At 40.8% G+C, this 288,358-nt stretch overlaps 1 protein-coding gene across 8 annotated transcripts; it reads right to left on the bottom strand.

Moving 5' to 3' along the window:
* Window positions 1-70,961: 70,961 nt before the first annotated feature.
* arhgap12b (Rho GTPase activating protein 12b) lies at window positions 70,962-260,487 on the bottom strand. 8 transcript variants are annotated; one of them, XM_059971959.1, is made up of 19 exons: window positions 260,102-260,485; window positions 236,130-236,906; window positions 172,801-173,058; window positions 163,810-163,950; window positions 163,150-163,230; window positions 147,190-147,315; window positions 143,074-143,157; window positions 139,024-139,107; window positions 138,771-138,832; window positions 135,084-135,165; window positions 107,685-107,789; window positions 104,660-104,758; window positions 104,443-104,533; window positions 89,286-89,405; window positions 88,335-88,433; window positions 87,982-88,059; window positions 85,918-86,052; window positions 74,732-74,837; window positions 70,964-72,439 (listed from the first exon to the last, which is right to left on the bottom strand). In XM_059971959.1, exons 2-19 carry the CDS (start codon window positions 236,847-236,849, stop codon window positions 72,262-72,264), a joined length of 2,649 nt encoding a protein of 882 aa, XP_059827942.1. In that variant the 5' UTR covers window positions 236,850-236,906; window positions 260,102-260,485; the 3' UTR covers window positions 70,964-72,261. The 8 variants fall into 8 exon arrangements, with proteins under 8 accessions (XP_059827944.1, XP_059827942.1, XP_059827941.1 ...); XM_059971958.1 differs by having other exon boundaries at window positions 260,159-260,485; XM_059971961.1 differs by lacking the exon at window positions 85,918-86,052 and having other exon boundaries at window positions 70,962-72,439; window positions 260,159-260,487.
* Between the last annotated feature and the right edge of the window lie 27,871 nt (window positions 260,488-288,358).

Raw genomic sequence — 288,358 nt, 5'->3', positions numbered from 1 at the left:
GCAGGCTGATTTGTTCCTTCCTTACATTTCCCCATAAATATTAGATACTAAATCTTCTGTTCTCTCCTTCCCTTGTGTAGTGTGATCCTCACAGCACTCATCTGTCATTAACCTTCACTGTTTTAAACATCCCCAATAGAATTGAGAGCACACTCATGTGGCAGGCTCTGATCTGCCTTTGGAATCTCGTAGTACTTGCCATGATTTCCTCAGTCATATACAACTATCTTTCTTTTTAATGCTGCCTTATTAGTCTGTCAGTTTTAAAGGAATGTTAAACTGCAGTGGACAACGCTGTTAAACAGCAGTAGTCCACTGAAAGAATTTCTGCGGTTGATTCAAAATATGGTATACAGACTTCCTTTTTCTTAGCATGAGGAAAGGCCATTTTCATTACAAAGGACATAATGTCTTAATGACACAACTACACTGCAAACCATTAATAAGCAGAATAACAGATTTCCTGTGCATTTTTTTTTAAACTAGGAAGACACCAGTTTGAATCTTGTCGAGTTATTTAAAGTGAAACTTAAGATTTCACAGCAGTGCTTCCAGGGAAAACATGGCAATGGTTTTCCCAGGAAAACCACCAATTGGGAAAGATGTTGGAAGAACTCAGCCAATCGAGCAGCATCTGTGGAAACAGAATCCAGCCAGTAACATATGCTCAGTGCTGGAGGGCATAGACCCAAAATATCTACTTCCTCTTTCCAGAGAGTTAACTTCTAATTAGTGTCAATGACATTATTTTGCTAAGTAACAAATAAACAAATCCAAATATACTATACAACATTTCAGTTAATTTAAAATATACATTTTAACCCTGAAAAGATACAAAAAACTTGATAATCCCTTCCTAAAGCTTCACAATACTGTTATCCTCTTGGGAAAGTTGAGCAAACCTCCAGACATAAGAATATTCAAATAGAACTAGGGAACATGTATGCAGGCTAATTAATTTTGACTTATTTTTCAGTCTAGGAATAACATTAAGCCACTCACATGCATGCAATTTTTGTACATTAAATAACTTTTAATATCCATTGTTGTGATCTGCAGGATTAGTCTGAACTCTGAAGTTGAGGAGTTCATGAAACTGCTCATGGAGTGGAACTAGAATTTAATTGGTTGTTACCTTTGGATAATGATCTCATTTCTTTTATCTTGTGTAACTTCTCCTTCAAACTTCTTTCAGGCTCAACCTACCCGCTACAATCCACCGACACTCCAGATCTTTGTGTTCTCGTACCTCCTTTAGAAGATTTGGCTCTAGTATGTTGTCCCTTTATGTTTTTATTTCAATGTGTATCATTTTTCTGCAGTGAATTTAATCTTATTGTACATCTTTCTACCTTTTCCACTAGCCTAACAATCCACATTGCCCCCAAGTCTATTATTATTCCCCTCAGTTTTTTACTATTCCATGTTCTCTGTTGTTGATAACTTTGGAAATTGTACACTATACTTAAGTTATTAATATACACAAAGAAAAGCAGAGGTCCTGCTCTCAAATGCTGCAAACTTCCTTCCAGGCTGAAACACAATCTTTCAATACTACTCCTCTGTGTCCAGTTACCCAGACTCTTTTTTTTTGTCAGTGTTGCTTACTCTATGAACTTCCTTTCTGATGACAAGTCTGTCAATAGCACCTTATCAAACATCTTTTGAAAACCCATATGGACCATATCAACTATATTAAACCTCTCTGTTAGCCAATCAAAACACTCAATCAACTTTGCCAAACCTGATTTGGCTTCAACAAAACTGCTCTTTTGGCTGATAAACCCAGCATGATAATGAAGTGGCCGACAATTCTGTCCCTAATTATTGTCTCTATAGCCTTCCAACACTGAAGATAAACCAATTTGCCTGCAGTTACTCTGTTTATCCCCACACCCTTCTTTGAATATATTGAAATTTTACAATTACTTGGACATAATGAGGTGGGATTATTCACAGTGCAAGCAACACACACAGAAGAGAGCCTAGTTTTACAGAAGTATATGCACCGTTACTGCCGATGTGGCTGTTATCATGAGTTACTTCACCAGAAAGCTGTAGGAAGTGAAAGATGTCAGGAAATGCCAGCATCAAATCATAATACTGAAGTGAAAGAATGAGACCTCTTATCAAGGAATATTCCTGCAGGAATATTTACCTTTTAGCATTTTGCCAGTTCACTCATGAGATTAGTTTATAACAAGAGAAAGAGACGAATTCATTTGAAACTATTTCAGAGTTATTGTCTTGTAGCCTGTCTTGGTGAAATGTTTGACTTCTATTGCTCACAACGTAACCAGATTGAATGGTGAATGTTGAGTTCTGTCCTGCTTGCACTTTTGGTCCTTAAAAATTGTGACTGCGTCAAAGAGTAATCCTGAGAAGGTGCGTCTGTCATCCTAAGCAAACCAGACTGGAGGTCCACTTCTCTCTCTCCGTCAAATGTATTTCTTGAAGGGAAACCGCAGACTGGTGATGACATTGGCATTGGCATTGACAGGGGGATGGCCCACATTCCAAACCTTTGACAGCAACACATACTGCAGATACTTCAGCTAATTTAAGAGCAAAATATGGGGTGGGGAAGAAATAGCTGAAGAGACGCATACCAGTCTCAAACATCCGAAATTAAACTCTGCATAACTCAAAGTTCAAAGTTCAAATTAAATTTGTTATGCAAGTACATATATGTCACCATATACATCCCTGGGATTCATTTACTTGTGGGCATTCTCAACAAATCCAATTACCATAATAGAATCAATGAAAGACCACCCCAGCGGAGTGGACAACCAGAATGCAAACAACAAATTATGCAAATACAAGTAATAAATAAATAAGCAATAAATAGAGAAAATGAGATGAAGAGTCCTTGAAAGTGAGTCCATAGTTTGTGAGAACAGTTTAGTAATGGGGTGAGTGAAGCTGAGTGAAGTTAACCCCTCTGGTTCAGGGGTAATATCTGTTCCTGAACCTGGTCCTCCAAAATGTTATCTCTGAGGCATTTAAAGTTGCTGACCTTCTCCTCGTCTGATGCCCCAATGAAGACTGGCTCAAGGACCTCTGCTTTCCCTTTCCTGGAGTCTACAATCAATTCCTTGGTCTTGCTGACATTGAGTGAGAGCTTGTTGTTGTGGCATCTGCCTCCTGTATGCTGATTTGTCACCAACTTTCATTCGGCCTACAACAGTGGTGTTGTCAGCAAACGTGAATATGGCATTGGAGCTGTGCTTAGCCACGCAGTCATAAGTGTGAAGTGAGTAGAGCAGAGGGCTAAGCACACAGCCCTGTGGTGCACCTGTGCTCATGGAGATCGTGGAGGAGATGTTGTTGCCAATCCGAACTGACTGGGGTCTGCAAGTAAGGAAATCCAGGATCCATTTGCACAAGGAAGTATTGAGGGGAAGGTCTTGAAGCTTATTGATTAGATTTGAGGGAATTTATAGCTTTGAATGCCTAGTTGTAGTCGATAAAGAGCATCCTGATGTATGCATCTTTGCTGTCCAGATGTTCCAGGGTTGAGTGAAAAGTCAATGACATGGCTTCTACTGTGGACCTGGTGTGTCGACAGGCAAATTGGAGTGGATCCATGTCATTTCTCAGGGAGGAGTTGATACGTTTCATCACCAACCTCTCAAAGCACTTCGTCACTGTGGATGTAAATATTACCAGATGATAGTCATTGAGGCAGGTCTCTATATTCTTCTTAGGCACCAGTAGATTTGAAGCTTGCTTGAAGTATGTGGGTACTTTTGACAGAGGTTAAACACTCCAGTCACTTGGACAGCATGGGTCTTTAGTACTCGGCCAGGTACGCCATCTCGGCCCGGTGTTTTCCGTGGGATCACCCTCCTGAAGGATGCTCCTGCATTCGCCTCAGCAGCATTGGGGGCGGTAGGAGTTTATGACGGTTCCTCAATGTTTTGAGGGTCAAAGTCTCTTATTCAATACTGTTTTATTGTTGTAGGGCACAAACAAGTCTGAGGAAGAAAGTTTATTTGTTTTTGCTGCAAGAAGTATTTCCAGATCAGGCCAAGACCAAAGAGGAAGAGGAACCAGGCCTACTTAAAGCCAGCATTAGTCTAAACCCATCCAGCTCAACTTCAATTTGATCAGTAGAATTTTGGAAACAAGGGCTATTAGGTAATTATTGGCACTGAGGTAAAAGATCAGCCACATCTTTTGACTAACCGGTTTCTGCTTCGAGTTCATCTTCTCCCAGGAGGTGGTGAGTGCACCTTTAGCAATATGCCATTGGCAGCACTGAGTGAGTAATAATTCTCCGAATGTCCAGTTTCAATCGGTGCTAACAAGATGCACTTTGCACTGGGATAACCTTTCCGGCACGCATTGCAGATGGTTGTAAAATTGTAGATAATGAATTCTTACCCGATTCCTGGAAGCCCGCATGTTGCTGCATCAGGGAGCTGTGTGATAACTGCTCATTACCCAATTGAGGAAGATTAAAGGCAGCTCCCAAACCGGTCCTCAGTGCATTAAAGGTAAGAGGAAACCGGCATCTGAAAGAGTACTAACCTTGTTTACTTTAATCTAACTCACCCAATATCAAAATAATTATGTACATATTGATGCACGAAGGCAGCTGCATGTGACAAGAATTAACAGGAGGTCTGTTTGTCGCTACTGAACTCAAACAAAATGTGGAAGTTAAAATATTAGCGTCAATATTACATTTCTATCAATTTAATGAACACTTTGAATAAAAGATGGGAACAAATTTTAAAGTGTAAATTCACATTGTTGGTCAGCAGTAAATAAGCACTTGATATTGTTTAATTAATGAATGTCAGCAGACTTGCATTGGCCAGTGTTCAAGAGAGGTCATGTGTGTGAAGCGTTTATTACTTGTGAATTGTCTGACCCACCAGCACAGCCTGCCCAAATCAAACTGACAGATACTCAGACAATTTGAAACATTGTTTTGTGCCTCCTGGGCTGTGAGCGGACGCCTCCTGCTGCTGGAAGATAAGTCCAAGTGGCTTGTCTGGTTAATGTTCGGAGCACCCTCAAGAGCCAAGCTGGAAAGTCACTCTAATGCTTACTGTCAGACGTTGGAGAATATAAAAATTTCCCAGCCAGACCATAATATCCTTATTTAGCTACAGGTCATAACCAAATCTCTCAGTTTTATTTTACTGATGTTTCGGAATGTAATTCTGCATCATGGTCTCTGCTGCAGGGCTTGACCCAGAACACTGACATTTCCTTCACCCTGAAGCTAACTGACTGGCTGAGTTCCTCCAGGTTGTCTGCTCATCCAAGTTCCAATATTTACCATCTCGCGCGTCTCCGCTCCTTTGTTTTAGCTGCTCTGATGTGGAATTAAAAATCTTTCAGTAGCTGTTACAAACGCCTGCTGTTGCAGGAGCAAGAACCTGCTGGGTGGGTGGGGGTCAGAAGGAGACTTCAATGAGCCCGTTACTGAGATGGATAGAGTGGTGCAGAGTTTCTTATGGAGAGCTGTAAAATGGACGGTGGGCTGTGAGATTACCAGAGTGTGTTGTACAGTGGCTGGAAGTTGGTGGCAAAATAACACAACTGCTTGGGGCAATAGGGAGAGAAAATTATAGAACCTTGTACAATATATAAAGGAGGGGAGACACAAGCTATTAAATCTTAATGTCATGTCTGCTTTGAGGGTAATAATATATTTAATTCACACAGCCATTATAAATTTCAATGTGGGAACTTTCAAAGACGTATGTGCTTTTTGGAGACACTTTAAAGGGGAAGGATACAGGAGAGTAAAGAGAAAACCTAATTTACAAGTTCATGTAAAATAGGAGGGAGTGAAGTGTAATAAAGTGGCCACTTTATTAGGTACACCTGTACACCTGCTTGCTAATACAAATATTTAATCAGCTAATCACGTGGCAGCAACTCAATGTATAAAAATATGCAGACATGGTCAAGTTCAGTTGTTGTTCAGACCAAACATCAGAATGGGGAACAACTGTGATCTGTGACTTTGACCATGGAGTGATTTTTGGTGCCAGATGGGGTGGTTTGATTATCTCAGAAACTGCTGATCTCCTGGGATTTTCACACAAGAGTCTCTGGAGTTTACGGAGGGTGGAGCAAAAAACAAACGAAAAAAATCCATGAAACTTGTTCATGAGAGGTCAGGGGAGAACGGCCAGACTGGTCCAAACTGACAGGAAGGCGACAGCAATTCAAATAACCATGTGGTACAACAGTGATGTGCAGAAGAGCATCTCTGAATGGGCAACACATGGAACTTTGATGTGAAGTAAACCGTAAACCTTGAACATACTCAGTACTAAAAAGATGTACCTAATAAAGTGGCCATTGAATGCATTTCCAAATCAAAGGTTTGGTTAAAGCAACAATTAGTGGACATAGGTTTCGCACAAGAGATGAAAGGTCTAGAAGATAAAGAGTGGTTAGAATTGGGAATGCGCTGACCAAACAGGTAATGATTCAAAGTACGTTTATTATCAAAGTATGTATACAGAATACAACTCAGAATCATCCTCCCACAGGCAGCTACGAAACAAAGAAACACCCCTTCAAGGAAAACATCAAACACCCACCACACAAAGAACAAAGAAAATGAGCAAAAGGCACAAAGGGAGCGAACAACGCACAGAGTATCGACATCAAACCAGCAGTCCAGGAGTGTTCAGTTTAGTTCAGCTCAGCTGATTGACTTCGGGCCGCAGAGCCAGTCTTCAACAAGGCACCCCAGTCCTCGCCGATCACAAGACCGCCAAGAGAGAATAACCAGAATCCAGAACAATGTGACACGACCTCCAAGTCCCCCCAAAATGAGCCCAGAGCCACAAGCCGCGCCAGTCAACCTTTGCAGTGCGGATTCCAAGATTCCCGACTTCCCTCGCACAGCAGCTGATGGAAGCAGGGACTCTCTCAACAGTTAAAAACAATCTAGATGAGTACTTGAATTGCAGTTATAGAAGGCTACAGACCAAGTGCTTGTAAATGGATTAGTAGAGACAAGTACTCAGTGTTCTGCCTGCACTCCGATGCCTGCCTCTATACTGTACGACTCTGTGGCTCTCCAACAACCTAACCTTATGCAGAACATCACAAGGTTATCTCAAGAGCCAATTTATATTTTTCACACAATAGAGCACAACAAGAACAGCTCTCATCAATGCAAACTTAAAAGCCTCACAGAAACAAAAGCACCATTTATGATCGAAGCATTGCAGACATGCTTTCCATTGTACAAATCCTGATCCTGCTGTAATGGGAACCCGTATGTATTAAATGGGGTAAGGCCCTGTCCAACAATAGAGCCTTCTATGGTATACATGGCATCCTGTTGTTAGGGAGGACAGGAAGTGATGGTGGGGTTCACCAGGGTTTGTTGGTGGATAACTAGAGGCTCACAGGATGTAGTAGTGCACATTTTGTGCAGATTAGTGATTTGCCTGCAAGTGTCACCTCCCAGAATCTCCAGCCTAGTTTGCTGTGCAGAGAAGCATCACCGCAGCTTCCAAACCAGGACAACTAAGGTTCAGTCAGTGTTCCCTCACGGTCCCTGGACATGAGCACCACTCCTACAGCCATTCTTCTCTCAATGCCAGGAACCAGAAGATCCTGACAGCGGGAAAGTGGAATTTGAAGGTCAGACCTTTGATCCTGGACTTCAGACTCGCACCTGTGCCGCTATCAATGGGGTTTTTAGTGTTATACTCGGATGGAAATCAGAGAACCACAGGACAGTAGCCAAAGGAATCTAGTGATAGTCTAACTTCCAAGAACGACTTGACACACAAAAATTAGTTTCCTCATCTCCTAACTAAAAGGCCCACAATCTACAGTCCATGGACTTGTGGCTGCCAAGTTTCTGATAGTTGGTTGAAGAGTCATACAGCTTGGAAGTAGGCCCCTCAGCCCACCCAACCTAGTGGCATTTCTCCCATATCTTGGAAGTAGGCCCCTCAGCCCACCCAACCTAGTGGCATTTCTCCCATATCTTGGAAGTAGGCCCCTCAGCCCACCCAACCTAGTGGCATTTCTCCCATATCTCACTAAAACCTACATATCCACATACCTGTCCAAATCGGTCTCAAAGGTCACAACTTTACTCACCTCTATCACTTCCTCTGGCGGCTCAATCTATAGGATTCTGTGCCACTCTCTTATGAAGCACTATCTTCCGTGTGAAGACGATTCCCCTCTGGTCCCTATCAAGTCTTTCACCCCTCACTTTAAACCGATGCCTTTTAGTTTTGGCCTTTTCTACCCAGAGGAAAAAAAACCTTGACTATTCACTTTATCTATGTCCCTCATGATTTTATGAACCTCCATGTGGTCTCCCCTCTTGCCAGTCCAGAGCAAAAACATCCTGGTCTATCCAGCCCTTCTTTATAACCCACACCTTCCAGTCCTGGTAACACCCTCGTTAAAGAGTGTGACCCGAACTAATTTCCAAGAACTGGACCCTCAACACCTATCAGTGGTTGGAATGCTGGCTGTTCTCTGATGATGCAATATGAGGCCTTTCCAGCTACCCTTCATACATCTGCTCAAGTCGTATGAGGTGCCTGGTGGTCCAGTCACCCACAGTGTAAGCACAAACAGACTCAGATGCTCTGAAACAGGGACTAGCCTAACCCTTGGAAGCGTATCACAACACAACAGCAGAGTAACAAAATTAACGCCAGGCCCCAAGGGAGCACCTCAGCACACCAGGATACATTCAAGGAAAGCATCAGGGAGGTGGTAATCAGAAACAATGCAGTGTATGCTCCTACTCCAGCTGATTTTGTGGGATTTTTATTTCAAATGGCATTGGTACTCGTGAAGAGTAGAATAACGGCTGAACATGAAGCAGAGTTAAAAACTTAACTGTGTTTTTGTCAGGCTGTTAAATCTGTGATACATCATTCATTGACAACTTACTGTGTTATTTCAGAATGATTCAGCGCTGTGCTCTGTCAAATGAGCTTCAAGGGAGTAGCATGCATTTCCGTGGCAGTTCAGAATAAGAGATCATGCACTTTAAGGGAAGGATCATTGCAGGAATATGGGGGAAAACAGGGAAGTTGGGTAGTCCATTAAAAGAGATAGTATTCACAAAATAGGCCAAATGACCTCTGCGCTTATTGTTCAATGATTTCTGTGCTAAACTTATACCATGTAATCACTTAGTGATCTGAAGTCCAGAACTCTAGGAATAAGCCAGGAAATTGTAAACACGAGGAAATCTGTAGATGCTGGAAATTTAAACAACACACACAAAATGCTGGTGGAACACAGCAGGCCAGGCAGCATCTATAGGGAGAAGCACTGTCGACGTTGCGGGCCGAGACCTTTCATCAGGACTTTGTCAGGAAATTGTAGGCTGCTGAGCCATCGATAGAGACTAAATTATTGGAAGGTATTTTAAGGGACAGGCTATACAAGTATTTGGATAGACGAGGCCTGATAGTCAACATGGCTCTGCATGTGGTAGGCCACATCTAACCAATCTTAGAGTTTCTCGAGAAAGTTACCAGGAAAGTTAATGAAGGAAAGACGGGGGGGGGGGGGGGTGGGGGGGTTCTATCTACATAGACTTCAGCAATTCCTGAAGAATAACATAATAGATGGGCCGATGGGCCAGTTTCTGTGCTGTAGTTTTCTATGACTCTATGATTTATGACAAAACGTCACAAGGTAGGCTGGCCCAGAAGATGGGATCCAAGGTGCGTTGGATCACAATTGGCTTGGTGTTGGGTGGCAGAGGTTAGTGTTTTTCTTACTGAAAGTCTGTAACAAGTGGTGTACTGCAGGGTCTGGAGCTGGACAGTTGTCGTCTGTAATGTATGAGAATGCAAGTGTTATGATAGTAAGTGTGTGGACAACATAAAAACTAACAGAGCTGTAGATAACAAAGAAGCTTGTCAAAGATACAGAGGGACACGGACCAGCGGGAAAGATGGACAAAGCAGTGGCAGATGGAATTTAATTCAGACAAGGGTTAGGTAATACACTTTGAGAGATCCAATTCCTTTAGGACTTACAGAATAAATGACAGGAACCTTAGTAGCAGTGAGATATAGAGAGACCTTGTGGTGCAAATCCAGTGACATGGGTGGGTAAAGTAATGAAGGAAATGTGCTCTTCAATAGGCTAAGCTATTGGCAATAAGAGTAGGGATATCATGTTGCAGCTTTACTAGATATCAGTGAGACCATAGTAGAAAGATTTTTCTGGTAGCCACGCTACGAGAGGGATGTGGTAGCGATAGAGAGAAGTCAGAATGTGTTGCCAGGATGTGGAGAGCAGCAGTTATAAGGAGAGATTGGAACTCAACAGATCAGGAAATAAGGTGGAGGGAAGTGGACAAAGGACAATAGACACCTGGAGTCAAGAGCCTCCATCTGGGTTGAAAGTGGGCAAGAGATGGCCAGTGATTGATGGATTCAGGTGAAGGGTCATTGGCAGGTGATGGAAGGAACAGAAGCTGGGATGTGATAGGTGGAGAAAACAAAGGGCCGAGGATGATGGAATCTGACAAGAAGGTGGACTACGGAACCAAAGACGAGAGGTGGTGTGAGCAGGTGGGAAAAGTGGCTGTGACGATATATTAGGTTTATTCTCATTAGAATACAGGAGGCTATAGTGGATGACATAATAAAGGCGAGTATAATTATCAAAGCTCTAAATGGAATAGGTAGTCATGGTCCATTCAACCATAAGGTATAGGAGCAAATTAGGCCATCTAATCCATCAAGTCCACTCCACATTCAACTACGTTCTCTCGTCTTCTCCACATAATCCTTACCCCACGTACAAATCAAAAATCTATCTTCAGCCCTAAATGCACCCAGTAAATTGGCCTCCAACACCCTCTATGGTAACTAATTCCACAGATTTACTTAAGGAATTCTTCCCCATCTCAGTTTTAAAGAGATGCCCCTTTGTTCTGAGGCGGTGTCCTCATATCCTAGACTCTCCTATTGATGGAAACGCCCTCTCCACGTCCTTTTCCAGGCCATTCAGTATTTGGTTAGAATTTGTTTCTACTTTCCCAAGGAATGGGAGTCCGGGAGTAAGTTTTTTTTTCCAAACACGGAAGGCTGAGAACAAACTTCTACAGGAGCAGTGGAGGAAGGTATAATTACAAAGTATTGTGCATTTAATATTTCAGTAATATTTGACTAATGTTGTAAATATATTGTTGGATTAAGCGCAATTTGCTGTTAACCTAATTAATTTTTGGTTATATGTAAAAGTACATGAAAGGCTGATGCCACATCATACATGCACGTTTCACAAAAGTAAAATGAAACTAAGACATGTACCTCCCAGCTCCACAGTTTTCTTTCAATTAGTTTTGTTTTGGGGTTACAAAACATAACTGTAGTGATGTGTTAGTTTTAAAACAAAACCGAGATGGTTACCTAGATGTTGAAACGCGGTGAGATATTTGAATTTTTAAAAAAGCACAGTATGCGCTTCTTCTGGAAGAGGCGGAGTCTGTCAAGTGAAAAAAGGCAGGAAGGGGATAAAATTCACAGGCTCATAAACAGTGACTACCAGGTGATAATAATCATAAATTAAAAAACAGAAATGGCTGGCTGCATCGGAAAGATAAAACGGGATATTTTATACTGAAAAAATTGAGCCATATTTTGAAGCAAATGAGATAGCCAAAGAAAAGCGAGTGCTATTTTTTCCTAGTGCTTTGGGGGAAAGGCATAGAGTTCGCTTTGAAGTTTGACTGCTCCAACCAAACAAGCCAAAATGAGCTTTGCTGATTTTGTGAAATAATGCAGGAACACTTAGAACCGAAACTATGGTTTGCAGAACACTGAAATTTCATAAGTGGAATCAAAAGGAAGGGGAGTCCATTTCAGCAGACATGGCTGAGTTGAAGCCATTAAACGAGCGTTGCCAGCTCGGTGCTGGACTCGATGACACACTGAAAGATCGTTTAGTTTATGGAGTCTTCCACGCAAGCATTCAAAAATGGCTCCTAACTGAAGCACAACTCACATTTGAAAGAACAGTTAAAATGCTGTATCAATGGAAATGGCAGACAGAGATGCAGTTGGAATGCAGTCAGGAGCGAAGGCGAGTGTGAACAAAAGCCTGCCTGGCCAAACAAATTACTGTTGCAACAGGGGCTCACATACCCCAGACCAATACAGAAAGTGACAGAAAATGCCACAAAGTAGGCATGTCAAGCAGACAAAAACAAATGGACTTCACAGGGAAGAGAAAAAAAGATAAAAGTTGTACTTTCAAAAAGAGCACTAATCTGCATGCTGTAGATGAAAAATCAGATAATTATGAGAGTGACCCAGGAATGGGTAGACTTGAGGTTTAATGTAAAAACTAACAAGGGACGAGGAATTTGGCTTATACCAGAAGTGGATGGAAATTAATTAAAATGGAATTGGACAATGGCTCAACTATTTCCATCATTCCACAAAATGAGTTTGAACAGCATTTCAAAGATGCTGAACTGAAGCCTGCAAATATCCAACTAAGAACTTATACTGGAGACAAGATAACTCCCGTGGGAATGACGTTCATAGCAGTGAAATTCAACAACAAACCATATTGGGTTTGTATGTGGTAAAAACAGAAGGGCCAGCATTTGGGGGTTGTGATTGGCTGAGACAACTACAACTTGATTGGAGATCCATCCACCATTTGCATGTCACATCCCCTGTAACAGTGTCATCTGAAAGTGAATTAAGGAAATTACTGCATGATGCCACAGCAGTGTTCAAGAATAGTGTTCAAACATATCAAGGGTAAAGTAGTGTTGACTAAAATTGCCACACCCACATATTACAAAGCCCGTCTGGTCCCTTATACAATCCGTGATATAGTACTCAGTGAGCTAGATGGCATGGTGGCTGAAGGTATTCTTTCCAAGGATCTGTAGAGCCCATGGACAATGCCGGTTGTCCCAGCAGCCAAGAAGAATGGGTCTGTCAGGATCTGTGATGAGTTTAAGGTCACCATCAACTCAGTACTGAAAGTTGATCAATCCCTCTGCCCAGGATAGAGGATATCATTGCAAACCTTTCTGCAGGGAATCACTTCAGCAAAGTGGACTTGGTTGAGGCCTACCTACAGATGGAGATGGAAGAAACGGGGAGAAGAGTCAAAGTGTTTCCCATCATAAACACTCAAAGGACTTTTCACTTCAATATGATTATTTTTGGGGCAACATCTGGTATATTAGTCATCCCTGGTAGAAATGGAAGGTCTGATTTGCCTTCGTTTTCCTCAGATGCCTTACTCTGGAATGACTGCTAGATCCTAAGCACTGGAAACAACATTCTCCTCCTCTAGATTGATCTTCCTCCAGACCTACTTCTGAAGTTAACTTCCACTGAGATGAGAGGAGATGAGCTCTGAAACATAATTCCAGCAGGAATTAGACAGCTAAAGGTCTACTCTGAAAGGTATAGTTGAAGTATGTCTGGCTTGCAGTGGCACCGCTCACCTCTTCCTTTCTGCACAGGAGCACCAGCCTGCAGTCTATTCCAACCTGGAGTGGTGTTTGAATTTTAATGCTTCCGATTAAATAAGAATGTTGGCAGAGCCCAGCCACCACTAAGGTAAAGAGGATATAAACCTGGGGCACTTTGCTAATGAAATATTGAACAGAATTAGCTTTCAGTGGAGGCGTACTGATCTCTACGGTGTACAATCATTTGGTCCATTTTACCTCCACTTTGAACTGGATTCATATCAGCACATCCTAACACATAAATGGCTGCCTGATTCATAGATTTATCCGGTTAATCTGTCAGACCTGTAACAAATGAGCAGATTTTCAGTTCTGAAACCCGCCAGCCAGCAGTCGATCTAATGAATGAATTTCTCAGCCCACTACCTTGGTCTGAGGCGGGGTGGCAATCCCTGCAGCAGAGATAAAATAGGTTTAAGCTAGCTTGGGGAATGTCTCAGATAAAAAGTGAGGTTAGGCTGGTTTGTATATTATAATGCTTGGGTGTAAATTACAATGTTAATAACTTTTCATTGAATATTTTAAGGGAAGAACTGCACACACCAATCTTTGTAACTTGACTCCCCACCTGGAGGAGTCACCTATAAAAATTTGGTTCATAATTGAGTAGCAATAACTGTATCCTCTAATTATTGAATTGTCTAACAATGGTGCTTGGGTTAGTAGAATGTGTGAGTATCTTTTAGATTTAATTCCTCATTAACTTAAACACTACATGGTTTCCTAGTACACAGCTAGGTGTCTGGTGATGAATGTTTACCGAAGATTTTGCATAGTTGTTGTTCAAGTGTGATTAATTACCAGTCACAAGGGTCTGGGTCTGGAGGTAGACAAGGCGAGGGTTGTTGGTTGAATCCACTTATTGGTTTCTTGGTGCCATGGTTACAGTACAAGTAACTCCAGCCGTGCATTGAAATCTCAGCACTGTAGGTTATAAAGCTATTTTGTTAAATCCAGTACTTCATGACGAAACCAGCTCACAGGCGATTCCAAGTGTGCAGCCGTCTCGTGAGGCTTTGGGGTGTAGTCTAGTAAGTCATTGAGTAAGAGAAACGGTGAATGCTGTCCTGCGCCAACTCCAAACGCAAAGGAACTGCCGATTATGGAGAGAACTAGAAGGCATCATGTTTATAGTACCAGCTACCTGGGTTCAATTCCCACTGATCTCCGTAAGGAGTTTGTGCGTAATTCCCCTGACCACGCGAGTTTCCTCTGGGTGCTCCAGTTTCCTCCCACTTCCCAAAGATGTATGGATTTGTTGCTTAAATGGCCACATGAGCATTGGAGGCTGTAACCGTAATGCATGTCTAAATAATAAACTAAAATGATGCAATTGATTAAATAAATTGTCACTTGAATATAAATGGAAAGAAACAATTGCAGATAAAAATGGATTGAAGGTTGCAGTGGCAGTCAGAATCAGGTTTAATACCATTGGCATATGTCATGAAATTTGTTGTTTTGCAGCAGCAGTACACTGCAATACTTAATAATAGAAACTATAAAGTACAAGGAGAATATGTATAAATTTTAAATTAAATAAATAGTCAAAAAGAGAGCAAAAGATAGTGAGGCAATGAGGTATTTTGCAGGAGGAAAGGCTGTAAATCTTTGGTGACCAAGATGTTGTGGAAGAATGGGGCATTCGGGACTGGAGTTGGACTAGGCTGTTTAGCTCCCAAGCTTGCTCTATTATCCATGAAATTGCAGCTGATATATAGCTTAACTCAATTTACCCCCACTTTGCCCAGAATCTAAAACAAGGCATTCGTCTCGGATTTAACATTAACAATTGAACCAACAACTGTTGCAGTTTGTGGAGGAGAACTCTAAGTTTTCACCCTAAATTCCTCCAAGTCCTAGTTTTTCCCCAACTTAGCCCTTTGAATCCTGGAATTATTCTGATGTATCAGTGACAATCCCCTGTACCTATTGTCAAGACCACCTTCCCATTCTTCTCAATGCTCTGGAGTATTGGCCTTGTCTTCCTACAACAACTCTATTATCCTGAGTAACAATTCAGTGAGCATTATTGCACACCCCTCCACTGCAATAATTAACTGCCTTAGCTAGACAGAGCAGACCTATACTCTTTATTCCAGAAGCTGCCTCACCAGGGCCCTATATAATTGGAGCAGCATGTCTCTACTCATGCACTTAAATCCTTTTGTAATAAAGACCAATGTACCATTTCCCTTCCTAATTGTTTCCTGTTAGCTTTCAATGATTCATGTACAAGGACACCTAGGTCCCTCTGAACACCAACACCATTCAACCTCCTCTAATATAATTACTATTTTTGTGTTAATTTTTATATCCACGCTCTTCTTTAGCTTTTACTATTTTTTAATTTTAATCTCCGAGCCACCTGGATTAGTTCTAATCAGCACCTTTCGTTCTGCTTCATCAGCTTGTGTTGTGCTACCTCCACCTCGCTAATGATCCCAGGCAGTTAATTATTGCCAAACTGAGCAGGTGCCTCCAGGGTATGAATTGCTCCTATATTATGCCAGAATCCTTTCTGAACAACTCCTATAAATCTTTTGCCAACTTATCCATTAGCTGGGCATTCTCCGTCTTATCGCATTAGTCAATCTTAACTAATTCGAGAATCTTAGCAGCTGTATAGCATTCCTCTCCTATGAATGCTGCGTCATTAACCTGATCAGGCAATGCTGCCAAATGCTCCTGAACCTTGACGCTTAATTAAATCTACTTTATTGCTCATTACTAAATCAAAATCCCCAAAGGCTTGCCTGATCATTAGTTAAGAATGTATTGTTGGAGATGATCAAATAAAAATAATCATGTTCCCCCCCCCCCCACAGATGCTGTCAGACCTGCTGAACAATTCTTTGTTTTTGTTTAAGATTTCCACAACCCACAATACTTTGTTTTCCTACGGAAGTTTATTGGATAGCAGATTCCGCCTGATTTTTCCTTATTGCGAAATTAAGCTCAATTGCAACCGGCAGTGCCCTCTAGTGGCAAATGTGAGATCTGCTAACTTGAAATGTCAGTACTCATAACATCCAAAGATTGTTGTTGAAAGTGCAATGAGAGCTTGCATCACCATTCTGATCGGCAGGAAAACTGTTGCAAGGATTAGGCATCCTTTAGGATTACTTGAATCTTTGAAATTTATTTAAAAAAAAACAAATTGTAATAGTCTTTCACCATGAATTCAACTGAAAAGCCATTTCTTAGTCATTGAAGGGAGGATGTTGTAGGCACTGAAGATTCAGAGCAAAATCTAAGACTAAAAAAATCCAAGTGCTTGAAAGACCATCTTGGATTGTGCATTCATGAATTGACTTAATAGACATTGGATTGCCTCTGGCAGATTTTACAGGAACAAGAGCAAAACTGGTACTATAGGGTAAGTGCATCAGCAAGAACTTAAGGACCCCCAGAAGACTAAATGAACATAACATAAACGTTCATGACAAATGGCAAAATCGGCAGCTGAAATGCCTCAGGCTGCAGGGAAAAGCAAGTCAGCTGCAATGTTCCACATGAAAGGACAGTGTTAATCTGCATCTGAGTTATGGAAGGAAAACCCCTGGTGGAAAATCTGATTTCAGACACAAGTTAACACCTTTGGTATCAGAGCTTTGTAATTTGGTTTCAATACCAATTTTAGCTCAAATTGGAGGCATAGGATTGTATGTAATGGATGAATATCATTCAAGATCTGAGCTCTAAAATTCATTAATTTTGCATATTAATCTAATTCAAATTAATTACAGTAATGTTTTGTCAAGGCTTACCATTTTTAAAAAAAAATCAGTCTCCATTTAGAAAATAGTCTATGCTTTTATTTACTCTACCATATACCCCCAACACTATTTGATCTGCCACTTCTTTACCTTTATATTTCATCCTTATGGCTTTTAAGTTGCCTTCTGTTGGTTTTTAAAAACTTCCAAATCCTTTAACTTCCCGCTAATTTTTACTCTATTATATGCCCTCTCTTTTGCTTTTATGTTGGTGTTCACCTCCTGTGTCAGCCATGATCACGTCATCCTGCCTTTAGAATACTTCTCCTTGGGATGTGTATATCCTGCTCCTCCGAATTGCTCCCAGAAACTCCACCCTTGTTGCTCTGCTGTCATCCCTGTTAGTGTCACTTTCCAATCAATTTTGGCCAGCTCCTCTCTCATGCCTCTGTAATTCCCTTTACTCCGCTGTAATATTGACATATCTGACTAGCTTCTTCTCCTTAAATTGCAGGGTGAATTCGATCATAATATGACCACAAATTCTTGAGGATTCCTTTACCTAAAGCTCTCTAATCATACCTGGTTCAGTACACAGCACCCAATCCAGAAATGCTGATCCCCTACTGGACTCAACCTCAAGCTGCTCCAGAATCCATCTTGCAGGCATTTCACAATTTCTCTCTTGGGATCCAGCATCAACTTAATTTTCCCTATCTATCTGCATATTGAAATCCCCCATGACTAACATGCCTTTTGACATGCTTTTCCCATCTCCTGCTGTGATTTGTAGCCCACATGCTAGCTACTGTTCGGAGCCTGTAAATAACTCCCATCAGTTCCTACCCTTGCAGTTTCTTAACTCTACCAAGAAGGATTCTGCATCTTCCTGTCCCATGTCACCTCTAAGCATTTGATTTGAATTTTCCCCCCCCAACAGTGCAATGCTGCCCTCTCTGCTTACTTGCCAGCCCTTTTGACACAATGGGTATCCTTGGATGTTAAATTCCCAGCTAACTTCTTTCAGCCATGATTCAATGATGCCAAGTCACACCTGCCAATCTTTAACTGCACTACAAGGTCTACCTTATTGAGTGTGCATTCAAATAACACCTTCAGCCCTGTGCTCATTGCCCTTTTTGATTTTGTCCCCATGTTACACTGCAACTCATCCCACTGACTGTAATTTTTCCCTATCATCAGTCTGTCTTTCCCAACAGTCTCACTACAAACTGCTCTTTCATTCAGTTTCCCATCCCCCTTCCAAATTAGTCTAAACCTTCCCCACCAGCTCTAGCAAACCTGTTTGCAAGGATATCAGTCCCCCTTTTGGTTCAAACATACCTCATCCCCAGTAGAGATTCCAAAGATCCAGAATACCGAAACCCTGCCCCCTGCGCCAGTTCCTCAACCACACAGTCATCGGCCAAATCATTCTATTCTTACCCTCACTGGGGTGTGGCACACGCAACAATCCGGAGATTACCACGCTAGAGATTCTGCTTTTCAGTTTTCAGCCTAGCTCTGAGTTTTTTTTGTCAGGACCCCCTCTCTTTGCCTGCCCATGTCATTGGTGCCAATACGTACCAAGACTGCTGGCTGCTCACCCTCCCTCTTCAGAATGCCAAGGACCCAATTCAAGACATTCCTAACACTGGCACCTTGGAGGCAACATACCATCTAGATGTCTCTATTGTGTCCACAGAACCTCGTGTCCACTCCTCTAACTATATAATCCCCCATCACTACTACAATCCTCTTCTCCCCCCTTCCCTTCCGACCCACAGTGCCAGAATCCCACCCGCTGCAGCTTCCCTCTGTTAGATCGTTCCCTGCCCCCAGTCTCAAAGGTAACTGAGGGGAATAGCCAGCGAGGTATTCTGCACTGGCCGTTTATTTCTTTTCCCTCTCTTGATAGTCAATCAGATACCTGCCTAATACAGCTTAAGGGTGACTCCTTCCCTGCAGCTCCTGTCTGTCACCTCCCCAGCCTCCCGTATGAGCAGAAGGTCATCGAGCTGCAACTCCAGATTAACACATTGAGAGGAGCTGCTGTCCTGTGCATGTGTGGTTACCTGGGAGGCTGGAGGTATCACAGAATTCCCACGTCTCACACAAAGAACACAACACAGACCCTAGAGCCATCCTCGCTGCTCTATGTACTAACAGACAAAGAGTGAAGAAATTTACTGAATACATACCTTGCCCAAGCCGGTTGAGCCAAATCCTCCCCACTCTAACACTGATCCCTTCATGCAATGGCCACTACGCTTGTCCCGACCTTATTAATTTTTTTTTATTTACCCTTGCTAATGAATCGCTATTTGATTAGGCTGCCAGTAAATGCTGAAAGCCTGTGTTAAATCTCACTCATGGACCTGTGAGTTGCCTCTCTCGAACCCAATTCCATTGGGCCACCAGAAGAACACGATGAAAAGAATCGGAAAGTACATCAGGATGGGAGGATGCCGCAGCATCTGAACACGACCCACAATGAACTTGCAATTTGGTTTTATTAATGACTCAAAGAATTCTTCAGCGCTGTAACACAGTTCAGAATAAATATTTTAATGCATTTTAATGATGATGTTTCTTATACTCACCTTTGATTGGAACATACAGAGGAAAAAGCAATTTCCAACCTCAGAAAATTGTGTGAAGTGCGAGCTCAGCCATTTCTCACTGCACGGATCTATAACTTACCTTCTGATTCGGGCTGAAACAGGCACTCGATTTTTGTGGTCGAAGCTGTTTCATCATAAAAATAATATCAAACAACAGAAGTTCAGCACATTCATAAGATAATCTTTTGCCTAGTATTGTAGGGGAGTCATTAACAAATTCCAAAGAAAGAAAATAATAAATTAACAGATTGAATGCTTTCAGGGACAGACTGAGCATTAATCTGCCAATATTAATGTTGAAAAACTGTTTATTAACTCAGATTAATGAACAACCCATGGTACAGCTGAGCTGTTTTCACTGTGGTTCGAAGTGAAGCATCTCTCACTACACAGCTGTCCTACAGTAGACAAATATTAGATCAGCCGGATGCAAAGACTGTCAGACACTAAAGGAAAACCCTGTGGTTGTTGCTTCTTAGTTCTAGTGTCCTCTGTAAATCCATCGTTTCCTCCCTATGGATTGCAATCAAATATAGAATTTTTTTTTGAGGTCATTTTGTTTCTAAGATTCAAACAGTAACATTGAAGTGAGGTAGTGTTCATGGGTTCAATGCCCATTTAGGAATCGAATGGCAGAGGGAAAAAGCTGTTCCTGAGTCACTGAGTGTGTGCCTTCAGGCTTCTGTACCTCCTTCCTGACAGTAACGATGAGAAGAGGGCATGCCCTGGGTGATGGGGGGTCCTTTATAATGGATGCCACCTTTCTGAGGCACCACTCCTTGAAAATATCTTGGATACAATGGAGGCTAGTTACGAAGATGGAGCTGACTGATTTTAAAACTTTCTGTAGCTTCTTTCAATCCTGTGCAGTAGCCCCACCCCCCATATCGGACAGTGATGCAGCCTGTCAGAATACTCTCCATAGTACATCTGTGGAAGTCTGCTTATTGTTGGTGACAAACCAAATCTCCTCAAACTCCTCATGAAATATAGCCCCTGCTTTGTCTTCTTTATAGCTGCATGAATACGTTGGGACCAGGTTAGATCCTCAGAGAGCATGACACCCAGGAATCTGAAATTGCTCATTCTCTCCACTTCTGATCCCTCTACAAGGATTGGTTTGTGTTCCCTCGTCTTACCTTTCCTGGTCCACATTCAGCTCTTTGGTCTTACTGACATTGTGTGCAAGGTTGTTGTTGCCATTCCCCTCAACTAGCTGGTCTCTCTTCCTCCTGTGCGCCCTCTTGCTTACTGCTCCCAAGGGAAGGCCCGTGTTTGAATGATTTCTCTCTTCTCGATGCTGTTGGAGGGTGGTGCAAGGTTTAATCAATGTGGTGCGTGGATTGGACTTTAGTTCGCATTATTTTCTAGTTTATGGTACCCTCTTCTTCTGTTGTTATTTTAGGCAACTTTGAATTGGGGCAGCCTGCCAATAATGAACACTGAGCTGAACTGAATATGATCTCTTTGATTCTGTTTTATATTCTGTGTTCTTGCTCGGTGTTTCTTGTTGCTGTTTGAGCGAGGGGAATTCGAAGGGGTTTCGTGGCTGTTTGTGTAGAAGACGAATCTCAGCGTCTTGTACTGCAGACGTATTTGTAATAAATGTACTTTGAAACTTTTGAACAGGGCACTTTATGGTGTTTGGCAGCCTCAGTTTTGTGCACAAACCATGATATGGGAAAGTGGGACGTGTCTGAAACAAGGTCTGCAGGTGCTGGAATTCCAAGCAGTACACACAAAATGCTGGAGGAACTCAGCAGGCCTGGCAGCATAGATAGGAAAAAAAGACATCTATGGGCATTGGTCCTGCCGAAGAGTCTTGGCCTGTACTCTTTCCATAGACGCTGCTTGGCCACCGAGTTCCTGCAGCATTTTGTGAGATGTGTCTGACACTACTTTGGACTATCTCATAATGGCTGTTTTCGCAAGAGCTATTAAAGACCGCCGGCTTGCAAGATATATCAGTTTCCCACTTTAACCATTCTATTGAGTAAATCCACTGGACTGTTCCATTGAGGAGCCTCAATAGCAGCTCATGATTCCAAATGAGAGCTTTCCACCGTCAGTCACCTTGAAGCCCACCACTGGTGTTCATTTTCAAGATGGTAGGAAGCGGGGGTGGGGGGGGGGCTGTTATGTTTACACTACTCATTGCCATTTCCAAGGTAATTATTTGGACATATAAAATTAGGAGTGGGGATATGTCACATAACCCCTCTGGTGCTTTCTGCCATTCGATAAGATTGTTGGAAATGGAACTGGTTTATTAGTGTTACATGTACGGAGATACAGTGAAAAGTTTGTTCATACAGATCAAATCATTCCACAGAGTATTAAGGTAGAGCAATGACAACGATCACAATGAAATCGATTTGAGGTCAATCCACAGTCCGGACCCCTGACCCACTGAATTTCTCAAGCAGTTTGTCTTTTGCTCCAGATCCCAGCATACACAGACTTTCGTAATCCCCCAGTGTTGTGGTGAATCTCTCTATCGCTACCGCATCTTTCATCTCCAAGCTCCTCGACCTGACGCTCAACACAAGCAACTCAGACTGGATCCTTGACTTCTGACCAACAGCCTGCAACCTGTAAGGATAGGCAATAACTCTTCTGCCAGGATCATCTTCAACACTGGTGTCCACGAGGCTGCAGCCTCAGCCCCCTACTTTACTCCTCACACACTACATGGACAGATTCCCCTCTAACTCGATCTACAACTTTGCAAACAGTCCTACAGTGGAGCAAATCTCAAATAACAATGAGCCAGAGTACAAGGCGGCGAGCGAGAACACTGTGTCATGACGACCACATTTCCTTTAATGCTGCCAAAGCAAAAGAGCTGATCATTGGCATCAGCAAGCAGGCAGTGCACATGATCACGTTTACATTAATGGAGCTGAGATTGTGTTGGTCAAGAGCTTCAAGTTCCTGGGAGTGAACATCACAAATAGCCTGTCCTGGGCCGATCGCATGCGCACCAGTTTCTCTTCTTCCTCAGGAAGCTGAAGAAATTTCTCATGTCCCACCAACCTTAATAGATGCACCACAGAAAGCATTGCATCTATAAGGATCATGGCTTGGTATGGAAACTCGTCTCCCAAGACTGCAGAGAGTTGTGAACGCAGCTTAGTACATCAAGAGAACCAGCCTCCCCTCCATGGATTGTGTGTGTGTGTGTTGCTCTGGATTTCCAGCATCTGCAGCAGCTCGTGTTTATGATTTGCTCTCCTCCCTAGACTTCATCTACAATTCTCGCTGCATCAATGCAATCAAAGCCTCCATTCACCCCAGTCGTTCTCTCTTCTCCACCCTCCCATTAGGCAAGAAACAAAAACATGACAGCACATACCACCAGGCTCAAAGACAGCTTGTCCTGATAACTGCTGTTGTTAAGACTATTGAATGGTTACTCGTAAAATATGATGGATTTTTGACCTCACAATCTAATTCGTTCTGGTTTTTCACCTTAATGTCTGCCTGCATTGCAGTCACTCTAGAGCTGCAGTTTGTTATTACCTTGTCCTCATACAACCTCAATGTATGGATGTGACAAAATTATCTATATGGATGGCATGCAAAATAAAGATTTTCATGTAGCTCAGTACATAAACTAATTTACCAATTTTACCAGTCGTGTGGTGACCAAAACTATACACTACAAAGTGCGGCCTAATCAATGTTTCATTCAGCTGCGATATGATGTCACAACTCTTAGATTCAATGCCTTGGTCTATGAAGGCAAGCGTAATAAACGCCTTCTTCACTACTATATCCACCTTTCACTGATGCAACTTTCAGTGATCTGTGCAAGGTTCCCAAAATCCCTGCCATTTACTCTGTATGTCCTACCAGAATCTGATTTCCATACCTAGATGAGATTTCACCAATATCCTATTTAGCTGAAGCATAACCTCCCTACTTTGCTACTCAATTCCCTTGCAAAACATGAAAACTTTTTTTTTAGTTTACCTATTTGCTGAACTTATATCGTGCACGGATCCTTAACGAGTCATGAATGATGACAACAGGCCCCTCTGCTTCTCAGAGCTCTTCAACCACTCACCATTTAGATATTTTTTTTTTGCTTTTCCTGCCAAAAAGGAAAATTTTGCAGAACAGGCTCCTCTGGAGCAACAGGAAACTGCCCAGCAACCCAACTTTTTAACCCTAGCCTAATCAGAAGACAATTTACAATGGCCAATTAACCTATTAACACTTACATCTTTGGAATGTGGGAGGAAACCCAGTCGCTTCACGGAAGCACGTACAAACCTCATACAGATGGTGCTGGAATTGAACTCTATATACAAGAGGGGCAGGTTGCATTGGAATCCGAGGGGGGTGGGGGGGACCAATATCCTTGCAGGCAGATTTGCTAGAGTTGACGAATATGGCAGAGAGGTGGGAACTAGTACGATAAAGCTGAGGATGAGCCAGCAGGTTTACAAATAGATGATGGATGCAATAGGAATACAAGGACAGACAAACCAATGATTGGGTACAAACGCAGACAGAGCAAAGAGTTAAATTGTACCAGAGGCAAATTTCATAAGGGCAAAGAATACAGGACTGAAGGTGTTGTATTTAAATGCAAGTAGCATTCGGAATAAGGTGGATGGGGCAGTTAGAGACTGGTCGGTATGACGTTGTGGCCGAAAGGAAACCATAGTTTAACATCAAAGGATGTTTTGTATTGAAAGGACAGGCAGGAAGGCATTGGCAGTGGTGCGGCTCTGTTGGTCCAAGATGGAATTACAGCTTTTGAAAGAGGAGAGTTTTTGTGGGTGGAATTAAGAAACTGCAAGGATTTAAAAAAAAACATATGGGAATCATGTATCCGCCTCCAAATAGTAGACAAGATGTGGGGTTGAAATTGCAAAGAGCTGGACAAGGCATGTAATAAGGGTAATGTCATGATTTTAATGAGGATTTTCAATATGCAAGGGGATTGGGAAAATTAGGTTGGTGTCCCATAGCAAAAGAGGGAAGTTGAAGACCTATGAGATGGCTTTTTATAGCAGCTTGAGCCTATTGGAGAAAGGCCAAGACCCTTAGATTGGCAACACACACAAAATCCTGGTGGAACGCAGCAGGCCAGGCAGCATCTACAGGACGTTTTGGGCCAAGACCCTTAGTTTGGCAACACACACAAAATCCTGGTGGAACACAGCAGGCCAGGCAGCATCTACAGGACGTTTTGGGCCAAGACCCTTAGTTTGGCAACACACACAAAATCCTGGTGGAACACAGCAGGCCAGGCAGCATCTACAGGACGTTTTGGGCCAAGACTCTTAGATTGGCAGTTGTGTAATAACCCCGATTTTATTAGGGAGATTAATATAAAGAAAGCCTTAGCAGGCAGTGATCATAATATGATTGAATTCATACTGCAGTTTGAGAGGGAGAAGCACAAGTCACATGGATCAGTATCACAATGGAAGAAAGGGAATTACAGAGGCACGAGAGGGGAGCTCGCCCAGGTGGATTGGAGGGGGAGCAGAGGTGACTGAAGTTTCTGGGAATAGTTCACAAGGTGCAGGAGAGATATGTCCCACAGAAGAAGTTCTTAGATGGCAGAGGTAGGCAGCTGTGGCTGACAGGGGAAATTAAGGACGGCATAAAAGCCAAGGAAAGGGCATATAAGGTAGCAAAAGTGGGTGGGAAGTTGGATGATTGGGAAGCTTTTAAAGTCCAACAAGAGGCAACTAAAAAGCTATAAGGAAAAAGATAAAATATGAGGGCAAACTAGCCAGTAATATAAAGCAGAATACTAAAAGTATTTTCAGTTATATAGATAATAAAAGGGAGGTGAGAATTGATATTGGACCACTGGAAAATGCTGGTAAGGTAGTAATGGGGACAAAGAAATGGCAGATGAATCTGGTAAGTACTTTGCTTTAGTCTTTATCATGGAAGATGCTAGCTGTATTCCAGAGGTTTGTGAGTGTCAGGGCAGGGGAGTGAGTGCCGTTGCTATTACAAAGGAAAAAGTGCTAGGCAGACTGAAAGGCCTTAAGGTGGATAAGTCACCCGGACTAGATGGACTATAACCCAGAGTCCTGAGAGAGGTTGAAGAGATAACAGATGCATTGGACATGATCTTTCAAGAATCACTTGATTCTGGCATGGTCCCTGAGAACTCGAAAATTGCAAATGTCATTCCACTCTAAGGAAGGAAGGCAAAAGAGAGGAAATTATAGGCCAGTTATCTGAACCCCAGTGTTTGGGAAAGTGTTGGATTGTATTTAGGATGAGATTTTGGGGTACTTGGAGACTAATGATAAAGTAAGTAAAAAGTCAGCATGGTTTCTGTAAAGGGAAGTCTTACCTGACAAATCTGTTTGAGTTCTTCAAGGAAGTTACAAGCAGGACAGACAAAGGAGAGGCAGTGGATGTCATTTACTTAGATTTTCAGAAGGCATTTGATAAAGTGTCTCACATGAGGCTGCTTAACAAGATAATATCCTTTAGCATTACAGGAAAGATACTGGCGTGGATAGAGGAATGGCTGACAGGCAGTGAGTGGGAATTAAGGGGACCAGCTCTGGTTGCCTGCCAGTGAATAGTGGTGTTCCTCAAGGGTCAGTATTGGACCACTACTTTTCACATTGTTTGTCAATGATGTAGATAGTGGAATTAATGTATTTGTGGCAAAGTCTGTCAATGATAGGTGGAGGGGTAGGTAATGCTGTGGAAGCAATGCAATTGCAGCAGGACGAAGACAAATTGGAAGAATGGGCAAAAAAAGTAGCAGATGGAATACAGTGTTGGGAAATTTATGATCATGCATTTTGGTAAAAGGAACAATAGTGCGGACTATAATCTAAATGTGGAGAAAATTCAGAGTACAAAGTGACTTAGGAGTCCTCATGCAAGACTCCCAGAAGGTTAATTTACAGGTCGAGTCTGTGGCAAATGCAATGTTGGCATTTATTTCAAGGGGAATAGAATATAAAAGCAAAGAGATAATGTGAGGTTTGACACTAGTCAAACCTCACTTGGAGGGTTGCCAACAGTTTTGGGCCCATATCTCAGAAAGATTGTATTGTCATTGGAGAGAGTCCAGAGGAGGTTCATGAGGATGATTCCAGGAACGAAGGGGTTAACATTTGAGGAGTGTTTGGCAGCTTTGGGCCTGTACTCACTGGAATTTATAAGAATGTGTGGTGATCTTTTTGAAAGGACAAGACAAGGTGAATGTGGAGAGAATGTTTCCTCTGGGGGGGGTATCCAGAACCAGGGGACACAGCCTCAAAACGGAGGCGTGACCTTTCTAAGAACAGAAGGAAGGAGGAGTATTTTTAGCCGAAGATTAGTGAATCTGTGGAATGTTCTGCCACAGACAACGGTGGAGGCCGAGTCTGTGGATATATTCAAAGCCGAAGTTGATAGATCCCTGACTGGTTGGGGCATCAAGGAATTTGGAGAGAGCAGGTGTATGGAGATGAAAGGGATCCAGGATCAGCCACGATGAAATGGCAGAGTGGACTCGATGGGATGAATGGCCTAAATCTGCTCCTATGTCTTATGGTCTAATAAAGTCATGCTAACTACTGTGCTACTCTAACAACCCTTGTACCCCCTATATGTATATCCCTTATACCTTCCTATCCAATCACAACTCACTTTCCCACCTCTGTTTGCATTATCTGCAAATTTCTCTACCTTACCTTCCATGTCCTTAACTAAGCAATTTAAATAAATTATATTAAAAAAAAAAATGAGGCCTTGGCACTGATCACAGAACAGAACTGATTACAGCTTGTTAACCTGAAAAGCCAGTGGTGCCTCCTCAGTTTGCTGTTAGCTGTCTAATCTCTGTGCTAATGTGCCTCCTTCTACACCATGAACTTTTATATTCCTCAGTAATTTCTGCTGCGGCACCACATCCACCGGAAGCCGAAACTGATTGAGCTTCTGTGCTAGGAAAATGGCCACTGAAGTACTCCCCTTGTTTAAACTAATCGCATATTTTGCACTCAGAATACAGCAAGAAATAATTGGCCAAATATGTGATTACTGCATGGAATTTACTTCTGATATTTTTGAGGTGCATCATGGAACTGTCCCTTCTGACCCACTGACTTAACCCCAGCATAATTACAGGATAATTTATCATGACCAATTAACCTACTTGTGGTGAACTACATATACCTGTCTGGACACGCCCCCCCCCCCCCCCCCGCTGACTGCTCCTGTGGCTCCTCCCACTGACCGTGGCTCCTCCCACAGACCCCGGTATAAAGGCAATTGGAGACACCACCCCGGCCTCAGTCTCCAGGATGTTGTGTGGTGGTCACTTGCTGCTTGTTCTTTCTTCCAGCCAATAAAAGCCTACCTTAACCCACGTCTCAGAGTTATTGATGGTGCATCACTACTAACTGGTGTGATTTTGGCCTGTGGGAGAAACCCATGCACACACAGTAGAACGTACCAAGTTTCTTACAGAGGACACCAGAATTGAACTCTGAACTCCAATGCCTGAGCTGTAATGGCATTGCGTTAACTGAGATGTTACCATGGTGCCCCCATAAATCATATCAGAAGGAAATCATTTAACAATGCTACTGTCCACAGTACTGACCATCTGTGTTTGAACCAGAGCCTTGGTGGATGCTATTCCTGGCATAAAAGCTAGACAGTTTACTTTCTGGCAGCACAACAGTATATTTTCATACTAATCCAGATTTGTCAATGTCCTAAAGGAATTCTAAGAATAGGCTTCACATGAACCAAAATAGCCTTGAGGCCCCACCCTTCAGCAAATTTTCATTATAAAATGACAGAAACTGATTCATTTAAAGAATTTATAGAAAATCTCTCTAAAAGCCACACAAAGGGCCATAGATTCATACAGCCCAGAAAGAAGCCCTTCAGCCCAGCCTGTCTGTGCTGACCAAGGCGCCAATCTAAATGAGTCCCATTTGCCTGTATTTGACCCATATCCTACTAAATATTTCCTATCTTGTTCAAATGTCTTTTAAAAATTGTCATTCTATCTACCTTTACTTCCTCTGGCATATGCACACCAACTTGTGTGAAAAATGTTGTCCTTCAGGTTCCTTTTCAATCTTTCCCACCTCAGATTAAACCTACGCCCTCTAATTCATAATCTTATACACCTCTGTAAGGCAAACTATGGCTGGTAGGGGCTGACAGAGCCGGTAGCGGGGCAAAAGTGATTTCATGCCACTGAGTGCTATCGAAATGAAGTCAGTTAAACAGCAGGAAATGCATGTGAAGCATAGAGGTGGGGAAGAGGCTCTTAATGGAGGGATAGACCCAACCACATGCAGGTCAAAAAGATTAATTAGGTATCATCAGTTTAATTAGTTCACACAAAATCATTTATCAGTACAGTGTAGACTCATCCAGCTCTGTGAGCTGAGCTGCCCAAGAAAACCCACAACTCCAATGAACCCTAACCTAATGACAGGACAATTGATAACAACCAATTAATCTAACCGGTATGACTTTGGACCAAGGGGGGAAACCAGAGTACCAGAGGCAAATCCATGCATTCTGCTGAAAGGATGTATAGAGGCACCTTACAGAATGGTGCTAGCCTCAGAATACAAGACATTCCTTTAGAACAAAGGTGAGGAGGAATTTATTTAGCCAGAGGGTGGTGAATTTGTAGAACTCATTGCCACCAACAGCTGTGGAGGACAAATGATTTGTTATATTTAAAGCAGAGGCCTGACGCATGAGTGTCAAAAGGGTGTGGTGAGAAGGCAGGTGAATAGAGTTGAGAGCGATAATAAATCAGCCATGCCTTTGATCAAATAGTGGAGCAGACTCGATGGACCAAATGGCCTAATTCTGCTCATGTATCTTAATGGTCTCATCTAGCGCAAGATCCCTCAGCACCGTACACAGATGTTAGCCCTCGTCTTTCTAATCTAGTCTCTTGAATAAGACTTCCAATTCCAATAATCACAAGCTTCCAATTCATTTACTTCATAGAGAACAGATAGATTGCCAAATCAAAATATGACAATTTTGAGGGATTTAAAATATAAAGAGAAAATGCTGGAAATACTCAGTAACAAGCAGGATCATTGAAGAAAGGAGTCAGTGACCTTTCAAAGGGTTTACCGCAGCAAAGCAAAATATAGACATTAAAAGACCTCAAGAATGGACAAGTATATACTGCAAGTAGGTGGCTGGCTAAAAGAGCTGCCCTTGGAAGGAATAAAGGAGTGAGTGGTGGAATTGGAACAATAAAAAAGTTCACAAAAATGCTAGAAAATATTGAAATATGCATCACCTTGTCCACATCCAAAAGGAAGAACTGCAGGCCAGAAATTCGGAGCAAATGTTGTCTTCATCCAAAGGCTGAACTTGGCTCCCATTCCATCAGATGCCAACAGACTCGCTCTCATCACTTGTTACAATATAAAGAAAATGAATGCTGAAACTAAAGTCTGGGTTGCTGAAGACCTTACTCTGGCTGGAGAGATACAGGCCACTGGGGAACATTGTTAGCCACATGAAATATTCCAAGAAAACATGTGCATGTTTCTACCATCTGCTTTTCATCCTTTAGTCAGCCAACTCTGTTGCCAATTAACCTTTCATATCCTAAGACAAGTTCTCCTGGTAAAAGTTCAGTCATTCTTTGGCTAGGATATCCAAAGTTTCATCCAGCTTAATTTTGAATTTAATAAGAAACTTTTTCTGTCACCAAGTGTAAATCAAATCTTCGAATTTTCCAACTGGGTTCTGACAAGTTTCAAGCTTGGATTGAAGTGTGGAAGCACACTTAAACTCATGACCAATCCTGAACTACAGGCATAGCCAGTGAAACTTGTGCTGAGAAGCAGAATGCTGAAAGCAAATAATGCTGTCCATTTAATTGACTGAAGCATTAACTGACTCCTCTTAATCCCAGCTTCAAATCTATTTTCCTGAAGCAGTCTGTATGAGGTTCTTGGTAGGGGACTAGTATGAATATTTTATGTGGTTGCAAGCTATTAAAATACTTGCATGCATGGCAGGGGAAGTCTCACTAGAAGGAAATCCATCTGTCCTCCCTTACATAATTGTACAATTAACTTTTCCACCACATATCATAACGGGGGGAGGGGGGGGAAGAGATGATCTCTTTTAAATCTACCAAATATTGGAAGGCCCTACATAGAATGGATGTGGAGAGGAAGATTCCTATAGTGGGCCAGAGGGCATAGTCTCAGAATAGAAGGGCGCCCCTTTGGAACGGAGACTTCTTTAGCCAGAATGTGGGGAATCTGTGGAATTCATTGCAACCGATGGCTGCAGAGGCCAAAGCATTGTGTATATTCAAAGCAGAAGTTATAGATTCTTGATTAAGAAAGCCGAAGGTTACGGGGAGAAGGCAGGAGAATGGGGTTGAGAAGGATAATAAATCAGCCATGATGGAATGACAGAACAGACTTGATGGGCCAAATGGTCTAATACTGCTCTGTCTTATGGTTTAGAATGCTAACTCACAAAATGGGTTAATTGCAGCATTTTCAAGGAATACCATCAGTTGCTCGTGCTATTCAAGCACTTCATTTCATACACTTTGTACACTTAAGCTTGCTATGCTTCCAATCTTTCCTCAAACTGGGCAAAGATCAACTGATATTCTTTTGTCTACTTCTGCTTTCAGACTTACCAAGAACCCAAGACGTGTAAATTCAACACCCTTGAAACACATTTCATGAGCAACTTCTCCATCACTTGATGGAAATGCAAAGACACAGAATGACAGGTATAATCTGAGAGTGTCAACATCTCAGGATATATGGAGGTAACTTGTTACCAATGTTACTTTATCAAACATGCCTGAGAGTTGCAGGTGTTGTACAGATCCAGTTGAATTTCTCTTCAGAAACTCATGGGCTGAATCTCTGCTGTGTAGTGCATCTACTCTACAGCGAGTTCCACAGGGAAAAACAGATTAATAGTATCAAGGTAAAGATAAAAGATTAGCTTCATTTGTAATATGCACATGGAAACATCATAACATACAGTGAAATACATCTTATCAGCAAGGATTGGGCTGCAAGTGTCACCACTCTTCCAGAGTCAACTTAGCAAGGCCACAACTCATTAACCTCTTTGGAATGTGGGAGAAAACTGGAGCACCCAGAGGAAACCCACGCGGTCACAGGGAGAACGTACAGACTCCTTGGAGACAGCAGTGGGAAGTGAACCCCGATCACAATCACTTGCATTGTAATAATGTTGCACTAACGCTACACTAACATGCTTCCTGTGGAATAGAATGGCAATTCTAAGTAATGGGCAATTCAGATTGCACGTCCAGTGCACTGATTGTTTAAACTACTTCAGCACAGCACACCAGTTTCTGGAAACAGTGATTGGAAAAGACTTCTCTGAACATTTGATATAGGAATTCCTGATATGAGATCAGACTTCTCTAATCCATTGTTTTTTTCTCGATTGATCTTACAGCTATCCAGTCAGCAGAGACTAAAGGGAAAATAAATACCTTGAACATAAATATCTAGGATGTTCTTTGGGAGAAGACTGACAATCTGAATTTGATGCGTGGTGCATGCATCTTCAAACCACTAATTTGGTTCACTCATAATTCTCCCTTTAAATTGGAGATGTACAGCAAGTTCTGGCCTCGCTGTTGACTTTTATGACTCTTGAACAAATAAATACAAAAATCAATAGGATGTTGAATTGTACGGTTCTTTAAGAAGCTGTGATAACCTCTACAGCATTCATGAGAATCATCCAAAGATCTACCACCGTGACTACAGGTTCATCCTTAATGCCAAAGTACTAAGTTGTGGGAAATGGAGGCATTGAGCAGACAATTTTGTGGAAGTTTATAGAATAAGTAACAGTAATCAAAAAGGTAAATCCAAAATATTATTTTAAATTGAAAGGAGAAGAGCAGGATAGAGGGTCAGAGTAATAGATAAATGTAGGATTAATACCAGCAGAACCTTCCTCACATTCCGTAAGGGAGAAACCTCCAAGTACTGGAGGAATACATCCTGGAGTGTTTCAAGTCTGGATTGAATGCTTATCAGATAAACTGGGTGGATGGACCAGGAAGGGAGAATGGCACCTTCAGATCAAATCAGCGAAGATTAGGTTAGGAACAGCCCATAAAGTGTCACCACACTTCTGTGCCAATATAGCATTCCTACAGCTTACTAACAACTAACTGCACGTCTTTGGAAGGTAATAGAGACAGGTACTCTCACAGCAATTAAAAAGCATCCAGATTGGCACTTGAATTGTCAAAACAGTGCTCGATGGACCAAGCACTGGGAAATGGGATTGGTCTAGGTAGGTATTTAGTGGACTTAAGCATATGACTGTCTATTTGTGCATTGGGAATTAGCAGTGGAAGGGAGATTATACAGATTGCATTAAACTATTATAGATAATCAACCAAAATATTTTATATCTGTCATCATAAAGATAGAGAAATACTTTGTCAAAAGATGATGAGAATCGGTAAAATTCTACAAACCAGAAAGTGAAAAGTCTTAAAGCACACCTACAGGCCATTCAATCCAATAAGTGTATGCCAACCAGTGCCCAGCCAACTGGTCCCAGTTTCCTGCACTCTGCCCATGTCCCTCCAAGCCCAGCCCTGGTGCTTCTCAAATGGTATTACTGTACATGCCTCAACAACTTCTTCCGGTGCCTCATTCCATTTACTCACCAACAGGAAAGAAAGTAAATATTACTAAGTCATGTGGACCAGGTCTGATACATCCTCACAATTAAAAGTGAAAGTAGTGATACTTTTGTTGATATTTTTCCAGAGTTCCAGAACTCCAAAAATATCCCAAGGACCTGAGAGAACAGCAAATGTAATCATCGGTTTGAAATGAAAGAAATGGCAATTCTCCTCCAGTTTGTTTGGAAAATTGCTTTTGTGAAATTAATGGGATGTTCTAAATAAACATCAAGAAGGGTTCAAGAAGACATCTTCTCAATACCTTCGAAGTGAACAATTAGGAACAGGCTTTGGTAGAGAAGCCCATAGTGGAATGAAAGAAAAATGGAAGAGTTACAGATGTACGTGGGACGAGACTGAATCAGGGAAGATAAAAAGAGGGAAGTTAGGGGAAATTAGCACTGTAGGGAATGCAAATCATAAACAGATTCTGCAGATGCTGGAAATCCAGAGAAGAATGCACAAAATGCTGGAGAACTCAATATGTCAGGCAGCATCTATGGAAGTGAATAATCAAAGTTTCAGGCCAAGACTAAGGTCCTGATGAAGGGTCTCAGCCTGAAAGGATGAAAGCATTTCTGAACACATTGAAAAAGTGTGCAAACTTTTCCAGTACTGTGACTTTAGAGATGAACTTTCTGATGCACTAGGGACAGGCTTATATGTAGCATGCCTAGTCAAAGTACTCAAGAAAGACTGCTGTCAGAAAGAGACCCAACCTTAAAATGGGCATTGACCATCGCAATATCATTAGAGACTACAGCAAAGGATGCAGCAGAACTAAGGAAAAGGAGGTTAGAATGTGAAATACACAAAAGGTCCCTAAATGGTGTAAAAAGCCAAAAGCGTTAATCAATGTGGCAAATCCTCCCATGATGCAAATAGTTGAAAGAAGTAGTTTGCAGAAAGTGTCTCAGACAAGGTCACATTGAGAGAGTATGCAAGCCAGTGGGCGAGAAAGCTTCAAACACAAAACTAAGCAAATGTATAAAGTGACCAAATGTGAAACAGAATCAGATAATAGTCTGACAAAGGTGTTATGCCTAGAACTGCATAGTATTACTGAAGCAGGTCATAAAAATCATTAGGATCACAGTAGATATGTCTGGTGTAAAACTGAAAATGGAGCTGGATACAGCGTCAGCTTTGTCTATAATTTCAGAGGCTGACAACAGCAGACTTTTCTAAGCTATCACTAGAAAAGACCTCAGCAATGCTAAAGACCTATACAGGTGAATAAGGTGTCTTCCAAAGGCAAACAGAAAGTAAATGTGACCTATGGAGGCCAAACACAGCAATTAGAGCATTGTGTGTTGAAAAGTGCTGGCCCTTCACTTCTCAGATGTGAATGGTTGAGAAAAATCCAACTAGACTGTCACTCAGTAAAAGCTCTCAATGTGGTATCAATAGGAGGGAAGTGCAGAATAAACAGTTCAACCAGTTGCCAAGTGAAGCAGCAAGGAGCTTCGAGGTTGGATAGGAAGTCCTAGCACATGAATACCAAGAAGACAAGTGGACACCCAGTAGGATAATCACAAGAATTGGACCACCGATGTACACAGTGGTTGTTGGAGATCATATGTAAAGATGTCATGCGGAACAGATATTGGATACTCAACTGAAGGACACACCCGAGCCAACTGCTTCCAACAAGACAGTCACATTACAGCCACCAGACTTACCTCTCAGTGATAATCATACCACTGACAACATCATGACACCTGCAACTGAGAACATTGTGTTAGACAAGACACCTACTGAACCTGATGCCACTCCACAGGTCCACAGATGCTACAAGACACCTACCAAACCTGATGCCACTTCACAGGTCCAGAGGTACTATCTTGAAAGAAACAAAATGCCACCCAAAAGACTGAATCTTTAGTATAGTGAAATTAGTTATGGACTGTTATTGTGAAAGCAGGTTATTTGGGATATGGTTTATGGAAGGGAAATTGAATATTTTGTACATAAACAGTTTAATGTTGCATTAAAGGGGAAGTGTAATTTATGGATCTATTTGTTTTAGAGCAATACTTCCCCTTAGCACTACACATCAATCTGTTGTCTACGCATATGCGTAGTCCACGCTCTCTCGCTACAATGTGAATACACTAGTTAAAGCCATCTCCTGATGTGTGCTTTTATTTAATTGATTTCTAGCTGCACAGACAGAGGCTGCCATTTTGTGAAGCTGCTCTGCAGCCTCCATTTTGTGAGTTGTCTTATGAACTGGTTTTGCTCAGGAATAGCTGTTTCAGCCCAAAACGTCGACTGTACTCTTTTTCTAGATGCTGCCTGGCCTGCCGAGATTCTCCAGTATTTTGTGTGAATAGATGTATCAAAGTATTTTAGAATAGACACTGTTTGCTCCTGATAATCTGCTGAATTGGAGACACTTTCAAAATAAGAGGTTATTTGTGAGGTGTTCTTCGGTACATACAGGTTTATGAATAGTTAAGTCTGCACCTGACTTGAATAATTCAAGTCTATCAGCTGGCTGAATCAGAACAAAGAGACAATAATTGCAAGTCATTACTTGTAGAAAGAGCAATAAAATGGTACTGTCCTGGACCAGAACCAATGAGAAGCTGACACGCATTAGCCAGATAGGCCAGAGCCAATGAGATTGAAACAACATTTGAACCGACAAAGGAGAATAAAAGTGAAAGGCTTTGAATGCAAAACAGTGTGGGGTTGGGAGGAGGATGAAATGTTTGGCCAATGGGAGATCCCCTACTTCAATGTTATAAATTGGAGAAGTCAAGAGCAAGTATTGGTGCAGAGGGAATAGTAAAATTCATGTTCTAAGTTGTTGGTTGGGGGTTAATGTGTAGTTAAGCTGATGTTTGTGCAGAGGCAATAAAGTGCAAGCTTTGATCAATTAAGAGTTGTGTAGGGAATTGCCTCGCCTAGACCAGTTGATAATAGTCAACAAAAGGGCTATCTCTAAATCAATAAAATAAGTTATGTCACACTGGCAGTTCTTGATAAGATCCGAAGGCTAGAAAGAGTAATCCAGGTGGATTGAAAATTCTAAAAACAGGAGGGCTCTACTCTGCTAGGAGTGATTCTTGGTCATGAGTCAAGAAAGGAGGACTTCGTTCAGACCAACGTCTATTGAAGCAAGCTCAGAGGGATAAAGCACAAGTCTTTATTAAATAGAGCTGTGGACCCAGTGAGAGTTAGTGTTGCTAAAGAGAGGCTTGGAGAGTGGATGAAGTAGCAGATGAGTCAGTCAGTGAAAAGAGAAACACTTTCAGGTCAGTGACCTATTATCATCTTCCAGGATGTTCCTTGGTAACTCAGAGATACTGGAAATAATAATTTAAAACACAAGTACAGCTACTTCATTCACAAAGCCAGAATGCATCTTAAATTGCTTTCTTTCAAGAAATCTGACAGAAATTTCCAGATTAAATACTCTTGCAGCACCACCATGAGTAAACAATCCTTAAAAGGGTGACAGTTGTAAAGTAGTAATTGTTCACAAAATGATTACTGGAACTGGAATTGCAGTTATCACATGTATCAAGATACAGTGAAAAGCTGTTGTTTGCATGCCATCCTGACAAACCATTCCATATATTAAGTACATCAATTCTGCAAATAACACATTTTATATTCTTCCTTTAATTAGTAGAAAATGCAAAGCATATAAAATATTCACTCCCAGATACAAGCAGCAAAATTATTTTATGTACTTTTTTTTGCCTCTTAAGATTGTCTAAGTTCAACTCTAACATGAATTTCTTACTGCATCTTCTGAGGACGGATTTGAACTCACACTGCACCTCTTTCCATTATGCCTGAATCACTTTGGGCACTGCGTAATGTCTTTGAAGCTTCTGTGGCCCTCTGCACCAATGTCTGAGAACATTACTTTGCTGATTGGATCATTCAATATATTCAGCACCCTGTGTCCTAGAGACTGGCTGAGGCTTCACTGTAGTCTAGTTATACATTGACAAGACTTAGCTATGAATCTGACTGACTTACCTCAGGTTTGATGACTTGCTCTGGGAAGACATTACACACTGTTCCAGAATAAAGTTGAGATGATACTGGTTGCCTTTCCATCAGTATTTTGGTGCAGGTACATCCATAAGATGTCCCTTTCACAAATTTGACCTGGGAATCTGGAAACTATCAAGTTTTAAAGCCTTCTGCTACTTTCTGCAATACAGATCCAGACAGTTCCCCTCCACCAACTCTCATCCACCTGACAGAACGTCCTATTGCCCTGAACAACTTCTCTTTCACTCCTCTCACTTTTTACCTATCTAAGGTGTAGCTATGTGCTCTCATATCAGTCCCTGTTCCAAACCCTCCCAGCTGTTGCTCCCCAACACTTTCTTTGTTACAGCACTGGAGCTGCTTCCTGCACTTGAACATATCTCATCAATTTTATCACCTTTGCTGCTAACTTTCATCCTGCTCTCAAATTCACATTGATAATTTCCAACACTTTTCTGGATCTCTGTCTCCATCTCCAGATGGATGCTCTCCAGTGACATCTACCATAAACCCACCAAACCCCACAGCTACTAGACTACTCTACCCTGTGCCTTGTAAGGATGTCATCTCTTTCTCCTAGTTTCTCTGTCTCCATCACATCTGCTTTCAAGATAAGGCTTTCTATTCCAAGTATCTGAAATGTTTTCATTTGCCATGCTGTTGGCATGTGTCCTAGTGGACAAAGCATTGGACTAGTAATCTGAAGGTCACTGGTTCGAGCCTCAGCTGAGGCATCGTGTTTGTGTCCTTGAGCAAGGCACTTAAGGACACATTGCTCTGCGACAACGGTGCCAAGCTGCTTGGTCCTAGTGCCCTTCCCTTGGACAACATCAGAAGGCTTGCAGCTTGGGCAACTACCAGTCTCCCGTACAACCCTGCCCAGGCCTGCACCCTGGAAACCTTCCAAGGCATAAATCCATGGTTTCATGAGACTAACATGAGATCATGGTCTCATAGGCTCTCATGCCTACTGTCCTAGCATGAGCCTCTCATGAGCCTATTTCATTTGCCCCTTCTACTGTGGTTGATGGAGCTCTCTCTTACATCACCTCTTTTAATCAGATTTCTGCTCTCACCTCACACCCGACCCCAAACAGAACAGAGATAGAGCTCCCCTAGTTCATACCTCTCACCCTCCTAACATCCATCACATCAACTTTTGCCACTTGCATCAGCTGTGATGGGATCCCACCACCAGCCACATCTACCCCTCCCACCCCTTTCTGTTTTCCAGAGGGACCTCTCTTCTAGACAATAGACAATAGGTGCAGAAGTAGACCATTTGGCCCCTCGAGTCTGCACTGCCATTCTGAGATCATGGCTGATCATTCACTATCAATACCCAGTCCCTGCCTTGTCCCCATATCCCTTGATTCCCCTATCCATCAGATATCTATCCAGCTCCTTCTTGAAAGCATCCAGAGAATTGGCCTCCACCGTCTTCCGAGGCAGTGCATTCCAGACCCTCACAACTCTCTGGGAGAAGAAGTTCTTCCTCAACTTGGTTTTAAATAACTGACCTCTTATTCTCAATCCATGCCCTCTGGTACTGGACTCTCCCAACATCTGGAACATATTTCCTGCCTCAATCCTATCAAATCCTTTAATTATCTTAAACGTTTCAATCAGATCCCCTCTCAATCTCCTCAATTCCAGTGCGTTCAATCCCAATCTCTCTGCGTAAGACAGCCCTGCCATCCCAGGAATCCACCTAGTGAATCTACGCTGCACTTCCTCAATTGCCAGAGTGTCCTTCCTTAAACCTGGAGACCAAAACTGTACACAATATTCCAGGTGTGGTCTCACCAGGGCCCTGTACAAATGCAAAAGGACATCTTTGCTCTTGTACTCTTGTACTTCTCTTTGACTCAATTCATTTATTTCTCTCTCCTTACTGCTCTTCCCTGAGTTCTGGCACTTTCCCCTCCTTCTGCAGGAGGTGTAACACCATTTCCCATTTCTCCTCCATCAACATCATCCAGGGACCGAATCTGCGCTTCCGGGTGAAGCAGAGGTTCCTGTGCATCTCCACCGATCTAGTTTATTGCATTTGGTCTTCTCAATGTGACCTCCACTACATTGGTAAGACCATTGGAGTATGGTTACATGATACTTCAACTCCCCTTCTAATTTCTACAGTAGCACCCCTGCCACCCCATATCCACCCCCCCCCCACCCCAGTCAACCTCCAAGGGTGTATGTAATACTTTGCTTAGTGATTTTGTCTAATCTGTAAACCAAGTTGGGTATATGCAGAAAATGTGACATTAAAATATTTGAATTATATTATCATGGAGACTTTTTTTAAATTCTATTACAACCTTAAGCAAGTCTACAGGGAGTTTGGCCTCACACGTAGGACATCAATGGAGTAGCTCCTTAGCAGTTGGCCAGCTAGTTTAAATAATGTTAGCTATGCTAATGAATGAATGACACCTGTTAAACTCACCTCAACATGTCTTTTACAGTCATTTAACCCACCATGGGCAATAGAAAAGTCACTGTTGCAAACAGTGCAGCCAGCAACGCAATCATTATTTTTGACCCCTGTTAGGCAGGCGTACACTTCAGTGTAGTCTGGGGTGAAGTACGTTTATATTTTATATTGGAACACTCTGCCATGGCGCAGTAGGAGAGTAAACTGAACTGATGGACAATGAAAGAGAGAGGTCGACTGTAAAGCCCGCCCACAGAGAAAACTGATAGGTCTACTTAGCACAAAGAAAGACCAATCAGGATGCTCCCTCTCACTCTTCCTCTTAAAAAAATTAAAAAAAAAATCGATTTCCGGGATATTGTATATAATTTGCGGGCGTCAGGGAGCCGCTATCAATATGCGGGAGACTCCTGGAACTTCTGGGAGAGGTGGGATGTCTGCCATAAATAGAGAGAAGGTTCTTGGGAAAGTGAAATGTCTGGAGGTAGGCAAGTCACCTGGACCAGATGGTGTACACCTTCAAGTTCTGAAAGAGGTGGCTGAAGAGTCCATGGAGGCATTAGTAATGATCTTTCAAGAATTACTGGATTCTGGAATGGTTCCGGAAGGCTGAAAAATTGCAAATGTCACTCCACTCATCAAGAAGTAGGGAGGCAGAAGAAAGAAAACTATAGGCCAGTTAGTCTGGCCTCAGTGATTGGGAAGGTGTCAGAGTCTATTGTTAAGGAAGGGGTCTCAGGTTCTTAAGAGACACATGATAAAATAGCTCACAGTCAGCGTGGTTTCCTCAGGAAAATATTTTGCCTGACCAATCTGCTGGAACTCTTTGAAGAAATAACAAGCAGGATAGACAAAGTAAAATTGGTTGCTGTCGTGTACTTGGATTTTCAGGAGGCCTTTGACAAGGTGTCACATGAGGATGCTTAACGTCACGAGCCAATGGTATTATAGGAAAGGTTCTAGCATGGCTGATTGGCAGGAGGCAAAGAGTGGGAATAAAGGGAGCCTTTTCTGACTGGCTGCCAGTGACTAGTGGTGTTCCAGAGGGGTCTGTATTATGACCAATTATTTTTACATAATATATCAATGATTTGGATGATGGAATCAATGGCTTTGCTGCGAAGTCTGTAGACAATATGAAGATAGGTGGAACAGCAGGTAGTTTTGAGGAAGTAGAGAGGCTACAGAAGGAATTTGGCAGATTAAGAATGGGCAAAGAATGTCAGATGGAATACAATGTTGGAAAGTGTATGCCCATGCTCTTTTTTTAAAGAAATGAAAGGATTGACCGTTTTCTAAATGGAGAGAATATACAAAAAAGTTTTTTTTTTAAAAAAACAAAAGAAACCTCACCATCCTCTAGGCTGCATGGCACACGGCAACAGCAGCCTTTTGGATCTGGTGCTACTTTAATTTAGTTTTTTAAATTTAACTTTAAGGCACAATTAGGGTTCAGGGCAATGGATAACAGAGCGACTATCTACCATCGCCAGATACTGCTACAACACAGAGATCGGCCAAAAACAAACCTTCATGAAAATCTGCTGGTTAGATTGTGCAACCTCGGCTTGCTGAGGGAATCGGGCCTGCAGTCCTCGGAGTCGCCTGATCCCAGTGGCAGGGACGTCTTAAGCAGTGTGCGGGGAAGAGGAAGCAAGGTGAGCAGGCAGGAGTCCGTGCCAGGAAAAAAGCAAGCCCTGGCCAGCAGGTTCTCCCATCCATTCTGCTCTCCAATGGACATGAAATTGGACTACGTCTGTGGCAACAAAATACTCAGCGCGAGTACAGAAGCAGACGGAATCCCTGATGCCGCCATTCACCTGTTTTTTTTAAAATGTAACAGATTTTCCCACAAGCCATCAGACTACCAACCTACTGCCCTCTGCGGTGCCTATTGTCTTGTTTATTGTAATGCCTGCATTGTTCTGTGTACTTTATGCAGTCCTGGGTAGGTCTGTAGTCTAGTTTTTGTGTTGGTTTACGTAGTTCAGTGTAGTTTTTGTATTGTTCAGGTAGCACCATGATCCTGAAAACATTGTCTCGTTTTCCTATGTACTGTACCAGCAGTTATGGTCGAAATGACAATAAAAAGTGACTTGACTAACAAGGAGGTTATGTTGATACTTTATGAAGCACTGGTGAAGCCTCACTTGGAGTATCGTGAGCCGGTTTGGGCCCCTTAGAAAGGACGTGCTGAGATTGGAGAAGGTTCAAAGGAGGTTCACGAAAATGATTCTAAGTTTGAATGGTGTGTCATATGAAGAGCGTTTGGTGACTCTGGGCCTGTATTCACTAGAATTCAGGAGTATGAGGGGTGACCTCATTGAAACCTATCAAATAGTGAAAGGCATTGACAGAGTGGATGTGGAGAGGATGCTTCTTATGGTGGGAGAGTTTAAGACTAGAGGCCACAGCCTCAGAATAGAGGGGCATCCTTTAGAATGGAGATGGAGGCATTTCTTTAGCCAGAGGGTGGTGAATCTTTGGAAGTCTTTGTCACAGGCATCTGTGGAGGTCAAGTCTTTACATATAATTAAGACTGAGGTTGATAGATTCTTGATTGGTCAGGCCATGAAGAGATGTGGGGAGAAGGCAGGTGACTGGGAATGAAAGGAGAATTGGATCAGCCATGATGGAATAGTAGAGCAGACTCAATGGGCCATATAGCCAAATTCTGCTCCGATATCTTATGGTCCACCTATCACCTCAGTACTGATGCAGGGTCCTGTTCCAAAATGCCAACGTTTTTCCCCTCTCACAGATGTTGCATAACCCAGAGAGTCTCTCAACCAACTTGTTTATTTTTGCTTTAGACTCTAGCATCTGTAGGCTCGTGTTTTCAGCTTGATATGCATACACATCCCGATCAGCATTTAATTCACACGACTCTGATCATCCCTCATAGAGCTGATCATTTATTTTAACTCTGTATTATGCAGAGACCTATCACTGCCCTCAGAATGGGTTGCACACTGACACTTAGATATTACTGCATGTCACCTTGGCAACTGCAGTTTCTTGCTTCTTCAGCTCTAATCAGGAATGGATTGCCTCCAATATCAGTGTGAGACCTTTTACAAAGAGCCTGTAAGAAGGCAACCTAGGTTCTGTACTATTTATAAAAGCAATCTAAAAGAGCATTAGATGAAGATATAAGCACTTTAAAGCTTTTTCTGCACTTAACTTTCCCCATGGATTTTTAAGAAGTCTTTTATTCAACACGTACATTCAGCTGCCAAAGGAATACCATATCCACTGACCTTTGGTTGATGAGTTGAGGAACTCTTACAGATCTAGGAAAAGAACGTCATTGATAGAGGACTGACTGGATTTAATACTTTATTTCATAATCATTTGCCCTTCTACATTCTATACTGTGAAGATTTTTGGGGAACAATTCTGTCACCTTCCAGTTCTCTTCCACCAAAACCATTTATTGAAACTTGCCTGCCTTCTCTCACCTATCTGTCCTCTTGAAGTTGGTACAGATTAACAATTTTCACTCCATTCCATCGTTACCACCCCCACAACAAAAACACTACCCCCCACCCCCATCCTCACCATTCTTCCGCAATATACAAGTTACCTTGGAAGAGGGAGCCCCAAATGTATTTTCACTGCAAGGCAAAAGCTCATTTGCAAGAGGAACTGCTTCAAAGTGTTAAGAGCAATTTTCTTATAAATCTATATTTAGTGGACACTTTACTAAGTGGAACTTCCTCCAGCTGTCTTGGACCCCACCATGCCACTGGATCCAGGAGGGGATGTTGAGAGGGTGGATCTGGACCTGTGCAACTCCCTACTCACCTAAAATCCATTCACGCACACGCTGTTCCTTTCTGTGGAGTGAGGTATTAGCCCCACTAACTGACTGGAAGTAGCCATCATCATCTGATGGGATGGATAGAGGGGATAGAGGAGACAGAGACAGAGACCAAGTACACTTGTACTCCTGCCTGTTAATGCAAATATGTAATCAGCCAATCATGTGGCAGCAACTCAATGCATAAAAGCCTGTAGACACGGCCAGGAGGTTCAGTTCTTGTTCAGACCAGATATCAGAATGGGCAAGAAATGTGATCCAAGTGTCTTTAACTGTGGAATGATTGTTGGTGCAGACGGAATATTTAAGTATCTCAGAAACAGCTGATCTCTTGGTATTTTCACAGTGTCTGGGGTCACAGAAAATGGTACAAAAAGCAATAAAACACCCTGTGAGCAGCAGTTCTGTGGGCAACAACACCTTGTTAATGGAAGAGTCCAGAGGAGAATGGTCAGACTGGCTCCAGCTGATAGGAAGGTGAGAGTAACTCAAATTACCACATATTACAACAGTGGTGTGCAGAAGAGCATCTCTGAAGTGGATGGGCTCCAGCAGCGGAGCACTGTTCTTTGTATCTGCTTCACCAGCTGCAGGAGGTACTGAATAAAGTAGCCACCGAGTGTATATAGTACATTGGTGAGAAGCTCCTGGAATATTGTGCAATTCTAAATCACTATACTATAGGAATGATGTGAATAAGCCCGATTCCAAAAAGACTCACAGTAACGTTACTGGGAATGGATGGCTTGTGTTATGAGGAGAGATTGGATATGCTGGCAGTGTTTTCCTTGGAGTGAAGGTGGCAGAGGAGAGATCTTATTGGTGGTTATTAAAATTGTGAGGGGCATAAGATGGGCAGTTACATTACTCTAGCATTTACTCAATTACATAGAAAATTACCCAAGCACATCATATTCATAAAAGGCAGAAAAAAATTCAATGCAGCTCATTATCATTCAGTCAATCTTCTCTTAATCATGAGTAAAGAAATGGACGCCAGGGTCAATGGTACCAATAAATGGCTCTCACTAATAGCCCACTCACCACATGCACTTTGGGTTTCATCAGAACCATTTAGATCTCACCACGGCCTTGGTCCAAATGTGAACCAGAGAGATAAATCCCAGACATGGGTGAGAATGACAGAAAGGTTGCATTTGACATTCCTATCACTAAATTTGACTAGAATCATATTCTTGAAGATTACAATTGACCAGAAACAACCACATAAATAAGAGACATTTGGACAGGTTGATGGATGAGAAATGTTCAGAGCGGTATGGGCTAGATGCAGGCAAATGAGACTTGCTCAGAAAGGCACTTTGGTTGGCATGGAGCAGTTGGGCCAAATGGCCTGTTGAATGATGTATGATTGACTCTGATGTGAACAGCAAATAACTGCTCTCCACAAAGTCATCCAATGTCACATAATCTAGAAGAGCCTCATACTTGTTTCAATTTTATGGATGAGAAACTGAGCAAAATATTGATTTATTGTCATCTAGACTCATAACCTCATTTCCAATTGGCAGATAATTTCATGAATTTACCATGGAAAAGTGTGTATGTGTGAGATGATGTTGTATCAAGTCTGAACACATGAATGACAAGGTAATATTTGAGCAGATGTACAACAAGAATTCATGTGTACAGTAGATAACCAGCAGTGCGATTGAAGTTCTCATTTATTATGTTTAGACTGTTGACAGGAGCAATACAGGAATCTGTCTCTAAGATGATATCAATGGAATGACTCATTTGGAAAGAGAAACTGCCTTGATTATTGCATGATTATCAGGAGTGATATTTAAATAGTGTAAATTATGTATTACATATACAATTTTATCCAATGCCATTTCATTTCTTGATTTGTGCAGTTTCATTTTTAAGTACCTTGGAAAATGAAAAAAAGTCATAGGATGGCAACAGTCCGGATCGGAGGCAGCATCTCCAATACCATCACAATGAGCACGGGCCCCCCCACCCCCCAGGGCTGCATGCTCAGTCCACTGCGGTTCACTCTGCTGACCCACGACTCTGCTGCAACACACAGCTCGAACCATATCATCAAGTTCGCCAATGACACGACCGTGGTGGCTCTCATCAGCAAGAACAACGAGTCAGCTTACAGAGAGGAGGTGCAGCGGCTAACGGACTGGTGCAGAGCCAACAACCCGTCTCTTAATGTGAACAAAACAAAAAAGAGATGGTTGTTGACTTCAGGAGGGCACGGAGCAACCACTCCCCGCTGAACATCGATGGCTCCTCTGTAGAGATTGTTAAGAGCATCAAATTTCTTGGCATTTACCTGGCAGAGAATCTCACCTGGTCCCTCAACACCAGCTCCATAGCAAAGAGAGCCCAGCAGCGTCTCTACTTTCTGCGAAGGCTGAGGAAAGTCCATCTCCCACCACCTTCTCTCCTCACCCCCCCCCCCCATCCTCATCACACTCTACAGAGGTTGCACTGAGAACATCCTGAGCAGCTGCATCACTGCCTGGTTCGGAAATTGCACCATCTTGGATCGCAAGACCCTTCAGCAGATAGTGAGGTCAGCTGAGATCATCGGGGTCTCTCTTCCTGCTATTATGGACATTTACACTACACATTGCATCCACAAAGCAAATAGCATTATGAAGGACCCCACGCACCCCTCATACAAACTCTTCTCCCTCCTGCCATCTGGGAAAAGGCACCGAAGCATTCAGGCTCTCACGACCAGACTATGTAACAGTTTCTTCCCCAAGTTATCAGACTCCTGAATACCCAGAGCCTGGACTGACACCTTACTGCCCTATTGTCTTGTTTTAGTTATTGTAATGCCTGCATTGTTTTGTGCACTTTATGCAGTCCTGGGTAGGTCTGTAGTCTAGTGTAGTTTTTTGTGTTGTTTTACATAGTTCAATGTAGTTTTTGTATTGTTTCATGTAGCACCATGGTCCTGAAAAACATTGTCTCATTTTTACTGTGTTCTGTACCAGTAATTATGGTCGAAATGACAATAAAAAGTGACTTGAACAGCACCAAAGGCTACCTGGCTTTTGTGTCTGTCAGCTCCCTGCAAAGGCAATCAAAATATTCCCACTCCACCTCCATCTCACTCATTCTGTAACTGAACTTTTTTGTTCGTTCAAGTACTGATCCAACTTGTGTTTTTAACAGACACGATTAAGTCCACCCACATCATCTCACCAGAATTGCTTTTGGGATGCAAATTAGTCTGTGTAAAGATATTGTTCCTCAGTTCACCCAGGCTTTTACTTTTTATCTGTGTTCTTTGGTTTCTCAATGGGTACAGCTTCCCTCTATTTACTTTGCTGAGGCTGCTCATTATATTGAGCATCTCTACTGCTTTAAGAAGTGCCCACCATCAGAGGCCAGACTCCAGCTGATCCAATTCACTGCACATTATATCAAGAAATATGACTGAATATATTGGATAAAATAAAACATCTATGGGACCATTTACATTGATGGTTTGGAAGAGGGGACTGAGTGTAGTGTAGCAAAATTTGCTGATGATACTAAACTGAGTGGAAAAGCAAATTGTACAGAGGATGTGGAGAGTCTGCAGAGGGATATAGATAGGTTAAGTGAGTGGGCCAAGGTCTGGCAGATGGAATACAACGTTGGTAAATGCAAGATCATCCACTTTGGAAGGAATAATAGAAGAGCAGATTATTATCTAAATGGTGAAATATTGCAGCATGCTGTTGTGCAGAGAGACTTGGGAGTGCTTGTGAATGAATCACAAGAAGTTGGCCTGCAGGTTATTAAGGTGGCAAACGGAATGTTGGCCTTCATTGCTAAAGGGATTGAATTCAAGAGCAGGGAGGTTATGCTGCAACTGTACAGGGTACTGGTGAGGCCGCACCTGGAGTACTGTGTGCAGTTCTGGTCTCCATACTTGAGGAAGGATATACTGGATTTGGAGCAGTGCAGAGGTGGTTCACCAGGTTGATTCCAGGGATAAAAGGGTTAACCTGTGAGGAGAGATTGAGTGGTCTGGGACTATACTGTCTGGAATTCAGAAGAATGAGAGAGGATCTTATAGAAAACATACAAAATTTTGAAAGGGATAGATAAGATAGAAGTAGGAAAGTTGTTTCCATTGGCTAGTGGTGCAGATAGTCCTGGAATGTGGGTCCTAGGCGAGTCTAGAACTAGGGGACATTGCCTCAAGATTCAGGGGAGAAAATTTAGGATGGGGATGAGGAGAAACTGTTTATCCCCAGAGAGTGGTGAATCTGTGGAATTCTCTGTCCAGGGAAGCAGTTGAAGCTTCTTCACTAAGTATATTTAAGAAACAGATAGATTTTTACATAGTAAGGGAATTAAGGGTTATGGGGAAAAGGCAGGTAGATGGAGCTGAGTTTATGGACAGATCAGCCATGATCTGATTGAATGGCGGTGCAGGCTCAATGGGTCGGATGGCCTACTCCTGCTCATATTTCTGATGTTCTTATGCAAGACATTTTCCCTGAGATACCAAGGACCCACATTCCAGGACTAGCTGCACCACTAGCCAGTTGCTCCTAAACAGTTACAACACTAGCATTTACTCAATTACATAGAAAATTACCCAATCACGTCATAAAAGGCAGAAAAAATTCAATGCAGCTCATTATCATTCAATCTTCTCTTAATCATGAGTAAAGAAATGGACGCCAGGGTCAATGGTACCAATAAATGGCTCTCACTAATAGCCCACTCACCACATGCACTTTGGGTTTCATCAGAACCATTTAGATCTCACCACGGCCTTGGTCCAAATGTGAACCAGAGAGATAAATCCCAGACATGGGTGAGAATGACAGAAAGGTTGCATTTGACATTCCTATCACTAATTTGACTAGAATCATATTCTTGAAGATTACAATTGACCAGAAACAACCACATAAATAACATGGCTACAATAGCAGGCCAGATGGTGAGAACCCTGTGGGTAATGACTCAACTACTCTCCCCCATCAACAAGGCACAAGGAGGAGTGTGATGGAACACTCCCCATTTAAACTGGATAACCGCAGCACCAATACTCAAGCAGCTTGAGACTATGCAAGACACAGCAACTTGCTTGATTAGCAACCCATTATCAAATAACCAAGGCAAACCCAGGGGCAACTTGGACTGAAAAAGTTTCTCATCCTTGGAAAAGATGGTAAATCTTTTCTGCAGCCAGTTTAATGTCTTTACATCCTCCTCATGCTCGAATGCAATACTCTGTGAGGACAAGCTAATGTTTATAATGAATCATTTTAATTTTCTTGCTGATATAACATGAAACCTGGGATTCCATATGATTTTCTGGCTGTTTTTTCAAAGCCATCCTAGCACCCAAAGATTTATGCATATGTGAACCTAGAGTCTCTCAGCCTGTGATAGAGGGGAAAAAATGGAGTGCAGGTTAATGGGGACATCCCAAAATTCTATAAAGCACATGAAGCATGAGCACACATCCCCGAGTGTGCCTGATATGCGAGTTTAAAAACAGCTTTTCAAAACCACTCAAGTCTAAGTTTTTATATGGCTTCTTTGTATTTTTTTAAAAAATATATATTATAGCTTCTCAACCTTTTGTCCAGCCTATGCCCTCTTGAAACCTACCACTAAATTCACATTTTCACTTCATTCTTATTACTTACAAATATTACTTCAGGAGCAAATTATTAATTTTACCACAAGCATTGGTCCCAGTAGCTGAGGCACACCGAATACATTCCTCCACTCTTTAAAAAAAAAGAAATTATAATGCAGTATTTGCTGTCCCTGGGCAATTTCTTACCCATGCTGCCTTTGCTATTTAAGGACATTGGGAGGAAAGCAGAAGCAGCCTCCTTCAGTTCTTCATGCCTGCTCTGCAGATCCCGACTAGTAAAATCATGAAGTTACAGCATGGAAAATTCAGACCAGCTTTTGCATATTGACCAATCTTTCCCTTCAGTGGCATTTTCCTGCACTAATCACATAATCCCCGATTCCCTTAATATGTTCAATGTTCTTATCTGTTCCTGAATATATTCAGTGATCAAGCCTCCACAGCTGTCTTGTGTACAGAATTCCAGACTCTCTACCCTCTGGATGAAACAAGTTTTTGTTACCTCTGTCCTGAACAGCTAATCCTTAGAAACTAGGCACCAGAACTAAACAATCTTAATCCCTGCCAAGCTCACTCAGAAAACTTCTAGCGTTTCAATTCAATTCAGCGCATTCCCTTGCAAGTTAGATCATCCTTCATTCTTCTAAACTCAGAAGAATAAAGGCACAATCTGCTTAATCTCTCCTCCTACAACAAACCCACTGTATCAGGAATCATTCTCATATTCCATGGGTTTCAATTTTGCCAACAAGCCTCTTGGCACTTAATCAAATGCTTTTACATACCATATTATGCTGACCAATGCTCTCTGTACTTCATTGAAGACTCCAATCAGGCATTTATTTATTTATCTGTGCTGTATTAATAATTCTTACCCAACTGTTACTACAGTCCTGGACTATAGTTTTTACTGGCTTCCCCACTTCCATGCCTAAAGTGCCTGAACAACCCATGTTTTTCCCCCCAAAAGAAAAATTGGATTATTTAAGACCTATATAATATCACCAAAAGGAATCTTAATTATTCTTGCTGATATAGAATTACTTAAGTATTATTGGTGGTAATGTACACTTTCATTACTCTTGGACCAAAAGTATATACATATTCATGAGATGGTGTTAAAGTAAGCTGGTGAAAAAAGGAAACGGTTCACTTAATCTCAGTGTAGAAATTGTAAGTGTACCAGCCAAGTGACTAACGGGATACTGGAATTTATAACATTCCTGGCATAAAGAATTCCGCAAAATGACATGAAATTCCTCTCTTTAGCCCACTCAGCAATACCTTGAAAGAAAAACATGCCATGTATCTGAAAAATCACTCATTTCCAAAGTAGAGCTTGATGGAGACTATTTCTTGTGGAGCATTGCCCATAAATGTGGTCACTTTATTTTAAAAGCAATAATTGAATGAAAACTTGAAGATATTCCAGGCTACTCCAGGAACAATCATGTTTTCATAGTGTAATTAAAAGCGGCCTCCTGGAGCAGGTCACAGCCCTTCCCTGGGAACCAGACTCCTTTGCATATCCTGCATTTTAATTTCTAAAAAGTTGCTCACAATTCTTGGGTATTTCTCCCCCCCCAAACACCACTATGTATGGCCCCAACTTCCCCCTTGATTTTTCAAATTAATGTCTCCAGCCCCAGTCTCACCATTAGCCCAATTACTGGGAATGCTTTTCCTTACCATTCCCTTCTCTTCGGTTTCATATCCAAATTCTGATTGCTGCTTATATACCATGTACCTGTGATGCTGCTGCAAGTAGGGTTTAATTGCATCTTTGCATACACGTACAGAGAACATTCAATACGGGAACAGGCCCTTCGGCCCACAATGTTGTGCTGAACCGAACGAATCCCCTCTGCCTACACAATACCCATATCCTTCCACTTTCTTCACATTCATGTGCCTATTTAAACATTAAACTTCTCTAATGTATCTGCCTCTACCAACATTTCAGGCAACGCATTACAGGCAGCTACCACTGTGTTTAAAAAAAACCTACCCCTCACATTTCCCTCCCCCCCCCCACCTCACCTTAAATGCATGCTCTCTGGTTTTAAACATCTCAAACCTGGGCAAACATACTGCCCGTCTACTCTATATAAATCTGCCAGATCTCCCCTCAGTCTCTGCCACTCTGGAGAAAACAACTGAAGTTTTCCCAGCCTCTCATTTTACCACATGCCCTATAATCCAGGCAGCATCCTGGTAAACCTCTTCTGCACCCTCTCCAAAGCCTTGACATCCTTCTTATAATGTCTATAGTTTCCAGGATCATCTCTGGATCCCTTCTTGATAATGGAATATTAGCTATTCACCAGTCCTCTGGGACCTTGCCTGTGGCTAAAGAGGACACAAAGATATTGGTCAATGCCCCAGCAATCTCTTCAATTGTCTCTCTCAATAACCTGGGGTTTATTCCATCAGGCCCTGGGGACTTAACCACTTCAATGCCCTTTTAAGAGGACCAACACCACCTCTGCCTTTGCTTTGAAATGCCCGTGACAATAAACTCAGCTGTGACTTTGAATTTAATCCAACAATGAAAATTTTCACTCTGATGCTTCTCAAGTATCTTCCTTTTTCCTGCAACACGCATTTGCTTTTGCCTTAGTGGATGGAGTTTACAACCGCAATTGCTCTGTTTCCCACATGATTGATCTCACTCTTACTCTGTTTAGCCAGATCCAGTTTCCACCAGCAACAACATAATTCCACTATGAGTCACAACTCTCCCTCTCATGCACTTTTTGCATTTCACCAGGACTGTTCATTCCATTACTCTCTGGTCCACTTGTCCAACCCACGCCACTACTTCCCATCCCATGGCATTTCCCACGTAACCAGACAAGATGCAACTTCTGTCCATACATCACTTTCTTTTCCACCATCTGGGATCCCAGATAATTATTCCAGGTGAAAGTGTTTCATTTGTACTTTGTTCAATTTAATTCACTGCATTCAATGTTTACAATGGGACTTTCTCCAGAGAAACCAAACATGGGTTTTGTGAAGCACCTACATTTGGCTTGCAGGAGTGATTCTGAGCTTCCTCTTGGATGCCATTTTAATCCTCAGGTTCTCTCCCTTGCTGACCTGTTTGCCTGTAGCTTCCTCCATTACCGAAATGAGACCCAAACTAGAGGAACATATCATTTTTCATCCAGGTACTTCGAACCTCCTGGAATGAACAGCAAATTCTCCAACTTCAGGTAAACTGCTTCCCATAGTTTGGCATCATCATGTTAATGAACCTTTCTTGCCTGCTTTTTAAAAAAATATTTCTTATTATGCCGCTTATTACCTGATCTTACTTATCACCATATAATCTTTTGACCACTGCTTCACCTCCCTCCAGACCTATTTTTAAACTTTAACTTTCCTTTTAAGATGAAGGGTTGCTGACCCGAAACATCGACTGTTCTCTCACTCGACTGATTCTGCTTGACTGGTTGGGTTTTTCTTGCTTGTTTTTGTTAACTTCATCACCCTTCTCTGTCCTGCCTCTGAAGCAATTACACAAAGGAGAATTACACAAAGGAGATAGAGTTGCTGCAGCATTTTGTAAATTTACATCAAAACTTCTTACAGTTCATAGGCTTTGCAATAAAGGCTTCAGCTTTCCTATGTACTTGCTATACCTTTTGGTTACACCTGTCAGTAACAGTAAAATTTCTTTTTGTTTGGGATTTAGTTGGGGATGGTGTACAGGTGTAGGAAAACATGTCTAATAAATCTAATTTTCAGGAGCCACATAGGATCAACCCTTTTGCTTGCAGTGAAATTGTAACAAGATTTGTGTTCTTCATCAAATACTACTGAGGCCAAATGAATGAAAACTACATCTGGAGGAAAGAAAAAAGCTGAGTAGATATAAAGTACATAGGAAATTGTTTAACTAGAATAGCAATACACTGTGGCTGAATACATTAGTGGCAGGGGATAATTAATGTTTACTTATTATAAGTAGCTCTCTGCAATCACGGTATACTGAGAATTAGAATCCCCATTGTTCCCAGCTGTCAAGAACAGTAATTACCTTGTACCTTAACACCTCTGGGAACTGGATTTTATTTATCCATTATAACTGTATGGATTGGTTGGATACATTAGGACCAATCTAAAAACAACCAATTATCTTACTCGTTTGCAGAAGGATGAAAATCATGCTAAAATGGTAATTTTCTCAGTTCTTTTGAATATCTGTGATGGCTCATATAAACTCCAATCATAATGATAACAAAGTTACTTAATCTTATGTGGTGACTGAGTGGTGATCAAATAATTCACACCGTCAATTTTGGAATTTGCTCATCACCCTCCAGTAGCTGACTCCCCTTTCCCCCACTTCACTATCTGCTTCTACCTATCACCCTCCTCCTCCTGCCTCCCAACTGCACTCCTTTTCTTGCACCTGGCTCCATGTGCCCATCATACTTCAATCCCGCTTAGTCCATCTATCATTTACTGCCCTCATCTCACCATCCCCCACTACTTTATATACTGGTTATCTTATCTCTCCACTCTATAACCCAAATCATCAATAATCCCCCACCCTCCATCCAAACTCCCACCAGTTTTTGCTCAGCCCACTGAGTACCACCAGCAGCTTTCTGAGGAAATTATTTGTCAGCAAGGATTCTGCAAAGAAGAAATTATCAAGGTATAAAAGTTTGTGTTCAGCAAACATGTTCGCTATTAGTGAATGAATGATATTAAGGCAGGTTGAGCAGAGGGTGGATTTCATTCTAGTTGTTTTAACACTTGAATCAATATTGTTAAATTTGGTATAGACAACAGAAGATTTCTGAATCCTTTCATCATTGATATTGGAACAAATAGCAATTGGTGAACCCCTGAGTCTTCACCCAACATATTCAAATATTAGTGACTTTAATCAGCTTCACCAATCAAACCTACATAAACTAGTAGATTATTCGTACATTTACACAACTATTGAGCATAATATTTTCTAATCAAATATCAGATAGTCAAATTAATAATTGTTTAACTATAGAAACATGATCACCTTTAACGATGATTAAACAATTTAGAATTAATTTTAGTAAGCAATACAAGAGCAGTAATGCCACAGCACCTATGTAAAAAGTATTCAACCCTACTGGAAGTCTGTAATGTTTTAATGTTTTACAACGTTGAATTTCAGTGGCTTTTTTGACACTGATCAACAGAAAAGACTCACTCATGTCAAAGTGAAAACAAATTTCTACAAATTGGTCTAAATTTATTACAATTATTAGACACAAAATAATTGACTACACAAGTACTCACCCCCTTCAAGTCAGTATTTAGTAGATGCACCTTTGGCAGCAATTTCAGCATTGAGTCTGTGTGGATAGGTCTCCAGCAGCTTTGCACATCTGGTCACCAAAAAATTTCCTCAGTCTTCTTCACAAAACTGCTCAAGCTCTGTCAGATTGCAAAGGGATCATGAGTGAACAGTCCTTTTCAAGTCCAGCCACAAATTCTCAATCAGATTAAGCCTGAGATTCTGATTTGCCCACTTCATTGTTTTTAAGCTATTCCTGTGTAGCTTTGGTTTTATGCTTGGGGTCATTCTCTTGCTGGAAAATAAATTTTCTCTCAAGTCACAGTTCTCTTGCAGACTGCATCAGGTTTTCCTCCAGAATTTCCCTGTAACTTGCTGCATTCATTTTACTCTCTACCTTCAGAAGCCTTCCAGGGCCTGCTGTAGTGAAGCATCCCCCCAGCATGATGCAGTCACCACCACGCTTCACAATGGTACGTTTTTGATGATGTGCAGTGTTTAGTCTGTTGGCCATAAAGTTCAATTTTGGTTTCATCAAACCATAGAACCTTCTTCCAGCTGATTTCAGTGTCTCCCTCATACCTTCTGGCAAACTCCAGCCGAGATTTCATGAGGTATTTTTTCCACAACAGTGGCTTTCTCTTTGCCACTTCACACAAAGTTGCAACTGGTGAAGAACCTGGCACAACAGTTATTGTTTGCATAGTCTCTCCGATCTCAGCCACTGAAGCTTGTAACTCCTCCAGAGTTGTCATGGGTCTCTTGATGGACTCCCTCACTCGTCCCCTTCTTGGATGGTCACTCAGTTTTTGAGGATGGCCTGCTTAGGCAGACTTACAGCTGAGTCATATTCTTTCCATTTCTTGATGATTGACTTAACCAGACTCCAAGGGATATTCAGTTTCTTGGACATTTTCTTGTATCCCTCTCCTGACTTCATTCTTGTCAATAACCTTTTCATGGAGTGTTCTTTTGTCTCTATAATGTAGTTTTTGCCAGGATACTGACTCAGCAGCATTGGTCCTTCCAGATCCAGGTGTATTTTTACTAAAAATCAATTGAAACACATTGACTGCACACAGGTGATCTCCATTTAACTAATCATGTGACTTCTACAACCAATTGGCTGCACCAGTGATGATTTGGTGTGTCATATTAAAGGGAGTGAATACTTATGCAATCAACTATTTTGTTTATGTTTATAATTTATTTAGATCACTTTGTAGAGATCTTTGCAATGAAAGAGTCTTTTTCTGTTGATCTGTGTTAGAAAAGCCAAATTAAATCCACTGTGATTCAATGTTATAAAACAATAAAATATGAAAACTTCCAAAAGGGGGTGAATATTTTTACAGGCATTGTATTTGTTGGTCATAAATTTACATCTAGTATCAATGTGTGATATTCAATCCAAATTGCTAATATTATTGTAAATTGGTCTCTGGATTGATTATAAGTGCAATGGTTTTGATAATCTTTCAGATGAATAAATCAGGTTTGCATGACCTCATCCTTAACCACTGCTGTAGTTGATCTAATTGTCTCTGCTTCTGTAGAAATAATCATTAGAGACATTAGCATAACGAATCATCAATTACTGCAAATCTCCTGCTCTTAAATAAATACATTCCCTGTCAGTTCTATTCAATAGACAGTAGGTGCAGGAGTAGGCCATTCAGCCCTTTGAGCCAGCACCACCATCACCATTCAATGTGATCATGGCTGATCATCCACTATCAGTACCCCTCCTGCCTTCTCCCCATATCCCTTGACTCCGCTATCTTTAAGAGCTCTATCTAACTCTTTCTTGAAAGCATCCAGAGAATTGGCCTCCACTTCCTTCTGAGGCAGAGCATTCCACAGATCCACAGCTCTCTGGGTGAAATATTTTTTCCCTGAACTCTGTTCTAAATGGCCTACCCCTTATTCTTAAACTGTGGCCTCTGGTTCTGGACTCTCCCAACATCAGGAATTAGATATGTTAAGTGAACCCTCCTATGTGCAAACTAGAACACCTAGATAAAATCTATCTACCATGGACGTCCATAGAATCAGAATTCCTAACCTCTTGTGCATTAGGATGGCACAGCTTCATTGAACAGAGTTGATCCTGACCTTGAGTGCTGTGTGTATGGAGTTTGTCTGTTCTCTCTGTGACTTTCTCTGATTTCCTTCCACTTCCTGAAGGCAAGGTAGTAGGTTAATTGGCTACCATAAGTCGCATTGAGTGAGTGACAAAAGGGTATATTAATGGGCATATGTGTGAGAGGTAGAATGAAATAAGAAGAGAAGGAATTAAACTATTGTGATTCCATCCTCTGAAGATGGCAATGGACCCAATAAGCCAAATGCTATTGTTCCACAATGCTACACATTTGACCAAAATAGACATTTAATTTTATAGCGATAAAATGTTCACATCCTAGGGAAGATGAGGTACTACAGAATCATTGAAAATCCAATTATAAACCAAGGAATGGAGTTAAAAAGTTAAAATGATTCTGAATTTCCATAACTTCACAATGCCATTGATGCATTAAAGATCTTCAAGTTTTTTTGATGTCAATCATTTCACAAATGCTGTTCATATTCTCAATGCCTTTTAATGAACCATCAATAAATGGGTTATGTGATCATTCTGACTTTTATTCATTTATTAAGATAGAGAGCAAAAAACAGCCCTTCCAGCCTTTCAAGCTGCACTGCCCAGCAATCACTGATTTAACCCTCGCCTAATCACGGGACAATTTACAATGACTGATTAACCTACCAACTGGTACATCGCTCCTCAGTGGGAGAAAACACGTGCATGGGGAGGACGTACAGATTTATTACAGATGCCTTCAGAATTGAACTCTGAACTTATGGGCTGTAATATGTTGTGCTAACCACAATGCTACTCTAGTCTTTGCTATAATATGAATATATATGAACATGATATCATATGAATCTCATTGATTATTTTCAGGCATGCGATCTTGGTGACCTGTTTTCTACTACTGCTGGCTGTTCCCCCTCTAGTACCATAGGACAAACAGTACAGCAGCTCGTATGCCTTCCATACTCTACCCCAAAATTCCATTACATTAATGACTAATCTGAAAGTTAACTATTTTCTGTACCTTTATTTCACATGCACTTCTGAGAAGTACAATTGCATATCTTCGACATGTTAACTGGGCTAGCTTTTAGTAACATGGATTTTATTTCATCTGCCCTCTCACCATTGAGGCAACACCTCACCTGTAAATCTGCTGCGGTCATCCATAGTGTCCGGTGCTCCCGATGTGGCTTCGTCTACATTGATGAGACCTATCGTAAACTGGAGGCCTGCTTCGTCGAGCACCTCCACTCCATCCGCAAAAGTGGAACTTCCCAATGGCCAAACATCTTAATTCCCATTCCTGTTCTGACATGTCAGTCCATGGCCCCCTCTTGTGTCACGAAGAAGCCACCCTCAGGGTGGAGGAGCAACATCTTATATTCTGCATCTGGGTAGCCCCCAACCTCATGGCATGAATATCTATTTCTCCTTCTGCTAAACAAAAAAATTCCCGCCCCCTCCCCTCTTCTATTCACCACTCTGGCTTCTCGCCTCTTCTCACCTGCCTATCACCTCCTCCTTCCCTCTCTCCTATGGTCCAATCCTCTCCCATCAGATTTTTTCCCTCTCCAGCCCTTATCTTTACTACCCAATTGGCTTCACCTATCACCTTCCCCTCTCCCCATTTTTATTATTCTGGCATCATCCCCCCTTTTGTTTCTGGTCCTGAAGAAGGGTCTCAGCCCAAAATGATGACTGTTTATTCACTTCCATAGATGCTGCTTGACCTGCTGAGCTCCTCCAGCACTTTGTGCACATTGCTTTGGATTTTCAGCATCTGCAGAATTTCTTGTGTTTAAAATAGTTTCTTTATACTATTTTATTATATTATGTATTTACTTTACCTGCAGACTGCCATCATATCATGGAGACACAATGGACTACAGATGCTAGAATCTTGAGCCATCTTGATGCAACTACCGTCCCGTTGCACTTACATCCATCATCATGAAGTGTTTTGAGAGGCTCATCATGAGACACATCAAGACCCTGCTGCCCCCCTCACTGGACCCCCTGCAGTTAGTGTACCATCCCAACTGTTCAACAGACGATGCCATTGCCACCACCCTCCACCTGGCCATCACCCACCTGGACAAAAAAGACACATACGTTCAGATGCTGTTCATAGACTTCAGTTCAGCATTCAACACAATCATCCCTCAGAAACTGATTGGAAAGCCGAGCCTACTGGGCCTGAACACCTCCCTCTGCAACTGGATCTTAGTCTTCCTGACTAGGAGACCTCAGTCAGTCCGGATCGGGAGCAGCATCTCCAACACCATCAGACTGAGCACGGGGGCTCCCCAGGGTTGAGTGCTCAGTCCACCACTGTTCACTCTGCTGACCCACGACTGTGCTGTAACACACAGCTCAAAACATATCATTAAGTTCGCCGATGATACGACCATGATGGATCTCATCAGCAAGAACGATGATTCAGCTTACAGAGAGGAGGTGCAGTGGCTAATGGACTGGTGCAGAGCCAACAACCTGTCTCTTAATGTGAACAAAAGAGATGGTTGTTGACTTCAGGAGGGCACGGAGTGACCACTCCCTACTGAACATCGATGGCTCCTCGGTAGAGAGATCGTAAAGAGCACCAAATTTCTTGGTGTTCACCTGGTGGAGAATCTCACCTGGTCCCTCAACACCAGCTCCATAGCAAAGAAAGCCCAACAGTGTCTCTACTTTCTGTGAAGGCTGAGGAAAGTCCATCTCCCACCCCCCATCCTCATCACATTCTACAAGGGTTGTATTGAGAGCATCCTGAGCAGCTGCATCACTGCCTGGTTCGGAAATTGCACCATCTCAGATCGCAAGACCCTGCAGCGGATAGTGAGGTCAGCTGAGATCATCGGGGTCTCTCTTCCCACTATTACAAACATTTACACTACACGCTGCATCCCAAAGGAAACAGCATTATGAAGGGCCCCATGCACCCCTCACACAATCACTTCTCCCTCTTGCCGTCTGGGAAAAGGCTCTGAAGCATTCAGGCTCTCATGACCAGACTATGTAACAGTTTCTTCCCCCAAGCTATCAGACTCCTCAATACCCAGAGCCTGGACTGACACCTTGCCATACTGTCCTGTTTATTATTTATTGTAATGCCTGCACTGTTTTTGTGCACTTTACACAGTCCTGTGTAGGTCTGTAGTCCAGTGTAGCTTTCTCTATGTTGTTTTTTTTACGTAGTTCAGTCTAGTTTTTGTACTGTGTCATGTAACACCATGGTCCTGAAAAACATTGTCTCATTTTTACTGTGTACTGTACCAGCAGTTATGGTCAAAATGACAATAAAAGTGACTTGACTTGACTTGAAAATACAGGAAATACAGATAAAACCTGTAGTCATTATTCAACCCCTTTATCTGGTATTATTCTGATAAATTTGTGTTGTTCCTTTCATTACGCTAGTGACCAAGAACTGAATGTAGGGAATTCAGACAATTATTCAGGCAGTTATCTTGTACAAATGAAGTATCTATTCATTTTTTTTTCACTGAAGTTTCCATTTGTTTCTTTGATTGATTTTTAAAGAATTATTTCTGAACATGCATATCTATATCCCCACAACTTCCAATGCCCCATCTGGAATGCTTAAAATTTGTTTTTGAATAACTTTTGATTTACTTAGTCAATTTGCCTGTTTCATTGAAACTTTATGGTTCTGTTTACTGTGCATCCTAAATCAAGTGTTATCCACAAACTTAGACATAAAACATGCTATTTTGAAATCATAATGCATATGATGAAATGCTCAGGCTCCAGTTAAAAAAAATCCCTGGGAAACATTTTGTTCAAGACAACAATCCACGTATCTTTATTCCAATTTCCTATCTTACAGAATTTTGAGAGCTTCGGTTCAAACTGCCTTCTGGAAATCCATGTTCAGAATAATATCTAATAAATGAATCTGAGTTGTACAGTACACCATGTCCATGCCAGCCATTTTGCCCATCTACGGAGAACCCAATTGCCTACACTAGGACTGCATCCTTCTATGCCTTGCCTTTATAAGAGTCTGTCTAAACATCTCTTAAACATAGTTCTGGTCACGAAACAATAGCAAAGATGTGATTAAGCTGCTAGGTAAGATTTAGAGGGATGTTGCTGGGATGGGGAATCCAAAACTAAAGGCATGGGTTTAGGACGAGAGATAGAAGTTTTAAAGTAGAAATGAGAGGCAAGTTTTTCCAGAGGCTGCTGGGTACATGAAATGAGCTGCCAGACGAAGTGGTAGAGGCAGGTACAATTAAAATATATTAAAAAATACTTGCAGATGGATACATGGATAGGATACGACAAAGGGATATGGGGCCAGGGAAAAAGGATTAGCGTAGAGAGGCATTTGAGTCATCATGGAGAAGTCAGGTTACAAGGCCCGTTTCTATGACATATGACTCTGTGACTTCAAGAAAACGTGCCCACAGAATTTACAAAGCTGTGGAGGTGGAATGGGGAGGGGTTCAAGGGGCTTATGTAGTGAACAGCCAAAAAAATATAGCAATGAAAAATTTGAAACTGATAACATCAATGCAGCAAAATATAACAGAAATAGGACTTTCATGAGACAAGTGTAATAACCAATCATTTCTCATTCTGCACAGGAATATGAAATACCTATACCCTCAGAGATACGAGTCCTGAAAAGCTACTGTTAAATGTTCAACATTTTTACACACATCTTTTAGCTAGATAATGAATTATGTGATAGCCAATACCCATCTCAAGGTTAAAGCTATATGGATATTTGAATTCCATGTGAACTAAATCATTATTAGCAAACTTCCCCTTAAGTAAGCAGTAAATAAGTCACATCAATTAATTTTAGACTTTTAAAAGAATCCACAAATTTTAGAAATTTTTGTTTTAGTTTGAAAAGAAAATCAGCACAAATCAGACACAATGGTCAACACAGTACTGATCAACCAACTCAAGTTCAGCAATCATTAATCTGGTTTCACTGCTGGTTCAGACATAATTTTCGGCAGCCCAATTTCAAATTTCCTGCATCGCTGCGATAAACCACCACCACTGTTTTAGTGGTGCCATTAGCAGTATCAGCTGTTGGCATTCTTCTGTGTTCTTCCTTGTCTGGTTCATCCTTGGAAGCAATTTCCAAATGCCTTGAAGGTACCACCTTCATCTGTACAAACAATAGTACGTAAGTATAAACACCATGGGACCACGCAGCCGTCATACCGCTCAGGAAGGAGATGCAATCTGTTTCCTAAAGATGAACATACTTTGATGCAAAAAGTGCAAATCAATCCCAGAACAACAGCAAAGGACCTTGTGAGGATGCTGGAGGAAACAGGTAGACAGGTATCTATATCCACAGTAAAACAAGTCCTATATCAACGTAACCTGAAAGGCTGCTCAGTAAGGAAGAAGCTACTACTCCAAAACCACCATTAAAAAGCCAGACTACGGTTTGCAAGTGCACATGGGGAACAAGGATCTTACTTTTTGGAGAAATGTCCTCTGGTCTGATGAAACAAAATTGAACCATTTGGCCGTAATGACCATTGTTACGTTTGGAGGAAAAAGGGTGAGGCTTGCGAGCCGAAGAACACCATCCCAACTGTGAAGCACGGGGGTGGCAGCATCATGCTGTGGGGATGCTTTGCTGCAGGACGGATTGGTGCACTTCACAAAGTAGATAGCATCATGAGGAAGGGTAATTATGTGGCAAAATTGCTTAAGGACAACAAAGTCAAGGTATTGGAGTGGCCATCACAAAGCCCTGACCTCAATCCGATAGAAAATTCGTGGGCAGAACTGAAAAAGCGTGTGCAAGCAAGGAGGCCTACAAACCTGACTCAGCTACACTAGTTGTGTCTGGTTGAATGGAAAAAATTCCAGCAACTTACTGTGAGAAGCTTGTGGAAGGCTGCCCAAAGCATTTGACCAAAGTTAAACAACTTAAAGGCAATGCTACCAAATACTAACAACGTGTATGTAAACTTCTGACCCACTGGGAAAGTAATGAAAGAAATAGATCATTCTCTCTACTATTATTCTGGCATTTCACATTTTTAAAATAAAGTAGTGATCCTAACTGACCTAAGACAGGGAATGTTTTCTAGGATTAAATGTCAGGAATTGTGAAAAACTGAGTTTAAATGTATTTGGCTAAGATGTATGTAAACTTCTGACTTCTGTAAAAAGGAAAGTTTCTCCAGTTCTTTCCTGATAGTAAATCCAAAAAAAAAGTTGTGTATTAGGAAAACAACGAATGATCGAAAATATTCACAACTAGATAAAATTCTCATAAACTCTGCATCAGCGAGGGTATAGAACTGTCAGTAGAGATGGTGAAGGAACAAGCAAAATTATCTCATGAAGAGTTAGTACTGGATTATCAGTATGTTTACAGTGAAGGATGGCTTCAGTGTTTCAATCAGTGACATGGCATAAAATTTCGTGCGGCATGTGGTGAAAAGCAATTTACAGAGAAGGAAGCAACTACTGAGTGGCAAAATCACCAACAAGGTTATAAAGCATCAAAAGATCGTGTCATTGTGTTGGACTGCTCTAATGATGCTGGAACCCACAGGGGTAAGCTGTTAGTCATCGGCAAAAGTTTAAATCCCAGAGCGTCCAAAGGTATGAAGCAGTTTCTGGTAATATAAAGTGCCAACAAAAAAGGATGGATAACAGCTGGTTGAAGTGGTTTAAACATTACTTTGTTCCCGAAGCAAGAGCTCACTGTAACTGTTGGTCTGGACAAAAATTGTAAGATCATACTGACTTTAGGTAAGTGCTCTGCACATCCAAAAGCAGAACTCTTGGTTAAGGATAATGTTTATGTTATCTACCTGCCACCTAACTGTACATTAGTGGTTGCCAACCAGTCGATCATGATCGACTGGTCAACCTTTGAGACTTTCCCAGTAGATCCCCAAAAAAAACACAAATACATTATGCCTGATAAACATTCTGATGCAAAAGCTAATTTTACCCTTAGAGCGCATATGTGAGTCATTTTTAACCCACACTTAGTTGCTTTCCCTGGTTATTGTGTTTCTCTTTTTCCACTGCCCATCGTCGTGCATCACATGTGTTCTGACATCATGTGATTATTGCGCTGTCTGTCAAATTACCACGGAGCATGAGAGAGCTGAAAAAGTGTTTAAGATAAACAAGCGAACAGGCAAACTGTCCAATGACTAAAGAAAACAACATGTGTGGGTAAAAATGACTCACTTATGCATTCACGACTTAACTAGAAAATTTCTTTTTTTTGTAATTTTTTTATTGAGGTTCATCATCAAACATTTCCATAAGTATATTTCAGATATTGTACATATATATCATATAATATGCCACAAATCTCCACATAATATTTATCTGAGGTATACACGTATAGAAAAGAAAGAACAAGTGAAAGAAGAAAACTATGTATAAGTAGGAAGTGATCTTTTTTTACAATGTATTCATTGATTTGTGAGAATAAAATCAGGCCTATGAGGTGTTATGTAGTTAAACCATTTTTTCCAGTATGAATCAAATTGTTCCAACTTATGATTAACAGATACTGTTATCTTCTCCATTTTGTAAATGACCATTGTAATGTCCATCCATACATTTAAGGTTGGGCTCTCCTGTGATAACTATTTCCTAGTAAGAGTCTTTTTACCAGCCACCAACAGTATATTCATTAAATATTTATCTCTTTTCAACCATTCTTGAGGTATATACCCAAAATATATGGTCTTACTTTCTAAGGGTATTTCACATTTAAAGATGTTTTCTAGGGCACTGTGTATCCCACTCCAATAGTCTTTGATAATGGGGCATTCCCAGAAAATATGATAACAGCTTGCATTTTGATTTCCACAATTTCTCCAGCAAACAGGGTGGTTACTATCATAATGGGATTTCTGAGAGGGTGTAATAAAATACCTTATCAAGTTTTTCCATCTGAACTCCCTCCATTTCTGTGAACTGATACATTTCCATTGATACCTCCATATTATTGTCCATTCTTCCTCAGATATAATTATCCCTCCTTCCTTCTCTCATTTTGTTTTAATGTATGAAGTTGAATGTGTTTTAAGATTTGACAACCCCTTATACATGCTTGAAATGATTCTACTACCGTTATCTGAATTATGTGCTTTTCTAAATAGCTCTATCAAACATGTATTTGCCTTGGTTACATTTTTAACAGTCCTATTAACATATTGTCGCATCTGTAAATACCGATAAAAGTCTTGTTTTTTTGTTTCTCTTTAAGCATTTCAAAACTTAAGTGTTCCTTCTTTCATTATTTTGCAAAGAGCTGTTATTCCTTTAGCTGTCCAGTCCTTAAATCTAGCATCCAGTTTATTTGGTGTAAAATCCAAGTCATATGCACACCATTTAAGAATTGCAATATCTCCCTCTAGTTTATATTCTTTTATAATAGTTTTCCATATTTTAAGAGTCCATTTCACCCATGAGTTATCAATAGTATTTACGTACCTTTGTAGGTTGATATCAGGCAAAATTGTCTGTATGGGGATGGGAAGCACCCGTTCCTCAATGTTTTTCCATTGAGCATCATATGATGGGTTGCACCAACATATCACAGCTCTTAACTGAGCAGCAAAAAAATAATCTCTAAGAGAAGGTACCCCCATACCCCCTTTTCCTTGGCTAATTGCAAAGTTTTGAGATGAACTCTGAGCCTTTTACCTTGCCAAATATATCTTGATAACATCTTGTTCCATTCATTGAATTGTTTTTGATTAATCTCTATTGGTAGGGTCTGAAAGAGATATAATAGTCTGGGCAGTATATTCATTTTAATAGATTCAATCCTTGAACTGAAACTAAAAAAAAGGAATTAGGTTCCATCTTGTTTTATCTTCCTTAATTTTTTTATATATAGGCTGATAATTGCATTCCGATAATTTTGCCAAATCTTTTGGCATAATGTTGCCTAAATATTTGAGACTCTGTTTGCTATGCCCAGGGATATCTACTTTCAATTTCTCTTGGTGGGCTATAGTTATATGAAAGTAATTGGGTCTTATCTATCTTGATCTTGTATCCTGATAATTGACCATGTTGTTCAAAGGATTACATCAATTTAGGTAAAGAGTATGTTGGTTGCCCTAGATAGATCAGAATGTCATCCACGTAACAGGCCAATTTATGCTCTGTCCCTTTAATAGTAATTCCCCTGATATCTTCATTTTGTCTGATGTATTGAGCTAATGGTTCCAGATATAATGTGAGGAGTAGCAGTGACCATGCACAACCCTGTCTCGTGCCCCTTTCTAGGGTAAGACTATTTGATAAATATCCATTGATTTTAATCCTAACAGTAGGGTTGTCACATAGTGCCTGTATAGTTTTAATAATTGTTATGGAAACCAGATCTATGTAAAACTCTGTAAAGAAAATTAACCAAATCAAATGCCTTTTCAGCATCCACGCTTATCACTATTGCTTCAATTTAATTTTTTTGTATATGACCATAATGTGAACTGTCCTTCGTATATTGTCTTGTGTTTGTCATTGTTGTATAAAACCTGTCTGATCATTATGTATCAGTAGGGGTAGAAACTCTTCTAATCGTTTGTCCACGATGGAGGTATATAATCTACAATCTATATTAAGAACAGATATTGGTCTAAATAACTCACATTCCATTTTATCCTTGCCTTCTTTCAGTATAGCTGAGATTATCACTTCCTTCCAGCTGGGTGGCATTTGTGCCTTTTTTAGAGCCCAGTTCAGTGTGGGGGGTGGGGGGTAAGATAAGAATTAATTCATTTTGAAATTCTTTGTACCATTCTGCCGTATACCCATCTGATCCTAACTTGCTTAATTTAAACCTACTAACTGCTGCTTTTAATTCAACTTCAATTATGTTAGCAGTCATCGTTCTATTGTGTTCTTCGCTTAAAGGGGGTAACTCTAGAGAATTCAGGAAGGTGTCAATTTGGGTTATGCTTCCCCCAGAACTTTGGAATATAGAGTTTTGTAAAACACTCAAAAGCTTCTTGAATTTCACTTAGCTTATTTTTTTAAATCATTTTTGTTCTTGGATTCCTAATTCTATGAATTGTATTTCATGCCTTTTTTTGTTTCCATGCCAGTATTTTCATAGACTTAGATCCACTTTCATAATGTCTCTGTTTCGGAAACATTAAATCTTTCCTGATTTCTTGCATAGCCAAACTATTAATTTCATTCCTAATTTTTAAAATTTCTTCTAATGTGTCCTGTGCCAAATTCAATGTTTTTTTTATCTAGTTCCTTCAGCCTATTTTGTAATTCCTGTTTTATTCCTTACTTTTTTCTTAATATGAAGATATTGCTATAAATTTCCCTCTTAAAACAGCCTTCAGAGTATCCCATAGAATGGGAGGTGAAACCTCTCCATTATCATTGGATTCTAAGTAAAGACCAATTTCTTTTTTAGTTTGTTCCTTAAAGTAGGGATCATTGAATAGACTTGAATTTGGTTTCCAAATAGTATTCTTTGGTTGTAGGTCAAAATCAACAGATACATATATAGGTGCATGGTCACTTACATCTATTGTCCCAATTCCACAGGTGTTTTGTCTTTTCCAAATGTTATGAAATAGTCTATTCTTGTATATACAGAAAGGGGGGGCAGAATAATAAGTGTAATCCCTTCTGCTGGGGAAAAGGTCCCTCCATATATCAATTAGACCAACATCCTCAAAAAGTGTATTAACTTTCTTATGTCAGGATTTTGTTTCATAGGTTTTTCTATTGGAAGAGACTAATTTTGGTTGTAATTGTAAATTTAAGTCTCCCCCACATATCAGACATTCCATTACCATAATATTAGTAATTTTCTGAAAGAAGCCAGTATCACTTCCTGGGGGTGCGTATATATTCAATAAAGTAACTGAATTTCCATCTCTTCCCCCTTACCAGAGTATATCTGCCCTCCTTATCTCCCATTTCAAAATTTAGCTTGTTTGAGATGAGAATAGCAACTCCTCTATGTCCTGATTTATATGAGGAGAAAAACAAATTACTGAAGCCCATTCTCTTTAGTTTTCCATGCTCATTATCACTCACGTGAGTTTCCTGTAAATATACTACATGGGCTTGTTCTTTTTTTCATTTTGGATAGAATTCTACTACATTTGATTGGGTTTAACAGCTTATTGACATTAAAAGAAATGAATTTTTCTTTGTCCTTAGCCATGTATTTATCTGTCAATATATCACTAAGAAATTTCTCAGTATAGCACAGACCTCTGCCGAGGGGGCAGTTAACTGAGGAGTATTTGTTAAATTACTCAGTAATTAAGTAATTCTTAATCTGAATTAAGTAATTCAGTAATTCAGATAACGTAATTGCAAAATGCAGTTCATATTAGCATAAAAATTTGATCAACTTTAATCAGTTTTGACTCTGTTATGCTGCTATTTATATTACGTCAGTTATGCAAAAGTTTGATCAGTTGTACTGGTCTTTCTTTCTTTCGAATGTTTTGCCTTTGATAGCGTGAATTCATGTTCAGCATTTCCAATAGTGTGCTAGTAATTAGCATTAATTTTAGTTTTTACTGAAAAGTTAGCGCCTCTCTTTTGATTTAGCTGTTGTATTTTTTTCAGTGTAGCTTGTGCTACATCAAAGTGAACCAATTAGGTTAGATAAGAGTACAAACTGTCGCAAACATCAATATACGGAGCTCGCTGGTGATATCCTGCAAGGTAGCTAGCTAGCATGCCAGAGGTTGTACGAAAGGTGGCGAAAATGTACAAATTCCATCCAGAATGAGAAGAGGAATTTCTATTTGCCTTGGTGAAAGACAAGTGTGTGTATATGTTGTGCCACCAAACACAAGCACTGACTAAAAGAGGGAATCTGAAGCGGCACAACACCAACCACCAGAAATTTAAAGACACCTACCCCCCCAAAGAGCACAATCCATGCCAGGAAAGTTGAGGAGCTGTTATCAGGGTTGAAGGCCCTGCAATTGTTTTTCACAAAACATGCTGCTCAAAATACAGCTGCTATTGAAGCATCATTTTGTGTAAGTCCCCTTTTGGCTAAACACAAGAAGCCTTTTAAAGATGGCGATTTATTCAAGGAAGCAATGGCATTTACCTCAGAGACTTTTTAATGACTTTATAAACAAAAATGACATCAAAACCACAATACGTAATATTGGACAAGTGTTAAAGGACTTGTTATTCTGTGGATATTTTTCACCAGTTTGATGAATCCCTGGATGTAATGCAAACAGCTCAACTTGTTGTATTTGTCAGAATAGCTTTCCAGGATTTTACAACAAAGGACTTTCTCACTCTTTTACACTTAAAGGAGAGAACAAGGTGAGGATATTTACAATGAGTTTAAAAAATGTCCATGAAAATGACATCCCCGTTCATAAACTGGTGGCAATTACTACTGATGGGGCCCCAATAATGCGTGGTGTGTGCTTTGATTTTATAGCACTGTGCCATAATGACCCTGATTTTCCCGACTTCCTGAATTATCACTGTGAGATTCATCAGCAGGCCTTGGCTGGGAAGGTCGTGGACTTTTCTCACGTAATAACACTAGTGGTCAAACTGATAAACTTGATTCAAGCAGAGTGCTCCAGCACTGCTTATTCAAGGCGTTACTGGATGAACTCGATGCCGCTTACGGAGACATACTTCATGCTGATGTTCAGTGGTTGAGTTGCAGCAAAGTGCTGCAACGATTTGTTGACTTGCCCTGAGATCAAGACTTTTCTGTTGACAAGAAACGAGGAGTATGAGGAACTGTCAGATGATTGTGTGGCTACTGGATTTAGGGTTTCTAATAGACCTAATGGCTAAGTTAAACGCACATAGCAACCAGCTCACGGGGAAAGACCGACACCTGCCCCACATCATAAGCACAGTAAATGCGTTTAAGGCCAAGCTCAGTATATGGATTTCAAATTTAAAGAACGGGAGGCTGACACACTTTCCCAACTTGGATAAAATGTTACAGACCATCAAGGAAAAAAAATGCTTTTTGCCTTGAGCAGTACTGTGCTTACCTAGACAAACTTGCAATAGAGTTTGATTGACGTTTAGGGGAGTTAAATGTCATGAAAGATATTGCTGCATTTATTTCAAACCCTTTTCTGCCGATCGATATAGAACAGATAGCAGCCAAATTCCAGCAAGTATTTGGGGGGGGGGAAGTGATATTGAATGGAAATAATTGATTTGCGAAATGACATTGAGCTTAAAGCAAGATCAAGGGACGGGGCTTGTCAGCAGGGAAAAGTTTCCTCATCTCACCACGAGTCCACTAAAAGTCAGTGCCTACTTCGGGTCAACTTATCTGTGAAATTGCATTTTCACAGATGAAAATTATTAAATCTAAGCACGTAAACTGTCTTACTGAGCCAAATTTCAGGGAACTAGCAGAAACTATTCAGCCCCAGTCATCACTCTGAGTGCAACAGTATTTTTATTTATTTATCTTTTGTGTTGAAATAAAATTAAATAATGAATCATAGAATTAAAAGTAGGAAGTATTGTAATATTCTTAAAGAAAGACAGCTATAGCCTGTTTGATATGATAGTTAGTGTTTTCTTGGTTTAATTAATTTGAAAGTTTGACAAATGCATTTTATGTAATTCAAATACAATTAGCCCAAATAAAAGGCCTCAGATTGGAAGTACAATCTGAGCTGTTTTTTCCTCTAAACAATTTAGTAGGCCGATCTTGCCTTTCACTAAGGCCAAGGTAGGGGATCTTGGGTTTAAAAAGGTTGGCGACCACTACTGTACATCATTTGTTCAACCCCTTATCCAACTTGTACATTTACAGGGTGTTTTAAAGGTAGGGTAAGGTGATCATCAAGTGGGTTAGAGGTGTTTGTTTATTTAATCCTAACCCACCATATGATTCGGCAAAATCACTAATCTGGCACTGCACTGGTCTCAAATCATTCTGGATTTGTGGTAGTAAACCCATACCAATAAAGGATGCTAACACTGGAAAATCAAGAGTTCTGTTTGTTACATCAGTATTGATGCAAACTAATTGTCGGTCTTTACATTTATCAATAAAACAAGTGAATTTAGGTTCACAATTCACAACAGTCAGACCTAACTTGCCAGTCCAGTACCAGAACAATCTGCACCTCAAAGCAAATACATTCAGGGTTCTGAAACAAACAGACTGAACAATTGTTTTGAATCATTTTGTTTAATCTTTGATTAGAATATTGTCATACAGCAGTTAGTTTAAAAAAATACATTCAAAAAATTCTGCAGATCATGTGCCCAGAAACAGGTAGTATTCCAATAAAAACCTGTAACACAACCAGTCCACACTTTTAAAATGAGAAAATTCAATTTAGCTTCAAGTGTTTCTGCCTTAATACCCATCAGTGCATACATGATGATTTCTTTAACTGTTAGCACTTATTGTGCAATAAATTGCTAAGCAGATTTTTTTCAAATTTTTGCCTGTACATTTTTAAATAAACAGCTATTGTTGTAGAGCACCTAGAAAGCCAAGCCTACACATTACTTTCCAGTACCATTTGAAATACAAATGGTTAAGATTTGCCCTGCACTGAAATTACCAATAGCTAAAAAGTGCACACAGCTTCTTAGTATACCTAAGAATAGCCCCTTGTGTTGCCTGTCATTAAAATACCCCTAAAAGCTCTTAGTACTGATCTCAGCTGATACACTGACCAGCAATTTTATTACAAGCTGGCAAAATTTGATTAGAAATGTTACTGTATGGAAAACATACTTTGTTAAGGAACTATACACAGACTATATTATACAGTTTGGCTGAGGACATGTTATTTTAACATATATTCTTTGTTCATCTATACATCACTAGTATTTCAAACACTGGATGTGATCATAACCCCTGTTTTAACAGCCAGCTGAAGGTACAGCAAGTGCAGGATTGTTTTCTGTCCATATTCAACCAGGAAAAAGAAAATCAGCATTTAACAATTGAGCTTTTGCCTTTCGAGTAAACCTATAAAAAATAAATTACACAATATCTGGCCAATGCTTCAGTAAGGACTCAAGAGCAATATACAGTATTAGGATTTCTGCTACATCAAACAGCAGGAAAGGCTGAATGTGAGGACTGCCAACTATATGCAGGAAATGGAAATCTCCTAAAAATACGTACACACGCATGAAAGAGTACTGCTAAGTCTCTCAGGCAAATATTGTTGCAAAAGAGCCCAGTGTATGTAACTATCATATACTTATATCTTCACTCTTTGTCATAACCAGGTCACATGCACTCTTGCATGTCTGTATTACATCTTAAGCAAAACACCTGCTTTCAAGAATGATAACCATTTAAAAAAAAACTACAGTTCATTTTTAAAAAACAGTGGAAAACAAGTGCAAAGTTTACCATTTTTCTGGTCAACTCAAAATACAAAAAAAAACACTTAAGGGTTTTGGTAGATGTTCTTTCCTTTTGCAGTGTATTTCAACTGCGTCCAAATATGGTCTCAATTTCTGTTAAGATCAATTCCACAATCTGATTCTGATATACCATGTGCACTGCAATATTGTTCACCTCTTTCTCAGGCCTGAGGAGAGTTGGCCCAAATACTATGGCAACACTCTGAGTAGTCATTCGGTTTAGCTCACCACAAGCAATGACCCTAGAAAGATATAATAATATTGTTTAATCATGTAGTATCACCATCGACATACTTAAAAACGTTCTCGTTATAGAAAATTCTATCTCACTTAAATGGATAAAACAGAATACCCAATTTACTGATATAGAGCAAGAACACCCAAAATATCATCCTTTGTACTTCAGATGTCTGTCAACCTGTTATGACACTCCACTTACTTGCTCTTTTGTTTTATTGTTTAATCCCAAACTTCATGATGGAAGTAGATGGCATTGAGAAAATCATCTGGATGTAGCTTGATCAATATTTTTTTCTTTATTTTTGTTCTGATAATCTTTATGGTAATCTTATAGTAATATTTAAGATATTCTACCTATCTGTCTGAAATTTTGCATAATTGAATTGAATTGACTTTATTACTCCATATACATGGAGTAAAATGGTTGTTACGTCTCCATCAAAATGTGCAATGTGCAATTTATAGTAAATTATAATAAATAGTACGTACAACAGGACAGCCAATATAACAATGAAATACAGCTGTATCAGCATGAATTAATCAGTCTGATGGCCTGGTGGAAGAAGCTGTTCCAGAGCCTGTTGGTCCTGGCTTTTATGCTGTGGTACCATTTCCTGGATGGTAGCAACTGGAACACTGTGACTGGGGTGACTCAAGTCCCCAATGATCCTTCGGGCCCTTTTTACACACACCTGTCTTTGTAAATGTCCTGAATAGTGAGAAGTTCACATCTACAGATGCACTGGGGTGTTCGCACCACTCTCTGCTCTCTTTTAAGACAGCATTTAAGACTCATGATTGCATCATAGCATTTTGGTGCTTCATTCTACATGAAAGACATACTTCCAGTGACCTATTATGGCTCAAAGTTAACATGGATATGGGGCAGAAAAATTATTTCACTTGATGTTTCTTAAGAAACAATGAATATATGAGTAGCAAATATAAGAACTGGAGCAGACCATCAGCAACACTGAACACATTAGTGATTAACACATAACAATTGTTGGATGAGCTAATGACTGAATGAATGTTAATACTATGCTAGCTTTTGCAAAAATAATGGCATTCGTTATTAAGACCCAAACTAACAAGCAATTTGTAACATGACAACAATAGTGAATTGTGAATTACATGTGCTGCTGTACACCTTGCACTGTTCACCTTTAACACCTATTGTATGCAATTAGGGTCACCTTATTACAGGAGAGATGTGGAGGGTTTGTAAAGGGTACCGAAGAGGTCTGCCAGGAAGTTGCCTGGATTAAAGTATGAACAACAAGGAGAGATTCAACAAACTTCAGCTGCTTTCTCTGGAGAGATGGAGATTCAGGAGAGACCTGATAGAAGTTTATAAGGTTACAAAAGGCATATGTATTGGCGAGAAGTTTTAACGGGATTTGCGGTATACAAAGTGGAAGGTGCCTGGAACAGGCTGCTGGTGGGTAATGCAGGAAACAGATATGACAGTGATTTTAGATACATGTACAGATACACGAGGGATTTGGCTCATGTTCAAGCAGAAGAGATTTAAGCTTAATTTTGCATTGTGTTTTATACAGACATTGTGACCTGTAGGGTTTATTCCTGTGCTGTCCAGTTCTATGTTCTATCTTGCATTTAGTCTCTGATCTTTATGGTCAAATTAATTGCAATTAAAATTACCACAGTTTGATACTTTATGGACTATCCTATTTACAATGAGATAGCAGATAACCAATGCAATTTAATGTCTCAAAAACCAAGTGGAAAAAAAAGGTACCTTATTCCTTCAAATTGTTAAAAAGTTAAATTTAAGAAAAACTTCATTTTTTAATATTTTAATCCACCTGTTCTTCCCTTTCTTTTTTTCTGTTCCTGATTTGAACTTAATTTACAACCACTGATTCATCCTCTGAGAAAGGTCTTTCTATTTGGTCATTAGTTTAATTGGTTAAGGCTATATAATGTTCAGATTGTTTCTCACCAATATAACAAATGCCTAAGTGGTCTTGCTGCATTGCATTGCAACTTGAAATTCAATACTATGGGGGTAATTTTTTTAAAATCATTTAAAAATACAGGAATGTTTAAAAAATGGGGTACAATATGCCCAATTTAGCTAAAATGTTGCAGACTTCTTGACACTGATATTTGCAATTTAATAAAATATTAAGCAAATTATTTTAATTATAAAATCTTAAGAGATGGAAATTTCAGTCCCAAATTACCAGGCAAAGTCAACCACAATGGAAGTACATCTGATATTCCTTTGATCAGAGCAATATTCAACTGATCATTTAATTCAGACTTACTTCACAAGATGCTTGAACAGAACTTGCATCGTGTCATGGTTTGGTTTAGGTAGTTGTCTAACTAGTTCTTTAATACCCTGAATGCGGAGCTTGTAGTCTGGAGATTCTGAAATACATTAGATATAATTGATTAATACAAGAGATTCTGTAATGCTGGAAATCCAGAGCTATACACACACACACAAAATGTTGGAGGAACATAGCAGGTCAGGCAGCATCTATGGAATTGAATACACAGTCAACATTGCTGGCTGTTTAATTGATTATATATAATTGGTTTTATGTTTGTCATTAAATACACTAAAATAATCATCTATAAATAATACAAAACTCTTAATCACAATTTATTCAATTAATTCAGAATTATATTAAAGAAATAGTGGGTTTTCACATTTTGGAATCAATGTCATTCAAATATTTCTTATTCCTTAGATGACACAATTGTTTATTGGAATTGGTTTATAATGATTAATTGTCAAACATACATGAATACAGCTAAACACAAATCTTCGCTGACGATCAACACTGGCGCACCTTGGGGTGTGTGCTTAGCCCACTGCTCTACTCTCTATTTACAGATGACAGTAGCTCAAATACCATCTATAAATTTACTGACGATACAACCATTGTTGGGAGAATCTCAGGTGGTGGTGAGGGGGCATACAGGAGTGAGATATGCCAACTAGTGGAATGGTGCCGCAGCAACAACCTGGCACTCAACATCAGTAAGATGAAAGAGCTGATTGAGGACTTCAGGAAGTGTAAGATGAAGGAACACACACCAATCCTCATAGAGGGATCAGAAGTGGAGAGAGTGAGCAGTTTCAAGTTCCTGAGTGTCAAGATCTCTGAGGATCTAACCTGGTCACAACACATCAGTGTAGTTATAAAGAAGACAAGACAGCAACTACACTTTATTAGGAGTTTGAAGCGATTTGGCATGTCAACAAATACACTCAAAAACTTCTATAGTTGTACCGTGGAGAGCATTCTGACAGGCTTCATCACTGTCTGGTATGGAGGGGCTACTGTACAGGACTGAAAGAAGCTGCAGAAGGTTGTAAATCTAGTCAGCCTCATCTCGGGCACTAGCCTACAAAGTACCCAGGACATCTTCAGGGAGTGGTGTCTCAGAAAGGCAGCTTCCATTATTAAGGACCTCCAGCACCCAGAGCATGCCCTTTTCTCAATGTTACCATCAGATTGGAGGTACAGAAGCCTGAAGGCACACACTCAGCGATTCAGGAACAGCTTCTTCCCCTCTGCCATCCAATTCCTAAACGAACTTTGAAGCTTTGGACACTACCTCACTTTGTTAATATACAGTATTTCTGTTTTTGCACATTTTTAAATAATTTATTCAATATATGTAACTGCTGCTGCTAAGTTAACAAATTTCACGTCACATGCCGGTGATAATAGACCCGATTCCAATTACTCTGGAGCCAAGATGCAAAATACAGTACTAACAGGCACACACAGCACAAGGCACATATAAGATGGCAAGCATATAAGATATCAGTAAAATACAGTCATACAAAAAAATATATAGCCCAAGACCCTGAGTCTGTGAATGTTGCAGCAAAAACTGGGAGCAGGCAGCACAGACTCCAACTTGGGTAGCCAGCCACAGTGCCTCTGATGGAGCACACTGACTCCGATGCCTCTTTGCTGGTTCGCTGTAAACAGGCAGCACTGTAGCTTGAGGCCTGGTCCTCACTATGACCAAGGCCATTCAGCTCCCCTGCTATGCGCCAATCAGTGAATCAGACTTACAGCATTCTGCATTAACAATGTCCAATGGGGTCTTGTGATCACAAGAAAAGCAACTGGGACAATCACTTGCTATTAAGACTGCACACTGCCTTCGCACACCGATTCCTCTGATGCCTGACGGAGGCAACAACATGATCTGCACCAAGTCGAATTCCTTCAGCTTCTCCATCAACAAGCAACTCGCTGAAAGGGTCGTACTTTAATTTCTTAATGTCTAGCAGGGTCTTGCGATCATAAAAACCATGTTCATAAAAGACAATAACACATCTGGTTGGCCCAAAGAAGCCATTTTACCAGAAATCACATGATACAATGAAAAGCTCGACTTGCACATTGCTCAGACAGTAAATCATTACACAGTGCATTAAAGGTAGAACATGGTAAAACACGAACAATGCAAGTGTAAAAACTACAGAGGAAGTACAGTGCAGAATCATAAGGTAAACGGTAAAGTCAAGAGACCATCTTATCATACTGGGGAACCATTCAGTAGTCTTATAAGCTGTCCTTGAGCCTATATTATGTGCTTTCAGGCTTTTGTATCTTCTGTTTCATGGAAGACAGGAGGAGAGAATTTACAGGGTGGGTCTGGCTGCCTTACTATGGTAGTGAGAAGTATAGACAGAGATCACGGAGGTGAGGCTGTTTCTGTGTCCACAGCTTTCTGCAGTTTCTTGTGGTCACTGCCAAAACAGACAGCTGTTATGCATCCAGATAGTTCGCTTTCTATGGTGCATCAATAAAAATAGGTAAGGTGTTTTTGCCTTCAAGAGTTTAATAATTGAAAGCATAGTAAATTGTATCAATCCAAAACATCAGTGACTTCTCTCTCCACAGATATGACTGTTAGTTTTGCAATTTCTGCATTTTCAGCTTCCAATGAAAATATGCTAGCCTCTATATTTTATATTGTAAACTGCTTGCAGGCTAAATAGTAGTAAAGATAAGAAAGTAAAAATTGATTGTAGTTGTTCCAAGTTCATTCTCATTAGAGATTGGATGGTTAACATTTATTGTATTTGAATCACTGTTCCTGGGAAGTGGCGGAAGAAGCTGGCTCTGATCAAACTAATGTTGATGTGCAAAAAAAAAAGTCTCCAATATGTGTGTACAAGTACAATGTCAAAAGAACAAAACATTAACACACAAATGCTGGGGGAGCTCAACAGGTCAGGCTGCATTTATGGAGGAAAATGAACAGTTGACATTTCGGGCTAACACCTTTCATCAGGAGTAAGGATCATCAAAGATCTTGGCCTAAAATGTTTATTGTTCATTTCACTCCAAAGATGCTGCCTGATCTTCTGCGTTCTCCCAGCATTTGATCAAGATTTCTAGCATCACAAAAAATTAAAAAACGTTGGAGAATGCAACACATGCCATCTTCTGGCTGAACTGTGCACTACAAGCTGCTGGAAAAAAAAAGGCAAACTGCATTAACATTTTATTTTTGTTATTTAGAGACAGAACACGGTAATAGGCCCTTCTGGTCCATTGGGTCTGTGCCATCCAATTACACCTGTGACCAATTAATCTACTAACCCATACATACTTGAAAACTATGAGGAAACTGGAGCACACTGAGGACAGCACTGGGGCTGCAAGAAGAATGTATAAACTCCTTACAGACAACAGCGGAATGGAACCCAGGTTGCTGGCACTATAATTGTGTTATGCTAACCACTATGCTACGAACAGAAACAGACCAATCTGTTATCTTCCCAAAAACAATTTGTTTCACTAGTTAAAGTGAAAATTTTAAAGATTACTATAATGTTTTGATCCTTTGTGTCTGAGTGCGTCAAGAACAAATAAATCAATCAATATAACCAATAGCACAGTGATGGAGCCAGTTGAGCTGCTGCCCCATAGTTGGCGTTCAGTCCTGATGTCTTGTGCTACTTGCGTGGAATTTGCATGTTCTCCATGCTCCAGTTGTTCTAGTTTTCTCCCGCATCTTAAAAAATGTGCATGTTAGTAGATGAACTGACTACTACAATTTGCCCTAGTTTGTTAGGTGGTAAAATTTGGGAGCTGGTCCTGGTGGGAAAATAAGACTAACATTTAATCAGATCTTTTTTGCTTTCTTTATCCAGCTTGATTCTAAATCAACCCAGTATTTTTCTCTATCCTTCAACCATATTGGATAAGACAGAACAAGATCTCCATTGTCTTGAATGGTAACTTGCAGCAATCTGCAGTTCAAAATTTCCCAAGTAGAAAACCGAAAAAAGTCCAATAAATGAAGCACAATGAGATGTTATTCTCTAATAAATTATGGGACATTACTTACAATTAAAGAATAATAAGCATTTATAGTAGACCTGAAATCCCATCCTTCTTTACGATTTATGTCAATGATTTAGATGAGGGCATTGAAAACTATATCAGCAAGTTTGCTGACGATACTAAACTGGGTGGCAGTGTGACATGCGAAGAGGACGTTAGGAGAATACAGGGAGACTTGGATAGGCTGGGTGAGTGGGCAGATACTTGGCAGATGTCATTCAATGTGAATAAATGTGAAGTTATCCACTTTGGAAGCTGGAACAAGAGGGCAGAGTATTGTCTGAACGGTGTCGAGTTAGGTAAGGGAGAAATGCAAAGAGACCTAGGAGTCCTAGTTCACCAGTCAACGAAAGTGAATGAGCAAGTGCAACAGGCAGTGAAGAGGGCAAATGGAATGTTAGCCTTTGTTACAAGGGGAATTGAATACAAGAGCAAGGATGTTCTTTTGCATTTGTACAGGGCCCTGGTGAGACCACACCTGGAATATTGTGTACAGTTTTGGTCTCCAGGTTTAAGGAAGGACATTCTGGCAATTGAGGAAGTGCAGCGTAGATTCACTAGATTGATTCCTGGGATGGCAGGGCTGTCTTACGCAGAGAGATTGGAGAGATTGGGCTTGTACACGCTGGAATTGAGGAGATTGAGAGGGGATCTGATTGAAACGTTTAAGATAATTAAAGGATTTGATACGATTGAGGCAGGAAATATGTTCCAGATGTTGGGAGAGTCCAGTACCAGAGGGCATGGATTGAGAATAAGAGGTCAGTTATTTAAAACAGAGTTGAGGAAGAGCTTCTTCTCCCAGAGAGTTGTGGAGGTATGGAATGCACTGCCTCGGAAGACGGTGGAGGCCAATTCTCTGGATGCTTTCAAGAAGGAGCTGGATAGATATCTGATGGATAGGGGAATCAAGGGATATGGGGACAAGGCAGGGACTGGGTATTGATAGTGAATGATCAGCCATGATCTCAGAATGACGGTGCAGACTCGAGGGGCCGAATGGTCTACTTCTGCACCTATTGTCTACTGTCTATTGTTTACATATTTATCCATAACCCATTGTGGAATAAAGAGTGAAAGCAGTAATACAAACCATGTGCACTGATTTTCTTTACTGGGATGAAAATATGGATGGGGGGATTATTAAGTTTGCAGATCTGGCACAAAAATTGAAAGTGATGCACAAGTTGATAGGGTAGTTAGGTAGTGATCTCTGGATTACTCCCAGTACCACATGCTAGTCAGGGCAGGGTTTCAGATTTATGGACCACTAGGATCTCTTCTGCGGAAGGTATGATCTATTAAAAAAAAAGGATGGGTTACAGTTAAACCCGAGGGGGACTAATATCCTAGCAGGTCAGTTTGCTAGAGCATTTGGGGAAGGAACTGGATTGATATGGCAATTGGTATACAACTCGATGCATTGTGTAGTGAGACAATGAGGAAATACAGTTGATAGGGCAACATTGGATGGGTTGAAGTGTAACATGAAGACAAAATGACAAAGGGGGACAAATACAGAACTGAAAATGGTATATTTGAATGCACACAGTATATGGAATAAGGCATAATTACAGATTGGCAGGAATTACATTATGAGCATCACTGAGTTGTGGCTGTAAGGTAGGGAGCTTAACATCAAGATACACCTTCTGTAGAAAGCACAAGCAGATGGGGGTGGGATCAGTCTGTTGGTAAAAAAATAAAATAAAATCCTTATAAAGATGTGACTTAGGACTGGACGATGTAGAATCCTTGTGGATAGAATTAAGAAAATGCAAGGAAAAAAAATACTCTAATGGGACTAATATACAGACCCCTGAACTATAGCCAGGATGTGGGATACAAATTACAGCAGGAAATAGAAAAGGCATGTAATATGGAGAATGTTATGATTGTCACGGGGATTTCAATAAGCATGTAGATTTGGAAAATCAGGTTGATGTCAGATTCCAAGAGAGAAAACTTGTAGAATGCCTATGAGCAGCTTGTGGTTGAGGCCATTAGGGGAAAGGCAATACTGGATTGGGTGTTGTGTAATGAACCAGATTTGATGAGATACTGTAAGGTAAAGGAACCCTTAGGAGGCAGTATTCCTAATATGACAGAATTTATCCTCCAGATTGAGAGGGAGAAAATAAATTCAGATATATCAGTATTACAGTGGAATAAAGAAAATTATAGAGGCATGAGAGAGAAGTTGGCCAAAGTTAATTGGAAGGGACACTTGCAGGGATGATGATAAATGATGACAGAACACAATGGCTGGAGTTTCTGGGGAAAATTCGGAAAATGCAGGATAGATACATCATAAAGATGAAGGAGTATTGTCAAGGGAGGATGAGACAACTGTGGCTGACAATGGAAGCCAAAGTCAGCACGAAAACACAAGAGGACATAAAATACAGCCAAAATTAGTGGGAAGTTAGAGGATTGGGAAGCTTTTAAAAACCAACAGTTGAGAACTTGAACAAAAAGCATAAAGAGAAAAAAGATGAAATATAAAGGTAAGCTAGCCAATAATATCAAGAGGAATCAAAAATATTTTTCAGACATAGTGCGAGTTAAAGAAAAGCATGAATGGATATTGGACTGGTAGAAAATGAGCAGTAGTAATGAGGCACAAAGAAATAGTGGACAAACTTAAGTATTTTGTGTTAGTTTTCACTGTGGAAAACACGTGGTATGTCAAAATTGTCAGGGGGGCATTAAGTGTATTTGCTATCACTAAGGAGAAGGTGCTTGGGAAGTTGAAATGCCTGAAGGTAGGTAAGTCACCTGGAGCAAATGACCACAACCCGGGGTTCTGAAAAAGATAGCTGAAAAGATTCTGGAGGCATTAGTAATAATCTTTAAAGAATCACTAGATTCTGGAATGGTTCCGGAGAACTGGAAAATTGCAAATGTCACTCCACGCTTTAAGAAGGGTGGGAAGTGGAAGGAAGGAAATTATAGGCCAGTAGCTTAACTTCATTATTAAAGATGAGGTTTCAGGGTACTTGGGAGGTGCATGATTATGTGCCACACATGAGGCTACTTAACAAAATAAGGGTCCATGATATTATCATTAAGATATTAGCATGAATAGAAGATTGGTTGACTGGCAGAAGGCAAAAAGAGACAGATTAAGGGGACCTATTCTGATTGGCTGATGGTGACTAGTGCTGTTTTGTATTGGGAGCACACTTCTTTTCACATTATATGTCAATGATCTGGATGACAGAATTAATAGCTTTGCGGTCAAGTTTGCAGACGATAGGGAGATAGGTGGAGGGGCAGGTAGTGTTGAGGAAAGTAGGGAGTCTGCAGAAGGATTTGAATAGATTGGGAAACATAAGATATAGGAGCAGAAGTACGCCATTCAGCCCATCAAGTCTGCTCTGCCATTCAATCACGACTGATCCAACTCTTCCAGTCACCCCCACTCCCCTGCTTGCTTTCCATACCCTTTGATGCCCTGGCTGATCAAGAACCCATCTATCTCTGCCTTAAATGAACCCAATAACTTGGCCTCTGCAGCTACTCGTGGCAACAAACTCCATAGATTTACCACCCTGACTAAAATAATTTCTCCACACCTCTGTTCTAAATGGACATCTTTCCATCCTGAAGTCGTGCCCTCTTGTCATAGACTCCCCTACCATGGGAAATAACTTCGCCATATCCAATCTGTTCAAGCCTTTTAACATTTAGAATGCTTCTATGAGATCCCCCCTCATTTTTCTGAACTCCAGGAAATACAGCCCAAGAGTTGCCAGATATTCCTCATACGGTAACCCTTTATTCCTGGAATCATTCTCGTGAATCTTCTCTGAACCCTCTTCAATGTCAGTATAAACTTTCTAAAATCAGGAGCCCAAAACTGCACACAATTAAATGTGGTCTCAAGAGTGCCTTATAGAGCCTCAGCATCATATCCCTGAATAGGCAAAGAAGTGCAGGGAAGTATATGGTCATGCACTTTGGTAGAAGGAATAAAGGCATAGACTATTTGCTAAATGGGTAGAAAATTCAAAAATCAGAGGTGCAGAGGGACTTGAGAGTCCTTGTGCAGGATTCCTTACGAGTTAACTTGCAGGTTGTGTTGGTGGTAAGAAAGACGAATGCAATTTTAGTACTCCATTCATGTGGACTAGAATATAAGACCTTAAGACATACAACCATAGAACGAAAGAATAGAAGCCGGCCATTCGGCCCATCGAGTCTGCTCCACCATTTTATCATGAGCTGATCCATTCTCCCATTTAGTCCCACTCTCCCACCTTCTCAGCATAACCTTTGATGCCCTGGCTACTCAGATACCTAAAAATCTCTGACTTAAATACACCCAAAGACATAGAAGCAGAACTAGGCCATTTGGCCCATCAAGTCTGTTCTGCTGTTCCATCATGGCTGATTTATTATGCCTCTCAAACCCATTCTCCTGCCTTCTTATCTTGACTGATCAAGAATCTATCAACCTCCTCTTTAAATATACTCAGTGAATTGGCCTCCAGAGCTGTGACAATGAATTTCACAGATTCACTACCATCTAGCTAAAAAAATTCCTCATCTTTGTTCTAAAGGAATGCCCCTCTATTCTGAGGCTGTGTACTATGGTCCTAGACTCACCCACTATAGGAAACATACACTCCACATCAACTCTACCTAGGCTTTTCAATATTTGATAGGATTCAATCAGATCCCCCTTCGTTCTTCTAAACTCCAGCGAGTACAGGCCTGGAGACATCACAGGCTTCTCATGTGTAAACCATTTCATCCCTGGAATCAAATATAAGAGCAAGGATGTGATATTGTGGCTTCATAAGGCATTGCTCAGATTACACTTGAGTACTGTGAGTTTTGGACCCGTTATCCAATAAAGATGTGCTGGCTTGGAGAGAAACCAGAAGAGGTTCACATGAATGATTCTGGAATGAAAAGGTTAATGCACAAGGTCTGCTTGATGGCTCTGGGCCTTAACTCACTGGAGTTTAATAAAATATGGAGGGTTGCGGAGCAAGGGAGGAAATCTTACCGAATTTTGAAACTGCTAAATAGAGTGGATATGGGGAGGACATTTCTTATAGTGGCTGAGTCCAGAACCAGAGTGCAGAGTCTCAGAATAAAACAGATTGAGAAGGAATATCTTCTCATGGTGGTGAATCTGTGGAATTCATTGCCACAGACAGCTGTGGAGGTTAAGTCATTGAGCATATTTAAATTGGCAGTTTATAGGTTCTTGCTTAGTCAGGCTGTCAAAGGTTATGGGCAAAATGCAGGAGAATGGGGCTGAGAGGGATAATAAATCAGCCATGATGGAACGGCAGAGCAGACTCAATGAGCCAAATGGTCTAATTCTGCTCTCATGGTCTTAAGGAATTACTTGGGTAGGCTTGCCTTTTGATGTGAGGCATTGAGTTCAAGAGTCAGGAAGCTATGGCTCAGTTTTATAAAACTCTGGTTATGTTGTACCTGCAGTACTGTAACCCATTCCTTAGACAGCATGCAGAAAAAGTTTACAAGGATGTTACCTAGATTAGAAACCACATGCTATAGAAGTAGCAGCATAAACTTGAGGTTGTTTTTTCTGGAGCATGGAAGACCTATTAGAAGTTTGTAAAATTATAAGAGGCATTGATAGACTAGACAGCCAGTAACTTTCCCCTTCTCCCTGAGCTGAAATGTCCAATACTACAGGGCATGCATTTAGAGTGAGAGGGAGAAAGTTCAAGGGAGATTTAAGGGGCAAATATATTTTAATACACAGTATAGTGAATGCCTAGAATATGTTGCCACGGACAGTAGTGGAAGCAGATATGATGGAGGTGCTTAAGAGACTCTTACATAAGCACATGAATATGCAGAGAATGGAGAGATATGCATGAACCTCATAACTCAGAGGGATTAGTTTAATTAGGCATTATTACTTTAATTGGTTTGGCAAAATATCGTGAACCAAAGAGACTATTATTGTGCTGTACTGTTCTGTTTTAAATGAAAACATTTAATTGTGTTAAATATGGAACAACTTGTCAAAAAATTGTATCTAACCACGTGACCGCTATCAGGAACTTAGCATTTTTTAAAACACACTTTCATTCGGGTCTATAGACTTCTCCGTGGATTGTCACCTTGTTGAGGTAGAGAAGTTTGTGTGGTCCAGAGATCCTGAGAAGAATGCCGTCTGAAGCTATGCTCCTGGTAGGGTCACCCATGGTGGTAAGGTCGAGGGTGAGGTCACCGACAAAGAACAATCCAACCAATCCAACTTTGAACTTAACAGCTGTGAAGGTGGGTGAAGGCTACAACAAATCCAACAGTTCCAATTGTCGTGGTGTCCATGCCACTGGAATCAGCTGGTTGATTTATGAAGTATCATGTGCTTCTTGCAACATCAAGTACATGTTAAACAATTACATGCACAGGCGGTTTTGTTCTGTGGGCCACTTCTTCATTGGTCTCATTAGCCACTTGACAGCCCAGATCAACGGAACGAAGACCATTATCCTCAACCTCGAGTCTTTTGACTACACACATCAGTTTTTTACATAAACTTATAAACAATGAGATGTTATGTCCCAATAAATATTAAAATTGCAAAATGCATTTTGACTTTAATGTTGGCAGAGTACTTAGAATATGTGATCAGATTTGCAGAACAGCACATAACAGTTTCTATCTAAACCAAGATCAAATTATAACTACATACGTATTTTTGACATACTATTTTTGTGCACTAAGAAAGTGAAAGGCATTAAGGCCTTGCAGTGTACTATGGAATGCATTAGTATTTCTTGGGATTGAGTGGAACATTTGATCATGCCCTTAATTGCATGCATGCACCATGCTTGCAGTAAATATGAAATTCTTTACAATGGATCAGCGAGAAATACAATTAAATTCAGTAATTATCACAAATCACTGGCTGTAGAAAGCAAAACTATACACATGTAGGTATAGCATTCAGAATCTGCATTCTTGAAACTGATGTTGGCAAAAATGGATAATTTGTTTCTTATACGGTCACTTAAATGTTGATTTATTCAATGCTTCAAGTAGAAAATAAAATTACTGTAACCTTTTGCAAGCTAACATTTAAGTGAGAATAAGACAATCATTAGTTTATCATCTTTACTTACTGATTGCATTGATAAAATCATTAAAAAGATGATATGTGAAGAGTGGCTCTGGAAGTTCTCTGAAAAACATCTTGAGAGCCCCAGTAATAACATTAATATCCTCCCACTTATTATCTTTCAAGTCCAGCTTTTCATCTGTAAAAAAGTTATAGTTATTAAGACAAGAAAAGTAAGTATTTATTATGCTTTGTATTTTAAATCTTTTGTAGAGAATTTTGTAATTCACAAAAATAAAATTGATCTTTATATCTAAGGCCCATGATCAGGTCAGGCTAAAGTTCACAGTTGTGTAGTCTATATCCCAAAGGAATGTAGAACACCACTATCTCCTACTACCCCTGTATGCTTTGTAATCCAATGGTATGAACCCACCTCCCCCTCTCCCGGTTTTTCCTAACACCTGCCAGCTTGTCTTCCTTTTCCCCCCACTTTCTTATTCTGGTTTCTGTCCCCTTACTTTCTAGTCCTGGTGATGGGTCTCAACCCAAAGCGTCAACTGTTTATTCCCACCTCCCTAGTTGCAGCCTGACTTGCTGAGTTCCTTCAGCATTTTGTGTCTATTTCTCCCATTTGTGTCTCCTTACCTCAACTCACCTCCTCCCCTTCCAGTTCCCCAACCATCTCCTCTCCTTCCTGATTCCATTCACTTACCACTCATAGGCTTCCCACACTGAATCCTCTCCATTTGCCCTTCACCTCTCCCTTAATGCTCCAAACAATTACCCAACTTAGATACCAGATCCCAGCACTTAAGAGTGTTTGTGTCTCATCACCCTTCAACCTATGTTTCGACTTTCATTCTCCCTTTCTTTCATCTATTATTTTTCTTCCTTTCCACCTATGGGCTTCTGTCTCCCAACTCCATCTATTTCCCTCCCCCACCTGGCCCCATCTTCTCAGTCTACTTATTACCTACTTGGCCTTTTGTCATTGGAATGACGGAGGATGAGAGGTGACCTGATAGAGGTGTATAAGATGATGAGAGGCATTGATCTTGTGGATAGTCAGAGACTTTTCCCAGGGCTGAAATGGTTATCATGAGAAGGCACTAAATAGCTTCAGAATAGATGCCGGGGTAAGTTTTTTTATGCAGAGACAGACAGACAGACTAAAAACCAGAATAAAACTCTCTCCACCAGCATGTTAGAGAGGGTGCAGCTTCAATGTGTTAACATGAAAGGAAAAAAAAATACAACAAATAAAGTAAGTTAGAAAAGTAAGAAAACTAGTTGGAGTGGCTGTAACAGCCAGTGTGCACTGCCGGCGTAAGCGCACAAGTGGTGAATGTGTGGAATGGGCTGTCAGTGACAGTGGTGGGGGCAGATACAATAGGGCCTTTTAAGAGACTCTTGGATAGGTATATGGAGCTTAGAAAAATAGAGGGCTATGGGTAACCCTAGGTAATTTCAAAAGTACATGTTCAGTCCAGCATTGTGGGCCGATGGGCCTGCATTCTGTAGGTTTTCTATGTTTCTACTGCTGCCCATCTCATATCTACCCCTCTCTTAATACCTTAATGCTGGTTGCCTTCCTTCTCCACTCTCAGTCCTGATGCAGGGTCTTGACCTGAACCATCAATAATTCCCTTCCTTCCACAGATGCTACTCCATCATCTAAGTTGCTCCTGCAGTTATTGATTTCTGCTCCGAAGTTCTCTCTTTAGTAAGAAGGATGATGAGATACTACCATAGACAGAAGATTGGCTGACTGGCAGGAGGCAAAGAATGGGAATAAATGTGGCCTTTCCTGGTTGGCTGCTAGTGTCTAGTGGTATTCCACAGGGGTTGATGTTAGGATGACTTCTTTTCACATTATATATCAATGATGTGGATGATGGAATTGATGGCTTTGTGCCCATGTTTGCGGATGTTACAAAGGTATATTACAGGTAATGGTCATCTAAAAAACAGAAAATCTCAACCATCTCCCTGGACCTTTTTAGGCTTACATTTAAGGTATCATTGACATTTAACCATTTGGAGTTTGGGCTTAACCAAATTTTTAAAAATCAAGTTCCTTTACAATTTATAAACAAGTACTTTATAAATAAAGAAAAAGACTTACCGTGGTTGACAGCAAAGCGCAGTTTTTGTATCACAGCCAGGTTGCCACTTACTCTATACAGACCATCAATATTCAAGCCTGATGGAATGAGATGAATCAACATAAAAATAAGCAGGAATACAAGCTCAGAGACTGAATTGCAAGAATATAAAAACTCAGAAAATTTTTCATTATTTGAAAATTGATATTTTGCAAGTATGATTAGTCCATATTTAAGATGAAATTGAAGAAAATTTAACTGACTGAAATTAAGCACCAACTTGCATAATTCTAGATACATTAAAAATATTCCACCAACATTGTTAAGAGTTTGTGTGAGATACTTTAAAGAAATAACAATTAGAAAGCCATACCTTCTTTTTCCACGTGATCAATACACAGCGTCACAAATTTAGGTATGGTTGTGCCTTCTCTCTGACAAAGACTGTTTAAATTGCATCCAAACACTTGATCTATACGTAAAGAAATGTTATAGGTAATCCAATTTCACATAATGACCATAACTTTGTGTGAAAGACAGTGAACCTAACAACTTTCACTCACTGAGGATGCAAATAATATTCATTTATATCAGCCTAAAAACGCTAGCAAAAAGATATTTAAATATTTCATACCTAAGTTAAATTTAAACAAACTTAAAGAAAATTTCCATTATCCATTAAGCATACACCAAAATGCCTAGATACTATATAACATTCTCAGCATAAAATAATGTAACAATTTTATAATATTTGAAAAATAAAAACAAGTTACATCTTCAAGTTGCATAATTCAGTTTATCAATGGTTTAATTAGAACAGGCAAGGCCCCAAAGAGATACAACTTAGACTGATCAAAATTAAATTTACTGCAGCATGCATTTCATCCTCTTCTCTTCAAAAAAAATATAAATAATGAAACAATGGTTTAGCATTCTTGTCTTTTAGAAGATAGTGTTTGAAAAGTTCCACGAATTCAGCAAATTTGTGCAGGAAACCAAAACTCATTGACTTGGAGGACAAAGGTTGTTCTGCTGGCTCAGCTGAACTCCCACGTTTTTTCATAAGGAGCGAGAAGAAAACTAGACACTTGTATATGGCATGAACAGTTCTGATAAAGACCTATTAAGAGAAATGTTATCTCCTTGGCTGTAGGTAGCATAAGGCCACTTGAGTCCTTCATAGCAAAAATGGAATCCACTAACTGCGTTACTTACTAAAATCAAAGTCTACAGTAATTTGTCAAATGCCTATATCAAAAATAGCAAACTGTGTCCCTTGTAATTTGAGATGAAATATTGCAAAGATTTGATTTACTTTTCTTACCTTTAATATAGCCCTTATCTCTCACTGCCTGGAGTGTTGGCCTTCGTGTAAGAAACTTTTTCAATTTTGTTTTGGTCTTTTTTTGGTCTGCATTATCTACATTGCTAGAGGATTTCATTGCTGGAACAAAAAAGCAGGTTAAACTACAAAAAGTCAAACATTGATGCACAATTTTGGAGCTTCTTTGTATGTAAATGATTATAATTTTTTTAATATTAAGAATTAAGATGGTGAATATCTGCATATTGATTCAGAGGGCCCTTTCAATAAAAGAGCCACCGGAGGTATTTTAATTCTGTTGGTAAATGAGCCAAATTAATACTTTTACTGTGGCTTTTAATGAATCAGCATAACCAGGTTTTAAAATCCATCCATTGTGGGTGGTTCTGTAATAAGGCTTTTATCATATTTGGTACTAACTTACACACATCTTTATGTAATTTTTAGTGTTTAGCATCAACTGATCAGAGTATTTAACCAGATTCATTGTGAAGAGTAACTGTTGTTTTGGTACATGGCAAGCAGCTGGAGGTACTAGCAAAAACTTTGATGACAAGCATCTTGCACTTCAATAATTCAGGCAACCAATCATGTGCATACTCTTCCATGTACACAACACTTTAAAAAGATGTGGCAGAGCTGCTGTCAATTTACTGGCTAAATAATTATAGGGGAGGTTAAGGTGGAGAATCAAATAGATACTGCAAATTCAAGATGTCAAGTAAAAAGGCAGCAACCTTAATATCTTAAAGGTTATCATTCACAAAACATTTGCAATAAGAGAGAACCTAAAGTTCTCTGATGCTGGTCTTGGTGCAAGCAGTGGAAGGGAGTAAAAACATCTTTTTCTCATTGGGTTCAGGAAATGCTTCATACATTTATTGACAAGATATCACAGAGAACAGCAATATCAAATGTATTATTCTAACAATAATGCAGAAAATAATGATTTAATCAAAACTGATCGAATGATTTGTTCACAATCAGAACAATGTTGCACCAATTAGATACTAATTAGAACCTTCATATATCCAGTGCTCTCCTCACTACTTGTGCCACTGTACCACACTTCAACAGTTTCCTCAGCTTTTATAAACTCACTACTACTTTTGCAAATCCATGACTCCCATTTACATGTCAGATATTCTGTCATGACAGAAAAATTTTCAAAATTACTCAGGACTTCCACTAAAAAAAAACTTTCTGGCAGGAAAAATGTCTGCAACCAAAAGAAAAGAATCAATCACCACTGGAAATATACGTGCCAGTCTCTCCGCTTAACAGAAACAGGTCTTTAGTCTAGCTGAGCTGAACTGTTATCCTGCCTAGTCCCATTGACCCGCAACTTGGATCACAGCCCTCCATATCCCTCCCATTTATATACTTACCCAAATTTCTCTTAAATGTTGGAATCAAACTTTTATGTACTACTTCTGCTGGCAAAACTTTCCACTTCTGATTGAAGTTCATTCCCCTTCCTGTTCCCCTTAAACATTTCACCCTTCACCCTTACCCATGTCCTCTAGTTCCAAGTCTCACCCAACCTCAGTGGAAAAAAGACTGCTTACATTTACCCTATCTATATCCCTCAATTTATATACTTCTATCAAATTTCCTCTCATTCTTCAATGCTCCAAAGAATAAAGTCCTAACCTATTCGACTTTTCCCTGTAACTCAAATCTTTGCCCAGGCAACATCCTTATAAATTTTCTCCATACTCTTTCAATGTTATTAATATATTTTCTTTATGTAGGTGACCATAATTGCGCATAAAGCTCCAAAATTACACTACGCCAATGTCTTGGGACAACTTCAACATCCTGTACCCAATATTTGATTTATGATGCCAATCTGCCAAAAACCCTCTTTATTGCCCTATCTACCTGTGACGCCACTTTTGAGGAATTGTTCTCAGATCCCTCTTCTACTGCACCTCTCAGTGCCCTATCCTTTACTGGCTTGTCCACCCAAACACCTCACACTTCTCTGCATCAAATTTCATCTGCTATTTTTCAGCCCATTTTTCCAGATGGTTCAGATCCACTCCAAGCTTTGATAGTCTCCCTTGCTGCCCACTATGTCCCCAAAGGTGCTATTCCAGTACACACATGCTATTACCCAGATCATTGATATAAATAACAAACAACAACAGATCCGGCAATCCACTTGTCACAGGCTTCCAGTCAGAGAGGCAACCAACTATTACCATTTCCTGGCTTCTCCAGTGAAGCCAATGTTGAATCCAATTTACTACCTCATCCTGAATTAAGTGATCTGTTTATTCATTTATTTAGAGATACAGCACGGAATAGGCCCTTCTGGCCTTTCAAGCCATGCCACCCAGCAACCTCCCAATTTAACCCTAGCCTAATCATGGAACAATTTATAATGACCAATTAACTTACTGTTACAACTTTGGACAGTGAGAGGAAAGCTGAGCACCTGGAGGAAACCCACACACAAGGGGAAGGAAGGTACAAACTTGCTTATAGAAGACAAAGAACTAAACTCTGGCTCTCTGAGCTCTAATAGTGTTGCGCTAACCACTATGCTACAATGGATGAAGGAGGATAGGATGTGAATCACTGAAGATTTCTTTACACCATTTTCTTTTTCCCTTTTGTCATTTCACTCATCACAAGCAATCTGAATAACAAACTGCAGATGCCACAAATACACTCTTTCAGTTCTTTGCCATATCACAAGCTAGTGAAGAAACAGCCATTGCCAGCAAGATTTCAAACTTAAATTGTCATATTTGGCTTTTAATACTTCTATTTCTCAAATTTGCTTCTTGATCTGGCTCAGATGGCTGTACATCTTTTAAGTGAAATGAGGGTAAGCTAATGTGACAAGCAACAGGTTGCAGAAGTGGAACTACAGTTGAATGATTCAGTTGCAAATCACTTGCATAAACACACTGCCGACAGCTTGGGTATCAATGATTTAAAATCAGACAAGAATTTCAATGGGAACCATTAAAAAAGACTAAGCTTTAAAGTCCCATTTATGCTAGTGGTGGCAGAGTCATGTCGCTCTTCCATCTACCAAGAGTCTGAGAATTCAAGACCCACTCCAAAGACCTGAGCATCGAACTTTAAATTGACATTCAATTGCTGTGTAACACTCGCTTCGGCTAGCAGCTGAATATAGGGGATGATAGGCCCCTGGCCTGACCAAACTTGAAATCTCATTTGGGTGGATGCTGCACGATATGTCCCATTACATATCAGTACACAAACAGTACACAAAATGCAATTAAATGATTCAGCATTATAATTCTTAATTTGACTATATGGTTAGTAAGGAAAACAAAAAAAGAAAAAGGGCCTATTCTCGTGAAACAGACTAAGGCGCAACATTGGATGTCACTAATAAGGCCGTTCATCTGCTGTTGATCTCCTCTGAACGTCGCTGACCTTTGGATCCTCGCTCCAAGTCCACTCCGTCCAAGGTCTACCAACTCTCTCCATTTGTGTCTTCTCTCCTCATCTCTCCCCAGCCAAAGGCAGTGAATTCCTGGCTCCCAGACAAACAAGAAAGAACAACATCCCGCTCATTGGCTAACATGCTCCGTTATCTCTAGTCATAACCCAAACATTGCTACAACAGAGAAACCATTACCTCTGTAGTGGAACATTACGGAGAAGTCATTACATTAGCAGTGAAACCTTACAGCATGTTACCTTCTCCCCTCACAAAATTTAGTCATGTCCTCATGATGTTGAGATAATTCGCCAACCCTTCCTGCAAAACATAAAGTCCAATCCAGTTGCACAAGGCAGTGATATAGCTCCCCAAAACGGTAGGGGTCCCACTCAGTGGGAGAAGGGCCGAGAGTTTCTTCCTCAATCAATGGGGAGTTAGTGAAAGGCAGCATATATCACATATCCATGTCCTCATCCTCCGAATCAGTATCCCTCTCGGGGATGGAGGCTGGCCTAACATCACCTGCTGTGGGCCTGCAGTCGCCCCGTGTTTCCGCAGAGTCCTCTTACTAGGTGTCGGCTCCAAGTTGGGCTCTGGGTCTACCTGCATCTCTTGTCCCAGGAATAGCAGGTGGTTCCGATGGAGAATCTTGACAGACCCATTTCCATCCTCTGGTTTCACCCAAAAAACTGGTAGGTTTGGTATTTGACCCTCCACCACATAGGGCTTAGCCTCCCAGCAATACACCAACTTCTGTTTCCCAGGAAGCCCCAAATTCCTTAAGAGGACCCGGCCTCCTGGCAGGAGTTGGGAGAACCTCACCTTTTGATCGTACCTCCTCTTATTTCCTTGATTCTGCTTGGCAACCACGAGCCCAGCTAGTTCATAAGCCTTTTTCAGCCTCTTCTCATATCAGAAACATACTTCAGGTAAGTCTTTGGGGGTAAGTCACCCTCGGCACTTCCAAAACAAAGGTCAATGGGCAACCTCACCTTGCGCCCAAACATCAAATAATATGGCGAGTACCCAAGTAGCTTCATTTCGTGTACAGTTGTAACTGTGAACCAGATGCCCAATATGTTGACTCCAGTTGCCCTTCTTGCTGATCTCCAGGGTCCCGAGCATTTCTAGCAAGGTTCAATTAAACCTCACTGGCTGGGGATCACCCTGCGGGTGATAGGGCATGGTCTTCGACTTCTCAACTCCAAGCATGCCCAGTAACTCATGGATGAGTCTGCTCTTGAAATCAGAAGCTCCCAATTGATCCACTGCTCGATCTTGCCCCTCCTTTCCCTCTGCCTTCATGGTGCTGGCAAACTGACACAAACTGGGCAGGAACGCTCTCCCACTCCTCATCCCTGTCCAGTACCTCATGCACCCGCCGACACAAAGCATCAGCATCAATGTTTCTGCTTCCCGGCCAGTACTTCAGGCTGAACTCGCAGGCAGACAACACCGCCAACCACCGTTGGCCTGTGGCATCCAGTTTTGCCGAGGTCAGGATATAAGTTAGGGGGTTGTTGTCCGTCCTCAACTCGAACTTAGCCCTGTAGAGGTAGTTACTCAGCTTAACCACCACCGGCTATTTCAATGCCAGAAATTCCAACTTGTGTATGGGACAGTTTTACTTGGAGGGCGACAGACTCAGGCTGACAAACACAATGGGCCTCAACCCAGTGCACTGATCCTGATACAGAACACCCCCTGAACCAGGGATGTCAAACCACCGGCCCGCGGGCCAGATGCAGCCTGTGAAAAGGTCCAATCTAGTCCGCGGGATGATTTGGGGAAGAAAAGTATATTCACAACCATCTATTATGTATCTGTACAGCAGCCATACAATAGGCGACAGTTAACCACCCACTGTGCATAAGCACCTACTACCCTGCAATGAAGACAACTAGGGCCCCACTTACATTGTCAGACACAGTATAAACACACAGAGTACTCAGTTAAGTGACACCTGTAGCAAGGCTGAGACTGTTTGCTGCTGTGGTTCAAAATGTTTTCCAAGAAAAGTTGACATCGAAGGTCAGATATTCAATAATAATTGGAAAGATCGTTTTTTCTTCTGTGAGGTCAACGGCAAACCTGTGTCTCTGATATGTTTGCAACAAGTGGCTATGGCAAAAGAGTACAATAACAAACCACACTATGAGACGTCACATGGAGAAAAATATGACAAGTAAGCAGGACGACTCAGAACGCAAAAGATAAACGAGCTTGAAGCAGCTCTGAAAAAACAACAATTAATGTTCACCAAAAGTTGAGAGACTCATGTTGGAGCTGTCAAGTCCGGTATATTATTGCCAATAAAATAGCTGTTGTGTCAAAGCCATACTCAGAGGAGGAATTCATCAAAGCATGCAGCGGCTGAGCTGGTGTGCCTTGAGAAGAGATAGGCATTTGCAAATATGATCACTTCAATAAAAAATTAGAGGCTAACTGTGTTCATTGTCTGAGTTTGATTGCTGGAAGCAGGCTAATAAAAATTAGGTGCAGTTGTGTAGCCTACATTTACAATTTGTTTTGTTAGGTCTACATCTGTGTCTGCTAATGTTCGATTTCAAATGGTTTATTAATGGAAAGGGTGTGGCTCCCAAAACAATCTTAGACAAAATAGCATCGTTTTTCTGTCTCTCATCACAACTTTCTTATAGCCTACGACTGTAAATTAATACCAATCATAAAAATAGTGCTTGCTAGGCAATCTTCTTCATAAGAAATGAAATTCATAAAGTGAAACACTGTAGTTTTAGCAAACTAAGACACGAGAGCAGGTTGAAAAACAAAGGCAACAAAAGCTGTGGGAGTGCACGCTTGCACAACTGATCTGGCCCACATGAAGTTGCATTTTCCCCAATCCAGCACATGACCTAAAATGAGTTTAACACCCCTGTTCTAAACCCTCTCAGCTGGCATTTGTGTGCAGTACATATGGTAGTCAGGGGTTTGCAAAAGTCAGCACCGGTGCCTGGGTCAGCAGCACCTTCAGCAAATGAAAGGCCTCTTCACATTTTGCATCCCACCTCAGTCCAAAGGGCTCTGATGGGCTAAGATACTCTCCACCCTCCTGTCCTTTTCTCCCTCATCCCTTTCTTCCTCAAGGGAGGGTAACCATACAGAAGCTGATTCAACAGGTGACTCACTTTCACGTAGCCTTTCATGAACCTCCAATAGTAACCACAGAACCCGAGGAACGAGCGCAGAGCACTCACAGTCTGGAGTCTTGGCCAAGTGGTGACCGCCTCTATCTTAGCTGGATCTGTAGCTACTCCATCACATAACTACTCTGGGACCTGATGGTCTGCATCCCAGGGTACTTAAAGAGGTGGCTCTAGAAATCATGGACACATTGGTAATCATTTTCCAATGTTCTATAGATTCAGGAACAGTTCCTGCTGATTGGAGGGTGGCTAATGTTGTCCCACTTTTCAAGAAAGGAGGCAGAGAGAAAAAAGGGAATTATAGACCGGTTAGCCTGATGTCAGTGGTGGGAAAGATGCTGGAGTCAATTATAAAAGAGGAAATTACGACACATTTGGATAGCAGTAGAAGGATCAGTCCGAGTCAGCATGGATTTAGGAAGGGAAAATTATGCTTGACTAATCTTCTGGAGTTTTTTGAGGATGTAACTATGAAAATGGACAAGGGACAGCCAGTGGATGTAGTGTACCTGGACTTCCAGAAAGCTTTTGATAAAGTCCCACATAGGAGATTAGTGGGCAAAATCAGGGCACATGGTATTGGGGCAGAGTACTGACATGGATTGGAAATTGGCTGGCTGACAGGAAACAAAGAGTAGTGATTAACGGGTCCCTTTCGGGATGGCAGGCTATGACCAGTGGGGTACCACAAGGTTCGGTGCTGGGACCGCAGCTGTTTACAATATACATGAATGATTTAGATGAAGGGATTAAAAGTAACACTAGCAAATTTGCTGATGACACAAAGCTGGGTGGCAGTGTGAAATGTCAGGAGGATGTTTTGAGAATGCAGGGTGACTTGGACAGGTTGGGTGAGTGGGCAAATGTATGGCAGATGTAGTTTAATGTGGATCAGTGTGAGATTATCCACTTTGGTGGCAAGAACAGGAAGGCAGATTACTATCAAAATGGAGTCAAGTTAGGAAAAGGGGAAGTACAACGAGATCTAGGTGTTCTTGTACATCAGTCAATGAAAGCAAGCATGCAGGTACAGCAGGCAGTGAAGAAAGCTAATGGCATGCTGGCCTTTATAACAAGAGGAATTGAGTATAGGAGTAAAGAGGTCCTTCTGCAGCTGTACAGGGCCCTGGTGAGACCCCACCTGGAGTACTGTGTGCAGTTTTGGTCTCCAAATTTGAGGAAGGACATTCTTGCTATTGAGGGAGTGCAACGTAGGTTCACAAGGTTAATTCCCGGAATGGTGGGACTGTCATATGTTGAAAGATTGGAGCGACTGGGCTTGTATATACTGGAATTTAGAAGGATGGGAGGGGATCTGATTGAAACATATAAGATTATTAAGGGATTGGACACACTGGAGGCAGGAAGCATGTTCCCGCTGATGGGTGAGTCCAGAACTAGAGGCCACAGTTTAAGAATAAGGGGTAGGCCATTTAGAACTGAGATGCGGAAAAACTTTTTCACCCAGAGAGTGATGGATATGTGGAATGCTCTGCCCCAGAAGGCAGTGGAGGCATTCAAGAGAGAGTTAGATAGAGCTCTTACAGATAGCAGGGTCAAGGGATATGGGGAGAGGGCAGGAACGGGGTACTGATTGTGTATGATCAGCCATGATCACAGTGAATGGCGGTGCTGGCTAGAAGGGCCGAATGGCCCACTCCTGCTCCTACTGTCTATTGTCTATAAGACTATGTGCCCAACATAGCTAAAAGACATTTGGCAGAACTAGCACTTGTCCAGGGAAAGTTTTAACCCTTCAGCTTTCAGGCAGCCAAGCACCTTCAGCGGCCTCATTTCAAGTTCTTCTAAGGTGGATCCAAACACTGAGGTCATCCAGATATACCAATACCTCAAGCAAGTTCATATCCCTCACCATCTTCTCCATGACCCACTGGAAAGTTGCAAGGGCACCCGATATGTCCTGGGGCATCCTTTCGAATGGGAAAAATCATATATGATTTTATAATAAGATATAAATGTCGTCTTCTCTTTGTTGACCTCACTCATGGGGATCTGGTAGTCCATCACACTGAACCACTTCATACCACTCAGGCAGGCCAGCGTATCTTCAGTCCTCGGGACCGTACACTGGTCAGGGATGGTGCGCCTGTTCAGAATCCTATAGTCCACACACATCTGTACCTTCCCATTCTTCTTTCAGGCTGCTACTACTGGGGACACATAAGGGTTTCGGGGACTTGGTGACGTTCCTAGCTTCCTTCAACTTCCACAAATGCTGCTGAACGTTCTCCACCTCTGCAGGGGCCAGCCTCCACAATCACTCTCTAACGGGGTGTCCTTGATCACTCAGATAGGGTGACGAGTGCTCTTGGAACAACCCACATCAAACTCATCAGTGGAAAACACCTTCCAACTTCAATATCTTCTCTACCAACCTCCTCTTCCAACCCGTAGGAACCGGTGAGCCCCAAAGTTGAATGATTCAGCAGTCAAAGTTTTCCAATAGTTTCTCCCTAGCTTGTCTCACAGGGACACTAGACATTACCGTCACCAGAAACAAATGCGTCAGGGGCATCCCCGACTTGAAGGTGACCTCCCTCTTCGTAGTGTTCCTGACAATTACTGCCATCCTACCTGCCTGTACCACTGAAGGCTTCTGCAATTCAGGCCTCACCAGTACCCCAGCAGGAAATCCCGACTCACCCCTGTGGTCTTCCAGAGCATCCACTAAGAGGGCCTTGCCCTCAGGCACTCTGAGAAATTTGTGTGTCCCCATCACTCTCACTGCTTCCCCAGGCCATACCGCCATTGGTTTTGACTGGGGAAGTCCCTCGTCTAAATCTGGTATCCAGCCTAATGCAACCACGCACTTCCTCAAAAGCAGCTTGAAACATCGGGTGCATGGACAATGTTTCCAGAAAATTCTTGCCAGCCTTCTCCTTGCAGGCCCCCATGAGCCTCCTCACAAGAGGGGTGTTGGTTCCCACTAGAAATGAAATACCGCCCTTCTTAACATGGTCAGGACAAACCAGCGCCAATGTATCAAGGACCTCAGACACTCCCACATTGGGCTCCAAGAGCTCCAACTTCACTGACAAATAACCATTGTATGGATAATCACTAGCACTAAGCCCCCAGATTTCCAGTGCCCAGAATGGGGTGTTATGAACCTGTTTCAACACCTGGGACTGTGTGTGATGTACTAGGAATCTGTGTTTTATGAACCCCAGTTTCAACACCTGGGACTGTGTGTGATGCACTGGGAATCTGTGTGTTATGAACCCCAGTTTCAACACCGGGGACCGTGTGTGATGTACTGGGAATCTGTGTTTTATAAACCCCAGTTTCAACAGCTGGGACAGTACGTGATGTACTGGGAATCTGTGACTTTGTTTCGTGTAATGTCACGTGATGACCTACCCTAAGAGTATAAAAGGAGCAGCAAGATCGCTCCAGGGAGACACACTTTGGGAGAGACCCACTTTGCTGGAGAGCCATTGTGTTTGGAAAGCAGGGTTGTTAGTGAGAATGAAGAGTGAAAGCTTCAATCGAACCCAAAAGGGAGTGGGTAGTCAATAGCACTGTGCATTTCAGAGGCGACTGACATTTCGTAATCCAAACATGGATTTTTGGCACCCACTTTGGTGACCCCTGCAAAGTCTCGGGTGTGTGGTGACCAGTCCTGGAAAAGGGACTTCTCAAGTCAGTTACGTGGTGAAATTCTCACTTTTTGTGGACTCTTCAAAACAGACTACATTGCGAACTAACTCACACTGTAAAGGTACAGTGGCTGCTTTGTGAGATCAGCGCTCAAGAGGTACTGTGTGTCTGCTGAATCGCCTTCAGAAAGGTATGGCAGCCATTTTGGCGTATCTCTGCGAGACTTGCTTCTTCACTGTATTTTGAATCTCCGTCTTCAAGATCGTCATTTCGCTACACTTTGAAACTAAAAGTTTCTCCAGTCAATTACCCCGTGAATCCTTGAAACTTTCTGAACTGACATTCTGAGACTGTGCTCCAGTAAGACTCTTAAGAATTGCTTCTAAGTTTAACCGTTTGGGAGCTATAGACATAGCACAGTTAACTTTGTTTTAAGTTAGTCGCTTGTTTAATTTTCCATGTTTCTGCTTGAGTGTTAATAAATTCTGTTGTTTTCCGATAATATCCTGACTCTGTTTGACATCTACTATTGCTGCTTCCATGTAACAGGGGTCAAGGGTAAATGCTTTAGATATCGGTTGTAAAATGAACAGTACAACAACGTGACCTATGACCCGGTGTCGAGTAAGGCTTTAGCATAAATGCCCTCTATCCATAGTGACACACTACAGCATGGTCCCACTAAGCCTTCAGGAATAGGGCCTTACACTTTCAGGGGTTCCTTGGTATATTGCTGGGAGTGCGTTTCCCAAGAGACACCTGGCCGATCCCTCACTGGGTCTCCACTAAGTTTTCCCAACGACTCCCTCTGCTTAGGTACCCGGGGGCCCATTCTTCTTCTGGCGTAACACCTGCTGCCAGCAGCCCTCCGTGTTGTTCTTGGGGAATCTGCCTCCCACCCCAGTCAGCTTCATCATATGGGGTTGGGGTCACATCCCCTGATAACAGTCGACATATCTCTGCCACAATCTCCTCTACCGCTCCCTGGGGCAGGCTATCCGTGGTCACTTCACCGCAGGGGACCACTACTGAGGACTGTACCCTGCTAACGGAGGTCTCCCGCGCCTCCAATGCATTCTTCTTTTCCCATACCTCTCTGATCAGCTCAACAAAAGATGGAGGGGGGCGCGTCTTATGAGACTGCCGGAGACCACAAGCAATCAGGTCATGGGACTGGGCACCTGATCCACCTCAGCCACCTGAATGACCCCTCTGCGCTGCAAGCTCCCTCTCTAGCTGAAAGATAAAAGCAGAGAACTTCTCCCGATGCATGTTCTGAAACCCCACCATGAGTTCCATTGGGCTTCCTGTCAGGCCAAAAGCATTGTCAAGTGCTTGCATGTAATTGACAGCTGTTGCTGCAATGTCAGTGGCCCGCTTTTCTCTGTCACTTTTCATCATCAGAGCACTGCCACTCATCTAACAACTGAGAGGTCCGCTCCACCCAAGTCTCATACACCTCCTCCCCTTTAGGGGTTGGTGTAATTCCAGAAAATAGGCAGAGTCTACCACAGCTGGGACTTTGAACCTGATTTTTCCATTTATTCGCCAGAGAGGTAAGGGCGGATACTAACTTAGAATTTTCACTCTTCACCGGGGGACATGGACTAATTAGAAATTCCAAATCTGACCACTCCTTCCCCTCACTCCTCAGTAACGACAGAACCCTGTCTTTTAAATCTCCAACCCTAGCTACTGCTACGACAGTGCTGATCTGCGTTACAACGAGAGGTGCGACCGTTATTTCATCAAACCTCCACCTACAATCTCAATTTTACAGTACTTAATAGGCGAATTAACAATTCATCTGGAGTACGAATATCTACCCCACTGGTTCAATGCTCAGGGTAATCACACAGCATCCAACGGAATCAATTCTGAACGTAGCCCCCGCAATTATAACTCTTGCTTCGGCTAGCAGCTTAATATAGGAGATTGCAGCCCCCTGCCTGACCAAACTTAAGAAATCTCGTTTGGGTGGATGCTGTGCGATCTGTCCCATTACAAATCAGTACCATGAAATAACAAACAGTACACAATATGCAATTAAACGATAGAGCTTTATAATTCTTACTTTGACTATATGGTTAGTAAAGAAACCGGAAAAAGAAGAAAAAGGGCCCATTCTCATGAAATAGTCTAAGGCACAACGCTGGAGTTCACTGATAAGGCTGTTTGTCTACCATTGACGTCCTCCGATTGTCACTGACCTTTGAATCCTCGCTCCAAGTCCACTCTGTCCGAGGTCTACCAACTCTCTCCATTTGCTTCTTTTCTCCTCATCTCTCCCCAGCCAAAGACTGCGAATTCCCGGCTCCCAGACACCCAAGAAACAACAACCCACTCATTGGCTACCATGCCCCATTATTTCTAGTCATAACTCAAACATTGCTGCTACAGAGAAACCATTATCTCAGAAGCGGAACATTACAGGGAAGCCATTACGTTGGTAGTGAAACCTTACAGCATGTTACAGCTGTAATAAAAGAAAGTGGTAATGTCCAAGATTCCAACTTTCTGCTCTTATGACTGAAATCTTAGGGCACCATTTTGAAAAGGTTCCAAGGAATGATCTCCGGGGGTATAACGAATATTCAGTCACCAGTTGACATCCTAAAAATGAACTATCCATTCACTCTTCCGAGAGCAATGGGGTTTAATGCTGACCTTAGGCGCTGTCTGTGTCCATGAGGTACTTATACAATATAAGAAATGCAAGAGAACACTTAAAAAGGAAATCAAAAGGGCTAAAAGAAGGCATGAAGATGCTCTAGAAGACAATGTAAAAGAGAATCCTGATGGATTCTACAGATATGTTAAGAGCAATGGGATTGTAAGGGACAAAATTGGTCGTCTGGAAGATCAGAATGGTAATTCTATGTGTGGAGCCAAAAGAGATGAGAGGTGGTCTTATATAGATTTTTTGCATCTTTATTACAAATTACAGAGGAGGTGTTTGCAGAAATGCAGCCCCAAACCACAGGGAGCCTCAACGTGCTTCACTGATGGCTGCAGACACTCATCCATGTGGCACTCGCCAACTCTTCTCCTGACAAACTGCCTCTTGCTTGAGCCAAAGATTTCAAAAATTCCAGAGCACTCGCTATCAAAAAGCCATTCCTCTAAAGTGGTAACAAATCCAAGAGGGTCACCTTTGCTCAAAAATACAAGGACTGTGGTGCTGAACAATGGCAAGAATTGCCCTGGAATGATGTCAAAATTTGTATCTTTACATTTCACTATTTTTAAATCATCTTTGTTTAACAGTATTTTTTTGTATGTGGCTAAGACTTCTGCACAAATCTGTATCACCTTAAGATTTACTTCCTTGCAGGCATTTACAGGAAAAAATGAAATACAATAGAATTTTATGTAAAATTAAACAAACAAACATGTAAAATGCTGAATGAACTCAGCAGGTCAGGCAGCATCTATGGAAAGGAATAAACGGTCAAGGTTACAGGCTAAGACCCTTTTTCAGGACTGGAAAGGAAAAGGGAAGAAGCCAGAGTAAGAAAATGGGGGAGTGCAAGAAATACAAGCTAGAAGGTGATAGATGAAGCCAGGTGGGTAGGACTGTGTTTACAAACAGACAAACACTGACAAAACAATGTGTAAATTTAAAAAAAGCACTGAGAACAAGATTTGTAAGGAGTGGTTGAAAGTGAGTTGTCAGTCCAAGAATCAGTTCAGAGTGGTGGTTATTCAAATTATCCACACTTCCTCAGGAGCCTGATGATTGTAGGGTAATAAATGCTCCTAGAACCTGGTAGTGTGGGACTTCAGGCTCCTATTCTTGCTGCTTAATGTAATAGTGAGAAGAGGGCATTGCCTGGATGGTGGGGGTCTCTGATGATGGCTGCTGCTTTCCTGTAACAGCACTTCATGAAATTGTGCTCAGTGGAATAGAGGGCTTTGCCTGTGATGGAATGGGCTGTATTCACTACTTCAGTAGCTTTTCCATTCCTGGGCACTGGTATTTCCATACCAGCCCTTGATGCAATTAGGATACTTTCCATTGTGCATCTACAGAAATTTGTCAAAGCTTTTGGTGACAAGCTAAACCTATGCTAACTCCTAAGCAAAAAGGAGGCACTATTGTGCCTTCTTTGTAATGACACTTAAGTGCTGGTCATAAGACAGATCCTCTAATACCAAAGAATTTAAAGTTACTGACCCTCTCCATTTATTTCCCCTCACGAGGACTGGATCATGTATTTGCCTCCTGTAATCTATAATGACCTCTTTGGTTTTGCCAACGTTGAATGAAAGATTGTCGTTGTGGCACCACTCAACCAGATTTTCATCCTCCCTACTATATGCCAGTTTGTCATCACCTTTGACTCAGCCAACATCAATAGAGTCATCAGCAAACTTAAATATCGCATTGGAGTTGTACTTAGACACATAATAAGTATAACGTGGGTACAGCAGTGTGTTAAGCATATAGCCTTGTGGTGCACCTGAGCTGATGGTGGGGTACGGTGACGTTGTTGACAACCCATACTAACTACAATCTGCAGCTGAGGAAATAGAATATCCAGTTGCTCAGGTTTGGAGCTTACTGTTGAGTTAACAGGATGATAGTACTGAATGCAGAGCTGTAATCAATGAAGAGCAACCTGGCATATGCATCTTCCCAAGATTGAGATGTTCCCAAGGTGAGTGAAGAGAAAATGAAATGGCATCTGCTGTTAACCTTTGTAAAGGGAGGGATATTGGAATGGATCCAGATCATTCCATAGACAGGAGTCGTGACCAACCACTCGAAGCACTTCATCAAAGTGGTCTACTTAACTTTCATACTAATACATTTCGTACAATGCATTAATGAATCTGTCACTAACTGTGAAGCATAAATTCAATCTAAGGCTTTGCATGCAAGGAAACAAATATACATCTAATCTAACCTTACAAAATGCATGTACTTGTGACTTACGTCGTGATTTCTTTAAATCTTTATTATTTTTATCTTTATCCTGCTTTTCAATGACCGGAGACTCTGGCATATCATCTTCATCAGATTCTGTCTGTAAGGAAATTACTTGTGAGATCTAAATTAATATTCAATTTTCTTGAACAGTTTACCAGTGAAAAGCAAGCAAATTAAGTAAACAAAAATATCGAAACCAAAATGCTCCAACTTAAATACGCACCTGACTACTAATAGTCTCTTCAAGAGCTTTATACCATTCATTGATGAGATTATCATTATCCAACTGAATCAGTAACTCTGTTCCTTGGCGTGTTCTGAGCTGGAAAATGTTAATTTTTTTCCTCATTAGTGAAACATATAATGTTAACATTTGCATTTTAGTAGAGCAACCTTTCTAGAATTACTTAAGTTTGGAGCTTTAACAATTTACTGTACACAAGTACAACACTGGACAACAAAGATTTTGCTTCCTGAATACTTTTGCATATATGTTATGGACTGTTAGGCTGTTGATCATGAAAATCACCATTTAATTTCCTTATCATGCACCATTTTAAAAAAATCACCTATATTTGTTATTTCAATTCATAATTCCAGCCCACAATGCAAGCTGAAAAGTCTACTATCTTGTCAAGGCATGTCTGGGCAGGCTTAGGCAGGGCAGACGCTGCATGGCAGGACATATTTTAGAATGGCTATAAATTTCCATGAAGGATTTCGATTTTTGAGACAGGTGTTCTCCAGAGTAACTAATGCCAAGATTAAGAAATTCATTTTTATTGGTCCACAAATCAAACTGGTCATCAATGAAAGGCAATTTGAAGAACTTCTAGTGGATCTGGAGAAAATAGCATGGAAGGCACTCAAGGATGTTATTGAAAATTTTCTTGGCAACTACAGAACACTAAACTACATGCAGCTGTTGACAACATGCTTCAAGCATACTAAACCATTAGGTGAAACGGAGACGGAGTTAAGATGGTGCTAAACTGCGACTCCTTTGCTTGCATCTACTGAAACAGCTCTACTTCCATCTTTAATATCTTTATTTTTCCCTTTCAGGGTTCTTTTGAAGACTCTGACCTGGAGTTACACGCCGACTTTGGTTCTTTGCGGTAATGGGACCCATTCTCAGGGTTTCAGGACTGGCCATTATTCGGCACACCAAGGGGTAGGCCTAAGAGGTGGCCTATGTTTGGAAGCCTAAGATCTCGGGGCTCTGGAGACAGGTGGATCAAGGGTCAGTGTCATGGCAGGAGACTCATGTGTTGTCAGGGAGGCCGGAAAATCTTAACGCTGTGGGCCCGAAGGCCCGAGATCTTTGGGCAAAGAGCTCATAAAAAGTGACAAAATGGAATTTTTAATATTGTAAACCAGTGGGTTGCTGTTATGTCTCCCGCTTGCTGTGAAAATGAGGGACACCTCCCTCTCCCTAATAAGGGAGAGTGATAGAACCTGTGGGTTGCTGAATGCCAGATGAATAGCAATAGTCTTTGGGGTAACTGCAAGGTCTGTGCCTTTGCTATCACTTAAGCTCAAGTTTGTGCTCGGTAGCAGGTATGCTTTTTGTTTGGCCGGGAGGGGAGGGGGGATTGTCGCTCGCCGCCGCTTACACATGGGAGGGGGGAGCTGATGGGGGGAATTTGGGGTTCTCACGTTTAACTGTTGTTCATTCTTTGGGGCACTTCTCTGTTTTCGTGGATGTTTCGTGAAGAAAAAGCATTTCAGGATGTATATTGTATATATTTCCCTGACATTAAATTGAACCTTTGAAACATGTCACTAAAGAGTCATTTTCTGCATTCCCATTTACATTTTTTCTCTGCAAATCCTGGTGCTGGCAGTGACAAGTATGACCAGGACATTACAGTCATCGAGAAATGGTATCAGGGCAACAGAAATCCATCAATATTGGATGATTATTGATGGGACACTTAACCAAGAAGCCCCAGACACTAAGTACAAATGAAAATCATCACCAAAATATCTTTAGCTTAGTTGAACTATTGCAAAACATCAGCTCTTCTATGCAATTAAACATATTATATTCAATAAAAGTTAATTTCTTATTTCTCCAAATTCCTACATGATACGAGTAGTCTGAAATTATATTTGTGTTCCACTTCTAGCAGTCTATCTTAAACAAAAAAATTCTGAGGAAGCAACACTTTCAAAAAAAATTTGTTATCCAGTGCTATTAATACATCTACAAAGCTTGATAGTACTTATCATATTAAAAATATGCAAAGTTACTCTTAATACAGTTCATAAGTGAAAGCATTACTTAAACTCAATTAAAAAGAAATTAACAATAGATTCCTCTGGTGGCTAGGAGGATGCCTCCTGCTCTTTTGGTTGGCATGTTGGTGTGAAGAGCACATCCACAGGAATACAGATGAGTGGATAAGCAAAGCATAATTGGATACGTTGAGTAAGATTTTACACCCCTATATTTAGTACAGATGAAAATTCCTCCTTTTCCAGTAAACCTCCAGATTCAGATATCCCATTCTTCAAACATGTAATTGTCAAAAGAAGCAAAATTAACTTTGTTAAGTTTTGTTTTCTATTACACGTTCTTGTACACAAACACAGATTACAGAAATGGAAACAGAAGGCTACTTTTAATCTTGGGCTTTCATTGATACAAACATGAAAAAAAAACTTTCTACCGGAACTACAAAGTGGAATTGTAGCTTCAGTAAAAACTACAGCATGGAATACCCTGATGCTATTTAGCCTTACTATTTCCAATTTTCTTTCAAAGGAACCAACCAATCTTGTGGCCCTTGCTGTGATAAATGCCAAAGATAATACACATAATTTAGGATTACAAAACAGATAACACTACTGTATGGAGATGATATGTCGAAATTATTTTTGAACTCCACCAGAAAATATGTTAAAATCTACTAATTTGATATGTATGGATTTGGTAGGTGGTTTATGTTATCAATTATTAAGCTTGATTTATTCTATCCCAAATGAAAGGAACACTATCTTTGTTTAATTCTTGTCTCCCATTTCATACATTAGTTTTGCCAAAATTTAATCTGTGAATGATGCTCAAGGGGAAATTCCTTCACATAGAACCATAGGCCAAGAGCCAAAACTTGTTCAAATATTCAAAGTCTGATTAGAACTGAGATCAAAGATGAAAGGTGGGGGAATTAAAGCAGATGACTACTGCAGTGAAGCTGTGACAAAATAAAAACCAGCATTGTACAAAACACTAAATTATTTACCTCAATAACGTTCTTCTTACTCGATTTATCTTTTGAAGCCCATTCAATTGCAGCCCCCTTTAAATCCACAGTGAACTCGGGTTTAGATTGTGTGTTACCAAATTTCTGAAAAAAATCAAAAATTAAAATTTACTGAGATAACTAAAAAACAATTAAATCATATATGGGCTCCTTTTTCAGCAATTTTAGCCATGTTATTTCCAAAATTATTGGTCTCTTCATAAGTATTCTGTACATTGGTCACTTTCAAATTGGGAAGGATATATAAAAATAATTATTGTCTAGTTCCAATTGGCCTTGAGGTTATGGTGAGTAGCCACATTTTTGAACCACTGCAGTCTTTTTTAGTGATGTTATTCCCATTATGCTGCTATGTTGGGAATTCTGTAACATGGACTCAGTAACCATAAGTGACTAATCTTCATTTCCAAATAGGTATAATGGGCAGCCTGAGGGGAACACACAGTTGACAATGTTCCCATGTACCTGAAGCGCTCGTCCTTCTTGCTGTGAGGTTGCAGGCTTGGCTGGTATTGTCAGAGTAACTTGGGCAAGGACAATGGACCTTGTAGAAGGCAAAACATACTTGCTCGTTGGAAAGCAATGAACACTGAGGTTTGTGTGTGGCATACTCATTAAGTGGACTGCTTTATATAAGTGATGTTTAGCTTCAATGGTATTATTGGAATTGCACTCATCTAGGCAAATGCCAAATATTCCATCATGCTATTCCATTATGCTTTGTAGACAGTAAAGGCTTTGAGGTGTTGAGGTGATTCAGTCACAAGATTCATCGCTCTTTTTGCTAGAGTAATTACAGATTGATAATCATACAGCACTGAAGTAGACCCTTTGGCCCACCATATACAAGCTGCTTATGAGATACTTATTTATACAAATCCTAGTTACCTGCACACTACCTGTAGCTTTCCATACATTGAAAATTCATGCGATTAAATATTAAATATTGTGGAAGTATCTATTCATCACTTGTTCAGGCAGGGCATCCAGATTCCTGCAAAGCTGGAAAGATTATTTTTCAGATCTCTTCTAAATCTTTTACCCCTTATTCTAAATTTCTGCCTTCCAGTTTTAGATAGCTGGGTTAAGGTGAAAAATTTCCCAGTCTACACTATTTATTTCCCTCATAATTTCATATACCTTTGTCAGGTCATGCGCAACTTCCTGCAATTCAAGGAAAATAAACCCAACCTATCCAGTTGCTCCTCATAACTTAAACACATCTATCCCAGGTGCATCTTGATGAATCTTCTCTGCATGCTCTCCATTACGTGGCTGCTCCCAGTTGAATTTCTGGTCGTAGGTAACCACTGCATGTAAACGGTGAGGAACTTGATGATGATGATGATGATAATAACAACAATAGGTAAGTGGTTCAATTCATTCCTATGTGTGTATAATATCTGTGAGTTCTGTGCCAAAAATGTTATTTCTCATTTATCGTCCATTACCTGAATGCCTATATCTTGCTTCATCAGCTGAGGAACTGCAAGTGGAACTTAACATTTTGCATTCATCAGTGAACATTCCCCATTTCTGACCTTGTAATGAAAAGAAGGTCATTGATAAAGCAGCTGAAAATGGCTGCATCTAGAACACAAATCTGAAGAACTATTGCAGTGATGTCCTTGGCTAGGGTGATTAATAACCTTCTGTGCAACACGTACACTGGAACATTTTTCCTTTACATCCCCAGAATTTTAAGAGGCTCACTTCAGAATTAGATCAAATATCACTGACATAATACACAAAATTTATTCTTTTGTGATAATACAGCATAGAAACAGGCTCTTCAAGCCCACAAGTTTGTGTCAAAGTAATCAATTAACTAATTAAGCCCCTTCTTCCGACACAATGTCTATATCCTTCCATTTCTTGCACATTCATGAGCCCATCCAAGGGCCTCTGATAAACATCTTATCTAGGCAGCATGCTGGTAAGCCTGGTCTGCACCCTCCCCAAGGACTTAACATCTTTCCTATTTGGGGGGGGGGGGTGACCAGAACTGAGTGCCATTCTCCAGATATGGCTTGTCTAGAATTTTATAATTGGGCATATTTAAAGCTGAGGTTGATAGTTTCTTGATTTTTAAGGATATCAAAGGTTTTAGGGAGAAGGTCAGAGAATGGGGTCGAGTGTAAAAATAAATCAGCCATGATCGAATAATGGAGCAATCTTGATGGGCTGAGTGGCCTAATTCTGCTCCTGTGTCTAATGGTCTTATAAATCTCCAAATAGAGTGGCAAGAAAAAGTTTGTGAAGCCTTTACAATTACCTGGTTTTCTGCATTAATTACTCACAAAATATGGTATGATCATCATCTAAGTCACAAACACAATCTGCCTAAACTAATAACACACGAACAATTGTACTTCTTCTCGTCAGTACTAAGTACATCATTTAAACAATCACAGCCTTGGTTCAAAAAGTACGTGAACTTTTGGGGTAATGCCTTCAACAAATGCTATTTGGAGTCAGGTGTTCCAATCAATGAGGTGAGATTGGAGATGTAGAGGTGCCCTGCCCTATAAAAAAAAGACACACAAAGTCGGGTTACTGACAGAACTTATTCTTCTCAAGAAAGATCTGTTTATGTGCACCATGACTCAATCAAAATCACTTCCAGAGGACCTTAGAAGAATAATTGTAGAGATACACAAGCTGGAAAAGGCTAAAAAAAAGTATTTCTAAAGACTTGCGTGTTCACTGGTTCAAAGTAAGAGAAAATGTCTACAAATGGAGGAAATTCAGAACTGTTAGTATTCTCCCTAGGAGTGGGCATCCCACAAAGATCATTCCAAGAGCACAAAGAGCAATGCTGAAGGAGGTGAAAAAGAACTCAAGGGTAACAGCAAAAGACATGCAGAAATGAAGAGAACTTGCTCGAGTCTCTGTTCATGCGTCCACCATAAGAAAAACACTGAACAAGAATGGTGCTCATGGAAGGACACCACAGAGGAATTCAATGCTCTCCAAAAAAAAATGTTGCTGCACATCTCAAGTTTGCAAAAGATCACCTGGATGTTCTACAACACTTCTGGGACAATGTTCTGTGGACAGATGAGACAGATGTTGAAATTTTTGGCAGAAATGTACACGGCTGTGTTTGAAGGTAAAAGGGCACTGTACTCATCCCAACTGTGAAGCATGGTACAGGAAGCATTTTGTTTTGGGGATGCTTTGCTGCCTCAGGACCTGGACAGCTTGCAATCATTGAGCGAACAATGAATTCAAAATTGCATCAAGACATTTCACACAAGAATGTCAGGGTAGTGGTCCATCACCTTAAGCTAACTGAAGTTGAATGCAACAAGACAATGATTTGAAACACAAGACTAAATCAACAACAGAATGATTTAAGAAGAAACTTAGTGTTTTGGGATGGCCAAGTCAGAGTCCAAACCTTAACCCATTTGAGATGTTGTGGCATGATCTGAAGAGGGCTGTTCATGCAAGGTATCCCAGAAATACTGATGCACTGACATGAAAAGTAAAATTGTGTGTTATTAGTATAGGTAGATTGTGTTTGTCGATTATTGTTACTTAGATGAAGATCAGACCACATTTTATGAGTAATTAATGCAGAAAACCAGGTAATTGCAAAGAGTTCACAAACTTTTTCTTTCAACTGTAACTTCCTGACTCTTAACTGATTTTTTGACTAACACAAGCAAGTATACCATCTGCCTTTCTTACCACCCTAGCCACTTTCAGTGAGCTATGGATTTGGACCACAAGACCCATTGACTTATCAACACTTAAGGGTCTTGCCATAAACAATTTTGATCTCCAAAGTGCTGCTTTGGATTTCTAGCATCTGCAGATTTTCTCATGAATGTAGTCCTGGTTATCCTGTCGCTTTTGCTGTTTGTATAGAATGCTTTGTGATTCTCTTTAACCCTACTCGCCAATTCCTTTTCAAAGCCCCTTCTGGCTCTACTAATTTCATTCTCTTAATAGAAAGCCTCATTATGAGAACAGATGCAGTGGGGACTGAGGAACTGAGAATAGGGAATAGCATTTTTTACAATTGACTGGGTGGGAAGTGTAGTCAAAGTAGTTGTGAGAGTCAGTAGGAGAGGGGTGACAGTGATGGACCAAGTTAATTTGAGGGTGGCGGTGGGGGGCAGAAACAAAGTTGATGAAATTGACGAGCTGGAAACAGCAACAATGCAGTCCTCAATGTAATGCGCAAAGACTTGCGGAGAGTTACCAGTTCAGGCTTAGAACATGGAATAGATGACTAAAAGGCCAGGATGCTGCCGTTTCAGTGATGCTTTGCTTGGAAGTCTGTTGAGGTCATCTATTGTACCTCGTGTTCCACGTGCAGCCTCAAATTAGGAAGATGCAGCTGAAATTGATGGGGCATTTCATTGAGTGCTTTTGCTCTGTCCACCACAAAAGGCCAGTCACCACATGGAGGCAAGAATTTGCATTCAACCTCTGTAATGGCCATTATATCAAAGTTCAATGTACTGAGGTTGCTCTATGTTCATAATCCTCATCTTCGATACTCCTATCTTTAAAATACCCACACTTCAACTTGTAGATCTCATTGTGCCATTACCTTGCTTCCGCTTGCTCTTCCTGGTCATGATATCCACCTTCCTCTCTATTGCATCACTTTCTAACCTGATGCTCTGGTCACCTAACCATCCTGAGTAACACAAATGAATATTCTGGCCAGCATATTGTTCCTCTTCAGTTAAGGTAGAATCTGTTCCTCCTGATCCTGCCCCATGAGAGGTTCCAATGATGTAAGAACCTGAAGCTCTGTCCCCCTGCACCAGTTCCTCATCCAAGCATTGATCTGTTTTATATTTCTATTCCTACCTTGAGTAGCATGTGGTACTGGGAATAATCCTAAGTTTAGTACATTCAAGGTCCTGCTTTTCAGTCACTTACCCAACTTCTTATACTCACTGCACATGATCTCTTCCTCAATCTACCCATGTCAATGTGCACCACAACCTTCGGCTGCTCACCTTGCCCTTTGAATATATTCTGCAGTCACTGAGACATCATCAACCCAGGAGACAACACACGACCCTGGCATCTCTTTTGCATCCAAAGAATCACCTTTTTGATCCCCCTAACTAATGAGCCTCCTATCTCTCTTATTTACCCTTCCCTGCTAAGTCTCAGAGCTGGCCATATTGCCACTGACCTAGCTGCAGTTGTTCTATCTTGATAAGTCATCCCCTTTAACAGTATCCAAATGGGTATTCTTGTTGCCCAAAGGAATAGCCACAGGTAGGCCCTGCACTGTCTGGCTCTTCTGCTTCTCTTGTGGTCACCCAACTATCTGTGCCTGTACCTTAGGTGTGACCACCATACAAAAGTTTGTCTATGATGCTCTCTGCATCCTGGATAATCATGAGCACACTGAACTCCATCTCCAATTGCTTCACATGTCAGTCAGCAGCTAAAGCACTTTCTATGGTGAAATAAACAGCCTCCAGAATCTCCCACATCCTACTGGAGAAGCACACAGCACAAGAGAAAATGAATATGATATGACAGCCATTACAGAGGTATGGTTATAAGAAAATCAACAAAATTTCACTTTTAAGGAAGGACAATTTAGAAAGAAAAAGTGCAAGGTAATGTTGTTTAGAAGAGATGAAATATGTACAATCAAATCTTGTGAAATGCTTTGATGTGGTAAAAGGGAAAAACAGAAGCAAAAGAAGTCACTGGTAGGAGTAGTGTACAGGACTTCAAACAATTCAACACTTTAGAAAAGGATACAAACAAATAAAAACAGTATGCGCAAACAGCCGCACAATAGAAGATTTAATCTTCAGATAGATTTGGTTAAATCAAGTTGGAAAAGGTTAGCAAAAATGGTTTCAGGACAGTTTCCTCGAACAATGTTTTATCGAGCCAACCAAGAACTAGGATCTTATCATGAATAATGTGGCAGGTTTAATAAACAGCCTTAAGAGTAAAAGATCCTCTTGAAAGGTAGTGATCACAGCATCATAGATTTTTTTAAAAATTCAGTTTAAGAGCAAGAAACCTAGGATGGAAATAACAATGCTTAACTTTAAATCAAGGAAATTACAATGGAATGTTGGTAGAAATAAAACAGAAAATGCTGGAAATACTCAGCACTTCAGGCTGGATCTGTGGGAAGAGAAACAAGGATAGAATTGGTTATAGTGGACTGAGCAGATAAATTAGCAGATGACAGTTTGCAAACACAGCAAAAACACAGGAAGGTATTTCATTCAAGAAAATCTCAGTAAGGAGGAGATTTTAAGAAAGGGGTGAATCAAGAAAAACTAACCAAGGAAACATGGTTGGGAAGATGTTGGAGTCTATTATTAAGGATAAGGTTTCGTGGTACTTAGAGACTATGATACAGTAGACCAAAGTCAGCATTGCTTCCTTAAAGGGAAATCTTGCCTGACAAACCTGTGGAACTATTTGAGGAAACAACAGGCTGGATAAACAAAGGAGAATCAGTAGATATTGTTTACTTGGATTTTGAAAAGGCCTTTGACAAGGTGCCACACATGAGGCTGCTTAGCAAGATAAGTGCCCATGATATTACAGGAAAGATACTAGCATGGATACAAAATTGGCAAGAGGCAAAGAATCAGACTAAAAGGGGCCCATTCTAATTGGCTGCCAAAGAATAGTAATATTCCACAGGCGTTGATATTGGGGCTGCTTCATTTCATGTTCATGCCAATGACTCGGATGATGGAATTGATGGCTAGGTGGCCAAGTTTGCAGACAATACAAAGATAGGTGAAGGGGCGGGTAATGTTGAAGGAGACAGCAGAATGACTTAGACAGATTGGGAGAATGGGGAAAGAAGTGGCAGCTGGAATATAATGTAGGTAAGTGTATGGTCATTCACTTTGGTAGAAAGGATAAAAGCATAGACTATTTACTAAACAGGGAGAAAATTCAAAAATCAGAGGTGCAAAGGGACTTGGGAGTCCTTGTGCAGTATTCTCTAAAGGTTAACTTGCAGGTTGAGTTGGTAGCAAGGAAGATAAATATACTGTTAGCATTCATTTCGAAAGGATGAGAATATAAAAGCAAGGATGTGATGCTGAGGCTTTATAAGGCATTGATTAGACTGGACTTGGACTACTGTGAGCAGTTATGGGCCCCTTATCTAAACAAGATGTGCTGACATTGGAGAGGATCCAGAGAATGTTTACCAGAATGATTCTGGGAATAAAGGGGTTAATTTGTGAAAAGCCTTTGATGGCTCTATGCCTGTATTTGCTGGAGTTTAGAAAAATTAAGGAGAATCTCATTGAAACCTTCTGAATATTGAAAGCATGATGTGGAGAGCATGTTTCCTATAGTGGGTGATTCTAGGACCAGAGGGCCCAGCCTCAAAATAGAGAGATGCCCATTTAGAATAGAGATGAAGAGACATTTCTTTAGCCAAAGGGTGGTGAATCTCTGGAACTCATTGCCACTGACAGCTGGGGTATTTAAAGCTGAGGTTAATAGGTTCTTTGTTAGTCAGGGGTCGAAAGGTTATGGGGAGATGGTAGAATGGGGTTGAGAGGGATAATAAGTCAGCCATGATGGAATAGTGTACCAGAACTGATGGGCTGGTGGCTCAATTCTGCTTCTATGTCTTATGGAAATAAAGTAACTTCTTAAATTGAAAGAGAAAATTTAATAAACTGCAAAAGATTGGTATAAATTCAGAATTCCACAGAGGTCAAAGAAAAAGATTTTAAATATTAAATCAACTGCAAAGGCAAAGTAGCAAAAAAAAACTTACTGGCTACTTTTGTATTTCTTATGACTATAAAAAGTCATGTCCAATGAACATGGAACATTTAGAATAAGGCTGGGGAATACTTATGGGGAACAAGAAAATGACAGAGGAGTTAAGCAGGTATTTTGTATTAGAATTTAGGATAAAGACATCTTATTAAAGCTAGAAAGGAATTTAATAACGTTAGTATCACTGGAGGAACACCTTTTGGTTAAAACTGATAAGTTCCTTGGCCTGGATAGCTCGCATTCTAGAATTCTTAAAGTTGTAGCCACTAAGATAGTGAATCTATTAGTCATGAACTTTAAAAATCATTATAGTCTGGAGAAGTACTAGAGGACTGGAAAAATGCAAATGAACAGCCCTAATCAGAAAGGAAGCAAATTAAAATATGCTTAACCACAGGCTGATTTGCCTAATAACTATCACTGTAAGGAAGATACAGTACTCTATTTGGAAAATCAATCTAATGGCAAATCATCTGACAAAATTTCCTAGAGTTTTAAACTAAGTTATAATCATATTGGGTACAATAATTAGATGTACTATACTCTCTACCAGAAGGCATTTACCAAAATTCCTCTTAAAAAGAGTAGAGCCATGGTGTTGGGAGTAATGCATTAGCAAAGGTAAAGATTAAGCTAAAGGGGTCATATTAAGGTGGGCAACTTGTAACCAACGAGATGTCACAGTGATTAGTGTCACTGCAGAAAGAGATTTGGAGATCCTGTTACACAAAACGCAGAAATGCCAATACACACGTGGAGATAATGAAGACGACGAATTGAATGCTGACATTTATTTCCACAGGGATGAAGTAGTAATGTAGCGGAGTCTTACTGCAACTATTTTTGGCACTAATGTGACCAAATTTAGAGGTTCTCAATAGATTTTCAGCGTCCTTAAGGATGCATATTATTGCACATTGATAACATGCATAAAATTCAGAGATAGTTCACTGCAATGATCCCAGGAATGGAGGTATTGCCCTAATTGGAAAGATTAAACTGGTTGGTACTCTTCTTATTGGAGCTTAGAAAAATAAAAGGTGATTTAATGATACTTAAGGGCTACACAATGTACTGTAAATGCTGACAGGATTTCAGAATCCAATATCAGAGGGCAGTGTCAGAATAAGGAGGCACATATTTAAGCCTAAAATGAGAAAATACTTCTTAAAGGCTGACTGTCTTTGGAATATACCAGCATAGAGAGCTATGGGTAAGGCATCAAGCATAGCTAAATTGTGACAGATTATTAGTATGGGAATCAAAGATTATGGGGAAAAGATAGCAAAGTGAGTTTGAGGAACTTCAGATTAGCCACATTTTCATTAAATGACACAGCAGGCTCAAGGGCAAAAATGGCATTTTCCAGTTCTTGCTACTTATGGCTGTAGAAGGAAATCTTAAGGTCACAGTAAATTTTCATGTCTGCTGCACATGAGCATATAGAAATAGATAACTTTAGCTTTACCCTTTATAGTGAGGTAAAATTCAGCCTCAACAGAAAAATATCTAAAGAACCATATGCTCCCATCACAATACTGAGATTAATGGCAGCCACAAGTCAAATCTATCCTTGGTAAATGTGGCAGTATGAAACTATCTTTATCTTTTGTTGTGCTGAGACAAAAGAATTCTTTCACATCTTAATAAATTATAATAATATCAAGCCTAATACTTATTAAAATATTTTGAAGCAAGCAATAATGTTGAAAAGTACAGAAAGGATCTTCTAAAAAAAATCCACACCTACGTCCAGCAGGGTGCCACAAAATAATCAAACACCAGAAGCATGCAAGCAAACAGAGCTGAAACATTTTCTAGCTAGAGCCAGCCAATATTAGTGTAACACAAAATGCCGCTGGTATGAAATTACACACAAAACATTTGTGATTTTGCTATGATACATGCAGAAAAAACATACAGTGGACAGTTTACATAGGTGACTGGAGGTCGACACTTGACAGCACTTTTCCACGCATCAAGAGGAGAAAGCACGAGCTATGGGACGGATGTCCTGTGGTAGAATGACTTGGTGAAAAGAGGGAAGAAAAGTGAAGTCACAAATGAAAAGCACAATGAATCAGCAGCAACAATATTTTCTGAAGGCAAGCATTAAATTCACTGCTGATAACATTTTGTAAAATTCTTTACATTTTTCAAGTACTTCAAGTAGTTAATTATATTAGATGCAATATACAATGACTCTTATGTGCGAAAACAGGTCATCATGTTTGTTGATTTTCTAACAAAATATTAAAAACATGTTTTAGTCTCTCTTAAAACAAGAGATACAATCTGTTTAAACTAAGTTGGCAGAAGTATGGGAATCAGTGATGGAGCAGTTCATATACAAGTCAATGCAGTGAAACTGTGAGGATGGACAGATAGATGACAGGGAATATTTGTAGTCAGTGGGATGAGTTGAAGGCAACATGGAGGCAAAATCAAAAAGGGTGATAAATACAGGACTGAAGGTGTTATATTTGAATGAATACCATATACAAAATAAGGTAGGTGATTTGGCAGTGCAGTTTGAGATTGGCAAGTACGACAACATGGGCATCACTGAATCGTGGTTGGAGGAAGATCACAGTTGGAGCTTAACATCCAAGGATGCACATTCTATCAAAAAGACCAACAGGCAAGCAGAGGGGGTGGTGTGGCTCTGTTGGTAAAAATGAAGACAAATACTTACAAAGGAGTGATATAGGATCAGAAGATTTAGAACACTTGAAGAAAGAATCAAGGAATTGCTAGGGTAAAAAGACCCCGATGGGAGGGATAAATAGGCCCCTGAACAGTAGTGAGAAATAAAAAAGGCATGTAAGAAGGGCAATGTTACCATAGTCATGGGGGATCTCAATAAGCAGATAGATCTGGAAAATCAGGTTGATGCTGGATCCCAAAAGAGGGAAGTTATAGAATGTCTATCACATGGCTTTTTAGTGCAACTTGTGGTTGAGCCCACTAGGGGAAAGGCAATTCTGGATTGAGTTCTGTGTAAAAAACCAGACTTGATTAGGAAGCTTAAGGTAAAGGAACCCTCAGGAGGTAGTAATAATGATAGAATTCACTCAACAATTTGAGAGGGAGGAGATAAAAGTTAGAGGTATCAGTATTACAAAGTAAAGGGGATTTTGTAGGCATGAAAGAGAGGCTGGTCAAAATTGATTGGAAAGGGATACAAGCAGAAATCATGGCTGAACAGCAATGGCTAGAGCTTCTAGGGGCAATTCAGAAGCCACAGGATAGATACATCCTAAAGATGAAGTATTCTAAAGGGAGGATAAGGCAATTGTGACTGACAAGGGAAATCAGACAGGATCAAAGCAAAAGAGAGGGCACATACAGTAGTGTGAGGAAGTTTGTGAACCCTTTATAATTTTCTCTAGAATCTTCACTCAAGTCCTAAAACTAGATTAAGGAGAACCCAATTAATTAATTAAATAAATAACACAAAAACCATTATACTCTTTCACTTAGCGAGAAAAATAATCCAATATTACATATCTTTGTTGGAAAAAGTATATGAACTTTTGCATTCAGTAACTGGTGTGACCCTCTTGTACAGCAATAACTTCAACCAAACATTTCTGATAACTGCTGATCAGTCCTGCACATGGGCTTGGAGAATTTTAGGCTATTCCTCCTGATAAAACTGCTTCAACTCTGGGATGTTGGTGGGCTTCCATGAATGAACTGCTTGCTTCAGGTCCTTCCACAACATTTCTATATGATTAAGGTCAGGACTTTGACTCGGCCACTCCAAAACATAAAATTTCTTCTGTTTTAACCATTCTTTGGTAGACTGACTTGTGTGTTTAGGGTCATTGTCTTGCTGCATGACACACTTCCTCTTGAGCTTCAGTTCACAGATGGACATCCTGACATTCTCCTATAGAATTTACTGGGTACAAGTCAGAGCTCATAGTTCATCAATTATGGCAAGCCATCTTGGTCTTGAGCCCAAACCATGACATTGCAACCACCATGTTTCACAGATGGGATGAGGTTCTTATTCTGGAATGCAGTGTTTGCTTTTTGCCAAACATAATGCTTCTCATTTAAGCCAGAAAGTTCTATTTTGGACTCATCTGTCCACAGACTGTTCTTCCAATAGCTTTCTGGGTTTATTCATGTGGTCAGTAAACTTTAGACATGAAGCATGTACTTCTTGGACAGCAAACACGAGGAAATCTGCAGATGCTGAAAATTCAAACAACAACACACACAAAATGCTGGTAGAACACAGCAGGCTAGGCAGCATCGATAAGGAGAAGCGCTGTCGACGTTTCGGGCCGGGACGTTGACAGTGCTTCTCCCTATCGATGCTGCCTAGCCTGCTGTGTTCTACCAGCATTTTGTGTGTGTTGTTACTTCTTGGAAAGTTGAGGCTTTCTCCTTGCAATCCTGCCATGCACAACATCGTTGTTCAGTGTTTGCCTGATGGTAGACTCACGAACACTGACACTAGCCAATGCAAGAGGCCTGTAGCTCCTTAGCTGCCACCCTGGGGTTCTTTGTGACCTTCTGGAATATTACATGCCTTGCTCTTGGAGTGATTTTTTTTTGTTGGTCGACCACTCCTGGGGAGAGTAACAACAGTGTTGTATTTCCTCCATTTGTACACCATCTGTCTGTCTGTGGACTGGTGGAGCCCAAACTCTTTAGAAATGGTTTTGTATCCCTTATCCAGCCTGGTGAGCATCAACAAATTTTTTTCTGAGGTCTTCAGAAATCTCCTTTGATCAAGGCATGGTACACTTCCAAAAACTTGTGTGGTGAAGATCAGATGTTGATAGTGAAAACCTAGCTTTATGTTCTTTAAATAGGGCAGGGCTTTCCACACTTACAGCTGATTGTCATCCCATTGACTGAAACACCTGACTCTAATTTTCTCTTTCAATGAACAGATAATCCTAGTGGTTCACATACTTCTTCCAACAAATACATGTAATATTAGATCATTTAATAAATAAATGAACAACACAATGTTTTTGTGTTATTTATTTATTTGGGCTCTCTTTATCTAGCTTTAGGACATGTGAAAATCTGATCACATTTTAGGTCATATTTATGCAGAAATAGAGAAAATTCTAAAGGGTTTACAAACTTTATAGCACTTTATAGACTTTATAAACTTTATAGAAAAAATAAGTCGTTAAGTTAGAGAATTGGGGAGCTTTTAAAAACAAACAGAAGGCAACTAAAACATAAGGAGAGAAAAGATGAAATATTAAGGTAAACTAGCCAATAATATCAAAGATGACACCAATTTTTTCAGATATATAAAGGTTAAAGAGAGGTAAGAGTGGCTATTGGATTGCTGCAGAGGAAATAACAAGGGACAAAGAAATGGCAAACAAACCTAATTACTTTGTGTCAGTCTTCACTGTGAAAGAAACTAGCAGTATGCCAAATGTTCAAGTGTGTTAGGGGGAAGAAGTGAGTGTAGTTGCAATTACTAAGGAAAAGGTACTTAAGAAGCTGAAAAATCTGAAAATTGCTATAGTACTACGCAAAAGTCGTGGGCACTTTATTTTTTTTTAAATATAAATTTAACTTTTGCTTATTTGTTGTCTTCTGCATTAGTGATCAGTAGAAAAGAACAAATTTTATATTTCCAAACATTCATTTTCCAAAATATTAAATGTTAGAAGATTTTTTTGTATTGTGTTAAAGAAAGTAACATAGTAAGTAAAAGACCACTTTTCAAATAAAAATGTGATACGTTGTAGGTTTATTGCCCAGTGCACGCTTAAAATAAAGATAACTGACAGGATGCTAATGATCAATGACATAATGAATTGAAAGACTAACTAATTAACTGAAACAGAAACAAGTGTAGAAGAAATCAAACTGAGTGAAGGATAACCAAATTAAAAGGTGAGGGTGTGACGGATGTGACAGCCTAACTTTCAAATCATCAATTCTTACACTATGGCAAGAGTGACCATAAAGTGCCTATAAAAATTATTTACCCCACCGCCTTGGAAGTTTTCATGTCTTATTGTTCTACAACATTGAATCACAGTGGATTTAATTTGGCTTTTTTGGACAATGATTAACAGAAAAAGGTATCTTTGTGTCAAAGTGAAAACAGGTCTCTACAAAGTGACCTAATTAATTACAAAATAAAACACAAAATAATTGATTGCATTAGTATTCATCCCCTTTAATACAACACACCAAATCATCACTGGTGCAGCCAACTGGTTTTAGAAGTCACATAATTAGTTAAATGGAGATCACCTGTGTACAGACAAGCTGTTTCAACTGATTGTACTAAAAATACACCTGTATCTGGAACTGCTGGTGAGTCAGTATCCTGGTGAAAACTACACTAACGCTCCAGGCAACTCCGCAAAAAGATTATTGAAAAGAATGAATGAGGAGATAGATACAAGAAAATTTCCAAGTCACTGATTATCCTGCGGAATACAGTTAAGTCAATTGTCAAGAAATGAAAAGGGGGGCGGAGTTTCAAGATGGCGACGTAAACATCTGCCTTTTAGGCGCTCTTCATTTTTTAAACTATAATCACCCTTTAATCAAATCTTTTCATCTTTATTGCATGGGTTGATACTTACGATTTATTTCTTTTCTAAAATAATACTTGATTTAATCTTTCCAAACTTAAAATGTCTGCACCTAAGAAATCGTCTAAAGAGCCTCTATCTATTGAGGCAATTTCTAATCTTCTGGATACTAAACTGGATACTAAACTTGCAAGTTTGGAAAGTAAAATGACAAGTCTGGAAAATAAGCTTACTGCGAAAATGTCTGGGCTCGAAGAAGCCGTTAGATCGTTTCATACCAAGTTACAATCGCAGGCAGCAGATATTGAACGACATGAAGAAAAGTTCGCAGCTCTTGATAAGTTAATTTGTGAAAAAATACGTACAATCGAAACACTGGAGAAGAAGGTACTGTCGACTGCTAAAACAGTAGAGCATTATAAGTTTAAAATCACCGATCTTGAAAACTGATCTCGCAGACAGAATTTGCGAACCATCGGGCTTCCCGAAAATGTTCAATCTGGTGACTTAACTGAATTTTTCTCTAACTTATTATGGGAAGTTTTTGGCGCTGATGTTTTGAACCTACTATTGATCGTGCCCACAGAGTTTCGAGATTTTCGATCTCGAGAGACAAGCCACGAGCTGTGATTGTTCGCCTCCATTATCCTCGGGAGAAAGAACTTTTAATCCGGCTAGCTCGTCAGAAAGGTATGATTTCTTACAGAAGCAACACATTTCGTATTGTTGAAGATTATTCATTTGAAGTAATGAAAGCAAGAATCGCTTTTAAACCAGTGATGGCAGAGATTCATTCGATTGGATTTAAACAAGCTTTAAGATACCCAGCGAATCTCAGTTAGGTTGAGTGACGACACTCAGCGCTTTTTTAATACTCCGGAAGATGCGAAGAAATTCGTTGAAGAACATCGATCTTCCAGCATAAGCTGAACTATGTGTTATGTTGAAGAATTTTTGGAGAGAAGATGCCATTTCGTTTTGGGCTTTAACTTATGAAGCTGCGTTATAGCATTTTACTTTGGTCTGTAGACCCAGTTTTTTTTTACCATCATGGTTTATAGATGCTCTTTTAATTTTACTATAATGTCTTTTTTCTTAACTTTTTTTCTGAATTGGATATACATGTTTATATTTTGTAATAATGATTTCTTTTTTTAAAATGTCGTTTCTTCTTCCCATAAGACTTTGCTTTCTGTAAGCATTCATTTGTTTGCTTGTATTTGAGAATGGGACGAATGTTTTGGATTTTTGGACCCTTTTTTTATATTGTAGTGATTATTGAATCCTTTTTTAATTCTATTTTGATAACCTTTTTTTAAACTTTTTTTAATAGATTGGTGAATTTACATTTATATTTTGTAATATGGCTTTTTCAAAATGTCGTTTCTTCTTCCCATAAGTCTTTGTTTTTGTAACGTCATTTTTTTTGTATTTGAATATGGAATCTTTTTTTTAAAGTCATATTACACTGTTTCAAACTTTAACGTTTATCCTTTTTTAATTAATGATCTTTTACTTAATTATATTACTTTTTTTTTCATTTTGATTGATATATTTTCTTTTTTTTTGCAACCCTGTACTTAAATCTGGGTGTTTTATAATCTCTTTTTATCTTTTCATGGAGTTGCCATCTTGAAATGGGGGTAATATTAGTATTAGTTAGTGCGCCTGCCGCTTGGCTTTTTTTCGAGGGGTTGGGGGAGGGGGGAGGGATCTTTTTTCACGCTTTTGCTTTTTATTTTTTTTGCTTTTAGTTTATGGGCCAACTTTAAATTATTAATATTGTTGAGGTGTCATTTTCTCTGGTTGCTCCTGAATCATTTTTTCTTCTTCCTGAATTATGGGTTACGTGTCTTTTTAACCTTTTATGATATACACAATCAATATTGGCATGATGGATAAGTCTATTAATTTTATCTCTTAGAATACTAATGGTTTAAAATCATCTGATTAAATGTAAAAAAATATTTAAAGTATTCCATAGACTGAATGCTAATATTATCTTTGCACAGGAGACCCATATTAGGAGGGAGGTTAATCAACGCTTTTTTAGGTTCTGGAAGGGTCAACAATTTCACTCGAATTGTACCGCCAAAATTAGGGGTGTGTCTATTTTTATAGACCCCTCAATTTTGTTTACACATCATGAAATTATTTCTGACCCACAGGGCAGATTTTTGTTGATTACTGGTTCACTTTTTAATCGAAAAGTGGCTCTAGTTAATATTTATGCTCCAAACTTTGACTGCCCTGAATTTTTTAAATGTTTATTTACTTCCCTTCCTAATCTAAATGAATATATGTTGATAATGGGTGGAGATTTTAATTGTTGTTTGAATCCTTTGATGGATAGATCTAAACCTATTCGAACTCTTCCGAATAGATCAGCCTTACTTATTAATTCTTTTATGGTTGATTCGGGAATTACTGAAATATGGTGGTTTTTGAACCCTAAAGATAAAGAATTTTCATTTTTTTCACATGTATATCATAGTTATTCTAGAATTGATTATTTCCTTATTGATCATCATTTATTAACAGATGTTACTGATTGTAAATATGATTCTATTGCCATTTCGGATCATGCATCTTTGAAGTTATCTATCAAGATTTCGGACTCTTCCATTAATACTAGATCTTGGAGACTCAACGCTACTTTGCTTCAAGATCCAGAATTTATTACCTTCATAAAACAACAAATTGACTTATTTTTTTCAACAAACTATACCGAAGAGATTGACAGAGGAATACTTTGGGACTCTTTCAAGGCTTTTATCCGTGGACAAATTATCTCATATTCCGTTGGTAAAAGAAAACAAAGATATTTAGATATAGCTTTATTGGTGGATAAAATTAAAGAAATTGATAAGATTTATTCCGTTACTCCTAACAAAGAACTTTATAAGAAGAGAGTTGAGCTTCAAATGGAACATAGCTTATTATTATCTTCTTCAATTGAGAATCAATTAATTAAGACCAGGGCTCAATTTTATATTCATAGTGATCGAACTGGTAAATTGTTAGCTAACCAATTAAAAGCTATTTCGACTAGGTGACAAATTATTAAAATTCGTAAACAAGACGGTAATCTGACTACTGATCATAAAGAAATTAATAATACTTTTCAAGATTTTTATAAATCTTTATATCAATCAGAATTTGATGGCAATCTGTCCATGATGGATAATTTTTTTAACAATTTAAATATTCCCAAACTGACAGATGAAGATCGAAGTGTGTTTGATGCTCCTATTTCTATGGCCGAAGTAGGAGAGGCTATCTCATCAATGAACTCAGGAAAAGCTCCTGGTCCTGATGGTTATATTATAGAATTTTTAAAAACTTTTTCTTCTTTGCTTTCCCCTTGGTTATGTGAAATCTTTAATGATGCATTTACTAAGAAGAGATTACCCCAGTCTTTTTATGAAGCTACTATCTCTCTAATTCTTAAAAAAGATAAAGATCCTACTTTATGTGCATCTTATCGCCCTATATCGCTATTAAATATAGACTCTAACAAAAATGTTAGCTATTAGATTAGAAAAAGTATTATCACAGATTATTTCAGAAGACCAAACTGGTTTTATTAGGAATCGGTATTCCTTTTTTAATGTTAGAAAATTGATTAACATAATTTATACTTCTCCACCCACAACCTCAGAATGTGTTATCTCATTAGATGCTGAAAAAGCTTTTGATAGAGTTGAACGGACATACTTATTTAATGCCTTGAAAAATTTTAATTTTAGTTCTAATTTTATATCATGGATTAAATTAATATATTATAAACCTGTTGCTTCTGTTCTTACAAATAATTATAGATCCTCTTTTTTTCAATTATCTCGTGGTACGAGACAAGGTTGTCCCTTAAGTCCTTTATTATTTAATATCGCATTAGAACCTTTGGCCATTGCTATTCGTGAATTTCCTAATATTTTTGGTATTACTCGTAATGAAAAGTTATACAAGTTATCACTTTATGCTGATGACTTGTTGTTATATATTTCTGATCCTGATAGGTCTATTCCCGCTATCCTATCTTTGTTGGTTCAATTTGGTGGTTTTTCTGGTTATAAATTAAATTTGGATAAGAGTGAAATATTTCCTTTAAATGAGCAAACTTTATTGAATGACAGGACACCATTTAAAGTTGTTACTGATAACTTTATTTATTTAGGTATAAAAATTACTATGAAGTATAAAGATTTATTCAGATTGAATTTTTTACCCATGCTTCATCAAATTCAACAACTTACTACTAGATGGTCTCCTTTACCCTTATCATTAGTTGGTCGGATTAATGCTATTAAAATGATGATTTTACCGAAATTTTTATATTTATTTCAAGACTTACCAACTTTTATTCCTAAATCTTTCTTCGATAACATTAATTCAAAAATTTCCTCATTTGTGTGGCAAAATAAAAATCCCAGGTTAAGTAAAAGACAGTTACAGAAATCTAAAAAAGATGGTGGTTTAGCTTTGCCTAACTTTAGATTTTATTATTGGGCGAATAATATTCGAAACTTAATATATTGGAAACTAGATTTGGATTCACCATTGTGCCCACAGTGGGTAAATTTAGAATGTAATGTTACACAAGGATATTCTTTATTCTTCATTCTTGGTTCTTCTCTTCCGGTTGATTTAGTTAAACTCAATAAACAGATATCCAATCCTATTGTCAAACACACAATACGAATTTGGTTTCAGTTTCGTAAGTTTTTTACTCTGAAAAGCTTTGTTCTTGATAGCCCTATCTTACTTAACTTCTTTTTTAAACCTTAACAGATCAAGCTTTTAGCATATGGAAAAGGAAAGGTATAATATGTTTTCGTGATCTCTTTTTTGAAGGTAGTTTGATGTCTTTTGACCAACTTTCCAATAAATTTAATTTACCTAAATCTAATTTTTTTAGATATTTATAAATTAGAAATTTTTTATATAAAGTTTTACCATCCTTTCCCAATTCAACTTTGATAGACTTTTCAGACATGATTTTTACCCTGAATCCTTGTCAGAAAGGATTAGTGGCTCTTATTTATAATAGGATTATGAAGATACAACCAGAAATATCAGGTAGAATTAAACAAGAGTGGGAAAAAGAACTTCAATATAATATATCAACAGAAAAATGGGAAAAATTTTTACAAATGGTTAATTCTTCTTCTATATGTGCTAAACATGCTTTAATACAATTTAAGGTCGTACATAGAGCTCATATGTCTAAAGATAAGCTTGCTCGATTCTATTCTCATATTAACCCTCAATGTGACAGATGTCATTCAGATGTGGCCTCATTGACCCATATGTTTTGGTCATGTCCCACTTTACATAACTATTGGAAGGACATATTTGCTACCATTTCCTCAATTTGGAATATTGATTTACAACCTCATTTTATTACTGCAATTTTTGGTATACCAAATGAGGATGGTAGTCGACTTTCCCCTTCAATTAAACGAATGATCGCCTTTGTAACATTAATGGCCAGAAGGTCTATGTTACAAAAATGGAAAGAAGTAAACCCTCCTACCACATTTCAGTGGGTTTCTCAAACTATCTCTTGTCTGAGTTTAGAAAAAATTAGAAGTACTATCTTCGATTCATCAATTAAATTTGAAGAAACTTGGGGACCATTCATTCGACACTTTCATATGAATTAAGTTGGCCTCTTCCAGACCTTTTCTCTTTTTATTCTTGTTCTGGTATGGAGTTCCGGAGTTTTTGACAATCATATTCATATAAACTGGTATTATTGCCCATGTTAGTTTAGGTTTATTTTTTTTAATATACATTTTTTCGTGCATTTTTACTTTTTTTTTTCTTTTGATGACTATTTTTATTCTTTTTCATGTTCAATCAAAATAGGTTTGATTGTTTACTATAAGTTTGTTTTTGGCTGATATTTAATAAGATATTGTTATCCTATTATAAATTTAACTTCAAATCTAGTGTACTTATAACCTATTTATATTATGTTATGTTTCTTTTTATATATGAAATTCAATAAAAAGATTGAAAAAGAAAGAAATGAAAAGAATCTGCCTGGAGCAAGTCATCTTCAAAAAGTGAGTCACTGTGCAAGAAAGGGACTAGTGAGGAAAGCCACCAAGAGTTACAAGCTTCAGAGGCTGAGGTGGGAGAGACGGTGCATCCAACAACTGTACCTGGGTGCCTCACCAGTCGCAGATTATTGGAGTGTGCCAAACAGAAGATCACAGTTGAAAACAACTCATGAAATCTCAGCTGGAGTTTGCCAGAAGGCATGAGGGAGACTCTGAAGTCAGCTGGAAGAAGGTTCTATGGTCTGATGAAACCAGGATTGCAAGAGAACAGCGACTTAGATAAGATTTGTTTTGCAGCAGGATAATGACCCCAAGCATAAAGCCAAAGCTGCACATGAATGGCTTAAAAGCAAAAAGGTTAATGTTCTGGAGTGTCCAAGTCAGAGTCCAGACCTCAATCTAATTGAGAATTTGTGGCTAGACTTTGTGGTATGGGCCCCCAAATCCTAAGAAATTTCTATAGGGGCACAACTGAGAGCATCCTGACTGGCTGCATCACTGCCTGGTATGGGAACTGTACTTCCCTCAATCGCAGGTCTCTATAGATGTGAACTTACCACTATTCAGGACATTTACAAGGACAGGTCTGTAAAAAGGGCCCAAAGGATCATTGGGGACCCAAGTCACCTCAATCACAAACTGATGCAGCTGCTACAATCCAGGAAACAGTACTGCAGCATAAAAGCCAGGACCAACAGCCTCAGGGACAGCTTCTTGCACCAGGCCATCAGACTAATTAATTCAAGCTGATGCAACTGTATTTCTGCGTTATATTGACTATCCTGTTGTACATATTTATTATAAATCACTATAAATTGCACATTACAAATTTAGATAGAGATGCAACGTAAAGATTTTTACTCGTGTATGAAGGATGTAAGTCATAAATTCAATTCAATTCAATTTAATTCATACTTATGATGAATAAACTCATCTTGGGCTTCAAGCCAGGTACAGGTATCAATTATAACTGATGTTTTTATGACAAACTCTGTCATCTTCTTCAAGGATGATGCCTGGGTACGTCTAATCCGGTTGTATTTATACCCTCATTGTCCATCCCTTCTGATTGGCTAGTCCTCATCCAAACAGGTTTCCGCTTTCCCACTTTATTTACAATTGAATTCCAGTTCTTACTTACAGTGAGACATACGACTTATCAAAAATTCTTTTCCTCTAGTTTTATTTCAACAGCTTCCTTTACCAGGTGGTCACAAAAGCCTTTGGCACAGCACAGTAGCTTTGTGCTGAAGTCAATCCTCTGGCCATTGCAAATGTAATGTTCTGTTACCACCAATTTTTCTGGGTAACTCAAATCGATACATCACAGGTGTTCCTTGATACACCTTTCCATCATGTGTCTCGAATGGCCGACATATGTTGCTCTGCATTCACAGGGAAACTGTAAACACCAGCTGACCTGAGTCCCAGTTCATCTTTGACCCGCATAAGCTGTGACTTGAGGTTCCTTATGGGTTTGTGGATGATATTAATCCAATATTTCTTCAGGATCCTGGCGATACATCAAACACATGTTCCTTTTAAATCAGAAGTCATCCAGCAATGCTATCAGGTCTGAACTCAAAACCACTGGAACACAAATACACCCCTGTAAAGTCCAGAGAAGTCTTGTCAGAGGTGGTCTTCATGGAAGAGCCACTGCAAAATAAAACCATTCCTTTGAAGTGGAAACAAAGCCAAGAGACTCACCTGCACATAAAAACACAAGGACTGAGGTGCTGAAAAATGACAGATAGTGCTCTGGACTGATGAATGAAAATATGAAATTTTTGGCTCAAACAGGAGGCAGTTTGTTCAAGGAAGAGCTGGAGAGTGCCACATGGATGACAGTCTACAGTGAAGCATGGTGGAGGTTCCTGCAGGTTAGTGGCTGCATTTCTGCAAATGGAGTTGTTGCTCCAGTCAGAACTAATTGAATCATCAATGTTGAGAAGTACAAGTAGGTTCTCATCCATCATGCAATACCATTAAGGAGGCATCTGATTGGTCCCGTTCTTCAGCAAGACAATGACCCTAAACACATGGCCAAGGTCATCTTCAGCTAAAAGAAGAACAAGGATTTCTGCAACAGATGTATGGCCTCCACAGAGTACAAATCTTAACATCATAGAGGCTGTCTGGGATTACCTGGGGAAACAGAAGCAAGCAACACAGCCAAGGTCTGCAAAAGAAATATGGCACTTTCTTCAAGATGTTTGGAACAACCTATCAGCTGATTTTCTTATAAAACTGCACAAGTGTACTTAAGAAAACTGATGCAGTTTTAAATGCGAATGATGGTCACATCAAATATTAATTTGATTTTTTTTTACAGTTAACTACTATTTTGCTACCTTAAGATATTTAAGTTACTACCTTATATTACTGTACTACCTTAAAATTTATTTTTTTGCAGACGTTTACAGGGAAAAAAGAAAATACAATAGAATTTTACGTAAAACTTGCTTGGCAACTGTTGGGAATTATTTGAGGAATTAACAGGTAGGATAGACAAAGGAGTGTCAGTGGGTGTTGTTTACTTGTATTTTTAGAAGGCCTTTAATAAAGTGCCACACATGAGGCTGTTTAACAAGAGTGCATGGTATTACAAGAAAAATATTAGCATGGATAGAAGATTAGTTGACTGGCAGGAGGCAAACAGTGGGAATAAAGGGGGCCTATGCTGGTTGGCCATCGGTGATGAGTGGTGTTCCACAAGGGTTGGAGTTGGGACTACTTCTTTTCAAATTATGTGTCAATAATTTGTCTAATGGAACTGATGGCCTTGTGGCTCAGTTTGCAGACGATACAAAGATAGGTGGAGAACAGATAGTGTTGAGGAGGCAGAGGGTCTGCAGAAGGACTTAGATAAATTGGGAGAATGAGTAGATGGAATCTAGTGTGAGGAAGTGTATGGTCATGCACTTTGTACACTTTGGTCATGCATATTCTGATAAGGTGGTAGTGCATATACATATGCAGCAGCCTCTCGGGGGGGGGGGGGGGCAACCAAAGGTGCTTTTCTCCTCGTTAAATGTATTCTTATACACAGTAAGACTATTCTTTACTCCAATAACTATGTGTACGTGTTTGGAATAGCTGGCTGGGGTGTTGTAAGAGCCAGCCAGTGGTTCAGAGAAGGTTAAGTCGGCCCACAGGGCTGGGGATTTGAGTCAGCCTATTGGGCTGAAGGAGAAGCCGGATTATGTTCAGAAGAGTGGATCTGGGTGGAGACTGTGCTACTGCCTGCTACTTGAAGGTGCTGGACTTGGTGCCTTCAAGTTGGCACGAAGGTGGTGTGCAGTGAAACTGTGAGTGACTGTCACAGACGTATATTTGGCAATTGCAAGATCCTGTTGGACATTGATTGCCACAGGCCTGCTTCCCTTGTTTGGTAGGGGTTAAGCAGTGAGGAGGCAGTGTTGCTGCGGTTATAACTAGAACTAGGCCTCAGTCCTTGGGTTTGCGTTGTAAAGTGGTGTCTGGGTTCGGTTGGGGATGGCCTCTCCTGGCAGTGCTGCCCCCAGTGGCAGATTTGTGAAATTATAGGCTGGACTGCTGGGAACCATTAACTTGCCGAACTTCAAACTTGGAACTCAGTCTCAAATTTGTTTTCATACACAACTATATTTTTTTCCTTTTTGTTATTTTGAATGTGTGGGTGTCTTTTGGGCATCTTGGCCCCTGGGGAATGCTTTATCCTTGTATGGTTTGAATGACAATTAAAATTGATTTGATTTGATTTTTGATTTGCTTTTGGTTAAAGGAATTAAGGCATAAACTATTTTCTAAAGAAGAAAAAAATTCAAAAATCTGGGGTGCAAAGGAATGGGTGTTCTCTTGCAGGATTCCTTTAGGTTAACTTGCAGGCTGATTTGGTGGTAAGGAAGGCAAATGCAATGTTAACATACATTCATACATTTCAAGAGGACTAGAATACAAGATCAAGGATGTGAAGCTGAGGCTTTATAAAGCAATGGACAGACCACATGGAGTACTGAGAGCATTTTTGGCCCTTTTCTAAGAAAAGATGTGATAGCATTGAAAATGGTCCAAAGGAGGTTCACAAGAATGATTCCGGGGGATAAAAGGGCTAATGTATGAGAAACATTTGATGGCTCTGGCCTGTACTTGGTGGAGTTCAGAAATAAAGAGTGGGGATCTTATTGAAACCTATTGTATATTGAAAGACCCAGATGGAATGGACGTAGAGAGGATGCTTCCTATAGATTAGAAGGAATTTCTTTAGCCAGAAAGTGGTGAATCTGAGGAATTTATTGCCACAGATGGCTGTGGAGGCCAAGTCATTACAGTATATTTAAAGTGGAGGTTGACAGGTCCCTGGTTATTCAGGGTAACAAAGGTTATGGGGAGAAGGCAGGCGAATGGGATTGAGAGGCATAATGAAATCAGCCATGATAGAATGACGGAGCAGACTCAATGGGCCAAGTGGCTTAATTCTGCTCCTATGTCTTATGGTCTAAGCATGTGACATCTGTCCTAGGAAGAGAGATAATTTGCCTCAATGTTTTGAGAGAGACTAAACGCATCAATCTTTTAAAAATATATTTTTCTGTCTATTAACTAATCTTTAAATGATTACTACGTTTGCCATACTATTAAACTGTGTTTAACTTTACTGGCATCTTATTTAACATTTTCACAACATCCAAAAAGAAATATAACAACTGGTTCACCTTTGTTTAAAATATCAAAATATTCTAACAGGTTTGTCAATCAATTTTCCTTTTATAATTCTATGTTGATCATGCACCATGTTTTTTGTTATTTTCCAAGAAGGCCAATATACCTTTCTGCAAAACAGATTCCAACAGTTTCCATATCAATTAATACAGAAGTGCCATTCCATCAATAAATGCCTGTTATCTCACTTCCTCATTTTGTATCCTCTAATCTATAAGAACTGCTCTACAAGCAATGGCTTTTGGAAAATGGCCTCCATTTCCACCATAGTCAATTTCTTCAAAAACCAAAGTCTACAAATTCTGCAATTAATAGCAATGGAAAGCAAATAAAACTGCAGATGTGGCAATCTGAAACATGAACAAAACTGTTGAAATAACTCAGCAAATCAAGCAGCATCTGTAGAAAGACAAACCAGTTAACATTTTGGGGCAGAGGAGTGAGGAATAAGACAAAAGACTATACATATTATCACTATTGCAGTTAGTATCATGACATTCCTTTCAGCTGGAGTCAAATGGTGCCAACAGAAATCACTTCAGCTGTGACAACTAAGATTTGGTTTCACTTACAAATATTTAATATCCATCATAATTAATAAACTTTTATGGAATGCCTTCCAGCAAACATCCTAATGATTTGCTAAAAAGAAAGCAATTGCTAAAGAACTTCAGTGTTTTGAACAGGTTTAATCCATTGTATGCAGAGATGTTTCCACTCTTGAATTATATACTAATAAAGCCAACAATAAAGTTAGAAAAATACCTTAAACTAGCAAATGATAACAATGTGGAACTTGCTCCACATTATATTAAACAGATAGCATAAATGCATTTAACAGTTAGTCAAAAAAATGAGGAAACAGTAGATCAGGGGTTCCTAACCCCCTGCTTAATAATATTGGTCTATGGCATATAAAAGTTTGGGAACCTCTGGAATAGATGAACAGGGACATAGAAAAAAAAGTGGAAGTTGGACCAAATAGTTTGATTCCACACAATAAATTTTGTTATCCAACTCTGCTTTAGAAGGAAAAGGAATAAGGATATTAGATCATTGTGTAGTGGAAAACTGACACATCTGGTCTAAATCCAAGTGGTAACAAGAAGATGCCAACTCCACACTGGGGTATCAGCACTGGGGTTCCCCCTATAAACAGCAGTGCTGCTGCACCATCCTTAATCTGCTCTCAGGCATTACTCACATGGCAATAATTTTATACAAAGAGTCAACATTTGAAACATTCTCCGACCTGCCTTCAAACAAGTACATAGCTCCTTAAATAAAGACCCAGATTGTACCCCAGTTATGTTCACACCAATGCTCTGCACATCTGTAAACTCAATATTTGTACTTAATCTCTGTTGCAATCAAGGTCAACATTCCACTTAGTTTTCAAATTATTTGCTACCTTGATCTTTCACATGCAAGGATATTTGGATTCCTCCATCCTGCAATATTCTGTTATAAATAATGTTATATTTTTGTCAAGTACAAATGCCAAAATTGTATTTGTCTTTTGTGATGGGGTCGTCGAACTAGTGATTATTGAAGGAATACTAAGCATAAATAATTATTTCAGCAAATACTGCAACACTTTGGAAAATCCAGGTGGTCTATAATAGTTAGTTCTATAAACCTTAAAAAAAAAGCACACTAACATTTAGCAACATTTTCATATATACTCGCAATCTACATTATCAACTTCCAACTCACAAATTAAAACGTAGAAGTAAAAACAAGGAACATCAGCACTTGAGTATACTACATATTATCCAACTTAAGCATTTCTGTGATTAAAGATCAACTGTAATACATGTTATACAACTAAAATCATCACATGATCTGTATAACTCAACTAACATTTACAAAAGAAAAATAAATGCAATGCTCTTTTCAGTTATGTAAACAATTCTAGTATCAACTATACATTAAATCTGCAATTGCACTAGTACATTTTTATGTAATTTAAGATTTACAAGTTAAAATTGCAATTGTCTATACTGCTTATAAAAAATGTTTGCATGAACTATTATGCAGTATATCACTGGCAATTGTTTACACTTTCCATCAAATACTTAAGAAATATACATTTTAAATTGGATAGACTTGCATTCAGTCAGTATACTTTCTAATAACCATAGACTTAAAGTGATAGATGACTTTTTCTGTTTATAATGCACTGCTCTCACATGTTAACATTGCTCCTGATGTTAATATTTGAACTGTATATAAATATTGTACAAAAAATTCTAATTACTGCAGATGCTGTGTTATATATTTAATTATAAAAACATTACCCATCCAGTTCCACTGCCTTGATTTTTAGCAAATAGCAGAGATGAACCTTGCAAGACTGTCCAAGATGATGTCCAATTCTTCCTACAATATTAAAAAATGAAATACACAGAACATTCCAAGCAAAAAAGTGAGATTAAAAACTATTCACTGAATCAAAAACTGTATTATGCACTAGGTTCTCACTAGACTGTGAGACTAATGAATACCTGCTACCACTGAGGTCTTGTCATTCGGACAGCGACCAGTTTACTGAACTGTTTACTATTTACCTGTGCTGTGCTCTACATTCATATTAAATTATAATTTATTAAAATATTTGCAGTAACACGTGATATGTTTTGTGAATACACCATGGTCCAAAAGAGAGTTGTTTTGTTTGGTTGTATATCTGCACAGTCAGATGACAATGAACATGAGCTTAAGAACTGCAGATCAGAACTAATAATTTTAGTAGTAAATATTTACCCCTGCAACAAATGCAAAATTTCAATTTCTGGTATTTTTAGAATTCATTTACAGGTTGTAGAGTAGTGGTCGCCAACCTTTTTAAGCCCAAGATCCCCTAGTGAAAGGCAAGATCAACCTACTAAATTGTTTAGACACACGCATGTGCACCAGGCAGAAGGGACCGGAAGTGGAGCTCCGCAGCCCCAGAAACAGTCTCTCTTTGCAGGCAGCTTTCTGTAGCAGGAGTGTTGCTATGTTACCATTATCTTAATTGGTATTACTTATTTTTATAATGCTCACATTACAACACCTTTAATTCTATGTTTCATTATTTAATTTTATTTCAACATGAAAAATAAATGAATAAAAATTGACTGTTGCACTTAGTGTGATGACTGGGGCTGAATACTTTCTGCTAGTTCCCTGAAATTTGGCTCATAACTACAGCCAGCCAGTCTGAGACAGTCTGTGAGGTGTCTGTCAGTAAGATAGCTCTTGTACTTAGATCGAATAATTTTCATCTGTTGCAGCACAGTGCCCTCACAAACCTCTGACAGACTGAATATTTGAATGGACAGTTTCCTTTGTTAGACTGAACGTTGAATCTGCCAGATTTTTCAGGTGTTTTGTATTGGTAAACTGTTACTGAGACAAGTTTCAGAGGAATGCAAGCTAATGCCACCACTGTTTTTTGTTTCCCAGCTCTTTTACATTCTGGGAATGTTGGAACTTAAAGGGAGAGAAGTGCTGTAATATGAGCATTATAAAGATAGGTTGATGTCGATTAGGATAATGGTGATGTAGTAGTGTTCCCGCTGCAGAGAGCTGTTTAAGGGGAGAGGTTGTTTCCGTGTTGTGGGGTTTTGCTTCCGGTCTTTTCTGCCCGGTGCACATTTTTCTTTTTTTTTCAGGATCTACTGGGAAAGTCTCAAAGATCGAATGGTTGGTGACCATTATTGTAGAGGTTTCTGTCTGCATAACAGAACAGTACAGTACTGGAAAAGGCCATTTCATACAAGATGTTGTGCCAATGCCAATTTATTTCAAATGTCCTCCTGTGTATAATCTATATCCTTCCATTCCCTTCATATCCTTGTGTCTATCCAAAGCCTCAGACTCTACAAACTGCCTGCTTCCACTAGTACTCTTCATATCCATTTCCAGGCAACTTGAACCATATTCAAAAAAAGCTTGCCTCTCATGTTGCCTTTGAACTTCGAACACTACCCCCCACCCCAGTCCCACTCTAACCATAAAAGCTCTGGTGCTTGAAATTTCTATGCTGGGAAAAGATTCTGACTGTCTACCCTATCTGTCCGCTTTACAATTTTTAGAAACCTGTATCAGGTCTCCCCTCAGCTACTGACACTCTAGGGAGATCCCAAGTTTGTCCTGCCTCTCCTCATAGCTCTATCCTCTTAACCAACATCATGGTAAACCTCTTTTGCATTCTTTCCATAGTCTCCATATCCTTCCTCTAAGTGGGGAAATCAGAACTGCACATGAGATTCCAAATGCAGTCTCAATAAATTCAGTTTTATAAGACAACCTAACCTGCACAAAACCAAGTGGACTTTCCCCAAGTAGGCCATACTTTTATAAATGGACATAAATCCCATCCCTCAGTATCTTCTCCAAAAACTTCCATACCACTGACATGTGGCTCATTGGCCTGTAATTACCTGGATTGATCGCATCACCTTTCTTGAACAAAACAAGGCACTTGCTGCTCTTCAGTCCTTTGGGACCTCAACCATTGCTAGAGGAGACTAAAAGTCTTTGTCAAAACCCCAGTAATCTCTTCACTTGCTTTTTTCTATATTCTGGGATACATACCATCAGGCCCAAGGAACTTGACCATCTTAATATATATTTTTTAAGACCCAGCACTACCTCTTCAATCTCAAAATATACCAGCATATCAGCATTCCCCAGCCTGCCTTCACTATCCTACTCCTTAGTAGATACCAAAACAAAGTACTAAATATCTCAGCCACTTGCTCTGGCCCCAGTCTTTGAGCTTATTTCCAAAACCAGGCCCAGTATGTTTTCTCTGGGCTCTACACATTCTGTTTCAAGAACCCCTCGTAGATGCACTGAAATAATCCCATCAATTTATCAATAGCACAACCCCTCCACTTCTTTTACACACCCCCATCATGGCTAAAATAATGAAACCCAGGAATATTGAGTTGGCAGTCCTGTCTCTCATGGAAATAAGACTCTGAAATTGAATATTACAATTCCATGTACTGATCCAGGATCTAAGTACATCCTCACAACCCATAATTCTCTTACATAAGCATTTGCCATGGACTGAATAGTTGCTAGACCATTTCAGAGGTTAGCTAATTCAATCATATTGGAAGGCCTGATGTCACAACAGGGTGGAAAATTTCTTCCCCTCCAGGAAATTAGCCAGAAAGGTTTTTTTCCAACCAAAAAACCCTGTTAGGCATGTTACTCTTAATTATATTTTGGAAAAATATTGTCCTTTTGGTCAACTAAATTCTAGGTCTAAATACAATTTCCGCTTAACAGTACTGAAAGAGATCATATAATTCTACCAAAAAATTATAGGCACACAAATTAATGCATAGTTTTAAAAAACATATGCATTTCATTTAAATTTCTCTCTTGCCCGATGTGGCTCTTTCAATGATAACTCAAGCTTCAACATCTACAACCACCTAATTCAGCACAGGTTAGACCAAGTCATGGACCTTTATGATCAGTGATAATAAAGTTGACTTACAGAGAAGTGCAAGCCTCTTTCTATTTGTACTCTGAGTTTAGTTTTATTTCAAATACTACATGCATTCAAAATAGAACCTTCCAGTTTTGTAACCTTTAATTTAACTAATGATTTTTCTTAGAATTATACTTTATTCTTCCTTGACACAAAGTTATAACATTCCCCATATTATTATCTAATCTACTTAACGCTAGCAAAATTTATGTTTCCTGTTATTAATTAATGCAATCTTTGGGTCCATTGCCTTCACTATCTTCACCTTTATTCCTCTGAGCCATTTTGAGTGTATGCTATTGTATAGGCTTTACCTTCCTCAGAGCAACTAAACAATATTACTAAAAACTACAATTTATCATTAAGAGTTTGGTCAGCTTTGCCATGCAATGTTGTACTTGTTGTAAGCACCATTCAAAGAAACTATGCAATTTCAGTATTCAAATTAAACTGAATTCTGAAATTAACAGGCCATAATTCAAATACTCACCTGACTTTTTTGCCATTCTCTGTGATTTTTGTCATATAAAGCAATCCATATTTTTCTGAAACCTACAAATTTAATGAAACAATTTTTATCACAACAATAAGCAATGATTAGATAATTTCTAATTAGACCTATTCACAACCATTTTCATTCACAAAAAAAATCAATATTGTTTCTTTCAGTTCATATTTAAAACACTTTTAATAGAAATAATTGCTTTCAAAATAACTTCTTTTTCCACAAGAGTCATACTAACAGTTGGTGAAGGCTGTGGACTCTTTGGTGAGGAAGGTGGCTCATTATTGTTGTCGTGGATTAGCTTCGGACTAGTAGCAAGTTCCTGAGAAGGAAATCAAAAAATTGCAACATTTACTTCAAACCTGAAACAGCATTTAACACTATTTAGTTATTTCAAACAGGAAGATGAAAGAAAATGGAACATCAGAAAGACTCTAAATACTTCATTACATATTATAATCTATTAAATATTAAAAGACACTAAATTGCTTGACGCTCTGCGTAGTTTTAATCCTGTTAAGTCCATGATGATACATGCTGGATAACTAATAAGGCAGAGATACATTAGGAATGTACAGCCCTAGAAAGTACCAAGTTGTATGGGGTGTACGAATCTAACAACCCTGCAGATGGCAGAATAGATAGATAAGTTGGTGAAGGAAACGTGGTATACATACTTGCTTGCCTCTGTTAGCTGGATTGTTGAATATAAGAGTATGGGTGTTAAGTTACAGTGTATAAACATTAGTTAAGCAACAGTTGGGGTACTGTTTGGATTTCTCATTATCACACTGTAAAGTACGAGTACAATGGAGCAGGTACATAAGAAAATTCATTGGAATGCTGCCAGGTTATATGGAGAGATTGGGATGTTACTTGTACATTGGCACCAGAAGCATATCGACACGGACCGTCCCCAGCACAATCTTTGGACTGTGTTGGCCTTTAACGTATTTCACTGGATATTTCAAATGGAACATCAGAAAGACTCTAAATACTTCATTACATATTATAATCTATTAAATATGTGACAAATAAAGCTAATCTATATCTTTATAAAATCCCTTAGGGCTTTCCTTAATTTTACTCTTTATGGCCTTCTCATGACCCCTTCTAGTTGGTCCCTTCTTAAATTCCTTCCTGGCTACCTCACAAGTCTCAAGAGCCCAGCTTGATTTTTGCTTCCTGAACCTTGAGTATGCCTCCTTCTTCCTCTTGACTAAATGTTCCATCTCTCTTGTCAATTTTGGCTCTTTCCCAGATACTATCTTTCCTTTTGCCAAAGGGACAAACATATCCAGAACCACATGCAAATACTCTCTAAACACCTCCACATGTCCAGTGTGCAATTCCCTGAGAACATTTACTCCCAATTTATGATCCCAGGTTTCTGCCTAATACCCTCATGATTAGCCCTCACCAATTAAATATTTTCCTATATTGACAGTACCTATCCTTGTCCAGGGCTATGTTAAAGGTCAGAGAGTTATGGTCACTATCTCCAAATTGGTCACCAACCAAGCAATGTCACCTAAGCAGGTTCATTACCTAGTATGAGATTGAGTATGGCCTTTCCTCAATTAGGTCCATATACATACTGTATCAGGAATCCTTCCTGAACAGACTTAACAAATTCAGCTCCACCTGAACCTTTTTCAAAAAGTAAGTGCCAATCAATATTAGGGAAGTTTAAGTGAAACAATGACCACAACCCTGTTATTTTTACCTTTCCAAAATTCACCTACTTACCTGCTCTTCAGTGTCCCTTCTGATACTAGAGTCCTATAGAATACCAGCCAATAGGGGAATTTCCTTTCTGTTTCTGACTTCTACCCATACTGTCTCAGTAAAAATTCTCTCCATGACATTATCCCTTTCTACAACTGTGATACTTTCCCTGACAAGCAATGCCATTCCATTCCACCCTCTTTTACCTCCCTCCCCATCTCATTTGAAACATCTGAACCTCAGTACATCAAGCAGACAATCCTGCCCTTGCGACAGCCAAGTTGGCCATAACATCATTAGTTCTGTGTACTGATCCATGCTCTAAGTTCATCATCATTATAGAGTACCTGATAGAGGAATATTAAATTATGAGGGGCACAGATAGCAGGAAACTTTTGTCCAGAGCAGATGTGTCTAAAGCTGGAAGGAATGGCTTAGGTTAAGAGGTATTAAGTTTAGAGGGAATTGTTTCACCCAGAGGATGATTGGAATCTGGAATGTACTGCTTAAATGGGTGATGAAGGCAAAGATTCAACATTCAGAACAAATAAATATTTAGGCAAGTACTTGAATCTTCAAGTCTAATATAGATGGACACATGATCGTGGGAATAGACACGGTGAGCCAAGAGGTACATTTCTGTGTCAAGAGAAAATCTGCAATTGCTGAATATCCAAGCAACACACACACAATACTGGAGGAACTCAGCAGGCCAGGCAGCATCTATGGAAAAGAGTACAGTCAGCATTTCATGCTGAAACCTTTCATCAGGACACTATCAGGTAGTGTTGTAATAATCATGCATGACAAGTGAAATAGAGAAGGAAAACAAAGTTTAAATTGTTTTCCAGCCTTCTTGCAGCTTAAATAACGTATTGGTCACTTCTGACTAGATTACAGCAACAGACACAAAATGTTGGTGGAACGCAGCGGGCCAGGCAGCATATATAGGAAGAAGCACAGTCGACGTTTTGGGCTGAGACCCTTCATCAGGACTAACTGAAAGAAAAGATAGTAGCTTTCAAATCTCTTACTATCTTTTCCTTCAGTTAGTCCTGACGAAAGGTCTCGGCCCAAAATGTCAACTGTGCTTCTTCCTAAAGATGCTGCTGGCCTGCTGCGTTCCACCAGCATTTTGTGTCTGTTGCTTGAATTTCGCAGCAGCTGCAGATTTCCTCATGTCGTTGTCGTTACAGCATGTCTTTAATATTTGAATAACACCTTAACAATGGTGTAATAGATTCAATGAGATGGACAAAGGTAACATTAAAGGATTCCTTTAAAAAAAATGAGAATAACAGCAAGGCAAAGAACTCCAGACAACAGCATAAACAAGTCACTTTGCTAGTTACGGACAAGTGCACATAGATAGCATTTACAAAAGTTAGTATGTGGAATTTGAAACTTGCAATCATGCAGGTGTTCAGTAATAGCAAACACTTAACAGGAGAAGTTGAATCAGATATAAATGGTAAAAAAATATTTAGGATCTAAGCAATATTCCTTAAACTTTTCTGATATGTTAAAGCAAAGCTCCTCTTCGGCAGTTGTAGACAGGCAGTCATTCATGGGTGGTGGCAGAGAGTTAAGAGTTTATAAAGTATTAGCATAAGTAACAAGTTGACGATGTCAAGGGATGCAGTGAAGCAAAATGTAACAGACAAGAAATATAATATATAGCTTAGGAAGTATAGTTCAAAAAGCATTCTAAAATTATATTCTATGGAAATCACATTATTATGATATGGCTACACTAGAATAGCTAAAATGGAAGCTTTTTTGTTGGAAAGCTATCTGACAATATAACAAGTGAATGTAGAGAAAGTGCACAATTATATCTCCATAGAGTGAAGAACTCAAGCAAATCAATCTGATATCCACTGAGAATATTATTTTATGTCAAAAGGCATAAATTAACAATATTTATATTAATCAATGTTAAGAATGATTTACTGTACTTTAGATTACCAAGCATTTCAATAGCTCATGCAAATGTTGGGTAATGATGTAATAATTCAAAACCAGATGAAAATATGAAATCAATCAGGATAAAATACATTTTATACATTTAGATATGCAAATATATTAAAATACAATGTGTTGGTTAATGACAAAACAAATTTAGCCTTAATCAAAATTCAGAATTACTAAATTTTCTGGTTCTTTCAGAAGTTCATAAACTTTGTACCAGTTCTATAATGACCTGCCTATTTCACATACAGATAAAACAACTAACTAGATTGCCACTCACACAATCAATAACCAAGAAAGCAGAAAAGTGATTTGGAATAATAACAGACACAACGCAATACACTGCAGAAGTGAAACAAGTCAAATGTAACAAAACACATTCTTTTCATAATTTAAATGCCAGGTTAAACAGTTTAGCCATCAGAACTGTTGAAGGCTGATTTGCAAAAGCTACCACTTGTGAATTAATAATCTTACAAGATTAGCTTTAATCAAATTGACAGTCAATATAAATTTACGAAATGAAGGGAATAATGGGAAATTTATTTATATTTTAGGGTAACTTGTATTAAAACAGTAAAATACTAACTTGATCAGGGTGCTGCGAAAACAAATGCGATGATGGAGCACAGAGATGTTCAGAGGAATTGCGCTTGTGCTTTTTGGAAGTGAACTGGAAAAATCAAAATGTTTCTCGTTGGTTACTCATTTATCCTTATATTTTTTGCTTATATTGTATTCCAATTCCTACTTCTTACTTATTATACAGCATTTTAATATTTTTTCTGGTGACTCTTGTTTTAATTATTGGTAAAGATTAATTTTTCTTTTAGCTTGTCATTTATCAGAAAACACCCAAGAATATTTTTGAAAATAGTTCCCTAATTAAAATCTTTTTGTTGCAATGAAAGGTACTTTTCCAAGCATCACTGGAAATTATCAAGTATAGTAACTACAGAAAAATAATTTGGCAAAGCTGCTTACTATTCTTAATTAGTACTCTACCCTTGCTTCAACTCAACAACTTTTGAAACCCAGGTATGTCCCTTTAGACTTAGCTGTTCCAATAAACCTTTGGGTACTCTGCTTAAGTTTACAGTCATCTTAAGCCTATAACCAGCATTTGCAGAACTAATTGGCTTATGTTTAAACATGGCATTAATTTTTTAACCATTTTCATTCTTCATTTCAAATCCTTTGGTGGTCTCTCCCTATGCATTGTATAATCACTGCCAACCGTATTAAAGATTTCCAAATTATTTGCACACTTCAAATTCAGGCCACTTAATCATCCCTGGGTCTAATCAATCATTAGAAACCATGTCTCAGATCAAGGTCCAAGCTCTGTAATTCTCTAACACATCCACTTCCTTAGCTCCCTTTTTACCTTAAGGTTGATGATTAAAACATACTTCTTTGTTCTAGTTCTTCTATTGCTTGATGTTAATATTTGATAATACTCCAGTAAAGTGCCTTGAAAAAGGTGCTATATATAAGTCCTCGCCCATTGTTTAATCATTCTGTATAATGGCTCTTATAAGTCATGATCCAGCTTCAGGCACTATTAGCCTGGATCATGCTTACTGACAACAGTGGAACCATTTTATCTCTGCAGTGGGCTCATAGATTTCCAAGTAACCGTGATCAACCAGCGAAGGCAGAGAGGCTACTATATCTGACTTCCTGCTCTGCTGTTAAACTCACAAGAACCCAGCAGCAAATCACCATGTTGGAGACAAAACTGGATGCTCTTTGCATCCAATCCCAAGCTATCCTGAGAGGAAAGAAGAGCAAGTCAGCACTGCTGGTTTACATTTTACTCTGCTATTTTTACACTATTGCTACCAGTTTCAAATGCTTTAATTTAAATTGCTTTATGTTAAACTTCAGAAGTTTTACTTTAAACTCATACATTCTTAAACTTATTGACTCTTGTTGAAAATGTACCCATTTTTGCATTTTAATATCAAATAATATAATTTAGATATCAAAAGTTTTTAAATGCTTTTAATTGCCTTGCCAGGACTTTTTTGTAGGCATAATATGAGATCCTAGTTTTCCTCTCTAAAACCAAAGTCATAAGTGACATACAGTATGGAAACAGGTGCTATGGCCCACCACAGGGCCCCTGAAAATAAAGAAAGCAGGAAAGAACTTAGGGTGTCAGGAGAGCTAAAAGGGACTAAAGTGAAAAGGAATTCATTTCTGAAAACAGAGGAAGTGGGCAAGATTCTAAATGAATGCTTTGCATTGGTAATTACCAACAAGGAAGACATTAAAGGATAGTGAACTCAAGAAGGGGCTATTGATATTCTAGGGCAGGTTGATATAAAAAATCTGTTGAGTCTTTTGAAGAGTATTAAGATGGACAAGAACACAGAGCCTAATTTCCAGTAATTGAGAGAGTCAAGGAAAGAGACTGCTAGGGTCTTGACAGAGATCATCATATCCTTTTTAGCCACAGGCAAGATCCCAAAGGACTGGAGAAAAGCTAATGTTGTTCCTTTGTTACAGGAGAGCAATAGAAACAAACAAGAAAATTATAGGCCAGGGAACCTTACACCAGTGGTAGGAAAATGACTGGAGAAGATTCCTAAGTATAAGATTCACTCACATCAGGAAAAGCCCAGATCTTTCGGGGATAATCAGCAAGGCTTTATGCAAGAGAGGTCATGTCTAACTTACTTGACTGTTGTTTTGAGGAAATGGAGATGATTGTAGGATAGGGCAGTGGATCCTGCCTAAATGGATTTTACTAAAACATTTAACAAGGCCTCTCATAGTAGACTGATTCAGAAGAAGCACAAGGGATCCATGGTGACTGAGTACACTGGACTCCAAACTGGCTTGGCCACAGAAGACAGATTGTGGTGGTGTAGGGTTGTTATTTTGACTTAAGGTCCATGGCTAGTAGTATTCCATAGGGATCAGTGTTGGGACATTTATCTGTTAAATGGCTTGGAGGGATATGTACATGGGTGGATTTGCAAGTCTGCATTTGACATGAAATTGGTGGAGTAAGGATAGTGAGGAAGCTTGTCAAAGTATGCAGCAGGATATAAATCAGGTGGAAATATGGGTGAAGAAATGAGAGACAGAAGTCTAATCCTGAACATAAAGGAAGCAGGAAAGAACTTATACTGTATCAGAAGTTTTGTACTTTGGGAGGTCAAATGCAAATGAAAAATGGTAAGACCCTGAGAAGTATTGATTACAGAGGGATTTGGGATAGAAATTAATAGCTCCCTGAAAGAGGCAACACATACATAAAATGGTAATGAGACATACAACATACATCAGGATATTTAGTACAAACGTAGGCAAATCTTGTATAGCTCTATCAAACTTTGTTGTTACTGTAATGCTTTACAGTCCCAGCAACCTGCAATCAGATTCCACTACTGACTGTAAGGAGCTTGTACAATTCCTCCATGACCGTGTTGGTTTCCTCCTACATTCCAAAGATGTATGGGTTATGGCTGGAAAGCTGTGAGCATGCTCGTTAGTGGCAGAAGCAAAGTAACACTTGCGGACGCAATGACACATTTCAATGTTTTGATATACATGGGACAAATAAAGCCAATCTTCCTTTAATCATTCTCTTGGGAATATTGTGTGCAGTTCTCATCTCCACATTACAGGAAGGATATAGAAAATTTGAAGAGGGTGCAAAAGAGGTTCAGCACAATGTTGCCTGGATTAAAAGAGCATTACTATAGGGAGAGGTTTGACAAAATTAAACTGTTTTCCTTGGATTGCCAGAGGCTAAGGGGTGACAAGATACAAGTATATAAAATTATGAGAGGTATAACTGGTGTAGAATGGAAATGATAAATACTAGAAGGCAAAGCTTTAAAGTGAAGGTGGGGGAAACTTAATAAATATCTATGAGGCAACTATTTTTGTGCACAGAGAATGGAAGGTGTCTGGAACACCTGGTAAGGGGATGCACTGGCAACATTTAAGAGACATATAGGTAGGAACTTGATCAGGGAATAGACATATTTAGCCCCTATGCAGTCAGGTGGGATTAGTTTAAATTAGCATCACGTTCTGCACAGAAATCACCTTCAGCCCATGATGCATTCTGTGTTGTATTGTTCTATGCTTCCTTGTTTGCAGCAACCATCAAGTGCCCATCTACATTAAGGGACAAGTTGATGCTGCAATCATTCCACTAAGCTTCAATTCTGTTGGTGTGACCAATGTGTGATGCCCTGAACAGCAAAGTGCAAGTTCAGCTACACATCAACTGCACTGGAAGTCACTAGGAACTGCAAATGAAGAAATTGTGTGTGAAGGCCTAGCATTGAAAAAGATAGACCCAACAGCTGGAAATCAGAGCGCAAATTGAGAAGATGATTTTTAACTTTAAATGTTCTGCCTTGTATGCATTCTCTCAAAAATATCCTCTACACTTACACCTTGTCTCTGTACACTGTATTTTCTCTAGCACTTTATTCCACATTCCTTTATTGTCTTCCTTTGAACTACCTTAATGCACTGATGTCATTACATTTTCTGCATAGGTGACATGGAAAATTCACTAGACCCTTTATCTTATCTTCCTGATATCCACCAAGGAGACAGTAAAGCTTCCCAAACAAAAAACTCATTATGAAAGAGTCCGTTCTCTGAATTATCCAGCACATAAACTGATGACATCTGTATTTAACAGATTATGATTTAAATTGCAACTTCCTACCTTTTCAAGGTCCAAGTGACTAACACCGTATGTGCTGTGTCGCCAATTGGTCAATACTAAAGGTTCTGGCTTCCTATCCAAGCTTCTGCTTTTGCTAATAACTTCTTGCTTTGCTGGGACGTTGTACTGTTAATTCAAAATAAAAACATTGTTAATTATGTTTGCCAATACACCAAAGCTAGCTAAATCAATCAAAAGCTTTATTAAGATGACAGGTAGAGAAAAGGCCAACTCCAAAGTAGCCTTGAATGCAGGCTTAGACTACATAGAAACAAAGATAATAAAGCAGATATGGAATTTGTTGCTTAGTCTTTCCAGCTCTCACTATGTTCTTAGTGCCTTGAAATCAACTACAAGGGGAAAGTCAACCTCAAAAATGGAGTATCAGTCAACACACACAAATTGCTGAAGATGCTCAGCAGGCAACTGTACTCTTTTTCATAAATGTTGCTGAGTTCCACCAGCATTGGATTAATTGGATTTCCAGCAACTGCAGATATTCTTTTGCTGACTCATTATCAGTCAATGTTCCCATCTACTTCTGATTTCACTTCTGATCTAATTTCTATCAATTTAATCTTATTAATTGATAGTAATCAAACAACAGCTTAACTTTTAAGTTGCAGTAATGGCCTTATCTAGAGCCCACATGCAAAGTTTAATTCTAATCTTTATTTCCCACTGAGAGAACATCAAATGACAACAGCAGCAAACATTTTTTTAGATGGATGGCTGATACAATACCTGCAGAATGTGGGTCACATGAATCACACATTTATAGTCTACTCCTATTTCCTATTCCCTTGTAAATGTAGCACTGAAGATATAAATGTACTTAACAATTGGAGAGCATTACTTTGTTACATCCCTTGAAATATATATCTGTGCTGACATACACATTTTACTTTGAAATTTAAAATATGCATGCAGCTCATTAGAAAAGTAACACTGAACACAATACATTATTACATGTTTTTGACCAAGTCATTTAAGAAAATTAATCAGCTTTGTTTCAAGGAGATTCAAACTTAAAAGAGTGAAATGTAACATTTGAAAATGAACTGTTGAATTTCACTTCTGATCTATTTTCTATTATCTATAGCATACATCTTGTGTCTGCCCAACACTACTACTACTGCACACGAGACCAAACACACTACTAGAATTGGTGAACAGGAATGAGCGGTAGCATATGAAATGAAGTGCTAAAGTTATGTCTCGAAATAAAACTCAGAAGGAAGGAAACTAATTTCTACAAGTATAAATGAAACCATGGACCAAAAGACCATAAGACATTGGAGCAGAATTAGGCCATTCAGCCAATCAAGTCTAATCCATCACTCTATCATGGCTGATCCCAAATCCTACTCAACACCATACATCTACCTTCCTACTATATTCTTTGATGCCCTGACCAATCAGAAAACTATCAACTTCCGCCTTAAATAGACCAACAGACTTGGCCTCCACTGCAGTCTGTGGTACAGCATTCCACAGCTTCACTACTCTCTGGCTAAAAAAATTTCCTCCTACCTCAGTTCCAAAAGGTCGCCCTCAATTTTGAGGCTGTGACCTCTAATTCTGGATAACCCCACCATAGGAAACATCCTCTCCATATCCACCCTATCTGGTCCTTTCAACATTCAAAACCCGGATTCTAGCACCACCAACGGCAACCCAGGGCATATTGAAAATCCGGTCTCCAGCACCATCAACGCAGGTTCCAATGACCATGGACAGCTTCGAAGCGACTGCGCAAATACCGACTGCGAATCCAGCCTTGAACTCTTCACATGCTACGATTGTGACTCCCGACTCCCCTTCCCCCACCACCACTCTGCCATCCCCTCTCCCTCAGATCCCATCGCCAGCTCCTGGGCTCTCAGAGGCTCCATCTTCCTCTCACCCTAACCCTTCCCTCCCCCCTCTGATCCCATCTCTCATCCATGCTGGGTCTTTACCATTCCCTCCGACCTTCAACTCTCTGAGGCAGAGCACTCTGTCTTCAGTGAGGGCCTCACCTTTGTCCCCCTTTGCCCACACCTCAATGAGTTCCGCGTACGCCATGACGCTGAACTCTTCTTCCGCCGGCTCCATCTCCAAGCTTACTTCTTTGGCAAGGACTCCCCTAACCCCACCAATGACCCCTTCTCCCGTCTTCAACCCTCCTCCTCTTCATGGACACTCTGGTCTTCTGCCTACTCTGGATCTCTTCATTGTTAATTGCCGACGGGACATCAACCGTCTTGACTTCACTACACCCTGTTCCAATTCCAACCTCACTCCTTCCGAATGCTCTGCTCTCCACTCCCTCCGCACCAATCCCAACCTCACTATAAAATCCGCTGATAAGGGGGGAGCTGTTGTTGACTGGCATACTGACCTCTACCTGGCCAAGGCACAGTGACAATTCTCTGATACCTCTTATTTACCCCTTGATCGTGACCCCACTAAGGAGCACCAGGCCACTGTCTCCTATACCATCACCAACCTTATCAGCTCTGGGGATCTCCCATCCACTGCCACCAACCTCATAGTTCCCACACCCCGTACTTCCTGTTTTTACCTCCTACCCAAAATCCACAAACCTGGCTGTCCAGGTAGACCTATTGTCTCAGCTTGCTCCTGCCCCACCAAACTCATTTCTGCATACCTTGACACTTTTTAATCCCCCCTTGTTCAATCTCTTCCCACCTATGTTTGTGACACTTCTCATGCTTTGAATTTTTTCAATGATTTTAAGTTTTCTGGCCCCCAGCACCTTATTTTCACCATGGACGTCCAGTCCCTATATACCTCCATCCCCCACCAGGATGGTCTCAAAGCTCTTCGTTTCTTTTTGGATTCCAGACCTAACCAATTCCCCTCTACCACCACTCTCCTCCATTAGCGGAATTAGTTCTTACTCTCAATAATTTCTCCTTTGGCTTCTCCCACTTCCTCCAAACCAAGGTGTAGCCATGGGCACCCGCATGGGTCCCAATTATGCCTGTCTTTTTGTTGGCTTTGTGGAACAGTCCATGTTCCAAGTCTATACAGGTATCCGTCCCCCTCTTTTCCTTCACTACATCAACGACTGCATTGGCACTGCCTCCTGCACGCATGTTGAGCTCGTTGACTTCATTAACTTTGCCTCCAACTTTCACCCTGCCCTCAAATTTACCTGATCCATTTCCGACACCTCCCTCCCCTTTCCTGATCTTTCTGTCTCCATCTCTGGAGACTGTTTATCTACTGATATCTACTATAAGCCTGCAGATTCTCACAGCTACCTGGACTATTCCTCTTCCCACCTGTCTCTTGCAAAAATGCTATCCCCATCTCACAAGTCCTCCGTCTCCGCCGCATCTGTTCTCAGGATGAGGCTTTTCATTCCAGGACGAAGGAGATGTCTTCCTTTTTTAAACAAAGGGGCTTCCCTTCTTCCACCATTAACTCTGCTCTCAAGCACATCTCTCCCATTTCCCCCACATCTGTGCTCACCCCATCCACCCACCACACCACTTGGGATAGGGTTCCCCTTGTCCTCACCTACCACCCCACCAGCCTCCAGGTCCAATGTATAATCCTCCGTAACTTCCTCCACCTCCAACCGGATCCCACTGCCAAGCACATCTTTCCCTCCCCCCCCTTTATGCTTTCCGCAGAGATTGCTCCCTACGCGACTCACTTGTCCACTCGTCCCCCCCCCCATCCCTTCCTACCGATCTCCCTCCTGGCACTTATCCTTGTAAGCGGAACAAGTGCTACACCTGCCCTTACACTTCTTCCCTCACCACCATTCAGGGCCGCAGACAGTCCTTCCAGGTGAGGCGACACTTCACCTGTGAGTCGGCTGGTGTGGTATACTGCGTCTGGTGCTCCTGGTGTGGCCTTTTATATATTGGTGAGACCCGACGCAGATTGCGAGACCGTTTTGCTGAACATCTACGCTTGGTCCGCTAGAGAAAGCAGGATCTCCCAGTGGCCACACATTTTAATTCCACGTCCCATTCCCATTCTGATATGTCTATCCATGGCCTCCTCTACTGTCGAAATGAAGCCACACTCAGGTTGGAGGAACAACACCTTATATACCAGTTGGGTAGCCTCCAACCTGATGGCATGAACACTGACTTCTCTAACTTCCGTTAAAAGCCCCTCCTCCCCTTCTTACCCCATCCCTGACAATATTTAGTTGTTTTTTTTTCTCTCTCTCTGCCCAGCACTCTGCCTGTTGTCCATCTCCCTCTGCTGTTCCCCAACCCTTCTTTCTTCTGAAGCCTCCCATCCCATGATCCTTTCCCTTCTCCAGCTCTGTATCACTTTCACCAATCACCTTTCCAGCTCTTAGCTTCATCCCACCGCCTCCGGTCTTCTCCTATCATTTCGCATTTCCCCCTCCCCCCACTACTTTCAAATCTCTTGGTATCTTTCCTTTCAGTTAGTCCTGACGAAGGGTCTCGGCCCGAAACGTTGACAGTGCTTCTTCCTATAGATGCTGCCTGGCTTGCTGTGTTCCACCAGCATTTTGTGTGTGTTGTTTGAATTTCCAGCAACTGCAGCTTTCCTCGTGTTTGCCCTTTCAACATTCGATAGGTTTCAATGAGATTCCACCCCCCCCCCCATTTTTCTAAATTCCAGTGAGTACAGACCCAAAGCTGCCAAATGCTCCTCGTATGTTAACCTCTTCATTCTTGGAATCATCCTCATGAAACTCCTCTGGACTCTCTCCGATGACAACACATCCTTTCTGAGATATGGGCACAAAATCGCTGACAAGTGTGGTCTGACTAGTGTCTTATAAAGCCTCAGCATCATCTCCTTGCTTTTAAGTTCTATTCCCCTTGAAATAAATACCAACATTGCATTTGCCTTCATTACCACAGATTCAACCTGCAATTTAACTTTCTGGGAGTCTTGCACAAGGACTCCCAAATCCCTCTGTACCTCTGATGATTGAACCTTCTCCCCATTTAGATAACAGTCTGAACAATTGTTTCTTTTATCAAAATGCATTATCATTCATTTCCCAAAATCATTTTGTCTACTATATATCCTGGACTTTCCTACCCAACAGCATTGTGAGAGCACCTTCACTAGAAAGACTACAATAGCTCAGCACTAGCTTCAAAGGCAGTTAGCTGCCAATGTTGAGTTCCCAAAAATGAATAAACCAAAAATATTCAGACTACATTTGAAATAGTGACATCAACTGTACAACACATGCCAATATAATCACAGCAATGTGTCCATCAGCTTCAATGCAGAGCACATCTTTTGCACAAAAGGTCACTTCAGAGGTCCGTGTTATGGAAAGAATACCAGTTCAAATACTATAATTAAAATTCCGGAAAGAAAAATTCAATGGATAAGAGTAATATTGAAACAGGGCATGAGAGGAGAATGGAGTGAAGCTTCATGTTGAAATTTGATGTCATTTTGATATTCTACTTCTTAAAATAAGGAAATAGAGACAAAAATTATTAGACTAATGAAGGGCTAAATTAGAATGAATTTTCCAACAGTTATATCAAAATGGATTGCCCCAACATAAACTATTGATAGGGAAATTATTTGAACAAGGAAACAAATCCGACAGTTTAAAAACATTAGTTTATATTTAAATTGATTAGTAAACTTATGTCACCAGTGTAAATGTTATCATATCCATGTAATCAATATTAAGATTGTTTTGCACAGAGATTATCTTTGACTGGTTACCTTATTTTTGTATCCTCCAGCAAGTCATAGGTGTTTCCATTGTACAATGCAAAATTTGCGAGAGGGCTTCAGAAAGATCCCTCCAAAGCATTGATGCCATGCCTGAGAGCAGCAGGCAGACTAAAAGATGTTGCATCATTTACCGTTAGCTACAACCTAAAGGACTGGTTTTCGCTATTTGATCAGATTTTCAATCTCCTTCCTATATGCTGATTTGTCACCGTCTTTGATTCAGCATATGATAGTGGTGTCATCAGCAAACTTGACTATGGCACTGTAGCTGTGCTTAGCCACACAGTCGTATGTGTAAAATGAGTAGAGCAGGGGGGCTGAGCATACAGCTTTGTAGTAGTGCATTTGTGCTGATTGAGATTGCAGAGGAGATGCTGTTGTCAATCCATATTGACTAGTGACAGCAAGTGAGAGAATCAAGGATTCAATTACACAAAGAGGTATCGAGGCCAAGGTCTTTAAGCTTATTGATTAGTTTTGAGGGGATGAGCATAATGAATGCTGAGCTGAAGTCACTAAAGAGATGTATGCATCTTCGCTGTTGAGATGTTTCAGGGTTGAGTGAAGAGCCAATGAAATGACATCTGCTGTGGACCAGTTGTGCCAGTAGGTAAATTGGACCAGGTCCAAGTTGTCTTTCAGGGAGGAGTTGATATGTTTCTTCACCAACATCTCAAAACACTTCACTGAATATCACAGGTCACCCCATGCACAGAAAATATGTTAATAATTTCTCCACACTATTTTAACTAAGGTACCTCAATATTATTGAAATCTCAGAGAGCAACCCCCTCCAACCCATATAAGAGGGGTGACACTCCAGGCTAGGAACTGCTAATCTGGACTGTTAACTCTGAAACTTTCATCGTTTCCCCATAGCAGGTCATGCTCTTGAAATTCCTTATGGTACTAACAGCTTCAAAGAATGCCTCTCTATGCACTTTCCTCCATTTTTCCTGCAAACTCATTTCATCTTTAAGCCTACATCTTTTAAAGAAACAACCATATGTAATTTTGTTTTCCTTGCATTAGTTAATGCCATCAACCATTCCTATTCTTTAGGTTCGGAGGACTTTTCTAATCTGGCAGCTTGACACCTCTCTTCAAAAAACAAAAAGCTAACCAATGTCCCTTGCATTCCCACACCCCAGTTTCCTCTCAAATCCCCTGGAAGTGTTGTAAAATCACAAACCTCTGCCAATCATATCTGAAATGTCTTGCTTTGGGAGAGTAAAAAAGTCCATGGTTAAGGTGAGATGCACCTTTGATTATGCTTTTTGCCCTGCCCAGTCAGTGTTTATGGTAGATACATAGTCACTCAATAGTGGGCAATTGGGTGCTGATAATCTGCTGGGCAATTTTCACCACCCGCTGGAGTGTTTTGTGGTTCCATATGGGACTGAGATGCAGTTGGTGAGTGTGCTCTCAATGGTACAACAGTAAAAGTCCGTCAGTATCCTGGGACAGAGGTGAGCTTTCTTGATGCTCCTCAGGAAATAAAGGCGCTTGTCTCACTGCTCCTTTTCACCTCTTTATACCAGCTACCTTTCTTACACTCTGTTCTGACAGAATCTTGACCTTAATTTCTCTAGCATTTCGTTTTTGATGTTAACAAACAAACAAGGAATTTTGCTTGCTGTTTTGTGAAACAGGCTGAACAGAATTTATATCCAAGGGAAAGACAACTCTTCTGCGTAGACATCATATTACAATGTATCAGGAAATTTTTGGGACGCAGACTTTCATCTTCCATGACGTGCACTTAACATATGAGGCAAACTGAAATGCAGAATTTCTTTTGTGTGTCTTCCTCCTGAAAAAAATACAATAGTGTGTATTTTTTGGCAGGAAAGAACCAGAAGACCGATGACAAACTATGGATAATGATGCTTTTTAACTTCTGAGAGGTTTTCAAAAACAAAATGTTCAATTACAGGAAGTACAACATTTCCTTCTTGCACATTATCACAAGATTGGAAATTTAGTTTTAACTGGAAAATAAAATTCACAGTTTCTGCATTCTTCCCATATTTTAGAATTTTTGTCAATGAAAATCATATCCATTGGTATCTGGTGAAACCAAATTGCATTAATCACCTCCCTGCCTTCTGCTATCGCCACTCTTCCCTCCTTCATCTGCCTATTGCCCTTCATCTGGATCTACCTATCACAACGGGAACAACAGCATCTGGCAAACTGCAAGAACATCAAACCCCAACTCCCCCTGCACAGAAAAAAAACATACAAATTGCGCCAAATTTAAATCACTCCGTGAGAATATCAAACCCAAACCACCTCCCACCCCCAACAGCTCAGATGGCAACAAGAAAGAATGGGCAAAAACACAGAATATAAAAGATATAAAACCAAAAAAGAGACCAGTCCAGTCCAGTCCATAAATTGAAGAACTTCAGTAATATCCTCTGGCAGTCTGAAGGTGAGGGAGACCACTCAAATAGAGGCAGAGCAGGGAGGGTGATAGGAGGTCACACACAGACACCTTTCCAGCAACAGCGATAGATAGTATGTTTCTTGCGGTAATGTGCAGAGCAGTAGGCATATCAAACAGTTATGCATCCAGATAGGTATGCTGTCTGTGGTGATTTGTTAAAACTTGATAAGGGTCAACAGAGACCAGCCAAATTTCTTTACCCCTGCCCATAACATGGACTCCTTCAAACTTTCTTGCTGTCTCCATAAAGCAGCCAACATAATCTAAGATCCCCCTCCCATCAATCAGGCAGAAGATACAAAAGATACTGAAAGCATGTACCACAAGGCTTAAGGACAGCTTTTACCTGACTGTTATAAGACCGCTAAATGTACAATAAGATGGACTCTGGATCTTACACCTTAATGTCTACATGAACTGTACTTTTTCTGTTCTGTAATACTTTATTCTGCACTATTATTGTTCTACCTTGTTCTGCCTCAATGTACTGTTGTAATGAATTGCTCTTTCTGCACTGTGTGCAAGACCAGTTTTTTTGACTATACCTCAGTACATGTGACAATAAACTAATTTACCAGGAACCCACTTTAACTTAATGCTAAGTGTAGCACTTTTCCATAAACAGCTCTTTCCCCAGCAAGGGTAATTCAGAACAGCTGCAGACATTATCTTCCATGCATGGAACACTACGGTACATATATTTTTCACCAATTGAAAATGTATTTTATAAACATTGCATGTATGCTGGGTCAAGCTGAGAGCAAAAGCAAAAAAAGTGAATTCGATTTTAAGAGTCACAAAGATATTCCACATGAAGGTTGCCAAGAAAATAAAGTGAGGAAACATCTGTTGGCTTACATTTCTACTTGATCAACAATAGAATAAACTAACAGCTGACTAACTGGATATACTGATACTCAGTGGAGCAATTTTGTCAGCTTTGAGTTTGTGATAGGAGTGCTTTCACATTTTCGTTCCCAGTCATCAATCCAACAACTTTACATTCCACATTTTAACCACCAACACCACCCCTCCCCCACCATTTAGCCCCAATCAACATTCTCTTACTTAAGAGAATGAGTTATTAACTAGATCAACAATGAAGAATTAATTAGATTGAGATGATGTTTAAAAATCAAGACTTGGATAGCAATAATCCCTGCCTTCTATATGCTTCAGAACCTGGACTAGTTAATGCAGGCATCTCAAGACACTGGAAAGATATCAAGACCAATTCTGCAAAACCTTCCAAATTCATATGATTAAATGAATCAGTGGCAACATGCACTCCAGGCCAATACCAATGTTGTTACAAGAAGAGGTTTAAATGAACAAAGAGAAAATTCAGATGGTCATGGTCTACAATACTCTAGAGTCAGCAAGGATGTTGCAATCACTGAAAAAAGATGCAGTATCCTCAGCAACTTTAGGGAATCCACTCCCAAGTCATTTGAGGTGCCTGGAACAACATTGAGAGTCTGAATCTATGTACGTGGAACACACAGTGCACATGTAACAATAACATCTTATCTTTAGAAGCACTGAATAAATAGCTAAAGAAGCGCACCATCCTGAAATTGAAATTAAGTATTCTTTAATTATAGGTAAATCGGAGGTTTGTATTAAGGAGACGTGCAAGAGAAACATGTGGATTGCTGCACTTTAATGCCCATGTATCAGTGCACTCAATGAAATCATTACTTTGTTGATTTAATTGACATGGTTTGTGCATCATAAAATTGCAGCCCATATCCTAAGGTAGTGTGACAATGATCCTATCAGGTGTTACTGCTAACTGGGAGCTTAGAACTAAAAAGAAACATAGGAATGAAGGTGATGGTAACATGTTAACTTAATTTCCATCTTTTTCTCTCAAGTTCGTTATTCCAAGTGAAGAGTATACATTGTAGGTAGCCAATATTCCTTAATTCCAGTCCTCCAAAGGAAACATTTGCTGGATAAATCCGATTGGGAAAAATATCTTTATAACAATGATCAATGCTCAAAAATTAACAGTGAAAACGTATATAGAATTTATCTCACTAGATTTCCTACACCACATGCTCTAACCTATAAAATATGAATTTGGCAAAATAATTCTAACATGAAAACTATACTAACTGATGTAATAATGGGATTAAACTACAAATCTGAGAGCATATATCTGAGAGATCTGAGAGCATATAATGAACTATGGAAGTATTCAAATTGCAGAGAAAGATAGCTGTGGAATTCCATTTCTTCTTCACAATAATACTAAATAAATTTCATTTATTAGCCACCAATGCAACTGGTAAATAGGATTTAAAGTTCCTTTAATGAGCCTAGAATTAGCACAAATATCATTAAGTAGTCAAAATTATAATACAGAAAACAATAACAGCTGCTTTCCACAAAGCAGGAGCACTTTTCTCAGTTCTGATGAAGGATCCCAGAAATGTTAATTGGTTCTTTTTCCACAGATGCTGCCCAACCTGCTGAGGACTTTCCAGCACTTTCTGCTTTTATGCCAGAAGAACATAATATAAAGGAGCAGAATTAGGCCATTTGGCCCATTGAGTCTGCGCTGCACTTCATCATGAATTTTCCTCTCAGCCGTAATCTCCTGCCTTCTTCCCCATATCCCTTCATGCCTGATCAATCAAGAAGCTATCAACCTCAGCCTTCAATATACATAAGGACTTTGCTTCCACAGCTGCCTATGGCAAAGAATTCCACAGAAAGAAATTCCTCCTCATCTCCATTCTAAAAGTCCTGCTTGGTGACGCAATAATATCAGCGCCGGACTCCAGAGCGAAGGTTGCCGAGTTCGAATCCAGATTCTAACTTATTCCGTATACTATGCAAATACAACACCTTCAGTTGTTTTCACACTTTGATTTTGTCTGTCTTTTGCATTGAAACTCACCCTGTTGACTGTAATTTTGCCCTATTAACAGCCTCTCCTCACTACATATTGCCTCTGTTTGTAAATCAGCTACCCCATCTTCAGCACTATTATCCACCATTCGCACGACTTTTCTTGCATGGAAATACAGACAACTCAGGGCATTAGTCCCACTACGCTCAACCTTTTGATTCCTAACTTTGTCCAAGGTCTTACCAAAATTTGCCTCCACAATCTCTCCACCAACTGTTCTGGCACTCAGGTTCCATCCCCCTGTAACTCTAGTTTAAACCCCACCGGGCAGCATTATCCTGATACAATATTAGCTCCCTTCCAGTTCGGGTGCAAACCATCCCTTCTGTACAGGTCCCACCTTCCCTGGGAGAGAGCCCAATGATCCAAAAATATTATGCCCTCCCTTCTTCACCAATTCCTTAGCCACATATTAAACTGTACAATCTTCCTCGTTCTAGCCTCACTAGCACATATCATATGTAGCAATCCTGAGATCAGAATCCTGGAGGTCCTGCCTTTAAACTTAGTATCTAACTTCCTGAACTCCCTGTGCAGAACCTCATCACTCATTCTATCGTATCATTGGCACCTACATGGACCATTACTTCTGGCTATTCACCCTCCCACTTAAGAATGCTGAAAACTCAATCTGAGATATCCTGGCTCCTGATACCTGGGAGGCAACATATCATCCAGGAATCTCAATCTCGTCCACAGAACATCCTGCCCGTTCCCCTAACTAATGAATTCCCGATCATCACTGCATGCCTCTTCCCCCACTTCCCTTCTGAGTATCAGAGGCAGACATTGCCAGAGACCCAACCACTATGTCCCTCCTCTGTTAGGTCATCCCCACCCCCCTCCCCAGAGGGGTAATCTGCACTGGCTCCTTAACCCCTTTCCCCTTCCTGTCACCCAGTTTCCAGTGTTCTGCACCTTGGGTGTAATTAACTCTCAATATGTCCTAAAAACCCCCTCTTCAGCCCCCCAAATGATCCAGGGTTCATCCATTTCCAGCTTCAACTCCATAATGTGGTATGTTAGAAGCTGCAGCTGGATGTATTTCTCACAGATATAGTCGTCAGGGATACTGGAGGTCTCCCTGCCTTCCCACATCCCATAAGGAGCATTTCACTATCCCGCCTGTCGTCCCTACTGTCCACAGCTGAGCAGATATAAAGGAAATGAAATAACATGAGCGTTTCTTTCCTTTGCTTTCTCTGAGTGAAGCCTCTGTTTGCTGAAGCCTTGAAGAGCTAATGCCTCAAGATCATTACTCTGACTCTGTCCACTCCAACAACAGCCGCTGTACTTGCCTATGCCTTCCTTTAATTTGTTCTTACTAATCAATCCCCAATGCTGATTAGTCGCTGCTGCTGCTGACCTGATTGAACTCCTGTCCTCTCCAAACTTCTGATGCCTGGATTGGCCGCTTGTCAAAGTTCTATATTCGAGTCCTCTTGAAATGAATGCTAACATTGCCTTTGCCTTTCTTACCATAGACTCAACCTGCAAATGAACCTTTAGGGAATTCTGCACAAGGACTCCCAAACTTCTCTTTCTCAAATTTCAGCGTGAATTCAATCATAATTACCCACCCCTAAGGCTTCCTTTACCTTCTCTCTAATCAATTCTAGTTTATTGCACAACACCCAACAGCTGATCCCCTAGTGGGCTCAACCACAAGCTGCTCTAAAAAGCCATCTCACAAGCATTCTAGAAATTCCAACCTGATTTTCCCAATCTACCTGCATGTTGAAATCCCCTACTGACTATTGTAACATTGCCCCTTTAGCATGCATTTTCTATCTCCCGTTGCAAGTTGTAGACCACATCCTTACTACAGTTTCGTGGCCTGTATATAACTCCCATCAGGGTCTTTTTACCCTCGCAGTTCCATAGCTTTATCTACAATGATTCAACAGCTTCTGATCCCAAGTCACCTCTTTCTAATGATTTGATTTCATTTTTTAATTAACAGAGCAATGCCACCCACTCTGCATTCCTGCCTATCCTTTCGATACAATGTGTATCCTTAGACATTAAGCTCCCAACTATAATCTTCTTTCAATCATGATTCAGTGAAGCCTACAACATCATACCTAGCAATCTGTAACTGCTGGAAACTCATCCATCTTATTCCGTATACTACGCACATTCAAATATACCGTAAATTCCGGACTATAAGCCGCTACTTTTTTCCCACGCTTTGAACACTGCAGCAACACTGTGGCCTATACTACGGTGTGGCTAATGCATGTTTTTTTTCATGCCGCCAAAAACATTTTGCCTCGTAACAGTAGACTGTTATGAATCCCGTAACTGGAGAACTTACCAGCAAAGATAGAGAGGTCCGTTGAAGTCTGATGTCACTATTTTCAAACGTTTTATTTATAAAGGGACACAAAAGTAGGGTTAATACATACATTTAGATAGTGCACATCGTCAACACTCAATCTAAAGCGCGGGTATAGTAATACTCATCTTCAAGTGAGCTCTGCTGTTGTCTAGGGGTTAATAGATTGTCCGTTGGAAATATAAAAGTCACTCAGAAAGTCTGCCGGCCTCAGCCCGTTGGAAATCGCTGGGTTTCACGTGGGGCGACCGAGAGAGAGAGATTGGGGGAGAAGAGAAAGAACTTGCCGAGTCTTGATGAATCTTCCGTGAAATCGGGGGAGCGTTGGTTTCCTCTCCCCGATGTAAGTTAAAAGCGGTTTCCTGTGATTCCAGCCACAAATTCCAATCCCGGAATCTAACGCACGTGGCTTCCTTCAGAATGGCTTCCCGCTGCTGCGGGACCACCCTCTCGTGTCTTCTGGGTGCATCTGAGGGGCTGTCCCCCTGAGACTCTCCTTTATACTTCCTCACGGGGTCACAGGAGTCAGTCAGGTTGGGATGATGCAGTCTCTCTCTCAACCAGCCCACCTTGCCCGAGGGCTTTTCACGTGGTCTCCATGAGACAATAGTCGCTGTCGCCTTATTCTGTATCCAGGGTGGAACGTGCAATTTGTATTGTTATGATCCCAGCCCCCTCCTTTGTGAGAATCGCAAGAGCACCCGTCGAAAGGTGGGGGGGGGGGGGGGGGGTCAGTAGACCCAGTCGGGGGGAGAGAGAGAGAGAGAGAGAAACGTGTCAAATTGCAGGTCCCACCAGGGATACAGAATAACAACAGCGACTATTGTCTCTGAATGTTTGTATTAACCCTACTTTTGTGTCCCTTTATCAATAAAAACGTTTGAAAATAGTGACATCAGACTTCAACGGACCTCTCTATCTTTGCTGGTAAGTTCTCCAGTTACGGGATTCGTAACAGCACGTTTCTCTCTCTCTTTCTCCCCGACTGGGTCTACTGACCCCCCTCCCCCCTTCCACGGGTGCTCTTGCGATTCTCACAAAGGAGGGGGCTGGGATCATAGCAAGACCAATAAAATTGATGAGTAGTTCACAGAGGTCCAATGAAATTGTATGATAAATCAAGCGCACTTTCACAATTAAATTATTGTAAATCAGTCATTTGTACTCACCCTCATCAACATGGAAAACACTCGAAGAAAAGCATATGATGCAGCTTTTAAGTTAAAGGCGATCAATAACTTTTCCTGGTAGGCTGCAGTATATATATTTTTTTACCAGTCGTTAGGAGATATTGGAATGTTGTTCGTGCACTGTTCAGTAAAAAAGTATATGCAACGTAATTTGTGTGTTACCGATACGTAGGTATATTTAAAAGTAGCTGTGTTACAGGCACTGTTCGAAAAAAAGCATTTGCAATATGTATTTGTTTATGTTACCATACGGATTTAATTAAAAGTTAAAAAATCCTCACGTGTAATATCTTTCTGTGTAAATATCTCATATTACAACGTGGGACACCTGCGGCTTAAAATCCGGTGCAGCTTATACAAGTACAAAATTGATTTTCTTTCTAAAATTAGAGCGTGCGGCTTTTAATCAGGTGCGCTCTGTAGTCCGGAATCTACGGTAATACCTTCAGTCCTGTATTCACCCTTTTCCATTCTATCCACCTTTCATGTTGCAACTCATCCAGGTGACTGCAATTTTGCCCTATCATCAGCTTCTTCTTGCAAGGAGTCTCACAACACATTACCTCTGTTTGTAAACCAAGTACATCTTCAGCACTCCTGTTCCCATCACCCTGCAAAAACTAGTTTAACACCACCCAAACAGCTCTAGCCAACCTGCCCACAAGGATACAGGGACCCCCTTACGTTCAGGTGTAACCCATCCCTTTTGTACATGTTGTACCTCCCCAGAAGGTGCCATTTTGCACAAAACATAATCCAACAAACAGCAACATTTTTAGAACAGTTGGTTAGGAGAAAATTGTTAGCCAGGATCCCAAAAAGCTTTTCTGGAAATTGTCATGATATTTTTTTATGCACACCTGAGACAGGAGAAGGGTCAGCAATTTAACATCTTTGCTGACAGACTCGTCCAAAACTGTTGCAATCACTTAATAGAGCAGAAATGGCATCCTCAACGCTTAAGTATCCATTCTGAAGTTCAATTCTATATCCTTCTAACCTAAAACAAAGACTAACACCACTAACCATAACTTCCATTTAATAATAGAAAAATATGCTCTTGTTATGGTGCTTTAATTAAGTTCACCTTTACACAGAGACAAATCAGCAGACAAATATCCCCCATACAAAAAAAACAGCATTTTTAAATGATTAGTCTCCCAACTCCCTTCAGCACGGATGCCAAAATGTTCATGCTTGTCTGTAGCTGTGATTTAATATTGAATTTCTTATTTAAACCATGGATCAAACATATGAAATCCACAACTGAAAAGAAAACATCCACCTCAAAAGGTACTCTAAAAGCTTAGTTATCCTCAAGCATCTGCAAAAGTAACAAACTCACCTGCGGCAATTCCCATTCAGATTTGGATCCATCAGCACGATAATAATATGGCCGACCTTGATCATCAATATGTTTCATCCACTGTAAACAAAAACATGCTCACATATGCTTGTATATCTGTTCATGGGATTCATCACAGCCTAATTCTTACATCATATGCATAATGTATCTGTAAGATTACCATACCAAAACCTTAATACAAACTCCTAATGGCTGACTGAAAACACTAAAATAGAGACAAGTGAAATCATATTATATAAACAAAATAATTATATTTAAAAATATCTGTTATCAGGCCAACAAGTAAGTTCAATTTCTTTCAATTGCCAAGCTAAAAAGTGTACAGCTCTTTATACCAAATAGCAGTGCATTGTAAGTTCTTGTCCTTTAAAATGGATCTTTGTTTTACTGAAAATAGGATAAATAAGCATTCAGACTGATTGATTGATAGAATGTCCCCATCTACTTACATCCACTCTAGCAGTCTATTAATTACCATGAACAGGAAATGGAAATTTGTCAGAAATAGTCAATCATATCCACTGAAATTTTCAATGCATGTATGTCCATCATTATAATTTACATCAGTAGAAAGAGCTGTACAAATGAAGAGTAAGCAGGTGCACAGCAAATCAACAAGAAGAAAAAAAATCAAAGTACCTTTTCATTAGTATATTCATTAACATACAAAGTTTGGCCACGATCATCCAATTCTTCAGACCACCCACGTGGTGGCAAATCAAACTGATTATCAGAATGGCTTGAGTAAAAGCTGCGACAGTTCTCTTCCGTGATGTGATACTGGAAGCATTTAGAGAAGTAACATGTTGTGCTTTATGTGTCTGATTATGTAAGCTTCAGGCATTTGAGAATGCTGTTACTGAAAAAATACAGAAGTAGATGCAGGTTTCCCTTTGACAGAAAACATCCCCTTAATTTAATGTCAAAATAAATGCAAAGCAAATTTCTGAGTCCTGCCACCATTACCTGGAATCATAACAATTATTTCATTTTTTTCCAGAAAGCAGCTGAGATCCTTTAAATCAATCTACCAGTCATAGTAGTAGTGCCATTTTATACCCCTATCTTGCCCAGCCATTTTGGTCTGATTTGTCACTTTATCTCTGGTGACAACTTTTAATTTCTCATTTTCATGCCTGAATCTACAGCTTCATTGACACACACTTGCCTTCATTTATCTACACCTATAGCCACTTAAACATTCTCTTTGTCAGCCATAGCTTCATCTACCTCAGTCATCCTTGTTTTATCTCTGTCCTCCTCTGTCTTTCTAAAACATTCCTGAAAATTCAATTATACAGTCATGCCAGTTATCTTTTGAGTTTGTGGTCTTATAAGAGTCCAGGAATATTCCATGTTAAAACAGGGAATATTCCAGGACTATGGGAGCCAGAGTGCCAGAAATCAGTCAGAATCAAAAAGTTGAGCATGGTGTGAATAATGTTCTGTGCCGTGTATATTTCAATGCAAGAAGTATTGTAAGAAAGGGAGATGAGCTCAGGGCATGGGTCAATATTTGGAATTATGATACAGGTGTCCTCCGTTTTTTGAATGTTCGCTTTACGACAACTCGCTGTTACAAAAGACCTGCATTAGTACCTGTTTTCGCTAACCAATGAGGATTTTCGCTTTTACGAAACAAAGACACTTGCTTTATACTTGTGTTTACCCCGAGAAAGACTACAATGACTGTGAAGCCTTATGCGGGCAGTTGTTTGCGCATGTGTATGTGTGTATGTGCGTAGGCATGTACGTGCACATGCGTGTACGTGCCGATTTTTTTTTTCTCCAAATCAACTTTGGCTTGCTGTCTTCCTGATATTGATAAGTGAAACTACACTGCACCTACAATATTTCTACTTTATATAGGGTGTATATTATTCATGTCATTCCTGCTTTTACTATATGTTATTGTTATTTTAGGTTTTATGTGTTATTTGGTATGATTTGGTAGGTTATTTTTTGGGTCTGGGAACACTCAAAATTTTTTCCCATATAAATTAATGGTAATTGCTTCTTCGCTTTATGACATTTCAGTTTACAAACAGTTTCATAGGAACACTCTACCTTTGGATTGCGGGGAAAACCTGTATTGCAGCCATTAGTGAGACTTGGTTGAAGGAGCAGCAGGACTGGCAGTTCAATATTCCAAGGCTCCATTGTTTTAGACATGACAGAGTAGGAAGGATCAAAGGGAGAAAAGGCATAACTAGTTAGGGAAAATGTCACGGCAGTGTTCAGTCACAACAGTGAAGAACTCATCTAGTGAGTCTTTATGGGTGGAACTGAGGAATAGGAAAGTTGAGATCTCAAGGAGGCGCTCATGGCATGAGGCACACTTAGGCTTTGCTCCATTCCTTTATACCCCTAATCACCCTTAAGTGCCTTACTTATACCTACACTAAAGGGGTTTATATTGCAGATATATTCTTTGAGCCTTGATTTTAGTTTGCTGGAAATGTATACTATAGCACGAGAAGCTAAAGACAGGAAAGACTTTAACAGCAATGGCAAAAACAATGGTGACGCTAAACCACCATTTAAGCAAGTCCCTCTAACTCTGGATGTAATTTCCAAACTTCTAAATGAGAAACTAGTTGAAAAACTAGATGCAAAACTCAGCCAAAAAATTCTCCTCACTCGAAGGAATTTTAAAGGTGGTTGAAGACAGTATCAAATCGTATAGATGTGAATTTGAACAACAACAAACAAGAATTTCAGAATTCGATGAAGCCACTCAGAGTGATCGTAAAACTGAAACTTCGGAACAAAAGTTATCTTCAACCTCTCAAGTGTTGGAACGTTAAAAATCCAAAATTATCAATCTCGAAAGATTGAAATGTTGAAAGATTGGAGCGACTGGACTTGTATGCACTGGAATTTACAAGGATGAGAGGGGATCTGATTGAAACATATAAGATTATTAAGGGATTGGACACACTGGAGGCAGGAAGCATGATGGGTGAGTCCAGAACTAGAGGCCACAGTTTAAGAATAAGGGGTAGGCCATTTAGAACAGAGATGCAGAAAAACTTTTTCACCCAGAGAGTGGTGGATATGTGGAATGCTCTGCCCCAGAAGGCAGTGGAGGCCAAGTCTCTGGATGCATTCAAGAGAGAGTTAGATAGAGCTCTTATAGATAGCGGGGTCAAGGGATATGGGGAGAGGGCAGGAATGGGGTACTGATCAGCCATGATCACAGTGAATGGTGGTGCTAGCTAGAAGGGCCGAATGGCCTACTCCTGCACCTACTGTCTATTGTCTATTGAAAATTGATCTCAGAGACAGAACCGGCAGATAATCAGACCTCCTGAAGATGATAGTCTGATTTGATTTGCCCAGCAGAAGGATATGTTCAACTTTCAAAGTCTCAAGTTTTGCATTGTTGAAGATTTCAGTCCTGAAGTTTAAAGGGAACAGACGTCTTTTAAATCCATGCTGTCAGAGTTTCATCGAAAAGGTTTTAAGCAAACTTTGTTGTTTCCAGCGTGTTTGAGAGTCGTCCTTCCCAATAATTCTGATGGTTTAAATCTCCAATTACAGCCCAAAATTTCCTCAAGGAGCAGCGTGTTGTTCCATTTTTCATCATCTGTTTTTATTTGTCTGTTTTTAAGTTAATAATTAGCTTATAGACCTGGAACTTTGTAATTTGAGAGTCTTTGTTTTCGATTGGTAGCGTAGGTATTTCTTGCTTGTCTAGGTAAACGCTTTTTCTTTTTCTGTGATTATGCTCTTTTTATTACTAATCATTTGATTTTGAAAATAATTAACTAAAGGATTTGATATTTGACTATTTGGTTTCTCTATAATTTTTATGGGGAAGTTTTCAGTTTTTTTTAGGTTTTCTTTCTTTTCAAGATGTTGTTCTGCTTTCTTCTTCACATAAGACCTTATTCTTTTGATACGTCATTTTCATTCGGTTGTGTTTGGAAACAACTGACAACATGATTTGGTGCTTGTTTTTTTTCTCAAAATATTAGTACAACGGTACTATTAGATTAGAGAATATATTACCTCAAATAATCTCTGTTGACCAGACTGGGTTTATTACAAATCGTTATTCATCTTTTAATATTAGGAAATTAATTAATATAGTTTACACTCCTTCACCTAGAACTCCAGAGTGTGTCATCTCACTGGACGCCGAGAAAGCGTTTGATAGAGTTGAATGGCCACGTTTACTTAGTACACTTGAGAATTTTAATTTTAGTCCAAAATTTATATCTTGGATTAAATTGATATACTATACCCCTTTGGCTACAGTATTTACCAATAATCAAAGATCTCCCTTTTTTCAGTTGTTTCGTGGTACTATGCAAGGCTGTCCTCTTGGCCCTTTATTATTTGATATTGCTTTGGAACCTTTAGCTATTGCAATTTGTGATTCACCCAACATTTTTGTTATTACCCGTGGGAATGGGACATACAAGCTATCACTATATGCAGATCATTTGTTACTATATATATCCAATCTTGATAAATCCATTCCTGCAGTTTTATCTCTCCTTGCTCAGCTTAGTAGCTTTTCCGGCTACAAACTGTATCTTAATAAGAGTGAACTATTTCCATTAAACATGCAAATTCCAATTTGTAAACATTTACCATTTAAAGTGGTCACAGACAATTTTATTTGGGTGCTAAATATACTAAGAAGCATAAGAATTTATTCAAGGTTAACTTTTTTTACCTTTAGTTGATCAGGTTAAACAATTGTTTACTAAATGGTCCCCATTGTCTTTATCACTGATTGGTTGAATCAATGCTATTAAGATGATCATTTTACCTAAATTTTTATATTTATTTCAAACGCTACCAATTTTTATTTCAAAATCCTTTCTTGATATTGTTGACGATAAAATTTCTTCACATATATGGCAGAATAAAAATCCTAGGTTAAGTAAAAAATATTTACATAAGTCTAAAAAGGATGGTGTTTTGGCATTGCTGAATTTAAGATTTTATTACTGGGCAATTAATATTAGATATCTAATACTTTGGACACAGGACTTGGATGTAATTCAAAGTCCACAATGGATAAACCTTGAATGTAAATCCATACTAGGGTTCTCACTGGTTTCTATCTTAGGGACTTCGCTTCCCTTTGCTCTTTCTAAATTGAGTAAACAAATGGTTAATCCAATAATTAAATATATATTACGAATATGGTTTCAATTTCGTAAATATTTTGACTTGAATAAGTTTATTCTTTCAAGCCCTATTATATCTAATTTCTCTTTCCAACCCTCTGTTATGGATCAAGCCTTTTTGATATGGAAAATGAAGAGTATAATATGTTTTTGTGACTTATTCTTGGATAACTGTTTCATGTCTTTTGAACAGTTGTCTGATAAATATAATTTACCTAGGTCACATTTTTTAGATACTTACAAATTAGAAATTTTCTGAATAATATGTTACAGACTTTTCCAAATTCATACCCAACTGATATCATGGAAAAAAATTTAGGTTTAAACCCTTATCAGAAGGGTTTAATAGCAACTATTTATGACATGATTATGAAAATACAGCCAGGTACATCAAATAAAATTAAGAATGAATGAGAAAAAGAACTTCAACCTTCCTTACCCACAGAGAAATGAGAGAAAATTTTTCAATTAGTTAACTCCTCCTCTATATGTGCTAAACATGCGCTGATACAATTCAAGGTGGTGCATAGGGCCCACATGTCTAAAGATAAGCTCGCTCGTTTTTACTCCCACATAAATCCTATCTGTGATAGGTGCCATTCCGAAGTAGCCTCTTTGACTCATATGTTTTGGTCTTGCCCTTATTTGGAGAAATATTCGAAAGATATTTCTGATATTATTTCAACTGTTTTGAATATTGATTCACATCCTCATCCTATTACAACAATTTTTGGCTCACCAATGGTAGAAAATAGTTATTTATCCTCTTCAGCTCGTTGGATGATTGTATTCGTTACATTAATGGCCAGAAGATCCATTTTATTGAATTGGAAAGAGATTAATCCTCCTACTACATTCCAGTGGTTTTCCCAAACTATATCTTGTTTAAATTTAGAAAAAAATCAGAAGTGTCATTTTTGACCCTTCAGTTAAATTCGAAGAAATTTGGAGAAATTTTTTCTTTGATTTCTAATTTTCTTTTTGGCATATTTTTTTCCATTATGTTATCTACATCAAGAGCTTGGGAGGCTTAATATATTTGTGTTATCTATAGTTTATACTTGCATATACTGTTGATTAACTATGTATTCCCAATCTCTCTGTATTACTATTGTTATTATGCCTATGTTTGAAAATTAATAAAAAGATTTAAAAAGGAAAGTTATGACCACCATTAATGTGGCTATATTATAGACCACCAACAGTCCATAGGATTTAGAGGAACAAATTTGTAGAAAGATTGCAGACTGTTGCAAGAAGCATAAGATTGGTATAGTAGGTGATTTTAACTTTCCACATATTGACTGGGACTCCCACACTGTAAAAAGACTAGATGAGTTTGCCAAATGTGTTCAGTAAAGTTTCTTTAATTGGTACGTTGTAGTCCAAATGACAGAGTATGCGATATTTGATCTCCTATTAGGGAATGAGATTGCAGGTGACAGAAGTTTCTGTAAGGGTACACTTTGCATCTAGTGATCACAATGTCATTAGTTTCAAGATAAGTATGGAAAAGGTCTGGTCAGTGGCTTGAGATTCTAAATTGGAGAAAGATCAATTTTGATGTCATCATAAAGAATCTGGCAAATGCTGACTGGAACAGGCTATCTTCTGGCAAATGTGTACTTAGTAAGTGTGAGGCTTTCAGCAGTGAAATTTTGAGAGTACAAAGCTTGAATGTGCTTGTCAGAACAAAATATAGAGATAACAGGTTTAGGAACCTTGGTTTTCAAGAGATATTGAATCAGTGAAGAAAAAAGTGTATAGCAGGTATATGTAGGTAGGAACAAATGAGGTACATATGGAGTAGAAGAAATGCAAAAGAACCCTTAAAAAATAAATCAAGAGGGCTAAAAGAAGGTATGAAGTTGCTCTAGCAGACAACGTGAAGAAGAATCCTAAGGGATTCTACAGATGTTTTAAGATCAATAGAATTGCAAGTGACAAAATTGGTTCTCTGGAAGATCGGAATGGTAATCTGTGTGCAAAGCCAAGAGATCAGGAACAGACAGCAAGTGCAGAAATTGCAGGGGCCCTAGCAGAAATATTTACATCATCCTTGGTGACAGATGAGGTACCAGAGAAGAGGGAGGATAGCTAATATTGTTCCATTGTTCAAGAAAGGCTCTAAAAATATACCAGGAAATTATAGGCTGCTGAGCCTGACATCACTATTGGGAGATTTATTAGAAAGTATTCTAAGGGACCGGATATACAAGTATTTGGATAGATGACTATTAGGAATAGTCAGCATGGCTTTGTGCATGGTAGATTGCATTTAACCAATCTTAGAGAGTTTTTTTGAGGAAGTTACCAAGAAAATTGATGAAGACAAGCCAGTGAATGGTATCTATATGGACTTTAGTAAAGCATCTGACAAGATCCCACATGGGATGTTGGTTAAAAAGGTTCAGTCGCTTAGCATTCAAGATGAGGTAGTAAATTGGATTAGACATTAGCTCTGTGGGAGAAGACAGAGAGTGGTAGTAGATGTTTGCCTTTCTGACTGAAGGCCTGACTGGTAGAGTGCTGCAGCGATTGATGGTGGATCTGTTGTTGTTTGTCATCTATATCAATGATCTGGATGATAATGTCGATAACTGGATCAGCAAATTTATAGATGACACCAAGATGGGAATAGTGGACAGCAAGGAAGACTATCAGAGCTTGCAACATGATCTGGATATCAGCTGGAAAAACGGAAGATGGAATTTAATGCAGACAAGTGCGAGGTGCTGCACTTTAGGACTAACCAGCATAGGTCTTGTGCAGTGAACAAGTAGGACACAGAGGAGTGTGATAGAACAAAGAGATGTGAGAATACAGGTCCATAATTCACTGAAAATAGCAGCACAGTTAAATAGGGTCATAAAGAAAGCTTTTGGCACAATGGCCTTCATAAAGCAAAGTATTGAGTAAAGGAGATGGGATGTTATGTTGAGGTTGTACAAGACATTAATGAGACCTAATTTAGAGTACTCTGTGCAGCTTTGGTCTCTTACCTACAGGAAAGATGTAAATAAGGCTGAAAGAGTACAGTGCAAATTTACAAGGATTGAAAAACTGAGCTTTAAGGAAAGATTGAATAGGTTAGGACTTTATTCCTTGGAACGTAAAAGATTGAGGGGTGATTTGATAGAGGCATACAAAATGATGACTTTTTTTTAGAGTAAGTGCAAGCAGGCTCTTTCCACTGATATTGGCTGGAACTACAACTAGAGGCATGGGTTAAAGGTGAAAAGTTTAAGAAGAACATGGGGGCAATCTTTGCCACTCAGAGGATCAGAATGGTCCTGAAGAAGGGTCTGGGCCCAAAATGGATTGCTTATTCATTTCCATCGATGCTGCCTGACCTGCTGAGTTCCTTCAGCATTTTGTGTGTGATGCTTTAGAGTAATGTATCCTGTTTTTTGTGGAGAACACACCAAGAAATATTTCTAAATTGTTGGATAGACGGCAGTACAGTAACCTCAACGGAAATAGCTTGGTCCATGTTTTAGCAGATTCTGAAACACAAGCACTATAGACAAAATTGTTGATGACTGCAAATGCTCTCAGACATTTCTTGACATCATTTGGAATTAACTGGAATTCTTACTTTGTGTTGATTTTTCTCAGGAGGTAGAAATTTCAACGTGCTGGTTACAAATGCCTGCAAATCTTCAGCTTTTTCTTGTGTCCTCTGCTGCAGGACACCTAGCACCAAGGATGGGAATTTTAATGGAGCTGCCCTTGTCTAGTAGTTGGTTAACTGGCTAAAGCTAACAGTGTTGGATTTGAGCAGGACTTCACTGCTCTGATCAGATTCCAGTGTTGTGGAAAAGTTAAGATTAAATGGATTGACAACTCAGTGCAAAGTGCAACTCCTGATCTGCTTTTTAAACTCTTCACTAAGGGCTAACGACTCCTGTAAGGAAGTAGTTTTAGACATCTTTATGTAATTGCCAACTTATGATGTTATAGGCTACAGCTTATTTCAATTTGGTTATGCTGACAAACTGCATAATCTCATGGATGCAGAAGTTAGCTGCTGGATCTATCATGACTGCTACTGCATTTAGTACATTGGCAGTGCAACAGAACATGATATCAAGAGTCCAAGTGTAAAGGTCGATCTTCATCTCCGCAATGACTATTCAGTAGATGGGAACTTTAATGATATGGCCATATCCAATTGCACGTAGCCTGGTGAGGACATGGTTAACTACATTTTATGTCCTATTTGTTCTCTATGCAAACCATATAGGTCTGATTCTACAAGCCAGCTCCTTAGGGATAGGCTCCTGACATCTGAGTTGAAGGAAATTGAGATACCCCAACCAGAATGCTTTAATACAATTAAATACAACTTCAACTGAGGGAGGTTAAGGTGGTAATCAGCCAGGTGTATTCTCAAACTTAATGAAGTACTAATAGGAATTTTGGAAACATGACAACACAGCTATATGCAATATTATTTAGATTTTAAGATAAATGTACTTACTCCACGGTTCAGAGAATCGCCTTGGTTATCAAACTCTTTATTTATAGAATCTCTCGTCCACCGAGGAGGCTTCCAGCTTCGTTCTTGTGTTCCCTTGTGGTAATAGAATGTGCGTCCTGTGTTATCTTTATGCACCTCCCATTCACCATGAATATGCATGGGAGGACTAGTGGGAATGGGGGGCAGATTAGCTTGAGATATTTTCAGTTCTTGTAAATTTGCATAGACTGGAGATTCTGATCTCGCAGGTGGTACTGTCTGCAAGAATAAAAAATTGACTATTAAACTTTAATCCCATTGAGCATGCAGCTTGAAAAATACTTTTAATTAGGATGTTAAATATAGGAACCAAAACACTGCCTAATTCTCTTTTCTGCCCTCACACTAATGCTCTTTCATCATCGCTCTCACAGGTTTGTGGACAAAATGGAATCTTTCAATTTGGTTTGTCGAAATGATATATGGTTGCTTGGCCTATTCACTAGAAATGAAAAAAGGTAGCAAAATAATACAAGAATCAACCATAAATAAAGTAAATGTAGAATAATGTTATAGCGGATAAAAAAATACTAAAAATATTACAAAGTTCCAATATTGCAAAATATATTCCAAAGTTCCTAAGGCAGCACTTTCCAGACCCACAACCACTGCCAGCTAGAAGGATGAGAACAGCAGATATCTGGGAACACAACCACTTGGAAATGCTCCTCCAAGACACTCACCATCCTGACTTGGAAACATATTGCCTTTCCTTCATTGTCGCTGGATCAAAATCATGGATTCCCCCTACTCCCCCAACAGCACTATGGGTGTACTTACACCTAAGGGACTGCACCAGTTCAAGAAGGCAGATCATTACCAACTTCTCAAGGGCATCTAGGAATGGGCAATAAATGCTGGTTTAGCTGGTGGTACCCACATCCCATAAATGAATAAATAAATAAATAATGTTTGTGTGTCTAAATGTTTCTTGAACACTGCAATTGAAACTGCTTCTACTACCTCCCCCATTGCATTCTAGGCAACTACCACTCTGTTAAAAATATTGCCTTGTAAATCTCCTTCGCACTTTCATCCTCTGCCCTACAGTTCTGGACTCCACACCCTTGGGAATTAATTCTATCTACCTATAATACCCTGATAAAGAACATGTTTTATTATATTACTCACGTTAAGTTGTTAGGTGTTTTATTTTCTGCAGTTTTTCTGTAAAATGTAATGTGTTCTGTTAATTAAGCTTCACAGTCCAGTATTTCAGTTTCTGCTAAGATATGGAACCATTTGATCAACTTCTTGATAACATTCTCTCCAGTGGGTTGCCATGGAACATTCGAGAGAAATTAGTGGCATCAAATTGCTAGGGAAAAATGATTTGCTTTTGGGTCTTTTTGGCAGATGTTAGGAGAAGACGGAGGTACAGAGAACAGCACAAGGAAAGACACATACAAAACCCTGCCTAAAGGTGAAAGACAGTTGTAAAAAGTGCTTTGTGCAGACAAATGGATCCAAAAAGGAAGTGCCCATGCTGCTGAGCTAGCCAGTTTGTTTGTAACTGTCTTCGAGGGAAGTCCAAACCGTGGCTGGTATCTTCTAAGCAGAACGTGGGTTCAGTGCTGTGAGTAATTAAATCAAAGTACCCAACTACCCAGCAATGAGCTCCAATGTTTATGTGCACATTGTGGCTAGTCTAACTGTAATGGGACCTTTTGCTGTTAACTGCTTGTAAATATATTTCTACTTTGATTTAATGCTGGTGCGAGTTCCGTATTTCCTGGCAAACGATAATTTTGCATGGGGCAGTGATTATACAGCACTCACTATCACCTCCATTCTCTCAACGGAACATTCCAACTTTTTTGTTTGGTTGAACTTTTTTTGCCAGTGGGGGAAGGGGGACTGTTGCTTGCTGCCACTTAATGTGCAAGAAGGAAGAGGAGCTAGAGGGGGGAACTTTGGGGTTTAACTGTCGTTCATTCTTCGGGGCACTTCTCTTTTCGTGGATGTTTGAGAAGAAAAAGCATTTCAGGATGTATATTGTCTACATTTCTCTGACATTAAATTGGACCTCTGAACCTTTAACTTTTGAACCTTTGAATCACTGACCTTAGACATGCGTTGCTTACTGAAGTCTTACGGCCGTCTCACTGTTACCTATGCAATACTGGGTCACATGGCTGTTAGCCAGCGATAACTAACAAGCCCAATTTGTTAGGAGCCCTGGTGAGAGGGTTACAAACCCTATTTATCTCCTTCATTAATTTGTATAAACCTCTCTAAGGTCATCTCTCAGCCTCCGTTTTTCCAGAGAACAATCCCAACCTTTCCAATCCTTCCTTATAATCAAGTCCTCTGGTCTAAGCAACATTCATGTGAATCTTTTCTAGCACCTTCTCTAGCTTAATTGTGTGTGACCTCTGTCGGTTATGGTTGACCATGGGTACTGTGCCTCTGGTAGTCACTGGTTTGTTGAGCAGTGTCGACTATGGCTAGTGAGGCCAATCCTGGAACGGTAGGCTCTGCCACAGTTGCTGCATGTGTAGGGCATCGTAGAATTGTTGTCCGCTGTCCACTGTGTTCTCTGTTTAGCTCTCCGCTCCTTAAAACTGACTCAGGATCACTGTTTCGCCTTGCTCTAGGTGTTGCTGAAGAGTACCTCGCCATTTGTTGTGGTTATCTGCTGTATCCTCCCAGCACTCTTGTGTCGATTTTTAAGGCTTTCATGTCACACTTGCAGAGATCCTTGAAGAAAAGCTGGGGTCTCCCAACGTTCCTCTTGCCTGTTGCTAGATCTCCACAGAAGATGTCCATTGGCAGTCTGCCATCCTTCATACGACGGACGTGGCCCAGCCAGCACTGTCTGCGTTGTCTTAAAAGTGTGAATGTTGTGGGAAGTATAGTGCGGAGGAGAACCTAAGAGTTTGGGACTTTGTCTCTCCAGGTGATGCCGAGGATGCGGCGAAGGCTGCGCAGCGCAGGGCAGGAGAAAACTATTGAATTTCCTCTCCTGTTTGGAGTAGATGGTCCAAGTCTCGCTACGATACAGGAGGGTACTGATAAAGGATGCATTGTACAAGGCAGTCTTGGTCTTTGTAGTGAGTTTCGGATTCTCCCAGACCCGCAAGGAGAGACGAGCAAGGATCAATGTTGCTTTGCCAATACACCTATTGATTTCAGCATCAAGGGACAGAGTGTCGTTAATGGTCAATCCCAAGTATGTGAACTCGTGGACCACTTCTAGATCATAATTGTTGATGGTAATGACTGGTGTCTCCACTATGTTCTGGGCAAGGACATTTGTTTTCTTTATGCTGATGGTAAGCCCAAAGTCCTTGCATGCCTTAGAAGTGGTCCATGAGAGTTTGTAGTTGCTGTTTGGTGTGCGAGGTTAGAGTAGCATCATCAGCAAAGAGCACGTCATGTATTAAGATCTTTCGCAACTTTGTTCTTGCTCTCAGGCTCACAGAGTTGAACAGCCGTCCATCAGACCTGGTGTGCATGTAGATGCCTTCTGTCAACATTCCAAACACGTGCTTCAATAGCAGAGAGAAGATGATGCCAAATAATGCTGGGGCCAACGCGCATCCTTATTTAGCTTCACTACAAATAGCGAAGGGTTCTGATGAGTGGTCATCATACTGAACAGTAGTCCTCATGTCATCATGGAATGACTTGATGATACTTTGGAGTTTCCGGGGACAGCTGAAGTTGAGGAGAACATGAAAGAGCCCATCCCTGCTGACAAGGCCAAATGCCTTGGTCAAATAGATGAAAGCGACATAGAAGGGTTTCTGTTGTTCCCTGCACTTCTCCAGGAGTTAACGGAGTGAGAAAATCATGTTGACAGTTAACCTCCTTGCGTGAAAACCACATTGGGACTCAGGGTAGGCTCATTCTGCCAGAGTTTGTGGACTTGCCAAAGCTACATGAGCAAAGACTTTGCCGACAATACTCAGGAGGGAGATACCCCTGTAGTTGTTGCAGTAGCTCCTATCACCCTGGTTCTTGTACAAAATGACGATTTTGGAGTCGCACATATCCTGTGGTACGGCTCCTCCCTTCCAGCACTGACAGAGGACTTTCTGTAAAGGTTGGTGGAATGAGCTCTTGCAGTGTTTCATCAGGTCTGGAGGAATCCCATCACTGCCAGGAGCTTTCCCTGGGACCAGACTGCCAATTGCCTTGCTGAGGACCTCAATGGCTGGTACGGAGTTGAGTTCATCCATGACTGGTAGACAATCGATGGCATCAATGGCTGAGCTAACAGCAACATTTTCTCTCGAGTAGAGCTCAGAGTAGTGTTCTACCCAACATTCCATCTGCTTGCTTTTATTGGTGATTATTTCACTGCTGGATGACTTCAGGGATGCTGTTTTGCTCTGCGAAGGGCCAAGGGCCTTCTTGATACCATCATACATTAATCTGATGTTGCCTGTCACAGCTACTGTCTGAATGTCCTCACTGAGCTGGAGCCAGTACTAACTTGCGCACTGCCTTGCATTCTGTTGCACTTTGCTTCTAGCAGCGCGAAGAGCCTGGACTGTTTGGTTGGATGGTGAGCACTTGTACTCTGTGAGAGCTGCACGCTTGGCTTTGATGACAGGATTCATGATTTTGGACTTTGTCTCAAACCAGTCACTGCTCTCTGTGGTCTTTCTTCCAAAGATAATGCTGATTCGTGGATGGTGTCGGGAAGGTATGACCATTGTTCTGTTGCTGTATCTGCTTGTGAGGAGGTAGTCAGAGCACCCTGTACTGACTTGGCAAACTGGTCAACCTTTTCTGACTGTTTCATCTCTGTTGTGTTAATGCGAGGTTTTCCAGTTTGTTTGGAGTGCTGGATTTTCTTCAGATGTAATTTGATCTTGCAGCATACTAAAGCATGATCCTTGTCTGAGTCTGCACTGTGGTATGAGCTGGTGATTAGTACAGAGTTGATGAAAGAGCGCCTGGTGATGATCATGTCCAGTTGGTGCCAGTGTTTAAGACCATGGATGTCACAAGAGACCTTGTACTGCGACTTCATCTGAAAATAGGAGTTAGTTACACACAGGCTGTGACAGGAGCAGAACTCCAGAAGACATTGTCCATTGTCATTTATTTTGCCAATTCCAAAGTGGCCAAGATTAGATGGCCAGGAATCGTTATTGTCTCCCACTCCGGTGTTGAAGTCACCGAGGAGTTAGAGGCGCTTATCACTGGGAATATTCCTGACAACAGTTTCTAAATTGTAGAACATGTCTTCTGCCTCAGAGGTGGAGTTCAAGGTAGGGGCATACACACTGATGAGAGATATCATTAACCTTTAATAATAATTAATAAAAAAGATCTTAAAAATGAGAAATATTGGGCCATGACTGGTGTGTAGGTGGAGAGTCATAAGTCATTCTGATCCATTTTCTGGTGGCTCCACCATTTGCAACAAGGAGGTCCTAACGGCAAAGCCCACTCCATGCTCGCGAGGCTCGTCTTGGTTCTTTCCCTGCCAGAAAAATGTGTAGTCCCTTTCCTTCAGTGTACCTGAATCCGCCAAACGTGTTTCTTGCAGGGCAGCTATATCTACCTTGAGCCTCAGTAGCTTATTGTTAATGACTGCTGTTTCTCGTGCATCTTCAATATCTTTGAGGCTTTGGTCAAGTCCAGTCATCGTTGTGCGAACATTCCAACATCCCAACTTGAAGGGCATTGTCTTAGTCAATTTGTTTTCTTTCTTATCTGGTGCAGTAGATACAGTCAGCTCTTCGTGGAATAATCCATTATCCCCAATGAGGAAGACTGACTGTGGCGGGCCAGCACTGTGGCTGGAGCTGCCCAGCTTGAGGTGGGTGGTAGCCATCCAGTGAAACGCGATAGTCTCTACCACCGTCGGAAGCAACCCCTGGCGCCATGCTCTACGCCAATCCTTAAATGTCTTTCCAAATTTTGTAGCGTTGCCTGTGCTCTTCAAAAAAGAGCTACAGAATGAGGAAACTGAAGAGGGTAATCTAGTCACATTTCATTGTGAGCTTACAAAGCCTGGTGCACCAGTCAAATGGAAAAAAGGATCAAAAATACTTCACCCCAGCAGCAAGTATGAAATGAAACAAGTTGGTACAGTTGTTGAATTATCAATCCACAATGTCAGTACAGAAGATACGGGTAAATACACCTGTGATTCCGGGGACCAGCAAATTGATGGCTACTTGAAAGTTAATGGTAAGTGAAAATTCATAATTTAAAGAGATGTATAGTAAATTGTGCTCCATTCAGTGTGTGTTGACAGTCGCTCTTCAATATTCGGCAGTCCAGTTCTTTGTGTCACATTTTTATACTTAAAAATGTTACTTCAACTTGATTTGATAACTTTATATGATTGTATTGATGTATAGTCATTAGAAAATAAACCTATTACTTGTGAGTTAACCAGCATAGTTATACTGCTGTAACTAATATATTGAATTATTTCAGTATAAGAAGACAAAACATCGAAGCACATCACAGGCCCTTCAGCCCACAATGCTGCACCAACTCCACAACCCACGAAGATAAATCCAACCTTTGCCTCCACTTTTCTGTCATCCATGTGCCTATCTAAGAGTTTCTTAAATCCCCTAATGTATCTGCCCCTACCTTCACCTCAAGCAGGGTGCACTGCCTATTCCCTATAAAAACTCTACTCTGAAATTCCTCCCTATACTTTCCTCTGATCACCTTAAAATTATGACTCCTGGCATTGGCCATTTCCACCCTGGCAAAAAGTGTCCAGCTCTCCACTCGGTCTATGCCTCTTAGTATCTTGTACACTTTTATCAAATCACCCCTTATCCTCCTTCACTCCAAAGAGAAAAGCCCTTACTTGCTCAGTGTGTCCTGATAAAACATGTTCTCTAATCCCGACAGCATCCTGATAAACCTCCTCTGCACCCTCTCTAAAGCTTCAACATCTTTCCTATCATGAAACAAACTGAATTTTCACCTTCATGTCCTCTAGTGCTTGACGTTCTATCTTCACAATTTTATAAACTTATATCAGGTCTCCCCCTCTGCCCCTACTGCTCTAGAGATAACAACTCAGTTTGTCCAACTTCTCATAGATTATACCCTCTAATCAAGGCATTGTCCTGCTAAAGCTCCTTCATGTTCATGTCCATGTCCTTCCTATAATGGAGTGACCAGTATTGTGCACAATACTGCAAATGTGGCTTAACCAGCATTTTATATAGCTGGTGGCATGATTCCTTACTTTTATACTCAGTGCCCAACCAATTAAGGCAAGCACTTATTTGTCGTCTTTACTTGCTACTTATTTGCATGGCTACAGTTCATACTTGCAACTCCTTGCAAAGGCAAAATGGCAAGTAAGATTCTCACCAAATAAATGCCAAGGAATGACCATCTCCAATAAGGGAGAGCCATGCCTCCTAGGAATTCATTGCATACCAATTAATTTCAACATCTGAAATTCCAACCCTTTTCTTCCTTTGCAAGACACAGAAATGGTGTGTGATACAATACTGTCCACTTGTTTGGGCAACTGCAACTTTATCAATACTCAAGCTCAACACAATTCAGAACAAAGTAACCTGCTTGACTGGTATCCCCACATCTACCCTAAACATTAATTCTTCCCATTGTTATATCGTGGCTGCAGTATTTGTAATCTACAAAATGCACAGCATTACTTGTCAAGGCTACTTTGATGACACCTCTCAAACTCATGACCTTTTCCACTAAGAAACACGTCCTGTAAGTAGCAGGCATATAAGAACACTATTTGGTTGCAGGTTCACCTCCAAGTCACACACACCTTCTTGGTTTTGAAATGTATCACCTCTGTGTCTAAATCTGGAGTTCCCAACCTAACATGTATTTCTGCAACATCTCAAGGATGGGCAACAAGGTCAGTGATTCCTACATCCTTAAGCTTCTTTACAAGTGAAGTTTTACGTGCAGTGCGAACTAGTAAGCACATCTGCAAGGAGCACTGCCATAAGAAAGCAGCATCCATCATTAAGGACGTGATCTCTTCTTGCTGTTGCCATCTGGAAGGAGACACAGGAGCCATAGGTTCCACGTTACCAGGTTCAAGAACAGTTATTACCTTTCAACCATCAAGTTTCTGAATCAGCTTGGATAACTTCACTCACCTCAACACTGAACTCCACGACCTATAGACCCACTTTCAAGAACTCGTCAACTCATGTTCTCAGTATTATTTATTTACTATTATTCTTATCTGGTTTTTGTATTTGTACAGTTTGTCTTTTGCACATTGGTTGTTCGTGAAACTTTGTGTGTAGTTTTTCATTAATTCTATTGTAGTTGCAGCACAGGAACTGGCCCTTTGGCCCACAGTGCTGTGCTGATCCAATTAAATTATTGATCAAATGGGCAACCTAGCTAATCCCTCTGCCTACGTAATGTCCATATCCTTACATTTTCCTCATATTCATGTGCCTGTCTAAACATCTCTTAAAAGTGCCGAATGTATCTTCCTGTATCACCACTCCAGGCAAAGCATTCCAGATATTCGCCACTCTCTGTGTAAATCCATTAGGCATCCACCACTCTCTTCACTGTCAGGTCACCTCTCAGCCTCTTCCACTCCAGAGAAAACAGCCCAGGTTTGTTCGGCCTGTCATCATAGCTAATGCCTGCTAATCCAGGCAACATCCTGGTAAACTACTTCTGCCCTCTCTCTAAAGCCTCTACCTTCTTCCTATAATGGGACGATGAGAACTATATGCAACACTCCAGAAGCATTCAAACTAGAGTTTTATAAAGCCATGATACTACTTTCTTGAGATTTAAATTCAATACCTCATCTAATAAAGGCAAGCATGCAATTGGATCTTAACCACGCTATCAATTCTTTGTTCTACTGTGAATGTCCACAAGCAAATGAATCTCAGGATAGTATGTGTGCTTTGATAATAAATTCAGTTTGAACTTTGATAATGTTATATTCAGTATATCCACTTTATCAAATTTTAGTCATGAAAAATAATTTCCTATTATTCAACTGTGCAAAGAGAATATGGATCTTATATTTGATTTGAAGGATTGATTTTGGGGTGAAGCTTCAAAAGCCTAATGTGTGGTGATAGTAATTACTCAATTTGTTTGTAAGTCTATTATATGCCATATGTCAATGTCACATGCCCCAAACCAACAGCCTAAGTCTTCAACTGAATGCATAACCCTAAAAACGGTCCCAGGCAAGGTTGGTGGTGTTCACGTAGGGATACAAATTAAATTTGGGATTCAGGTGAAGAATTACACTTTCCAGATAAATATAGTAAATGAATTCTTTTGGATGTATTTCAGTTGCACCAATAATTCTGATGAAAGAACTTCAGAGTCAAGAGGTTGAAGGGCATGAGATGGCAATCCTACATTGTGAACTGTCTAAACCTGAAGTGCCTGTGAAGTGGAGGAAAGGATCTCTTCTGATCTCTTCAAATGAAAAGTACACAATAAAGCAGGAAGGCTGTGCACAAATATTGCAGATTCATGACTTGGAATCAGCAGATGCTGGAGAGTATTTCTGCTGCTTTGGGGATCAGCAAACTACAGCTTGTATAACTGTGAAAGGTAGGTTAATAGACCAGTGGAGAAAAAAAAAAACAATATCTGAAAGAATGAAGATTAGCTTTCTGTGTTACGTATGCAGTACACTGAAATATACAGTGAAATCTGTTGATTGGGTCAACGACTTTCACAGTCTGAGGATGTGCTTGGTGGCAGCCTGCAGGTGTCGCCACACAGTCCATAGAGCATACCCTCAACATATTTAACCCTAACCTATACATCTTTGAAATGTGGGAGGAAACTGGAGCACCCAAAGGAAACCTATGGCCATGGGGAGAATATACAAACTCCTTAAAGACAGCGGTGGAATTGAACTGAGATCATAGGTGCTGCAGTAAAATTCCACTAACAACTACACTACTGTGCCGTGTAAATGTTTTAGTTTGAAAATCTAAAAAAATTCAGATCCTAGATATATGAAATTATTTAGTAAAGACTGTGAATATTTAATCAGGCAGCAATAAAGTTAACATGCAAATTGATGGCCTTCATCAGAAATGAGAAAAGTGAAAAATCAAACATGCTTTGAAATTGCTGAGGAGGGAGAAGAGTTGAGTAATAGGGTGGCACCAAGAAGACTGAGTAATGCAAATATTTTCAGCTAACAGTAGATCAAGGGTTGTTGATAGAAATTGACCAATGTGGATGAAATACACAAGGAGGTAAATGAAGATGAGAGAAAAAAGAGGTAGCAACTGTAAAATATAGAACATTGTGGTTGCTGGAATTGTAAACCAGAAGTGACTGCTAAAAATACCTAGCTGATCAGACAGGATCTCCAGAAAGGAAAAAAAATAGAATTAACAGTAAAATTCTGTGTTTATAGATTTATTTGTTACCATAAGACACAGGAGCAGAATTGGAGCTTTTGACACATCGAGTGTGCTCTGCCATTCCATAACAGCCAGTTTATTATCCCTCTCCACCCCATTCACCTGCCTTCTCCCTGTAACTCTTGATACCTTGACTAATCAAGAACCTATGAACCCCGTCTTTAAATATATCCATTAAATTTGTCTCCACAGCCATCTGTGACAATGAATTCCACAGATCCACCACTTTCTGGCTAAAGAAATTCCTTTTCATCGCCGGTCTAAAGGGACGTCTTTCTATCCTGAGTTTGTGCTCACTGGTCCTAGACACCTCAGTATTGGAATCATCCTCTCCACATAGAAACATAGAAAGCCTACAGCACAGTACAGGCCCTTCGGCCCACAAGGTTGTGCTGAACATGCCCCTACCTTAGAAATTACGAGGGTTACCTATAGCCCTCTATTTTTCTAAGCTCATGTACCTATCCAAAAGTCTCTTAAAAGACCCGATCGTATCCGCCTTCAATACCGTTGCCGGCAACCCATTCCACACACTCACCACTCTCTGTGTGTAAAAAACAAACAAACAAACAAACTTACCCCTGACATCTCCTCTGTACCTACTCCCCAGGACCTTAAACCTGTGTCCTCTTGTGGCAGCCATTTCGTCCTTGGGAAAAAGCCTCTGACTATCCACACGATCAGTGCCTCTCATCATTTTATACACCTCTGTCAGGTCACCTCTCATCCTCAGTTGCTCCAAGGAGAAGAGGCTGAGTTCACTCAACCTATTCTCATAAGGCATGTTCCCCAATCCAGGCAACATCCTTGTAAACCTCCTCTGCACTCTTTCTATGGCTTCCACATCCTTCCTGTAGTGAGGCGGCTAGAACTGAGCACAGTACTCCAAGAGGGGTCTAACCAGGGTCCTATATAGCTGCAACATTACCTCTCAGCTCCTAAATTCAATTCCACGACTGATGAAGGCCAATTCACTGTACACCTTCTTAACCACATAGTCAACCTGTGCAGCAGCTTTGAGTGCCCTAAGGACTCGGACCCCAAGATTCCTCTCATCCTCCACACTGCCAAGAGTCTTACCACTAATACTATATTCTGCCATCATATTTGACCTACCAAAATGCACCACTTCATACTTAGAAACATAGAAAATAGGTGCAGGAGTAGGCCATTCAGCTCTTCGAGCCTCTCACCGCCATTCAGTATGATCATGGCTGATCATCCAACTCAGAACCCTGTATCTGCCTTCTCTCTATACCCCCTGATCCCTTTAGCCACAAGGGCCATATCGAACTTCCTCTTAAATATAGCCAATGAACCGGCCTCAACTGTTTCCTGTGGCAGAGAATTCCACAGATTCACCACTCTCTGTGTGAAGAAGTTTTTCCTCATCTCAGTCCTAAAAGGCTTCCCCTTTATCCTTAAACTGTGACCTCTCGTTCTGGACTACCCCAATATCGGGAATAATCTTCCTGCATCTAGCCTGTCCAATCCCTTTGGAATTTTATACGTTTCAATAAGATACCCCCTCAATCTTCTAAATTCCAATGAGTATAAGCCCAGTCGATCCAGTCTTTCTTCATATGAAAGTCCTGCAGGAATCAATCTGGTGAACCTTCCCTCTATGGCAAGAATGTCTTTCCTCAGATTAGGGGACCAAAACTGCACACAATACTCCAGTGTACTCCTTGTACAACTGCAGTAGAACCTCCCTGCTCCTGTACTCAAATCCTTTTGCTATGAATGCCAACATACCATTTGCCTTTTTCATTGCCTGCTGTACCTGCATGCCCACCATCAATGGCTGGTGTACAATGACACCCAGGTCTCGTTGCACCTCCCCTTTTCCTAAACGGCCACCATTCAGATAATAATCTATTTTCCTGTTCTTGCAACCAAAGTGGATAACCTCACACTTATCCACATTAAATTGCCTCTGCCATGAATTTGACCACTCACCTAATCTACCCAAGTCACCCTGCATCCTCTTAGCATCCACCTCACAGCTAATACCACCACCCAGCTTCGTGTCATCCGCAAACTTGGAGATGCTGCATTTAATTCCCTCATCTAAATCATTAATATATATTGTAAACAACTGGGGTCCCAGCACTGAGCCTTGCAGTACCCCACTAGTCACTGCCTGCCATTCTGAAAAGGTCCCGTTTACTCCCACTCTTCGCTTCCTGTCTGCCAACCAATTCTCTATCCACATTAATACCATACCCCCAATACCATGTGCTTTAAGTTTGCACACTAATCTCCTTTGTGGGATCTTGTCAAAAGCCTTTTGAAAATCTAAATATACCACATCCACTGGCTCTCCCCATCCACTCTACTAGTTACATCTTCAAAAAATTCTATAAGATTCATCAGACATGATTTTCCTTTCACAGATCCATGCTGACTTTGTCCGATGATTTCACCTCTTTCCAAATGTGCTGTTATCACATCTTTGATAACCGACTCTAGCATTTTCCCCACCATCGATGCCAGACTAATCGGTCTATAATTCCCCGGTCTCTCTCTCCCTTTTTTAAAAAGTGGGGTTACATTAGCCACCCTCCAATCCTCAGGAACTAATCCAGAATCTAAAGAGTTTTGAAAAATTATCACTAATGCATCCACTATTTCTTGGGCTACTTCCTTAAGCACTCTGGGCTGCAGACCATCTGGCCCTGGGGATTTATCTGCCTTTAATCCCTTCAATTTACCTAACACCACTTCCCTACTAACATGTATTTCCCTCAATTCCTCCAACTCACTAGACCTTCGGTCCCTTACTATTTCTGGAAAATTATTTATGTCCTCCTTAGTGAAGACAGAACCAAAGTAGTTATTCAATTGGTCTGCCATGTCCTTGTTCCCCACGATCAATTCACCTGTTTCTGACTGTAAGGGACTTACATTTGTTTCATCTTTCTCATCTACACTATACTTTCCATCCCATAGCCCTGCCAGACTATTTAAAACCCCGAGCACTTCCAGTAAATCACCAGGATAACGGATACCCATCCAGTTCAGATTCAACCAGTTCCTCTTGCACAGGTTACCTGTGTTCTGGAAGAAATGGTCCAAGAAACTGATTTAGAGAGGACTTGAAGGGGAATCTTTTTGACCCAGAGTGTGGCAGAAGCAGAGTCACTGACAGCATTTAAGTATGCAGGCAAGTACCTGAATTGTCTAGGCATAGAAGGCTATGGATGAGTGCTAGAAGATAGCTCAATACAGATGTGCACTCAGTACTCAGGGTAGAAAATGGAAGGGAGAGCCACCCGAAAATTCAAACCTGAAAAATGTCTCCAGATAATACTGTGTGTAGAGCTTTCTAAAACTTGCTTCCTTTTTGCTTGACTGTATGCTGATATTCTACGCTGATGAAAGTTTGACAACCTCGGTGACACAATGCCAAACATTGCAACAAAAACGTTAAGTTTAAAAAGAGTTGGGAGAGGAGTGGAAGAGGCAAAAGGAAAAAAGTTAAGTTGATAAAGACAAGAGATTCTGCAGATGTTAGAAATCCAGAGTAACACATACAAAATGCTGGAGGAACTCAGCAGGTCAGGTAGCATCAATAGAAATGAATAAACAGTTAATGTTTCGCGATGAGACTCTTCAATGATGAAAGGACTCAACCGAAACATCCACAGTTTGCTCATTTCCACAGATGCTGCCTGACCTACTGAGTTCCTCCAGAATTTTGTATGTGTTAGTCAGGAGTTAAATTGAGCAAACTTTTATACAGCTTCAGATGACATACACAAATAACAGGATGAGGTTCCAATTGATTAAATTATACCAGTATTTAGCACAATTAGTTTATTAGTGAGATATACAGAAACATTACTCAACTGTAGGATATTGCTACACTAAAACAGTTTGAAAATTCTAAATACATCTGATGCAACCTTACTGATGCTGCAATGCCTCAGAAGTAATTTAAAATGGAATCAGAAACACAATAAAACAACAAATATGCACTTGTATATAGTTCACCTCATCTTAAATAGCTAAACATACTTTTAAAAAATATCTAGGGGAATAAATAATAGGAAGCTTTTCTCTATAACCAAAGGTTTCTTACCCTTTACCCTAACTTACATAAGGTAAGAGGCAAGAGACAGTAAGTTTAGAGAGAATCTGAGCATTACCCAAGTGGCTATTGGAAACTGATGCTCACAACATTTGAGTAGCATCCGGACAAGCATTTGAATAGTTGGTTACACGCCTCTGTTATGGTAAAAATTATTTTTTAAAAATGAGTAATTATAATTACCACTGTAGACTAAAGAACTTGTTTTTATACTGCAGGTTCGCATGAAAATCAGCAATGAGTTGTAGCACTTAAAAAGATAACTCAACAGTTATATTTTACATGTGTTCGGTTTTGAGTAGTTGCAGTCTGTTGAATGTTTACCAATCTATGGGCAATATTGACCATTGGAATATGAGTTGCTAGGTTCTTAAATTCTTATCCAAGATAGTTTTGAATTAACTTTTATGTGCAACTGAATAGATATAAAGGGTCTTGATTTAGATCTCATTTCATTGCTAGTACTAGTGAAGAAATACAACTGGAGAAATTATTGGGACCAAGACAATCAACTCTTCTTGACTTAATAGACTGCATCATAGTGCTACTTTATATGTCATAGCTCTACAGTAGTGGTCATCAACCTTTTTAAGTCCAAGATCCCCTACCTCGGCCTTAGTAAAAGACAAGATCGACCCCAGATCGATTAGTTACACGCATGTGCACCAGGGCAGAAAAGACCAGAAGTAAAACCCCACAACCTGGAAGTAGAAATAATGTATAGACACCAGGGGTACCCACCCTTTTTTTGCACCGCAAACTGGTTTAATATCGACAATATTCTTGCGGGCCGGCCAGCGGGAAGCAGGTGTTAAACACGATGGTAATACAGTGATACTCGAAGCAGGTTCCTTATGTCCAGTCTATTCTGCAATTTAGTTTTTGCGACTCTTGGCACTTAGCTTCTGTTCCGCTTGCTCACGTTTTTTCCACTGAAAAGACTCAGCGGGTTTGTCTTTAATTGCTGGGTGCTTGGATCAGGGTACCAGAGCATAGTTTTGAGGGCTTCATTGCCTCATTAGACAGCCTCCGGGTCCGAGCTTCAGCCTCCCGCCCACCCATCTTGGCCAGGTGTGGTTGGTCGTGGGTGGGGTGAGAGGACAAGCTCAGGGCCAGAGGTCCCTGTACCAGGGCCACGGCGGTAGCAGTCTGGAGAGAGCGACCAACTGAGCGAGGAGTGCGACAGGATGCACATCCGCCCCCCTTGTAGGATCTATCGGCCAACAAAAGTTTGTTTCAGTAGATCGCAGCAAGGTAGCTGCTCTGATACTTACGGTACACTGAGCACGAATTAGGTCTTCTGCGAATATTTTAGCACCGGATTCCCCACAAACATTCAGTGTGTTAAACAGGTTTAGAGGCAGCGCTCCAGGCCAGTAGCGACAGCACTTCCCACTGGCTTCCCAAGGCCAACCAGTGATCCCTGGCGTGAGGGTGTCACTGCGGTTAGGCGACTGATGACGTCGCGTGGGTTCAAGTTCAACAGCGGCCATGACAGGGACTGAGGAAAGATGCAGCTGACTCCTATCGTTTTCTCGCTGGTTGGGGACCACTGAAGTACACTGTGTACTGCGGGGGAGCTACACGCATGCGCACTGGGCCGAAAGAACGGAACTAAAACCCTGCAACCAGGCAACAATCTCTCAACAGTATTTGTGCATTTATTTTTCTTTTTTTTTCTGAATCTACTGGGAAAGTCTCAAAGATTAACCAGTTGATTGCGATCAGCAGGTTGGTGAACACTACTCTACAGAGTATTACCAAGAAGAGGGATCGGTGTGAAACAAATTTTGACACTTAGTTGTTAACGTTACACTGAAGTTAGAAACAATTTAATCTGAGGCTAGTGATTATAATTACTTAAACATGAGGAAATTCTGCAGATGCTGGAAACCCAAAGCAACACACACAAAATGCTGGAGGAACTCAGCAGGTCAGGCAGCATCGAAGGAAATGAATAAACAGTTGATGCTTTGGGTCGAATCCTGAAGAAGAGTCTCGGCCCAAAACGTCAACTGTTTATTCATTTCCATAGATGCTGCCTGATATAATTAATTTCCTTGGCCAGATTTCTATCTTGATAAAATAATAAACAAAAATCTAAAATAAAATTATTGAATACACTCAAGTTAAATCCAGGCTTTGGGTCAATCCTTGGGAACAACATTCTGAATTAATCTTGAAAGACTTCTTTGTACCATTAGAACAGTGTTATCACTATGGTCAAAAAAATACCCCAAACTCACAAACGTGTTTAGTATTTATCAAGTAAGGCTTTTACCAAGCTTTGCTTGTAAAGATCTGGTTTTTCTGTTTTGTATATTTTGTTCACTGGAAATGGGAGCAGAACATTTTTGGGAACAAAGCCTTTTGGATCATAAATGTAGAATGTTTTAGTTGATCTTAGGCCTATCTCCAATTCTCCCATTCCTTATAAAGTAAAATCTTTAAATTTAAAGATTAAACACTGCATGCGTGCGTGAGAGAGAGAAAGAAAGAAAAGAACACATGTAACCCTTTTTTCTCCTACAGTTCTAATTTTTGAGTCGTTTTACACTCTATCAATATAAACATTTGCCTGGAGATGATCACTTTTGTAAAGGTAGCACCTTTTAAAAACATTTTCACAGGAAGTATATGCCATAAAACAATCATATCTTCTGGAAATACAAGAGACAAGGAGGCTGGAATCTAGAACAAGGATCTGCCTTGAGGCGCTCAGAAGCAAATCAGCATCAGTGGGTTCAGGGAGAGATGCAGGGGTATCGTTCCAATGCATGACTAATGAAGATTTTCATTTCAAAATATTAACAAATCCTCTCTGCCTCTCCCTCTCCCCCCACACCCAGATATTGCTTGACCTACTGAGCTCCCCCAGCCGATTGATTGTTCAATCACATCTTCTGATCTGCTTTGTTTTTAAAGAGTCTTTGTCATAAAGGTGAAGAAGGCTTGAAGGGCCAAATAGTCTACTCATGGTATTATTTCACATTAAGTTTCATATCTTGAAGACTTGTCCTATCATTCTGAAACTACTTAAGGATCATTTATGCCATACTTGTTATTTCTACCTATGTCCAATAATTTGCATTTTATTGAATTTCATCTGCCATTTTTTAACCAATTTAATATTTTATCCAACTTGCTTCACAACTGTTGTCCAATCCCACCTTTTCTAGTCTAGTACCAAGAGTAAATATGAACACTTTTGAACTGAAGTGCTGAACTCAATAATTATATAAACATCACAATACAACCCTCCCCACCAGAGGACATCATCAAAAGGTGGCATCCATCATTAAGGACCCACACCATATGGGACATGTCCTCTTCAGATTACTACTATCAGAGAGGAGGGTGCAGGAGCCAGAAGATCCTCACTTAAAACATTTTAGAAATAGCTTCTTCCTTATCATCAGATTTCTGAACTGTCCATGAACATAACCTCACTATTCCCTTTTTGCGCTGTTTATTTAAGATTTACAACAATTTTTCTGTCTGACATTGTACTGCTGCCACAATAAATTTCATGGCATTTGTCAGTGATAATAAATCTGATTCTGAAATAGCATTGTTAGTAATACATTCATAAGGCACTCAACTAGTACTTTCTTCACACTCAAACAAATTGGAACTTCTTGCTGCTTGTCATCTCTATTTGTGGCTTGGTAAAAAACGTTAATGACAATGTAACAAGTCCTTGTGTGCAGTTAAATGCCTAGCACAGATGAAAACAAATTGAGTTTATTTGAATTCATTGTTCACACAACTTCAAACACAAGTATATAAACCCTATGCCAGCTTAAGCAATCAATTAAATTCTGCAACTAAAAGTTGTGATGAAAAGTAACAGGAAATTAAGTATCGCTAAGTTTATTTTGCTTGATGCCAAAATATCCCAAAAATTCTAGTTGACTGCATCAGCAAAGGCAGGATAGAATAATACTCAGAAACAAACATTTTAATTACTATAACTTCTATAATTTTAAGCAAGAAGCACTTGGTCATAAGCCAGATACGGATACAGGTAACTAGGTGAATGAATCTAGGTTTCAATTCTGCTGTCTTTCAGTTAATGTTTTTTTTATCGCTTCTTCAATAGTTAAGAGGCAGAATAAGCAAAGGTTCACCATGCATGATAAAAGCTGTGTTACAATACAGAACAATATCACACTGAAATAGGCCCTTTGGCCCATGATGATACACTGATTAAATTAATAATCAAATGACCTAATCCCTTCTGCCAATATAATGTTCACATCCTTCAATTTCTTGCACATATACGCACCTTGTTAAGAGCTTATTTGCCTCCAGACTACCTCAGGCAGCATACTCCAGGTACTTGACACTGTAGAAAAAAACTTGGCCCACACATCTTTGAACTTACTCCCTTTTCACTGTAAACGCATGCCCTCTGATATTACATTTCAACCCTGGGAAAAAGATACTGGCCGCCTCCTCTATCTGCCTTTCATTATCTTATAAACTTCAGTCAGATCTTCTCGCAACCACTCTAGAAAAAAAACCCAAGATTTTCCAATCACTCCTCATAGCACATACCCTCTTGTCCAGGAAACATCCTGGCAAACTTCTGCACCCTCTCCAAAGCCTTGGCATCCTTCTCATAATGAGGTATCCAGAAATGAATATAACACTCCAGCTGTGATCTAACTAGAGTTTTTTACAGCTGCAACATAACTCCCAACTCTTGAACTTAATTCCTCAGGCTAAAGGCAAACATGCCATTTGCCCTCCTTATCACCCTATCAAAATATACAGCCACTTGCAGAGAGCTATGGATTTGGACCCTCCATATCAAAAGGTCTTACCATTAACAGTGTACTGGCCCTTTACATCTGATCTCCCAAAGTGCAAAACTTCACACTTAGCTAGTTAAATTCCACATGACATATTTCCAGCCATATCCACAACTGGTCTATATCCTGCTATACCCTTTAGCAGTCAGCTACACTACTCACACCACCAGTAATCTTCATAGTATAATCTGAAAAAATTTACTAATCTACACATCTACATCTTCATTAAGGTGATTATATGCGTGTACGTGTTTGTTCTGCAGTGATCTGGACTGAGACCTTTGCAGTTCAGGTATTTTTATTTACATATACAATCACTAGCCAGTCACAGACAGCCAGAATAGGTCTCAACAACTATTACTCTGTTTTCTATGGACAAGTCAGTTACAAATCAAAACACCTTTGATCTTTTGCATCTTAATCTTCTGGATGAGTGTCCTATGAGAGAACTTGTCAAACATTTTACTATTATCTACAGCTCCAGCTTTATTAATCACTTTTGTCACCTGCTCAAAAAAATCGATCAAGTTATTAGGACATGACTTGCTCCACACAAAGCCACGCTGACTATAACTAATTAGGCCATGGTTTTCCAAAAGCTTATAAATCCTATCGCTAAGAATAATCTCCAGTAATTTCTCTACCACTGACATGAGACTTGTGTTGTGAAGAAAATTGCTAATGCATGGCTTACCTTAATATTTTCATTTCAATATGCATTTCTCCAACATTTTTATTAGAAATACAAAATACATTATTTAAAAAAGCCAATATATAAGTAGCTTTTACTCTCAAAAGCACTAGGCGTCAACTATCACTGAAAACAAAGCACTGCGCTCTATTCTTCCAGATCAATGAAAATGCCGAGTACATGCAGCCAATTTAAATTGTCAGCAGGGCACTGTCTGCTTTCTAGATAATCTCATGCTCTGCTCTAGTCATACTGTCCAAGCATTTAATTGGGCAAGGCAGTATTTTTTTAAAAAACTACAGCTGATTCTGGTTAATTGGGACGCATCAGTATCAGTACATTTTGGCTAATTAAGCAGCTGTCACAATTTGCCAAAGTTTCATGGAAATAGTTAAAAGGTATAAAATAGACAAACAACATGAGTAGCTAATTGAGTAACAAATTATTTAAATGAAATACAGAAAAATTAGAACACCATCTCTACTACTACATCAGTATAAAACTGTGTATTGGTTGCTAATATTTATCAATGGAGGAATTCATCCAGTGTATATTGCTTTATTCTTTTGACTGTAAATAAACAAAATCAGCACAGACACCTAGTGCAGATAATAGACTGCCTTCATACAATGCTTTCAACAATAGCACCCTCCAAATCTATTTTCATTTTAACATTCAAGATTATTGTCGATACCTTCAAAACCTTCGCCATTCCTAACTTGAAGTAATTAAATAATTTCATTTTCACTCCAGGCCATTTCTGGCATCTCCAAGCCTGAATGCTTGAAACAGCAGGAGAAAAACAGCTCTAAATTGTGTTACTGTTTACTTCTCACCTACTAGCAGTGACAAAAATAACTGTTTTGAATATAAATCATGCAATTTAAAAACTGTTTGCTCTAAGCAAGGCATCGTATCTAATGGCCACACAAGAGCATGTGAAAAATGCTGGTTGGAAATTATTCAACAGTCTCCTTGTCATAATTTCTCAATTAAGCAGCAGTGTCCCAAATAAAAGAAGAGAATCCTGGCTATTTTCTCAATTAGTTTTGTTTTCTTTACAAGTTGTCCCAAATAAGTGGATTCTCCAATTAACCAGAATCCACTGTATATATGCCAGTAAAATAGTAAATACTGAAACTTATTACAGAATTAACAAGGTTTTAGTTTGTACCATTTCTTTTTTGAAACCCAAAGTACCACAAATGTTTAGTATTAAATATGTCAGATAATAAGCTTTAGTCCTATTGAACAGCATATCAAGGGTTTTATGAAAATACAGTGAATTGAGTTAAAGTAAATTATGAAAAGTTGAAAATTACAAACTTCCTCTAAGAACAATCTTTGTATGATGAAATCTAAAAAAACTGTGCAACCCATTACATCAGGCAGCTTTACATTTGCAAAACTAAAAAAGTACATTGTACAAACGAACTATTTGAAATCATTTTCCAAAAAAAACTTGCAACCACATTACTGTCATGTTTTTACATTTTTTTTACATAGTTAAGTACAATTAAATTTGTTGGGTACAAATGCATACTTACAGCATATGACAGAGGTTTATAAAACAGACTAGACACAGCCTAAAGTTAGGAAAGTATTAATTTTAACTATACCTTTAAAGGTGAACTCAAGATAAAAACATCATCGTCTTCCTCTTTGCTGAAACTCCGAAAGGTAGAAAACTGCATCATTCACTCCTACATGCTAAGACTCACATGGCAGAATAGTATGAATATCCAAATCGGTTTTGCGTAGATTATGACTCAGCAGGGAAAAAAAAACAGTAGATTTCAGTAATGCCTAGCCAATGAAAAGCTGTCTCAAATAAGCTTTCTGTGACAAGGCTGCAAGTTACTTCAGTTCACCATTACGCGATAAATTAACCAGAATAAGGTCTTTAATGGAAAATAAACTGGCAAGGTGGGATAGAAGGAATACTTTTGCATACTCCCTTAATTTCACATACAGGAAGACTCTGGAATGTGTAATAACTCCGTTCCTATGAACTGCCCATAAGCTGACTTCTCCATAAATCAGGAATGCCCATTTTCTATAGTTTTTGAAATCATAACAGTACATAAACTTCCATACACAAACTAATGTAATACGTACTGTAATATACAAGACAATATGTATATTACAAAAGATTTATTGCTACTTGAAAATGCTTTAAAAGTGTATGGGAGCAGATGCTTAAAGTCAGATTTCTGTCAGTTAGGTCATCGTCCTTGTGATTGTGTTCATAAAAATAAGATTGATAATTAAATTCAGATATTATAAATGAAGGCACTTAGACAGATACAAATGCCAACACAGGACTACACACCAAAGCTTTCCACCTATTGCCTGTTTTTGTTTTCAGGGTGGCTGGGGTCCTGTATCTAGGTGGAATCCTGTAACTACAATGACACTCTGTGTTCTGCGGTCCTTAGAGCTTGCTGATTGGCCTTGTTTTCTACATGTCCAGGTTTGGCCTGAAGTCGGGTGCCTTCAGGGTGCAGCCTTGCGTGGCCCTGTGGACACGAATTCTCGCAATGTCACAAACTGAAGCGCAGTGGGAGCCAAATCAACTTAGACAGTATGAGCGGCTGTTGAAGGCCTCTGCACTAGGTGAACAATCACTCTCTCACGATGGTGAGTGAGAGTTTGCTGCTGATTCTCAAGTCTGGGGACTCCAAATGAAAACCAATGCCTCAGACTGGCTGTAACATCAAAACAGCGACTGTTTTGTTTGTCTCCCCGTCACTGTAGAAGGAGCGATATCTGTCTCTCCCATGTTAGTGAGAGAGAGCCTAAGGAATGTTGAAATGTTGGAGTGAACAGTTAATTTATGAGGTTTTGTAGACCATGGTCTCTTTTTGGAGGCTTTGCTGTTGCTTGGTGGTGGGTGGCGGGAATGCTGATGCTTTATGCTAGAATGAGTGGTGGGAAGGGGAGGCTTGATGCTGTCTGTGCATGGGAGGGGTGAAGGGACTTCAGAGTTCTTGCATTTTTTCTATCATCATTCTTTGGGGTTTTTCTTCTGTTTCAAGAATGTCTGCAGGGACTAAGAATTTTAGGTTGTATATTGTATACATTCTCTGATATAAAATGGAACCATTGAAATGCTGTACAGTGATTCTTTTCCACTATTGTAGTCAGTACTCCAAAAACCTTCCAAACTTATTGGCACAAGATATTACATGTCTTGGTGGGCTTAAAAGTCGATAAACCCTTACAGGATGCAAACCAGGTTGTTTTGCAAAGTAAAGGAGGAGGCTGTTGAGGCTCTAACAGAAAATTTTAAGTCCATTCTAGCTCCAGAAGAGGTGCCAGATGACTGGAGGTTTTCTAATGCAGTAAATGGCAACCAAAATTGAGGCCCTCCATTAGTCAGGATCGACCATAGATGCTGCATCCTAGCTGTCTACATGAAACGCAAGCCAAGGCAATATAATATGGAGAACCAGCTATTGCCAATGTAGAAGGCTCCCCCATCCGCTCAAAGAAATGGCAGAGACTGATACGGTTGGGTAACAAAGAACAATGCAGCACAGTACAGGTCATTCGACCCACACTGTTATGCCGACCCTTAAACCCTGCCTCCCATTTAACCCTCCACCTTAAATTCCTCCATATACCTGTCTAGTAGTGTCTTAAACTTCACTAGTGTATCTGCCTCCACCACTGACTCAGGCAGTGCATTCCACACACCAACCACTCTGAATAAAAAATCTTCCTCTAATATCCCCCTTGAACTTCCCTCCCCTTACTTTAAAGCCATGTCCTCTTGTATTGAGCAGAGGTGCCTTGGCGAAGAGGCGCTAGCTGTCTATTCTATCTATCCCTCTTAATATCTTGTTTACCTCTAATACGTCTCCTCTCATCCTCCTTCTTTCCAGACAGTAAAGCCCAAGCTCCCTTAATCTCTGATCATAATGCATACAGTCGCCCCTCCTTATCTGCGAGGGATTGGTTCCGGGAACCCTCGTGGATACCAAAAAACGCAGATGCTCAAGTCCCTTATTCAACCTGTCGCAATGCGCTGGACCTTAGGACCCAGCGGAACCCCAGAACTTATTTAACACGTCTCACTGCAGTGGACATTAAGACCCAGTGGCGGAGCTCTGAATCCGCAGTATTTCTGTTCATGAAAATAATCATGATCACGATTGAAAATAAAGTGGAAATAATAATGCCATTGGAAAGAGATGAAATGTCATCGGTCACTGTAAAAGCATTAGGCTGCGTCAGTCAACAATCGGAACAATTTTAAAAGATAAAGTGAAAAAGGCCCTGCCCCAATGAAAGCTACAATTATTACTAAGCAATGCAGTGGTTTAATTATTGGGTTTTGGGGTTTTGAGTTTTTGATCCTCCACATCAACCCGACATGAATGGAGAACATACTCGATAGTGGTCTGTCACTGTATTGAACTCGGGAACACCCGATCCTGAACCCGGCGCTGAAATATATGTTCTTAAGTGTTTTATATGCACAGAAAGGTAAAATATATACTATATACTAAGACAAACATTTGTCTAACTGATGCTAAATAATAATAAGACAACTTCCGATTTTTTCTGTTCTCGATCCACAATAACCCACGCACATCCTCCCGTATACTTTAAATCATCTTTAGTTCACTTATAATACCTAATACAATGTAAATGCTATGTAAAATAGTTATACTGCATTGTTTAAGGAACAATGACAAAAAAAGTCTGCACATGCTCGAACAACAAGTGCTGGAAGAGCACTTCCAGGTTTTCTCGATTCGCAGTTGGTTGAATTTGTGCATGCGGAATTTGTGGATAAGGAGGGCCAACTGTAATCTCTAAACCAGGCAGCATCCTGGTAAATCTCCTCTGTACCCTTTCCAATGCTTCCATATCCTTCCTATAGTGAGGCAACCAGAACAGGACACAGTACTCCAAGGGTGGCCAAACCGAAGTTTTATAGCGCTGCATCATTGCCTCGGGTCTCTTAAACTCTATCCCTTGACTTATGAAAGCTAACACTCCTTAAGCTTTCTTAACTACCCTATCTACCTATGAGGAAATTTTCAGGGATCTGTGGACATGTACCCCCAGATCTCTCTGCTCCTCCACACTCCTAAGTATCCTGGCATTTACTTTGCACTCTGCCTTGGAGTTTGTCCTTCCAAAGTGTACCACCTCATACTTCTCTGGGTTGAACTCCATCTGCCACTTCTCAGTCCACTTCTGCATCCTATATCTCTCTGCAATCTTCGACAATTCTCAACACTATCCACAACACCACCAACCTTTGTGTTGTCTGCAAACTTGCCAACCCACCCTTCTACCCCCACATCCAGGTCATTAATAAAAATCACGAAAAGTAGAGGTCCCAGAACCGATCTTTGTGGGACACCACTAGTCACAACCCTCCAATCCAAATGTACTCCCTCCACCACTACCCTCTGGATTCTGCAGGCAAGCCAATTCTGAATCCACCTGGCCAAACTTCCCTGGATCCCATGCCTCCTGACTTTCTGAATAAGCCTATTGTGTGGTACCTCGTACCTCGACAAATGCCTTACTAAAATCCATGTAGATCACATCCACTGCACTACCCTCATCTATATGCCTGGTCACCTCCTCAAAGAACTCTATCAGGCTTGTTAGACACGATCTGCCCTTCATAAAGCCATGCTGACTGTCCCTGATCAGACCATGATTCTCTAAATGCACAGATCTTATCTCTAAGAATCTTTTCCAACAGCTTTCCCACCACAGACGTAAGGCTCACTGGTCTATAATTACCCGGACTAATCCTACTACCTTTTTTGAATAAGGGGACAACATTCGCCTCCCTCCAGTCCTCCGGTACCATTTCCATTGACAACGAGGACATAAAGAGCCCAGCCAGAGGCTCAACAATCTCTTCCCTTGCCTTGTGGAGCAGCCTGGAGAATATTCCGTCAGGCCCGGGGACTTATCCGTCCCAATGTATTTTAACAACTCCAACACTTCTTCTCCCTTAACATCAACGTGCTCCAGAACATCAACATCACTCATATTGTCCTCACCATCAAGTTCCCTCTCATTGGTGAATACCGAAGAGAAGTATTCATTGAGGACCTCACTCACTTCCACAGCCTCCAGGCACATCTTCCCACCTTTATCTCTAATCGGTCCTATCCTCACTCCTGTCAACCTTTTGTTCTTCACATAATTGAAGAATGCCTTGGGGTTTTCCTTTAACCTACTCGCCAAGGCCTTCTCATGCCCCCTTCTTAAGCTCCTTTCTTGCTACCCTATATTCCTCAATAGACTCATCTGATCCTTGCTTCCGAAACCTTACGTATGCTGCCTTCTTCCATCTGACTAGATTCTCCACCTCACTTGTCACCCATGGTTCCTTCACCCTACCATTCTTTATCTTCCTCACCGGGACAAATTTATCCCCAACATCCTGCAAGAGATTCTTAAACATCGACCACATGTCCATAGTACATTTCCTTGCAAAAACATCATCCCAATTCACACCCGCAAGTTCTAGTCTTATAGCCTCATAATTTGTCCTTCCCCAATTAAAAATTTTCCTGTCCTCTCTGATTGTATCCTTTTCCATGATAATGTTAAAGGCCAGGGAGCAGTGGTCACTGCCCCCCAGATGCTCACCCACTGAGACATCTGTGACCTGACCCAGTTCGTTACCTAATACTAGATCTAGTATGGCATTCCCCCTAGTCGACCTATCAATATACTGTGACAGGAATCCACCCTGGATGTACTTGACAAACTCTGCCCCTTCTAAACCATTGGAACTAATCAGGTGCCAATCAATATTAGGGAAGTTAAAGTCACCCATGATAACAACCCTGTTATTTTTGCACCTTTCCAAAATCTGCCTCCCAATCTGCTCCTCGGTATCTCTTCTGCTACCAGGGGCCCTATAGAATACTCCCAACAGAGTTACTGCTCCCTTCCTGTTCCTGACTTCTACCCATACTGACTCAAAAGAGGATTCTGCTACATTACCCACCCTTTCTGTTTCTGTAATAGTATCCCTAACCAGTAATGCCACCCCTCCTCCCCTCCCCCCCATCCCTTTTAAAGCAATGAAATCCAGGAATATTGAGAATCCATTCCTGCCCTGGTGCCAGCCAAGTCTCTATAATGGATACTACATCATAATTTCAAGTATGTTTTCAAGCTCTCAGTTCATCACCTTTGTTCCTGATGCTTCTTGCATTACAGTACACGCACTTTAGCCCTTCTACCTTACTACCTTTACACCCTTTATTCTGTTTCCCTTTCCCCAAAGCCTCTTTATATGCTAGATCTGGCTTTACTCCATGCACTATATTTGAACTTTATCCTCCTCCACCTCACTACCTGTTCTAACACACTGGTTCCCCTCCCACTGCAAATCTAGTTTAAACCCCACCCCCCCACCCCGAGCAGCACTAGCAAACCTTCCTGCAAGGATGTTAGTCCCCCTCCACTTCAGGTGCAACCCGTCCCATTGAAACAGGTCCCACCTTCCCTGGAACAAGGCCCAATTGTCCAGAAATGTGAAGCTCTCCCTCCTATACCAACTCCTTAGCCAAGTATTTTACTGCATTATCTTCCTATTTCTGGCTTCACTAGCACATGACATGGGTAGCAATCCTGAGATTGCAACCCTGGAGGTCCTGTCCTTCAACTTTGCGCCTAACTCCCTAAATTCTCTTTGCAGGACCTCCTCCTTCTTCCTATCCACGTCATTGGTCCCTACATGGACCATGACATCTGGCTGCTCACCCTCCCTTTTGAGAATACTGAGAACTCGATCCGAGCTATCGCGGACCCTGGCACCAGGGAGGCAACAGACCATCCGGGATTCTCGGTCTCTTCCACAGAACCTCCTATCTGTCCCCGTAACTATCGAATCCCCTATCACTACTGCTCTCCTCTTTTCCCTCCTTCCCTTCTGAGCTGAGGGTCCAGTCTCAGTGCCAGAGACGCAACCTCTGCAACTTGTCCCTGGTAGGCTGTCCCCACCAACAGTATCCAAAATGGTATACTTATTATTGATTGGAACGGCCACAGGAGTGCTCTGCTCATTCTGTCTATTCCCCTTCCCTCTCCTGACAGTCACCCAGCTACCTGTCCCCTGACTCTTAAGGGTGACTATCTCTCTGTAACTCCTGTTTATTTCTGCCTCTGCCTCACGAATGATCTGAAGTTCATCCAGCTCCAGTTACCTAACTGGGTTTGTCAGGAGCTGCAGCTGGATGCACCTTTTGCAGGTGTAGTCATCAGGGACAATTGTACTCGCCCTGACTTCTCACATACTACGAACAGAGCACTCAACTGCCCTAACTGCTGCCTCCATTACCTACTCCTAAGCTAATTAGATCAATTAAAGGAGCTTACCCGACCTTACCTGACTGGGAGCAAGCTCGCCCTCTGCCTCTGCGTGCCGAAGCCTCTCGAGCCAAAGCCTTCCTACTCTGTCTCCCACCACTCCGTCGCCCGCTCCGTTAATCTACTCGCTTTTTAAACTCTCCCGCTGATCTCAGAGGCTGACCTTCACGCACTTGCGCAGTTGTGCCCCGTTCAAAATGCCAAAGAAATGACCTAGGGTACTAGAGGTGTTACAGGAGTTGCCAGTCAGCATTGAACTCAACATTGTTCTTCCCAAGGGATAACTAAGAATACACCAACTCAGGGATAACAGGCTAAGAATGAAAAGAAAATGTGAGAAATACTCAAAGAGCTATCTCTGAAGCTGCAGAAAGAAATAATGTTTCAGGTTAATGGTATTTCATCAATTTTGATTAAAGGTCATTGACTGAAACATGAACATAGCATAGTACTGCACAAAACAGGCCCTTTAGCCCATGATGTATTGCCAAATTAATTAAATCCAATGATGCCTAATTAATCAAATCATTCCTCCCCACAGATTGACCCCATCTTAACCTACTCTACATATTCATGTGCCTTTCTAAGAATCTCTTAAATGTTCTTCGGCTTTCTGTCTTTATCACCACCTGTCTTTCCATGAACAGCATGAAACCTCTTCATTGGTGCCACTAAACCTTATATATTTGCAGAACTTTGTTTTCAGGTTTCCAACTTTTCAAGTACACAAGTTTCACATAGAATGGACTGGAGGACTACCATAATATAAAAAAACACTGAAGAAACAAGGGCAAGGTGACCAAGAGAATATTGTTGAAGCCTTGTATCACCGTGATGTGTGAGAGAACAGAAATTTTACAAAGGGATATGAAGTAATCCTGATGATAGCACTTTCTAGAAAATTAAGTAACAGATTAAAGATGGGTGTTTCCATGAGGAGTATACGATGATGCCAGTTTTGAAAGGAAGGCAAAAAAGTCCTAATTAGTTCTAAGAAAAAGAGGACAGTGACCTAAAATGGAGAAATATATTTGGAGTATGGACAAAAGGAAACAAGATACATTCAGAATTCTTCTACGTACTGCAACTCATACAAAATCGAAGTCCATTAGCTGCAAAACAATTTGAAACTGTAATTGTTACTTTTCTGATAATCTCAAACTAAAGCACATACTATTCATATGAACATAATAATGTCAAACTTTGAAGACCATCAATTTCCCCTAGTGTTTGAGCAAATAATACTGCCCAAAACAATTTATCCAGTCATTTAACAACTTTTTGGTACATCATTGTGTGTAAACTGCCTCCTTATAAAAGTGAATGTATTTTAAATGTACAGTATTTAGTGATTAAGCATCATAGTAAGCACAGAAAACAGGTGTATGTTACCAAGAATCAATCTATTGAACATACTTTATCACATGTATATCTTGCTGTAGACTGGGATCATCTCTTGCCCCACTTGTTGCTGAATCTACAGATCCCAAATTGGCCTCAGAATCCAGAGAAATGGAATGTAAGCAGATCTTTCTTGAACCCAACGGATCAGCCAAGATGATGATGATGACATTCGATCTGTCTTAAGTTTGCACATTCACTTAAGCTTTTTAATATCCCATTGAGATGTTTCTATGGTCAGCTCACCTCACACTGCTGGTGTTTGTTAGTGGTGATTATGAAAGTCACCCTAGTGAATTTTCCAATACTCATCCATAAACAATGTTATCTACTAACTGTCATATCAATCTTTTCTCTATATGTTCTCAATTTTTGGACTAAGTAGTAAATCATTTTCATCTTGTCTGATCCTTCCTGTCAGTTTCAAATTTTCTGACAATTTCTATTAATGGCAACTTCTATTTCCACATCAATATCTTTTTTTAAATTTGGAGGCAATTACAAAAGAATCATAAAATGACAAACAAAACATCCCAAAAATGTTGCCAATCTAACCACATTGCCTACTCTGTGTCACTCAGCAGCATTAAATAAAAATGTCATGAATATTTTATACTAAATGCAAAGAATCACCAACACAAATATAAATAAACAAACACAAAATAATCCCTTTGAAATGTCTAATGTGTATTAAAGCATTACAATGCATGCTTGGGATGGTTCAATCATTCTCATGAAGGAAAAGGAATATACAGGTAGTCCCCGAGTTATGAACGTTCGATTTACGAACAACTTGTACTTACGAACTGAGGAAGGAGAACACTGTCATTTTAAGTCAGATCGCAACACCGTCCACCATTTTAAGTCGTTGCTGTTGACACTGTGTTGAGTGTGTAACTTTGTATTTGGCTTAAATTTTTCTTAGCAAGATTCTCCCTGACCTCCCTCTCTTTTTCCGGTATGCTGGTGGAGCAGTGTCAAGCTCGAAAACAGAGGTTCCCGAGTTCGATCCAGTGACAGACCGCTCCCGAGTGCGTCGGGTCGATGTCGAGCTCGCAACTCAACCTTGTAAAAAAACACACTGCCACCTCCAGTTTAAATTCCCATATTCCCTCGCGGAATATTGCGGAGGATCAAATACCCGAACCCAAACCCAGCACAGCCCCCACTTGTCCCATTTAACCTGTCTCTCTATGGTGGACTTCAGGATCTGGGGAATTCAGTGTGGTGGTCCTTAGGACCCGGCGGAGTTCGGGACCCGCTGCCCGCATTGTTTCAGTTCCGTTGACGGGAAGCAATCACGATTGAAAATAAAGTGGAAATAATAAAGCAATCAGAAAGAGGTGAAACATCATCGGTCACTGGAAAAGCGTTAGGCTGTAGTCGGTCAACCATCAGAACAATTTTAAAGGATAAATTGAGAATAATAGAGCATGTGAAAGGCCCTGCCCCGAGAAAGCTACAATTATCACTAAGCAATGCAGTACCACAGAACATTACAGTATGGAAACAGGCCTTTTGGCCCTTCTTGGCTGTACCAAACCATTTTTCTGCCTAGTCCCACTGACCTACACACGGCCCATATCCCTCAATACACCACTCATCCAGGTACCTATCCAAGTTTTTCTTAAATGTTAAAAGTGAGCCTGCATTTACCACTTTATCTGGCAGCTCATTCCACACTCCCACCACTCTCTGTGTGAAGAAGCCCCACGCAATGTTCCCATTAAACTTTTCCCTCTTCACCCACGTCCTCTGGTTTTTTTCTCCCCTAGCCTCGGTGGAAAAAGCCTGCTTGCTCAGTCCTGCTTACTCTATCTATACCCATCATAATTTTATATACCTCTATCAAGTCCCCCCTCATTCTTCTATGCTCCGGGGAATAAAGTCCTAACCTATTCAACCTTTCTCTGCAACTCAGTTTCTCAAGTCCCGGCAACATCCTTGTAAACCTTCTCTGCACTCTTTCAACCTTATTAATATCCTTCCTGTAATTCGGTGACCAAAACTGCACGCAATACTCCAAATTCGGCCTCACCAAATGCCTTATACAACCTCACCGTAACATTCCAACTCTTATACTTAATACTTTGATTTATAAAGGCCAATGTACCAAAAGTTCTCTTTCCTACCCTATCTGCCCGTGACACCACTTTTAAGGGAATTTTGTATCTGTATTCCCAGATCCCTCTGTTCTATTGCACTGCTCAGTGCCCTACCATTTACCTTGAATGTTCTACCTTGGTTTTTCCTTCCAAAGTGCAATACCTCACACTTGTCTGTATTAAATTCCATCAGCCATTTTTCAGCCCATTTTTCCAGCAGGTCCAGATCCCTCTGCAAGCTTTGAAAATCTTCCTCACTGTCCACTACACCTCCAATCTTTTATCATCAGCAAATTTGCTGATCCAATTTACCACATTATCATCCAGATCATTGATATAGATGACAAATAACAATGGACCCAGCACTGATCCCTTTGGCACACCACTAGTCACAGGCCTCCACTCAGAGAAGCAATCCTCCACTACCACTCTCTGGCTTCTTCCATGGAGCCAATGTCTAATCCAATTTACTACCTCACCATGCATACCTAGCGACTGAATCTTCCTAACTAACCTCCCATGCAGGACCTTGTCAAAAGCCATGTAGACAACACCCACTGCCTTCCCTTCATCCACTTTCCTTGTAACCTCCTTAAAAAACTCTAATAGATTTGTTAAACATGTCCTACTACACACAAAGCTGTGTTGACTCTCCCTAATAAGTCCCTATCTAAATACTTGTAGGTTCTATCTCTTAGTACTTCTTCCAATAACTTACCTACTACCAACGTCAAACTTATCAGCCTATAATTTCCCGGATTACTTTTTGAGCCTTTTTTAAACAAATGAACACCATGAGCTATCCTCCAATCCTCCAGCACCTCACCCGTAGATACCGACATTTTAAATATATCTGCAAGGGCCCCTGCAATTTCAACACTAGTCTCCTTCAAGATCCGAGGGAATACCCTGTCAGGTCCTGGGGATTTATCTATTCTGATTTGCCTCAAGATAGCAAGCACCTCCTCCTCTTCAATCTGTATAGGTTCCATGACCTCACTACTTGTTTGCCTTATTTCCATTTGTCTCCATGCCAGTTTCCTCAGTAAATACAGACACAAAAACCCATTTAAGATCTCCATTTCTTTTGGTTCCATACATAGCTGACCACTCTGATCTTCAAGAGGACCAACTTTATCCCTTACTATCCTTTTGCTCTTATTATACCTGTGTTGCCCTTAAGGCATTCATTTAGTTTATTATACTTTCGCTTTAGTAATTCGTTTGTAATTGCTTTCTAGTTAAAGTTAAGGTTGTTGAAAGTAAATTCGTTGTCTGTGATATATCGCGGCATGTGATGACATCACACCCGGTTTCGCTGTGTCTTGTGGGAAAACACCGGTTTGGAGAAACGGGAAAGAGGGGGCTTGTGTGTGCAGGATCAGCTCGAGAACAGTTTTCTTTCTACGCACTAGAAACATCATAGAAGCAACGCTGTAAGTTCATAAGATAATCGATATGTTGATGTAAAAATGTTAACGCTGATTCTGTTAAAAGTAATGACGGTTGATAAAGTTTATGTTCTTTGTTATTTAAAGAGTTGCGGATAGTTTGTGTTGAAGTGTACTTAAAGCCAGTCGATGGCATAGATAGATTCAGACTATATGTTGTACTTTAATGTAATATAGTTCATTGTAGTTTTATTTTTCTAAGTATTTATGATGTAAATGTGATGCCAAAAAGGAAACAAATACTGTATATATTTTGTATTGTTTTATCAACAGTTTTCACTATACGTTAATGTGGAAGAGTGAACAGTAAACGGTTAATCATACCGGGATCATGCCTCATTGACTCCGGTTTATACTTGGTGTTTAGTTCAGAGTTTTTATACCTATGTGAGAACACTACAATACCTGTAGAAGCTCTTTGGATTATCCTTCACCTTCACTGCCAAAGCAACCTCATGTCTTCTTTTAGCCCTCTTGATTTCTTTCTTAAGTTTTTTTTTGCACTTTTTATACTCCTCAAGCACCTTATTTGCTCCGTTTCCTATACATGTCATACATCTCTCTCTTCTTATCAGAGTTCCTATATCTCTAGAGAACCAAGGTTCCTTATCTTTATTCAATTTGCCTTTAATCCTGACAGGATTAAAGTGGTTTAAATTATTGGAATACATACATTTTTTTAAAGTGTTTTATCTTCATAGAAAGGTAAAATATATACTATATACTAAGACAAACGTTTGTTTGACACTGAATAATACTGGACGTACTTGTTCCAACTTAGGTACAAATCCAACTTAGAGACAGGCTCAGGAACGGAACTCGTTCGTATCCCAGGGACTGCCTGTAGTTGTACATGAAAAATGAATGAGAAAGAAACACTTGTGTCTTTGTAGTATTTACTGAGCTGCTTCCAAAAATTGTTAATAAAAAAAGATAAAAACCTCCCAGATTTTGTCTTAGCTCGAACAGGAAAATAGCTTGCAAATATTTTCCAATCAGCTTTTTTCAGTCGGACAACAATCAATAGCGTTTACTGCTGGATTAGAGTTCTAAACTGCTATTTAAATTATTATTTTTTTCCTTACAGCTCAACACTTTTAATACTTGCTTTTATATTTGTATATTTTCAGTAATTAAAGATTAGCTTTATTGGTCACATATGCATCAAAACATAGTGAAATGTGTCATTTGCTTCATTGATGAACAGTCCAAGGATGTGCTGACGACAACCCACAAGTGTTGTCATGCTTCCAGCACCAAAATAGAATGCCTATAACTTACTAACCCTTACATTTTTGGAATGTATCCAGAGGAAATCCATGCGGTCATGGGGAGTACATACAAGCTCCTTAGACAGTTGTGCTATAAAGCATTATGGTCATCATTACACTATCATACTGCCCCATTTGTAATTTTCTAGTTCATTCTGTACTTCTGTAGTTTCATGGCAGCATAAGTCAAGATTGTCCTTGTTTCACAGACTGTTTGCCTCAGAGAAAAGTCCCTTATCTAACCATCTTTTACCTTGCCTTTTCTCTTTATTTACTTGCTGATCTCACCTGGTCCCTAAACACTACCTCTCTGGTCTAAAAGCACAGCAACATCTCCACTTCCTGAGGAGTTTGAGGCAAGTGTGGCTCCCTCAACCCCTCTTCCATTTTAACCAATTTTTACAAGAGTGTGATTGAGATTGTCCTGTATAGCTGCATCACAGCCTAGTACAGGAATTGCAAGACATCTGACTGCAAGTAAATCCTCACAAAGGATTACAAGGATTGCTGAGATTATTATTGGGGTCCCCCTTCCATCCAGAGTTATTTATCAGGAGCACTGCATATACAGGGTCCTTAGCATTATCAATGATCCCTCGCATACATCCAGCAATCTCTGACCCCCTACCATCAGGCAGGAAGACTATAACAGTAGGACATTATCATTATATGCACTTTATTATTTGTTCATCTATTTGTGGTAATATTATTTTTATGTATTATATGTGAGTTATGTGCACTGTGTTGTGTACCTTAGTCCGGAGGAACATTATCTCATTTGATGGTACACGTCTGTACAGTTGAATGACAATAAACTTGAACTTGTTGTGTTACTTACTTTGCTGGTACAGGCTTACTCTATCTGACCTGTAATATGATGAGCATCTAATAACACAGCAGGACCACAAGATTTACACCTCATTCTTCGGTGAACATTCTGAGCAATATCATCTCTAGATCTCATATCAAATTTTTTTTTAAACTAACTTCTTTCAGCTGCCATTCTGAACTTACGCAAGTAAATATTCACAAAAAAACTATTGACAGAGCTTGCAGAAAAAGGAATAATATTCAACTTGTTTTATTCATTTTAATATCAGCATCTTCCCCACAGGCATAGACTTTGACAGTGTGCATCTTGAATTTGTACAGTTTCTTATAACCGCTGCACAATTGAGAGTAATCATGAATGAGTAACTCTCTGAACGGGGTGTCGTCTGTCACCCAGATGGTGTGGCACGTGCTTTTGGAGCAGCCCACATCAAACTCACTCCGAGGAAAAACAGCTTCCATCTTCAGCATCTTCTCCACAAGCCTGCATTTCCACTCTGGTGACACAGGAGAATCCCTGAAGTTAAAAGCCTCAGCAGGCAGCTCCTTTCGGTGTTCCAATCCTTCCCCTTTGGGATCCTCACTGGTGTGCTGCTAGACATTATCATCACTGGGAACAGATACACCAGCGGCATTCTCCTCTTAAAGGTGATTTCTCTTGCCGTAGTGTTCCTGACACTTCCGGCTATCCGCCTTGCATGTACCACCGCTGGTCTTTGCACTTCAGGCCTCACCAGTGCTCCCGCTGGAAATCGTGTCTCCCCCTCAAGATCATCCGGGGCGTCTAACAGGGCTTCGCTCACCGGCACTCCAGCAAATCTGGGGGTCCCCATCATAAGTGCTACCTCCCCGGGTCGGATACCCTTAGGCCTTGCCTGCGTACACCACACTGTCCCTCATTTACACTCTGGGTCCAGCCCCTGGGGGGCACCCCCTTCTTCAAATACCGCTTGAAACACTGGATGCACCGAGAGGATCTCCAGAAAGTTTCCCCCCCCCTTTCTCTTTACAAGCTCCCAGGAGCTGTCGCACAACAGGAGAGTTAGTTCCCACCAGAAGTGCAGTACCACCGGTTTTCACTGGGTCCAGACACACCAGCACCAACATCTCAATAACTTCGGACACTCCCACATCGCCCTCTGAGAACCCCAATCTCACCGATAGGTACCCATCGTACAGGTAATCACCCTCACTCACACCCCAAATCTGCAGGGCGTCAAATGGGGTTATGGGCAAATGCTTTAGATATTTGTTGTAGAACAACCAGTACAATAAGGTCACCTGCGATCCAGTATCGAGAACGGCTTTTGCGTAAACTCCCTCTATCCATAGGCACACACTGGCACAGGGTCCTACCAGCCCATCCGGAATAAAGGCTTGGGCCCCTGGGTGATTTCTGGGAATGTGTTTCTCCAAGGGTTCCAGTCCATTCCCTCACTGAGCCCCTCCTAAGTTTCCCGATGCCTCTCCCTTCTTAGTCACAGGGGCGCTCCGCGGGACGCCTTGTCTCTCACAATCTCAACAAAAGTGTCCCTCCTCCCCACAGCTATAGCACACCCTTGGCTGCTCACAGTCCCACCTGAAATGCCCCTCTTTCCCACAGTTAAAGCACACACCGCCCGCCGCCCCTCCTCTCCCAGGAAGGCCCCCACTCCCAGGAGTGGGTACTTTCCTTGTCCTTCCCCTCCACAGGGGGGGCCCTACTCCCCTGGGGTTTATCGGTCCTTCACTCGGCCACCACTTCCTGTATTGCTGAGGATCGCTCCCGGTGGCCTGAGCCCCTTTTCCACCACAACGCTCTCTCTTCCTCCCGCACCTCTCTAATCAGTTGCCCGAATGATGGCACGGGGCCCTTTCTATAAGCCTGCTGGATAGTCCATGCCACCTTGTCCTCCTCCAGAGAGCCATGGAATATCTGACTCATCCTCACTCTAGCTACGTCGGGCGCCTTCACTACCCCCTGGCTCTGCAACCCCATAAGCATTCCCTCCATCCGAAATATGTACTCTGAGAATTTTTCCTCTCTCCCTTGTTCCAGGTGTTGAAACTCTGCTAAAAGCAGCCAGAGATCCCCTGATAACCCAAACGTTCCCTCCAAAACTTCTATACACTCCTCCACTGAAGCCCCAGGCTTTTCAGCTTTCAACTCCCCGAATGCTTTGGCCATCGAACCCCTCAAACTTCCCACCAATCGCTGTCTCTTCTCATCCGAGCCTGGCCACTCCTCTAACTTCAGAATCATATGCTCGATCCAGGTCTCATAGTCCACCTCCCTGTTTGGAGTAGGCTTGGATCCTGAGAACACCCCCAGCTTCAGCTGTGGTTTCTCGGCCCCTCCCACCAGGGAGTTAAGTGCGGCTGCCAACTCCAAGGCCTCCACCCTACCTGGGGGGGGGAGGCCTAGCCACACCTTCCTCTTCTGTCCCCCCCCCTTTACTAGTGATGGGCAGCTCTAGCTCTCGCTCCTCCTCAGGTGTCTCGTCATCCTCGGAGAGCATGTGGAGTCCCCAAGGCCCCACCTCCCCCAGAACACTGACCGTCACTGGCAGTTCCAACGTCATGATGTCAGCACTCATACGAACCAACACCCAACTAGACTCTACCTCTTTACCACACCGTCTAGCTACCAATTCTACCTGCCCTATACCTTTTAACCAAACTCAACCCCCGCACTAACGCATCTCTTGAAACGCGAAAATCCACTCCGCTCACCACACATGCATACTGCTGGTACATCTTCCAAATTGCACCAGCTTACAATCTTATCTCTGTCCATCTCCACATTACTGCCTGCGCGATTCCACAGCCCCGGATGAGCCCCCACAAATGTAACACTTGCCCAACAGGCTGGTATATGTCTAGGGGAAAGAAGTTCAGCCTCTCGCCAACCCCTGCCTCCCGTATACGCAGGTACTGTGGGAATCAAGTTAATGCCGCGTTGCACACACCAGATACCATTATGGAATATACTTTAAAGATTTTTACTAAAACTAAATGAGTATTGACAATACAGTATATAAGAAGGAAAAGAAAATCAAGTAAAAGGCGCCAAACTTAGAGTTCAATCAATTTAATGCACATCGTTGGAGCTCAACCATCGAACCATTTGACCCCTCGTCGCTTTCCTCTGACCTCCACATCCTCGCACCTGGGACCACCCCCGGTGGTCAACCAAGCAGTGCAGCACACGTCCACCTTCTTCGGCGTCTTCTTCCCAACTCCCCGAAAAGACCGTGAAAACCCCGCTCCCAAACCCACAAGACAAAATAACATTTCCCCATTGGTTAACAAATGAATGCAATCCCCATTATCAGCAATTCTAAAGTTAAACAACTGCGAGAAAGTACTTACCATAACAAAGAAGCATTCCTACTCCTAACAAAACAAAGAAGCCATTTTGATTAACATACGCAGTACATTGTACAAAATATTTTAGCATAGAGTATTCAAAACATAAATTAAAAATCAATTAGTTTCTTTGATCAAACAGCACATACACAAAACAAAGAATTAATAGTTTTCATTTCAAAATGTACAGGCAACCCCCAGGTTATGATAGGGTTCCATTCCTGAGAACTGTTTGTAACTTGAGATTTTACTAAATTGGAAATGAACAAAAACAGCATGGATGAAGATCACAAACAGCTGTGATGGGAGAGTGAGGAATTGTGGGCAGAGTGACTGCCAGCCAGCCTTACTGACTTTGTGGGTGAATCTGCTCAGCATTCTCAGTTCTGCTTAGCTCAACCGAGCCCTCAATTGTTCCAGCTCCTGGAGCTGGGGGCATTGCCCCATTCCCTGCAGCAGCCAGCAAGTCCATTCCCATTAATCTCCCAAACACTCGCTCATATGTATGGGGTGTCCATAAGTCAGGTGTTCATTACCTTGGGAAGGACTGTAATACTCTATCAAATATTTACTAAACCTACACACCCATCTACTAACAGTACCTCCAGATGCCTTCATGCTTAAGATCCACAGTACATTTACTGTTTTACCTGCTGAAGGCAGCAAAATAAAACTGCCTACATATTCAATTAGGTTAAAATGAACAAATGTATGACATTGAAGTTCTTGAAACATAACCGAGATGTGCAATTAAATATAGCCAATAGAGAAAAGACAGCAACCCCAGGTCAACAGAAGAAAATAAGAGATTAACTGTACATCCTCTACCATTATCTATTGTTCATTAAGGTTTAACATTCTTATTAGATTTGCTCAAATTGCCCCCCAAAGAAAATATAACACAAGATGTACATCCATTGTAATTTGCCAAAATTCTAGAATCTACATTACAGCTCTGGTGCAAATGTGTGGCCTGAAGCCATGTAAAAAAAAGGTGGGAGAGGGAGATTAACAGTTGATGTCTTGGAAAAGACAGCTGGTTCTCAGAACTTGCCACAAAATAATATTAGCAGGAAATATAAATGATTTAAAAAAGTGTAAGCGTATATGTTAAACTGTTCAGCACACACCACCCACAAAAACAAATATGCCTACCTATGTTTGCACGTCAATAAAAATGTTTTACTTTTCTGCAGTTCCAGTTGCCTTGCCTTTAACTTAGTTATATTTTTAAAGTTGTTCCTGCACATTGCGTGGGGCCTTACCAATAAAAAAATTCCAAATTCTATGCCTGAACAGACTAATAGGGATGTAAATGAATTCGGTAAGCAGGATACTACAGCTGAGATAGCAAGAATTTGCATCACCATTGTACTGATAGTGCATAGCCAATAGTTCAGCACCAAGCCAATGCAGCAAAAAAACTACTCAAAGTATTGTATAATAACATCTTAATCAGCATTTGAGAGATCAATCTAAACTACTGGCCTTTTGAAAAGCATTAAAATCACAAGAATATGCAAGTAGTTAGATCACATCAGAAACAGAATTGCCAGATCTATTTTGTACATTAAAGTGTTGTAATTATTTTAAGTCTTTAAATAAAAAACAAGCATGTGGAACAGCTTAATTATAATCCCAGTTCCTAACTTAAAAGGTCCCACATTTGATACATAAATAAATAGCAAACATATTGTGCCATTCAAATCAAATGAGGCAACCAATCAACCAGACACATAAGTATTTCTGCACAAGAGTTTGAAACTGCCATGATGCAGGTGTTCCTAAAATGGGGTGAAGGGACATTAATTAGAGTATTAAAGCCATTAATAGGATGTTAAGCACATGCCCTTAAAATCCATCATATCACTTCACTCTGTACTGAAAGTTTGATGGAAACCACTTGCTATCAATAAAGTAATGTCATGGGAACAAAGGAAATTATACTACCTAAATACAAGGAAGCATAATTAACCTGGCTGAACCAGAAAAACTCTGGGTTACCAACATGATTTACATCAAATGCAATCATACAAGTTACCAACGAATAAAGTTTTGCCTGGACACGACAAATTATTGATGGAGTGTTGATTCCTCACATTGTTAGTTTGAAGATATTTTAGTTAAGTATACATTGTATGTTTACAGACATCACCTGTCCCATTTTAAAGATACTCTGCATTAACCCCATCAACTAGTCTCAGTCTTGCAAATAATTACATTAGCTAGTACTTTTGATTCTGCAATTCAGAATTGCTCAATTCTGAATAATTGTGTTTTGTATCCCAATCTACGCCTATTCCAAGTACCTGAATCTAATGCAGTGTATTTAAAGAATAAATACGTCAGCTCTGAAAGGCACCAAGCATACAACCATTTACTGCAAACACAAAGACCTCTGGTGGCAAAACCCAAACGCTGCAATCTTAATGGAAAACTGAAGGGCATTTATTAACAGTGGTTCTCAACTTTTTTCTGCCTATGTCTCACTTGTCACTTTCATTTACCTCTGTAGCTCCCACTCTCCATAGTCTCTATTAATTGGTGAAATTTTTTGGTCAGCTGTATTAATTATTCTAATATACAGTCGATATTTATGTTTAACAGATTATGTCAAATGTTACAGATTTATATGAAAAATAAATTCTGAATGGGATATTTTACTCAGTGTTCAGAGCTATTTTTGAGTAAGTGCAAACCCATCCTAGACCAGATGATAAACACAAACAAGGAACTGTGTGGTACACCTCGTCCAAACCCAGTGTGTTATGGCCTGGGGAAATAGCTAGAGTGATAAGAAACCTCTAATTTAACTGAATATTTAATGCCAAGGCCCTCCTGGTGAACACTCCAAAAGACTATGAAGAGGACTCGCGCTTACCTGCTGGGGTACTGGTGAGGCCTGACTGCAGAAACTGACAGCTATACAGGTAAACAACATGAGAGTGACTATCGGGAACACCTTGGAGGGGGTGGGGGGAAAGTGGGGAGAGAGAGGGAGAAGGGAGGCAGGGGGAGAGGAGGTGGAGGGGGAGGGGGAGAGTGGTCACCATCAGACAGGGGATACCGATGGCACATCTTTTTCCAGTGACTGTAATTGTCTATTCTTCCTGTGAGAAAATCAGGAGGGAGATAATCTACTGGATCAGGAAAGTTGACAGTCATGTCATTCAACTTTGGTGACACCTCAGCACCTGGGTGTTGGAAAAGGAAACTGATGGAGATGATGTTAAAATTCGAAGATGTCTTTCCTACTGTTGAATTTGATGTCAGTTGTTCCAAGAGTACTTGCCACACCATCTGAGTGACTGAGGACACCCCTTTCAGAAAAATGTCTCAATGATTGGCATTAGCAGAGTTGGAGGATGTTCTGCAGCATCTGCTGAAACCGAAGGAAGCTGGGATTATCATTGAGTCATGAAGTCCCTATGGGTCACCCATTGTGGTGGTGAGGAAGAATGGGAAGGTATGAACATCAGTTGACTATCAGACACTATACAATCCCTGGCCAGTATACTGTACCACAGATTGAGGATGTGCTAGCCTGCCTGAGTGGATCAAAATGGTTCAGTGTGATGGACTTAAGGAGTAGGTATTATCAGATCCCCATGAGTGAAGCTGACAAAGAGAAGATGGTATTCATATGTCCAGTTAGATTCTTCAATTTTGAGAGAATGTCCCAGGGCACATCAGGAACTCCAACTACTTTCCAATATGTCATGAAGACCACTGTTGGGGACATGAACTTGCTTGAGATACTGATGTATCTGGATGATCTCACAGTGCTCGGGTCCACCCTGGAAGAGCACGAGACGAGGCTACTGAAGGTGTTGGACTGGCTGAAAGTTGAAGGGTTAAAACTGTCTCTAGACAAGTACCATTTCTGCAAGATGTCTGTCAACTACATTGGGTACATACTCTCATGGGATGGAGTAGCCATGCATCTGTTCAAAATAGAGGTGGTGACCACATGACCAAGGCCCAAGAATGTGAGTGTTCTACACTCGTTCCTTGGATTCTGTGGGTACGACTGGAGGATCATGAAGCTCCTCTTTGAATCAGCTTCTGTGCAGTTGCTTTTGCAAACCCCCGATTGTCGTATGCATTCCAGGAGGTTTTTGGGGGCGTTCTACATTAAGCTTAGGGCACAGGATTGAAACCTGTCACTTTAGTCAGCCAGAGTCTATTACCCTTTGAGCAAAACTCCTCCACGTACAAGTTAGAGTTTCAGGCATTGAAATGGGCTGTGGTGGATAAGTTGAGAGATTATCTATATGGTGCCAAGTTCATGTGCTGGATGTTCTACGAGGCTGTGGTGGCCAGTGCTATCATGTTTGCTGTTGTGTGCTGGGACAGCAGGCTGTGAGTAGCAGACACCAACAGAATCAACAAACTCATTCATAAGGCCAGTGATGTTGTGGGGGTGGAACTGGACTCTCTGACAGTGGTGTCTGAAAAGAGGATGCTGTCCAAGTGCATGCCATCTTGGACAATGACTCCCATCCACTCCATAATGTACTGGTTAGGCACAGGAGTACATTCAGCCAGAGACTCGTTCCACCGAGATGTAACACTGAGCGTCACGGGAAGTCATTCCTACCTGCGGCCATCAAACTTTTCAACTCCGCCCTCGGAGTGTCAGACACCCTGTGCCAATAGGCTGGTCCTGGACTTATTTCTACTTGGCATAATTAACTTATTATTTAATTATTTATGGTTTTATATTGCTATATTTCTTCACTATTCTTGGTGGGTGCGGCTGTAACAAAACCCAATTTCTTTCGGGATCAATAAAGTATGTCTGTCTGTCTGTCAAGGTGAGGACTGTTAACAATCCATTGACTTATATCTTTACCTTGGTGAAATTGGATGCCACAGGCCATCGTTGGTTGGCAGCTTTGTCTGCCTATGATTTCAGCCTGAAGTACTGTCCAGGGAGCCAGAACACTGATATGGATGCATTGTTCCAACATTTGCATGAAAGGCTGGAATTGGTTGGAGAATGGGAGAATGTTCTTGCATCTAGAATTGAAGCAATGTAATTTTTCTGCCACGGTGAAACAAGAGGCAAGGCTAGGGCAGGATAGACCTGTTGATCATTTGGGAGCTCCTGACTGTGCCATTCCACAGGTTTACTGCAACTTGACCTCTCTGAATATAGAACAGTTGCCTGTGTTGAGTCTTGGGGAAATGGTAGTAGCTGAGCAAGATAACCCTTGTATAGGTAACTGTTTGGTCAGCTGTTGTGAAAGGAGATATAGCCCAAGCTGAAGAGATGAAACACTGCCATGTGAATGAAACGAACTGGAGTTGAGACACCAGGTTCTATACAGGGTCACATATCCTTCACACAGGCCTCAGTGTTCCCAGATGGTTCTACCTGAGAAGCATTGGGGGACTACGTCGAAGTCACTTCATGATGATTCAGTTCAGTTGAGGTTTGACAAGACCCATGCATTGGTCCTAGGTCAGTTCTATCTGCCCCGAATGAAGCCCGAGATCAAAGAGTACTGTAAGTCATGCATTCAATGTATTCAGAGGAAGAGGCTGCCTATGTGAGTTGTTTCTTTATCCCATTTTCAGAGTGTGGGGCCATTTGATCTGGTACATATGGATTTCCATAGAGCCTGATTTCAGCAACACTGCGAATGTCTCGGTTATTACTGATCACTATTCCAGATATACTCAAGCCTTCCCTACAAAGGATCTGAGGGTGTCCACCGTGGCCAAAGTGTTATGGGGAAAGTATTTTGTTCATTGTGGCCTTCCAAGATGAATACACAGAGATCAGGGACAGAATTGGAGAATAAGTTCATACATGAGTTACTTACACTCAGGGTGATCCTCAGCCTGAGAGGTTCAACCGGACATTGCTAGACATGCTCAGAACCCTGGATACCAGTACGAAAAACAAATGGAGTCAGCATATTGGGCATCTGGTCCATTGCTACAACTGGATACAGAATGAAGCTACTACACAGTTGCCATACTATTTGGTGTTTTGGGCACGAAGCATGATTGCCTGTAGACCTCTGTTTTGGGTCCAGCAGGAAAGACTTTCCACAGAAGACCTATCTTAAGTATCTGTCAGACACAAGGAAGGAATTGAAAAAGACTTATGAATTAGCAGAGGTCTCTGCTGCCAAGCAAAATAAAGGAAACCACAGCAGATATGATCAAAAGATTAGGTTCTCCCAACTGATGCCTGGAGACAAAATTCTAATAAGGAACTTGGGACTACCAGTGAGGTATAAGATGGCAGGTATAAGGTGGCTACACCTCATCTAGTGGAGAGTCAGATGCCAAATATGTCAATTTTCTGGGTGAAGCCAAAAAACAGGAATGAGCCCGCTTGACTAAAATCACATTCAACTAAAGAGATGAGTAATCCAATTAAAAACAACTTTGCTTTCTCCCAGAGCTGTAGAAACCCGTCTACAAGTGTATTAAGGGTAAAAGGATAGTAAGAGACAAAATTGGTCCCCTAGAAGATCAGGGTAGTCATCTATGTGTGGAGCCTCACAGATGGGGGAGGTCTTAAAACAGATTTTTTGCATCAATATTTACCCAGGAAACTGGCATAGCGTATATGGAAGGAAGGGAAACAAGTGGTAATGTCATGGAACATATAGAGATTAAAGAGGAGGAGGTGCTTGCTGCCTTACAGTGAATAAAGGTAGATAAATCCCCCCGGGCCTGACATGATATTTTCTCAGACCTTGAGAGAGACTAGTGTAGAAATTTCAGAGGCCCTGGCAGAAATACTTAAATGTCCTTAGCCACAGGTGCAGTGCTGGAGGATTGGAGCGCAACTCATGTTGTTCAGTTGATTAAAAAAGACTCCAAAAGTAAACCAAGTAATTACAGGCCAGTGAGCCTGACATCAGCAGTAGGTAAATTACTGGAAGGTGTACTGAGAGATCAGATACACAAGTATTCGGACAGCCAAGGGCTGATTAAGGGTAGTCAGCATGGCTTTGTGTGTGGTAGATCATGTTTAACAAATCTTGTAGAGTTTTTCAAGAAGGTTAACCAAGAAAATAGATGAAGGAAAGGCTGTGGATGTTGTATACATGGACTTTAGTAAGGCATTTGACAAGGTCCCACATAGGAGGTTAGTTCAGAAGGTTCAGACACCAGGTATCCATGGAGAGGTTGTAAACTGGATTTAAAATTGGCTGTGTGGAAGAAGACAGAGTGGTAGTAGATGATTGCTTCTCATACTGGAGGCCTGTGACTAGTGGTGTGCCTCAGGGATCTGTGCTGGGACCACTGTTGTTTGCTGTCTATATCAATGATCTACACGATAATGTGGTAAATTGGATCAGCAAGTTTGCTGATGACACTAAGATTGGAGGCACTGTGGACAGTGAGGAAGGCTTTCTTTCAAAGCTTGCAGAGGAATTTGGACAGGCTGGAAAAACGGGCTGTAAAATGGCAGATGGAGTTTAATGCAGACTAGTGAGAGGTGTTGCATTTTGGTAGGACAAATCATGGTAGGACATACACAATAAATGGTAGGGAACTGAGGAGTGCAGTAGAACAGAGGGATCTGGGAATAGAGATACAGAATTCCCTAAAAGTGGTGTCACAGGGAGATAGGGGAATAAAGAGAGCTTTTGGTATATTGGCCTTTATAAATCAAAGTATTAAGTATAAAAGTTGGAATGTTATGGTGAGGTTGTATAAGGCATTGGTGAGGCCAAATTTGTATTGTGTGCAGATTTGATCACCGAATTACTGGAAGGATATTAATAAGGTTGAAGGAGTGCAGAGACAGTTTACAAGGATGTTGCCAGGACTTGAGAAACTGAGTTACAGAGAAAGGTCGAACAGGTTAGGACTTTATTCCCTGGAGCACAGAAGAATGAAGGGAGATTTGATAGAGGTATATAAACTTATGATGGGTATAGATAGAGTGAATGCAAGCAGGCTTTTTCCACCGAGGAGAAAAAAAGAGGACATGGGTTCAGGGTGAAGGGTGAAAAGTTTAAAGGGAACATGGGGGGGGGGGGGTTCTTCATACAGAGTGGTGGGAGTTTAGAATGAGCTGCCAGATGAAGTGGTAAATGCAGGCTCACTTTTAACATTTAAGAAAAACTTGGACAGGTACATGGATGAGAGGTGTATGGAGGGATATGGTCCAGGTGCAGGTCAGTGGGACTAGGCAGAAAAATAGTTCGGCATAGCCAAGAAGGGCCAAAAGGCCTGTTTCTGTGGTGTAATGTTCTATGGTTCTAACCTATATTTTTTTTTATGATTGACAAGCGGTATCAGTGCTCGAGTATCAGGAGCGAAGAAAGACACTTAGGATGCTCCAAATGCAGAAACCCAAATTTGTCCAGGTCATAAACTGATTAAAATACAAAATCACAGTTGGAGACTCTCTATGTGGGGTATGTATTGTTTTTGGAACAGAAGGAAGATAGAAAAGCTGCTGCAGGCCCTTTCAGCGGCAAGCAAGAAATAAATCACGAAAAAGTGGCTAAATCGAACATCATCTACATTAGAAGATTGGTATGAAATTATTTTGGAAATATTTAAAATGGAAAAGATGACTTACTCTGAGAATTCAAAAAGAAATTTTTTTATCAAATTTGGAATAAATGGATTGAAATTATAACCTCAATGCGAGCACTTTAGATGATTCTCCTAAAGGTTCATATTGCTTTCCTTATCAACATAGTAATAGTGCTAATGTTAAGCTCCCTTGGTTCAAATGTTCACTGTCCTACTTCTGAAAAAGGTGGAATTAATACAAGAAAAAGATTTGGGAAAAAAATGATAAAATGAAGTAAATAAGTACAGAGGGATTGGATAAGTCTATCTGTGGGTAGGAGCAAACATGAACGAGTTGGGATACAAACACCTATGATGGAAGTTACATAGGGTTACACACAATATTTTGGACTAAAAAGAAATAGACCAGAAGAAATATATGGAACTTATTATTCAACCACTATTATTACTATTTTAATAACTTATTATTGTTTAATAGTGTGGAGTTACAATTGTAAATAAATATCTATATAAGTGTCTAATTATATATTCATTTTTATTCCCACTATGGTACTTACTTTGCTATGCCCCCTTTATTATTTTTCTTTTATTATCATCTCAGTGTGCACTTAAATATAGATTTATACATATATTAAAAATGGAAAAGGATTTATATGTAAAAAAGTTTGTGTAATACTTGCGAATACTTTATCCAAATAAAAGTAAAATACAAAATCACTGAGCTCCTTGGATTACCGATCCAAATCATATAGTTTATCAATTCTGAAATTGGAGATGACCTTTTTCTATTCCCGAAATCTATTTCCAAAGTTTTTATTACTGCATCACTTAATAACATTGAATTTATGATAAAGTATGGTGTTGCACAAGATTTTTTTTTGCATTTCTGGATACATTTTTAATGCAGTCTCCAAATGCCAGTCAATATATTACTGAGATTTATAAGTGCTCATTTATATTCTTGTGGTAAAATTAAAACAATTAAGTTTGGGGAACTTTAACACAATAGGAACTTATTATGTCTGATAAAGCTTCCATATGATACATTATAACACAAGCTAAGAAGTTCCAAAATTAATGAGTTTTTGGAAAACTGCTAATTACCAAGTTGCATGGCCATGTTACTCAAATTTGTAAGCAGCAAAACAGGATTAATACTAAGGAGAAGGAGTTTATAGTACAGGAGAAAAATCTGTTCTTCAAATGAGTAAACAAGAGCAAAGAGAATCAGAAAGAAATGAAGAACAGGTTTGTGGCTGGTCTACACTCTCACTAGCATTCACACAGGGAACGTTATCTATCCAATATTATACCAAAAACAAATGGTGTATTTTCCCAAGTCTTAACTCCAAATAAATTATAGGTAGATTGGACTAATTTTGTTGAATTTTTCAAGACAATATCATTGACAATCAGGGTAGTTCAGTTCCTCTAGTCTACACGGACTTCAGTAAGGACTAATGGGGAAACACAATGCTAAGAGCCTCAAGGGAACCAGATCAATTTGGCAAATTGGATCTAAGATTGATATGGTGATGGAAAGTAGAAAGCTATAGTCAAGGGTTATTTTTGTATAGGAAGCCTCTGACCAGTAGTGTACCAGAGGGACCAGTGCTAGGAATTTTGCCATTATGTATGTTAATTATCTGTAATGCTAAAGTATGATTATCCAAATAAAAATTGCCGAAAAAATAGAAAATGCAAGAATTACTCAGCAGGCTAAACCACATCTCCAGGAAAAGAAACTGAGTCAATACAAGGAGGTGAATGATGAAGAGAATGGACTGAGGTGTCATGAAGGGCAATGCCCTGTGAAATGTTATAAAGGAGGGCAGAGAGAAAGGTTGCCGAAATTGTAAAGGATAATCTGTTGAATGCATGGTGATGAAATGGAACACAAGAACCAGGGAAACTCTATCCTTGTACTGTTTTGGCAAAGAGGGTGTGAATGCAGAGTCATAACAAATGAATAAGATGCAGTCAGTTTTGTTGACAATGGTAGAGGGGAAACCACATTCAGAAAGGAAGACATATCAGAGGAAATAATACAAAATTAGAATAAATGCAACAGAGATAAGGAACTTAGGAAAACGGAATACTGAAATACGTATATAAGATATGCACACACATATACACACACACAAATTTATATTGTTCATATGTACGGTTAACTAAGCCATTGCGTTACCATGGCAGTGACTTATTTGGGCCATATCTGAAAGAACAAAAACTGAGAAAATTCCCTTTGCTTATCTGGGACACTATGCCACTTATTTGGGACAGGTGACTGCTGCCGAACAGTGTCTAACCAGCATCAGTTGCATGCATGCCTTTTTTGACCGTTATAGACATTACACCACGCTGAGAGTGAAGAATTTTTAAATAGCGTCAGCGGCATATGCTTGTATAATGTTATCCATTTGGTTTGACAGACACCAATTTAAAAAAGTGATTATTGATCATTTATTTTTTTTTATTTTAAGGTGGGAGGGGAAAGATTTCAAAGAGATCTCAGATGCAAATTTTCCCACAAAGACAGCAAATGAGCTGCCAGAAGTAGTAGTAGTGGTTGATACAATTAAAATGTTTATAGGATATTGGACAAGTAAGTGCATTAGAAGTTTAAAAGGATATGGGCCAAATGCAAGCAAAAAAAAACACCAACATGGAGCAGGGTTAGGCCATTTGGCTAATCTTGTCTGCTCTGCCATTCAATTATGGCTGATTTATTTTCCTTCTCAACCCCTTTCCTGTCTTCTCACCATAACCTTTGACACCTTTACTGATCAAGAACCCATCAACTTCACTTTAAATACATTTAATTCAGATTAACCAATCCATCAATTAATTGGGCAGCTGGTCATTTAGGACAACTGGAAGAACAAAAAATAATTGAAAAAATGGCCAGAATTCCCTTTGTTTATTTGGGATACTATGCAAGTTAAATGGGACAGGAGACTGTTACTAAACAGTTTCTAATTAGCATCAGTCATATGCATAATGTGTGCTTAGAGCAGTTTTTAAATAGTAACAGTGTGTTTGTATTCAAAAAATTGATTTTTGCCACAAATCATTGGTGAGTAATAAAAAGTAAGACAATTCAAAACTGTTTTGCTCAACGTGTTTCAAGCATTCAGCCTTGTTTCTGGAGATACCAGAAGCAGTTGGGACTGAAAATGAAACTATTTCATTACTTCAACTTAGGAATTATGAAGAATTTGAAGGTATCAACAGTCATCTTGAATAAAAATGACTATTTGGAGGATGCAATTGTCGAAGCCAATTGGGGCAAAACATACTGGTCCCGATGTGTCCCAATTAATCAGAATCCACTGTATACCCAATGACTTGGCATTCACATTTTGCAATGAATGCCATGCAGATTCACCACCCTCTGGCTAAAGAAATTCCTTATCTGTTCTAAAGGTATCTAATATTTTGAGGCTTTGCGCACTGGTATGAGACTCTCCAACTATTGGAAACATCCTCTCCAAGTTCATTCTCCCTAGGTCTTTCAATTCTTTAGATTTCATTATTTGATGTATTTCAATGCGAGTCCGTGTTCTGTTTAGCATTGACTTAGTTTGTCTCATTTACATTTTCTGGTTTGAGACAGAGTTACAATTACAAGTTTGCTTGGTCCATCAGCAAAGATTTCTGATGATTGCTGGTAAGGAATAGGCAGCTCGAAGTTAACAAACTTAATGATTCCCAAAATACAAGGTGAAAAGCCATTGAAAAGTCTTTGCCAAGTCTAAATGTAATGAATATCAAAAGCAAATGTAATGAACATCAAACGCAAATGCAACCAGCCTATAAAATATAGGTCATTGTCTAGAAAACCCATTTTAATTTTCATGAGAATAATTAAAGTATTAATTTAAAGGGAAAAAAATAATTTTAGCTATGAGTGATCTAATTAAGAAAGAAACTTCTAAGAATTGCATTTGCCTAGTACTGTATTTTATATAACACAGAATGCTGGAGAAACACAGCAATCAGAATCAGATTAATTATCACCGGCATGTAACGTGAAGTTTGTTAACTTAGCAGCAGCAGTTCAATGTAATACATTATCTGGCAGAGAAAAAATAATAATAAATAAAACATAATAATAAATAAATAAATTGCATGTATTGAATAGATTTTTAAAATGTGCAAAAACAGTTTTAAAAAGTTTTAAAAAACTGAGGTAGTGTTCATTTAGGAATCAGATAGCAGAGGGGAAGAAGCTGTTCTTGAATCGCTGAGTGTGTGTCTTCAGGCTTCTGTATCTCCTAACTGACAGTAATAGTGAGAAAAGTGCATTCCCTGTTGCTGGAGGTCCTTAATAATGGACACTGCCTTTCTGAGACACCGCTCCCTAAAGATGTCCTGGGTACTTTGTAGGCTAGTGCCCAAGATGGAGCTGACTAGATTTATAACCTTCTGCAGCTTCTTTCAGTCCTGTGCAGTAGCCTCTCCATACCAGACAGTGATGAAGCCTGTCAGAATGCTCTCCACAATACAACTATAGAAGTTTTCGAGTGTATCTGTTGACATGCCATATCTCTTCAAACTCCTAATAAAGTATAGCTGCTGTCTTGCCTTCTTTATAACTACATCGATATGTTGGCTCTAGGTTAGATCCTCAGAGATCCTGACACCCAGGAATTTGAAGTTACTCACTCTCTCCACTTCTGATCCCTCTATGAGGATTAGTATGTGCTCCTTTGTCTTACTCTTCCTGAAGCCCACAATCAACTTTTTCATCTTACTGACGTTGAGTGCCAGGTTGTTGCTGTGGCACCATTCCACAAGTTAGCATATCCCACTCCTGTATGACCTCTCGTCACCACCTGAGATTCTACCAACAATGGCTGTATCGTCAGTAAATTTATGGATGGCATTTGAGCTATGCTTAGCAACACAGTCACGTGTATATAGACAGTAGAGCAGTGGGCTAAGCATACACCCGAGGTGCGCCAGTGTTGATCGTCAGCGAGGAGGATATGTTATCACCAATCTGCACAGACTGTTTTCTTCCGGTTAGGAAGTCAAGAATCCAATTGCAGAGGGAAGTACAGAGGTCCAGGTGCTACAACTTCTCAATCAGGATTGGGGGAATGATGGTATTAAATGCTGAGCTATAGTCGATGAACAGCATCTTGATGTAGGTGTTCGTGTTGTCTAGATGGTCTGAAGCCATGTGATGAGCCATTGAGATTGCATCTGCCGTTGACCTCTTATGGCGATGGGCAAATTATAATGGGTCCAAGTCCTTGCTGAGGCAGGAGTTCAGTCTAGTCATGACCAACCTCTCACAGCATTTCATCACTGTCAATGTGAGTGCTACCAGGCAACAGTCATTAAAGCAGCCCACATTTTTCTTCTTAGGTACTGGTATAATTGTTGCCTTTTTGAAACAAGTGGGAACTTCTGCCTGCAGCAGTGAGACGTTGAAAATGTCCCTGAATATTCCCGCTAGTTGGTTGGCACAGGTCTTCAGAGCCTTACCAGGTCTCTGTCGGGACCTTCTGCCTTGCGAAGGTTCACTCTTTTTAAAGGCAGTCTAACTTCTGCCTGAGACGGAGATCACAGGGCCAACAGGTGCAGCAGGGATCTTCACAGCTGTAGTTGTGAAGCAAGTCAGGCAGCATCAATGCAGAATCAACAGTTTGTAGCGGTGTGCTGCACGCAGCGCTGAAATTATGACACGGAGTCGGTAACTGCAGTCGAAGGAAAAAACTTTATTCGAAATCTTCAGCCTCACTTTTAAGCCTCCCTCAACCTGCCTCCCGTGGCGCAGAGGCTCCAAAGCTCTGTGCTCGCAAACCCCCGTAGGCTATCTAATTGTGAGTCGGTTCGGATGTGCCAGGAAATGGGTCGCCACATAACCCCCCCCCCAGAACCGGCGACACACCCCCCAATGTCCACAGTCTGGGCCAGAACCTGCTTGGGAGGTCGGCCTCTGCGCCGAGGTGCCGGAAACTCGGCCGGTTGCGCCAGGTCCACATGGGCCAGTTTGAGGCGGTCCACCGTGAAAACCTCCTCTTTCCCCCCAACGTCCAGCACGAACGTGGACCCGCTGTTCCGGAGCACCATAAACGGCCCCTCGTATGGCCGCTGCGGCGGTGGCCGATGCCCGCCCCTTCGTACAAACACAAACTTACAGTTCTGTAGGTCTTTGGGTACGCAGGTCGGGTGCCGCCCGTGCTGTGAAGTGGGTATGGGGGCCAGGTTACCGAGCTTCTCGCGTAGTCTGCCCAGGACTGCTGCGGGATCTTCCTCTTGCCCCCTTGGGGCTGGTAGGAACTCCCCGGGGACGACCAGGGGCGCGCTGTATACCAACTCGGCCGACGAGGCGTGCAGGTCGTCCTTGGGCGCTGTGCGGATGCCGAGTAGGACCCAGGGAAGCTCGTCCGCCCAGTTGGCTCCTCGCAGGCGGGCCATGAGGGCCGACTTCAGGTGACGGTGGAAACGCTCCACTAGCCCGTTCGACTGTGGGTGGTAGGCAGTGGTGTGGTGCAGCTGAGTCCCCAAAAGGCTGGCCATAGCTGACCACAGGCTGGAGGTGAACTGGGCGCCTCTGTCGGAGGTAATGTGGGCTGGTACACCAAAGCGAGATATCCAGGTGGCAATCAGGGCTCGGGCACAAGATTCGGAGGTGGTGTCGGTGAGCGGGACCGCCTCTGGCCATCTTGTGAACCGGTCCACAATAGTCAGGAGGTGCCGCGCTCCGCGCGACACTGGCACAACAATATCCACATGAATGTGGTCGAAACGCCGGTGGGCGGGATGGAACTGCTGTGGTGGGGCTTTGGTGTGCTGCTGCACCTTGGCCGTCTGGCAGTGCATGCACGTTTTGGCCCATTCACTGACCTGTTTGCGGAGTCCGTGCCAAACAAACCTGCTGGAAACCATCCGGACAGTTGTCCGGATGGAGGGATGCGCCAAGTTATGAATGGAGTTGAAAACGCGGCGCCGCCAGGCTGTCGGGACGACGGGACGGGGCTGGCCGGTGGCGACGTCACAGAGTAGGGTCCTCTCACCTGGGCCCACGGGGAGGTCCTGGAGCTGCAAACCGGAGACTGCGGTTCTGTAACTCGGAATCTCCTCATCCGCCTGCTGCGCCTCTGCCAGTGCCTCAAAGTCTACCCCTTAGGAAAGGGCATGAACGGTAGGGCGAGAGAGCGCATCCGCCACGACATTGCCCTTACCCGAGACGTGCCGGATATCCGTCGTGTATTCAGAGATGTAGGACAGGTGGCGTTGCTGGTGGGACGACCAGGGGTCGGACGCTTTCGTAAACGCAAAGGTAAGCGGTTTGTGGTCCGTGAACGCAGTGAAGGGCCGACCTTCTAGGAAGTACCTGAAATGCTGGATTGCCAGGTAGAGCGCCAACAGTTCCCGGTCGAAAGCACTGTATTTGAGCTCGGGTGGTCGCAGGTGTTTGCTGAAAAACGCCAGGGGTTGCCAGCGACCTGCGATGAGTTGCTCCAGCACCCCACCGACTGCCGTGTTTGATGCATCCACTGTGAGGGTGGTAGGGGCATCCATTCTGGGATGTACTAGCATTGCGGCGTTCGCCAAAGCTTCCCTCGTTTGAACGAAAGCGGCGGCGGACTCCTCGTCCCAGGTAATGTCCTTGCTCGGACCCGACATCAGGGCGAACAGGGGGCGCATGATCCGGGCAGCTGAAGGGAGGAAGCGGCGGTAGAAATTGACCATACCTACGAATTCCTGAAGGCCTTTGATCGTGGTGGGTCGGGGAAAGAGGTGGACCGCATCTACCTTAGCGGGCAGAGGGGTTGCCCCGTCTTTAGTAATCCTGTGGCCCAGGAAGTCAATGGTATCGAGTCCGAACTGGCATTTGGCGGGGTTGATTGTAAGACTGTACTCACTCAGTCGGGCGCAGAGTTGACGGAGGTGGGACAGATGCTCCTGATGACTGCTGCTGGCTATGAGGATGTCATCCAAATAGATCGGGGGCCGGCAACCCGCGGCTCCGGAGCCACATGCGGCTCTTTTACCTCAGTGCTGCAGCTCCCTGTTGCTTTGGGAAATAATTGGTCGGTATTTAATTAAAATGTATTTTATGTTAGTTTGTTAGTTTTTGAAATGTAATTCTAAATTTGAAGATTATGGTGATCTTGTACAATCTAAATAAGACGTTGTGGCGACCCATTTCCTGGCACATTGGAACCGGCTCACAATTAGCCAGCGTTCAGGCTAAGGGAGATAGCCTACGGGGGTTTGTGAGTACGTGTCTTTTGCAGCATCCGCGCCCATGGGGGCCAGGTTGAGGGAGGCTTAAAAGCAAGGCTGTTTAGTTCGAATAAAGTTATTCGACTGCAGTTTACTGACTGCGTGAGCACACCGCTACAACGTGTTTTTATCGCTATTAATATACGTCACCACTGCCAATACCTGACACCCGTCAGTGTGCGATTTCTTTAATTTTTCGATCCAAGGTAGGCCAACTATGGAGAATTCTAAAAAAAGAAAAGTGACTGAAGAAAACAGAACGTTTAATGATACGTGGACGGATTCATTTGCTTTCACTGTTGACGAGACTGGTTTACCGGTATGCTTAATATGCAATGAGAAACTAGCAAACAACAAAAAGTCAAATGTTGCAAGGCATTTCCAGAATAAACACGCAGCCTTTGCTCAAAAATATCCGGATGGAGATGAGAGAAAAAAAGCCGTTTCGGAACTGATGCAGAAGGTTGATCTGAGCAAAAATCATTTCAAGCAATGGATTAAGTCCGGAAAACCAACGACATACGCTAGTTATATTACCGCTCAGGAAATAGTCAGGCACGGGAAGCAGTTTACAGATGGTGAATATATAAAAGAATCTTTCATTAAGATTTCAGAACATCTATTCACGGACTTTAAAAACAAGAGTGAAATTGTGCAGAAAATCAGGGATATGCCCCTCTCTGCAAAGACTGTCAAAGACAGAACCATAAAAATGGCTGAAGACATCACAAGACAGCAAATTAAAGACATCAGTTCAGCTGTGGCCTACTCGATTGCCCGTGACGAGTCTAAAGACAAAGGTGATATTGAACAAATAGCGCTGTTCTGCCGGTATGTAAACTCTGCCGGGCCACAGAAAGAACTGATTGAGTTGATACCTCTAAAAGACCAAACACGGGGGGAGGACATCTGTGAGGCTGTCTTGAATTGTTTAAGAGCCAAAGGAATAAAGACTACCCACCTGGTGTCAGTAGCTACTGATGGGGCACCGAATATGACGGGAACGCACAAGGGAATTGTGGCTTTACTGCAGAAGTCGCTGGACAGAAAGCTGCTGATTTTTCACTGCATCTTGCACCAAGAGGCACTGTGCGCTCAAACATTTCCTCCGGAATGCACAGAAGTAATGGATGTTGTCATTCAGATTGTCAATAAAATAATGGCAAAAAGTTTAAATCACCGTCAATTCCGTTAGTTACTGGACGAGCTGGAAAGCGCATATTCTGATCTCCTGCTGCACAACAAAGTCCGGTGGCTGTCCAGAGGGGAGGTGCTGAAACGCTTTGTCGCGTGTCTGGAAGAAGTGAAAACTTTCCTGGGCAGCAAAGGGCTGGAAAAGCTACACTTCATGGTAGACATGACAGCGCACCTGAACACGCTGAACACAGCTCTTCAGGGGAAAGGACGTACAGCCCTACACATGATGGAGGATGTTTTGGCATTCGAGTGCAAGTTGACAGTGCTTTCCAGAGATTGACAGAAAGGCACTTTGTCTCATTTCCCCAATTTGAGAGAGTTCAAACAAGGTCATGACATGATAAATTCGGAGTATTTACATTCTGCAATCATCGCAATGCAAACATCGTTTGGGAAACGCTTCTGTGAGTTCAGAGAGGAAAAAAAACACATTATCCTTCCCGGTCACTCCCCTAAGCATCGATTCATCTCTACTGAATACGACTGCATTGGCAGGTGTGAGTAAACCTGATCTTGAGATGGAACTGGCCGACATAGCCGACGAAGACATATGGGTGTCCAAGTTTAGATGCTTGACAGCAGACCTTGAAGATGTTGCCCGTCAGAAGGCCGTTCTTGCTCAGAATCACAAATGGAGTGATATTGAAAACCTCCTCAAACCGGACAAACTTCTGTTCGAAACATAGAATGCTATCCCCGACATTTATGTAAACATTAAAACGTATGCGCTTGGAGTCCTGTCGATCTTTGGATCCACATATGTATGTGAGCAGGTGTTCTCCAACATGAACTTTATTAAAAACAAACATCGCGCACGCCTCACAGATGACAGCTTGCGATCCTGTGTAAAGATGAAGGTGACGTCATACAGCCCTGATGTGCAGACGCTGTGCGCTGAGGTCCAGGAGCAGAAATCCAATTAACCAAGTATGATAAATATTTTAATTGCCTATTGTTTTACGTATATTCATATTTTTTCATTGTTCATTGAAATAGTCCTTTTATTTTTCAGGTTGACAGCTGGCTGACGTTATTTTTGGTTTGCTGCTGGCGGAAAATTTAAGTTCAGCGTTTTTCATAAATACAAGAAGGACTCAAATAGACATTGAGTATTTTACTTAAAAGTAACCTTCAACCCAACGTCTTTTTTTCGGAGTTCAAAATGTTTTTGTTGCATGCAGAAATGTAATTTTGTTTTCTCTGCAGGAGTTCATCAATTTCATAAATGCAACACATTATAGTTTGTTTATACATAGCATAAAGGCAAAAAAAACGTTGTATGCAGTGTTATTTCATTTTAAATGTCAAACGGGTTTTGCGGCTCCCAGTGTTTTCTTTTCTGTGGGAAACGGGTCCAAGTGGCTCTTTCAGTGGTAAAGGTTGCTGACCCCTGAAATAGATGAACGCGAAGTCCAGGTCCCGTCCCACCGCGTCCATTAACCGCTGGAACGTCTGTGCGGCATTCTTCAGGCCGAACTGCATGCGGAGGAACTCGAAAAGGCCAAACGGGGTGATGAGAGCCGTTTTGGGGACGTCGTCAGGATGCATCGGGATTTGATAGTACCCTCGGACGAGGTCTACCTTGGAGAAGATCCGTGCGCCGTGCAGGTTTGCTGCAAAGTCCTGAATGTGCGGCACAGGGTAGCGGTCCGGTGTGGTAGCCTCGTTCAGCCTGCGGTAGTCGCCGCACGGTCTCCAGCCCCCCGTCGCTTTGGGCACCATGTGCAGGGGGGAGGCCCATGGGCTGTCGGACCACCGGATGATCCCCAATTCCTCCATCCTCTGGAACTCCTCCTTCGCCAGTCGGAGCTTGTCCAGGGGAAGCCGCCGAGCGCGGGCGTGGAGGGGTGGTCCCTGGGTCGGGATGTGGTGCTGTACGCCGTGCCTGGGCATGGCCGCTGTGAACTGCGGTGCCAGAACCGATGGGAAATCCGCCAGGACCCTGGTGAAGTCGTTGTCGGACAGCGTGATGGAGCCGAGGTGAGGGGCTGGCAACTGGGCTGTACCCAGGGAGAACGTCTGAAAGGTCTCGGCGTGTACCAGTCTCTTCCTGAGCAGGTCGACCAGTAGGCTGTGAGCCCGCAAAAAATCCGCACCCAGAAGCGGTTGGGCTACGGCGGCCAGTGTGAAGTCCCACGTGAACTGGCTGGAGCCGAACTGTAGCTGCACCTGACGGGTGCCATAGGTCCTTACTGTGCTGCCATTCACGGCCCTCAGGGGGGGACCCGGAGCCCTGCTGCGGGTGTCGTAACTCGTCGGAGGTAAAACACTGATCTCAGCCCCGTATCGACCAAAAACCGGCGTCCCAACCTTCTATCCCACACATACAGGAGGCTATCCCGATGGCCAACCGCCGTAGCCATCAGCGGCGGCTGGCCCTGGCGTTTCCCGGGAACTTGCAGGGCGGGCGACAATGGCGGGCTTCTGCGCCCCACCGCTGGTGGTAGAAGCACCAGTGTTCATTGGGCCGGGGGTTGGCGGGCTCTGCGGCCGGGCCTGGACTGGTTTGCTGCCGGGAGCGTGGCTGGGAGATCTGTGCGATGGACGCCTTTTTGCTCACCTTTTTTGGCGTTCCACAGCAAGTCCGCCCGGGCTGCCACCTTCCGGGGGTCACTGAAATCCGTGTCGGACAGCAGCAGGCGTATGTCCTCGGGCAGCTGCTCCAGGAATGCCTGCTCAAACATGAGGCAGGGTGTGTGTCCGTCGGCGAGAGACAACATCTCATTCATTAAAGCCGATGGAGGTCTGTCGCCCAAGCCATCCAGGTGCAGTAAACGGTCAGCCCGCTCGCGCCATGAGAGTCCGAAAGTCCTGAGGAGCAGGGCTTTGAATTCCGTGTACTTGCCGTCTGCCGGGGGCGACTGTACAAACTCCGCGACCTGGGCCGCTGTGTCCTGGTCGAGGGAGCTCACCACGTAGTAGTAGCGGGTGTCTTCTGAGGTGATCTGGCGAACGTGGAATTGGGCTTCGGCTTGCTGGAACCATAGGTTCGGGCGCTGTATCCAGAAACCCGGCAGTTTCAACGAAACCGCATGAACAGAGGCGGCGTCGGTCATTTCTGGTCCAAAAACCGTTTGGACTGTCGGGGTCACCAATTGTAGCGGTGTGCTACACGCAGCGCTGAAATTACGACACGGAGTCGGTAACTGCAGTCGAAGGAAAAAACTTTATTCGAAATCTTCAGCCTCACTTTTAAGCCTCCCTCAACCTGCCTCCCGTGGCGCAGAGGCTCCAAAGTTCCGTGCTCGCAAACCCCCGTAGGCTATCTAATTGTGAGTCGGTTCGGATGTGCCAGGAAATGGGGTCGCCACAAGTTGGCATTTAGGAACTTCTGAACACACAAAAAAATGCTGCAGAAACTCAGCACGTCATACAGCATCCATGGAAAGGAATAAACAGTCAGCATTCAAGCAGAGACTCTTCATCAGGACTGGAAAGGAAGGGGGAAGATGCCTGAATAAGGTGCAGGTTGGGGAATAAGAGGTTGAAGTAAGAAGCTGGGCAAAGAGTCAGAGAACAGCACAGAGGGCAAGTAGTGAGAGAGGGTCTCACAGAACTCAGAGAAGATTTAAACTTCTTTTGAGTAGGTACACCTTCAAGGGACAATGCAGCGCTATCCACAGCAATACACAAAATGCTGGAGGAATTCTGCAGATCAGGCATCCCATTTTTCCATGGCCCAATTTCCTCTCCTATTAGATTCCCACTTCAGTTCTTCCACCCATCCCCTCCCAGCTCTTACTTTATCCTCTATCCCACCCTTTCCCATCACCTGGTCTAACCTATCACCTGCCAGTTTATACTCCTTCCCCTCTGCCTACTTCTTCGTCTGGCTTCTGTCCTCCATTTCCAATTCTGATGATGGATCTCAGCACAAAATATCATCTGTTTATTCCCCTCCACAGATTTTGCCTGACTTAAGTTCCTCCAGCATTTTGTGTATGTTGCTCAGGATTTCCAACATCTGCGAACCTCTTTTCTTACTACATTTTATATGACTAAATCCCTTAAATTATGGTGATTAAGCTAGTGGCAAGTCTGTGTATATTGTTCCCAGGTGCCACTTGGCAACACAATACAAGGAAAACACTTTTCACAGAGAAATGAAACAATCACAGAATACGGTGATAATGGTGAACCAGATGATCACACAGTTCAATAAAAAGCAAAATTTAGCTTAGCCACTGTAAACAAATGCAGATAACAATTTTGACATTTATATAGAATACTACACAAACAAAAACAGAACTTGACATTTTAGGAACTCAGCAGGTCATGCAGCATCTATGGAAATGAATAAATAGTCAACATTTCAGGCCAAGACCCTTCACCAGGACCAAAGGAAGGGGGAAGGTGTCAGAATAAGTGGGGGCGGGGGGGAAGAAGAGGACTAGATGGGTGTTAGGTGAAGCCAGGGGGGTGGGGAAGGGAGTTCTCTGCAAAACAACCTGCCCATAACCTTATCTAACCAATCTTATTTCAGTATTCTAGATACTGCAGCGTCAGCTCCAAAACCTGAAAATGGAAACTAATTTCAATATGTGTTCATACCTCACTCAATGCCTTAGTTTAAATTTTAAGATACTGAAGCTAAACTTCCTGGTCTTAAATAGATCCACATGATGAGCAAATTATTAGATTACAGGACTATATTCAACAAAAAATAAAGTAATTTACAAAATAAAATTAATAGACTACAAATTCTACATAATAATTTGTAGTCAAAATGTGTTACCTTCCAATTTCTAACTTACACAATTTAAAATAAATCAACACCCAAATAAATGTACTTTTAGAGTTCATTGACAATACAGCAATATTAGAATACTCTAAAGTCGTTTCTAAAGTTGATATGGCTAGGGCTACTATGGATATGTAAACAATGCATCATATCAAACACTTGCATTTAGCAAAAATTATATTTCAAAATTCCAGACAGTCTCTTTTTAATCAATCATAGGAACAAAAAAAATTATTGAGTTTGGTTCATTTGGACTATGTATTTAGTACGCATGCACACTCTCCCCGTAACGCAGATGCGCACATGAAGGGAGAGGAATTATGGTATATAAAGGTGTTGGCCCTCAGGTATTGAACAGTTTAATTGAAAGTTAAGTTGTTTAAACAAAAGAAAAATGTATCCTCGTTGTTTTGATGTTAACAGTGGCAGCACAGGATGGCTTCCAATTATAGAATCCTGACAGCATTTGATGACAGCAAGCCTTACAAAAGCTGGAAAACTGAAATTGGAAAATTGACTCGTGTTACAGAATTGGAGGAGATGAAGCAAGCCGTGGCTGTTGCATTGTCGCTTTTGGGAAGAGTGAGACAGCAATGGGAATTTTGGTGGACGACTTGAACAAGATGACATTATGAATACACTAATAAATACGCTTGACTGTTTTTTGAAGGAAGACTGACAAAATTTATAGAGACAATTCTAAAAATATGGCTGATTATTGTGTTGATTCGGAACAAAAGTACACTCGCATACGTAAATACAAATGGATCTTCCTGACGCTAATTTGGCTTTTAAATTGTTGGATTGTGCATGTCTGGACTTAAAGGACAGATAGCTAGCGTTAACTGTGTGCACAGAATTTACATTTGCATCTATGAAAATAGTACTGAAGAGAATTTTTGGAGAAAAGGATACAAAGTCAACAGTTAGGATTAGTCTGAGTCAGGACACTGCATTCTTCACTAAGCAGAAACAAGGGTATAGCAAGCTTAGGCCCCAGAAGAACCAGACAAGGGTACCACAATCTGCCACAAAACCAATAAATAAGTACAGTAGGAGATCGAAATGTGTGGTATGTCCACTGGGCAAGAAACTGTCCGAACAGAACCAAACAAGTTAGGCTAACTGAAGAAAATAACAAATCTGAAGATGTACAAGAGTGCCACGTCACATTATTTGCAAAGGAATTACTTACTAATGCAGAGATATCTGAGACTGAGGTTTTGATGATAGAATCTCTAGGATCTGCTGTTATTGATACTACATGCACACACACATTGTGTGGGCAAAAATGGATTGAAAGCTATGCAAGTGAACCAAACCAGAATCAAGTGCAGAAACTAGTGAACACAGATACACCTTTCAATAAAGCATTCCAATATGGGAGATGGAAAGATTGTACACTCCACCAAGAGTGAAAATTCTTGCAAAAATATAGCAGATGAAATGTTACGTTGAAATGCAGGTGGTACCAGTTAACATTCCATTACTCTTGAGAAAAATTTCAGTAAAGAAAGTAGCAGTAATACTGGATATGACGAATGACCAAGCAATGATGTTTTCAACAGCCGGTGTCTCTTAAGCTTACCAGATCTGGACATCAGTATGCGAACATTCTAGATAAAAACATTACTGAGAACCAATGTGAAACATTGTAAGTAAATTTGTTTAAAAAGAAAAATGTATCCTTGCTGTTTGGACATTAACAATTATCGTAACAGAAAATAACAAAAATCCATAAAAAGTGTTCAAGATTCAATTAAAAATGCTGTGGCAAAGCATTTCTCCTTGTTTAAAGAAAAAGAAAAATTACCACAAAACCATCTACTTAACAGTATAGAATTCTTCCTACCTGTAGCTGCTCTGTGGAACTACTACTGCATTCATCTCCAGATTCAGAGTCTTGATGCTTTTCTGAACTCTCTGGCGTCCATTCAGATGAATGCTCATGAACTAGTTTATCTACATCCATTGCATCAAAATCCTGTGAATGCGCCAGGATTCGGTTTGGATCAGTAATTCGTGAATACTGCGTTTCACCTTCACCATGTCCATGACTCTGGTTGCCAACTTTGACACTACTTTGGATTCCAGAATGTGAATGGACCATCACTTGAACCTGATCCTCGTTTTGTATTTGGCTGGTGTTCAGATTAGTTGTCTGGTTTTCTGATGACGTCTTAATTTGTAATTGCCCCATAGAGGACTTGAAAGCACTCATATAATCTGGTGATTTGGAGACATTTTCATTTGACACCTGCTGTAGCTTGGCATCTGCACCTAAACTAGCAGATTTGGCTTTAACAGAACTGGGTACACGTTTCACTGGTGGCATTAATGCCTTACGAGGTAGTTCTTTAACATATTGTGCTGGAAGGTAAAAGGGCTTTGAACTATCATCCTTCTTAACCTGCCACCAATCATTATTTGTCTTCTTTAATAAAATATACCTTTCACCTTCCTTTATTGAAATTGTTCTATCCTTTGCCTCATACTCATAATCATACTCCACCTCAATATACACCTGCCCTGGAACAACAGGTACATCTGGTTTTCGATCTTTCTCAGCCATTTCAAAAATGCTTAATGAAACTGGCAGTAATCCACATGATGCGATTCCAACTGTTCACTGAAGATGGAAGAAAAAATAGTAAATATTAATTACAAATTTACTTTCTTGCTCATCTTTAATATACTGAAGGTCATTATAGCATTCTGATGTTATTAATGTAATCACAAATCTATAATCACTAATAAGCTTTAGCAGTGTATTAACAATTTTAAAAAATGAATAGAATAGCACTTTAGTTCCTTCCCCAGTCAAAATTAGATCAAAATAGAAAAAGTATAGCAGTGGCTGGAATCTGATCAGTAATGCTGGAAGAACTTAGGCAAGTAGTTTATCTGTATAAAGAGAAAACAATTAACATTCCGGGTAATGGTGATGGTCATTAATCAAAACATTAACTGCTTCCTCTTCCCACAGATGCTGCTTGACTGGCTGTGCCCTTCTAGCACTTGCTTTTCTTCCAGAATTAGATCAATTCTGAATTACTGAAATCTTCAACTATTATTACTTCAAAACATTTGCAATGTAATCCTCAAGCAATGATAACACAAAGACCAAAACATTACTGAGACAGATTAAGGAAACAAAAAAAAGAATAAACTTGATAAAGCAACATTATATATATAAAAAAAGTTAGATGATACTAGCTGTCATCTTTATTCAAAAATACAAAATCAACAAAATCTTAATGGTAAAACAGATGAGAACTAAAAGCCATTGTTTCTTGAAACATACTCTTAGAACAGTAACATATTTCTAAAAGTTGGTTTTCAGATCCTGTACTAGTGAGATATCCTTAACAAGTAAATCTCAATTTAAAAAATCAAAAATACTCTTCTGAAAATGAAGCAGTTTTACTTCTTGTAATGAGTAGTCAAATCTGATTTTTTAATATAATTCACCAGAAATACTGTTTATGCCACTAACACAATTAGTTTTCAATTTTACTTATAAAGTACTCGTAACTTTTTTTTAGATTTAAGATACAAGATTAACTTCCCATTTTTGTTGGAAACAGGCCACAATTGTATCTTGAGCTGAAAGACTGGTATTGCTCACATTTAACTCCAATTGCAGTAACAATAAGATTGATTATTTAAATAAGATTATTATTTAAATATTTTCAACCACTTGTGAACAAGGATGCATGATACCTTTTGTAGCAAGTACTTAAACTGCATCGTTCTAACATCAACCAAATGGTCTGTGATTTGATTTCCAGTGTAAATTCTCTATAGACTTCTCCCAAACTGCTGTGTGACTCAACTTATAAATCTTACACATTAGGAAGAAAAAGGGGTATTTAATCACTGAAACCCCCAGTAATGTACTTTATGGCCTACAGACAAGATAGGAAGTCAAGCATCAAGTACCACAGCAATGTAAAGGCACATTCTCCCCTCCAAGACCTCCAATGCCACTTAAGGAACTACATCAGGAGGTACGATGCCTCACCAATTTGAGATCAGCTGCAGTGTCAGCAAGTACACACCATACTTTCAGTGAAAGTTGGTGGATACAAATCCATGACAATTGTTTCTAATTGCACATGCTAAATTTAGATACATTTAGAAGATGCTTGTTTTCACAACTTGAGGCAAATTCAAATTATAGTAATTAGCAAGAAAAAGTGTAAATTAAGACCGACTTTCAAAGCCTTCTGCCGTGTTAACACAGCATCCACATATCACATTTTTCACCCTCTAAACAAAATCATCTTTAACTCATACAATTTTAAAAACAATAACCAGAGAAAATAGGAGAAAGTGTGCAAAAGTACTGGGGCAAAGTAGAGATAAAAAAGATAATAATCTCTGGATTGTTACTAAAGCCATGTGCAAATTGGCACAACGTTAATTTTATTATTTTATCATTTATCATTTTATCATGATTGATCCATTTCCCTCTCAACCCCATTCTCCTGCCTTCTCCCATTGATAAATCAAGAACCTATTGATTAAATACATCCAATGACCTGGCCTCCACAGCTTCCTGTGGCAACGAATTCCAAACATTCACAACCCTCTGGTGAAAGAAATTTTCTCATCTCCAATCTAAATGGACATCCTTCTATTGTGAGCTGTGCCCTCTAGCCCTACACTCCCCCACCACAGGAAACATCCTCTCCACATCCTTTCTATCTGGGCTTTTCAACATTTGGCAGTTTCCAGTGAGATTACCCACCCCCCCCCCTCCCCATTCTTCTAAATTCCAGTGAATCAAGGGCCAGAGCCAATCATTCCTCTTATGTTAAACATTTCATTCCCGGAATCATTCTCATGAACCTCCTCTGAACCCTCTCCAAAGTCAGCACATCCTTTATTAGATAAGGGGCCCAAAACTGCTCACAATACTCCAAATGAGAGCTTGCCAGTGCCTTATAAAGCCTCAAGATTACAACCCTGCTTTTCTAAACTAGTCCTCTTCAAATGAATGCTGACATTGTATTTACCTTCCTCACCACCAACTCAACCTGCAAATTAATCATTCATAGAATCCTGCAAATGCACTGCCAAGTCCTTTTGCACCTCAGATTTTTATTAATTTCCCCTGTTTAGAAAATAGTCTGTGCTTTTATTCCTTCTACCAAAGTGCATAACCATACACTTCACAATACTGCAGTCAATTTCATTAACACAAGTCTGCAGATGTTGGAGATTCAAAGCAACACACACAAAATGCTGGAGGAACATCTGTGTCAGGCAACATCTATGGAAATGAATAAGCTGCCGACATTTTGGGCTGAGATACTTCTTCAGGACTGGGCAGGAAGGGGGTGGGTGAAGGAGGCCAGCTGGAAGGTGATAGGTGAAGCATGAAGCCAGGTTGGTGGGTAAGATAAACGGCTGGAGAGGAATCTGATAGGAGAGGAGAGTGGACCATGGGAGATAAGGAAAGAGGAGGGGACACAAGGGCAATTCATAGGCTGGTGAGTACAGGTAAAAGTCCAGAGTGGGAACAGAGGGAGAGGGTAGGGAGACAGAAATCAATATGCATGCCATCAGTTTGGAGGCTACACAGATGGAATACAAAATGTTGCTCCTCCACCCTCAGGATGGCCTCATCTTGGCACAAGAGTAGGCCATGTACTGACCTGTCAGAACAGGAATCAGGATTAAAATCATTGGCCACCAAGAAGTTCTACTTTTGGTGGAGGAAATAAAAGTGCTCAACAAAGTACAACGGGTCTCACCAATGTTCAGGCAGCTGCATCAGGAGCACCAGACACATTAGACAATGCCAGGAGATTCGCAGGTGAAGTGTTGCCTCACCTGAAAGGACCGTCTGGGGCACTGAATAGAAGTGACAGAGGAGGTGCATGGCAAAAGTAGAACTTGGGTCGTTTGCAGGGATAATTGTTGGGAGGGATAAATGGACAAAGGAATCGTAGAGGGAGAGATCCCTGAAGGAAAGGGGTGGGGGGCTGGGAAGAAGTAACGATATGTTTAGTGATAGGATCTCTTTGGAGACTGCAGAAGTTGTGGAGAATGACGTGTTGAATACAGAGGTTGATGGGATAATAGACAAGGATAAGAAGAGCTCTTTCACTGTTAAGGGAGTGGGAAGATAGGGTGAGCATGGATGTTTAGAAAATGGAGGAGATGTGGGTGAGGACAGCATCAATAGTGTAGGGAGGGAAACCCCATTCTTTGAATGTCTTATGTCCTGGGAACAGATGCGGTGGGGGCGATTAGCAGCTTCTTTGTCCATTCTTCTAATTTGTCCAGGTCCTTCTGCAGCCACCCTGCTTCCTCAACACTACCTATACCTCCACCTATCTTCATACTGTCCACAAACTTAACCACAAAGCCATCACCTAAGTCACTGACATACAACGTAAAAAGCAGTCCCAACACCGATCCCTGTGGAACATGACTAGTCACCCACCGGAAGCCAACCAGAAAAGGCACTCTTTAAGAATAAAGAGAGCCTCCTGCTCAGCCAATGCTCTAGCTATGCTAGTATCTTTCCTGTAATTCAATGAGCTGTTAGCTTGTTAAAACCATGAGATATAGGAGCAGAATTAGGCTACTTCGCCCAACAAGTTTGCTCTATCTTATCGTGACTGATCAAATTTTCCTCTCAGCCCTAAACTCCTGCCTTCTCCCTGTAGCCTTTTATGCTCTGACCAATCAAAAATCTATCAACTGCTGACTTAAATATACATAAAGACTAGGCCTCCACAGCTGCCTGTAGCAAAGAATTCCTCAGACTCATCATTCTCTGACTAAAGAAATTCCTCATCTCCATTCTAAAAGAATGCATATTTTGAAGCTATGTCATCTGGTCTTAGACTCTCCCACCATAGCAAACATCCTTTCCACATCTACTTTATCAAGGCCTTTCACCATCCAATAGGTTTCAATAAGGTCACCCCTCATTTTTCTCAATTCTGGTGAATACAGACCCAGACCCATCAAACACTCTTCAAATGATAAGCCAATCATTTTTGTGAACCTCCTTTGAACGCTCTCCAGTTTCAGCACATCCTTTCTAAGAGAAGTGACCCAAAAATGGCTCACAATATTCCAACTGAGGCCTCAGCAATACTTCAAAGTTTCAACATTACATCCTTGCTTTTACATTCTCGTCCTCTTGAAATAAATATTAACTCTTTCTCATCACAGACTCAGCCTCCAAGTTAACCTTTAGAGAATCCTGCACAAGGATCCCCAAGTACCTTTGCATCCCAGTTTTTTTTGTATTTTCTCTCCATTTAGAAAATAGTCAACCTTTTCATTTCTTCTACCAAAGTGCATCACCATACACTTCCTGACACGCATTCCATCTGCCATTTATTTTCTCATCCTCATTTGTCCAAGTCCTTCTGAAGCCTCTCTACTTCCTCAAAACCATCGGCCCTTCCACCTATCTTCATATCTGTGAACTTTACAACAAAGCCATCAAATTCAATCATCCAAATCAATGACATATAATGTAAAAAGAATCAGTCCCAACAGACCCCTGTGAAACACCACTAGTTACTGACAGCCAACCAGAAAAGGCTCACTTTATTCCTGCTCTTTGCTTCCTTCCAATAAGCCACTGCTTTATCCATGCTAGAATATTTCCTGTAATACTATGGGCTCATGGCTTGTTAAGAAGCCTCATATCAAAGGCCTTCTGAAAATCCAAGTACAGAACATCAATCAATTCCTTGTCTAGCCTGCTTGTTATTTCTTTAAAGAGTTCCAACAGATTTGTTAGCAAGATTTTCCCTTGGAAACCATGCTGACTACGGCCTATTTTATCATGTGCCTCCAAGTACCCCGAGGCCTCATTCATAGTAATTTTATTTTAAAAATTGTATAAAAATTGAAGACTTTGCAAATTACAATCTATGCAGTTCCAGCTCCAACTCCTTAACGTGGTTTGTTAGAAACTGCGCTGGATGCACAGTTGAAGTTGTCAGGGACACATCTTCCCAAACACTAAGGTAAGTCTAACTGGCCTACAGTTTTCCTTTCATCTGCCTCTCTCCCTACTCAAAGAGTGGAGTGACTTGCAATTTTCCAGACTTCCGGAACCATTCCAGAATCAAGTGATTCTTGAAATATCATCATCAATGCCTCCACAATAGTTTTAGTCACCTCCTTCAAAACTCTGGGTGTACAACTTCTGGTCTAGGTGACTTATCTACCTTTGGCAACACGAGTGAATCTGCAGATGCTGGAAATAAATAAAAAACACAAAATGCTGGCAGAACTCAGCAGGCCAGACAACATTTTCTGCCAGCATTTTGTGTTTTTTTTATCTACCTTTGGACCTTTTTAGTTTCCCAAAAACCTTCTCTCTAATCATGGTAACTTCACACACTTCACAACCCCTGACACCTGGAGATTCCACCATACTGATAGTGTCTTCCACAATGAAGATTGATGCAAAATATTTATTCAGCTTGTCATCATTTTACTGTCCCCCATTACTAACTCTCCAGCATAGTTTAAAAGTGGTCCAATACCCACTCTCACATTGTTTACACTTCATGTATCCGAAGAAACTGTTTGTATCCTCTTCATTATTGGCTTTCACATTACTTTCATATTCCATCTTTATCTTTTTAAATTACTTTTTAGTTGCCTTCTGTTGGGCTTTAAAAGCTTCCCAATCCTCTAACGTCCCACTAGTTTTGCTCTGTTATATACCTTCTCTTTGGCTTTTATTTGGTTTTACCTTCTTTTGTTAGCCATAATTGTATCATCTTTCCTTTAGAATACTCTTCCTCTTTAGGATGTATATATCCTGTGCCTTCCGAATTGCTTCCAGAAATCCTAGCCATTGCTGCTCTGCCGTCATCCCTGCCAGTTTTCTTTTCCAATCAATTCTGGCCAACTCCTCTCTCATGCCCCTGTAATTCCCTTTGCTCCACTGTAATATTGATATATCTGACCTTAGCTTCTCCTTTTCATATTTAAGGGTCAATTTGATCATATTATGATCACTTTCCTCAAAAGGATCTTTTTTTCTCAGCAATATTTTTTTATTGGTTTTTAAATCAAGAAAGCATAGTACAAAGGAAGTTCGTGCAGTACATAACAAATGTAACAAATTTAAATCTATGAAAGAGATGCATCTATAGTACAATCATGCTTTGGTTTCCTCCCTGCTCTGACCTACCCCTCCCAATTCCCATCTCCAAGCCACCATTGCATTAGCAAAAAGGGTTAATCAGAACCTTTATCCCCACAGAGCTGCATTGGTACAGAGAAGGTGTATTTTCCTAACACATAAACTGTTGTATGTTTACACATCTGAGTTCGTAGAATTTTACCGGAGAATGCTGAAAGTCAGGAAGTTATGTGCAGAGGAAAGGAAGAAGGGATGAACCTTTAATTTGGCTGGGAATTCTGAAAATATTCAAGAAAGGGTCCCCACACCTTTTGGAACTTTATATCTGAATTCAGAGTTGAATAATGGATCTTCTCAAAGTATAGACAGGACATAATGTCCTGAAGCCACTGAGCATGGGTGGGCGGGGCAGCATCCCTCCACCTGAGCAAGACTGCATATAACAGTAAAAAATTTAAATCTTGCTCCCAACCAGTTTTAATTTTGTCAAGGGGAGCTCGCCACAGAACCACTAGGTTGTCACAAATAGTAGATATTAGACCTTTACGCAATGGATTCATGCAGAGAAGCATATCAACTTTTGTGTCAGGTGCCTCAGGAAAGTTTGATAACAAAAGGCTGATAAAATGTCTAATTTGCAAATATCTGAAGAAATGAGTGTTGGGCAAGTTAAACTTTTCAGACAATTGTTCAAATTATGCAAAGCAGTTGTCTATAAAAAGATCTTTAAAGCACCTGATCCCCTTTCTATATCAGTCTTGAAATGTTGGATCATGCACAGAAGGCTGGAAGAAGTGATTATGTAGAATAGGACTTGAAAGAAGAAGACACAGAGACCACTATACTTTCTGAACTGAACCCATACTCTCAGGGTTTGCCTGATCACAGGATTAGCAATTGGTTTAGGCATAAGAAAAGGGAGTGCATATCCAATAAGTGCAGAAACAAAGAAATTCTTAATAGAGTTCAGCTCCATTGCCACCCATATTGGGCAGTCAGATTGGTTGTGGAAATGAGACCAAAAGATGAGATAGCGTATGTTAGCTGCCCAGTAATATAAGCGGAAATTGGGCAGAGCCATGTCCCCAATACTTTTAGATTTTTGAAGATGGACTTTATGCAGTCGGGGACGCTTGCCCTATATGACTGAGTCTAGCGAGTCAAAGACGACTTCAGGAATGAAAATTGGTATGAATTGAAAAAGGTATAAGAATTTAGGAAGTATGTTCATTTTGACAACATTAATTCGGCCCATCAGGGACATGGACGGGGTGACCACTGTGCTAGGCTCTGTTTTGTATGATTTAACATATTAGTGAAATTTTCTCCAAAAAGACACTTATAAATTAGTCATTAATTTCCACAGTAAATGTTGAGTGTTGAAATTGATATTTCCCCAGTATTTTACAATCCCAACCTCTACACAAAAAAAACCCTACAAATAAAAAATCTTCCTTCTGGTCACAACCAAGCAAGTCTCCATTATTTAAAGAACATACTAAACTTATACTGCATATTATTTCCAGCTCAATGCTGAGCCTCTGGGAACCATATCCTTAAATAAAAATCAATTCAATGTTATGACTGAGAATTAGTTTGAGGATAAAATGTTGAAATAATTTAAAACTTGCCCTCAATCATAGCAAAGGGTTATTTATTCCGTGTTATTTATTTTTATGATGCTGTTCATAGAGATACATGGGAATAGTACACAGAGCTAGGGAATATCAGTTCAATTCTGTGGGAGAAGGCAAGAGCGATGACTCTTGTTCATTAAAATTAAAACTATGGCACCCATTCCAAATAACCACAATGACTCAAATGTATACAGGCATGTTTGAATATGCATAGCCAACATAAGTAGTGTTAAGAAATAGTCATACGAAAAGTATTTACATAAAATAGCATTTACACACCTAGTATTAAAATTACTCATAAATAATACTGATATCATCAAACAAGGTTTCCAACCAAGTAATGCTGGTGTAATAATAATTATACTAACCCTATCTGCACAAGAGCCATATCCCTCCAATCCCTGCATAATCATGTAAGGCCAAGAACAGTTCTCGAAAGTGTCAAGTTGCCAATCAAATTAACTAGGCTCTACAGGGCTGAATTGGCACAGTACAGCTAGAAATATACAACACACAATTTTTAGCAAACAAAATGTCAGAACCCATAAAGGAAAGGAATTGTCACTACCATCCACAAACAGGGGGGGGGGGTGAAATCACTGCGTACTTATCCCTGAACACATTAAGTCTGCCTACTTATTAATCCAGATCAGATTTTTTTTTCGGTCAGCAGAAAGACCTCCACCAGTCTTGTGAAATTCAGCAGTAAGATTACCATGTATAAGAAAAGGGAGCAGGCTCCTGCCTAGTTATCTTATACCACAAGAATTTTTATTTATATATATCTCTCACCAATAACTAATATCAACTGAATGTGACTGTCATCAGCTGATCAATCAAGAATTAGTCAACACAAATTTGTCTCCTCTATCATGCTTATCGTTTGAGTACAGTTTTCTCAAATTTGTCAAGGAGTACTTGTTTATAAAGGAGTTGTTAAACTGAGGCATCAAAGACACTCAGTTAAATGCCTCCTTGCATACAGAGAACATCACCATCTAATTACTCACTGTTGGCCACAGATTGATATATACTTGCAACTCGTTCAAACTTGCCTTGTGGTTGAGGGGTGGGTGCGACACTGAAAGCAAGGCTGTGTCCTTCAGCAACTGCTCCAGCTGATCTTTTCTGCTCTTCATCATGAGGTTCATTTACCAAAAGACAAGTGGTTCAGAGGAACTGCAGCATTCCCTCATGATTATGGAAAAGAACCTGATCAGATACGAGGGACTATCAGTACTACTGACCTAAAGCAAACATCTGAGACCTTGGAGTTCAAAAAATGGATCAGGTTTATCATAAAATTCCAGTTTAAAAGGGTGGGTGGAAGAAGAACTGCATCCTTATTCTGATGTCTACCTTTATGTATGGCTCCATCAAGCCATGTGTGCAAGCACTATGAGGTGCCATCTTTTATTTTTTTTAATTTGTTTCATTGGGCCATGCCAAACCACTGGCAGAATACTTTAGACAGTAGAACAATTTAGATCACAAAAATTAGACAATGTCAGTCTTCCAGGAAAAGATGACAAAATCTACTAGGGGGATTGCTCCAGCAGTCTGTAAATTTTATCACTGAAACCTGTGAACAAGTACTAAGACCTTACTTAGCAGGTAGTGAGAAGATCCATTTGTCAGATTTCTTTAATGTACGGTCAGAGTATCAACAACAGTCCACTCCTCTCCCTTCATGGCTACACTCTAAGCAAGATCCTCATCCATTTCCTCCTCATTGGGAATTTTTCCAGAAAGGTCTGGGAAAAGATGCAGGTTATTTATTAAGGTTCAGTTCACATAGATGTATAAACTGTTCCCAGGGACATTAAGGTTACCTCTCCTGTTGTCAGAAAACTATCAGTGTAATGAAAAATGCCTCCTGGTCTAAGGTGTTGGCTAAGGACAAATGCTGAAAACTGACACATTCCAAGGTCTTCAAAAATCTGTTGCGGGATACACTGCAACCACAGAAAAGGCTCTTTGAAGGAAGGACACAACTTAAGGCTCTTCTACCATTAGACACCGACAGGCTGATATTGATCACAAAAATCCATGACCTGGAGTTATACTGTTTTTTCTCTTCCCCCAGTGGTGGAACCTGCTCTCAGGGTCTCATGACCAGCTGCTATTCAATATCCCAAGGACACAGCCTAGGAGACGAGTGTGCCTTCAGGGTTCTGAGGTTTCATGCCTTGGGGACAGACTCAAACTAAACCAGTGCCACCAACTGAAGCATCAAAGCAGAGAACAGAACATCAGGAACTGCCGATCAGCTGTTGGAGGCTGTGTACTCAATGAGTCGCACTCCCTCTCTCGTTGGTGGGGTGAGAGATTGTTGCTGATTCTCAAGTCACAGAACTCAGGGGATAAAAGCAGCACAACAGACTTCTAACACCATAAATCAGGAAGTTGTTTTGCAACGTTTTCTCTCTCGCTGTGAAAGACGACATTGCTTTTCCCCTTTATTAGGAAGGGAGGGAGTCTGGCATGTCGAATTGTTGGGTGAACGATTAGTTTATGTTGTATTGCAAATCATCGTAATTTTTGGGGGCCTCACTGTTGCATGCCTTGTGAGTGGACAGTGCTCATGCCTTTTTGCAAAAGTGCGGCGGTGGGGGGAGGGTCGTTGTTTTGTGTGGGAGGGGCATGGAGGGGTTGGGGCTCTAACATTTTAACTGTCATTCATTCTTTAGGGCACTTCTGTTTTTGTGGATGTCTGTGAAGATTTTTTTTAAAAATCACGATGTATATTGTATACGTTTCTCTGATATTAAATGGAATGACTGAATATTCAATCCTGAAGCACTATGTGGGAAGAGAGCCAGCCAATGAAGTATTAACTCTGACAAAACTTCACAGGGGACTTCTTTGTACAACAGTCAAAAGTTCAAAGTAAATTTATCATCAAAGTACATATATGTCATTATATACAACTCTAGGATTCCTTTTCTTGTTGCCATACACTGCAAATTCAATAACCATAATAAAATCAAGGAAAGACCATACCAACATGGTCAGCAGCCAATGTGCAAAACACAACAAACTGTACAAACACAAATAGAGAAAATATAAATAATTAAGCAATAGATATTGAGAACAGGAGATAAAGAGTCCTTGAAAGCGAGTCCATGTGTTGTGGGAACAGTTCAGTGATGGAGCAAATGAAGTTAAATGAAGTTAACCCCTCTGGTTCAAGAGACTGATGGTTGAGGGGGTAATAACCATTCCTGAACCTTGGTGTGAATCCTAAAGCTCCTGAACCTTCTTCCTGATGGCAGCAGCATGACCTGGGTAGTGGGCGCTGCTTGGTGGATGCTAATTTCCTACAACAATGTTTCATGTAGATGTGCTCAATGGTGGGGAAGACTTTACCCATGATGGAAGGGTCATATCCACTATGTTTTATAGGATTTTCTATTCATGAGCATCGGTGATGCAGCCAGTCAATATACTCTCCATCACACATTTTTATAGATGTCTGTTATTTTTTTAGATTTGGCATGCCATCTTTGCAAACTAAGGAAGCAGATGAGCTGCCATGCTTTCTTCATAATTGCATTTAAGTGCTGGACCCAGCACAGGTGCTCTGAAATGATAAGACTGAGGAAATTAAAGTTGCTGACACTCTCCACTCTCCACCTCTGGTCTGGCTCATGGACCTCTGGTTTCCTCCTCCTGAAGTCAATAATCAGCTCATTGGTTTTGCTGATATTCAGTAAAAAGTTGTTGTAATGGCACCACTTAGCCAGATTTTCTATCTCCCTCCTATATACTCATCTGTCACTTAAATTTCACTTATGACAACTGTGTCATCAGCAAACTTAAATATGGTATTGGAGCTATGCTTAGCCACACAGTCATAAATGTAAAGCAAGTAGAGCAGGGGGCTAAGCACACAGTCTTATGGTGCACCTGTGCTGATGAAGATCGTGGAGAAGATGTTGTTGCCAATCCGAACTGACCAGGGTCTGCAAGTGAGGAATTTGAGGATCTATATGTACAAGGAGTTATTGAGACCAAGGTCTTGAAGCTAATTCATTAGTCTTGTGAGGATGACAGTATTTCATGGTGAGCTATAGTCTTTAAAAAGCATCCTGATCTATGCACCTTTGCTGTCCAAATGTCCTGGGTTGAGCGAAGAGCCAATGAAACAATATTTGCTGTGAACCTGTGGTGCCGGTAGGCAAACTGGACTAGATCCAAGTCACTTTTCAGGCAGGAGTTAATATTTTTCATCACCAACCTCTCAAAACACTAAATCATTATGGATGCAAATGCTATTGGATGGTCATTATTGAAGGTTACCACATTCTTCTTAGGCACTAGTATAACTGAAACCTGCTTGAAGCAGGTGGAGAACTCAAACTGCCAAAGTGAGAGGTTAAAAATCTTAGTGAACACTTCAGCCAAATGATCAGCACAGGTCTTTAGTACACCGCCGGGTACCCATCTGAGCAGGAAGCTTTCCTTGGGTTCACCCTCCTGAAGGATACTCTCACGTTGGCCCCAGAGACTGAATAACTGGGACTGAATCAGGGGCAGTGGGAGTTAATGATGATTCCACCCTGTTTTGACAATCAAAGCAAGCATAGAAGGCATTGAGACAATCTGGAAGTGAATTTGCTTGAATTCACTTAGTAAGAGGTGACAGCATTTAAGCTCTGCCATAGCTGTTGAGCATCCTTGTTGATCCAAGATGTGTCTGGAATCTATTCTATATACAATCTGCAATCTATTTACAGTCAAATACTACCTTAACATCAAAAGCAGTTAGGTGCATGCAAATAACATGCTGAAAATACTGGAGGAACTCAGCAGGCCAGGCAGATCTATGGAAAACAGTACAGTTGAAGTTTCAGGCTGAGACTCTTCAGCAGGACTGGAGAAAAAATGAGATTTAAAAGGTGGGGCAGGGGAGAGAAACTTGGCTGGAGAAGGGGGAATCCAATAGAAGTGGACAGAAGGCCAAAGAAAGAAAGCAGGGAGGAGCACCAGAGGAAGGTGATGGGCAAGCAAAGAGATAGATGGGGGGGGCGGGGAAGGGGATGGGGAAAGGTAAGGGTAAGGGAATTACTGGAAGTTCGAGAAATCAATGCTCATGCCATCAGGTTGGAGGCTACCCAGACAGAATGTAAGGTATTGTTCTTCCAACCTGAACGTGGCCTCATCGTGACAGTAAAAGAGGCCATGGATTGGTGGTAGGATCTGCTGGAGATATGCTAATATGATAGACACAGTGGCTGGTGGGGTGATAGGTGAGGACAAGTGGAACCCTATCCCTGGTCGGATGGCACCACCAAGCACATCTTACCCTCACCCACTATTTCCTTCCTTCCACAGGGATCACTCCCTATGTGACTCCCTTGTCCATTCATCCCTCCCCAGTGATCTCCCTCCTGGCACTTATCCTTGTGTAATGCGCTGTAAGGTTTCTTGCTAATGTAATGACCTCTCTGTGATGTTTCACTGCTAAGGTAATGGTTTCTTTGTAACAGCAATGTTTCAGTTATGACTAGAAATAACAAACGGCTTTGGAATTTATGCTAGACAATAAGCAAAAAACTGCTCTCTCTTGTAGGTCTGGGAGCAGGAATTTTGCAGTCTTTTGCCAGGGAGAGAAGACGTGAATGGAGAGAATTGGTAGACAGCCGGATGGAGTGGACTTGGCGTGACAGTAAGCTACGCTCCAAGGTCAACGGGAAACAAATGAATGGAACCATGAGCTCCCACGTTGCACATTAGACTGCTTCATGAGGATGAGCTCTTTTCTGTTTTTGTTTCTTTACTAACCATACAGTCAAATTAAGAATTATAAAGCTCAATCGCTTAATCGCATATTGTGCACTGTTCATCATTTCGTGGTACTGATTTGTAATGGGACACATCACGCAGCATACCAAGGGCTGGCTTCCCCTAGATTAAGCCGCTAGCCAAACAGAGAATTACAACTGTGGGGGCTCATCTGGGATTGATTTCATTGGATGCTGTGTGATTACCCTGAGTATTGGACCAGTAGGGTAGATATTCGTACTCCGGATGAATTGTTAACTCGCCTGTTACGTACTGTTAAAATTGCGATTGCAGGGCAGAGGTTTGATAAAATGGCAGACGCAGCTCTCGTTTTAATGTAGACCAGTGCTGACATAGCGATAGCTGGGGGCAGAGATTTCAAAGACAAGGTTCTATCGTTTCTGAGGAATGAAGGGAAGGAGTGGTCGGATTTGGAATGTCTATTTAGACCACATCCCCCAGTGAAGAGTGAGAATTCTGAGTTAGTATCTGCCCTTACCTCTCTGGCAAATAAATGGAAAAATGCTCAGATTCAAGTCCCGGCTATGGTAGGCTCCACCTATTCTCTGGAATAATGCCCACCCCTAAAGGGGAAGAGGAGTATGAGACTTGGGCGGAACAGACCTCTCAGTTGTTAGATGAGTGGCAGTACTCCGATGATGTAAAGCAACAGAGATTGGTTGAAAATTTGAATGGGCGGGCCACTGAGGTGAGAGCCGTCAGGTTGCAGTATTCCATAGCGACAACTGTCAATTACATGCAAGCACTGGACAATGTTTTCGCCCGACAGGAAGGCCAATGGAGCTCATGGCAGGGTTTCAGAACCTGTGTCAGGAGAAGGGGGAGAAATTTTATGCTTATATTTTTCAGCTAGAGAGGCAACTAAATTGCTTGCAGTGCAGAGAGGTCGTTCAGGCAGCTGAGGTGGATCAGTTAAGAGCGGACCAGATAGCCGGGGCGCCCAGTCCCTGAACCTGATTGCTTGGGGTCTCTGACAGTCTCGTAATTCACGCCTCCTTTCCCCTTCATCTTTTGTTGAGCTGATCAGAGAGGTACAGGAAGAGGAGAATGCATCAGAGGCATGGAAGGCCTCCACCAGCAGGTGCAGGGACCACAGATAGCCTATCCGGGGAGTGGCAGAGGAAACTGTGGCAGAGTTAAGAACAGAGATGCTTCAGCTGTTATCAGCTGGTGTGACCCCCCCCCCCCATATGATGAAGCTGATGGGGGGGGCAGATCCCCTAAGGGGACAAACAATACGGAGTGTTGCTGGCAGCAGGTGTCACACATGAAGGAGAGTAAGCCCCCAGGTACCTAAGCAGAGAGTGTCATGGGGAAAACTTAAAGGAGAGCCAGTGAGGGAACAGCCTGGTGTCGCTGGGGAACACGTTCCCAGCAATGTACCAAGGATCCCCCTTCCATGCCCCCCAGAAAGCTAAAGGCCCTATTCCTGAAGACTTAGTGGAACCATGTTCCAGTGTGTCACTATGGATAGAGGACACTAGCCTTACTTGACACCAGGTCACAGGTCACGCTGTTGTACTGTTCGCTTTACAACCGGTATCCGAAGCATTTACCCTTGGCCCCATTAAGGGCACTGGAGATCTGGGGGCTTAGTGCTAGTGATTATCCATACAATGGTTATTTGTTAGTGAAGTTGGAGCTCTCGAGGCCAATGTAGGAGTGTCTAAGGTTCTAGATACATTGGTGGTGGTTTGTCGGGATCCTGCTAAGAAGGACGGCGTTTCACTTCTAGTGGGGACCAACACCCCTCTTGTGAGGAAGCCCATGGGGGCCTGCAAGGAGAAGGAGAAGTGCGTGGCTACATCGGGCTGGATACAGGATTTAGACGAGGGACTGTGTGGTTCACCCAGTCAAAGCCAATGGTAGTACGGCCAGGGGAAGTAGTGAGATTGATGTGGACTCCCAAATTTCCTGGAGTGCCTGGGAGAGAGGCCCTCTTAGTGGATGATCTGGAAGACCAGGAGGGGGAGTCAGGATTTTCTGCTGGGGTACTAGGGAGCCCCGAATTGTAGAAGCTCTCAGTTGTACAGGCAAGCAGGATGGCAATGATTGTCAGGATCACTACGATGAGGGAAGCAGTTGCCAACTTGCTTGCGGTATTGGTATATCTGGATGACCTCTGAGTTTAGATCCACCTTGGAAGAATATGAAGCGAGGCTGCTGAAGGTGCTGGGCTGCCTGCCAAACATCCGTTATCTATGTTGGGCACGTGGTTTCATGGATGGAGTAGCTACAGATCCAGCTAAGATAGAGGCAGTCACCGCTTGGCCAAGAACCCAGACTGAGTGCTCTGTGCTCGTTCCTCGAGTTCTGTGGTTACTACTGGAGGTTTGTGAAAGGCTACACAAAAGTGAGTCACCCGTTGAATCAGCTTGTGCAGTTACTCTCCTTGGGGAGGGAAGGGAGGGGAGGGAGGGGGAAAAAAAAAGGACAGGAGGGTGGAGAGTATCTTAGGAGCCCTTTGGACTGAGATGGGATGCAAAAAATGTGAGGAGGCCTTTCAGTTGCTGAAGGAGCTGCTGAACCAGGTGCAGGCTCTTGCGGATCCCCAGTTGCCGTATGTACTCCACACAGATGCCAGCCAAGAGGGATTAGGGGGCATCCTGTTTCAGGATCAGGGCCACCAGTTGAGATCGGTTGCATTTGTCAGCCGGAGTCTGTTGCCCTCCGAGAAAAACTATCCCACGCACAAGTTGGTACTTCTGGCATTGAAATGGGCTGTGGTGGATAAGCTGAGTAACCACCTCTGCAAGGCCAAGTTTGAGGCGAGGACAGACAACATCCTCCTAACTTATATCCTGACCTCGGTGAAACTGGATGCCACAGGCCAATGGTGGTTGGTAGCATTGCCTATGATTTCAGCCTAAAGTACCAGCCGGGAAGCAGGAACGCTGATGCTTTGTCCCGACGGGTGCATGAGGGACTTGTCAGGGACGAGGACTGGGAGAGCGTTCCTGCCACAGGGGTGAAGGCCATGTGTCAGTTTGCCATCACCGTGAAGGCAAAAGGAAAGGAGGGGCAGGATCAAGCAGTGGATCAATTGGGAGCTTCTGATGATGCCATTCCCCAAGTGTAACCTGACTGGTCTGAAGACAGATCAGCTGCTGGAATTGAGTTCTGGGAAAGTGGCAGCTGCTCAGCGAGATGACCCGGGCATCGGTATCCTTTGGTCAGCGGTCGAAAAGGGAGATGTGGTTGTGGCAGAAAAAGTAAAACACATGGCGGTACATCCATCACTGACAGAATGGCCTCGGTTGGAGTTGCGGAACCAGATCCTATACCGGGTCAGGTCACCCCCGGACCAACCTCGGCATTGCCAGCTGGTTCTGCTGGAGAAGTATCAGAGGATTGCGTTGAGGTCAATTCATGATGATTCTCGACATTTGGGGGTTGAAAAGACCCATGGATTGCTCAGAGACCAGTTTTCCTGGCCCCAAATGAAGTTGAAGGTCGAAGAATACTGCAAGTCGTGCATATGGCGGTAGACGCTACCTACGTAGGCAGTTCCCTTGTCCCACTTGCAAAATGTGGGGCCCCTGGTCCTGGTGTGTATGGATTTTCTGTCAATAGAACCTGATGCTAGCAACTCTGCGAAAGTCTTAGTCATCACAGACCATACCACCAGATATGCACAGGCTTGTCCCAGAGGGCATCCACAGTGGCCGAAGTATTATGGGAGGAGTATTTCATTTATTATGGCCTTCCCAAGCGGATATATAGTGGTCAGGGACTGGATTGCAAAAGCAGACTTATCCATGAGTTACTGGACATGTTTGGAGTCGAAAAGTTGAGGAACATGCCCTATCATCCACAGGGTGATCCCCAGCCCGATAGGTTTAATGGGACCTTGCTAGACATGCTCGGGACCTTGGATATCAGCAAGAGCAGGTGGAGTCAACATATTGAACATCTGGTCCACTGAAATGAAGCTACTAGGTACTTGTCAATATTATCTAATGCTTGGGCACGAGGCGAGGTTGCCAATTGACCTTTGTTTTGGGACTGCTGAGGGCGATTGAGACAATGACACAAGATGGCGGTGTAACACAGCTTGCAGCAGCCACTCCGGAGCTGATTATCAATTATTTTTGAAGTGGGGTGCCGTGCGCAATCATAATCGATTGAAAACCGATGTGGGAGCACAGAGGAACATCGGGAAATCTCCAGGAAGACCTTCTTCGTTGCTGCTGCTGCGAGATCCAGGACTCTGCTGGGAAGAACAGGCCCCCAGTCCTCGGGGTTGCATTGCCAATGGCCGTTGGCTCTTAATACATCTTAATACACTCGGCAGAGCTTGGTGCTCAGAGAAGCTATGCCGGAGGACATGGTCGTCAGCTCAGAGGTTCGACGGACTCAGAGTCCATTGCAGTCAAGTCATTTTCGGTGTGTGCTACATCTGTGAGGCTGGGTTCGACGGAGCTTTCGTTGTATGCTGCGTCTGCGAGGCTGAGTCAGGCAGCGCCATGGAAGTCCATAGCAGGGGTATTCCCTTCTGCTGCTGGCGCGGGATGGCGAGTTTGTCAGGACCCTGGGGACTTGTGGAAACTGTGTAGTGATTTCTTTTGAACTTAGTTTTCTTTAACATCTTTGGACTATTTTTACTGTGCCCATGGTCTGTTTTTTTTTAAATCAATTATGCTATTGTTTGCACTATTGTAACTATGTGGTTTTGTGCAGGTCTTGTAGCTTTAGTTTTTGGTCTTGTTTTGTCTGGTGGATTTGGAGCTCCTTTCCGGGGAACACACTAAGACAGTAGCGCGATATTAATATGCAGCAGCCTCTCCAGACTCTGGATTGGGGATTGTCAAACGTTATGTGGATTTTCTGGTGTAGTCTGTTCTGTCATATGCTTTTGTGATATCATTCTGGAGGAATGTTGTCTCATTTTTTAACTGCATTGCATTTGTGGTTTCTAAATTTCAAATAAACTGAACCTGAAACTGATTGACCACCAAAAAGTCATCTGAAGTATGTGTCTGACATGAGAAGAGAGCTGAAAAGGGCTTATGAATTAGCTGGGTCTCAACTGCCAAGCAGAATCAAGGAAATAAGAGGAGATATGAAATAAGGTGAGGTTCTCCCAAATCCCACCAGGAGACTGGGTCCTCATAAGGAATTCGGGGCTACCTGGGAACCTTAAGTTGGCAGACTGCTGGGTGGCTATGCCTTATGTGGTGGAGGGTCAAATGCCAAACCTACCAATTTTCTCGGTGAAACCAGAGGATGGGAATGGGCCTGTCAAGATTCTCCATCAGAACCACCTGCTACCCCTGGGACAAGAGGTGCAGGTAGACCCAGAGCCGACTTGGAACCTACATCTATTAAGAACACTCTGCGGAAACACAGGGCGACTGTAGGGCCCGCAGCAGGAGAGGTTAAGCCAGCCCCCATCCCTGAGAGGGATACTGATTCAAAGGATGAGCACCTGGATGTATGGTATATGCTGCCTTTTGCTAACTCCCCATTGATTGAGGAAAAGATTTCCAGCCCTTCTCCTGCTGACTCAGGTGAAGTGGGGGGGGGGCGGGGGGTATCTGTGGACAGCCTGGGTTGCAGCAGGACCTGGCCACGGGACAGAGGGGTCCAAGTTGCAGGTGGGCACAAGTGATAAGTCAGGGGAGGCACCACCTGGTAGACCGGAAGTATCTCCAGTAGTGCTGAACCCGAAGAGTTAGGTGAGGGTGTGCAGAGGTCTCAGAGAATTAGGAGACCACTGGATAGGCTGGCTTACGTAGCACCAAGGGAACAGAGTGTGGCCCCTACCATTTTGGGGAGCTATGTCACTGCCTTTTACACCTGGATTGGACTTCGTGTTTTGCAGGAGGGGTTGGTGAATTATCTCAAAGTCATGAGAACATAACTAAATTTGGTGGGGAGGGGTAAAGAATGCTGTAAGGTTTCACTGCTAATGTAATGGCTTCTCTGTAGCAGCAATGTTTTGGTTATGACTAGAGATAACAGGGAGCTTTAGAATGTATGCTAGCCAATGAGCAGGATGTTGTTCTTCCTTAAAGGTCAGGAAGCAGGGATTTCATGGTCTTTTGCCAGGGAGAGATGAGGAGAGAAGACGTGAATGGAGAGAGTTGGTACACCACCGGGCTGAGTGGACTTGGAGCGAGGGTAAGCTATGCTCTGAGAAGGTCAACAGGGAACAAATGAACAGAACCATGATCTCAAACGTTGTGCATTCGACTGTTTCATGAGGAGTGCCCTTTTCTTTTCTGATTCTTTACTAACCATATAGTCCAATTAAGAATTATAAAGCTCAATCATTTAATTGCATATTGTGTACTGTTTGTTATTTTGTGGTACTGAAGTGTAACAGGGACACCACGCAGCATTCACCCAAACAAGATTTCTTAAGTTTGGCCAGGCCAAGGGTTGTCTTCCCCTAGTAACCAAACCGAGTTACACTTGCAAGCGGAACAAAAGCTACACCTGCCCCTACACCCCCTCCCTCACTACATAAGAAATAGGTGCTATCTGACCCATCAAGCCTGCTCTGCCATTCAATAAGATCATGGCTGAACTGACCATGATGTCAACTCCACCTACCTGCCTTTTCCCCATAACCCTCAATTCCCCTACTATGCAAAAATCTATTCGACTTTGTCTTAAATATATTTACTGAGGTACCTCACTGCTTCATTGGGCAGAGAATTCCACAGATTCACCACTCTCTGGGAAAAGCAGTTCCCAGAGAGTGGCGAACCTGTGGAGACTGAGATCCTTTAACATCTGCCGGACGATGCTGAGAATGTTCTACAAGTCTGTGGTGGCCAGTGCTATCATGTTTGCTGTTGTGTGCTGGGGCAGCAAGCTGAGAGTAGCAGACACCAACAGAATCAACAAACTCATTCATCAGGCCAGTGATGTTGTTGAGGTGGAACTGGACTCTCTGACAGTGGTGTCTGAAAAAAGGATGCTGTCCAAGTTGCATGCCATCTTGGATAATGACTCCCATCCACTCCATAATGTACTGGTTAGGCACAGGAGTACATTCAGCCAGAGACTCATTCCACCGAGATGTAACACTGAGCGTCATAGGAAGTCATTCCTGCCTGTGGCCATCAAACTTTACAACTCCTCCCTCGGAGTGTCAAACACCCTGAGCCAATAGTCTGGTCCTGGACTTATTTCCACTTGGCATGATTAACTTATTATTATTTAATTATTTATGGTTTTATATTGCTATATTTCTACACTATTCTTGTTTGGAGTGGCTCTAACGAAACACAATTTCCCTCGGGATCAATAAAGTATGTCTGTCTCCTCATCTGTCCTAAATTTATTCCCCTAAATCTTTGAGGCTATGTCCCCTAGTTCTAGTTTCACCTACCAGTGGAAACAACTTTCCTGCCTCTATCTTACCTATCCCTTTCATAATTTCATAGGTTTCTATAAGATCTCTTCTCATCCTTCTGAATTTCAGCAAGTACAATCCCAGGCGACTCAATCCCTCCTCAAAGACTAAACTCCTCATCTCTGGAATCAACCTGGTGAACTACTATTCAGGGCCCCAAACAGTCCTTCCAGGTGAGGCAACACTTTACCCATGAGTTTGCTGACATCATATACTGTGTCCGGTGCCTCCTATATATCGGTGAGACCCAATGTAGACTGGGAATCCACTGCACCGAGCACCTACGCTCTGTCCGCCAGAAGCCATATCTTCCAGTGGATACCCATTTCCATGTCAATCCATGGCCTCCTCTACTGTCGCGATGAAGCAACATTCAGATTGGAGGAACCACCACCATGTATTCCTTCAGGGTAGCCTCCAACTTGATGGCATAAGCATTGATTTCTCAAACTTCTGGTAATGCCCCCCCCACCCTTCAGCATTCCCCATTCCCATTCTCACCCATCTCCTTGCCTACCCATCGCCTCCCTCTGGTGCTCCTTTTCTTTCTTCCTTGGCTTTCTGTCCTCTATTAGATACCCCCTTCTCCAGCCCTGTAACTCTTTCAATCAACTTCCCAGCTCTTTACTTCACCCCTCCTGCTTCCAGTTTCACCTATCACCTTGTGTTTCTCCCTTCCCTCACGCCCACAACTTTAAATCTGCTTTTTTCCTCCAGTCCTGCTGAAGGGTCTCGGCCCAAAATGTCAACTGTACTAAGTTCCATAGATGCTGCCTGGCCTGCTGAGTTCCTCCAGCATTTTGTGTGCTGCTTGGATTTCCCGCATCTACAGATTTTCTCGTTTGTAGGTGCATGCAGATGCGCTGGTTGTATTGAAACTGCTTAACTAATGTCAGTTCTGGTTGTGGAATATACTTTTGTAAACCTGCATGTTGTTGAGTTCTGCAGTCTTATTATATCCTGTGCACTCATCCACCTACAGGAAATTCTCAGTATGAAACTGGGAGGGGCAACCTCCAGAAGACCAGAACAGTGCTAACTCCAAATATACTTGCTGTCGGCATAATTAAGCCAGGCTGGTGAGGACAAGATTAATTAGGCTTTTACCTGGTGTGTCACGTACCAGGTACCATGTACCTGGTACTGGTGCGTCACATCAGTACAGTTCGTTCTTAATTTAGAGCATCTAAAAGCAGATTCTGATTTGCTATCAAAAACGCTCAAAGTATGCTTAAAACAAGCCTTCACAGTAAAATTATATAGTTGTGGATGAGTCATGTAGCAACATGCCGACCAGCTCATTCCTGATCAGTGAAACATTTCCAGGTGTACTTGCTTGACACGCTTTCAAAATCAATACTGTATATTGGCATCCGAGTGAAAGCATGTTCAGTAAGAGGCATTTTTCAAGAAAACAGTAGACCCAGATTTAACATAACCAGAGCAATAAACAAAAGGACCCCACCACCTTGGAGATGAATACATGAGGTTGAGAGGGTATGACCAGACAAATCAAATGTATTAAAAAAATGCAAGAATTCATCTACCCCATATTTAAACCGAAATTATGTAACAAATTTTTAAATAAAGTAATCCAAATATCATAGGGCGTGGGTTAAGGCGATGAATAATGCACACTAGGCTGACTCGATGAGTTTGCTGATATCTAGTATTTACTTATTCCGAAGGCGGCCACGAAATAAATCTCAGGTTTCCTTGTGGTTGCCGTTTCCTCCTCCGTTTTAACCGAGGCCCCGGTCTCGGCCCCTAAAGCCGGCCTCCTCACCCACAGTCAGACCGCAAGGGGAGGCAGCGACCATTGGCATCTTAGATAAATTAAACAATCAGAGCAAAGAAATAAGGAGCAAACTTACCATTAAAATTCGCTCTGCTCATCAAAGTTTGAGAAATAAGAAATAACCATCACGCACCTGCTCCGAAGGGTGCCTAGGACAGCGGCCAGAGGAGGACAACGCGGTTCTATTTCCCCACTGACTAATTTAATATCTCGGAATTGACGGCTACCCTAAAGATTTTATTTTATATTATAATCTTTAATCGCTCCACAGCCGCCTCCTGGCGTCGAACAAACAAGCTTTTGCCTCGTTTCCACTTGGTGACGTTCGGTGCGCGTGCACCCTACACGGGCGCACTCGCGGGTGGCGCCGGGTCGCGTGCGGCTTCCTGCCTTTCCCCTTTTCACGGGGTCTCGGACCTCGAGCGCTCACTCGCGCTCGCGCTCGCGCTCTCCCCTCCCCCAGCCGGGTTCAGGTGCGCGCGCATGCGCTCGCCTTTCCCCCCCTCTTCCCAACCCATTTCCCTGGGATGCGCGTGTGCGCGCTTGTCTGGAGGAGGGCGCGGTGGTTGCCTCGTAGCGACCCCGAGCGGCAGGAGGGACCCTGGGAGCAATAGGCTCTGATGGGCAAAAGCAAACTCCGGAGAGACGCGGAGTTTCACGCCGGACAGTACCTGAGGAAGGAGCTTCGAACGCATTGACTTGTTTCTCTTCCCACAGGTATAGCTTGACCTGTTGAGTACTTCCGGCATTTTCTGATTGTATTTTAGATTATCAGCATCTGCAGTAAAGAGGCGAAACGATTTGTAAAAACATCGGTGCAAAACTTATCTTCACAAGAATTGAAAGAATCCGTGTTTGGCACTTCATTCCCTTTTGTTTTTATTTTGAGTATTCCAGCACAGTCACTTGAATTTCTGAAAACTTGGTATACTGAGTCACTCATAGCTGAATCGACATCATTTCAGCTTGGGATAAACATATAGTTCTTTTTTAAAGAAAGTACTCGCTCTTTTGGTTTAGTTTATGAGAAATGACAGAGATTCTTGGTGCAAGCAATTCAGGAATGTTATTTCTACTCTAGTGACTATTTATTTAACTTTCTTTGTGTTCCCTTACACTGGGGCAAACAGCCAGTTTCCAAAATCAATGTCTGTGGTTAGACAGTTTAATTCAGTATCTTCTCTGCTTGTCTTCCCAGTAAAATCATTTAAATTTTATTAGGTTAGTACATTTAAGTTTAATATTTTTGTTATAACAGCTTGATTTATAAGGAACATTTTAATAAGAGACCAAACACAAAATAATTATACACAACCTTGCATGGAATTGGAAATACATTCCAAAAATCCATGGTGAGAGTCAAGTGCCAAGGGGTTTATTTATTTCAATTTCCTCTTGAGATCCACACTATCACATAGTCAGTATGTTAGTTTCGATGTAATATCAAAAGATTGCTGAGAGCATTGGATACAACAAAGGTTATGGAACCAGGCAGTATCTCAGCTGAACATTTGAAGACTTGCACTCCAAAATTATCAGAAGGCAGGGGAGGGGTTGCTGGGCACTGAGGAAAGAAGGCAGTTGTGAAACAGGGAAATGGAATTGGGAAATAGGTAGGCTTTCAACCTAAGCTGAGGACCAGTGATGGATTCGTTTATAGTGATATACACCAAGGTCCAATGAAATTCCTTGCTTGGATGAAGCCCACAGAGTAAACAGATTAATGGATCAATAAATAGAACATGGTAGTATTAAATATATGTGCCACACAGCCTAGCAGATCATGTGTGTGGTAGAGTATGAAGTAGGAGGAAAAGAAATGTTCAAGTGCCAATAACTGAAGAACGTAGAAGTATGAGTCTGAGAATGTGGCAACACCATTGGTAATGGGATTTGAAACTTTTGGTTTGTTTGTTCATAGTCTGATAGCTGCTTCTAAGTCTGGACATTCAGGCTTTCAATCTTCTGTATCTTCTCCCAGAAAGAAAAGGGCAGACATCTTTGATATCATTGATCTTCTTAAAGCTCCATATGTAAAGATGGACTGGACAGAAAGAAGTGACAAGCTGTGCTTACCACACTCTTGCAGATTCAATCAGTCCAGTGCAGACCCATTGCCATACCAGGTTGAGATGCAATCCATCAGGGTTCTTTCTTAAAGCACATGTAGAACTTCAAGTGAATCCTCATGGACATGTCGAATCTTCTTGGATACCTAAGAAATAAATATGCTTATGTACTTTCTTGATCACCGTGGAAGGATTAGGTGAAGTTGCTAGAGATATGGATATCAAAGAACTTGAGGTTGTCAACTATTACCATCTCTGCAGCAGTTCTGTTGACAAAGACAGGATTCTGTTTACCTCACTCTCTACTCCAGGATTCCTTGGGTCAACAACCAACTTTTTCATCTTGCTGACATTTGAAACCAGGTTGTTGTTCTGGCATCCTGACTCAAGGTTTGCAATCTCTTTTCTGTCTCATCATTTTGTTGTCATATCATTGGTGAACTTAAAAGATGGAGTTGTTGGTGTATTTGGCCACACAACATGAATATACAGGGAATAGAGCAGGGGAGTTAACACACAACGTAGGGGAGCACCAGCAGATGAAATGTAATGATTAGTCCAAATAAACCGAGGTCTTTCAGTTAGGAAGTCTAGATGCCACTTGCAAATGGGGGCCTCAGGGCCAAGCTCCCATAATTTAGAGGTGAGCTTATTTGGTATTATGATGTTGAATGTTGAGTTGTTGTCAATGAACAACGTCTTGACGTGTATGTTGTTATTGTTGAGGTGCTCCAGAACTGAACATTGTGCAAGTGATAATGTATCCTCCAAAGACCTGTTTCTCCTGCATGCAAATTGCATAGGTTCTTGATCATGGATTCCCAACCTGGGGTCCACTGACCCCTCAGTTAATGGTGGAGGTCCATGTGTAAAAAAAAAATGGCTGGGATCCCCTGGTCTAGATTGTCTGAGAGGCAAGTACTGATGTGGGCCATGACAAGTCTTTAAAGCACATCATTATAGTTGATTCAAGAACTACTGGTCAGTCATCATTGAGGCAGGATGTTACTTTTCTTGAGGGCTGGAATGATGGGGGTTTTCTTGAAACAGATGGGGACGAGAGACTTTTGAAGTGAGAGGCTGCAGATGTCATCAAAGGTAGTAGCCAGGGACTGTGGTCCATTCACCTTCCAAAAATTTACCTTCATGAAAGCAGATCCTTCTGCCACTTAGATGCAAGCAACAGAGCCATCTGGAGATGGTGTCTGCACCTTGGTGGAACTTCGTTTGCCTGCATAATATGGGTATAAAAGCAATGAGCCAATCCAGAAGAGATGCATCATTACCAGAGATCGCTCTAATTTTGCATTGTAGCCCATGATGGTATTCTGTCCCTGTCAGTTGCCTGGAAGCCACATCATTAAACTTGAATCTCTAGCTTGCTTTGGATTTCCCTCTTGCCATCTCTGATAGCTTTATGGAGGTCATACATGTCTTTCTTATATAGAACAGGACCTTGAAAGGATTTTGAAAGTCTCAGATCTGAACTTTTGCAGAGAGTGGATCTCCCTTTTTATTAAACGGTTTTGGTTAGGATAGACCCAAACTCGGGGAGTGGTGACTAAATGAAATGTGATGGGTGGACAATGGCAAGTACTACTCTGCCATGTGGGTGTGTGCACAGACACCTGCAGGGAAGTGAGTGAGCACATTCCACCTTTATCCATGAACATTAACTCCATGCAACAGCACCAGACCTCCAGTCACCTTTGGCAGCTATATTGTTCTAAGATTAAGTCAACTAATTATTATTGTGACTATAAGACATAGGAGCAGAGTTAAGCCATTTGGCCCATTGTCTGCTCTGCCATTCCTTCATGACTAATATATTATCCCTCTAAAGTCCATTCTTCTCCTTTCTCTCTGTAACCTTTGACACCCTTACTAATTAATAGTAGGCAGCTGTCGATCCCAGGGGATCATGGGTTTGTGCCTCTGGTGGACAATGTCCTCTCCAGGGCGCAAGCCTGGGAGGGAAGATTTGAAGAGCTGGCTGTTCCCCCTCTCCACCTCACTGATGTAGTCCAAGGGAAGGGCAAGCACCAATACAGCTTGGCACCAGTGTCGTCACAGAGGTTGCCAGAGTGAAGTTGTAAACAACATCAAACTGCCTTAGGGTCCAGACTCCGGATTTCCACCTTGAGGTTTATTCCCGAAGCCTTTCCCACAGGTGGGTATGGCTGCAAGGCAGCAGAGGTTTAAAATCAGAGTTTTCCATCTCCTAGGTGGAGTGCTGTACAAGGCTGATGAGCCCCACCTGACTGATTCTTAGTAATCAAGAATCCATCAAACCCTGCTTTAAATGTACCCAATGACATTTCAATATAACAAAACAAACTGAGATTACAATATGTAGTATAGGGTCAACACACACACAAAATGATGGAGGAACTTAGCAGGTCAGACAGCATCCATGGAGAGGACCATAGAGAGTTGATAACTTGGGCCAAGAGCCTTTAAGATGAAAGGTCTCAGCCCAAGACATTTGCTGTTTATTTCTCTCCATAGATTCTGCCTGACCTGCTGAGTTTCTCCAACATTTTATGTGTGTTATTCTGGATTTCTAGCATCTCTTGTGTTTAGGCCAGGATTGTGCAGCTTCAATGGAGCAAGCAAGATATAATTGTAGGAATATTGTAATTCTTTTGAAAACTTTACTTTTTATTCATATTTATTATACAAGTAAGCTATTGAATATGTATTCATGAATCAGGCATTTTAATTGAAAAGCCAATGAGCAATATTATCCAAGTCTATTTGAAGATGCTATAAAGTAAACCAACAGAAGTGAACTTGGCAAAATGTTAAAGATTCTTAACTTCTTCACACTTCATTAACAAGAACCAAACCTAATTATCTTTTGCTTAAAAATTAATTTAGTTCAAAGTACAGTTTAGCAGAAGAAAGGGTGTGTTTGACATTCTTCAAATGCTGCAGAGCCACATTACAAATAAATATTCACAATAAAGGTGTGTGGTTGTATACAGTCTACACCAAGTTTAGGAACAGAGAGTATGGTACTGTTTAAGTGCTACACACTTTCAAATAATTCATTGCAGTACTTAATAATAAACAATAAAGTTATGTTGAAGCAAATATTCCTATATTACTGTGTATATATTTATGCAGTTTGTTTTTTTTTCAGCTAATTGAAAAGTTGATCCCAAAACTGGCAGTATTAATTAGCCTGATTGCTTGTTGACTGCAACTAATTTAATGTAGGTTTTTTCATATGGTCCTGTTTCGAAAATGTAATACAAACAGTAACAATATCTATTTTTGTTTGAAAGCATATAAGACTTAGAACAATAAGAAAGTGAAATTTTATCAGAACAATTTACTAGGAAAGACATTATTTGTTAATAGTTTTATGTATTTCCAGCAAAAGTACATGGATTTAATTTTAGTAATACCTGCTGAGTGTATGAGAAAACCCTTAACACAATGTTTAGTGGAGGTCTGGAATATGGTGCCTCAAAAGACAGTGGAAACAGAAACCTTCATTCTTTTTTTAAAACTATTTGGATATGTAGCTGAAAGTCTGTGACCTGCAGGGTTGGACCTTGTGCTGCAAGGAGAGAAAGGGCTGTGTAGCCATTTTTCATTCAGCACAATTACATTGGGCTGAAAGGCCCCCTTCAGTGTTATAAAGCTATTTGATTAAAGTATTATTTGTGAGTAAAATTATGACTGGCATTGATAAGGTAGGGAATCAGAAACTTTTTTCCCTGGAGTTGAAATGTCAAGTAGTAGAGGACATTATTTGTGGAGAGAGGGGGCAAGTTTAAAGAAGATGTGTTTAAAGTTTAAAGAACCTGTTTAAAGCAGGTTTTTCTTTGTCCAGAGACTCTGGAAGTAGACATAGAAATGTAGAAAACCCACAGCACAATACTGTGCCGAACATGTACTTACTTTAGAAATTACCTTGGGTTACCCATAGCCCTCTATTTTTCTAAGCTCCATGTATCTATCCAGGAGCCTCTTAAAAGACCCTGTTGTAATACATGATAGTGGCATTTAAGAGGCTCTTAGGCAGCTGAAAAGTGCCGAGAAAGGTGGTGGAGGAAATCATCATCATGTCTAAAAATTATTTGGATGTGAAGTTGCAGTTCGAAGCAGCTCATAAAGACAAAAATTCTGTAATTTAGAAGATTAATTTTATGCACATTTTCAGCAATTAAGTGGAACCTAAGATAGATTGAAAGAAACTAATGTACTTAATTGAAGATATAGGAGAAGAAATGGGACCTTAAAATTAAACCTAACTCTTTAAGATCAAAGTTCAAATTACACTTATTATCAAAGTACATATAGATTATACAACCCTGAGATTCATCTCCTAAAAGGCAGCCACAAAACAAAGACACCTTTAGAAAAACTAACACCCAATGTGCAGAGAATAAAAATCACATCGTGCCCATAAAAAAAAGAATAAAATGACCCATAAAAAAGAAGACCGTCGAACACCCAATGTGCAATGACAAATAAATCATGCAAACAGGAACCGCATGAAAATAGAGTTTCTAAACTGAAGTCCGCAAAGGAAATCTGAGACACATAGTTCTGCGCAAAGCCAAGTAAACGTGTGGAGCAGCAATCTTAACTGGCCCGTACCTCACCTCAGGCCCTGACACCTTGACCTTTTCAATCTGGCCCAGCGCTTAAATCTCCGTCTGAACAACAGGTTTTGTCACTTGTATACACTGGAGTTTGCTGCTTCGATTTAGCCTGTAAATCGGAGTGACGCTGGAAAAGCAGGAAGTGTGGAACCTTTTTCCATAAACAGCAGCTGATGGAAACACTATTCTCAAACTTAAATGTGAGATTTTCCTGAGACAAAAGCATAAAGGCTTATGAGGCAAAGATGCATTCATTCAATGATGGAATATAATTAGACAACTAAATAGTCTACTTCTGTTCCTACATTATGTTTGTAAAGCACTAGTAAGTTACCCATTAAGCTTCTTTACAGTTTACAAAGTGAGTTCACACAATCACTTAAATGTGACTTTTTTTTTCAAAAACTGACATATATTGGTGGACCATATATTGGTGGCATGAGCAGTATTTATTGCCCTTCTCTATCTGCCCTTCACAAGGAGGCAGTGAGCCACTTCATGAACTTCTGCAGATCTTCTGGTGAAGGTACTCCCATGGTGCTGTGAGGGAGAAAGTTCTAGGACATGTACTCCAGTATCAGCAATATACTTCCAAGATAGAATGGTGTGTAAAGTAGAGAGGAATCCCCACAGGTTCCCATGAACATACTGTCCTTCTGCTGTTCGGCATTTTGCCGATGGTACACACTACCAGCAGTATACATCTGTGGAGGAAAGAGTGGAAGTTTAATATTGTTGATGTGGTGCTAATCATTCAGGCAGCTTGGTCATATGTAGTTGTGTGACTTGCTGTGAAAACATAAGAAATAGGAACCTGAGAGGGCCATCTGACCCCTGGAACCTGCCCTGTACTTAAGTAAATTTTCCTTTATGATCCAAATTTCCTTTAATCTCCTTTCCAGCAGTCCTTAATTTCCTAAACAATTCAAAATGTATCTCAGCTTTGAATAAGTTTTAAAAAGCAGCCTCCATAGCTTTCTATCTCAAGGAATTCCAAAGTCAATCCTTTAAGAAAGAAGTTCCTCCTTGTCACTGTTTTAAATGTACACTACCTCATTCTGAAGCTATGCTCTCTGTCATGAACCCACCCAATGAGGGGAACCATCTTCCCAAAATGTATCCCATTAAACCCTATTAGAATCTTAAAATAAGTTTCATCACTGATCACATCTCCTACTTCCATAATAAGAATATGGACCATCCACCTATAGCCAGAATGGTTGTAGTGAATATTCTCTGAATTCTGTGCAATTACCATCTCTTAAAAATGAGCCCAAAACCATACTCTGGATATCTATTCATTCTTAACTTCATTCACCACTACTCTAAACTGTTTCTATGACCTAAAGACTCACTTCCAAAGACTCTTTACAACTCATGTTCTCAGTATTATTTTTACTTGTAGTTTGTCTTCTTTTGCACATTGGTTGGTTGGTTGTCAGGCTCTATCTGTTTATACAGTCTGTAGTTTTTCATAAAATTCTGTTGTATTTTTGTTTACCTGAAAAGGAATCTCAAGGTTGTTCATATATGTACTTCAATCATAAATTACATGTGATCTCTTTAGGGCTTTGTACAGTTACATTCAGGCTTCTCTACTTTCATACCCCAATCCCTTTGAAATAAAAATCCACTATTCTGTTAGCTTTCATGATTGCCTAGTGCACCTAATAACTCATTTTCCCTGTGGCGGGCATTGTCCCTAAATTCCTTTGTGCTGCCATTTTTGCAGTTCTTCTCTGGTTAAATAATAATCTGTTTTATTAACCCTCTTTGCAATGTTAACAACTTTACATCTTTAAAAAGATTAGCTTCATTTGTCACATGTAGATTAAAACATACAGTGAAATACATTGCTTTTTCGCATAGTTCAAATATGTGTTGAGGGCTGCCCTCGGATGTCACCATGCTTCCCCTGCCAATATGGCATGCCCACAATTTACTAATCCGTAACTCTTTGGAATGTGGGACAAAACAGGAGCATCCGGAGGAAACCCATGTGGTACTAGGAAAACATACAACCTCCTTATAGGCAGCGGTAGGGACTAAACTCTGATCACACATGCTACTGGGTATTTTGTCCACTCACATAACCTATCAATATCTATCTGTAAACTGAGTCTTCATTATACGAGGGGTGATTGATAAGTTTGTGGTCTAAGGTAGGAGTCAATTTTAGAAAACCTAGCACATTTATCTTTCAACATAGTCCCCTCCTACATTTACACACTTAGTCCAGTGGATACGGATACGGATCTTGGACCTCCAGAAAGTGTCCACAGCATGGATGACAGATAAGTTCATGACCTAAGGTAGAAGGAGATGAATTATACTGCTCCCGTTACATGCACATGCAGTTCAACTCTTTGAGTGATTATGCAGAAAGTTTGAAGTTAATAACTCATCTCCTTCTACCTTAGGCCACAGACTTTAACTATCATCCGTGCTGTGGACACTTTCTGGAGGTCCAAGATTCGTATGCTCCATGACTGCTGGACTAAGTGTGTAAATGTAGGAGGGGACTATATTGAAAAATAAATGTGCTAGTTTTTCTAAAATTGACTCCATCTACCTTAGGCCACGAACTTACCAATCATCCCTCTTAGCTTGCCTTACCATATATTGTATAATCTGTAGATAATAATAATGATAGTAAGTACTTTATTGATTCTGAGTAGAAAATTATTCCATTACAGCAGCAACATTTAAAAACACACTTAGCAATAACAATATTAACTAATAATAAAGTACACAATAATAGACACAATAATAATTATATGGATACTGTACGTTTGTTTTTTTTTGTCCTCTAAGTCATTAATATATGTTATCCCAGCATTGATCTATGTGACCCCATTGGTACAAATTGTGAACTTGAAAGTAACCATAAAAAAAAGCAGGAAATGCTGGAAACAGTAGGTCTGGCATTTTCTGTGGAAGTTGAAATAGAGATCTAATTTACGATTCTTTATCTGAAAATAACCCCCTTTTCTCTCCTTGCTGTTTCCTTTTTGTTTGATCTCCTTTACAGTGTTCTTGTAAACTAACATTTCATGTGGCACCTTGTCATGCAGCTCTTGAAAGCCCAAATATCTTGTATCTACCCTGATTGAGGCTTACTCAAAAATATGAAATGTTTGTCAGACTTGATTTCCCTGACATGAATTCACACTGAACTCTACTTGACTCGGCTGCTTCCTGACCTGCTAAGTTCCTCCAGCAGTTTGTTTTTTTTGGAGCAACAAATTGGAATTAGAATTGTTATATTGTTACATGTACTGAGGTACAGTGCAAAGCTTGCCTTGCATACTGTTCATACAGTACAAATTATTACAGAGTGCATTGAGGCAGTACAAGGTAAAGCAGTAACAGAGTGCAGAATCATGATCATTACAATGTAATTAGTGAGGTTGAGTCTGTATAACAGTAGGCAGAAGCAGTGCTTAAGCCTGGTCTTTTGTGGGTCTGATTGCTTCTCATCCTTCCTTTGCCTGCTTTCTTCCTTTGCTTTTTATTTGTCTCTCTTTCATTTATGTCCTTATTTCTCTCTCCTGTAATTTCCGCCTCAGATACCCATCACTTTGCCAGGGAATGTTTGTGGGCAAGTGTGAGTTTCCCACAAGTGAATATTCCAAATAGCCTGTCCTGGTCCAATCATGTAGATACCATGGTCAAGAATGCTCACCAAAACCTGTAGACTAAAGAAACTTGGCACATCACTGTTGACCCTCACCGATTTTTATTGATGCGTTATGAAAGCATTCCATCTGGATATATTATGGCTTAGCATTCAGATTCAGTTTATTGTCATTTAGAAACCACATATGCAATGCAGTTAAAAAATGAGACAACGTTCCTCCAGAATGTTATCACAAAAGCAAACAACAAAACAGACTACACTAGAAAATCCACATAATGTTTGGCAATCCCCAATCCAGAGTCCGGAGAGGCTACTGCCTATTAATATTGCGCTACCGTCTTAGCACATTTCCCAGAAAGGAGCTCCAAAACCACCAGACAAACAAGACCAAAAACTAAAAGCTACAAGACCTGCACAAAACCACATAGTTACAACATATAGTTACTCTGGTGAACTACGTATACCTGCTCCTGTGGCTCCTCCCACGGACCCCGGTATAAAGGCGATTGGAGACTGAACCCGGCCTCAGTCTCCAGGATGTAGTGTGGTGGTCAATTGCTGCTTGTTCTTTCTTCCAGCCAATAAAAGCCTATACCTCGCCTCACATCTTGGAGAGTTATTGATGGTGCATCAGTTACAACAGTGCAAACAATAGCATAATTGATAAAAAACAGACCATGGGCACAGTAAAAATAGTCCAAAGATGTTAAAGGACTATAAGTTCAAAAGAAATCACCACACAGTTTCCACAAGTCCCCAGCATGGTGACTGCTTCACACATGACCTCAAGGAACTGAGGATTTGTGGACGCAGCTCAGCACATCACAAAAACCACCCTCCCCATCCACGCTCTCTGTCTATACTTCTCACTGACTCAGTAAAGAAGCCAGCATGATCAAAGCCATTCTCTCTTCTTCCCTTTTCCATCAGGCAAAAATACAAAAGCCTGAAAGTATGTACACCAGACTCAAGGACAGCTTTTGCCCAAGACTGCTGAAGGGTTCCCTAGTACAATAAGATAGTCTCTTTACCTCACAATCGACCTCATTATGATCTTGCAGCCTATTGTTTAACTGCACGACACTTTCTCTGTAACTGTTATGGTTTATTTTCCATTCTGTTTTGTCTTACCTTGTTGTACCTCACTGTGTAATGATCTGACCTGAATGAACAGTGTGTAAGATAAGCTTTTCATTGTATGTTCATACATATGACAATAATAAACCATTTCCAATTTCAACCCTAATCACAACGTAGAGCAACACTATGATCACTTTGCACTACAATGGACTTAGTTTCTCTGTTCTAATCAAAGAAACTGTCTTGCTTGTAAAAAGCCTGTAGGTATTGTGAGTAGCCTTATGCTGAAGAACACAGTGCAGGTTGCTGAACACATGCGTAAACATGTATTGAAGAAAGTAATATGCAATAATATTTTGATTATGCAAAATGTAGATAAGATTACATTAGGGTCACAAACACACACACACCCACTCCATAGGCCAGGCAGCATCTATGGAAAGAAGTTCAGGCCAAGACCCTTCATCAGGACATGTACATTTATTTTACTATGCTGGATTACTACATCAAAGACTCCCTACAAGATAAAATTTGCAAATGACAGGTTTCAAGCTTCATTTTAAGCTAGTTCTGTATATTTAGTTTTATAGTCAACACTTGATAACTTAGTAATTATCAAACCAGAAGTATTTATAGAACACCAATATTAAGAATAGAATGAAAAGACGCTGGTTATGCACTGAATATGTGACCTAGAAACCTGGACTACTGATCTGCAAGCAGAAATCAAATTATACTGTGCCAGATTTTAATTTAAATTAATTTTAAAAATAAGTTTAGAATAAAAGTACCTGTTAACAGCAGGTAAGCATGAAACTACCAAATTGTCACAAAGCCTTTCCTTGTTGAATTAATTACTAGGCTAGTTTTATAGCATCTGTAAGTTTACAAATGCTCAATTCATGAAGTTGTTAAATAGCACTGTTCCCAGCAATTCCCACCGCTCCCATTAAGATTACTCACTAGTCAAGAAAATCTAACTTGATTTCAACATGATGCAAGTTTTGCACTCAGTGGCCAATTTATTAGGTACACCTGTGCATCTGCTTATTAATGCAGATATCTAATCAGCCAATCATGTGGCAGCAACTCAATGTATGCTGGCATGCAGACATGGTAAAGTGGTTTAGTTGTTGTTCAGACCAAATATAAGAATGGCAAAGAGATGTGATCTAAATGACTTTGATGATAGAATGATTGTTGTTGACAAATGGGGTGGTTTGTATGTCTCGAAAAATGCTGATCTCCTGGGTTTTCTGGATCTCCTGGGCACAATGGTTTCTGGACTTTATGGAGAATGGTTTATTTATTTACTTGTTTAGTGATACAGGATGGAGTAGGCCCTTCGAGCCATGCTGCCTCGGCAACCTCTGACAAAATCAATTAACCCTAACCTAATCATGGGGCAATTTGTAATGGGACAATGACCTACCTGGTATGTCTTTGGACTCTGGGAGGAAACTGGAGCACATTCCACAGAGAGGACAGACTTCTTTCAGAAAGGTGCTGGAACACCCCGAGCTGTAATAGTGTCATGCTAACCGTTATACTACTGTGACACCATGGTATGAAAAACATAAAACAAATCCAGTGCAGTTCTGTGAGCAAAAACACCTGTGTGAGCATAGTTCTGTGGTCAGAGAAGAGTGGCCATGCTGGTTCAGGCTGACAGGACGGCAACAGTAGAATGCAGAGAGGTGGTATAAATGGGTTTTTCACTGGTTGGCAGTGGTGAGTGGGGTGCTTGGCCTGCAGCTGTTTACCATTTACATTGATGATTTGGAAGAGGGGCAGAGTGTAGCGTAGCAAAATTTGCTGATAACATTAAACTGAGGGGAAAACAAATTGTACAGAGGATGTGGAGAATCTGTAGAAAGATATAGATAGGTTAAGTGAATGGGCCAAAGTCTAGCAGATGGAATACAACCTTGGTAAATGCAAGATCATCCACTTTGGAAGGAACAATAGCAGAGCAGATTATTATTTAAATAGTGAAAGATTGCAGCATGCTGTTGTGCAGAGGGACTTGGGAGTGCTTGTGCATGAATTGCAAAAAGTTGGCTTGCAGGTGCAACAGGTTATAAAGAAGGCAAACGGAATGTTAGCTTTCCTTGCTGGAGGGATTGAATTCAAGAGTAGGAAGGTCATGCTGCAAATATACAGGGTACTGGTGAGGCCGCACCTGGAGTACTGTGTGCAGTTCTGGTCTCCATACTTGAGGAAGGATATACTGGCTTTGGAGGCAGTGCAGAGGAGGTTCACCAGGTTGATTCCAAAGATGAAGGGGTCAACCTATGAGGAGAGATTGAGTTGCCTGGGACTATACTCTGGAATTCAGAAGAATGAGAGGGGATCTTATAAAAATGTACAAAATTTTGAAAGAGATAGATCAGATAGAAGTAGGAAAGTCGTTTCCATTGGTAGGTGAGTCTAGAACTAGGGGACATTGCCTCAAGATTCAGGGGAGAAGATTTAGGATGTAGATGAGAAGAAACTGTTTTTTTCCCCAGAGAGTGGTGAATCTGTGGAATTCTCTACCCAGGGAAGCTGTTGAGGCTTCTTCACTAAATATACTTAAGATACATAGTAGGGGAATTAAGGGTTATGGGGAGAAGGCAGCTAGATGGAGCTGAGTTTATGGACAGATCAGTTATGATCTTATTGAATGACGGAGCAGGCTCAGAAGACCAGATGGCCTACTCCTGTTTCTTTTTCTTATGTTCTCATGTTCAAGTAAGCACTCATTACAAAAGTGCATCTCTGAACTCACAACACATTGATCCTCAAGGTAGATGAGCCACAGTAGCAGAAGATGTTGGTGTGCCAAAAAGGTGGGTCTAATACAGTGGCCACTGAGTGTATAATTACAAATGATCTAATTTTACAGTTCACCAACACTCTCAACGGTCTCTTTTTAATACACTAGATAAAGCCATGAGAATTACCATTCTGAAAGTTATTAATCCAGATTTTTGTGTTATTAACAATTTACACTATGTTTAATTTAGTAAATTGTTCCACTAGACTAGAGGATTATCAAGCAGAATCATCATCCATGACATAAACATCAAACAGAACTGTCCTAGTTAAAATAGTATAAATCAAAAGCTCTGTGGGTTTTCAGGAGATTTACAGAGGAGAATAAACAAGAACTAAGGCTTGTGAATAATTTTGTGAAGCTGAATAAGTTAATATTAGATATATTAGACAGAAGGTTCTGTCAGCCTGATACCTGCATGGTGTGCTACCTCCCGGGTGCCAGGGTATGGGATGTCTCAGATCGGATACAAAGTATTCTGAAGGGTGAGGGTGAACAGCCAGCAGTCTTGGTACACGTTGGTACCAATGACATAGGTAGAAAAAGGGAGAAGGTCCTGAAGAGAGAATTCAGGGAGTTGGGTAGGAAGCTGAAATGCAGGACTTCCAGGGCAGTAATCTCAGGGGTGCTGCCTGTGCCACATGCTAACAAGCTCAAGAATAGCATGATCAGGCATGTTAATGTGTAGCTGAGAGACTGGTGTAGGGGGCAGGGCATCGGGTTCCAGGATCATTGGGACATATTCTGGGGAGGTATGACCTGTACAAAAAGGATGGGTTACATTTGAACCCAGAGGGGTCTAATATCCTAGCAGGAAGGTTTAAACTAATTTGGCAGGGGGATGGGAACCAAAGTGATAGGGCTGAGGAAGGGGAAAACGGAAATAAATCAAAAATAGTGTGCAACAGAGATAATAGAAAGCACAGGCAGGAGATGAGGCATAATCACAGCCAGTGGCAATAGAGGCATGGTGCAGTTAAAACAGAAAGCAACAAATACTGGACTGAAAGTGTTGTATTTGAACACACGCAGCACAAGAAATAAAATGGACAATCTTGAAATTCAGCTACAGATTGGCAAATATGACATTGTCACCATCTCTGAAACTTGGCTAAAGCATGGCTGCCATTAGGAGTTGAATGTCCAAGGATGTACAGTTTATCGGAAAGATAGGTTAGTAGGCAGAGAGGGTGGTGTGACCCTGTGTATAAGAAATAATATTAAATCATTAGAAAGGGATGACATAGGATTGGAAGGTGTAGAGACTCTATGGGTTGAGTTAAGAAATGGCAAGGGTAAAAGGACCCTAATGGCAGTTGTTTATAGGCTCCAAAGAGCAGCTGGGATGTGAATTACAAATTATAGCAGGAGGTAGAAAGGGTGTGTCAGAAGGGCAATGTCATGATAATGGTTGGGAATTTAACATGAAAGTGGATTGAGAAAACCAGGCCAGTACTGGACCTCAAGGGAAAGAATTGTATGATGTCTAAGGGATGGCTTTTTAGAACAGCTTGTTGTTGAGCCCACTAGGGGATCGGCTGTGCTGGATTGGGTGTTGTGCAATGATCTGGAGGTGACAAGAGAGCTAAAGGTTAAGGAACCCTTAGGGAACAGTGATCACAATATGATCGAGTTCATTTTGAAACCTGAGAATGAGAAACTAAACTTAAATGTGTCGGTATTTCAGTGGAATAAAGGAAATTACAATGGCATGAGAAGGGAACTGGCCAAAGTTGACTGGAAAGGGACACTAGCAGGAAGGACAGCAGAGCAGCAATGGCTGGAGTTTCTGCAAAAAAATAAGGGAAGTACAGGACAGATATATGTCAAATAAGAACTTTTTGAATGGAAGAAGGATACTACTCTGGCTGACAAGTAAAGTCAAAGCCAAATAAAAGCAAAAAAGGAGGGCATACAAGGAAGCCAAAGCTAGTGGGAAGATAGAGGATTGGGAAGCTTTTAAAAACTTGCAGAAGGAAACAAAGAAGGTCATTACGAAGGAAAAGATAATTTATGAAAGGAAGCTGGCGACTAATATCAAAGAAGATACTAAATGCTTTTTTTAAGTATATAAAGGGTAAACGAGAGTTGAGGGTAGATATAGGATCAATAGAAAATGACGCTGGAAATATTGTAATGAGTGACACACAGAAATGGCAGAGGATATTTTGCATCAGTTTTCACAGTGGAAGATGTCTGCAGTATACCGGACATTCAGGTGTCAGGGAAGAGCAGTATGGGCAGTGAAAATTACGACTGAGAAAGTGCTCAGGAAGCTTAATGGTCTGAGGGTGGATAATTCCTGGATCTGATGTAATACACCCTTGGGTTCTGAAGGAAGTAGCTGGAGAGATTGGAGAGGCATGAACAATGACCTTTCAAAAATTGATAGATTCTGGCATTGTACTGGATGACCGGAAAATTGCAAATGCTACTCTGCTATTTAAGAAGGGTGGGAAGCAGCAGAAAGAAAGCTATAGACCTGTTAGCCTTGACATCAGTGGTTGGGGAGTTGTTGGAATTGATTGTTAGGGATGAGATTACAGAGTACCTGGAGGCACATGACAAGATAGGCTGAAGCCAGTCATGGTTTCCTGAAAGAAAAATCCTGCCTGACTAACCTACTGCAATTTTTTAAGGAAATTACAAGCAGGGTAGACAAAGGAGATGCAGTAGATGTGATGTATTTGGGTTTTCAGAAGGCCTTTGACAAGGTGCTGCACATGAGGCTGCTTAGCAAGATAAGAGCTCATGGAATTACAGGGGAGTTGCTAGCATGGGTGGAGCATTGGCTGATCAGCAGAAAACAGAGAGTGCGAATAAAAGGATCCTATTCTGGCTAGCTACTGGTTACCAGTGGAGTTCTGGTTTTTATGATGTATGTCAGTGATGTCGACCATGGGAGTAATGGATTTGTGGCTAAATTTGCTGATCATACAAAGATAGGTGGAAGAGCGGGTAGTGTTGAGGAAACAGAGAGCCTTAGATAGTTTAGTGGCATGGGCAAAGAAGTGGCAAATGAAATACAATGTTGGAAAGTGTATGGTCATGCACTTTGGTGGAAGAAATAAACGGGCAGACTATTATTTAGATGGGGAGAGAATTCAAAATGTGGAGATGCAAAGGGACTTGGGAGTCCTTGTGCAGGATACCCTGAAGGTTAACCTCCAGGTTGAGTCAGTGGTGAAGAAGACGAATGCAATGTTGGCATTAATTTCTAGAGATATAGAATATAAGAGCAGGGATGTGATGTTGATGCTTTATAAGGCACACGTGAGACCACACTTGGAATATTGTGTGCAGTTTTGGGCTTCTTATTTTAGAAAGGATGTACTGACATTGGAAAGGGTTCAGAGAAGATTCACAAGAATGATTCCTGGAATGAAAGGGTTACTGTATGAGGAATGTCTGGCATCTCTTGGGCTGTATTCTCTGGAGTTCAGGAGAATGAGGGAGGATCTCAGAGAAACATTCCGAATATTAAAAGGCCTGAACAGATTAGATACAGCAAACTTACTTCCCATGGTAGGGAATTCTAGGACAAGAGGGCACAACTTCAGGATTGAGGGACATCCTTTTACAACTGAGATGCAGAGAAATAACTTTAGTCAGAGGGTCATAAATCTGTGGAATTTGTTGCCACGAGCAGCTGTGGAGGCAAGGTCATTGGGCGTATTTTTGGGCAAAAATAGATAGGTTCTTGATTGGCCAGGGCATCGGAGGTGTGGGGTGAGAGCAGTAGAGTGGGGGTGACTGGAAGAATTGGATCAGCCCATGATTGAATGGCGGAGCAGACTTGATGGGCTGAATGGCCTACTTCCCCAAATCTTATGGTCATCTTAAAAATAATATTGTTGCATTCTTTCTAAATATAATAGTGTAGTTAATGTCTGGTTAATGACAGATCACAAAATTGCACAATATTTTAAGTTTTATACTTGCAGGTCAAAGACTGTACAACTTTCTTTGATCAAGTCACGTGTTTTAGACATATGAGGTTCACGTGTTCTATCATAAAATTGTTTTGTTACCACTGATACAATATAAAAAAGATATGATATTGTTCTTTGTTAAAATAAAAAATAAAACTAAACCTTATTGTTGTGGTTTATCGCAAGTCTTTTTTTAAAAGGAGAACATTTTGCTGTTCCAGAATTAAAGACTGCAGTGATTTTTATCTTTTCACTATGAATGTTGCTGTTGTTAGCTAAACCTGTAAATATTTGCAGGATATACAGCATATGTCTTTTTGATCAAAAATGAAAATGTTGCAGACATTCAGCAAGTCAAGCAGTGGTCTCTAAAGAAAGAATAAAGTCATAAGTTTTTTGTCAAATCAGGAAGGAAGTGGATGGTGAGAACAGAGATGTCTGTGACAGTTGGGACTACAGTGCCAATAACAATTTGACAACAGGGCAATTTGATTCAGGCTACAAAACACTTTACATCTAGTGATCATATTGCCATTAGTTTCAAAGTAAATATGGAAGAAGATAGGTGTGGTCTGCGGCTGAGATTCTAAAGTGGAGAAAGGTCATTTTGATGGTATCAGAAAAGATCTGGCAATGGATTGGGATAGGCTATTTTCTAGCAAAGATGTATTTGGTAAATGGGAGGCCTTCAAAAGTGAAATTTTGATAGTACAAAGCTTGTATATGCCTGACAAAATAACAGGTAAAGATAACAGGTTTAGGGAAACTTGGTTTTTAAGGGAGATTGAAGCCCTAGTTAAATAAAAAAAGAGGTGCAAAGCAGGTAGAAACAAGTGGGGTACTTATGGAATATAAGAAATGCAAGGGAACACTTAAGAAAACAGTCAGGTTAAAAGAAGTTGATCTTACAGACAAGGTGAAGGGGAAACCTAAGAGATTCTACATACATATATGTTAAGGGCAAAAGGGTTGGAAGGGACAAAATTGGTCCTCTGGAAGATCAAAATGGTAATGTATGTGTGGCACCAAAAGAGATGGGGGAGGTCTAAATGGATTTCTTTGCACTTGTGTTTACTCGGGAGATAAACAGAGTCTATAGAAGTGAGGAAAAGCTGCAGCGAGGCCGTGGACCCTTTATAGATTACAGAGCATTAGGTGTTTGCTGTCTTGATGCAAATTAGGGCCTGACAAGATGAACCCTTGGACCCTATGGGAGGCAAGTGCAGAAATCAGGCGAGGTCCTTTAGGATTGGAGGGTAGCTAATGTTCTTCATCTGTTTAAGAAAAGCTCAAAATATAAACCAATAAATTATAGGCCGGTGAGCCTGACATCAGTAGTGGGAAAAGATTTTTTAGTTATTTTAAGGGTTTGGATATACATATAAGCATTTGGATAGGCATCGACTGGTTAGGGATCATCAGCATGGCTTTGTGCATGGTAGGTTGTATCTAACCAATCCTTTTCGAGGAAGTTACCCAGAATGTTGATGAAGGCAGTGAATGGTAACTACATGGACTTTAGCAAAGCATTTGACAAGGTCCCACATGAGATGTTAGCCCAGAAGTTTCAGTCGCTTGGCATTCAAAATGAGGTAGTAAATTGGATTAGGTATTGGCTTTGCAAGAGAATCTAGAGAGTGGTAGTAGTTGGTTGCCTCTCTGAATGGAGGGTTGTGATGAGTGGAGGGCCACAGGGATCAATATTGGGTCCATTATTGTTTGTCATTTATATCAACAATCTGGATGATAATGTGGTTAACTGGATCAACAAATTTACAGATGACCTCAAGATTGCTGGTGTAGTGGGACAGTGAGGAAGACTATTAGAGCTTTCTGTGGAATCTGGACCAGCCGGAAAACTGGAAGATGGAATTTAATGCAGACAAGTGTGAGGTGTTACTCTTCTGTAGGACCAAACAGGGTAGGTCTTATACCGTGAACGGTAGGGAACTGTGCAATGTGGTAGAACAAAGGGATCTGAGAATACAGGTCCACAATTCATTGCAAGTGGCATTACAGTTAGATAGGGTCATTAAGAAAACTTTTGGAGCATTGGCCTTCAAAAATCAAATATTGAGTACAGGAGTTGGAATGTTATGCTGATGCTTTATAAGGCACTGGTGAGGCCTCACCTTTAGTATTGTGAAGAGTTTTGTGCCCCTCATCTTAAAAAAGATGTGCTGGCATTGGGGAGGGTCCAGAGGAGGTTCACAAGGATGATTCCAGGACAGAAAGGTTATCATACAAGGAACGTTTGATGGCTCTGGGTCGGTACTCGCTGGAATTCAGAAGGATGAGGGAGGATCTCGTTGGAACGTTTCGAATGTTAAAAGGCCTAGACAGAGTTGGTGTGGAAAGGCTGTTTCCCATGGTGGGAGAGTCTAGGTCAAGAGGGCACAGGCTCAGGTTAGGGGGCACCCTTTCAAAACAGAGATGTGGAGAAATTTCTTTAGCCGAACTGTAGTGAATTTGTGGAATTTGTTGCCACATGTAGCTGTGGAGGCCAGGTCATTGGGTGTATTTAAGGTAGAGATTGCTAGGTTCTTGATTGGACATAGCATCAAAGGTTACAGCGAGAAGGCTGGGAATTGGGGTTGAGGAGGAGAGAAAAAAGGATCAGCCATGATTAAATAGTGGAGTAGACTTGATGGGCCAGATAGCCTAATTCTGCTCCTATGTCTTATGGTCTTCTGTTGAAGTTGTATAAGACTTGGTGAGGACTAATTTGGAATATTGTGTGCAGATTTGGTCACCTACCTACAGGAAAAATGTAAGTAAGGTTGAAAGAGTACAGAGAAAATTTACAATGATGTTGCCTGGACTGGAGTTCCAGAGTTATAAGCAAAGATTGAAAGGTTAGGACTTTATTCTTTGGAACGTAGAAGAGTAAGGCGAGATTTGTTAGAGGTGTACAAAATTATGAGTATAGAGGAGGTAAATGCAAGCAGGCTTTTTCCACTAAGCAACACACACAAAATGCTAGAGTAATCAGCAGGCCAGGCTGCATCCATGGAAATAAATAAAAGTCAACTTTTTGGACCAAGACCCTTTTTCAGGACTGAAAAGAAAGGGGGAAGAAGCCAGAATAGAAAGGTGGGGGAGGGGAAGGAGGCTAGCTAAAATGTGATAGGTGAAGCCAAGTGGGTAGGAAAGATAAAGGGCTGGCCAAGAAGGAGTCTGATAAGAGAGGAGAATGGACCATAGGAGAATAGGAAGGAGGAGGGGAGATGATAAGCAGGTGAGAAGACGTAAGAGGTCAGGGTGGGGAATAGAACAGGAGAATGGGAGGGGGAAATTACCAGAAGGAAATATCTATATTTATGCCGTCAGCTTTGAGACTATCCAGATGGAATATAAGTTGTTGCTTCTCCACTCTGAGGGTGGTCACATTTTGCATAAGAGGCCATGGACCAACATGTCAGAAGTGGGACTACATCTAGAAGTCATGGGTTAAGGGTGAAAGGTGAAAAGTTTAAGGGTAACATGAGGGGAAACTTCTTCACTCAGAGGTTCAAGAGAGTGTAGAACGAATTTCCAGCATAAGTGGTGCATGCAACTCAATTTCAACGTTTAAGAGAAGTTTGGATAGGTACATGGATTGTAGGGGTATGGAGGGCTATGGTCTGTATTCAGATCAATGGGCCTGGGTATTTAAATGGTTTGGCATGGACTAGATGTTCCAAAGGGCCTTTTTCTGTTCTGTAGTTCTCTATGACTCTGGAACATTCTGTTAGAAACTGATAGGTTAAAGAAAAAGAAACAATGTGAAACATTAAGATCTACATCATAGGACCATAGGTACAGAAGTAGGCCATTTGGCCTGTGGAATCTGCTCTGCCATTCAGTCATGGGCTGATCCAATTCTTCCAGTCATCCCCACTCCCTTGCCCTTGCCCCATACCCTTTGATGCCCTGGCTAATCAAGAACGTACCTATCTCTGCCTTAAAAACACCCAATGGGTTGGCCTCCACAGCTGCTTATAGCAAAAAATATCACAGATTTACCACCCTCTGACTGAAGTAATTTCTCCGCATCTCTGTTCTAAATGGACGTCCTTTAATCCTGAAGTTATGCCCTCTTGTCCTAGACTCCCCTGCTACAGGAAATAACTTTGCCATATCTAATTTGGGCATTTGGATAAACATAGCTTAATAGGACAAAGTCAGCATGGCTTTACAAAAGGGAAGTCATGTTTGACAAATTTGTTGGGAGTTCTTTGAGGACATAACATATAGGGTAGATAAAGGGGAACCAGTGGATGTGAAATATTTGGACTTCCAAAAGGCATTTGACAAGGTGCCACACCAAAGATTATTACTTAAAGTAAAAAATCATGGGATTGGGGATAATATTCTGGCATGGGTGGAGGATTGGCTTTCTAACAGAAAACAGAGAGTTGGGATAAATGGTTTATTCTCAGACTGGCAGTTGGTGACTAGTGGTGTTCCGCAGGGGTCGGTGTTGGGACCCCAACTCTTTACAATCTATATTAATGATTTGGAGAAAGGGACTAAGTGCAACGTATCAAAGTTTGCTAATGACACAAAGATGGGAGGGAGTGTAATGAGTGCGGAGGACATTGAAACCCTGCAGGGGGGCATAGATAGGCTGAGTGATTGGGCAGACATTTGGCAGATGAAATATAATACTGACAAGTGTGAGGTCTTGCACTTTGGCAGGAAAAATAATAGAGCAAGTTATTATCTAAATGGAGAGAAACTGGAAAGTGCTTCTGTGCAAAGGGATCTGGGGGTCCTGGTGCAGGAAACACAAAAAGTTAGTATGCAAGTGCAGCAGGTGGTCAAGAAGGCCAATGGAATGCTGGCTTTTATTGCTAGGGGGATGGAGTATAAGAACCAGGGAGGTCTTACTGCAGTTGTACCGGGTATTGGTGAGACCACACCTGGAGTAATGCATGCAGTTCTGGTGTCCATATTTAAGAAAGGACATACTGGCTCTCGAGGCAGTGCAGAGAAGGTTCACTAGGTTAATTCTGGGGATGGGTGGGTTGATGTATGATGAAAGGTTGAGTAGATTGGGACTGTACTCATTGGAGTTCCGAAGAATGAGAGGCAATCTTATTGAAACATATAAGATTGTGAAGGGGCTTGATCGGGTGGATGCGGGGAGAATGTTCCCAATGATGGGTGAAACTAGGACTAGGGGGCATAATCTTAAAATAAGGGGATGCCGTTCCAGGACTGAGATGAGGAGAAATTTCTTCACTCAGAGGGTAGTGGGGCTGTGGAATTTGCTGCCCCAGAGAGCTGTGGAAGTTACTACACTCAATAAATTCAAAATGGAGATAGGCATTTTCCTGGATAAAAATGGCATTAGGGGATACGATGAGCGAGCAGTTAAGTAGACATGAGGCTAGGTTTAGATCAGCCATGTGATCTCCTGGACCGGTTTTCGATAGCCTGGATGGGTCGGAGACGAATTTTCCAGATTTCTTCTCCTCAATTGGCAAATCGTTTTTTTTTTCCCCGGGTGATCACATGGGTTTGGGCAGGATGAATAATAAAATAAAATGGGCGGCATGGTGCCCTGTTGGTTGGTACTGTTGCCTTGTGGGATTCGGTGAAAACTAGAGTTAAGATTGGATCAGCCATGATCTTGTTGAATGGCGGAGCAGGCTTGAGGGGCTGATTAGCCTACTCCTGCTCCTATCTCTTATGTTCTTATGTTGTTCTAATCTGTTGAGCCCTTTTAACATTCGGAATGCTTCTATGAGATCCCCCCTCATTCTCCTGAACTCCAGTGAACTCCAGCCCAAGAGCTGCCAGACGTTCCTCATACTGTAACCCTTTCATTCCTGTAATCATTCTCATGAATCTTCTCTGAACCCTCTCCAATGTCAGTATATCCTTTCTAAAGTAAGGAACCCAAAACTGCACACAGTCCTCCAAGTGTAGTCTCACAAGTGCTTTATAGAACCTACACATCACATCTGTTCTTATATTCTGTACCTCTAGAAATGAATGCCAACATTGCATTTGTCTTCTTCACCACCAACTCAACTTGGAGGGTATCCTGCACAAGGACTCCCAAGTCCTATATGTAAACACAAATGTGTAGAGCAAGTAAGGGTGATTATCTGATAATACGGAAATCAATTAAAGTCTTAATGACTGTTCTGTGCCTTTTTTACTGCTCACTAACACCCTGTTCATGTGCTTCAGACAGCACGGATAGCTTTGTTAGGTATGATATTAGGACACAAGGAAAAAGGAAACTAGAGGGAGAATAGGTCCCATTTTATGTAAGGAGCAACTATACATATGGGCAAGGTCTCACTGAATACTTTTGTTCTGAATTTACTGTGGAGAAGGTTATGGAAGCAAATGAGTTCAGGAAAGAGAACAGTGATGTTCTGAAACATATTGCAAAACAGGTGTCCCGGGCAATATAAAAATAAGAGCTTGTGTCCAAGAATTTTTGGGATGGAAGGGAAGAAATGATTGGGGCTCTAGCAGAGATTTTTATATCCTTGTTGGCCAAGGTATGGAAGACTGAAAGGTAGCTAATGTTGTGACTTTATTTAAGGGCTGTAGAGACATGCTAGGGGACTACAAGCTGCTGAGCCTAATACCAGAGGTGGAAATGTTACAGGAGGGGTATCTGGCATACAGCAATTACTTGCATTTGGAATGGATCAGCATGGCTTTGTCTATGGAAAATCATGTCACATGATTTTGATTGAGTTTTTTTTTGAAGAGGTGACAAAGAAGACTGAAGAGAGCAGGGCGGTGGACAATGTCTATATCAACTTTAGCAAGGCATTTGAGAGGGTCTCACATGGTAGGGTAGTCCAGAAGGTGAGATCACATGGGATCCAGGTTGAGGTAGCCAGATGGATACTAAATTGGCTTGATGAAAGGAGTCAGATGGTAATAGTGAAAGTTATTTTCCAGATTGGGTTCCTATGACAAATAGTGTGCTGCAGGAAGCAGTGTTTGTCATCTATAATAACAATGTAGATGAGAATGTATAATTAATAAGCTTGCAGATGACACCAAAATTGACAATCAGTAAAGAAGGTTAGTTTAAGTTATAAGAGGATGTAGATCAACAATTGGGAGCAGAGCTAAAGGTAGTGCGAGAGGGTAGCTTCTCCCAGCTCATCAGTGAAACAGTGAAATTCTTCCTGTTCTAATGTCTCTGTTTTCCTTTTTAGTGTAATGGGGTACTGTCAGATTCTTTAATCTACAGCAGCACTCAAATTGCAGTTCTGCACGCAACGTTTTCCCATTCTTGGAGCTTGCCGATCGGCTGTGTTTTGATATGTCCAGGTTCAGTCTGAAGTCGGTGCTGGTGTTGCAAACTGAAATGTAGCAGGAGCCAGAACATTGAAGAGAATAAGAGTGGTTGTCAGGGGGTTCTGCACTCGGTAATATCCCTCTCCTTTCCCCTCCCTCTCTCTCTCCCTACCCCTCTAGAATTTGCTGCCGATCCTTGAGTTGGAAAATACAAATTAAAATGCTACGCTTCAGACTGACTATAACATCAAAATAGCAACTGTTGTCTACCCTCTTGCTGTGGAAGGAGCAATATCTGTCCCTCCTAGAGAGAGCCTGTGGGATGTTGGAGTGAACAGTTAGTGTTTGATGGACTGGAGAACATGTAGAACTGGGGCCTTTGCTGTTGCTTGCATGGTGGGTGGTGGGAATGCTGATGCTTTATGCTAGAATAAGGGGCAGGAGGGGGGAAGAGGAGGGTAGATTCTGCTTACTGCTGCTTCTGCATAGGAGGGGGTCAGGAAGCTTTGGGGGTTGTTGCATTTTTTCTGTCATTCATTCTTTGGGGTTTTCTTCTGTTTCAAGGATGTCTGTGGAAAATGAGAATTTCGGGTTGTATATTGTATACATTCTGTGATATTAAATGGAACCATTGCACCATTGAACTGGGCCAAAGATTAGGAGAAGAAATTTAACTCAGACAAGTGTGAAGTGAAATCGGGGCAGGAAATACACAGTGAATGGCAGAACTCTGGTGAGTGTTGCAGAACAGTCTAGGGGCATAAGTACATAGTTACCTAAAAGGCTGACACGTTTAGACGGAATGGTAAAGAATGCATGTGGCATGCCTGCTTTCATTGGTTGGGGCACTGAATAAAGGAGCTGCAATGATTTGTTACAGTTGCATAGGCATTGGTGAGACTGTAATGAGAGTATTCAGAGAGCATGGGAGAATGTTCAGTTCTGATCCCTATTGTATAGGAAGGACATTATTAAGCTAAAATGGGTCCCGATGAAGACTCTCTGCTCAAAATGTTGACTGTTTACCCTTTTCTAAAGTTTCTGCCAGGCCTGCTGAGTTCCTCTAGCATTTTGTGTGTGTTGCAGAAAAGAGGCATTGGATAAGGGCACAGTATTTTTACCAGGGTGTGGGAGTCTGAAATTGGAGAGCAAAGTTTAAAGGTGAGATGGGCAAAGATTTAAAAGGGACATAAAGGGCATGCTTTTCCTACAAAGGGTGGTGGATATACGGATCAACCTGCTAGAGGAAGTTGTAGAGGTGGGTTCAATTTACAAAACATGGGTAGGAAATGTTAAGTGGAATGTGGGTCAAATGCAGACAAATGGGACTAATGTAGGTAGCTACCTTGGTCAGATTTGATGAAATTCACTTCACATTACAATAAAAAATAAATAGTGCTAAACAGAATCACTGAGGGATTATTCAAGGACCATTCAGAAATCTGATGGCAGAGCTGTTTAGCTGTTTCTAAAATGTTGAGAGAGGGTCTTCAGTCTCCTGCACCTCTTCCTTGATGGTAGTAATGAGAAGAGGGCATGTTCCGGGTGGTGAGGGTCCTTAATGATAGATCCAGGATGTTGGGGTTAGGATAATCCCTTTGAAATATTGACACCCAGGAGCCCGAAGTTTCCACTGCTAAACTCTCTGTGAGGACTGGTTGGTGTGTGTCCTCCTGACTTTACCCTTGGTCTTGTTGACATTGAGTGCAAGTTTACTGTTGCAACACTTCAGAGAGCTGAGATTTGGACTGGAAAAACATCCAGTGTTGAATTGCAGGTTTGTTGATCGGGTAAGTGTTTTGAGCTGAGGAGGCTGACAAGTGGCTTATGGTCTATTTCAAGTAGGAATTTAGTGCCTATCAAGCAGCAGCTGAAGTGTTCACAAGCCCACACGAGGGCCAGTGTCTCCTTTTCGATTTGGGCATAACGCTGTTCAGTAGGAGTCAGTGCTCTTGATGTATATGCCACCGATTTCCATCCATCATTGCAATGTTGCATGAGTACTTCCCTAAGCCAAAGGTAGAGGCACCTGCTGAGATCTTGGTTGCTTTGTTCAGATCAAAGAACGTCAGTGTTGATGGAGAGATAAGCACTGCTTTAAGTGATTAGAATGACTTCTCCTGTGGTGCATCCCAGGTCCAAACATTTCTCCAAGAGAGGAAATCATGTAGTGGCTTTGTTCTCTCTGCAAAATCTGGAATTAGCTTTTCCAGCTGGTTTACCATGCCAGCGAAATTACAGATCTCTGATACATTTGTAGGTTGTTCCACGTTCCGAACTCTTGTTAGCTCATCTGAATCCAGCTGCACTCCCTCTGAGGATGTTTGGTGGCCTAAGAACTTCATATCCAACTTTACAAGTTCGCATTTCCTTTTGTTCAGAGTGATTCCAGCCTGTTTCAGTTCTTCCAGACAGTTTCCACTCTTTTGTTATGTTCCTCACTTGAGCCCCCAAAGATGAGTATATCGCCTACTTCTAGTCACTCCAAAATTTGGTTCATCTTAACTGAAAGAGTTCAGGGACTGATGATTTGCCAAAAGGGAGTCTCTTGAAGTCATAGTGTCCATATGGTGTGATAAAGGTTGTGAGCTTCTGTGACTCAGGAGCTGAATGGATCTGCCAGAACCCTGAGTTTGCATCTAGTTTAGTAAAAAAAACTTTGATCCAGCTAGTATACCAAATCTGTGCTCAACAGAAGGTAGAATAAACTTCTCTTGCCTCACTGCATTATTCAAGCTTGTTAGATCAACAGTGATCTGCACTGTGCCATCTGGCTTGGTAACAGGAGCAACGTCCTGTTACCAGTCAGTAAGTCCACTTATTCTAGTTATGATGTCAAGGGCCTCCATTCTCTCAAGTTCAGCTTTAACTTTGTTCATCAATAAGACTTGTATATGTCTCATTGTGGTCAGAGA

Source organism: Hypanus sabinus, chromosome 6 (genome assembly GCF_030144855.1).
Source record: "Hypanus sabinus isolate sHypSab1 chromosome 6, sHypSab1.hap1, whole genome shotgun sequence".
In the NCBI taxonomy this organism is placed as follows: domain Eukaryota; kingdom Metazoa; phylum Chordata; class Chondrichthyes; order Myliobatiformes; family Dasyatidae; genus Hypanus; species Hypanus sabinus.
This window is presented reverse-complemented; position numbering and strand designations above follow the sequence as displayed.

What these genes read in the sequence shown, in the direction of transcription:
- arhgap12b (XM_059971959.1), bottom strand. Translation starts at nt 236,849, where the DNA reads ATGGCTGAGAAAGATCGAAAACCAGATGTACCTGTTGTTCCAGGGCAG. An exon ending in GCGATTCTCTGAACCGTGGA is followed by an intron (nt 163,951 to 172,800) that starts GTAAGTACATTT and finishes AAATGCTTCCAG; the next exon opens with TATCACATCACGGAAGAGAA. An exon ending in TTTCGCAGCACCCTGATCAA is followed by an intron (nt 139,108 to 143,073) that starts GTTAGTATTTTA and finishes TTTCCTTCTCAG; the next exon opens with GAACTTGCTACTAGTCCGAA.